General features: G+C 36.8%; 1 protein-coding gene and 3 long non-coding RNA genes across 6 annotated transcripts; 3 read left to right on the forward strand and 1 right to left on the reverse strand.

Moving 5' to 3' along the window:
* Positions 1-35,272: 35,272 nt before the first annotated feature.
* On the reverse strand, positions 35,273-152,155 carry LOC144356772 (growth hormone secretagogue receptor type 1-like). Of its 3 annotated transcripts, XM_085494613.1 has the most exons (6): positions 151,909-152,155; positions 140,026-140,099; positions 104,679-104,779; positions 68,892-69,016; positions 41,805-42,897; positions 35,273-38,855 (listed from the first exon to the last, which is right to left on the reverse strand). In XM_085494613.1, exons 5-6 carry the CDS (start codon positions 42,883-42,885, stop codon positions 38,740-38,742), a joined length of 1,197 nt encoding a protein of 398 aa, XP_085350739.1. In that variant the 5' UTR covers positions 42,886-42,897; positions 68,892-69,016; positions 104,679-104,779; positions 140,026-140,099; positions 151,909-152,155; the 3' UTR covers positions 35,273-38,739. The 3 variants fall into 3 exon arrangements, with proteins under 3 accessions (XP_085350739.1, XP_085350738.1, XP_085350740.1); XM_085494612.1 differs by lacking the exons at positions 140,026-140,099; positions 151,909-152,155 and adding an exon at positions 105,010-105,095; XM_085494614.1 differs by lacking the exons at positions 68,892-69,016; positions 104,679-104,779; positions 140,026-140,099; positions 151,909-152,155 and adding an exon at positions 48,603-48,882.
* LOC146729952 (uncharacterized) lies at positions 45,484-46,486 on the forward strand. The gene is made up of 2 exons (XR_014927790.1): positions 45,484-45,816; positions 46,313-46,486. It is a non-coding gene; the product is annotated as an uncharacterized LOC146729952 (long non-coding RNA).
* Positions 88,408-89,247, forward strand: LOC144356771 (uncharacterized). The gene is made up of 2 exons (XR_013421519.2): positions 88,408-88,448; positions 88,797-89,247. It is a non-coding gene; the product is annotated as an uncharacterized LOC144356771 (long non-coding RNA).
* Positions 107,587-149,697, forward strand: LOC144356773 (uncharacterized). Its single transcript, XR_013421521.1, has 3 exons — positions 107,587-107,663; positions 148,352-148,515; positions 149,207-149,697. It is a non-coding gene; the product is annotated as an uncharacterized LOC144356773 (long non-coding RNA).
* Positions 152,156-288,358: the final 136,203 nt, after the last annotated feature.

The raw sequence follows: 288,358 nt of genomic DNA on the forward strand, positions 1-288,358 counted from the left end.
ATCTCCGCCAACATTTCCTTCGTTTTTTCCAACTTTGCATACGGTTTTCTAACATTTCACAGTCAGCTCATGTGAACATCTATAGGCTGCTTTCAACTGGCTTTTATTAAATTTGTCGACTTTACAACGGCGCATTTCTATATGCAAATAACTTAGCTCATACATACAAATACATCTACCAACTTTGCAATAACTTTGCACAACTTTGCAATCTCTTTGAACAACTTTGCACGATGCGTTAACAACTTATATACAATTACGTGCCGACAGAATCAACAATATGTTATTGAAAATTAGAAGGGATTGGAAAACTTGCCTTTGATTAAAAAAGTTACTAAAATTCAACGATTGTTCACTATAAATGATAAACATCACAGTGAGAAATAATGCAGTAACGTTGCCATATATCTTTTCCATGTGCGTGATGAAACAAAATAAATAAATCTAACAGCTCGTTTACACAGGGAGTCTCCCATGCAAATACTAACCACGCCTGATTGCGCATTACTTTAAATATTTGTCGATCATCTAACCACACAGCTGCCTGGATTAATTGAAAATTAAGCCGAATTGGTGGCTATTTCATGTTTTTGGTTGTTTTAAAATAGCTTGCTCAAGTACCTTCTATAATTGACCTATGACCTCTACATACTTGGAGTAACACTATGGTAATTTAACACCACTTAACGAGATATTTATTCACAATGCCGAACTTTTAACTATAGGACTTGTTAATATGATATCACAGGTAACAATCCCGAATGAAACTACCAACTTTGCAATAGCTTTACACAACTTTGTAAGCAGTTTGTTGTCGATTTTTCGGTTAACTATTGTGACAATCTGCTTATATATGAGGCATTTTCGGAAAATGTACTTAATGTTTTGGAAATTTAACTGCGGGGTTGTCATTATAATGACATAGGTTAAACATACAAGCAACTCCGCCAACATTTCCTTAGTTTTTTTCCAACTATGCATACTGTTTTTTAACATTGCCCAGTCAGCTCATCTGAACATCTATAGACTGCTTTCAACTGGCTTTTATTAAATTTGTCGACTTTACAACGGCGCCTTTCTGTATGCAAACAACTTAAGTCATATATACAAATACATCTACCAACTTTGCAATAACTTTGAACAACTTTGCAATCACTTTGAACAACTTTGCACGGTGCGTTAACAGCTTAAATTCCACAACCTGCCGACAGAATCAACAACTTGTTATTGAAAATTTGAATGGATTTAAAAAATTGCCGTTGATTAAAAAACTTACTAAAATTCAACGATTGTTTACTATAAATGATAGACATCACAGTGAGACATAATGCAGAAACGTTGCCATATATCTTTTCCATGTGCGTGATGAAACAAAAAAAATAAATCTAACAGCTTGTTTACACAGTGAGTCTCCCATGCAAGTACTAACCACGCCCGATTGCGCTTTACTTCAAATAATTGTCGTTCATCTAACCACACAGCTGCATGCATTATTTGAAATTAAGCAGAATTGGTTGCAATTTCATGTTTTTGGTTGTTTTAAAATAGCTTGCTCAAGTACCTTCTAGAATTAACCTATGACCTCTACATACTTGGAGTAACACTACGGTAATTTAACAGCACTTTACGAGATATTTGTTCACATTTCCAACTTTTAACTATAGGACTTGTTAATATTATATCACAGGTAACAATCCCGAATTAAACTACAAACTTTGCAATCGCTTTACACAACTTTATAAGCAGTTTGTTGTCGATTTTTCAGTTAACTGTTGTGATAATCTGCTTATATATAAGGCATTTTCGGAAAATTTACTTTTAGTTTTCGAAATTTAACTGCGGGGTTGTCATTATAATGACATAGTTTAAACAAACAAGCAACTCCGCCAACATTTCCTTCGTTTTTTCCAACTTTGCATACGGTTTTCTAACATTTCACAGTCAGCTCATGTGAACATCTATAGGCTGCTTTCAACTGGCTTTTATTAAATTTGTCGACTTTACAACGGCGAATTTCTATATGCAAATAACTTAGCTTATACATACAAATACATCTACCAACTTTGCAATAACTTTGCACAACTTTGCAATCTCTTTGAACAACTTTGCACGATGCGTTAACAACTTATATACAATTACGTGCCGACAGAATCAACAATATGTTATTGAAAATTAGAAGGGATTGGAAAACTTGCCTTTGATTAAAAAAGTTACTAAAATTCAACGATTGTTTACTATAAATGATAAACATCACAGTGAGAAATAATGCAGTAACGTTGCCATATATCTTTTCCATGTGCGTGATGAAACAAAATAAATAAATCTAACAGCTCGTTTACACAGGGAGTCTCCCATGCAAATACTAACCACGCCTGATTGCGCTTTACTTTAAATATTTGTCGATCATCTAACCACACAGCTGCCTGGATTAATTGAAAATTAAGCCGAATTGGTGGCTATTTCATGTTTTTGGTTGTTTTAAAATAGCTTGCTCAAGTACCTTCTATAATTGACCTATGACCTCTACATACTTGGAGTAACACTATGGTAATTTAACACCACTTAACGAGATATTTATTCACAATGTCGAACTTTTAACTATAGGACTTGTTAATATGATATCACAGGTAACAATCCCGAATGAAACTACCAACTTTGCAATAGCTTTACACAACTTTGTAAGCAGTTTGTTGTCGATTTTTCGGTTAACTATTGTGACAATCTGCTTATATATGAGGCATTTTCGGAACATTTACTTAATGTTTTCGAAATTTAACTGCGGGGTTGTCATTATAATGACATAGGTTAAACATACAAGCAACTCCGCCAACATTTCCTTCGTTTTATCCAACTATGCATACTGTTTTTAACATTGCACAGTCAGCTCATGTGAACATCTATAGACTGCTTTCAACTGGCTTTTATTAAATTTGTCGACTTTACAACGGCGCCTTTCTGTATGCAAACAACTTAAGTCATATATACAAATACATCTACCAACTTTGCAATAACTTTGAACAACTTTGCAATCACTTTCAACAACTTTGCACGGTGCGTTAACAGCTTAAATTCCACAACCTGCCGACAGAATCAACAACTTGTTATTGAAAATTTGAATGGATTTAAAAAATTGCCGTTGATTAAAAAAGTTACTAAAGTTCAACGGTTGTTTACTTTGATTGATAGACAGAACAGTGGGAAATAATGCAGGAAGTTTGCCATATATCTTTTCCATGTTCTTGATGATAAAAAAAATCTAACAGCTCGTTTACTCAGGGAGTCTCCCATGCAAGTACTAACCACGCCCGATTGCGCTTTACTTTAAATATTTGTCGATCATCTATCCACACAGCTGCCTGGATTATTTGAAATTAAGCCGAATTGGTGGCTATTTCATGTTTTTGGTTGTTTTAAAATAGCTTGCTCAAGTACCTTCTATAATTGACCTATGACCTCTACATACTTGGAGTAACACTGTGGTAATTTAACACCACTTAACGAGATATTTATTCGCATTTTCGAACTTTTAACTATAGGACTTTTTAATATGATATCACAGGTAACTATCCCGAATGAAACTACCAACTTTGCAATCGCTTTACGCAACTTTGTAAGCAGTTTGTTGTCGATTTTTCGGTTACCTGTTGTGATAATCTGCTTATAAATGAGGCATTTTCGGAACATTTACTTAATGTTTTCGAAATTTAACTGCGGGGTTGTCATTATAATGACATAGGATAAACATACAAGCAATTCCGCCAACATTTCCTTCTTTTTTTTCCAACTTTTCATACTGTTTTCTAACATTTCACAGTCAGCTCATGTGAACATCTTTTGGCTGCTTTCACCTGGCTTTTAATAAATTTGTCGACTTTGCAACGGAGACTTTCTATATGCAAACAACTTAGGTCATATATACAAATACATCTACCAACTTTGCAATAACTTTGCACAACTTTGCAATCACTTTGAACAACTTTGAACGGTGCGTTAACAGCTTAAATTCCACAACCTGCCGACAGAATCAACAACTTGTTATTGAAAATTTGAATGGATTTAAAAAATTGCCGTTGATTAAAAAAGTTACTAAAATTCAACGATTGTTTACTATAAATGATAGACATCACAGTGAGAAATAATGCAGAAACGTTGCCATATATCTTTTCCATGTGCGTGATGAAACAAAAAAAAATCTAACAGCTCGTTTACATAGGGAGTCTCCCATGCAAGTACTAAACACGCCCGATTGCGCTTTACTTCAAATATTTGTCGTTCATCTAACCACACAGCTGCCTGGATTATTTGAAATTAAGCAGAATTGGTTGCTATTTCATGTTTTTGGTTGTTTTAAAATAGCTTGCTCAAGTACCTTCTAGAATTAACCTATGACCTCTACATACTTGGAGTAACACTACGGTAATTTAACAGCACTTTACGAGATATTTGTTCACATTTCCAACTTTTAACTATAGGACTTGTTAATAATATATCACAGGTAACAATCCCGAATTAAACTACAAACTTTGCAATCGCTTTACACAACTTTATAAGCAGTTTGTTGTCGATTTTTCAGTTAACTGTTGTGATAATCTGCTTATAAATAAGGCATTTTCGGAACATTTACTTATAGTTTTCGAAATTTAACTGCGGGGTTGTCATTATAATGACACAGTTTAAACAAACAAGCAACTCCGCCAACATTTCCTTCGTTTTTTTCAACTTTGCATACTGTTTTCTAACATTTCACAGTCAGCTCATGTGAACATCTATAGGCTGCTTTCAACTGGCTTTTATTAAATTTGTCGACTTTACAACGGCGCATTTCTATATGCAAATAACTTAGGTCATATATACAAATACATCTACTAACTTTACAATAACTTTGCACAACTTTGCAATCTCTTTGAACAACTTTGCACGATGCGTTAACAACTTATATACCATTACGTGCCGACAAAATCAACAACATGTTATTGAAAAATAGAAGGGATTGGAAAACTTGCCTTTGACTTAAAAAGTTACTAAAATTCAACGAATGTTTACTATAAATGATAGACATCACAGTGAGAAATAATGCAGTAACGTTGCCATATATCTTTTTCATGTGCGTGATGAAACAAAAAAAATAAATCTAACAGCTCGTTTAAACAGAGAGTCTTCCATGCAAGTACTAACCACGCCCGATTGCGCTTTACTTTAAATATTTGTCGACCATCTAACCACACAGCTGCCTGGATTAATTGAAAAATAAGCCGAATTGGTGGCTATTTCATGTTTTTGGTAGTTTTAAAATAGCTTGCTCAAGTACCTTTTATAATTGACATATGACCTCTACATACTTGGAGTAACACTGTGGTAATTTAACACCACTTAACGAGATATTTATTCACATTTTCGAACTTTTAACTATAGGACTTGTTAATATGATATCACAGGTAACAATCCCGAATGAAACTACCAACTTTGCAATCGCTTTACACAACTTTGTAAGCAGTTTGTTGTCGATTTTTCGGTTACTTGTTGTGATAATCTGCTTATAAATGAGGCATTTTCGGAACATTTACTTAATGTTTTCGTAATTTAACTGCGGGGTTGTCATTATAATAACATAGGTTAAACAGACAAGCAACTCCGCCAACATTTCCTTTTTTTCCAACTTTGCAATAACTTTGCAATCACTTTGAACAACTTTGCACGGTGCGTTAACAGCTTAAATCCCACAACGTGCCGACAGAATCATCAACTTGTTATTGAAAATTAGAATGGATTTAAAAACTTTCCGTTCTTAAAAAAGTTACTAAAATTCTACGATTTTTTACTATAAATGATAGAAATCAGTGAGAAATGATGCAGGAATGTTGCCATATATCTTTTCCATGTGCCTGATGAAACAAAATAAATAAATCTAACAGCTCGTTTACACAGGGAGTCTCCCATGCAAGTACTAACCACGCCCGATTGCGCTTTACTTTAAATATTTGTCATTCATCTAACCACACAGCTTCCTGGATTATTTGAAATTAAGCAGAATTGGTTGCTATTTCATGTTTTTGGTTGTTTTAAAATAGCTTGCTCAAGTACCTTCTAGAATTAACCTATGACCTCTACATACTTGGAGAAACACTACGGTAATTTAACAGCACTTACGAGATATTTATTCACATTTTCGAACTTTTAACTATAGGACTTGTTAATATGATATCACAGGTAACAATCCCGAAAGAAACTACCAACTTTGCAAACGCTTTACACAACTTTGTAAGCAGTTTGTTGTCGATTTTTCGGTTATCTGTTGTGTTAATCTGCTTAAATATGAGGCATTTTCGGAACATTTACTTAATGTTTTCGAAATTTAACTGCGGGGTTGTCATTATAATGAATAGGTTAAACATACAGGAAACTCCGCCAACATATCCTTCGTTTTTTACCAACTTTGCATACTGTTTTCTAACATTTCACAGTCAGCTCATGTGAACATCCATAGGCGGCTTTCAACTGGCTTTCATTAAATTTGACGACATTACAACTGCGCGTTTCTGTATGCAAACAACTTAGGTCATATATACAAATACATCTACCAACTTTGCAATAACTTTGAACAACTTTGCAATCACTTTGAACAACTTTGCACCGTGCGTTAACAGTTAAATCACCACAACGTGCCGACAGAATCATCAACTTGTTATTGAAAATTAGAATGGATTTAAAAACTTTCCGTTCATTAAAAAAGTTACTAAAATTCTACGATTTGTTACTATAAATAATAGACATCACAGTGAGAAATGATGCAGGAACGTTGCTATATATCTTTTCCATGTTCGTGAAGAAACAACAAAAATCTAACAGCTCGTTTACATAGGGAGTCTCCCATGCAAGTACTAACCACGCCCGATTGCGCTTTACTTTAAATATTTGTCGTTCATCTAACCACACAGCTGCCTGGATTAATTGAAAATTAAGCCGAATTGGTGGCTATTTCATGTTTTTGGTTGTTTTAAAATAGCTTGCTCAAGTACTTTCTAGAATTGACCTATGACCTCTACGTACTTGGAGTTACACTACGGTAATTTAACAGCACTTTACGAGATATTTATTCACATTTTCGAACTTTTAATTATAGGACTTGTTAACATGATATCACAGGTAACAATCCCGAATGAAACTACCAACTTTCCAATCATCGCTTTACACAACTTTGTAAGCAGTTTCTTGTCGATTTTTTCGGTTAACTGTTGTGATATTCTGCTTATATATGAGGCATTTTCGGAATATTTACTTAATGTTTTCGAAATTTAACTGCGCGGTTGTCATTATAATGACATAGGTTAAACATACAAGTAACTCCGCCAACATTTCCTTGTTTTTTTCCAACTTTGCAATAACTTTGCAATCACTTTGAACAACTTTGCACGGTGCGTTAACAGCTTAAATCCCACAACGTGCCGACAGAATCATCAACTTGTTATTGAAAATTAGAATGGATTTAAAAACTTTCCGTTCATTAAAAAAGTTACTAAAATTCTACGATTTGTTACTATAAATGATAGACATCACAGTGAGAAATGATGCAGGAACGTTGCCATATATCTTTTCCATATGCGTGAAGAAACAACAAAAATCTAACAGCTCGTTTACACAGGGAGTCTCCCATGCAAGTACTACACACGCCCGATTGCGCTTTACTTTAAATGTTTGTCGTTCATCTAACCACACAGCTGCCTGGATTATTTGAAATTAAGCCGAATTGGTGGCTATTTCATGTTTTTGGTTGTTTTAAAATAGCTTGCTCAAGTACCTTCTAGAATTAACCTATGACCTCCACATACTTGGAGAAACACTACGGTAATTTAACAGCACTTACGAGATATTTATTCACATTTTCGAACTTTTAACTATAGGACTTGTTAATATGATATCACAGGTAACAATCCCGAATGAAACTACCAACTTTGCAAACGCTTTACACAACTTTGTAAGCAGTTTGTTGTCGATTTCTCGGTTAACTGTTGTGTTAATCTGCTTAAATATGAGGCATTTTCGGAGCATTTACTTAATGTTTTTGAAATTTAACTGCGGGGTTGTCATTATAATGACACAGGTTAAACAAACAGGCAACTCCGCCAACATATCCTTCGTTTTTTACCAACTTTGCATACTGTTTTCTAACATTTCACAGTCAGCTCATGTGAACATCTTTTGGCAGCTTTCACCTGGCTTTTAATAAATTTGTCGACTTTGCAACGGAGACTTTCTATATGCAAACAACTTATGTCATATATACAAATACATCTACCAACTTTGCAATAACTTTGCACAAATTTGCAATCACTTTGAACAACTTTGCACGGTGCGTTAACAGCTTAAATTCCACAACGTGCCGACAGAATCAACAACTTGTTATTGAAAATTTGAATGGATTTAAAAAATTGCCGTTGATTAAAAAAGTTACTAAAATTCAACGATTGTTTACTATAAATGATAGACATCACAGTGAGAAATAATGCAGAAACGTTGCCATATATCTTTTCCATGTGCGTGATGAAACAAAAAAAATAAATCTAACAGCTCGTTTACACAGAGAGTCTCCCATGCAAGTACTAACCACGCCCGATTGCGCTTTACTTCAAATATTAGTCGTTCATCTAACCACACAGCTGCCTGGATTATTTGAAATTAAGCAGAATTGGTTGCTATTTCATGTTTTTGGTTGTTTTAAAATAGCTTGCTCAAGTACCTTCTAGAATTAACCTATGACCTCTACAAACTTAGAGTAACACTACGGTAATTTAACAGCACTTTACGAGATATTTGTTCACATTTCCAACTTTTAACTATAGGACTTGTTAATATTATATCACAGGTAACAATCCCGAATGAAACTACCAACTTTGCAATCGCTTTACACAACTTTGTAAGCAGTTTGTTGTCGATTTTTCGGTTACTTGTTGTGATAATCTGCTTATAAATGAGGCATTTTCGGAACATTTACTTAATGTTTTCGAAATTTAACTGCGGGGTTGTCATTATAATGACATAGGATAAACATACAAGCAACTCCGCCATCATTTCCTTCGTTTTTTTTCAACTTTGCATACTGTTTTCTTACATTTCACAGTCAGCTCATGTGAACATCTTTTGGCAGCTTTCACCTGGCTTTTAATAAATTTGTCGACTTTGCAACGGAGACTTTCTATATGCAAACAACTTAGGTCATATATACAAATACATCTACCAACTTTGCAATAACTTTGCACAAATTTGCAATCACTTTGAACAACTTTGCACGGTGCGTTAACAGCTTAAATTCCACAACGTGCCGACAGAATCAACAACATGTTATTGAAAATTTGAATGGATTTAAAAAATTGCCGTTGATTAAAAAAGTTACTAAAATTCAACGATTGTTTACTATAAATGATAGACATCACAGTGAGAAATAATGCAGAAACGTTGCCATATATCTTTTCCATGTGCGTGATGAAACAAAAAAAAATAAATCTAACAGCTCGTTTACACAGAGAGTCTCCCATGCAAGTACTAACCACGCCCGATTGCGCTTTACTTCAAATATTAGTCGTTCATCTAACCACACAGCTGCCTGGATTATTTGAAATTAAGCAGAATTGGTTGCTATTTCATGTTTTTGGTTGTTTTAAAATAGCTTGCTCAAGTACCTTCTAGAATTAACCTATGACCTCTACATACTTGGAGTAACACTACGGTAATTTAACAGCACTTTACGAGATATTTGTTCACATTTCCAACTTTTAATTATAGGACTTGTTAATATTATATCACAGGTAACAATCCCGAATGAAACTACCAACTTTGCAATCGCTTTACACAACTTTGTAAGCAGTTTGTTGTCGATTTTTCGGTTACTTGTTGTGATAATCTGCTTATAAATGAGGCATTTTCGGAACAATTACTTAATGTTTTCGAAATTTAACTGCGGGGTTGTCATTATAATGACATAGGATAAACATACAAGCAACTCCGCCATCATTTCCTTCGTTTTTTTTCAACTTTGCATACTGTTTTCTAACATTTCACAGTCAGCTCATGTGAACATCTTTTGGCAGCTTTCACCTGGCTTTTAATAAATTTGTCGACTTTGCAACGGAGACTTTCTATATGCAAACAACTTAGGTCATATATACAAATACATCTACCAACTTTGCAATAACTTTGCACAAATTTGCAATCACTTTGAACAACTTTGCACGGTGCGTTAACAGCTTAAATTCCACAACGTGCCGACAGAATCAACAACTTGTTATTGAAAATTTGAATGGATTTAAAAAATTGCCGTTGATTAAAAAAGTTACTAAAATTCAACGATTGTTTACTATAAATGATAGACATCACAGTGAGAAATAATGCAGAAACGTTGCCATATATCTTTTCCATGTGCGTGATGAAACAAAAAAAATAAATCTAACAGCTCGTTTACACAGAGAGTCTCCCATGCAAGTACTAACCACGCCCGATTGCACTTTACTTCAAATATTTGTCGTTCATCTAACCACACAGCTGCCTGGATTATTTGAAATTAAGCAGAATTGGTTGCTATTTCATGTTTTTGGTTGTTTTAAAATAGCTTGCTCAAGTACCTTCTAGAATTAACCGATGACCTCTACATACTTGGAGTAACACTACGGTAATTTAACAGCACTTTACGAGATATTTGTTCACATTTCCAACTTTTAACTATAGGAATTGTTAATATTATATCACAGGTAACAATCCCGAATTAAACAACAAACTTTGCAATCGCTTTACACAACTTGATAAGCAGTTTGTTGTCGATTTTTCAGTTAACTGTTGTGATAATCTGCTTATAAATGAGGCATTTTCGGAACATTTACTTAATGTTTTCGAAATTTAACTGCGGGGTTGTCATTATAATGAATAGGTTAAACATACAAGCAACTCCGCCAACATTTCCTTCGTTTTTTTCCAACTATGCATACTGTTTTTAACATTGCACAGTCAGCTCATGTGAACATCTATAGACTGCTTTCACCTGGCTTTTAATAAATTTTTCGACTTTGCAACGGAGACTTTCTATATGCAAACAACTTAGGTCATATATACAAATACATATACCAACTTTGCAATAACTTTGCACAAATTTGCAATCACTTTGAACAACTTTGCACGGTGCGTTAACAGCTTAAATTCCACAACGTGCCGACAGAATCAACAACTTGTTGTTGAAAATTTGAATGGATTTAAAAAATTGACGTTGATTAAAAAAGTTACTAAAATTCAACGATTGTTTACTATAAATGATAGACATCACAGTGAGAAATAATGCAGAAACGTTGCCATATATCTTTTCCATGTGCGTGATGAAACAAAAAAAATAAATCTAACAGCTCGTTTAAACAGAGAGTCTCCCATGCAAGAACTAACCACGCCCGATTGCGCTTTACTTCAAATATTAGTCGTTCATCTAACCACACAGCTGCCTGGATTATTTGAAACTAAGCAGAATTGGTTGCTATTTCATGTTTTTGGTTGTTTTAAAATAGCTTGCTCAAGTACCTTCTAGAATTAACCTATGACCTCTACATACTTGGAGTAAGACTGCGGTAATTTAACAGCACTTTACGAGATATTTGTTCACATTTCCAACTTTTAACTATAGGACTTGTTAATATGATATGACAGGTAACAATCCCGAATTAAACTACAAACTTTGCAATCGCTTTACACAACTTTATAAGCAGTTTGTTGTCGATTTTTCAGTTAACTGTTGTGATAATCTGCTTATATATAAGGCATTTTCGGAACATTTACTTAATGTTTTCGAAATTTAACTGCGGGGTTGTCATTATAATGACATAGGTTAAACATACAAGCAACTCCGCCAACATTTCCGTCGTTTTTTTCCAACTATGCATACTGTTTTTTAACATTGCACAGTCAGCTCATGTGAACATCTATAGACTGCTTTCAACTGGCTTTTATTAAATTTGTCGACTTTACAACGGCGCCTTTCTGTATGCAAACAACTTAAGTCATATATACAAATACATCTACCAACTTTGCAATAACTTTGAACAACTTTGCAATCACTTTCAACAACTTTGCACGGTGCGTTAACAGCTTAAATTCCACAACCTGCCGACAGAATCAACAACCTGTTATTGAAAATTTGAATGGATTGGAAAACTTGCCTTTGATTAAAAAGTTACTAAAATTCAACGAATGTTTACTATAAATGATAGACATCACAGTGAGAAATAATGCAGTAACGTTGCCATATATCTTTTTCATGTGCGTGATGAAACAAAAATAAATAAATCTAACTGCTCGTTTACACAGGGAGTCTCCCATGCAAGTACTAACCACGCCCGATTGCGCTTTACTTTAAATATTTGTCGATCATCTAACCACACAGCTGCCTGGATTAACTGGAAATTAAGCCTAATTGGTGGCTATTTCATGTTTTTGGTTGTTTTAAAATAGCTTGCTAAAGTACCTTCTATAATTGACCTATGACCTCTACATACTTGGAGTAACGGAGTAACACAATGGTAATTTAACACCACTTAACGAGATATTTATTCACATTTTCGAACTTTTAACTATAAACATACAAGCAACTCCGCCAACATTTCCTTCGTTTTTTTTCAACTTTGCATACTGTTTTCTAACATTTCACAGTCAGCTCATGTGAACATCTTTTGGCAGCTTTCACCTGGCTTTTAATAAATTTGTCGACTTTGCAACGGAGACTTTCTATATGCAAACAACTTAGGTCATATATACAAATACATCTACCAACTTTGCAATAACTTTGCACAAATTTGCAATCACTTTGAACAACTTTGCACGGTGCGTTAACAGCTTAAATTCCACAACGTGCCGACAGAATCAACAACTTGTTATTGAAAATTTGAATGGATTTAAAAAATTGCCGTTGATTAAAAAAGTTACTATAATTCAACAATTGTTTACTATAAATGATAGACATCACAGTGAGAAATAATGCAGAAACGTTGCCATATATCTTTTCTATGTGCGTGATGAAACAAAAAAAATGAATCTAACAGCTCGTTTACACAGAGAGTCTCCCATGCAAGTACTAACCACGCCCGATTGCGCTTTACTTCAAATATTTGTCGTTCATCTAACCACACAGCTGCCTGGATTATTTGAAATTAAGCAGAATTGGTTGCTATTTCATGTTTTTGGTTGTTTTAAAATAGCTTGCTCAAGTACCTTCTAGAATTAACCTATGACCTCTACATACTTGGAGTAACACTACGGTAATTTAACAGCACTTTACGAGATATTTGTTCACATTTCCAACTTTTAACTATAGGACTTGTTAATATTATATCACAGGTAACAATCCCGAATGAAACTACCAACTTTGCAATCGCTTTACACAACTTTGTAAGCAGTTTGTTGTCGATTTTTCGGTTACTTGTTGTGATAATCTGCTTATAAATGAGGCATTTTCGGAACATTTACTTAATGTTTTCGAAATTTAACTGCGGGGTTGTCATTATAATGAATAGGTTAAACATACAAGCAACTCCGCCAATATTTCCTTCGTTTTTTTCCAACTATGCATACTGTTTTTAACATTGCACAGTCAGCTCATGTGAACATCTATAGACTGCTTTCACCTGGCTTTTAATAAATTTTTCGACTTTGCAACGAAGACTTTCTATATGCAAACAACTTAGGTCATATATACAAATACATCTACCAACTTTGCAATAACTTTGCACAAATTTGCAATCACTTTGAACAACTTTGCACGGTGCGTTAACAGCTTAAATTCCACAACGTGCCGACAGAATCAACAACTTGTTATTGAAAATTTGAATGGATTTAAAAAATTGCCGTTGATTAAAAAAGTTACTAAAATTCAACGATTGTTTACTATAAATGATAGACATCACAGTGAGAAATAATGCAGAAACGTTGCCATATATCTTTTCCATGTGCGTGATGAAACAACAAAAATAAATCTAACAGCTCGTTTACACAGAGAGTCTCCCATGCAAGTACTAACCACGCCCGATTGCGCTTTACTTCAAATATTAGTCGTTCATCTAACCACACAGCTGCCTGGATTATTTGAAATTAAGCAGAATTGGTTGCTATTTCATGTTTTTGGTTGTTTTAAAATAGCTTGCTCAAGTACCTTCTAGAATTAACCTATGACCTCTACATACTTGGAGTAACACTACGGTAATTTAACAGCACTTTACGAGATATTTGTTCACATTTCCAACTTTTAACTATAGGACTTGTTAATATTATATCACAGGTAACAATCCCGAATGAAACTACCAACTTTGCAATCGCTTTACACAACTTTGTAAGCAGTTTGTTGTCGATTTTTCGGTTACTTGTTGTGATAATCTGCTTATAAATGAGGCATTTTCGGAACATTTACTTAATGTTTTCGAAATTTAACTGCGGGGTTGTCATTATAATGACATAGGATAAACATACAAGCAACTCCGCCATCATTTCCTTCGTTTTTTTTCAACTTTGCATACTGTTTTCTAACATTTCACAGTCAGCTCATGTGAACATCTTTTGGCAGCTTTCACCTGGCTTTTAATAAATTTGTCGACTTTGCAACGGAGACTTTCTATATGCAAACAACTTAGGTCATATATACAAATACATCTACCAACTTTGCAATAACTTTGCACAAATTTGCAATCACTTTGAACAACTTTGCACGATGCGTTAACAACTTATATACCATTACGTGCCGACAGAATCAACAACATGTTATTGAAAATTAGAAGGGATTGGAAAACTTGCCTTTGATTAAAAAAGTTACTAAAATTCAACGAATGTTTACTATAAATGATAGACATCACAGTGAGAAATAATGCAGTAACGTTGCCATATATCTTTTTCATGTGCGTGATGAAACAAAAATAAATAAATCTAACAGCTCGTTTAAACAGAGAGTCTCCCATGCAAGTACTAACCACGCCCGATTGCGCTTTACTTTAAATATTTGTCATTCATCTAACCACACAGCTGCCTGGATTATTTGAAATTAAGCAGAATTGGTTGCTATTTCATGTTTTTGTTTGTATGAAAATAGCTTGCTCAAGTACCTTCTAGAATTAACCTATGACCTCTACATACTTGGAGTAACACTACGGTAATTTAACAGCACTTTACGAGATATTTGTTCACATTTCCAACTTTTAACTATAGGACTTGTTAATATTATATCACAGGTAACAATCCCGAATGAAACTACCAACTTTGCAATCGCTTTACACAACTTTATAAGCAGTTTGTTGTCGATTTTTCAGTTAACTGTTGTGATAATCTGCTTATAAATGAGGCATTTTCGGAACATTTACTTAATGTTTTTGAAATTTAACTGCGGGGTTGTCATTATAATGAATAGGTTAAACATACAAGCAACTCCGCCAACATTTCCTTCGTTTTTTTCCAACTATGCATACTGTTTTTAACATTGCACAGTCAGCTCATGTGAACATCTATAGACTGCTTTCACCTGGCTTTTAATAAATTTTTCGACTTTGCAACGGAGACTTTCTATATGCAAACAACTTAGGTCATATATACAAATACATCTACCAACTTTGCAATAACTTTGCACAAATTTGCAATCACTTTGAACAACTTTGCACGGTCCGTTAACAGCTTAAATTCCACAACGTGCCGACAGAATCAACAACTTGTTGTTGAAAATTTGAATGAATTTAAAAAATTGACGTTGATTAAAAAAGTTACTAAAATTCAACGATTGTTTACTATAAATGATAGACATCACAGTGAGAAATAATGCAGAAACGTTGCCATATATCTTTTCCATGTGCGTGATGAAACAAAAAAAATAAATCTAACAGCTCGTTTACACAGAGAGTCTCCCATGCAAGAACTAACCACGCCCGATTGCGCTTTACTTCAAATATTTGTCGTTCATCTAACCACACAGCTGCCTGGATTATTTGAAACTAAGCAGAATTGGTTGCTATTTCATGTTTTTGGTTGTTTTAAAATAGTTAGCTCAAGTACCTTCTAGAATTAACCTATGACCTCTACATACTTGGAGTAAGACTGCGGTAATTTAACAGCACTTTACGAGATATTTGTTCACATTTCAAACTTTTAACTATAGGACTTGTTAATATGATATGACAGGTAACAATCCCGAATTAAACTACAAACTTTGCAATCGCTTTACACAACTTTATAAGCAGTTTGTTGTCGATTTTTCAGTTAACTGTTGTGATAATCTGCTTATATATAAGGCATTTTCGGAACATTTACTTAATGTTTTCGAAATTTAACTGCGGGGTTGTCATTATAATGACATAGTTTAAACAAACAAGCAACTCCGCCAACATTTCCTTCGTTTTTTCCAACTTTGCATACGGTTTTCTAACATTTCACAGTCAGCTCATGTGAACATCTGTAGGCTGCTTTCAACTGGCTTTTATTAAATTTGTCGACTTTACAACGGCGCATTTCTATATGCAAATAACTTAGGTCATATATACAAATACATCCACCAACTTTGCAATAACTTTGCACAACTTTGCAATCTCTTTGAACAACTTTGCACGATGCGTTAACAACTTATATACCATTACGTGCCGACAGAATCAACAACATGTTATTGAAAATTAGAAGGGATTGGAAAACTTGCGTTTGATTAAAAAAGTTACTAAAATTCAACGAATGTTTACTATAAATGATAGACATCACAGTGAGAAATAATGCAGTAACGTTGCCATATATCTTTTTCATGTGCGTGATGAAACAAAAATAAATAAATCTAACAGCTCGTTTAAACAGAGAGTCTCCCATGCAAGTACTAACCACGCCCGATTGCGCTTTACTTTAAATATTTGTCATTCATCTAACCACACAGCTGCCTGGATTATTTGAAATTAAGCAGAATTGGTTGCTATTTCATGTTTTTGTTTGTTTTAAAATAGCTTGCTCAAGTACCTTCTAGAATTAACCTATGACCTCTACATACTTGGAGTAACACTACGGTAATTTAACAGCACTTACGAGGTATTTATTCACATTTTCGAACTTTTAACTATAGGACTTGTTAATATGATATCACAGGTAACAATCCCGAATGAAACTACCAACTTTGCAATCGCTTTACACAACTTTGTAAGCAGTTTGTTGTCGATTTTTCGGTTAACTGTTGTGATAATCTGCTTATATATGAGGCATTTTCGGAAAATGTACTTAATGTTTTTGAAATTTAACTGCGGGGTTGTCATTATAATGACATAGGTTAAACATACAAGCAACTCCGCCAACATTTCCGTCGTTTTTTTCCAACTATGCATACTGTTTTTAACATTGCACAGTCAGCTCATGTGAACATCTATAGACTGCCTTCAACTGGCTTTTATTAAATTTGTCGACTTTACAACGGCGCCTTTCTGTATGCAAACAACTCAAGTCATATATACAAATACATCTACCAACTTTGCAATAACTTTGAACAACTTTGCAATCACTTTCAACAACTTTGCACGGTGCGTTAACAGCTTAAATTCCACAACCTGCCGACAGAATCAACAACTTGTTATTGAAAATTTGAATGGATTTAAAAAATTGCCGTTGATTAAAAAAGTTACTAAAATTCAACGATTGTTTACTATAAATGATAGACATCACAGTGAGAAATAATGCAGAAACGTTGCCATATATCTTTTCCATGTGCGTGATGAAACAAAAAAAATAAATCTAACAGCTCGTTTACACAGAGAGTCTCCCATGCAAGTACTAACCACGCCCGATTGCGCTTTACTTCAAATATTTGTCGATCATCTAACCACACAGCTGCCTGGATTATTTGAAAATTAAGCCGAATTGGTGGCTATTTCATGTTTTTGTTTGTTTTAAAATAGCTTGCTCAAGTACCTTCTATAATTGACCTATGACCTCTACATACTTTGAGTAACACTGTGGTAATTTAACACCACTTAACGAGATATTTATTCACATTTTCAAACTTTTAACTATAGGACTTGTTAATATGATATCACAGGTAACAATCCCGAATGAAACTACCAACTTTGCAATCGCTTTACACAACTTTGTAAGCAGTTTGTTGTCGATTTTTCGGTTAACTGTTGTGATAATCTGCTTATATATGAGGCATTTTCGGAAAATGTACTTAATGTTTTGGAAATTTAACTGCGGGGTTGTCATTATAATGACATAGGTTAAACATACAAGCAACTCCGCCAACATTTCCGTCGTTTTTTTCCAACTATGCATACTGTTTATTAACATTGCACAGTCAGCTCATGTGAACATCTATAGACTGCCTTCAACTGGCTTTTATTAAATTTGTCGACTTTACAACGGCGCCTTTCTGTATGCAAACAACTTAAGTCATATATACAAATACATCTACCAACTTTGCAATAACTTTGAACAACTTTGCAATCACTTTCAACAACTTTGCACGGTGCGTTAACAGCTTGAATTCCACAACCTGCCGACAGAATCAACAACTTGTTATTGAAAATTTGAATGGATTTAAAAAATTGCCGTTGATTAAAAAAGTTACTAAAATTCAACGATTGTTTACTATAAATGATAGACATCACAGTGAGAAATAATGCAGAAACGTTGCCATATATCTTTTCCATGTGCGTGATGAAACAAAAAAAATAAATCTAACAGCTCGTTTACACAGAGAGTCTCCCATGCAAGTACTAACCACGCCCGATTGCGCTTTACTTCAAATATTTGTCGATCATCTAACCACACAGCTGCCTGGATTATTTGAAAATTAAGCCGAATTGGTGGCTATTTCATGTTTTTGTTTGTTTTAAAATAGCTTGCTCAAGTACCTTCTATAATTGACCTATGACCTCTACATACTTTGAGTAACACTGTGGTAATTTAACACCACTTAACGAGATATTTATTCACATTTTCGAACTTTTAACTATAGGACTTGTTAATATGATATCACAGGTAACAATCCCGAATGAAACTACCAATTTTGCAATCGCTTTACACAACTTTGTAAGCAGTTTGTTGTCGATTTTTCGGTTACTTGTTGTGATAATCTGCTTATAAATGAGGCATTTTCGGAACATTTACTTAAGGTTTTCGAAATTTAACTGCGGGGTTGTCATTATAATGAATAGGTTAAACATTCAAGCAACTCCGCCAACATTTCCTTCGTTTTTTTCCAACTTTGCATACTGTTTTCTAACATTTCACAGTCAGCTCATGTGAACATCTTTTGGCTGCTTTCACCTGGCTTTTAATAAATTTGTCGACTTTGCAACGGAGACTTTCTATATGCAAACAACTTAGGTCATATATACAAATACATCTACCAACTTTGCAATAACTTTGCACAACTTTGCAATCACTTTGAACAACTTTGCACGGTGCGTTAACAGCTTAAATTCCACAACGTGCCGACAGAATCAACAACTTGTTATTGAAAATTTGAATGGATTTAAAAAATTGCCGTTGATTAAAAAAGTTACTAAAATTCAACGATTGTTTACTATAAATGATAGACATCACAGTGAGAAATAATGCAGAAACGTTGCCATATATCTTTTCCATGTGCGTGATGAAACCAAAAAAAAAATCTAACAGCTCGTTTACACAGAGAGTCTCCCATGCAAGTACTAACCACGCCCGATTGCGCTTTACTTCAAATATTTGTCGATCATCTAACCACACAGCTGCCTGGATTATTTGAAAATTAAGCCGAATTGGTGGCTATTTCATGTTTTTGTTTGTTTTAAAATAGCTTGCTCAAGTACCTTCTATAATTGACCTATGACCTCTACATACTTTGAGTAACACTGTGGTAATTTAACACCACTTAACGAGATAATTATTCACATTTTCGAACTTTTAACTATAGGACTTGTTAATATGATATCACAGGTAACAATCCCGAATGAAACTACCAATTTTGCAATCGCTTTACACATCTTTGTAAGCAGTTTGTTGTCGATTTTTCGGTTACTTGTTGTGATAATCTGCTTATAAATGAGGCATTTTCGGAACATTTACTTAAGGTTTTCGAAATTTAACTGCGGGGTTGTCATTATAATGAATAGGTTAAACATTCAAGCAACTCCGCCAACATTTCCTTCGTTTTTTCCAACTTTGCATACGGTTTTCTAACATTTCACAGTCAGCTCATGTGAACATCTATAGGCTGCTTTCAACTGGCTTTTATTAAATTTGTCGACTTTACAACGGCGCATTTCTATATGCAAATAACTTAGGTCATATATACAAATACATCTACTAACTTTGCAATAACTTTGCACAACTTTGCAATCTCTTTGAACAACTTTGCACGATGCGTTAACAACTTATATACCATTACGTGCCGACAGAATCAACAACATGTTATTGAAAATTAGAAGGGATTGGAAAACTTGCCTTTGATTAAAAAAGTTACTAAAATTCAACGAATGTTTACTATAAATGATAGACATCACAGTGAGAAATAATGCAGTAACGTTGCCATATATCTTTTTCATGTGCGTGATGAAACAAAAATAAATAAATCTAACAGCTCGTTTAAACAGAGAGTCTCCCATGCAAGTACTAACCACGCCCGATTGCGCTTTACTTTAAATATTTGTCATTCATCTAACCACACAGCTGCCTGGATTATTTGAAATTAAGCAGAATTGGTTGCTATTTCATGTTTTTGGTTGTTTTAAAATAGCTTGCTCAAGTACCTTCTAGAATTAACCTATGACCTCTACATACTTGGAGTAACACTACGGTAATTTAACAGCACTTACGAGATATTTATTCACATTTTCGAACTTTTAACTATAGGACTTGTTAATATGATATCACAGGTAACAATTCCGAATGAAACTACCAACTTTGCAATCGCTTTACATAACTTTGTAAGCAGTTTGTTGTCGATTTTTCGGTTAACTGTTGTGATAATCTGCTTATATATGAGGCATTTTCGGAAAATGTACTTAATGTTTTGGAAATTTAACTGCGGGGTTGTCATTATAATGACATAGGTTAAACATACAAGCAACTCCGCCAACATTTCCTTCGTTTTTTCCAACTATGCATACTGTTTTTAACATTGCACAGTCAGCTCATGTGAACATCTATAGACTGCTTTCAACTGGCTTTTATTAAATTTGTCGACTTTACAACGGCGCCTTTCTGTATGCAAACAACTTAAGTCATATACACAAATACATCTACCAACTTTGCAATAACTTTGAACAACTTTGCAATCACTTTCAACAACTTTGCACGGTGCGTTAACAGCTTAAATTCCACAACCTGCCGACAGAATCAACAACTTGTTATTGAAAATTTGAATGGATTTAAAAAATTGCCGTTGATTAAAAAAGTTACTAAAATTCAACGATTGTTTACTATAAATGATAGACATCACAGTGAGAAATAATGCAGAAACGTTGCCATATATCTTTTCCATGTGCGTGATGAAACCAAAAAAAAATCTAACAGCTCGTTTACACAGAGAGTCTCCCATGCAAGTACTAACCACGCCCGATTGCGCTATACTTTATATATTTGTCGATCATCTAACCACACAGCTGCCTGGATTATTTGAAAATTAAGCCGAATTGGTGGCTATTTCATGTTTTTGGTTGTTTTAAAATAGCTTGCTCAAGTACCTTCTATAATTGACCTATGACCTCTACATACTTAGAGTAACACTGTGGTAATTTAACACCACTTAACGAGATATTTATTCACATTTTCGAACTTTTAACTATAGGACTTGTTAATATGATATCACAGGTAACAATCCCGAATGAAACTACCAATTTTGCAATCGCTTTACACAACTTTGTAAGCAGTTTGTTGTCGATTTTTCGGTTACTTTTTGTGATAATCTGCTTATAAATGAGGCATTTTCGGAACATTTACTTAAGGTTTTCGAAATTTAACTGCGGGGTTGTCATTATAATGAATAGGTTAAACATTCAAGCAACTCCGCCAACATTTCCTTCGTTTTTTTTTCAACTTTGCATACTGTTTTCTAACATTTCACAGTCAGCTCATGTGAACATCTTTTGGCTGCTTTCACCTGGCTTTTAATAAATTTGTCGACTTTGCAACGGAGACTTTCTATATGCAAACAACTTAGGTCATATATACAAATACATCTACCAACTTTGCAATAACTTTGCACAACTTTGCAATCACTTTGAACAACTTTGCACGGTGCGTTAACAGCTTAAATTCCACAACGTGCCGACAGAATCAACAACTTGTTATTGAAAATTTGAATGGATTTAAAAAATTGCCGTTGATTAAAAAAGTTACTAAAATTCAACGATTGTTTACTATAAATGATAGACATCACAGTGAGAAATAATGCAGAATCGTTGCCATATATCTTTTCCATGTGCGTGATGAAACCAAACAAAAAAATCTAACAGCTCGTTTACACAGAGAGTCTCCCATGCAAGTACTAACCACGCCCGATTGCGCTTTACTTTATATATTTGTCGATCATCTAACCACACAGCTGCCTGGATTATTTGAAAATTAAGCCGAATTGGTGGCTATTTCATGTTTTTGGTTGTTTTAAAATAGCTTGCTCAAGTACCTTCTATAATTGACCTATGACCTCTACATACTTAAAGTAACACTGTGGTAATTTAACACCACTTAACGAGATATTTATTCACATTTTCGAACTTTTAACTATAGGACTTGTTAATATGATATCACAGGTAACAATCCCGAATGAAACTACCAATTTTGCAATCGCTTTACACAACTTTGTAAGCAGTTTGTTGTCGATTTTTCGGTTACTTGTTGTGATAATCTGCTTATAAATGAGGCATTTTCGGAACATTTACTTAAGGTTTTCGAAATTTAACTGCGGGGTTGTCATTATAATGAATAGGTTAGACATTCAAGCAACTCCGCCAACATTTCCTTCGTTTTTTTCCAACTTTGCATACTGTTTTCTAACATTTCACAGTCAGCTCATGTGAACATCTTTTGGCTGCTTTCACCTGGCTTTTAATAAATTTGTCGACTTTGCAACGGAGACTTTCTATATGCAAACAACTTAGGTCATATATACAAATACATCTACCAACTTTGCAATAACTTTGCACAACTTTGCAATCACTTTGAACAACTTTGCACGGTGCATTAACAGCTTAAATTCCACAACGTGCCGACAGAATCAACAACTTGTTATTGAAAATTTGAATGGATTTAAAAAATTGCCGTTGATTAAAAAAGTTACTAAAATTCAACGATTGTTTACTATAAATGATAGACATCACAGTGAGAAATAATGCAGAAACGTTGCCATATATCTTTTCCATGTGCGTGATGAAACCAAAAAAATAAATCTAACAGCTCGTTTACACAGAGAGTCTCCCATGCAAGTACTAACCACGCCCGATTGCGCTTTACTTCAAATATTTGTCGTTCATCTAACCACACAGCTGCCTGGATTATTTGAAATTAAGCAGAATTGGTTGCTATTTCATGTTTTTGGTTGTTTTAAAATAGCTTGCTCAAGTACCTTCTAGAATTAACCTATGACCTCTACATACTTGGAGTAACACTACGGTAATTTAACAGCACTTTACGAGATATTTGTTCACATTTCCAACTTTTAACTATAGGACTTGTTAATATTATATCACAGGTAACAATTCCGAATTAAACTACAAACTTTGCAATCGCTTTACACAACTTTATAAGTAGTTTGTTGTCGATTTTTCAGTTAACTGTTGTGATAATCTGCTTATATATAAGGCATTTTCGGAACATTTACTTATAGTTTTCGAAATTTAACTGCGGGGTTGTCATTATAATGACATAGTTTAAACAAACAAGCAACTCCGCCAACATTTCCTTCGTTTTTTCCAACTTTGCATACGGTTTTCTAACATTTCACAGTCAGCTCATGTGAACATCTATAGGCTGCTTTCAACTGGCTTTTATTAAATTTGTCGACTTTACAACGGCGCATTTCTATATGCAAATAACTTAGGTCATATATACAAATACATCTACTAACTTTGCAATAACTTTGCACAACTTTGCAATCTCTTTGAACAACTTTGCACGATGCGTTAACAACTTATATACCATTACGTGCCGACAGAATCAACAACATGTTATTGAAAATTAGAAGGGATTGGAAAACTTGCCTTTGATTAAAAAAGTTACTAAAATTCAACGAATGTTTACTATAAATGATAGACATCACAGTGAGAAATAATGCAGTAACGTTGCCATATATCTTTTTCATGTGCGTGATGAAACAAAAAAAATAAATCTAACAGCTCGTTTACACAGAGAGTCTCCCATGCAAGTACTAACCACGCCCGTTTGCGCTTTACTTCAAATATTTGTCATTCATCTAACCACACAGCTGCCTGGATTATTTGAAATTAAGCAGAATTGGTTGCTATTTCATGTTTTTGGTTGTTTTAAAATAGCTTGCTCAAGTACCTTCCAGAATTAACCTATGACCTCTACATACTTGGAGTAACACTACGGTAATTTAACAGCACTTACGAGATATTTATTCACATTTTCGAACTTTTAACTATAGGACTTGTTAATATGATATCACAGGTAACAATCCCGAATGAAACTACCAACTTTGCAAACGCTTTACACAACTTTGTAAGCAGTTTGTTGTCGATTTTCCGGTTAACTGTTGTGATAATCTGCTTAAATATGAGGCATTTTCGGAAAATGTCCTTAATGTTTTGGAAATTTAACTGCGGGGTTGTCATTATAATGACATAGGTTAAACATACAAGCAACTCCGCCAACATTTCCTTCGTTTTTTTCCAACTATGCATACTGTTTTTTAACATTGCACATTCAGCTCATGTGAACATCTATAGACTGCTTTCAACTGGCTTTTATTAAATTTGTCGACTTTACAACGGCGCCTTTCTGTATGCAAACAACTTAAGTCATATATACAAATACATCTACCAACTTTGCAATAACTTTGAACAACTTTGCAATCACTTTCAACAACTTTGCACCGTGCGTTAACAGCTTAAATCCCACTACGTGCCGACAGAATCAACAACTTGTTATTGAAAATTATAATGGATTTAAAAACTTGCCGTTGAATAAAAAAGTTACTAAAATTCTACGATTTGTTACTATAAATGATAGACATCACAGTGAGAAATAATGCAGTAACGTTGCCATATATCTTTTCCATGTGCGTGATGAAACAAACAAAATAAATCTAACAGCTCGTTTACACAGAGAGTCTCCCATGCAAGTACTAACCACGCCCGATTGCGCTTTACTTTAAATATTTGTCGTTCATCTAACCACACATCTGCCTGGATTATTTGAAATTAAGCCGAATTGGTGGCTATTTCATGTTTTTGGTTGTATTAAAATAGCTTGCTCAAGTACCTTTTAGAATTGACCTATGACCTCTACATACTTGGAGTAACACTACGGTAATTTAACAGCACTTTACGAGATATTTATTCACATTTTCGAACTTTTAATTATAGGACTTGTTAATAGGATATCACAGGTAACAATCCCGAATGAAACTACAAACTTTGCATTCGCTTTTCACAACTTTGTAAGCAGTTTGTTGTCGATTTGTTGGTTCACTGTTGTGATAATGTGCTTATATATGAAGCATTCTCGGAACACTGAGTTGGAAATTTTCCCTTTTGCTTCATCACACACATAGCAAAGATAAGAGGCAACGTTCCTGTGTTCGTTTTTACTGTGATGTCAATCATTTATCATAGAGAATTGTAGAATTTTTGTAATTTTTTAAAATAATGGAAAGTTTTCAAATTCCTAATAGTTATCAAGAACAAATTGTTGATGCCGTCGGCACGTACTGAGATTTAAACAATTAATACACCGTGCAAAGTTGTGCAAATGGAATGCAAAATTGTGCAAAGTGATTGCAAGGTTGGAAGATGTATTTTTTTTTTATATATGACCTAAGTTGCTGCCATATAGAACCACGCAGTTTAAAGGTCGATAAATTAAATAAATGTCATTTGAAAGCAGCCTATATTAGCAGATGTTCACATGAGCTGTCCGTAAAATGTTAGAAAGCAGCGTGCAAAGTTGGGAAAAGCTATTGAAATGTTGGCGGAGTTGCCAATAACCGCCAATTATATTCAAATTAGAATCAAATTTAATTAAGTTGTCAAATTCCCAACAATTATCAAGAACAAATTGTTGATGCCGTCGGCACGTACTGACATTTAAACAATTAATACACCGTGCACATTTTTGCAAAATTAGCAGATGTTCACATGAGCTGACCGAAAAATGTTTGAAAACAGAGTGCAAAGTTGGAAAAAGTGATTGAAATCTTGGTACAGTTGCTTGTATACTTAATCTACGTAATTGTCATGACAACCCCGCAGTTAAATGTCGAAAACATTAAGTAAATGTCTCGAGAATGCCTCAAATATAAGCAAATTATCACAACAGCAAACCAAAAAAATCGACGACAAACTGCTTACAAAGTTGTGAAAAGCGATTGCAAAGTTGGTAGTTTCTTTTATGATTGTTACCTGTGATATTATATTAACATGTCCTGTAGTTAAAAGTTCGAAAATGTGAATAAATATTTCGTAAATTGGCGTTTAATTAGCGTAGTGTTACTCGTAGCATATAAAGGTCGTAGGTCAATTCTAGAAGGTACTTGTGCAAGCAATAAAAATGTTAAACTATTCCAAAACAAGAAATAGCTTCCAGTTAGACCCAAATGCATGTAACTCATACAGCTGTGTGGTTAGGTGATCGATCAATGTCTAAAGTAAAGCACAATCTAGCGTGGTTAGTACTTGCATAGGAGACACTCTGAGTAAACAAGGTGTTGTAATTTTTTTTTCATTGTGCTTCATCACACATTTCTGTACTGCCACACCCGCTCCCGGCATTTTTACGGTGCACACCATCACTCCCAATCACCCTGTTCCGGTATTTGCTATAGTTTATCCCTACAGCCGACGTTACCCAGTCACCAACACCTTCTCCCGGCATCTCTGTAATGCACACCGCCTCTCCCGACATTTCTGTACTTCCACACTGGCTGCCGACATTTCCACTAAGCACAACGCCTCTCACGACATTCCTGGACAGCCTCTCCCGCTCCCAGCATTTCCACGGTTCACACCGTATTTTTAATGACCCTTATACCGCCTATTATAACATCCCCGGCATTTGCGATCGTTGGTAGCCTACACCTGACGTTACTCTGTCACCCAGTTACTCTACACCGCCACTCCCGACAATCATGTACCGCCACAGCCGCGCCCTCCATTTCCACGGTGCACACCACCTCTACCAACCACCCTATACCGCGTATTACATAATCCCCGGCATTTGCGATAGTTTGTCGCCTACACCCGACATTACCCTCTCATCGACACCCGCTCCCGTCATCTCTTTGGTGTACATTGCCTCTCCCAACATTGCTGTACCGCCACACTCGCTGCCGGCTTTTCCACGGAGCACAACGCCTCTCTCACTCACCCAGTACTGCCTATTACAAAGCCCCCGAATTTCCGATCATTTGTCACCTACACCCGACGTTACCATGTCACCTACACGCACCGGCATATCGGTGGTGCACACCGCCACACCCGTCAATCTTGTACCGCCATAGCCGCGCACAGCATTTCCTCACTGCACACCGCCTCTACCAACCTACCAGTGCCGCCTATTACAAAATCCCCTGCATTTGCAATCGTTTGCCGCCGGAATTTGCGATCGTTTGTCACCTACACCCTGCGTTACCCTGTCACCCACAGCCACTTCCGGTATCTCTGTGGTGCACATCACCTCATCTGAAATCCCTGTACGGCCACACCCGCTCCCGGCATTTCCACGGTGCACACCGTCACTCCCAACCACCCTGTACCGCATATTGCAAAATCTCCGGCATTTGCGATAGTTTGTCGCGTACACCCGACGTTACCCTCTCACCTACACACGCTCCCGGCATCTCTGTGGTCAACATCGCCTCTCCCAACATTCCTATACCGCCACACCCGCATTTCCACGGAGCACATCGCCTCTCCCAACCACCCAGTACCGCCTATTACATAATCACCGGTATTTGCGATATTTTGTCGCCTAAACCTGATGTTACCCTGTCACCTACATCCGCTAACGGCATCTCTGTGGTGCACACCGCCTCTCCCGACATTCATGTATGCCACACACGCTCCCGACATTTTTTTAAAATATACTCGTATTTTCAATGAACAAACAGTTTGTGTAGTCTGTGCCTAATTTCTCTAAGTTGTTAAAACAGCGTGCGTAGTTGTGCAAAGCGATTGTAAAGTTGGTAGATTTGAGTGTTTATTTGACATAAGTTGTTATAATTCCAAACATTAAATGCTCGTCAATTTGAATAAATTTCTGCGCCATCTGGTGATGGTCATATCACAACAGTAAAGATCAATCGGTCGTGGTTAATATAACAAGACAGGTCACATTACCATCTAAATTTGTCAACTTTGCAATAACTTTTTAAAACTTTGTAAGCAGATTTTTTATCATTTTACGCGTTAATAATGATATAATCGGCTAATATAAAGCTCATTTCTTTCTAACACTTTTACTTTTTTATTTTTTTTTCTAAATATAACCACAGGGTCCATATAACAATGAATTAATGAATTCAAATAAATGGGCAAACCCACCTACTTTACAATAGCAGTTCATTACTATTTAGGCTTCTTTTGACCATGCTTCATAGATTGTTCTGCTTTATAACTTCACGATTCAATATGTCAACAACTTAGCTCAAATATACAGGCAAATTTGGCAACTTGGAATCGATTTGCATAACTTTGCACGCTGTTTTAACGGCTTAGAGCCATCACAAGTCTGACATAATGAGCTTCATAATGTTTTATAGTTTGCACTGTCTTTCGTGTGTTGACCACTGACCTCGACATGCTTCAAAACACAGTGCAATAAAACAACGGCCATTTATGACATAGTTATTCACTTTTTTCGCAATCGCTTTTCACAATTTAGTTACCAGTTTGTATATTATTAGGTATTATTTTTTTAGTAAACGTTCAGAACGCAATTATTGAACAATTTCTGCAAATATTACAAAATAGATTTTCCACGGATTTGCAAAGCAACTCTGAATACTTTCAAAAAAAGTCAACTTTGCACGCCTCTTCGCAGAGTTGCAATGTTACCAGAGATGGAGGCTTACTACATTACAAGTCAGTCCATCGGGATACATTTTGCGCTATTGTATCACGTTCCAATTTATCATTGTACACAAATTTAGAAACTTTAGAAATCCATTTTCGATTACATTTAAAATATGTAGGTGTTATATTGCTATTGTGCCAGCGTTTTTAAATTGGCGTTTCTGTAAAGACAGAATGTTTTGCCAACAAATTGTCCATGGTAAATTACAAGATTTGAGTATTAGAATTTCCTTTGAAGTGATGTGTTATTCTGCAGACTTCCCACGTGGTGCTTTGAAACCAAATTTGCACGTAACTTAAACAACTTTTGCGTTTTACATATATTACATACCAACAGTAAGCACAACCATGTAGGATTCTCATATAACCAGATTTGAATCCACAATTGCGGACATTCCGTTTAATTTTTGGTAACCGTACATTCAACTTTTCAGAATTGGTACGTAATCAATGTGTACGTTACTTTATAGACTTTCAACATAATTGTCGGCGTTAAATATTATATGCTATTATATGCTTTCTGTTAATGATAAATTATTAGCATATTGTGTACGCAGTGCACATGCTTAGGGCCCTTTTGTCATGAATTTGTTTTTGCGTATCTGTTAATGGACTTAATTGGCTGATTATTAGTGAATTGCTGTGTTATGTCTGTCATCGTTTAGGCCTATTTGAAGTTTTGGACGGAACTTGGCTCAGTGATTTGGAACTAATTACCAGATAACCGTCGCGATTCTGACAGTTGGTATTCATAGTTATTAATGTAGTGAACGATTAATCAAAAGATATGACGTATTCAGTACTTAGTGTGATTGGCTTTATGATTGAAGGTTACGCCCTAGAGTCTTTTTACTGCATTGTAATTGGTTAGAGTTTTGAAAATGAATAAAGAGAGTTTTGAGTTGGTCTTGGGGAGCGCAGCACGATAGACGCAGTAGAGAGAGTGCAGTCCTGGAGAGTCTAGAAGAAGTCCTGGAGAGACTTGGGGCGAGTGTTGACGCAGTCTAAGAGAGTCTTGGGGATTTTTTCCCCAGGGCGCTGTGTCTTATAGAGTGCTCGCTTGACCGACTAAGACGAGAGCTGAAACGTACTTCGTTGTGTGTGTCTTATTTGACTGTAAAGTATAAGTGACTTTCCCGATCCCGTACCTCAAGGGGACGAGATATAGAGACGAGACGAGATTCCCCCTTGACAAGTGTGGAAAACCCCGAAGAGAAGATTTTACCCCTGATACTTTTACCGTATTCACCACACTGTGAGGGCACGTGCAGTTTACGTTTTATGCGAGACGTTACCATATATGTACACAAGCAAGCCACACCAGGCCAGCGACTGATCAGACTAAGATGGATTTGTACACACTCCCACAATTTCATACGCGGCAATATTCAATTATAATTTTAGTTCCTCCATAACTATGAATCAGTGAAGTAGTAGGGTGGGATAAAGTGATGAGTAACATGTTATAAATATAATTCTGATTTACACTCCTCTCGAAGTGAGGATCTGTTGTTGATTTCGATACAGAATGTAAAATCATTGAATATTTCAGTTATTAGTATTTCAGCAAAATTAAATTTATTGTCCACAATTAGTTTTCAATAACACACACACACAATTCACTTCAGAGTGCCAAATCATAAAACAATATTGTGTATCAAAGCATTAGCGATTCACTCGCAATTACAACATTGATTTGTGTTCACATCATATCCGGATAGGGAAAACGTTGCACCGTGCAGATATCTCCAATAACGTGCAACTTGCTCGTTATTGGAGATATCTGTTTATGAAAATCTGTTCAATTACATCAAGCGAAATTAATGCAGTAATATAGAAAACATCCTGGCATTTTAGAAAATTACGGAATTTGTTAAAGCAAAGCAAATTTAAACTGTCTTTTCTCTCAATATTTGTTTTATTAAATTAAATCGATTAGTAATATGGACATATCATTGGAGATATAAAACAACATACATTGAGCGACCTCAAACCAGCTACTCTCGGGGGTGGACATCCGGTACTTTCACTGCCTGGCAACCATCACAGTGAAAACTAAGGCCGAAAACTCTCAGAAAACCGTACCTTGGGATGGTTGTTGAGACTCCACAGAACAGTGTAACAAGATTACCTCTACGTGTGTAACGCCTATAGATTTGATTGTTCAGGATTACTTCTAAGTTGAGTTCCTGTTGTTTTGTTCCGCGTTTTGTTCCTCAGCAGCGCGCGCAGAGCCCATAGAAACACGTGGAAGGTCTTGTGACGTAGCTCCGCCCCGAGGATTGATTCGCGAGTTCATTTGATTACAGGAAACACGTATTTCTCTATTTATACGGGACAGCTACGTGGTTATCGACATGGTGTAAATTTCCATTAGATCATTCGAAAATAAGTTTGCGATAATATCATTTTGTATGTGTTCATTTTCTTTTGTGCATGGCAACTCCGATTTTCGAACTTCTTGCTATACAAAAATATTGCCTTTACTATTTCTGGCATGTAGTATTCCAGTAATACGCATGCGCATTAATAGCATTCACTGTCCGATTAATATCGTGTCGTGTGATGAAATTTAATAATAAGGATAATGAATCAAGCAAATATTTAATAAATTCTGAACTTTTTGAAATGCTTTATTTTTTACTAGATGTTGGTGAACCATTTTGAACATTTTTATTTATTCTTCCTTTATTCTTGCTACTACACACTTAGATACATAGAATATAAATTATCATTGGCTACAGGCTTTAATAAACTTTTTTTAAGAAAAAAATGGAAAAAATCTGCAAATTTTATTTGAGAAAGGTGATAGGAATTGACTGACGTCAACTGACTTACTACAATTCATTTGAAAGCAGTTATTTGGCATATTGTTGTGGACATAGTGAGTATTTCTACATGTCGTAATATGAGAGTGGGTATTTGCTACATGACGTAATATGAGTGTGGGTATTTGATACATGACGTAATATGAGAGTTGTTTTTTGCTACATTACGTAATATGAGAGTTGGTATTTGCTACATGACGTAATATGAAAGTGGGTATTGCTACAAGACGTAATGTGAGAGTGGGTATTTTTCTACATGACGTAATATAAGAGTGGGTATTTGCTACATGACGTAATATGAGAGTTGGCATTTGCTACATGACGTAATATGAGAGTGGGTATTTCCTACATGACGTAATATGAAAGTGGGTATTGCTACAAGACGTAAAATGAGAGTGGGTATTTGCTACATGACGTAATACGAAAATGGGTATTTGCTACATGACGTAATATGAAAATGGGTATTTGCTACATGACGTAATATCAGAGTGGGTATTTGCTGCATGACGTAATATGAAAATGGGTATTTGCTACATGACGTAATATCAGAGTGGGTATTTGCTACATGATGTAATATCAGAGTGGGTATTTGCTACATGACCAAATATAAGAATGGGTATTTGCTACATGACGTAATTTGAATGTGGGTGTCTGCTACCTGACGTAATATGATAGTGGTTATTTGCCACATGACGTAATATGAGAGTGGGTATTTGCTAAATGACCTAATATGAGAGTTGGTATTTGCTACATGACGTAATATGAGAGTTGATATTTGCTACAAGACGTAATATGAAAGTGGGTATTGCTACAAGACGTAATGTGAGAGTGGGTATTTGCTACATGTCGTAATATGAGAGTGGGTATTTGCTACATGACGTAATATGTGTGGGTATTTGCTACATGATGTAATGTGAAAGTGGGTATTGCTACAAGACGTAAAATGAGAGTGGGTATTTGCTACATGACGTAATACGAAAATGTCTATTTGCTACATGACGTAATATGAAAATGGGTATTTGCTACATGACGTAATATGAGAGTGGGTATTTGCTACATGACGTAATATGAGAGTGGGTATTTGCTAAATGACCTAATATGAGAGTTGGTATTTGCTACATGACGTAATATGAGAGTTGATATTTGCTACAAGACGTAATATGAAAGTGGGTATTGCTACAAGACGTAATGTGAGAGTGGGTATTTGCTACATGTCGTAATATGAGAGTGGGTATTTGCTACATGATGTAATATGAGTGGGTATTTGCTACATGACGTAATGTGAGAGTGGGTATTGCTACATGACGTAATATGAGAGTGGGTATTTACTACATGACGTAATATGACAGTTGATATTTGCTACAAGACGTAATATGAAAGTGGGTATTGCTACAAGACGTAATGTGAGAGTGGGTATTTGCTACATGTCGTAATATGAGAGTTGGTTTCTGCTACATGACGTAATATGAGAGTTGGTATTTGCTACATGACGTAATATGAAAGTGGGTATTGCTACAAGACGTAATGTGAGAGTGGGTATTTGCTACATGATATAAGAGTGGGTATTTGCTACATGACGTAATAAGAGTGGGTATTTGCTACATGACGTAATATGAGAGTTGGCATTTGCTACATGACGTAATATGAGAGTGGGTATTTCCTACATGACGTAATATGAAAGTGGGTATTGTTACAAGACGTAAAATGAGAGTGGGTATTTGCTGCATGACGTAATATGAGAGTTGGCATTTGCTACATGACGTAATATGAGAGTGGGTATTTCCTACATGACGTAATATGAAAGTGGGTATTGCTACAAGACGTAAAATGAGAGTGGGTATTTGCTACATGACGTAATATGAAAATGGGTATTTGCTACATGACGTAATATTAGAGTGGGTATTTGCTACATGACGTAATATGAGAGTGGGTATTTGCTACATGACCAAATTTAAGAGTGGGTATTTGCTACATGACGTAATTTGAGTGTGGGTGTCTGCTACCTGACGTAATATGATAGTGGTTATTTGCTACATGACGTAATATGAGGGTGTAATTACAATGTTACTTACTTAATTTTTCATCTTTAAAAACAGCAATCTGTAAACATGGACGTTTGCCGGATATTGTATCGCGTTATGAATTTCACCTCATGGCAATATAATTAGTCCCGCTTTATGATTGATACATATCTTACGCCATCTAGTGGTGATCGCAGTCATAGCGTGATGTGATGGCAAAGATGGGTGATAGTTCATTTTCTAAAATTGGTAAATTAAAGAAATATGCAGCATATGACCATTACAAGTTATCATGGATATGATATCAGGTAACGCAAATAAAACCAGACATGCCTAAACGGAAGTTATTATGAGCATTATGCCTGGAAATAATATATTTGTCTCCACATTCACAAATACAGACGTTCATGGTGATACAATGAGACATATGAGACGAGTGTATGAATTATTAAGAGTGTAGACAAAATCTATATACTGAGAGTTTGAAAACAATGCACTTCCGGTCAATAGGCGGTGCTATTTTGTGTGTTTGTTTCACAAACTATGCAAATTGAGACAGCTCATTCATGATCAAGCATCTTCAGAATGTTGTTCAATGATAAGGCATCGTTTTTTGTTTGCTTTTTTGGCAACAGACTGAAAAAAGTTCAAATTTGAATAGTCTTTAAAGTCATTTTGACACAGATCGTGCGTGGCGCCATCTTGAATCCCGCTCAGCTCGCGTGAATTGATAACTCGACTTCCCAGCTCTCGCGCTTCGACGTTCTACGGTTACGCCGGTTCTACTTTTAGTAAATCAAAATACACCTCGGCTGTGCTCGCTCATCGGGCATTGCCTGCTATATATTATTTTCTTAGACTATACACTCAACCTCAAGTAAATTGGATGCTTGTTTACTACTTTAACTAACAATGACGGGGTGTCTCAAAGCGTCAACTCTCTTTTCAATGTGTTTTCTCATTGTATTATAAAATAAGACAACGGTGACTACGTCAACGACTTGTTAGGTGACAAAAGTTTCCGCACTAGAAAACGTGAATTTCAGAATAGTTTGAGGTTGTCGTAAATAATATAACGACGCATACACGTCATCATGGCAATCTATATGAGTTAGATATACTACATCTTCCACATCAATATAAACTATTAATGAAGAACAGAAAATCAAGAATAGACTTCTTGTAAACAGAAGATATTTTTATTACCGTAACAATCAAGTCATTACATTGGATTCCAGAGAGAAGTATGCTGATGTCACAGCAGCTTGTCCATTTCATAGCAAAGTAAGAACGCTATTGTTGGAGCTATTTACAACTTACTTAGCGGTCAAAGGTCGATTTCAATCAAAAATAGTGAAAATGATTGAACATACTCCTATGATAAATATGCGTTCACACTCCAGAAATTACCCGGAACACTTTATTTTTTCGATAGTTTCAATCGACCGACAATTTCCAATAATATATTGAGCGTATTGTCGGGCATAAATTAGTATGTGGCTCTCGAACACTCAACGAGATCTCGTTGGCCATTTGAGTCAAAAGTGTATTACCTAAGCCAGGCGGTCATGTGACATAATTCAATATCAGTTATGTAAATATCGCACGTGTTATAATGACCTTTTTCAAATTGACAAAACGTCGCGTTAACATCAATATTCTGAGCGGAATACATTTTAAATTTGTATTAGAATGAGTTTAGGACTATGTTCAGAAGAACGCATACGAGGCATAGTCCGGGTTACTTTGAGAGTGTGAACAAGCCGTTGACGGGCATTTAAGGTAAAGCGACTATACGATTCAAGATTAAATGTATAACTTTACGTGACATCAAGTTTGTGATCACATGTACCATATCGGGGCATGACGTCACACGGTATCCATTGTTCGTGAAAACATTACATAGCAGTACTGATTTAGTATTTAGTAAATGAAAAAAGCGTTGTTGCATCTCAGCGAATGTCACAAGAGTCTGATGTATATTGTTTTTCTCTCTGATTTGCTAACATAAAACACAGAACGTGCTGGTCATAGTGTATATCAATGACTCGCATGTCAATAGCAAAGAAAACAAAAACTCTAAAGTTGTTCAATATATAAAACAGCATTTGCATAAATTTGCATCGACCCACTCATACGATGTAGGTTCCAGTGTCACGTGATATTTGTAGCTTACGTCATCAAGTGTCATTGTTTTGTTTTGTTTTATTCCTTGCTCACAGCGAAACAGGATATCAAAGGAAATTTCAAGTTGGAAAAGATAAGTTGTTCACAAGCCAAGTGCGTGTCAAAGAGCAAATGCAAATGAGCCTAAAAGTTGCTGACGTCTTATGACATGCATCAGAAAGACGCGATTCGTGAAACGCACCAACGGTGATAATTAACGTCAAGGCAGCGAGGCAATATTTTTGATGCTTATTATTCTAGAAGCAATTGCAGAAATACATCGCTATTTTGATATTAAATACAAAATAATATTGTGTTTCTAGGAATTTAACATAAAAGGTATATAGGTATGTGACATAGTTTACGTACACGTTTTGATTCGTAATATATTTTTCTAATTAATTAATTAATTGTTGTCTGGAATGCTGATCCGTCATACTGTTTATATAGAAACATTTCACACTTGTATTTAAATACACGTCGATGCACATGTGTAAGCCACGTTTCATGTGAAGAAATATCCGAGATAAACCGAGAACGCCCTCAAGTGGCCATTCTCTAATTTATTTTTCAACAGATACAGAGTCGGAATGCAAAACCATGACAGGATCGGAATACCGGAAATACACTATTTGCTTATGTGACCAAACATAAAAAGGAGTCGAAAAAAGTTAAAATTAAGTTGACTAATTTAATTTAAATGGTTTCAATTGTAAGTTGTTGCATACACCGATAAACAGATTCACAGTACAATAAATATACAAATGAAAAAGTAGCAAAATGTACAGGAATTCAGTTGTACCTTAAAATCAATGACAAAAAATATAATAAAGCAACTCATTTCGTTCAATTCGGTATAAGACCCTCGAACAATGACACACCACACAAACCCCTTTTTTAAAAGAATAATGAAAACTGTCTCGTGTGACGTCATATTTGTTCATCTATTCAAAGTAGAATGGTCGTCAGCTGCGCAAATGCGAGTCCCAAGCGACGATAACAACGCATGCTAAAAAAGCAAAGACTCATGGGTAGACGCTTGTTTGTAAACAACGACACGCTATGGCCGTGTGCCGCATGCGCAGATGACGACTGTCCCGCTTTAAGCAACTTTGTTTTCTGTAATTTATTCCTATTTTTAGTTAAATCGGGAACCGCAAGTTGAGACTGGCCTGATTGCAATGCTCTATGAATGATCATGAAATAGACGAGTCTGAGACAAATTCTTTGAAGTTTATAAAGTTTTGAGAAAAACAAATATATTGAAACAATGAAAATAATAGTATAATGAAACACCCCAAGCTATAGAAGACAAAACTATTCACTGTAATACTAAATAACACTGTACAATCTTGGTCCCTTCTTTATTTGCATTCAAGTACTGTAGTAGGTGTGAATTTCTCCAGTTAATAAAAAGTTATATGCATGCAAATGGCAGATGAGATCTCGTTGAGGCCGAGACTCGTTTGCACTTCCTCATACAGAATCCCATTATCTGACGTCATTGTTCAACTACGGTATTCAGTGAGTTCGATAAAGGAAGAAAATGGAACTCTGAATGAAAATGAAATCTCGTGATTCTTTCCTTTTCAACGAGATCTTAGCGGCCATTATTCTTATGTTGTATAAATTAACCAAACTCATTTCTACTATGCTTGTTGTTAACTCATTCCACTACGGTAACATACAGTGATACCCCCCCCCCCCTACATCCAACTGTCTAACTAAAACATAATTATGACAAGTATATACTAGGAAGTTATACCACAATCCCGTGGTCTTTTACGTATATAGTATATTGTAAATGGTAAGCCTGGAAAAGGTCATAGCAAGTCAAGGTAATCCATTAATCCAATTCTCTAACGTGTATTGCTTAAATTATACGAAGAGACATGGAACTTACATTGGAGGGAAGAGGTTACGAACAACAAATGGTTAGAAGCTGGGACAGGCTGAGCGGCAACGCCGATACTTCGTTAAAAATTGATTTTTTTTTGCGAGGGCATATATATATTCTTTTTTAATTTTTGTCTATGATCTACCTCTATGTTTTGATATTAATTACACAAATGCCGTACATTTTGGGATACAAAAAAAAAAACAAGATTACAATTTTGATTAGTGGAAATATTAATACGCCACAGACGTATTGGAAACGCGTTGTGTGTTGGCGAATAGAACACACATTCAACACCATGTGTCGCGACAACTTCGGCTCTTAAAACATTGTCGGTGAATGTTGAAATTACTGCGAATAACGCAGGGTATGTTTACACAAATGCATCATCATGGAATGCACGTGCCAATATTCCAGAGTGTCAACACACATATCATGTCATTTGGAAAGAGTACAGTACGGGTATTACAAGAGTTTCCGTGCGCAGAATCCAAGATGGTAGTCGTGCGTCAGCGTGGTCTGTCCTTCTGATGCGTAGGCCCTGAAACCCGACATTGTAAGTATATCGCTGAGAAGAAAAGCTACATAGACGTCGAGGTTTTCGTGGTCTTAGACTGAAGTGGCTTCAGTTCTCCGTCTTGGTTATGGTTGTGATGCGCCGCTTTGCGCTTCTTCTCGATTAACGACGGACATATGCCTTGGGAGGAAGCAAAAAGAAGATATAGAGAGGTCGTGTGAATTTCAAAATGTCGGTTGTCATGGTAACGTCTGTCTATTTGTGTGGCGTTAGCAGTAGATTGAGAGATTAAAAGAGACAGCGAGAGTAGGAAAGATAAAGTTGTTTGATGTGTGTCTTGATCCCATAGAAATTAGCACAGCATTGAGTGTATCGTTTATAAAACAGAGATCCCATAGATGTTATCACAACATTAAGTGTTCGTGAATAAAACAGGAACCTCATAGTAGAATGTATCACAAAGTAAACTATGGCCGAAATGAGACATATATTATTTACAATTTAACTCAAAATAAGTGTAATAGAATAATAGAGCATAAACAGTAATAGATTTACACAAATTCATTAAAACTATGCTAACATAATAGTATACTAGTATTATATAATTATCCTTCGAATTTGCCAATTATAATGTAACACTATTTTTCGGGTGTGAAGTAGTGGGGATAAATTTCGATCCGCAAAAGTACAATTACAATGCCAATTGCCATTAATTGTGACGTAATTTTCTAAAATGATATTCGATACAGAACTTAATTTAATTGAATGACTTTAAAGACTTCCGTCGCTATTATTCATATGTAAACCAAAGCAAGACGACGCAAAACAAGTTTCCAGTCGCGCGCCGCCGCCACGTTGTAAGAAATTAAACAATACGTGGTTATTTAGGAGACGATACAAGATATTTATTACGCGGCGTTTCCTGCAACACAATTTCCTAGTTATATTTCTATTATGTAATAAAATTAGAAAAATTGCAATTTTAAATTAATAAAAGGAGTGCGTTCAACGCTTCATTCGTCACGACATTTAATCGAAGTCCATTAATACACACATATATACCGTGAAACGAGCGTGATAATGCTTTCAAAAGGGATATAAAGACATCTTAATAGCTAGGATATTAATTGTACTGCGATAACACATTGGTGGATTTACACTTCGCATTTTATTGCTTTTTTATCTGTCTAATTATACATAAATATCACGGTTTATATGGAAATTTATATATACGCACATTAAGTGGTCAGCGAAAAATCACTTGGGTTTATAGGAATGATCTGCATGGTTAGATCAGTTCTTCGAAAGTGGTTTGGGAATAATTGTCATGGTATCATTAGTTGGGTTGTTCGGAGGACGGGATTTGTTTTATGAATCATGCCACTAAAGCAAGATGGTCATTTTGTACTACTGTTTGACGATGTCACCAACTTAGACTCGTTCAGGGGGGTGGCGAGGCGCTGGATAAAACTGTTTAGGATTTCACAATAATTCGAAGTGACGGGCCTAATTTTCTTCCGCGTCCACCATGCATATCTCTGAACAAAATCGCATGATTCCTTTAAAATATGTATTCAAATATTAATTCCTACAAAATGAAAAAAGGGTTCAAACGTGACGTAATATCTGTGTTTTGAGAGATAAAACTAAACGCTAAATTTAAACAAATTACTCGAAACTTTCTTTCGATGAACACGTGTACGCATATTTCACCACATTCTACTATATCGGAGGGACGCCCCATCCACCGACGTGACAAACATAATATAGACTGCTCTGTCACAAATTTATCATACGAATACTAAGTACAAATACCTCACAATTTGTTACAATGTTACTATCATTCCTAACACTGTTGTGCGATAGAATGGTTCGCCGGTGGCGTAAGTGAGCGAGTGTTTAATGACACAATAATGCAAAACAGACACGTCACGTGACCGAAGACAAGCGACAAAGGACAGACAATGCAATACCTTGGAATCGTTCAAATACAAAAAATAGTCTGCGTAGATTAATTTAATGCTTGGGGTGCCTTGTTTTTTGCGCGTCATCATTGAATGAGATTCGTGAAAGTCAATTAAAAAAAATATGTTTTCTTAAAAATCTGTTGGTTTTGAATTATTTTGAACAGCTCAGTGGTTCACAATCCAGCGCACTAAATTAACGTCATATGTGCGCATGCGCGTTCCGGCGCGCGAAATGTCATAAGCCACGCGGAAAACAAGACGCGCCGACCAAGCATTAAACGTCGCGTGTAGAAATGTTTAAGTCAATTAAAAACTGACAGTATGTAGTGAATAAAAAACAATATTGAATTGAACAATGAAATGTATAATAATATTACACTTACTGAGCAGAAGTGCAGATATAATTGAGAGGTCGGGGTTACAAATAAACGTTTTACACAATTTACATGTAAATTAGGACAAGTGTGACGTCATTAAAACATCATACCTAACCTAACATTATTTTCTAGTTTATGTTACATCACAAAAAGGAGCACATCAATTTATAAGGGGCACATTAATAATAAGGAGGGCTCTATTCTATAATTGATATACACATCCTCCACATACGTATAACCCCCCCCCCCACAATTTGGGTAAATAATATATGTCCTTCCCACCCCACTACTCCCTGTAAAACTCGTCAAGTCTCCCCAACTGCTCGAACGGGTAATCTTTACTGATGTGACCTTCGTTATTTCTTATGTTTATATTCAAATTACGGGGAAGTAACCGCTCGTGTAATTCCAAGTGAATGGTCATTTGTATTTTGTATAATTAATAGGCACACAAACAACCCATGACAGTGGATATAAAAAAATAGATTACCCTGGGTTATTTTGACTTGCAGTATGAAAAATAGATCGCGTCATTATATTTTGATATTTTCAGCAGAAATTTTATTCCAGAATTTAAACCAAATTTATTGTAATCAAGTACGAGACATTGAACTCATTCATTTTGTAAGCCAGTTATATCCGGAGGTATTATTCAGATTATTAAACATCCGGATATAAACCTATATCATTTTTTACAATCCACATTACATCCGGGTATTTTACATGACGTAATTATATCCGGGTGTTTTGCGTTTCAGGAGGAGAGTCTTTAGGCTGAGACTCACAGATAAATCCAAACGCCTCCTTAAAGGACTGTCTGTATTTGTCGGACATGATGTTGTATATAATGGGGTTCACAGCCGAATTGGTGTACTGCATGATTCGAGCCATATTCACAAGTCCCCATACGAGATTCTCCGGTATTCGATAATCCCAAATCGATAACAGGTTCAGAACTCGTAGTGGTGTGATGCATATAATAAACACGGCAATCGTCACCATTAACATCCGCACAACCTGTTGCTTCATTCTAGTTGAGCTAGCAGCGGAACCAGTCGCTGCCGTTCTCGAGAGCCGCCGCAATTGGAGGACGATCAGCGAATAGAGGGTGGTGATTAACGGGATGACGAGAAGAATTAACAAACTATCAACTGTCAGCAAACGCTTCCAAATAAGGCAAGTGTAATCCCCATGTTTTGCTATGCTACAGAAATCGCATTTAACAATGTCAGTTGGAAATTCTTCGGTGTTATTGGTATAAGAGGACCAGTCCAGGCATTGGTACACAATATCCGCGAAGTAAATCTGCGGTGATTTCAACATTGCTGCTAGAAGCCACGTGAGAACGATTGTAGTTACAGCTCGGGGTCTTGTGCTCATCGTTTTGAATTTCATCGGCCAGCAGATTGCAACATATCTCTCGACTGTAAGGACGACCACAGTCATGGTGGATACGATGAAGCACATATCCGGCGAGAAGATGACGACAACCTTGCAGATGCCGACCCCGACAGCGGAATAGTCAATCTGTACATCGGAGCTTGCATGTTGCACCCAAAACACGGGAACAGCCGAGCACAAGAAACACAGATCCGCCATTGCTAAACTCACGAGGTAGTAATTGGTCACAGTGCGCATGTGTGCCACGCGAAAAAACACGTAAACAACCGAGCTATTACCGATAACGCCGACGACAAATACGATTGGCATGAATACGGTCACTAAGGCAATGTCTATTGCCGAATAAACGAAATATTCCGCGTTGCCAGGGTGAACCGACACGCACCCCTGTCCCGCCACGGCATTGCTGTCGCCAGTTTCATTGTACCACGTGGCGTTGCTGCTGGTATTTCCCCAATATTCCATGATTGCTCAGTCCTGAAAAATACAAAAAGTATAATACATAGATTAATATATGGAGAATGAAGTACATATATGCTATATAAAAATATCATTTACAATAATGTACGCGTCAAGTCATCTGTATAAACGATTTAAGAACACGTGATCATACGGAATTTACGTGTGCGTACAGGTGAACCAAGGTTAGTTTATTCGCACATCGACTCACCACTATACATTCACAGATTAATCTATTCAGATTTATCTATTCAGCTCCAATGTATGTAAGTGCGCCCTCTTTGGCAATACTAAGAAATATTCCATGCATTAACCAATCAAATTGTTATAGTACAGATAAATGCGATTACATCAGTTTTTCTTTCCAGTAAAAACTTCAGCTGGCATTTTACAATCCAAATGAATGTAAACTGTTATGGTCACAGATTTTCAATCTTTACACGTTAAAAAAAAAGTGTGACTGTATTTAAATCGCTATAGTCGTCACACCGCGCCATGTTCGCTATGGGACCAATGGGAATGTATACGGAGCGTGTCAATTAGAACGCGCGCTGCGCCACGACCATAGCAGGCCGTTAGAATCAAAACTGTGAACAGACAAAATGTGTCAAAACAACGGTTTCAATATTTTGCACTGGACGATCCATGGTTGGGAAAAGGGCACATCTAAAGAGATGCCTCCGATCATATGCTGACAATTTACCGTGGTAAAATACGCGAATTCTAGTTACGATCACCCACGGGTTTGTTCGCAAAGAAAAAAACGTGCGGTTCAGAAGACGGGATGGTGCGTGCTGAAATAAAAACGGTTCGCATTTGCAACTCGATTAGTTTATTCCCAACTCGAATTAATCGACGTTATTAATATTGTTTTATTATCAGCGGAAACACAAAAATCCATATATGTTTGATTTGTTGGTCTATTTAATGATGACAAGCACATAATTTTGTAAATAGAATAGACATCGATGATTCAATGCACTTATCTCATCTTTAATGTCGGTTGCGGACATTCACCGATCAATATTACAGAAAAACATTTTGGTCATGACATTTTGCACCGATTTTTTTTAAGCCGAACCTACTTTTATTTAGAGAGTCTTCATGAAAAGCGTTACATTTGTTTTATTAAGTAACCATCTTATAATATATTTTAATAATATCAAACCATCTTTCTGTATAATCCAACGGTAAATTGTTTAAAATCATAATTTTCATTAAAATTTGACCGGTTCGGTCAGTTTGTCGACATTTGTTTTTCTTTATCTGGGTTATCTGAGAAACAACATACAATAAAACCCATGCGCTTGAAGGAAACATGATAATGTGTTTTAATGGTTGTCAAATGTGCGGTCACAGCATGGCCCCACGTGCAATAGTTGACGCAGTCACGTTCTAGCCAGTTTGTTATGCAATACTTCGAGTTAGATAACACGCGGCGATAGAAGGTCATCGAATAACACAACTGGAGTGCAGCGCCCCACAGATCAGATGAGTGGTAACCGTGATAAGGCGCTGATGATACGATATATAAACAACATCATTAGACTATGCCATGAAATTGATTGAAATACCTAAGCTAACACACGTTGGCACTGGCCACTTCAAGTTTGTAGGCTGCCGGTGTTGCTAACGGTACCATCGATGATGAAGATGTACCATTATTTTATCCGGGGTGGCAAGGTTATAATTTTCGGAGTGGGGGATAATTTGTTTCGTTATGTCTGACTCTATAAGAAACATGTGTAATTACAGATAACTAAGTCTTAATTCTCTGTTTCATTCTGAAAAATATTTTGACCTCCCCTTAAGGAATGAAGCCCCTCAATAAACGAATGGTGTGTCACGTGCCGCTCATACTAAGTTGTATAACGTATCCCTACATGCCCCGCCGTACTCTTAACATTCAAAGACTGACACGTTAACATAATTGGCATAGACTGTCAGTGCTCTCTACTGGGAGAGCGTATCATCTGACAGAAAACGGAGTTGAATTTCCTAACGATTAAACAATATGAGAGTGCCGCGAAATGGAATCGAAGTTTACGTGCTTGTCTGCATTGCTTGTCTTGTTTTGTTGTTTATTCCTCTGGCATTAAAAGTCAAAAGCCTCGGCGAGATCACTCATACAGATGACGTCACACTTCCTGCATGTACGCGTTCCACCTTGATGTCATGGGCGAAATGAGATTCTCACGTCTGTGACGGAAGTTGTACGAAATGTATATATGAACATACATTCCCACTTTCTAGTATTTAAAAAAATGCGTTCATTATGACAGATTGAAAAAATCAGTTGCCGCAGCCACAAATCCTGGAATGTTAGAACATTTAAACTAGACAGTACTTAAAGCGCGGTGGTCGTCGCGCAGCACGTGTTCGAATTGCATGTAAACAAACAATGTATTTCACACGCGTTGTATACGTCGCTATGAGTCCCATATCGAACAGGACGCGGCGCGACGACCACCGCCCTTTAAAGTCGTGGTTTCATTGTTGTAATTGCACATTACATTTTTGATAACTTTGATTTTAGCATTTTGCTAGTTAAGGTTTAGTATGAACTATTAACAATCTAAAGAACATATGGTAGCAATCTGATTAAAATCTGATGTAGTGTACGGGCTTTAATTATTTTGGCTATAAACTTATTTTAATTTTATTTTTTATTACTTTTGTTATTAATGCCCTTTTATTTTATTTTATTTTATTTTATTATTTTACTTTGATTTTGTGATTTTTTTAATTCCGCCCTACCTACATCTGAGCCGATGCCTATGTAACGAGATTTCAACGAGACCCACTATCGACGATTTTAGTCAACGAATCACAGACCTCCTTCTATAGCGCACATGATGACGTCACCGGGCGGAGTCGGGTGGCAAACACTCAAATAAAATGGCGGATTATACCGACCGAGAATAACACGGCTTTACGGTAAGTTTATCATTGTCAAATGCAACGAAAGTCATTTTTATGTTAATATTGTGGCTCGAATGGTTCGACTTTAGATCGTTATTTTGCATAGTTATTCTGGGAGTGACGATTTTGTTTCCACCGTTTCGACCGAACACCAGTGTCTTTTTCCAGTCGCCTGCCCTGGAGACGGGTGATGTTTTGTTGAAGATCGGGCCAACATCGTCTACGGTATTGAAGCCGTAGCTGTAAATATTCATCAAATTGTATCAACATTTTGTACATTATACAATAACTCTTTATTAAAGTAATTGAGCTGATTTGGACTGGAATAAAATATTTTTTTATTTGGAACACATCGCAATTGATCAGGAAATATTTGTTTGCTCCAATTTTCTGCTTCGATGCCGTGGGCCGGTGACTGTTATACAATTTAAAATCAGTTTGCATTGTTTACTATAGCTGTTTACAGTGTTCTAATCATTACGATTTACTTATTTTTTTGCTTCCATTCTAGATAATTATGCTCAGTGGTGTAAAATTGAAGCGATGACTGAATGAACGAACCTTCGCTGGCGAAGATGTATCTGGAAGTGTACACATTTGTTGGAAGTGAAAAAAATGTTCAATGTAATGACAAAAATTGTAAAATGCTGAGGAATTTCTTTTGCAAATAAAAATATACTAGCAATTTTCTATTAATGGTTTATTCAAGTGGGCAAAATATAATGTACAGAAAGATTGCCCGTAGAGTATCGCTACACTGAAAAGTAAGCAACCGACAGCCTGTATAAAAGGGGGGCTGTGATTGGCTGTTACTTACGCGAGATTTGAACGGGACTTACATAGGCGTCGGATCAGATGTAGGTAGGGCAGAATTAAAAAAAAATCACAAAATCAAAATCAAAGTAAAATAATAAAATAAAAGGGCATTAATAACAAAAGTAATAAAAAATAAAATTAAAATAAGTTTATAGCCAAAATAATTAAAGCCCGTACACTACATCAGATTTTAATCAGATTGATATGGTAGATACAGGGGTCAGTGAGAGGTATTTCACGGGCCATACAAAGTGGGAATTTAAGTTTAAGCTGAAGAAACACAATATAATTTGAAGATTCAACCAGATAAAAAAAATCCGTACTTTAGATATATCAAGAATAAGTCATGCGAACATCTTCTTTGCGGGGTCTCAACAATCGACCTGAATGAAATTAAACGTATTTCAAACACAGCACCTAGTCGGATCACTAAAACCAGAATGTACGCTCACATCGCTGATATCTAATCTCATGCTTTCATCGCTTGATTGGGGTAAAGATGCTGATAGCAAGCTTTCCACATTTCTGTCATCTTTAAATATAAATATTTAAATGATTCAATGGTTCATAGAATACAATTTTTTTTTTGCAATATATTGGTAGTCGAAGACTTTGCCACGGTGTACCGATTATATTCAATATCAACTTAACTCTTAATTTGAAAACACGTTTTTTACCACTGACGTCACATGTTTTAATCGTGTCAAACGCCGTTGAGATTCTTCGAATGAACTTTATTGTAGTTCAAGGTCTGTGGCCCAAAGTCACTCAATGTTTTTTGTAAATTTCATATCTTAGTTTTAAAGAATGATACAAATAAGCTGCCATGGATTGTAGTATGTTGCTATCAAACATCTTCATCAATTCCACAAACCTAATATATGAAGGCAATGTAAAATAGTATCCTGGGAGCGCATTTTTCCCTAATAACCTCCAATTAATAGTAAACGTTATTCGTCTTCAATTTCAGAATAATTGCATAAAGGACAGAATCGGTCACTTCTTTCAAAACCATTTTAGTTTTGGGCTTCCATCCTGCGACAATGAGCAGCAACTAAAACGCGATAACGCAATTAATCGCGTCAGACGCCGTTGAGATTTACTAATGGATAAATCGTTTGATATATTGTTTTTTTTTTCCTTATCATCATTATTATATTATCCGACTACTTATATAAATGCCGATATTCTTAGGTGAGACCAGAATCCAAAAATACAATTCAACAGTGCCATCTCTTTTTTAAATTCATTTTGAAAATACAGATTGTGTAATAATCTATAGCGGTTTGCAGTGTGTTCACGTGGTTATGTAAATACGTTAAGATGTGACGAAATAGTCAAGTTTTCTTCGTATGGGCTAACGATTCTGACCTCTTAGCCCGGGACAGAGATCAGTACGCAACTAGTGCTAACAAAAGCAAAAAATGCAACTAGACTTATATAAACGAACAAAGCACGCAATAAAAACACGTTTCTGTCAACGTTTTTATATTGACTAAGACTATAACCATAGACTTGTTTTCTCAGGCTAAGGTCTATGCTATAACATAAATGCATCCATACTTCTATGTTTTCTTCAAAAGAATCAACATTTTTTTCACTACAGTAAAGCACATCCATCAATCCGAGTTTTGATTCACGGACAACACTACACTGCCAGCGCATAATATATTAAACTTTCAGGCTAAGAGTCACTGACGAAATATGTTAACCGGTCACAGCGGTCGCGGAGTTCTTTGCACAGATTTCCACATCAAATGGAAAAATAACGAGTTAGATTAATTTACACAAGAGCAGTGGAAGGATATCCAAAAATAAAAAAAATAGCATAATCATGTCTAAAATTAACAGACATTATAACAAAATATTAATAACACTGATTTGAAGATTAGAATCATCAAACAACAGAAATCGGGCATCATTTGAAATCAACCACCGTATGATGTGAGGAGTTAAGACTAAGTTAAGACAGTAATCTGTTTTACCTCACGTTATCGCATCTGTCAATAGTACGTAGTTTCAAACGTGTTCTCAGGGTGTCGGTTGACACGGACACAGCTACAGAGTCTAAGGAAGCGTACTTAAAACACAGCTATGGCGATGGCACTCGTTCCCTTAATAAGCGACCGCAACGTGCTTGGCCGTCACTCGTTTGTGGGCTGCTACTCGCAGTGATCGTCACATTAAGCGATCTAAGTGATGCTCAAGTGATAACGCCTAAAAAAAAATTGTCAGCAACTAACACCAACAGACAACGTATGCAGCAGCCATAGTCCTTACTCGTTCACGGTCTCAAAGTCAATGAAGACAAGTAGTGAGTTTACGCATACTGGCGCATGCGCTTGGCGGTCTGTTCCAAAACTATCATTACGAAATTGATCAACACACATTCTTTGTACAGGGTGCACTTCGACAGATGCTGTGTCAGGGATGGAGGCCAGTAACCGATTCTTTATAATCACGTGACAAAGCGATACAATAAAACACATATACCGCTCAAATATACAACATCGTTAAGCTAAATTTTAAAATTGCAAATTTGTTTTATTGAACTACACTGTATGAGGAAATAATGAATTTAGGCAATTAATTTTAGAGTTTTTATGTTATAGCTTTCACGTAACATAAATCATATTTCAAACGAAGTAACTACTACCGGAAAAGCCGAAGGGTATGTAGCTTGTATGGACCCCCCAAAGAAACCAGTTTCAATCAAATATTGTTTGAAATTTTATTGTTGAAATGCGTTAAGTTAGATTATTTTGCACCGTAGCATTTTTCTCCTTTGCTGGATAATTGTGTTTGGGCAAACGTTTGCTTCGCATTTACTCAGTCATCGTGCACAGTATTATTACAGTATTGCGGTCGTCACGCCGCGTCCTGTTCCACGTGGACTCATAGCGACGTACTAGTACACAACACGTGTAAAATACGTTGTTTGTTGAAATTGAAATTCGAACACGCGTTCAAGTTGCTCGACGAACACCGCCTTTTAACTGTATAACCGATGTTCTCTTCGCAGAATATACTCAACACCACCCCCACATCGGACGATGATTGGCTTGTGAGAATCTCAGAAGGGAAGCTAGGAATCCTGGGATTGTTCATTTAATTACGCAAATGACATAATGCTCGAATACGACATATATCGAATGAATGCGTTTCTTGTTGTTAGGTTACCATACGGCCGGCTGCTTCGACCTTGTAATCACACATGGGGTCATGTATAGCAAGTCGTCGTGAATGTCCAGTTGTACGTGTTAGATATTACATACGCGTTTTAGTACACATATTTTAGTGCTCGTTGCGTGTGAATTATTTGCGATGATTAATCCACATTGCGAACATTCCCGTTTTTTTTAGTTCCGTCATCGATGTATTTTTGTCACGCTGCTTTTAGTTTCAGATTCAGTGACACGTTCAAGTTCAAGTTCCTTGATGATTTTAAGACGTGTTTTAAACTCTAACTCAAACGAATGACGTTTACCCAAGTTCGACGCAATGGCCATCTTAGGGTCGTTCTACACACGGGAACTGATTCTTTAATGGCATGTTTTTATGTACTGCAAGGTTTTACGATGACGAACAATCATCTTTTTAGCTGAAACGATAACCAACTTCATGTTCATTTTGTCAACAATAAAAAAACTGTTTTCGTCTTACATTATTCGAGCTCTTTTAAAGACCAAGTCTGTTGCGGTTTGCGGCATAATAGAATGCTGTCGCCGCTATTTTGACTTACTATGTTGGAGGTAATGATTATGCAAAACTGCCAATTTAAGTATTTACCTCAGTTCCCTCCGATAATGGTCGGCAAAAGTAACGATGATTTGGAGTTCAGTTTTTTGTCAGCTCTATGAACAGAAACTGTACTCAGCGACAAATTTGACCGTTTATCCTAAATCCAAGGCGTCTGGGCCGCCTGTCGCTCGAAAGTTCGACTCATAGCTGACCCCGAGTGCACACTTTGTATCACGGAGTCAAAATGCATATCATCCATGACAATAAAATTGTTTTATCTTTATAGAAGTTTACGCAAACGATAACAGCGGACATAATTGTTAAACGCACCGCTTATCACTATGTTCTTAAGTAAACGCCTCACCGTGATACCTCCCCTTGAGATGCCTACTTAACTTTATGTTGTATATATATAATTTAACAGTCTTGGTTTCTTTCACACTTGTACGTATTAAAGCGTGCCTACTTACACGACGTGGTGATTTCACATTAAACAACACTCATTGCAATCAAACGCTTCAGTAAACACATGCCGTTTTATTTTTTATTTCCACTGTTATTCCTAGAGACGCGTTAAAGTTGAATTACGGAAAATTGAGACTTGTTTATATTAAATACGTTCACTTTGAAAGTAAACCAAATCGATGGCCACTCACGTCAATTGGTAGGCGGAGTGTGGAAAAAAAATATCGATTGGCAAACGTGAGAAATAAAACTGGATATTGTTCAATACCACATTCACAGTGCAAATGTGTTCAGAGAGTGGGGTGCACTTCATTGCAGGTAACTTAATACGTGTCCGCGGCTGTTGAATCCCTGCAGCTTGCGGGAGATTCTTTCTCTGATTACATGTATATGTCGAACACATGCGAACACTCCAAAAAATGTACTACAAGAAACATTGCTTGTTATGGCGCTCACGATTTCCCGTATTTGTGAAAAAGAACAAGGGTGGTACGCTACGATGTGGAGTTTTTGCACGCCCAGTGAGCGTGAGCTATGCAAATATCTGCACATATTCTCGAGGTGGAGCTTCGTCACAGAGTGCTCTACGTTGCTAAGACGTGCACCACTGTGTAATGCATTTCCATGGCCTATGTACGAGCTGGTGGAACGCCGGTCGCTAAAAGTCGAGGTAACACAAACTCATCTTTGAGCCAATCCTGAACAATCATAATCATAATATATGTCGCACATGTAATGGTAGGCTTGTTTCAAAAACAAGCCTAAAGTACAGTTTTCACCGGTGATGGTTTTCAGGCGGTGAAGTTGCTCGCTATCAACGTCCAGGTTCGTTCAATGAGAGTTTGTCGAGTGCGTAGGCAAATTTACACCAAGGTACTGCGCATTGTCAAACATAGTGACAGGTTATGTTGATTGATAATAATGTGATTGACATTTCAATAAATACGATACGGCCACAAACCATAGTGAGCAAAATGGTGATTTTGATGACGTACCCAGACCCAATAACGTTAAACCAATGATGTTCGCGTAGCTCAAATTTAAATTCCCTAACAACCAGTTTCAAACGCTGTACTGAAAATAAAACACAGAGGCAGAGAGGCTCGCAAAACAATAATGCGACTACTTTTTGACATTACTTAGTATATTGTTCCTTGCCTCTGCATGGTATTCGATGTGGGCATGCGTAAAGTACCTGTCTTTAGATATGGACCTTCCCCAGTTACCTTGATCGCGCCGGGGATCGGGCAGTTATTCCCCGGCACAGTGCCTGGTCTCTCGCCATGTTGGATTCATCCATATCTTACCGAGCGTGTTCTTTGTCACTCGATATGAGGGAACATGGTGTAAAGAATGTATCGCTAATCCAAATAATTTCACTTCTCATATATCACTATGGCATATGAAACGATGATTTGACTACTTTAGGCAGAGTACTTGTCAGCGTTTGATTGGCAGCAATCTCAATTGTTAAGAAGACAATCATTCGACGAGAAAACGTGTCTTCGTTTTCAGACCAACTCAGGCGCTCTAGGGTGAATTTCTTTTAATGATTAAGAAAACTTCAGGAGATTGTATTTTAGGCGAGAACTAAAAAGACGTGATTTACGCTTCGGATTTTTAGTACCAATTCAACGCATGAAAAACAAATTTTAATATATATATCTATATTGAATTCCCACGTGTGTGCCTACGGGCGTAGCGTTAACTGTAACTTTGTGGTACGCAGATACAGCGTCAAAAAGGATTAAAGTAACAGTCGCGTAATTTACAGTTTTATAAAATTTACAAAAAGTGTGTATTCAAATTTCTAAGCACATACGCTGGTGAATAAGAGGCAAGGCGAGAAGTACAGGGCTAATGATAAGAGAAATGAACAGCTACATGAATTTGCGCCTATGTCTGCGCATGTCAACTTTATACTATCGTACACTTCAATGCCACGTGGTGTTCAGATATCAGACGATTAAAGAGTTCGTTACAAAGTTTATTGTAGAAGAGCGCGTATTGTCTGCTCGTGCTTGCGACGCATAATCGCACTTTCAGGTCATTTGTATTCTTTTGTTGATCGTCAGTGAAGCACACCGACGCGGAAACGATCATTTAGCGGTTGAGGTTCGAGTACGCTGATTGCAGCCTGAGCATTCGTGAAAAGTCGAAGACCAACAATGGCACGCATTTGCCTCAGTATTTTCATGATTTACCACAGCTGCCTGCCACAAAGCGACCACGAATGTTGACGATGGAAACAACAACAACGATTGGTCGTTTAGGTCGATGGTGCACTACAGTTGCCGCAAAGTGGCCATGCATTACGACGATGTAATCACCAGGTGCCGCAAACAAATCGTTATGACAACATTAACCACTGGATGTCGCAAACAGGTTATGCATTACGACGAGGTAATCACCAGGTGCCGCAAACAGATCGTTATGACAACGGTAACCACTTTATGTCGCAAAGAGGCTATGCACTACGACGATGTAATCACCAGGTACCGTAAACAGACCGTGGTTAAGACAACGGTAACAACTGGGTGTCGCAAAGAGGCCAGGCATAACGACGAGCATTCTCATTAAGTCACCATTATACAGCTCGTTTGCATTCAGTGAACACAAAGTATTTGACAATTTAATTATGCACTGGTTAGCATTGATAAATCTTCTAGTTGTTGTGCAAATACAAATAACAACATATTTATTCGGATTATACTCACAATACTTAATATACATCAATTAAACTTTGCATGATGTGGTGTATAAGAATTACGTGTCACACTCAGGCACGCCTCACCCCACAACTCATGGTTTTGCCGGCATCAGTGAAAAGAAAAGATAAACTAAAACTGACATTTTTGACCCCGGGCACGTGACCTCATCTGCTTAGGTATGTTGCGTACTGTGACATCTTAATACATCAAAATAAACACGACACGAATGGAAGATATACAGGTCTTAAGGCCGTGTTTACTACTCGATATCAACTTCATTCAAGTCGGTCAAATGTTTATTTTAGGTCACGTGGTTCACGATAATTAACATACGCTACATGTGTTATGTGCACAATCACACAGTATACATGACGACTCGGAAATGATATTCTCAAAGATCTACACATTTTCAACATATTTGAAATTACAAATGAATTTTATATCACGTCGTTGTTAACGAAGTATTCAAGAGTTATTGGCGGAGTTATCGAGTCACATTATATATATATGCGACGCCCTCTAGTGACGAAAAGTTCTATGACGTAAATTGGATCATGGGGGTATAAACATATATACACCTGTCGATTGGAACGAAAGTGTTCTTCTATATATGTCATGTATGAATGCATGTCACAGTACATGGTATCCCATACTGCATTGCGGATATTCCGAGGTCATTCCCATGACGGCACATTTCAGCGAGTGAGATTTTTTTTTTTTTTGAAAAAAGAAACACAAAAAATATTACAAAGTGAACGCAACTTTAATGACACTATTTACCGTGAAATAATAAAAATAAACATTTTTTTTTTCAATCGTCAATTTGCACTAATAACCATGTTGATATTCCATATATTTAGGCGAGCATACATGAAGGTCGTTGACCGGATTGATACATGTTATTCAAGTTGTAATGAAATCCAAGAAACGGAAATTGTGTGCGAGTGGACAAAATATAATTAGACAGAGAGAAGAAATGCAACATCCTCATTCTGTATCGAGCTCTGCACTAGTACAGCTCTGACATAGAATGCCGTTGCACAATCACATGGATTATCACAAATTTCTACAAAAAGCATGCCAAGCAATGGAACACGGTGGTTTATAAACACCCCGGACACTGCCAGGCGCCATTTTGCGTGACGTGTACGCTGTCGCGCAATTCTACGTTACTTTCCTAACGCCGCGATCTAAAACTGGTTTTAAGTTACGGCGGTTTTGAGACTCTTTCCTCCCGGTGAGGCAGCCAGACTAGTAGTACATACGTTAAATGTTAATCATTGCCTTGATGCTGACGTATAAAAATACGTGCGGTTACAAGCATGCGGCAGCTATTAAGCTGGGTGGCTAAGTATCAAGCATAAGTCTGTTGAACTTGACCCCGTAATTGCTCAGGCTACTTAGCCGAGGAGCCTTGAATTTTTGTTCTCCAACCACAGAGGAAGTATGGTATATCCTGTCTTTTATTAAGAAGGGGGGGGGGGGGTAAGAAGCCGGGAAACAGTCGAGCTATTACGATAGCTATAGCTATAATACGAGCTTTTATGAAACGAATATCATCAAGGCGTTTTGGCAGCTTCAAGCGGGAGAGCCGTCACCTGCGCATGCGTCAGTTGGCCATAGGGTGTCATTGTTTACAAACAAGCGTCTACCAATGAACCTTTGCGTTTTAGAGTGTGTTGTTATCGTCGCTTGCGACTCAATCCCCGCCCGTGCGCAGGTGACGACCCTCCCGCTTTAAATCGCCACGGTTGTCCCGGCCACCGCGTCGTGTTAGATATGTGTTTTGTACCACGCTTGTACGCTCGTTAAATGCATTGTTTGTTTGTTTGTTTTTTTTCCAAAAAATGCGAACGCGCGCTGCCCGCCCGGCGACTGAGTTTTTTTAATCGGGAATTAACTCGAACAACGGCACGTTCTACTTGAAACGCCCACCTGAAAAGGATGGAGTCGCTCGATCACTTTGGATCTGAAGTGCATCGCAATATTCTGATTCCTTAACGACCCTGCCAAGCTAAACTTTAATTGGAATACGGCCTCATTGAAATAACACCGGAAATTAATATATCCTTTGAATCACGATCGTGGTCACGATAACCAGTCGTTTCGTTCTTATTGGTGAGGTTCGAAGTTGAGAACCCACAGGCAGTGATGTCATAGTAACATGTAAACTACGTATGCATACAATGCGTAATTATTTTCATTGCTTCCCACAAAAAGGAATCTAGCATAGCAAAAACAATAATTCGGAGATTTTCGGAGCAAATCAACACAAGAAAGCTCGAACTCTCTGAGCACATCTTATTGGACATTGTATATACCCATAACGGAAATAAACCTGATTCCTTGCAATACAAACTACCTATAGTCAAGCAAGACATTTTCCAACGAGTATGTCAAGCAGAAATCTCGAGTTGGGACTAACAAGGTGGCAATAATAATTCGCCCAATGTACATGCATATATCACGTGATTGCACATCATTGTATGTGTGTGTATAAAATTGACAGGAAAGTATGCTGTATTTTAATAAAAACTCCCCTCTTTAGCAAGTTATGAAAGTACGCACGAATCAATGGAGAGAAAAGGCAATAACAGTGGAGTGGTATTTGAATAGGGCGTAATCATCTTTTGAATACCACGCTGGAATAAATAAAACGTATTCGTAAAGAACCTTTAGGTATATCGGATGTATTGAGCGCAGTGAGTAAGCCCCCTCTCCCATAACTCTGATCCAACCCCTGGCTGCCAGCCCCTTTCCTCATTTTAATTGTATATACCCCTCTTCGAGACACGCATAGTTATTTAGAGTGACACAGTGAATTACATTAGGGGCTATAGAGTTATAGTTACGGTACGATTGGGGTTGGGGCCTTAAGAAACTCTTCCCGCGTAGTGTAGTGCAGCGTGATATGGTCTGAGGAGTTGCGTGATGTACCGAAGTGAGTGGCGTGATGTAGCGTAAGTAGTTGCGTGATGTAGCGAAAAGAGTTACGCTGTGTGACGTAGCGTGGGGAGTTGCGTGACATAACTTAAGGAATCGGGCGACGGGGCGTAAGGAGTTGCGTGACGTAGGGTAAGAAGTTGAGGGATGTAGAGTAGGGAGTTGCGTGACGGAGCGTAAGGTGTGCGCGCGTTCTGTACATTCCCGACGAATAATAATTGTGCATTATGAGATGCTCGCGTGTATAATTTCACTATCGTCAGACGTCACGTCACAAATGTCAAAGGTGAAATATCGTTCTCTACTTATTTATATAAAGATCGTGGTCTCGCTTAGGTTTATGGTCGCATTTGTAGTGAGAAGCATATATATTCCAATCAATCAGAGATTCTACACGAAGCATAGTTCAATTGTTAAAGTGAGCACTTGTTAAGCAGTTTTCTTATTCTTTTAGTCTAATTTGTTTTCCGATCTTCCAATTCGAATACCATGTTTTCCCCGCCAAATGTTGTTGCAACATTTTACACATCTATTTCTAAGTATTATTTATATACCAAATTGGCATAATGTTTTCAAATACGAGAAATATAAACAGGTTTCATATTTTGACTTCAATGGGTTCAAAATGAAACGAAACAAAGAAACAGTATATATTAAAGCGGGGGGTCGTCACCTGCGCACGCGCGGGAATTGAGTCCCAAGCGATGATAGCAACACACGCTAAAGACGCAAAGGCTCATGGATAGACGCTTGTTTGTAAACAATGACACTCTATGGCCATCTGACGCATGGGCAGGTGACGACTCCCCCGCTTTAAAACACTGAAAAGTCTGTAGGGCAAACACACGAATTTCATTTCCCTATCTATTCCGCACTCAGAGGGAGTAAACAGAGAAAATATATCAGCGATAAACTATAACAACAATCAGCGTCACACTCATTCGTCTCTCAAAACGATACAATGCACACCACTCTATTACAGCGGTGATACAACGCACCGCTCTGTCAATCGGTTGCGCGTAATATAAATGGAAATATGATTGCAGTGGTCAAATTATCCTGACAGCCGACATATTCCTAGAATTAATTCAACATCACGGTTCACTGCGTACGTGAAAGAAATAGACAATGGCGGCATGCTCGCGCCATAAACGATCTAATACGGCATATGCAAATTAGGCTGACAGACAACGAGATAATTTTCTTCTCACAAAATTGGTGCTCAAAAGGTAATATTTTATGTTATGAGGAGAAATTTTCTTAACATAGGTCAATTTATCTAAAATTGCAGCATTCTCGGCGTTTATTAAGTAAGCTCGCTCTCGATACATTTACAATTTTGCGAGGTGCGCAGGATGGGATCGCAGTGTTCGATAGTTCATATATTCTCGAGCGCGAGATATCCGGGTTTCGTACAACGAATAAATAAACAATGGATGTTAGTCACAATATTCTCAGTGGAATCGTGTCAGACCACAAAATTTTAAAAAAAGACTGTGAACAAGTCATTAGTAATGACATAGTCCCCGATGGAATTAGGATATATGTTATTTATGCCAAAAATGAAGTAATATGCACCAAAAGCATGGTTAATAATTTAGAGTGATTAATTTGCTTGGTTAGATGAAATTAGATATATTAAATGACTCTTGCAAAATCGTAATATGTGGCCAGAAATTAAACAGGATATGCTATTCATGTATTATTTGTATCCAAACTGAATTTCATTTGTCCAGGCTCGTGTACAGAGATACGAAACACGAAACAGATCATCATGGAGTTGTATCTCAAAATGTATATTGTTTGTATCAAATTTGAAAAGTGACAAATCCTGTCCAAGATACCACATTTAAAAAAAAAAACTAGATGGATGCCAGTCGGTCATCTTTAATCGGATTATGGATCAAACTGACGTGATAAACATGTGAACTATATGTATGATGTATATGCCAAACATACGGGAGATTTAGCGTGAAACACTGTTGATTGGAGTAAGTATTCATGTTTCGCTTTCACGTTTCACCGCGCTTTGTAACGCGTGATCCTTAGTCCATGGCCGAGAATAAGGCTTAAACGATTTTTATCTCAGAAGAGCATTAATTTTAGAGATTTATCAGAGTTTTAAGTTTATATATGTTATGTTATGCCTTGAGTAACCCTGTAATAGGGGATTTTCCCGTGCACCTCGAGATCTCGCATATTCTGCAAAAGACTCTGTCCGTACGTCTGTCACAAAGATCGAAGGATTTGATTTTGAATTTATGTTTTTTTATAGCTCAATCTCTCCTTGAGAGACGAATATTGCATTGAAAAACCCTTACTGCCAGACAATTTGGTTGAAATCGGATCGATTTTCAGACATTTTCAGGTATGTAGTATAAGACAGATGACGCTATGTTTAAAACATATCGTCTGGTGAACTTACGACTCTAAACGAGGAGCACTGTCTGTTGATGACAGAAAACTGCCTTCCATATGTCACACGTGGTGAATGTACACTGGTTCAAAGAACTCTATTAACATATAACAGTGTATATACATGCTATACGAACTGACTGCCGAGATTTATCACTGATCACTTATCTGTACTTGTTTGTAGACGCAATTAGACAGAACTTGCTCATTGATTGGTAGACGTGATGGTTACAGGTTAGCGATGCCTGCAATGTGTACAGTACCACAATAGCAACGATTGCGGAGAGTGAGACATTGTATCACGTGCCTCAACATCGTCATCATAGCAATACGAAACGGGCGATTCACCTCGTCTGACCAGAGCATAACTTTCACAACTGTGAGACGAAACATGCGTTGTCACCCAGACATTGCAGGTCTATTGGTCTGGATGTATATCTGTAAAGCTCGTGAAACAGTCACACAATGTGAATGACACACATAACACCATGTTTCACATTTCTATACCGTGTACAAAACATGCATAAACTATGACCTGATATATGGTGCATAGGTATCACACTACTGAAATATAAAAGGGTGTGACCATTAAAAACTCGAATGATGACAGAATTAAAAACAAATTTCAGAAAAAATCCTGCGTGGATCAATAACAGAAAAAAATCCTGCACGCCTGGATTTTGGGAACACATTGTTTCACAACTTTGGGAACAAAATTACAGAAATGTATCGTGTATTTAACAGTTGCACAAATCTAAGTAAATGAAAATATTTTACAAAATTATTCTGCCACCCTTCCCCAGTGTTTCTAATGGGCCACTTCTAGCAAGACGGGGATAATTTAAAGCGGGGGAATCGTCACGTTCGCATGCGTCAGGTGGCCATAGCGTGTCATTGTTTACAAACAAGCGTCTACGCATGAGCCTCTGCGTTTTTAGCATGTGTTGTTATCGTCGCTTGGGACTCAATTCCCGCGCGTGCGCAGGTGACGACCGTCCCGCTTTAAATGTTGACTTTTATTCTTACAATGTATTCTTACAAAAATATTTCCACGGCAAGCTAGGCAGTACCCATATTTAAAATCTTTTTCCTTGTAAAACCCAATCATACTTAATATATTGTCTGCAACACCCAGATTATCACGTGATACCACGTGACATATGTCGTCAACCATTAGCCTCGTTCTCAATACCGCTCAATATGGCTGAACAAAAGGGAATGAACACAGTACAGTTTAATATTAAGATTAAATTGTGCATGCTCCCGTTTCGATTACAGGACTTATTTGTAGTGGTATTTTAATTTTGCATAATTTATTGACAATATATTGAATATTTATTTGATTTGCTTAGAGTCACCTGCGCATGCACGGGAATTGAGTCCCAAGCGACGATAACAACACACACTAAAAACACAAAAGCTCATAGGCAGACGCTTGTTTGGAAAAAAATGACACGCTGTGGCCGCTGGCATCTGACGCATGCGCAGGTGACGCCTCCCTTGACGTGGGACCCAGGCTATCACCGTCCTTTTAAATTGCTTGAATTGTGCCAACCTCGTATTTCAATCCTTCAAACTGTCTGCAAAATATGACTAGACAATAAATAACAAACCTAGTAAAGATTACTTCGTGCTTTGGTTGTACCATTGTATCACACACTGCATAACAATGTTGTCAATATATAATTGAATATCGCGTGATCATATGCAAAGAATTGCTGTCGAGTCACGTAAGGTCACGTCGGGGTCATCGCGCAAATTATTAACCGTGTCGATTTCAATATTGTAATTGAAATTGTTGGATACGACTGTCTCGATGAATCGCATACATGAATAATTTACTGTTGTATAATTTCATGAAGTAATCTATATTTAATATGATGAAGATGGATGTATAAAGCAATTACAAGGAGATAAAAGGATGCAATGCAATGACATCTTAGATGTGTGTCATTGACTCCATGGAGGGTGGCGTGGTTCAACTAACGCACGTGAATCAGAACAGTAGTTAAGGTGGGGGTGACATACAAATACAACAGCCGAATAAAAGAAAACCAGCTCCATAAATAATGACTTGACATTATACGTTTGTTATTTTTTTAAATTTAGGCAAATTATATTTAGATGGTCAAAGGTAACTGATGTTGGCGAAAATAAATATGATCAATCAGTTGGCTCAACAAAAACACTCCAACATTTATTCCGCTTGATGCAACTATCCATTAAATGCATAACTGTGATCAAAATTATAATCATATGACCGTCTGCCCGACAATTTTAATAAATTTTGAGGGCGTGCATCACCTGGGTCAAAGGTGAGACTAACATGTGGTCTTTTGGTTACTACTTAGCGACTGTGTACCTGCGGTTTATTCTGTGTGTATTTGGATGTTTTAATCTTTGTGTCTTTCCAGTGATTTCTCTAGTTGCAATTCAAATACAGTAGGTATGTCTTGTTTACCTGAGATTTGCAAGAGTTAAGTTGAGCTGGCCAACATGTGATTTTTTTTTCATGTGGTTGATTACTGCCATGTTGATTTCACATTTTTGAGCCATGTTGTCAACTTTGTTTATCATTTTCATATAGGAATTTGTCCATATGTTAACATTGTCGTCTATGGAAATTCAATTAGTGGTTTGAGCCCTATATTCGAAATTTCCCGGCATGACGTGGGCAGTAAGATTATGTCCAATTTCTCGTTGAGTCTTCTACTGATGCTAGGTCGATCGTTGTCCAAAGAATACAACGCAGTTACTGTACTTACGCAAATACATTGTTTACACGGAATTTGAACATGTGTCGTTTGAAATGGAAAAAAAATGACGTCATTACCAAAGCTCTTCTGAGATATCATAAGATCCCATACAATTTAATTTATTTATTTTGTAATTTCTTGATTTGAATCTTGTTTTGTATTATTTAAGCTGATAAATGAAAACAAAATAAGATAAAATATAAAAGTGAATAACGTATAACATACATGCACAGACAAACCATTGAACACTGAAACCGTATTTTAAATTTATATAACCGAGGATATTTTTACAATATTTGCAATATTTGATCTCCAGTCAACCGTAAAATACAATAACATCTACATATCCATACATTTTGTCAATAACATTAGCTCTAGCAATATACCCACAACATTCATTTTACATTCAATAAATAAAATACCAGCATTTTATAAAATTAATAGTGTGTTTTGTGTGTCAATCACAAATTTGTGGAATCTTTCCAATTGTTACTGCATAGGTAATTTTGTTTTGAATTTATAGCAGTGACGTTTGTTTTCTCGTATCATTTATCGATGATCGTCATCGCAGTTGCACAACCCATTATACTATTATGTAATTTACAAAATGTTTATACAAATATAAAACTCAGTCTACCATAAAACTATAATGCAACGTGCCAGGGCAAAAGATTGAAACAAAAATAACAAATTAAAATTTAAGAGTGCATATCTGTTTCAAAAATGCGGTACGGTTGTTACTGATTTCAAAAGAAATGCGTTCCATTTATGGCATGATATTTTGTGCGTCACGCACAGGGACTGGTTATACATGCGATATTTCAAGTGAATTAAACGGGCGTTATTATATCTTGGGCACGCGGTGGCCACATGATAGGCATGTGAAAATGTGAGCTGGAACTGAACGCACGAATGAGCACAGATGGCGACCGCGGGAAGGAGGGGGGGGCTATGAATTCTACAACATAGCAGCTGTACACATGCATTGCTGCTTATCTGAGAACAGTCTTGGGATTGGAGACGCAATTAAGAAAATTACCTTCGCAATACTCGGTTTAACGTTCGTCGTAACCCTAGGTTGTAACCTCATGCTTTGTAACTATAACGTTCTGTAACGCAAATATTTTTTTTTTCTAATTACAGATATGTCGTGTTTATTTGATTATCCACTTATGATAGCAGCCGTAGAGGTTCGTGTACCGTATGCTATTGTTATTAATTCGATTAGTTAGTTGGCACAGCCGCCTCGCGTATGACCTGACCTGAATCGCCGTATATATGACATATGTACGGGGATAGGGGAAGCTAAGCTAAGGTTAGCTAAATTTTGGATTCCTTGTCATGAATTGTGACCAAACTTTCCTCCAGACTTGTAACTAAAGACAAATATTGTAAATCAAAGTCCTGTTTATTATTATTTGAACATCGAATTACTATTAAGGCGTGGTTTCTCAAAAGTGGGTGTGGTTACTAAAATATGGGCGTTGTAATTTCGTAACGCGATGTTCGTAACTCAATGTCCGTAAGTCTCAATTCAGTCTTGCTCAGTGGCGGATCTAGGGGGGTTCTTGGGATCCGGAACCTCCCCGGTTGAAAATTTATTCAATTTGTTTTTGTATAATATAAAAAAAATGATTAACTTAGTCTAGCGATTTTAAAGTTTGGACCCCCCCCCCCATATCAAATCCTGTATCCGCCCTGTCTCTATCTGACATGCATAGCTACATAGATAAAAATAAAGCGTAAAGACAATGTTCTGGATACATAAGTACATTCCCGGATGTTAACATCCGGGTATTTTCACTGCCTGGCAACCATAACCGGTGAAAACAACGGTTGAACAATTTAAAAAAACTATGCTCTCTTGAACATTGGCAAAGGTTTATCCCTGCACATGCAACATATATTAATTTGGTTTGGTCGGGATTGTCTCAAAGTTGTGTTTGTGCTGTTTTATCAACGTTAGCTTCGCCGACTTTTCGACCGGCTTCCACAGCAGCTCATAGAAATGCATGGTACAGTGGTGCGCGTCTTAGCAACATAGAGCGTTCTGTGACGTAGTACCCACTGTGTTGTTATATTCACTTTAAATCCAGAATCATTAGGTGATTTATTATTTTTTTTTAAGAAGTGAAGAGTGTCCCGGGGCTTTGCGATATCAGAAGGAAAGAGTTGCAATCTATGAAAGACGCAGGACACCATGTTAATCTCTTTGATGAAAATGATCATATCATTGTATCTTTTCGAAAGAAGAGCTGTACAAATCTACACCGTGCTAAAGCGATGATTGGAACTTGCCGGTGGCGTAGTGTGGCAACTTCATTATCATTGACATCGTTGTATATTAAGTTCCCAATTCCTGCTAGAATTTGAACTTATGAACTAAAGCCTATGGCGTATTTGCTCGGTGAGAATATATATAAATATATATATATATATCTAAGAGGTAAGACGTCCGACGGTTGGATGGATAAGAAGACGTACGCACACCGCCGAGTAGTTTTATCTCAGTCGTTGTTTGACGTCTGTAACAATCTTTACTAAGTATATTGTAATACCCATGGATTTAATTCCATTGCCATGCCTGGCTACACCTCGTTTATGCTCTGTTGCTATCTCGTAGAGTTCAATCATTCCTGTCATGCTGGGGAAAAAAACAAGGCACAAATTATTCAGTCACGACGTCTTCAGCATGGGAAAGTTAGGAACAGTGGAATTACTGAACGCTACCACACTTATATGCGTCCCTTTTCTGACGGCACTCATCTCAGTCCAAGACATGTCTGGCTATTTTTGACTGCTACAGGGCGATTGACTGTTATGCGTACATGTATTGTCGATTTCAAAGGTACCAGCTCAGGGCAGTGTTAGTGTGCGATTTTGAATGTAAGACTTAGTTTTGTTCTGCCATGTGAATTCTTGTAATGCTAGGTATTGTTCATTTTTTTTATAAACCAAATATTTTGGAAATTTGGCTCAACTTCCTGTTGGTTAACCGGCAACTGAAAACACAGGAAGTAACTGTCTGTACATTAGTAATATGTATGATGCTGTCAACTCAGTCTGTTGTGAACGATACATTGATATGAATTGATTGAAACAGAAGTTTCAACCACAAACAAGTCTGCGGACGGTTAATGACGACAACGACACGGAAGGCGACGGAAATAAAGTCGATACACGTTTATTTACATTGCTATGTGTTACAATCACACAAATAGCGAAGACAACACATGACAATCCGAGTAACTTGCAAACCATAGTGCCGTGGATTTGGCGAGACGGAAATACCCAGCACCGCAGTGAAATGATCAGTCCATTAGCAGACTGAATAATCGAATTACATCATTCCGCATAGCAGTATCTGCAAGGACTATTTCCACTACCTAGAGTAAATAATTGATGTCCGAGGAAAGAACTCCTCCGCATGCCAACAGATTGAATTTGGATTTATTCCCCGCATGCTACAGGGTTTGTAATCGCCGTGATATTGAATACCGATATACCGCGTATTGTGGGGCATTGAGGTCCCAGGGTACTGTCTCTACGTCTCGAGGTCCCGGGGTAATGTTTGAATGTCTTTTACAATTATACAGGGCGGACAGATTTGCAATCTGCTTCATCTCATTGAACGCAATACATATTTTTTTTTTTTGAATATACAAAATATTAGTATGTATGTATTTACGGTTTTGTTATAATTATCTATATGTAGCTTTTACCCCCTTATTATTCAAGATGGCGTTTTGGCATGAATAGAAAAAGGGATATTGGTTTCAATATTTTGTCAAACTGCGCATGTCAAACTGTATGAATTGACGTATCTACATATATATTACAGAGATGGCATACTAAGCTATGTGCTAAAAATAGACCAATAATATATTGTAATAATTTTATTATAGAAGACAGAACGTATCTATGCAACCAAACACCGCCATGTTTTATTCTTAGCATGTTTTTCGTTATTAAAAGGCTCTAGTGTTGATATTTTTTCCAATTTTAAAATATGTTGTCGAAAGATGAAAATGAGTTTTTGTTTTTTTTTTGTAAACGCAAATAACTTCATCGCGGAATAATGGTTACTGAGGTGTTACTCGGTTCTTCAATCTGACTTTCCTGATGACTGTTATTTATACATGCGAAAGCACGTCGTAGTGTTGATGACAAAATCGTCTACATTTACTACCACTCACCACAGTCTCCATAGGGACTGTGCACTCATTCTGTGTGTGCTACAGAAAGTGACAAATAACCTACTCTCCATAAATGTCGCGTACTCATACAGCGCACGGCAATGTTTTGCTGGATTCTTTGAAAGTAGTACCTCTGTGACGCATCGGCCAATCAACGACAAGCATACGATCTCGTGGTGGCAAGATAAATTCGTAAAAATTGAACTATGCGGGAGGGGGGATTGAGCGACACTGTAACGTATTCGAAATTCGTAGGCGAAAAAGTTGACCTTATCTCACCGGTGGGCGATTTTCACCCGTTGAGCGTGACGTCAACTGTTTTCACGATTCACAACAAAAGAATACAGTGTATATTTTTTCACATGTTTCAACATTTTTGATCAAAAGCTGAACTCTGAAATTTAGAAAATTGGCAAAATACATAAAACGTGCAAAGGACATTGTTGTCAGTGAATTGTTAATATTGTCATCATGTTTCAGGTGAGCTCCAACATAAGTTTAACATGAGGAAGACTCAAAAGTCGGCGTTATAATGACGTATACAATACATATAAAATACACGTAATTCGAACACGCGCTGCGCAATGACCAAAATAACAAATGTCTGAAGTAACAAATGACGGCCACATTTGAAATCGAGGCAAGTTGTATCGTAATAGGGCGTCACAATAACCATGTTGAAATATTCTCACGTAATCGCGGAAAAAAAACATCAGTTGGAGTACTATGAGTTACAATACTGCAAGTGACGCTACGTCCGATGTCGATTTCAAGAAGAAAATACAAGGAACGTACAGGGGCTCGTAGACATATAAGATCAGTGAAGTGATATCCAGTATTGGGATACTCCCTCCTGAGTAGATAGCGTGTTTTCCAGCCGTTATCGTTTTTTAACGACGGGAGGGGAGATATTGTAATGTATATTAGTTATTATTTGTCAGAATTGTAACTGCTATCATATATGTGACCGTTAGAAACCATTCTCCATTGTAAATCTAGGAACATACTATTATTACTCCGGGGTGGCACGTTAGTTTGTTGTACTCAGATTGTTTTTGCTTATTAACACTTATGCTATGTACATTTACATTGACTTAACAATGTCAAAGCAATATTATTAGTACTTTGTACTCGCCTTTTTTGTTTTGTTTTTTTATTTATTTACCCTGTAGGACTAAATAAAATTTCCCTTAGACATATTTTAATATCTAATTATTGCTTCATCTTGCTGCTTTAAAGTGCCATATTAAGAACCTAAAATTGTGACGTGGTAAACTTGAACTCAACTCCTATCAATAATACATTTACCAGGGGATTTAAATTTACGAATTGTTTTCTTAGTTATTTCTGTATTAAATGCTTACCATGATTTCGCCTGGACTAAAATACAATTGCGGCTGTAGACCAAAACCAAAGGAATCACGCGTTATTTATCCCACATTGAACTTTTTATTAGTTATCATCAAGGTCTTTCAAAATTAGCCTGGCCACCGCATCAACAATATTGGAACGGCCCTAGGGACACACTCACAGCCATTTTCTTCTTGCGTAAACTACGTTGCATGATACAGAAAAGCAAGTACCCCAAGGAGATGTATGATTGGTTATCCTGATTTAACAGACTCCCAGCTGAGAAAATGAATATTTTATTTCGGTTAACATCGGAAAATGATCCCTCTGACTGCAAAGTGGTAAATTAAAATGAAAATAGTTTATACTTTAATAATACTACCGCCACTCTTCTGATGAAATCAATAAATCATACGGTAAAATGGAGACTGTTAGGATTTATTCGCGCCTGCGTGTTTAAAAATCACAGTTGTGGTGACCCTTCGTGGTCGATATAAGGGTCCCATGAGTAATTTAAATTTACATTAAAAAATGCAATATGGACGAGAGCATTTATTTTAGTGTTGTTTGATATTGTATGATGTAGAATACATTGCACTATTATTTATCATGAAAACGCTGTTCATGTAGCACACATCTGAGTATTGGTTCAAAGATACACGGAAAAAATTCTAATACGCATGTGCACTGATTGTTTTGGTAATAATAATCACTGCACATGCGTATTAGTAGTTTTGATTTTTCATCTAATGAATGAATACTGTCATAATCCTGCTACCTAATATATATATATATGTGTTTGATAAAACGTATACTATGTGTCTAGATTTGGGGCGTTGTATCAATGGTTCACTAAAACAGGGTATCATTATCCATAAACTCTTCAAATTAGTTGTACGTACAAGTAACTCAAAGAGCATGCGCGTGTTCGTTATTTCATCAAGCCCGTTTTGTACAGTATAGTTACAGTCACAATGAATATCAATAGCAACTGTTGTACAAGGATGCTTAATCTTAACCATGTATTATACAAAACACAACCACAACATATGTTAGCGTAATATGAATTTCCTAAACTTATTACCATATGTAGGTCACACAGTTAAGTATAGTAAAACGGGTTACTTAAAAGAAGTTATCATGTATTCGATCTTCCGATTTTTTGTTGAAATTATGTAACATATTTCCATTGTAGACTGTCCCAGAAATTACCCAACCCAAAGACTTATGAAGAAACACTTTTTCGCTAGCTTGTTTTGTTGTTAATATCATTGTACTGTGAAACCAATAAGTAGTTGTTGAGCCAATCTTTATTTTGTCGATTTACATGGACGAAAATACCAACAAATAAATTATATTGTATATAACTAATAAAAACCGCTAATATGGTTATAAATACTGTTCGTGGTTTTAAAATTTTATCTGCCGCGAAGCTCTTTTGTGACGTATGAGGGTGACGATACAGCTGATCATCGAGACAGTTTTTTTAGATATTTTTCCCGATATACTAAATCACGAACAACTACATGCCCAAATCAAGATGTCTTTTGAAATTCTTTTACTCGTTTACGTCATTTTGACGTCACGTAATTGATTTGCCGCTGGAGGGCGCGAACCTATATATATTATAAATGTGGAAGAATAATTTGGCGGTTAGATGTGTTGATAAGACGATGAAAGATGACGTGCGTACATACCTGCAATGCCGTCGGTGTTCAACAGGTCTGAATTTCAATGGTTGCGTTGCCAACAGCAGAATTCCTCCCGGATTTGCTCCTTTGAATATATTTACTAGAACGTCCGCACCATTTCCGATGTTAACCTGCATGTACGAGAAAAACATTCGATAAGTCCTTGAACAATGAGGAAATGAATCAATAAGTACGTAGACAGTGTTGACACTAGATCGAAATTTGCCGGATGGGAATGGACATAGCACCCGGAGACTATCACGAACATGTAAGTTGTTATTTGTATTTAAATTGTACTTGAATTTTGTAAGTAGATCATGTTATTAAGTATATTCTTTATGTAGCCACAGAAAAAGCTACCGAAAACATAAAATTAATAAAATATTAGATTGTAAGGCCGACAAAAAAAAAACATAGTTTTGGTCAGATCGCACAGCAGTTCAATGAAAAATATAAAGAGATCCAAAATACTGTGAAAATAAAAGAAAAAAAAAAGATAAAAAGACGCTTAATTGTTTATAATGTTGCAGGACCACAAACAGTTTCAATATGTTGTTCAGTATTTCATTGGTATTTTTTTGATGTGTTCAGAACGCATCGGACTCAGAAGTTCGACACAATTAATGCGTAATTAGAGAGAGAGACCTAGCTCGAGCCATTCCATTAGAGCGCGTCCGTTCCATTACAGAGCGTTCCATTAGAGAGCGGTCACGTGACGTGTGATCACCTGATAAGTGGTGGATACACGCTCTAACGGAAAATACCGTTAGGTTTAGCGAATTTACGAACCGTTACGAAAGAGTTTGCTCGTTCGAAGACCGTTTTTGTAAAAGCGACAGCCTTGGTCGATACACTGTTCATTTACACAATCTTTCCAGGCACCATACGCACTCACACTGTTAGCGGCGGAGTGAAACGCGCCCATGTCATGCCATTAACCGATTACTGACGTCTATGTATTTCATGTCTTTTGCATGAAAGCTATAAAATATATAAAATACAATGCCTTGCTATCGTTTGAACATTTCAAATATTTAATTAAACTAGCGTTTTTTTTGTTCATTCCATTGGAGACGAGTCGCTCTTCATTTCATTACAGGACGGTATGACCCAAACCACTTTCTAACGTCGCACTATTTACTTGAATTGATATGGGAGCCATTAAATATATTTAATACAATATATTCAAACAGGTTTGAACATTTCAGTTATTTAATTGGCCAAGCGATCGCGTCATTCCATTACGAACGAGTCGCTCTTCATTCCATTACAGGACGGTATGACCCAAACCACCCTCTAACGTCGCTCTATTTACTTGAATTGATATGGGAGCCATTAAATATATTTAATACAATATATTCAAACAGTTTTGAACATTTCAGTTATTTAATTGGCCAAGCGATCGTGTCATTCCATTACAGACGAGTCGCTCTTCATTCCATTACAGGACGGTATGACCCAAACCACCCTCTAACGTCGCTCTATTTACATGAATTGATATGGGAGCCATTAAATATATTTAATACAATATATTCAAACAGTTTTGAACATTTCAATTATTTAATTGGCCAAGCGATATTGTCATTCCATTACAGACGAGTCGCTCTTCATTCCATTACAGGACGGTTTGACCCAAACCACCCTTTAACCTCGCTCTGCTAACTCGATTTGATATGGGAGCAATTAAATATACTTAATACAATATATTCAAACAGTTTTGAACATTTCAATTATTTAATTTGCCAAGCGATCGTGTCATTCCATTACAGACGAGTCGCTCTTCATTCCATTACAGGACGGTATGACCAAAACCACCCTCTAACGTCGCTTTATTTACTTGAATTGGCATGGGAGCTATTAAATATAATTATTAAAATATATTCAAACAGTTTTGAACATTTCAATTATTTAATTTGCCAAGCGATCGTTTCATTCCATTACAGACGAGTCGCTCTTCATTCCATTACAGGACGGTATGACCCAAACCACCCTCAAACGTCGCTCTATTTACTTGAATTGATATGGGAGCTATTAAATATAATTATTAAAATATATTCAAACAGTTTTGAACATTTCAATTATTTAATTGGCCAAGCGATCGTGTCATTCCATTAGAGACAAGTCGCTCTTCATTCCATTACAGAGCGGTATAACCCAAACCACTCTCTATCGTCGCTCTATTTACTTGAATTGATATGGGAGCCATTAAATATATTTAATACAATATATTCAAACAGTTTTGAACATTTCAATTATTTAATTGGCCAAGCGATATTGTCATTCCATTACAGACGAGTCGCTCTTCATTCCACTACAGGACGGTTTGACCCAAACCACCCTTTAACCTCGCTCTGCTAACTCGATTTGATATGGGAGCAATTAAATATACTTAATACAATATATTCAAACAGTTTTGAACATTTCAATTATTTAATTTGCCAAGCGATCGTGTCATTCCATTACAGACGAGTCGCTCTTCATTCCATTACAGGACGGTATGACCAAAACCACCCTCTAACGTCGCTTTATTTACTTGAATTGGCATGGGAGCTATTAAATATAATTATTAAAATATATTCAAACAGTTTTGAACATTTCAATTATTTAATTTGCCAAGCGATCGTTTCATTCCATTACAGACGAGTCGCTCTTCATTCCATTACAGGACGGTATGACCCAAACCACCCTCAAACGTCGCTCTATTTACTTGAATTGATATGGGAGCTATTAAATATAATTATTAAAATATATTCAAACAGTTTTGAACATTTCAATTATTTAATTGGCCAAGCGATCGTGTCATTCCATTAGAGACAAGTTGCTCTTCATTCCATTACAGAGCGGTATAACCCAAACCACTCTCTATCGTCGCTCTATTTACTTGAATTGATATGGGAGCTATTAAATATATTTAATACAATATATTCAAACAGTTTTGAACATTTCAGTTATTTAATTGGCCAAGCGATCGTGTCATTCCATTACAGACGAGTCGCTCTTCATTCCATTACAGGACGGTATGACCCAAACCACCCTCTAACGTCGCTCTATTTACTTGAATTGATATGGGAGCCATTAAATATATTTAATACAATATATTCAAACAGTTTTGAACATTTCAATTATTTAATTGGCCAAGCGATATTGTCATTCCATTACAGACGAGTCGCTCTTCATTCCATTACAGGACGGTTTGACCCAAACCACCCTTTAACCTCGCTCTGCTAACTCGATTTGATATGGGAGCAATTAAATATACTTAATACAATATATTCAAACAGTTTTGAACATTTCAATTATTTAATTTGCCAAGCGATCGTGTCATTCCATTACAGACGAGTCGCTCTTCATTCCATTACAGGACGGTATGACCAAAACCACCCTCTAACGTCGCTTTATTTACTTGAATTGGCATGGGAGCTATTAAATATAATTATTAAAATATATTCAAACAGTTTTGAACATTTCAATTATTTAATTTGCCAAGCGATTGTTTCATTCCATTACAGACGAGTCGCTCTTCATTCCATTACAGGACGGTATGACCCAAACCACCCTCTAACGTCGCTCTATTTACTTGAATTGATATGGGAGCCATTAAATATATTTAATACAATATATTCAAACAGTTTTGAACATTTCAATTATTTAATTGGCCAAGCGATATTGTCATTCCATTACAGACGAGTCGCTCTTCGTTCCATTACAGGACGGTATGAACCAAACCACCCTTTAACCTCGCTCTATTTACTTGAATTGACATGGGAGCTATTAAATATAATTATTAAAATATATTCAAACAGTTTTGAACATTTCAATTATTTAATTTGCCGAGCGATCGTGTCATTCCATTACAGACGAGTCGCTCTTCATTCCTTTACAGGACGGTATGACCCAAACCACCCTCAAACGTCGCTCTATTTACTTGAATTGATATGGGAGCTATTAAATATAATTATTAAAATATATTCAAACAGTTTTGAACATTTTAATTATTTAATTTGCCAAGCGATCGTGTCATTCCATTACAGACGAGTCGCTCTTCATTCCATTACAGGACGGTGTGACCCAAACCACCCTCTAACATCGCTCTATTTACTTGAATTGACATGGGAGCTATTAAATATAATTAATACAATTTATTCAAACAGTTTTGAATGTTTCAATTATTTAATTGGCCAAGTGATCTTCTCATTCCATTATAGACAAGTCTCTCCTCATTATTTAGAGCCCACTATGGCAGAAACCACTCTCTACGTCACTGTATTTATTTTATTTTACATAGGAGATGAAGAATATATGTAGTAAATTTCAATTATTTATTCGCCAAACGATTTTCATTGTTTGAAGTACGCACAAAGGCTATTGCTGATTCAGTTGCTATTCAGTTGCTAACTGAATGAATGATGTCTAAACATCATATACATAAAACTATTTCCTGATTATAGCGACGTTAAATCCATCTCATTAGGCGTTGAATTACGTCATCTTCGGTGGTCGTCTAATTTATTCAATGACATATATCGCCCGGCAGGCAAATGGTTTTTTGAGCTGGACCTGTATTTGGAGTCAATACAAAATATTTTGATGCATTTTGTTTCCCGGGACGATAGACGTGATGAATCGGTATGGTGGCATGACATCATCCTTGGGTATTTTTTTCTTATTTTTCATAAATCCGAAATGGTCATCACGATACCATAACACGGCTTATCAACACCTCCAATTAATATTTGTTCGTGATTTAAAAAGCGACATTCTTGTTAAAAGGTACTAGAATGTCTCTTGAGCGAATCATGTGATCATTTTAACATTCCTTATTTGCATAACTCCAAGATAACCGCCTTAGTATTATACTATTAATTTCTCCATTAGAATTGTGTTTAGTTCAAAAATTAGTCTAGTATTTGTCAGATAAGAGAAGAATCTGTATCATTGGTATGTTTAATTCCTGCGTGATTTTTATAATTTGAATGGCTATAATATACGCATATAATAACATTAAAGTGCTTGTGAAATGCCTGCTATTTTTTGGCCAAAATCATTTATTGGTGCATCAATATCAGTATTTTTTACGTTATTAAGTATAATATAAATTTCAAAGTGAAAAAATGGGTTTCAAATGTAGGTTTAAAATGTTATTTTAATGTATTTTAAAACGAGGCTCTTCATTAACTCCTCATTTGCATACTAGTACTCAAATATCCTTTTTGACATATGAATGATAACTTGCTGGTCAGCGTACATTGCCGTTAATCTATGTAAGACGCATTTCTTATTCAATTTTCTTGTCTTTGACTGAATTGCTACTCAGGTATTTGTTTCGCGAGGATGAGTGGACCATATAGACCACATATTATCGTTATAAGTTTATCGTACAGGGTTGAGTTAGATACAAAATATATCCTTTCTGACGCGTCTGGTCGCCGCGATCAGCCGTGTACTGTACAATCACAGTCAATTGCATTGTGGTCGATGAAGTCGATTGAAGTGCCGACTACTATTGCCGTACAACTCTCAACGGTCGCCATGTCTATGTCGACTTGAGTTATCGCGATTGTCATAATTACGACATCACATTAAAGAATATGTGGACGCAAAATATTGACAGTCCACTTATTACGCAGATCAAATTGCAAGAAAAGATAACAGAAGTGTGAAATCAACACCAATCACAAAACAATTCAGAAAATTTTAGACAGCATAATTAAAAACAATTGCGTGTGAATTCTGCGTGATTTACTGTTGACGCACCGGTTTTCGCGTCACGTCATTGCTACCTCTTACATAACACGAACTATATTAGTCTGGAAGCTACTTCTCAAAAGCCTTCTAAAAACGGTTTTAACTGTACCCCACGTCAAACATTGTGGAAACAGACTTTTCTTACGCAAAATGATCTGACATTTTCAAAAATGCCTGTTTCCAGGGCGGAAAATGCCCTAAAAGTGGTGAAAATTGACATGTTGTTATGGCAACCTGAAAATATTATGAAATCCTTAAAAGATCTATATTTTCAATACATATGAAGATATAGAAGTAAAGTTGGTACCAAAATGTAGATCGTGGATTGGCCCAATTATTTATGACATCATATATGCTAATTAGCTCATTTGCAACAACACTGTCTTTTTAAAGAAAATTATATATATTGCGTGATTGGTTTTTCAGGAAGATACAGTCTTCACAACACTATTTGCCCAATTATTTATGACATCATATAAGCTAATTTGCATATTAGCTAATTTGCATATTACTTAAATAGCATTGCAATTAAGTTAACCATGTACAAGCATTTATCTTATCGGAAATAGTTAACTAGGGGTTATCGAAATCCATAGGATTGTGTGTAGTCATGAAGCTAAGATCCCACGGAAATCTCGTCTTGTACACTGCGATATTTGGAACGTATTTCAATGAGCATGCGAAAGAACCCAGGACGCTTTAACAACAATGCGATTGATACAATTTCCGCTTTGGGAGAAGTTGTTTCTTTAACCAAACAAGGTATATATTTCAGTGAAATATTCAAACCATAGATTTTGATATTTAATGTCCAACAGGGTTGATAATCGCCAAATCATTCAGTTCTTTTACATGTCAAAATACGAGACAATGTTTTCATGGGATCTTGTTTTCATGACTTACAACTTACTAACACTTAATTATGTACCCTTGTCTCATTGATACTAAACATTTCATAAACAGTTGTTCCTTACGCAAAATGGTTCAGAAACATTCTATTGTCACTTTCAGCTTAGAGTGTGATCACGATTATGACAGTTGCATCCCTGGTAAATAATAAAATCAAATCATGTTTGTTACCAGGGATCCAAATGCCATTCATATGATTACAGTCTAAGCTGAAAGTGATTGTAGACCATTATGCGAGGTGTGGGGAATACTAACTAAATGGTCAGTTTGGTTTTCAACTATCAAAGTAAAATCCATTTGCGAAGATTCCAGAGGATCTATTGAGAAAACAATAAACAAGAGGAGCAAAATACCAGGAGGAATTCTTGGAAAAAGCGGAAATCAAGATGCAGTTGGGAGATGGATTGAAATAACAGATGACCGCTCATAGATAACTGAAAACATCAGAAGATATGCTGGTATGTCAGATGAATGCAAGTGGCTCTACAAAGAGGCAGGACCCTCCCGGATAAAAAAAAAGATGAGAAAGATGTGAGACGTGTAGTCAAGGTCCTTGCCAGCATGTTGAATCCATTTTCTAAATCAAAGAAGTTAACTTCAATTTCAACAGGGGTAGCAGCAGAAGATAAAACAGAGAAGTTTCTACTACTCAACAGAATGGTGATCAACTTTGTAAAGAGTTTGTGAAATGTCGACTGATCAAAGCTGAATCATCAGAGTCTGCTGAAGCATACATTTTTGAAACGCTATCGAAACAGAAGCTTTAAACGTAAACTTAAAGTTACGGGGCGAAATTTAATCATCAAGGCAGAACATTAATTTTTCTGCAAATTGGTGTTTTTTGCAAGGTCACGAGAGCTTCACCTATTTCAGGGCAGATGCAGACAGTGATTATGACTAATGATGATTTAAAACACCTTGAAAACATTGGACATGTATTAATTTTAGAAGGTTTTGTATGATTTCCCAAAACTAGTTTTGTAAAGTAACAGAACATAAATTTGAAGTATTTGCACAATTTGCTGCAGTGCAGATGCACACTTTCTTCAGAGTTATCATTACTGTTTTCATGTAAAACCAAGACACATGATATGGTGAATAGTTTGCTATAAAGCTTGTTCATTTCGCATAATTGTGCTTAGTTCTGTATGCAAATAATTTGTATAAATAAATTATTTTTTTCAAATCTTATTACCATGTTCATAGTTGTATTGTCTTATTTATAACATGTTATAATTATAGAAAATAAAATGATAACCTTCAGAATAATATTGAGCAAAAATAGTGTTGTGAAGACTATATGTTCCTGAAAAAACAAAACACGCAATATATACAATTTTCGTTGAAAAAACAGGTTTGTTGGTAATTTCTGAATATGCAAATTACCTAATTAGCATATATGATGTCTTAATAAATGATTGGGCCAATCCACTATCAACATTTTGGTACCAACCTTACTTCCGTATTTTCATATGTATTGAAAATATAGATCTTTTAACGATTTCATGATATTTTCATGTAGCCATAGCTACACAGCTTTTCAGGACATTTCTGTTCTGGAAACAAACATTTTTGAAAAAGTCAGAACATCTTGCATAAGAAAAGTCTGTTTCCACAATGTTTGACGTGGGGTGCAGTTAAACTCCAAATTCTTGGCCTTAGCTTCCAGACTATATGGTCTCTTCAAAAAATCCCAAAACATTTGTCCAAGTTGTTCTTTTATAAATGGGGGCAATTGTTTCGCGTGGGGGTTTATGGTATGACGGTATAAAGAGAATGTCCATCCCAACTTTTTCTCATTGATTTTAAGGTTTTCGTATACTGATGTTACAACTTTGGATCGTTTGAAAACGCGTAAATTCGCACACCATTACGCCAAAAATATAACGTTTTAAAAAACGCTGACCGAAAAATATATATCGTTAATATTATTGTTAAATGACGCAGTATTATAAAATTATAGTACAAGAGCATGGCTTCCTCTCATATTTTGGCGTTTGATGGAGCACCTTTAATTCGGCTAGAGTCGGAACGCCGAAAACAGTCGACTGTTTCAGGATCGGTGGGCATGGCTACAACAAGAGAAATATCTCAAATTTACTCAGATACGAATAATCATTTTCAACCAAAAAAATCAATAATTGTCTATTTCAGTGGAACACAAACACAAAACGGTAAATGTGTGGTTTGGCATTTCACAGTCACAGGCATGTTCTTTGTAGAAATCATGACTATTAGCATAAATATATAATAAGCAATCAATAACATATTATAAAAACAAAATATACTGGTTCAAACAATAAAAACTAAATACATGCTAGTGCACAGCTAGCTGATCTTGCTGTAACAATCTTCTATGTGACATTCACATATAATACATGGTAGTCATTTTACTTTATACAGTCATGCATTTTTGGTACAGGATACTCTCACATGAATAGCTATATGAAATGAAATACTATATTGGAACACGCACCGCTCATCAAGTATTAGTCAGACTTAGTAATTTCATCACACATTCAACAGTGAAGTATAATATCTAGTGCCGGTGTACCATACTTAAATACATGTTTCATCACATTCATTCAGTTGTGGTGGTAGTAGCGTTTTGTGTTGACATGCTATGTTTGCGAACTTTAACTTAACCTAACCTAAAGGACCATATATGGGCATCAGTTTTTGTGAATTAAAGATAGGTAATTTATACATATTCCGCAGTAGATTCATCGAAAATTCTTCCAATATTATACACATAGCCACAACATTTTTATTATTGGATGTAGGTACACCCATGAAGAGATAAGTCATGAAGGAGATGTGATCCAGCATCAGCATATCTCAACTTCTCATGTAAAGAAATATTAAATCATTACGCTACAAGCAGTGATAAATGTAAAGCTAAATAGATGTACATGTATAATGTATCGGCAGTTGATACTTATCATCTGTACTATGTATATATCCATCTCATACTTCACTATTGAGAGCCACATCTTAATGTATAAACTGTAATTAACACCGGAAATACACAACATAGCACAATACCTAAGTGTTGTCCATGTATGCTCTTTGACATATTTGGCTGTTATTTTATAATTAAAGAAAGTTCGTCATAAAACACATTTAAGAATGCTATTTAATGTCATAACATAGCAATGTTCATGTGCTCGAACCTATCATAGCAACACACTAGGCTACACAAGCTTATAAACAGAAATATTACCTGCAACAGAATTGCAAGATCGTGTATGGGAACATGAAACACCAACACTAGATTATGCAATGCAATAGCTATTTCTTTGTTGCAAATACTATACTCGATAGTGTTACCCTTTCTCGAAGTATTCAATGCGATCCTGTATGAACGAGTCATGAAAATACAAAACTACCATGTGTTATTATTTGGATGTCACACAAGTCGCCTGTAAAAATGAGATGACAGCAATATGAGATATATGATGCAGAGAACTATACTTGATATGTAAATTACAGTGCATGTATCTTCTGATTATTAGAGATGTATCAGTAACATGAACATGTACAGGTATGATAGTAAAACAATATATAGGTTTCATCAATGTATTTGTATTACATGCATTATTAAGGAAGAGTATTCAATTTAATTATATAATGCTGACCATTATTATAATTTAGTAACTACTGGTGCCACACAGGCATTGTAACTTCGAGTTACGGGTGACATAGATTTTTTATTTTGTTTAATGTGTTATGTTTTCCGTAACTGGAAGTTCTGTTAACAGTTAATTCGAAATATATTAGGTGGTTGTCAAAGAAATTTTGGTCAATAAATGCCATGTGGAACTAATTAATTATTAATGTAAGTCAGTAATTTAATTACGTATATTAATAAGCAATTAGTAGTTGCTCCATATGTATCTCAAGAACCACTTAACAAGCATGAGTAAAAGTTGAAACTCTGGAACTATATATGTATGGTACAACAATTTTCCTTACTCTGTTGTATCGTATCTTTGGTAGAATTACTAACTTCATTACTGTTGATCACTTTTCGAATTGTGCATCTCTGACAGTTTAGAACGGTTTAACACAAGATTGAACACGCATGGGTTTTGGGACTCATAGTTACGCGTATTGAAAAGATGAACGTGTAATTATATTTTATTCAGAATATCTGGGAGTTATACACATAGTGGTTTTCGTTTATGACAGTTGAAGTTGCTGTCATGATTTATATTTACATGTGTTTAGTGTATATGAGTATATAGCTTTATTACCATCAACTTTTAATAATTTAGGAAACAACGATATATAATTCATTCCACCACATCAACACCGATGTATGCGGTCAAACATGGGGAAATATATTTTGCTTGAATAAGTTCCTGTAGGAAGATGTAGTTAAAGATGCATTCACACATCAAATCCAATAGCAAGCTAAATACACAAATAATGTGAATGTTATATATTAAAAGAAAAGTCTGACAACATAAGAACATACAATTTACAGTTTTTTCAAATCACTGTTCATTCTCTAGATATTTAACTTTTTAATAATTTATGTAGTACACCATCTTGATTCTTCAGCAAAGTATTATGGGTAAAGTATGACATCATATTCTCTGTTGTCAGAAATTGACAAATGATTTCATCTATAACTTCGAACTTCAAATTGGCTGAAAGTGTAGAACGTGGTAGAATGCATGTACCGGCGCCAAACAAGCATATAAAAAAGTTGTCAGGACGGAAATGTAAATACCAGTATTCATTTGTGTGTTTTTCTACCAAATGCTCAAATGTCCTTATATTGTATACAATTTATCAATGTGAATAGATTATACTGGTGATATATAACCTGTTGGCAACAAAAAGGAACAAAACAATGTCATTCTACTTTTAATGATTAAAATAATGATTGTTATTGTTTTCACGTTTTTGGCAATATCTTCACTTTATGTTTATTTGTAACATTCTAATTTCCATTACTACAATTATACACGTGAGTAATATGCACACTGACAATTTGAACAAATTCGCTTCAGTATTTTTCACGTTATAAATTAATACATTTTCTCAATTTTTTAAAACAGTGGATATGATGTCACACTTTACCCACAGTTTTTTGCTGGAGAATCAATATGACGGACTACATAATAGTGATGAAAAGTTGAATATATAGAAGAATGAAAAGTGATATAAAAAACTGTAACTTGCTTGCTACAGTTGAAGAGGTCTTTCTTTAGGGAGCATTATATTGTTTGGCTTGACTTCAAAGTACATATCATGCACAAATCATATCTACTATATAACTGGCCCTCGAAGTAAATAAAGCCAACTAAGAGTAATTTAAGAGTGCTGCGTTAAGTCACATTTGAAGTAAATTTCTCGCTACCTAACCACTATATAATAACATGCTATATAGTTATCTACTAAATGTGTCTAAAGAGCCGCCATCTTATAACATTCCAACATTGTAAACTATTCTAACAAAAAAAACAAAAAAAAATATTCTAACATGCATTTTTCATCAATATTTGATGCCCTTTCTTAGAAAAGTTCGGTGACCCTATATTTTTATTTCAGAATCTTTACCATTACAGTAACCCAATCCCTCTAGCTGGATTTCTGAGTATTTTTAGTGGTAGCAAACTACCCTAAGTAGGCATTAACTTTTTACACCCTCCGGAAATCAGTTATCTAGCGTGTTTAGAGTGTGTTATGATCCTCGCTTTGGACTCAATTCCGGCGTGCGCAGGTGACGACCCCCGCTTTAACTAACTTTGACTTAAAGGAAATATTACTATGACGTTGTGTGTTTCATGACTTCATTAAATAACATGTTTTTTATCTGATAAATGGGCATGTTTACTTCAAGCATTAACAATGTGTTTACCATATTCTGTTTATACTTATCAATTTAAATCGATGGTTTGTGGAATAACTATAGGTAACGGGATGAGCACATAATACGTGAATATGGCTAATCAAATTATTGAAATGTTGGAAACTGTTTGAATACATTATATTAAATATATATTATAGCTCACATTTCAAATCAATAGGATGACGTTATGGGTGGTTTTGGTCATACCGTCCTGTAATGGAATGAAGAGCGACTCGTCTGTAATGGAATGACAATTTTGCTTGGCCAATTAAATAATTGAAATGTTCAAAACTGTTTGAATATATTGTATTAAATATATTTAATGGCTCCCATATCAATTCAAGTAAATAGAGCGACGTTAGAGGGTGGTTTTGGTCATACCGTCCTGTAATGGAATGAGGAGCGACTCGTCTGTAATGGAATGACACGATCGCTTGGGCAATTAAATAACTGAAATGTTGAAAACTGTTAGAATGTATTGTATTAAATATATTTAATAGCTCCCATATCAATTCAAGTAAATAGAGCGACGTTAGAGGGTGGTTTGGGTCATACCGTCCTGTAATGGAACGAAGAGCGACTCGTCTGTAATGGAATGACACGATCGATTGGCCAATTAAATATTGAAATGTTCAAAACTGTTTGAATATATTTTAATAATTATATTTAATAGCTCCCATGTCAATTCAAGTAAATAGAGCGACGTTAGAGGGTGGTTTTGGTCATACCGTCCTGTAATGGAATGAAGAGCGACTCGTCTGTAATGGAATGACACGATCGCTTGGCCAATTAAATAATTGAAATGTTCAAAACTGTTTGAATATATTGTATTAAATATATTTAATGGCTCCCATATCAATTCAAGTAAATAGAGCGACGTTAGAGGGTGGTTTTGGTCATACCGTCCTGTAATGGAATGAGGAGCGACTCGTCTGTAATGGAATGACACGATCGCTTGGGCAATTAAATAACTGAAATGTTGAAAACTGTTAGAATGTATTGTATTAAATATATTTAATAGCTCCCATATCAATTCAAGTAAATAGAGCGACGTTAGAGGGTGGTTTGGGTCATACCGTCCTGTAATGGAACGAAGAGCGACTCGTCTGTAATGGAATGACACGATCGATTGGCCAATTAAATATTGAAATGTTCAAAACTGTTTGAATATATTTTAATAATTATATTTAATAGCTCCCATGTCAATTCAAGTAAATAGAGCGACGTTAGAGGGTGGTTTTGGTCATACCGTCCTGTAATGGAATGAAGAGCGACTCGTCTGTAATGGAATGACACGATCGCTTGGCCACTTAAATAATTGAAATGTTCAAAACTGTTTGAATATATTGTATTAAATATATTTAATAGCTCCCATATCAATTCAAGTAAATAGAGCGACGTTAGAGGGTGGTGTTGGTCATACCGTCCTGTAATGGAATGAGGAGCGACTCGTCTGTAATGGAATGACACGATCGCTTGGGCAATTAAATAACTGAAATGTTGAAAACTGTTTGAATATATTGTATTAAATATATTTAATTGCTCCCATATCAAATCGAGTAAATAGAGCGAGGTTAAAGGGTGGTTTGGGTCAAACCGTCCTGTAATGGAATGAAGAGCGACTCGTCTGTAATGGAATGACAATATCGCTTGGCCAATTAAATAATTGAAACATTCAAAACTGTTAGAATATATTGTATTAAATATATTTAATAGCTCCCATATAAATTCAAGTAAATAGAGCGACGTTAGAGGGTGGTTTGGGTCATACCGTCCTGTAATGGAACGAAGAGCGACTCGTCTGTAATGGAATGACACGATCGCTTGGCCAATTAAATAATTAAAATGTTCAAAACTGTTTGAATATATTGTATTAAATATATTTAATAGCTCCCATGTCAATTCAAGTAAATAGAGCGACGTTAGAGGGTGGTTTGGGTCATACCGTCCTGTAATGGAATGAAGAGCGACTCGTCTGTAATGGAATGACACGATCGCTTGGCCACTTAAATAATTGAAATGTTCAAAACTGTTTGAATATATTGTATTAAATATATTTAATAGCTCCCATATCAATTCAAGTAAATAGAGCGACGTTAGAGGGTGGTTTTGGTCATACCGTCCTGTAATGGAATGAGGAGCGACTCGTCTGTAATGGAATGACACGATCGCTTGGGCAATTAAATAACTGAAATGTTGAAAACTGTTTGAATATATTGTATTAAATATATTTAATAGCTCCCATATCAATTCAAGTAAATACAGCTACGTTAGAGGGTGGTTTTGGTCATTCCGTCCTGTAATGGAATGAAGAGCGACTCGTCTGTAATGGAATGACACGATCGCTTGGCCAATTAAATAATTAAAATGTTCAAAACTGTTAGAATATATTGTATTAAATATATTTAATAGCTCCCATATAAATTCAAGTAAATAGAGCGACGTTAGAGGGTGGTTTGGGTCATACCGTCCTGTAATGGAACGAAGAGCGACTCGTCTGTAATGGAATGACACGATCGCTTGGCCAATTAAATAATTAAAATGTTCAAAACTGTTTGAATATATTGTATTAAATATATTTAATAGCTCCCATGTCAATTCAAGTAAATAGAGCGACGTTAGAGGGTGGTTTGGGTCATACCGTCCTGTAATGGAATGAAGAGCGACTCGTCTGTAATGGAATGACACGATCGCTTGGCCACTTAAATAATTGAAATGTTCAAAACTGTTTGAATATATTGTATTAAATATATTTAATAGCTCCCATATCAATTCAAGTAAATAGAGCGACGTTAGAGGGTGGTTTTGGTCATACCGTCCTGTAATGGAATGAGGAGCGACTCGTCTGTAATGGAATGACACGATCGCTTGGGCAATTAAATAACTGAAATGTTGAAAACTGTTTGAATATATTGTATTAAATATATTTAATAGCTCCCATATCAATTCAAGTAAATACAGCTACGTTAGAGGGTGGTTTTGGTCATACCGTCCTGTAATGGAATGAAGAGCGACTCGTCTGTAATGGAATGACACGATCGCTTGGCCAATTAAATAATTAAAATGTTCAAAACTGTTTGAATATATTGTATTAAATATATTTAATAGCTCCCATGTCAATTCAAGTAAATAGAGCGACGTTAGAGGGTGGTTTGGGTCATACCGTCCTGTAATGGAATGAAGAGCGACTCGTCTGTAATGGAATGACACGATCGCTTGGCCACTTAAATAATTGAAATGTTCAAAACTGTTTGAATATATTGTATTAAATATATTTAATAGCTCCCATATCAATTCAAGTAAATAGAGCGACGTTAGAGGGTGGTTTTGGTCATACCGTCCTGTAATGGAATGAGGAGCGACTCGTCTGTAATGGAATGACACGATCGCTTGGGCAATTAAATAACTGAAATGTTGAAAACTGTTTGAATATATTGTATTAAATATATTTAATAGCTCCCATATCAATTCAAGTAAATACAGCTACGTTAGAGGGTGGTTTTGGTCATACCGTCCTGTAATGGAATGAAGAGCGACTCGTCTGTAATGGAATGACACGATCGCTTGGCCAATTAAATAACTGAAATGTTGAAAACTGTTTGAATATATTGTATTAAATATATTTAATAGTTCCCATATCAATTCAAGTAAATACAGCTACGTTAGAGGGTGGTTTTGGTCATACCATCCTGTAATGGAATGAAGAGCGACTCGTCTGTAATGGAATGACACGATCGCTTGGCCAATTAAATAACTGAAATGTTCAAAACTGTTTGAATATATTGTATTAAATACATTTAATAGTTCCCATGTCAATTCAAGTAAATAAAGCTACGTTAGAGGGTGGTTTTGGTCATACCGTCCTGTAATGGAATGAAGAGCGACTCGTCTGTAATGGAATGACACGATCGCTTGGCCAATTAAATAACTGAAATGTTCAAAACTGTTTGAATATATTGTATTAAATATATTTAATAGCTCCCATATCAATTCAAGTAAATAGAGCGACGTTAGAGGGTGGTTTGGGTCATACCGTCCTGTAATGAAATGAAGAGCGACTCGTCTCCAATGGAATGGAAAAAAAAACGCTAGACTAATTAAATATTTGAATTGTTCAAACGATAGCAAGGCATTGTATTTTATATATTTTATAGCTTTCATGCCAAAGACATGAAATACATAGACGTCAGTAATCGGTTAATGGCATGACATGGGCGCGTTTCACTCCGCCGCTAACAGTGTGAGTGCGTATGGTGCCAGGAAAGATTGTGTAAATGAACAGTGTATCGACCAAGGCTGTCGCTTTTACAAAAACGGTCTTCGAACGAGCAAACTCTTTCGTAACGGTTCGTAAATTCTCTAAACATAACGGTATTTTTCGTTAGAGCGTGTATCCAGCACTTGTCAGGTGATCACACGTCACGTGACCGCTCTCTAATGGAATGCTCTCTAATGGAACGGACGCGCTCTAATGGAATGGCTCGAGCTAGGTCTATTCGTAATTAGAGCGGCACTACTGATACTATATGCACCCTATCTGTGAGTCCCACCAAACGAACTGAGCACAGTGTATGCAGTCGTAGATAACAGCTTGTACACAAACTTATAATATGTGGAAACCAATTTTAGGTAACCACAAACGCGAGCCACACATTTGAGATAACAACACACGCTAAAAACGCAAAGGCTCATGGGTAGACGCTTGTTTGTAAACATTGGCACGCTATGGCCGTCTGACGCACGTGTAGTGTACATGGTGTAGGAAACAGACATCTGGCGTACACGTGAAAATAAAATAAAAGCGATCATTTTAATGATATTTACTTCGCAGCTTACTTCAATACGGCTTGAAACTATAGAAAGGCTTTATTTTCAGATCGTATTCAAGATGGTGGCCACCATTCAGTTAATATCGGTAAATTAATCGCATTTATTTGATTATCACGTGTAGGAAACACTCTGATTGGCTACAAGAACTATGGTCCCAATAGTACTTATGACGTAATTTCTCGTTCTCGCGAGGCAGTGCGGATAAATGTAATGTACATCAATGTAATACACACTGCCAACGAACCATGCAAAGTATGGACTTTTACGCACGTAGAACACATGACCAATTACCTACAAATTGTATTTATCGTGAAATGACTGAGCTCATCCCACAATCTGGGAGATCACGATCTCCATGATCCGAACAATTGAAGCAATGACTTTGTTGACCTTTTTACAATGAATGATAACCCGTCAACATTTTACGTAATTATGTTATCCAATCTGGAAGGAAAGGCTTATCGCTGTATGTAGAAGTGAAGATTATGACGGGTCAAGCCGAGGTCGTAGATCTTGATCATTTTGTTATAGCTGATAAATAAATGTTGGCTTATAATCTGCTACAAATTTGGCACGTGATTTCTGCGTGCTTTGTTTGAGTGTACATTTCTCACGGAAGTACGTACTTTTTTTCAGAGTAAATAACTTCTACATTGTAGGCTGAGTATCACGTATACAGGTCAAAATATACTGAAACGGTCAACAAATCTCGCACATGTTCATTAAGTTTTCGTTTCACCGTTTATTTTTTTTAAATCTTTACATTTGGCTTCGCGCGTTTGAAATATCGTACGCGTAATATCTCATCTCGCTACGTTGATAAATATTTAAAGCGGTAGGGTCGTCACCTGCGCACGGCGATCACAACACACGCAAAAACGGTCGGTGTGGGACTCGGTGTAAAAGTTACGGACACCGTATATAAACAGCGACAATAACGACTAAAGCAGTGAACAAAGAACCTGATGAATGGTACACTCGATGACTAATTAACAATATCCGATTTATGGCTGGAAAAATTGCAAACACTATCGATATTTGAATAAAACGTCGGTTAATGCGCCCAGTGGGTATGTATTGTATTGCACGCGTGGAAATACTCAATAGAAACGAGGGAGTAACACACGCCAATCTAAACAACAATGCTATATCTTCATGGATTAGGACATTTCCCAGATATGTAATCCTCTCAGGTAAAACATAAATCCTTAATAACATCATCCTATATTGAGAATTAAATTAAAATCAAATGGAAAATGACGTCACCTTGAATAGTTATAATTCCTACCTACTTCCCCGTTACCCATGACAACCCATTAAATATTGTGCTATACAGACTGTTGTTAATTCGGGAAATGCCAAGGAAAGGTCAATTCGATGAACCGATATGAACTCCTATTCTGTTCCAAATGGTTGTTTACCTTGTTTTACAGAAACCAGAAAAGAAGATATTTAATGCAGTACAACTGTTATATACCGGGGGTATTCGCCTGTCAACGACGAAAAGCCTTCGTGTTGTAAAATGCATACTTGTTTGATGTGTTCGTCATTAGACGGATGATGTTACAGATAATAAAAATAGAGTCGACTCTGAGCATGGCGCCGCTTACATCAATTCACGTCACTGAAAAGAACTTATAAAAACACACTTTCACGATTGTTATATTCCAAACGACTCATTGAACAGTGAAGTTATATTCAACAATTTAATAATAAACTGCGGGGCATGTAACTTGATTTAACGAATGAGACGGTACATCGTCCCGTGGCAAAAATTATCAACACAAATTATAGTACCAAACTACACTCCGGCAATTCAAGTGATGCCACGAACACCAAACTTCGATGGAACCATTTTGAGATATTTTACAATTAACTTTGATATGATATAGCAAGCTTGAAACACCGAATACTGCTGTAAACAAGTAAATATGATTATTACTTTTATTTTATATATCTGATCTTGTATTATTAATGTTCGTGACGTGCGTTGATACCTACACCAGAACCGGAAATATCATTATAATGAAGTGCACGTCATTAGGAATTATTAGTACGTACTAACTGTTTTATACCCATGCCGTCAAACAAACACTAAACGTTCCGACGCTATTTTTCAGTCCGTTGCAATCATCTCCGTGACGTCATTGTACTTCTTAAATAGAGCTGAGCAAGGCGAGACCAATGATTGGAGGATACACGTAACTCAGCAATAGGTGATTTTCCGTTCAACTGCAAGATCTCGCAATTTGCATGAAAGACGCGCGCCGAACGCCACTACGACGCTATGACTTTGTATGTCCTGTTTTTACGTTCGATTTCACGCCTAACGCGTTATTCTCGGAGTGAACGGAAAATGGTTAATTCAGTGTGTGACGCATCATAAACAGAAACTTGTACGTGTGCAATTCTCGGGTATTGTTGCTTATTCTGAATTTATACAACTTTATCTATGATCAGCATTCCACTGCATTGCATACTAGTACACCTATCCTTTATCCGAACGATCGAAATTTACAATATTTCAGCACGGCTAACCAGACATTTTTTTTTTCATTTTCTAGATAAACACCCAACGTCACGACCACTGATACGAACAGGGATAACGTGTGATCGTTCAGTATTGTAAGCCATGTGCTGACAGCCATGTGACACTGCAACAAAAGCTCAGTTCGAGGGTAACTCGAGATTATTGTAATTCAATTTCAATTCAAAACCTAACCCGATCTTTCTAAGCAGGGACAGCAGGAGCGGATTAAACCACGTATAGAGGTTACATACAAATATATTCCTTTTATGTCCACTGCACAATTGGGTGGAATCGATTCGTGTTAGGAGTTTTAACAATACTTTGACTGACATTATCGACTATATCTGTAACAGTAATTTGATTTGTAATGTTGAATTCGATCTTTGAATGAGCGCCTTTTTAAATGTCAGTTAGGTGTGAAAAAACATTTGTTTGTATGTCTGTTTGTCAAGTCTGAATAACATAATTAAATATATAAAAACAAATCCCCCATTCTAATGCATTTGTATCTTACGTTCAAGCTTTGACAACTCCCCACTACGCGGAGTCCCGTCATTTTGATTCGCATTTATGAACCGCAAATTGCAACACCAGTGGGGGTAAGTATTTGTGGAAGTTCCGAGCCACGAGACCCTGTGAAATCACAGTGACGCATCTATAAATGTCACGCTCACGCCGGGCAAAGAATGGTACTGCTATTAAAATGCTACCCATTACAGTCATTGTCGATCAAGAAACAACATCCAGAGGTCAAACGTCAACATTTTAACTATTTCGCGCAACTTGACAGTTTTTTTTGTGTGTTAAGGCCTACAAGGCAAACGTTAATTCAGTAAATGGCTGTGACATCGCTGGTGTCTGATCCAACGAACGGTGACACAGTTAAAAGTGATTGATATGTAAATAGGTCTTACTGTATCTGATCAGTCGTCTGAATGTAAGAAAAGAGGTACGTGATCTACACCAAACATATAGTCCGTATTTGGCAATTGTGTGTCGTCACTATCACGCGACAAAATAGTGCCATATCACTATTCACTGCAAATAAGAATTTCTCAATGATTTTCATTCTAAAATGAAGGCAATTGTCAGAAAGTATCTTTGACTTTTGTGGTGGTCATACATAAGGTCAGTGTATCCTGTAGAAACCAACATATTCAGTTGTCAAATGTTCAGTGCCAATTACAATATGACGAGCTACTAAACGACACATCTGCAATAATTTGGAATTCAAACCGGACGTGCACTCTCAAATGAATTTGCGACGTATAATGTGGTAATCGAGAAATAGACGATATGAAAACTGAAACTTTTACTGAATGAACTGACTTAATGGCTTGGTAGATTAGAAAGCATCATATGTCTTATCTCAATGACAGATATTACTGTAATACTCCTTATCACAATACGAAGTTTACTGGTATGCTGATAAAATATTACAGTATAGAATATTACTGTTATGCTCCTTATCTCAATAAATAAGAATACTGGCATACTCCTTAACTCAATGTATAAGAATACTGACAGGCTCCTTGTCTCAGTTTAGAATAATGCTTTGATCTATAGATTGGTAATTATTGAGGAGAGGGTACTTATTCACCAATAAAGTAACCATCAGTTGCCATACTATTAGTCGTAAAAAGGGGTTTTGTAAATGTGTTTCGCATTGGCCAGAGGTTCCAGTTTAAGACAAGATGTTTCTCCGACGCCAAACCAAATGAGTCTCAGCTGTAATAGATCGCTGGGAATCAATTTTCAGATTGTAGATATTAAATTAATTCATAACAACAGTGTTTTTTAAAAAGATCACCACGACGCCACAACAGATGAATACTGGCGCCAAAATTATCAATATTCGAACTATCATTGTATCAACTTACTCTTAATGGCAACAAATAAGATAAAACAGTAAAATATAACATCGCTCATCAGCATCTTCACTGTCCTCACAGATTGTCTAGCAACGACGGCTAAAAATAAATCGTTGCTCTTAATGGGATGGAATTGAAAACAAAGTTGGTTTTTCAGAAGATGAAAACTTTCCAACTGGTAATGAATTGTATTTCAACGTTTCAACTTAGTGTGTGCTGGTTGTGTATTGTATATCAGTTGTCCAGCATAGTGTATACTGGGTAAAGAAGGTATATCGACTGTCAAACATAGTGTATACTGGGTATGTGGTATATCAAACAGCCTTTGTTGCAACTTGGTTCCGATGTCGTCAATGATACGTATAAGTGACTTTTGACTGGTAAGACAAATGTGACCTTCTGGCGTCCACACTGTTGTCGGCTGAAATGCTAATACAGCGTGTAATCGACACGCTTTACTATTACTTTACCAGTTCGTTTCAGTTCCCGGGAGACGGAACAATATGGCTTGCGAAAATCACGCCATACATCTGTCACGTTCGTGAGACTAGGCGACTGAGTTTTTTTTCTCATGTAGTACCACCAGTTGCGACAACGTCGATTTCAAATTCTTCCTCGGTCAGGCACTTATAGTGTTGACGCCACTTGATAACCTCGTCGAAGAGGTCAATACCATAATAGTACCATCTTTCAGAGGTCACTATCATAGTAACACCATCTCAGAGGTTGCGATAATGTTCGCGTTAAAAATACTAGCATATCCCAACAGTTGAAGCGTGCTTATATACGTACAACGTAAATAGCCACCAAGATCTCGTTGGGAACAACACAGTCACGAGACTTGAATTTGCTGCAGAGGAACAATGGACGCGATTGCCTTTTGGTTTTCTCTCACAACGAGATATTGGCGGCCATTTGTTTCTAAGGTATATTAATTTCTAATAGACATGAAATTATATTCTCATTATACTCGTTATATTATTAATTTAATATTCATGAATAAATAACATAGGACACTGTTTCCTGGGATTACCTATACCAGGCATGCCGCGTGACTGTAAAGCCGTAAAGGGTGAAGAGCAAGTTTACTGTGACGAGATTAAACATTTAATCCGTGAATAGTTTTGTATGGGATTTTTATACGATGGTGTGAAAGAAGATTACAGAGGGGAATTCCGCAGCACATGGCCTGAGCTTTGATTCTTCTGAACCTAGATTAGCCTCTAATTCAACTGTGTATATGTTGAGAGTAGCACAGTTATATACTGGGAATGTTAGACAGTGTGTTCCGGTCAATTTTATAAACTGAAGTGTATTGTGTCTGTAATTTCGTTATTTATATAATGCGTTATCGTTACCTTCATTAGCCAAATATAGCACAACAAGACATATAAGGCGTTGTTGTCAATGTATTAGCATTGATTGAAATGCAAAATCACACCCAGGATGATCATTGGCTGTCAAGACTAACAAAAATTGAAAAGGAATACATTATTAACCAAGATGTCACAACGCTGAACTTTCAAAAAATCTCTGCAAGTCACTGTCTTGATATCTGGAAAAAGGACATGCAAAGGGCTGATTCAAAACTCAGAACATATCAGCTTTTTCAAAAATGATATAAAACAAGAAGTCTACATAGATCAGCTTAATGATAGACAGGCAATCAGAATTCTAAGCAAATTCAGACTGAGCAGCCCCAAATTACATATAGAAACAGGTAGACATACACGACCAAAAACAAATATTGAGGACAGAAAATGCATAAAGTGCCAAGTCATAGAGGATGAAGTGCACTTTATCACAGAATGTGTACTTTATGAATCTGAAAGACGGGAATTATATTACTTGTTTGATAACATCAATGGTATCAAAAACAAGGAACAATTTATATATATTATGAATGCCCATACTAGACAACAATTACTGGGGTTAATTAAATATATCAAAACAGCGTATACAATAAGAGAGCAAATAATATTAACACAGTAGTTTACTTTTTCTTGTTTGTTTGTAACACTTTTTGTTTTGTTTTTAGTTTTATTACATTCTACATGTGTAGAAACCAAAAAAAGAATTGTCAAATGTTCTTTAACGTTGTAATAAAGCAATAATCTATTCTATTCTATTCTATTCTATTCTATTCTATTCTATTCTATTCTATTCTATTCTATTCTATTCTATTCTATTCTATTCTATTTAGACGATATGCAGCGATTGTATGGCGTTCGTACATGCATCCAAATTAGGTGAATCTTTCTCTCTGTGAGTACATTGTTACAATAGGAATACATTTTTTTTAAAACAATACGATAATTGATGGTGCTTCAGTGGACTCAACCAACAATGGCTTTCCGTGCTGTCGTGCGCGTTACACATTTACATTAAACAATTCAGTCAACTGGACTCAGTGAATTGTAACAAATTAGCTATTTTGAGGGCTTTAATGTCAGTATACAGACTCCTGTATGAAGTGAAAGGTTAACCACGCCGAGCTGTGAATCATTCATATACGTCTTCCCACGGAAACCAGGAGAAAATACCCGTTATTTCGTCTCCTTAACGTCATGTACGTAGTCTAGATTGATGAAAAGTATCATTAACGCCAACGCTTGTCACTACGAATGGGGGTTAAACCAAGTCCACCACGCTCATTTAACGCGTAAATAGATACACATGGCTTTCTGACTATCAATATGTCCTGCACCTGTCCTGTATGTGGTTATTAATTTAACAATTAGGCTATGTGGACGTCACGAAAAAGGGATTAGTTATTTCCTTAAAACACGTTCTAATTGGAAAGTGGTAGCAATAACACATCAGTACTAAGCCAGTCAATGTAGTCATTTGTGCCCTGTAGAGGATCGAGCTGACCAATTCTTCATGTACATGATACGATTAGAAAGTTTGTTTTTTACCCATGTTTACTGATGTATTATTGATATCTTCAAGTCAGCAATTAGAGGACCGGCAAGGGGTATTTTCCTAAACTGTAATTAGTTGTTTTTATTTTCGTAATAATGTAATTTAAATAAAAAAAAACAAAAACGTAAATTCGTAGACATAGTTGTTTTTATTTTCGTAATAATGTAATTTAAATAAAAAAAACAAAAACGTAAATTCGTAGACATAGGCAAGGTGTAAAATGTAATCAGCTATTTTATTCGTTCGTAATTTGTACAAAGATCTTATTTTTTGTAAGTTATTTAAATGTTGTAATCCGTACGTGATTTCTAATTTCATTTCTTAAACAAAAAATATCAAATATATTATGAAAATGTATAATGTAACCAGCAACTTCCTTTATCTATAAAGTTTAAAACCCTATTTTTTACTGTAAATAGAACTTACCAGAGCTACCAAAAAATAAATAAAATATGCCTACAGTAAAATGACATCTTCATTGTTCTTGAAATATGTGATTTTAAATAAAAAAAAAATACTTTAAACCTGAGTCTCCGTGTAATGGCGTCGCGAATATTTTTTCATCACTAACATTAGAAATGAACATAATTACTGTAGTTATTCGACAATATTCTAGCACACTGGATCACAATCGATTGATTGGTCAAAAAAGGGTTGGTACCCTCTCATATTTCATAAGTGTTTATAACTTCTAAGCAATATCAATGCATAATAAACTATGCACACAAGTAAGGATATCCCATGGTGCATTTCAGTTCATTCCACTTAATTAACTAGCTGATAATGTCATGGTAAAGAACATGTAATGACTTAGTATGCGATTTGTAAATATGATTACATGTTACGCCCACTCCCCACTAGGTTGCTTTTTTAAAATTGTCGTCGCCAAAAATCTCAAGATCTAGCGACAATTCCATATTTGCAGTCATCTAAGTGGCAGCATTATAAATGACCGGTCATTTCAAAATGAGTTTATTGTTAGTTCGGCCAAATACAAGACATGCAGAAATGAGACAATCTGCTCACGAAAGTCTGAACGAGAGGAGTACAGTGCATATAATCTTGGATTAGACGCATGGTTGTTAAGATAACATAGTATGTTAGTTTAGCAGAGATTCTGTCATCAATAATACGTCAATCTTCGTCACGTAAGCGATTTGTTTCAATGGTATGTTGTTACCCGTGGCAACGTAACATATATGCTTCAATGGAAACACTGTGCTATCATACTCAACAAACATCTTAGTCATCATCTCATCTCAACAGTTCAATTCAACAATAATACACGAACGAAAGGGACCGCCAAGATCTCGTTAGTAACGCGAGAGAGCGACGTGAGCTGTTTTTGCCACTAAATGATACTCCATCCTCTTCTGTCATCGTGTCCATCACTATGGCGACATAGATCCGGGGAACAGTAGACGCCATGACGGAAGAGAATGGAGACAAAACATCTCATTTTAAACAAATCTCGCAAGATTTTGGATTTTAACAAAATAACACACTGTATTTTGTGATAAGATAAGAAACCTATTCTCCACAACAAATATGCAACAACATACACACTACATTCACTTGATCTTTGAATTATTGGTACGTACAATCAATATAACGCTTGTGCATGTGATAAATCATGTACTATGGAACACAGTAAGGAAACATTCAAAGTTTGCTACTTTTTCTCTGACATTTTTTGTACATGCATTGAACAAATTTCGATCTCGATTTTTTTTTCAAACTAACCTATTGTTGCACAAAGTGCCATGCGCAAAAAGCATATACAGCAATTGCAGTGATATTTTTCGAGGGCAGTGATCACAGTCGTTATCGAGTGCAGTAAAACACATTTTTTTGCGATAATCCAATCTCAGCAGACGTCGTACTGTGTCGTATCATGCAGACATGGATTCTGTCAAATTACTTTAATGCATTAATGCATGCAATAGAAGTATACACGTGAAACACGTCAACATGAAACCCATACTACGACCCAACACGCAATCAGATTAAACCTTGTCAAATTATTGTCCCACATAATATGCGCCAAGGGCAGCGATGAAAGGACAAACACAGATCAAGTGCGTTTACCGCGAGTTTCCTCAGCGATGCAGTCCGGGAAATAACTAAAATGTTCGATCATTGCTCGCGAGTTCACGAAGGTTTAACAAAACCGATACGACCCGGAAAACGTTAAAGCGCGATGGCCGTCGCACCGCTCATGTGTGACATTTGTGTTGATAAACATTGATTTTCCCAAAATCCAATGCATTCTTCTAATGCGTTTTGACCTGGGCGCGTCTGGTACTAATTACAAATGACTCCTTCATACATTCCAACCACCACCATATGAGCTTGGTAACGTCTAGATGCGTACTTGCTCGTCTGCGCAATAGTCAATTATCCCGCGCATGCGTGGAGCGATGACCACCGCCCTTAATTGTCACTTCGACATTAGAAATTTCATGAGAGACAGAATTTGTATATTTCAAATCCATTTCAGTCCGATTTCCATTTGACTAGTTGAATATTCGCAGATGTCAAATCTAGTAAAAAAGATAGTAACTAGATAGTTCAGCGATAACGACTGCGCAGATGTGAGAAGGGTGTACATAACTGAACTCATGAACGTTTCCAACATTTAATAGAATTGGTGCATGAGCTATTTGGTTTGACAACGTAATTGGCGTGTATGATCGCTCTTGTATTGTATCGCGATGTCGCGCTCGTCCACTATCTTGTGTACGTGCCAAGCTGCTGCGGCTTTACACGATGTCGCACTGAATGGCGTGAATCACGGTTACAAGAAAAAACGGTTAGGAAACTGTCTCGGTTCTTTTGCTAGGATGCGTTTCTCGATAAACATTTCTTCTAGTAACCGTGTGTAAATGTACATTACGAATAATAGTTATTTCAGTGAAAATCTGCGAGTGACGGCTTGTATTTTTTTAATTAAATGAGCCTAAATAAAGCAGTGTCTAGACATAACACACACTGTCAGAGACAATGTAGTAGCAAGTGATTGCTATCAATATGGATGACATTGATTTCTTTGAAATGGAAAACAAATCGTACTGATTGTCGCCCGATGTTGATAAAACGCGCCACCCATTTGACGACAGATCCTTATTGGTTCGGCATTATACCAGTTGCCCCTCTGATAAGCTATATCACTAAACAAAACAAAACGATTCACACTGGTCTTGTTGAACTGACGAGCTTCAATCAATTTCCTCTGTACGAACAAGGCAACGTGTAAGGAGTACTTGGACACAAATACCAAATAACACTGAAACCGGGGAAGTAGACTATTGGAATACTGGTATTAAATACACGTTAGCATATATAGCAAGAATAGACGTGATTTCTCCTTACTTCAAACAATAGCCATGTATCACATCGTATTTGTCGTCGTAGGAAGCGTGTGGGTCACAATATGGTTACATCGCGCGTAAGCACGTACAAACTGACTGCGCTATTGTCGGTCTTGTCGTGTCTATTTATTATATATTGTGTGTTATATTGAAAATGTTGTTCGCACTACGTGCGACAAAGACGGCAATTGTAGTTGAGAATTCGTTGAAAACGTTTCTGAGTAAGACTGATCACACGCCGCGATCACACGTCGTGATTCCTCCACTAGATAGTATCATATAAACAGGACTAACCGGCGTACGTGCAAATTATATATATTTAGATCGTATTTCCTGTGCGCCTTCAGTTGCTTCAGGGCGTACGGGTGAAGAATGGACGTATTGTATTGTTGATTCGAATGATTGCTGGTAATAAATGCACTCTATATTTTAGTTAAAGTCACGCACACGTGACATAATATATTGGCTAACGCGAGAATGAAGACAGAGATTTGTTTGTGTAAGCACAGAATATGATGTCTTGAAAATTGCTATGTCTAAGTATATCATAACTTCTCAATGTTATTTCCACTAATATGAACAGTACGTTGTTTAAAAATGAAAGAACAATGTTTAAATGGCACAGTCGACGTGCCGCGCCCGCGTTAACAGGTATTGTTTACGTCACGTCATACCCACATCAAATACGACACCTTGCGCTGTGAGATATCGTCATATATCGTAACATATCGTGGGACATTGTGTTAAATCGTGATGAATCGAGATGAATCGTGGTGGTACGTCGCGAAACATCGCGTTACGTCGTTGTGTATTGCCATATATATAATATATCGCGCAACAACGTGATGTAACGTGGTACATCGTGATGCGTTATGATGCACCGTAGTTCATCGTCATACACCGTGATAAATCGCGGTACATCGCAATACATGGCTACAAGTATTGCGCCGTGTCATGTTTGATAGTGCTCCCATGGCGACGTACACGGCATGTTTTCACGAGATTTAAACACGCGCTGTTCAACAAACACCGCCATTTAACAACATGGATATGTACGTAGTCATAGAAATGACCATGATTCCGTAACATGACCATGTTTTCTAAGATATATTTACAATATTGGAATACAAGTTCTAGTTGGCTTCCTTCCATTTGACACAATTTTGACGTTTCTGTATCACTCGCCCAGTGAGAAATAAAACCTTCATGAACATTCTGTGGATTGGTCAGCAATAAATTTTGACTAGTTTGGGTACCCGGTATTTGGTCGGAATGTGATTCATGACATCATCAATAGCATGAATATTCACATGTAGATTGAAGAGTTTGTTGCGAAAACAAGGTTGTTTATTTCTGTGAGCAAATTGCATAGTAATCCTGGGTAATTATTTGGGAATTCCCAGTATTTTGTTTTGGAAACTGGAATAACATCTTGTATGTCATAGCATATAATCGGGAGCATACATATTGCTGATGTACACCGTATGCGATATATGTTCAATCCTTGAATGTGAAAACGCAACATATTGTAAATTGTTAGCATACTGTAAAACAATATATTTTCAGTTGTATTTAATTTCACTACTTTTATGCTTTGAAAAATCTCACTAAGTTTTATGTTCTAGGACATTACAATTAAATCAATAAGTGTTATTGTTATTTTACGTGTTCATGTAGATTCAATTTACCGAATTTTTACAGCGTAATTAAAAATCGGCGAATAATGAATGCTTTTCCAGTATGCGTGTTATATGTAGTCTATACCAGCACGTACGTGCAGAAGTCGATTGAAGATCTCCTACACGTTTTCTCAAGAGGCGCGTGCTTATAACATGTCAAATACTTCGTCTTTTGGGGGTAGTACATTTAGTATTGTCGTGCTATGGTAATTGTGACGTCATGGTGTAGTGACGTCGAGATACGATTTGCGAAGGTACATCTAGTACATCTGAGCCTGTGAGTATATAACGCGTGTATCCTGGGGTTGGAGCTACGTCACAAGACGTTCTACTGTACCACGTATTTCTACGGGTTCTGAGCGCGCTGCTGAGAAACGCGGAACGCCGAGCGAAGAGCCGCTGAAAATTCGAGAAAACATCATGAACTCAACTTTGAAGTAATCCTGAACAATCAAATTAATATGCGTGATACACGCAGGGGTAATCTTGTTAAACTGTTCAGGGGAGTCTCAACAACCATCCCAAAGTACCATTTTCTGAGAGTTTTCGGTCTTTGTTTTCACAGTGATGGTTGCCATGCGGTGAAAATGCCCGGATGTCCGCCCCCGATAATAAAATACGTCATTCTATTGTGGCACTCTAACACGATTTGTAACCAACTTGAATAACATGTTTGAAAGTAGAATGACCAAACTATAACAACAATATAATAGTATTTCAACAACCGAACGCTCGTGTGAAGGTACCACGTGAAGTTCACCCAATTGCACTTCTCGAGGCAAAGACAGAGTGTGGACAAATAATCACAGAACGTGTGCATTTCCTTTTGAGAATTGAATCAATTTCATCTGAGATTACAGTTACTGGTAACAGCACGGTACAGTTTGCTGAGAATACAACATTAACATTCCTTCCACGTTATGATATTGCAACAACGCCATAGCGAGGTAAACCATGTCCCCATTGGTGTTATTTAATACACGTTGTACTGACTAACATTACGGCTCATAATATCAGTATCGCTCAGTATCCCCATAGGTCGAGGCAATCAAGACAGTCCAGCATTCGTACATGTATCCGCAGTTAGAATCACGTCCCACTTTAACCCCATTAACGTGAGATCTCTCTTCGTCAAAAAGGCATTATACATTTGGTTTTCATATTCGAATATTTCTATCTGTTATATTAGGCGTACTACGCAATACTTTAAGTATTATTTTATAGACTTCGAACACAAGATGGATTAACATTAAGATGCATGATTTGAGGATTATCAAATGGCGGTGACAGTGTCCAGTCACGCTCGATCGTTATAGTCTTTGTCCGTCTTCACGGCTTATGTTGTTAAGTTTCTGTCTGTTTATCTTTCTTCATTCATTTTTCAAATGTTTTAGCCTGCTTATGTGTTATCTTCCCAGCATGCTTTGTTTTAAATATTTATTTTCGTATTGTCACTATCTCCGTACAGTGTCCAATATTGTAACCGTGTGTGGTGTAACTCGACGCGACACCATGCAACACTGTTCATGAGGATGCCGGTGGTAAGTAGAGTCGGACACCAAAAACACAGAATTCGGGGGGAGAAGGCGATACTTGAGATTTGATATTACACGTCATGGCCGTTATTTCCACTATAATCCCCTCGACGAGCACTCACTAATACACGGATAACATATTGTGTTTTGCGAGAAAATTGATATTTGCGTATCGTATTTACACCAGATTCATTTTACTAATATATTCCCAATATCCGCCATTCCGAGTAAAGCAGTAAAAATCAAAAGAAACTTGACATATCATTTTACGGATGTGACTACGATCACTGGCAAAATCCACATCTTACAGGCAAACTAGGTCGCGATTTTTTTCTGACCTCAATAAGAAGTAAAAAAGTCGACGAAAATAGACACACCAAAATAGAACACGTCCCCCCAACACCAATGACCAGTTGGAGACATATTGTAGATATGTGAGCTATGTATTAATCGATATTAAAAACAACGCTTTTTACAAGTACACGTTGCATGACCCAGAAGAAACACTATGCGTCGCGATGATTAATTTCTTGAAAGATTTTTTTTGATCAGATTGAAGATCATAATAACATATTGTTTAGTGCTTAGTAGCATACCCGTATGTTCATTTCATTTGGCTACTGGCAACATAAAAATGCTGAACAATGCCGGAAAAAACAAAAATATCACCATGGCAAAATGTTCCAGTGTGTATTTCACATTATATTCAATAAAACGTTCTATAATTCGAACTGCATTAAATCAACCAGAGTGCGAAGGGCAGAATTAATATACTGCTGGAAATCATCATCATCTATTACTATCGACCGAGCTGTGAACAATCAGGATATTTCAGCATGTGTATCTAATGTTTCTCTGCATTTTGATCTTGAACTTGTGAATTCCCTTTGCAAATATGTATTATGCGTGACCCCAAAGGTCATATAACAGCAATAACAGTATACAATGTTAACTACTTTTGAATTTCAATGACAATTGAACGGAGTATATAAGAAACTCACATTGATGGCGTATCTAAGTGCGCCCTAAGAAAGTACTGTGTGAACTTTAGGTGACTTATTTGCATAATGTTCATTATGCATTCGGATATCAAATAATTATCACGTGTTTGTTACGTTACACGTTATAGACGCGATCGATCAATGAGAATGGAACAGTAGACACTTGATTATATCAGTCTCACTGAGATATCTCGGCGACCAGGTATGTTTGCGTAGTTTGGTCGCGCAGAAAAAGTATTCATCGTAAGTGTAACAGTAAAAATCTATAAGATCAACATTTACATAAATTACATGACTAAATTGTACAAATATTCTCACGTGACGTAATTAATTCGTACATGTATTGCCCAGTGCAAACTCGGGCAATTGGCTGAACATATCGTATTATTATAGCCATACGGGTGTCGTATCGAAAAGAATAATTAGTCGTTTTTTTAAGTTATGCGTTACTTTTATATCAAAGCAAGGCTACATGAATCTAACGTTATTTCTTGGAGCCCTCGATAATAATATATGCGTAGTCTAAGTCCACTGAATCCACATACTAATAAGTTCATATCATCCCACGCGTAAATAAGTACATGATTTAGGAATGTCGCAAAGACTGTTGAATCATTCAGCCATTTTATGTATTTTATATGAGCGTGTAACGGGTTATTGCAATCGGACCATCGCCTTATATAGTAAAATAAGCGAATATTACAGATTGACAAGTGTGTGGTTAGTTTTAACTATAGGGACTGTTATCCCCTGTAGGCGCTTGTACGACAAACGTTTATTTGCTAAGAATATTCGTGACGTTTTAGTAACCGTTAGTTCCGATCGCGCCTGCCCGGGCTAATTTGACGCTGCACGCATGTGTGGTTGATTACGTCAGCTATGTGTAGGCTCGTTCGCGACTACTAATTAGTACTAACACGCTATACATTGGCAGGATATTGTCACACTTCAAATGCACCATTATACAGTAGTAAACAGGTTAATGGAGTAGACATGACTATGTGATCATCGATGTGCCTAGCTACGAATATCGCGGGCGTTTCAATGATTTGAAGGCATATTGGATTGTTAAACATTTGTTTAATTTCCAAGTCTTATGTAAACCTACTTTTCTATTATATTAGAAACTATTTTCTAATGAATCATTTATGAATGACGTTTGAATGGACTTAAATGTAATTACAGTGATAATTTTTAATATATTTATGTGAGATTTCTATGATGTATGTGACATGCTATAAAAAGGGATTTGCTAACCGATGGGGCGATTAGTCAGCGACGTTGAAGGCATACTAATGGAACAACTAATGGGTCGACACTTTATAAATGACAGCAATGTTTTTACGTAACATAAGTCACCTTCGACGAATTGTTTCCTTGATTAATCATGATCATTGCTCACACGCTTCAAATATTCAAAAAATTCATATTTTTCTTAGGAAACAGAATTATGAAATTGAAAGTGGCAGGTGTGAAAATGCAAAATAACAAAAGTCACATGAGTATTGGGGAACGTGCGATGTTGCACCAGGGACACGTGAACAACAGAAGTGTATATTGGTTGCACGGATGGATGGGTTTTAACAGTGGGCATATGTGATTTATTTACTTTCGAGAGGAACTGTGGTCGGATACGGAATAGGTGGGTGCCGGTACGACATTTCTTTCCCTAGATAATAAGCATGTCGTGGAATTGAATTGAGTATTAGGTGCCGCGTTTTTACTTAAGCACTCTGTGCTTTCAATAAAATCGATGGGACACTGTGACAGTGGGAAGGTATTTTAAAAATCAACTGACAATCAATTGACAATCAGTTGGGTTAAGTTATAACAAGTTTGTCACGAAATGGTTATATAAGAGGAAACACAGTAATGTGGTATGTAGTTTCCGATAGCATGCTGTATAATGATCAAACGCCACTCCTCCAAAAAGGTATAATCAGTTGATGGCATACACAGCCAGACAAATATTATAAAAAAGAAATAATGAATATATAAAGAATCGTGTCGCAGTCATGGCAACAATATATTACGATTAGTACGACGTAGTATTGACGATTATGCAAATAATGTGCTGGATTATGAAGGACCGCGGCAACCATGTAACAGTCGTAATTCCAACAATGCTACTTTTACAACATGTGTATTGCGGGTTAAACAAACAGCACTATGACTAGATGGTATGGGGAAGGGGGGGTCTTTATAAAATGAAATGCTATGATTTACGCCAAGTTTGGTGTTAGTGGGTGGAAAATTCGGTGAACACAAACGCGTGTTCATTTCATCTATTTTAAAACATGCTCTAATTCTGAAAAATGGCGGAATGCCCTTGTGATTGTTTGAAACTAATTTACCGTGGTCACCTGTCAATCATTAGTCAAGCTGAAAAGGACTAGTCACAGATGGGACAGAATTATTGGCGGTTGATTTCAATTCAATCTTGTTATTTAGTTCATTCATCTAACGCGGGCGATGTTTTCACTGTTATCGAACCCACCCTAAACGATCCACTCTTTGTTGGTCGATAAAGTCATTCACAATGTAATATCAATTCTATATCCTAACAATTTTGGGGTTGGATATTATATGTCGTGATCATTATTTTTGCTTACCCACAATGCATCGCGAAATTGAATATTTCCGTTTTTTTTAAAAGTATTTTTTGAAAAAATGCAGTGAAAATATTGCCAATATGTATACAACGTTTCTTCCCCACGAATACGATATGATACCTAGAAGTCACATCCTGTGGTGACCGGAATGGACAGAATAAATGTTTTCCTTGGCAAACCGGTTACCGTATCATACGTCACTTAACAAACACGATATGTGAACAAAGAGAAATTAATTATTTTTGTTTTCATTCCCGTGTTGACCGGGAATATAATGTCTTGTTTTCGTAAGCTAGTACATGTTTTATAGATCATGTGAACGGCAACATTGTAGTAGAGCTTTAATACATTCTCGTGGAAATGCTCTGATTTAGTGAAAGAAGAAAAACAATATGTGTCTTACTGGACTCGATATTCCTTAAACACAGTGACTATTTTTGAAATCACTATATGTTTCCATTACAGTGGCGACTAGGACTAAACAACTATACGCGACAAAACACCACCATATTAGAACAAGGCTTACGATTGAAGTATAAATAGATATGGCATCGGAGTACGTGTAACTTTTATTCGCTGCATACTGTCTACCATACTGTAAATAACACTGTCTATATATGGCGAGCGTTGTCAGCTCAAATCGACTGACGATAAATCAAGTTGAATTTGATAACCGCCACGTATTTATTGGCGAATAATGTTGTTTTATCATTCGATCGTTACGGCCGACCACATGAACAATATGGTCAGCATTAAAAGGGTCACTGGAAATATGAGAGATGGGGGTTAATGTTTGCTGTTACATCGAGGCGTGGATGGCGGGGATTAAACGGGACATGTGGCATACAAAAACAATCCTTCTTTTTCAGTTCAATCCATGAACGTCAAACTGATAACACATACACAAATAAAAACTACTGACCTGTTTAATATTACTAGTTTATATATCGGTCCGAGGACAAATAGAGTTGTTTCTCAGTCTCCTGTCACCAAATACCGATCGTTGTCTATAGCGACGTACGACTGCAACAGAAAGAATGGTTGTTTTAGACAAGAGTTTGCACCAACGCGGTACTCATCGGGGTCGTCGAGAACTAAATCTGTTTACGTGTTTCATCGAATACAAACATCGAGTCGTCATCTGGGTTTAGAGAGGGTGTCTGACTGAATAGGCACCAAATACTTATTGATTTTAAAATTACATCTATCAATACCAAGTGAGTATTTCAGATTATATCAGGTAATGGACATACATCCGGTATGCAACGCACGAGAGCCCGACCTGTCGTCTGCTTGGTGCCGACGCCAACTGTTTCGAGTTGTCAGTGGACAAGTGATATGACATATATAATTTGCATGATATTGGTTAAACACATTTGCGTGCCGATAAAGCCCGCCATCTATCAGCAAGCCACTGACTACACACAATGTTGGAGTGATGTAATGTAATAAGCGCAGCGATGGTTCGACCGAAGAGAAGCAACGGAAGTTGTTTATTGTGTGGCTGGTATAGATGAGCTTCTGACTTCATTTAAAGTGGCAGAGTTGTCGTGCTGCGTCGTCTTCGATAAAGGTCTCGCGCGGCTAATACAATGTTCAACTGTATACAATGTATACAATGTGTTTACTCTGCATTCGAACGTGCACTAAACGTCGACTGTGACGCGGAGCAACATTGTATGAAATTGCGCTTTGACCGATTAAGATATAGTTGTACGACTACAACTTTTGCATTTATTTCATTCACGCGTTGTCGAAATATTGATATTAGGTGAACTATATAGTGAAAATCACACAAATAGCTGCGAAAAAAACAGAGAACCTGGTGGATTAAATGACGTTTTAGTCTTAGCGAGAACTTGAATACCACAAGCCACAGTGATTGAAACCCACAAATAGCACATTATATATTCATAAAGGCAGCCATATTGTCAATACTATAAACATATTTGATGTTCAGTCACGTATTCTGAGCACACATGCACAATAAAATCACAAACATAAAAGCAGGTGAAAACAACTGGAGCATACATATTGCATTTCCTGGTTTCCATTTACCAGTTGCACGGTCAGCGAGCGAATGAAATTGCCGCCATATCTCGCAAGCCTTGGGCTAAATAACGAGAGTTTGATTACAATATTTATTATTCATCTTGGTAATATAAAATACTCAAATGGCAATCAAGAAATGATAAACAGAAAGTTTCAAGCTGTTGGGAAAATGTGATTATGAGATAATCGACGGAACGTTGGTGTCAAAGTTGACGAAAAACGGCCCGGGGATGCGCACGGCAGAATACTAAATGCCATAATTCCCCCGGTATGTCTTTTTCTGTATTTTTTTTCGATATTTTTACATAACGATTATCATTTCCTATTGACTGTAGGTCTTATGCACGTTTATTTCGAGTAATAATTATTGATATTAGAGGTCAAAGATTAAAGACAACAAGATTAGAGAGGACATTGTATTCCTGCTCATTCTCACAAGCTGAGTTGCGTTTTTGACTCTGTCATTTTTGGGAATTTATATTGACGTGAAAAATAAATTGAAGTGATATAAATAAACGCCAATTCACGGATTGACCTATGACCCCCAACTCTCTTATTTCTCGTGATTAGGTTCTATACATTACACATATCTTATTATCATATAAACTGAATCTCTGAGAGGTTAAAGGTTATGCAAATTAAGTCAGTTGTCCTTGCCACAATATATATGATATGCATATATATACATATATATATCCCGACTCGTATCGTATTCTTTTTAAATTGTCACAGTCATCACAAGAATTCATGTTTGAACGCATTTACATTTCTTCAGAGCTCGATTTATGTTCATGATAGGGAGCGGCTACTCAATATGGTAACATCATGTTATTTTTGCTATAAACGAACATTTCTTAATTACGTTTTCATCAAAATCGCATGTAATCTAATGCACGCATTCAAGAACCCAAAGAGTTACATTCTTGTGCGTGGGTGATACCCTGCCCTTCAGCTTGCGCGGGGATACCATTCTCTATATGGAACTATTGCCCTCTGCGTACCTCTGTTTGGGGAAAATGGCCCTATATTTGTCGTTACTTTCCTCTGCGCGGCAATACTGCCCTTTGTGTGGAGATACTGCCCTCGTGTGGAGGAGACTAGAGTTAACCGCGGTGCAGCCGTAGTAACATTCACCACAGAATAGGTTCAATACAAAATTGTGTTAACACAATTGAGAGAGTATACAATCATGGTGAATATTCAAATATATGTAAATGAGGACATCCATTTAAAAGTGGGTATTATTATTTGTCGTTATTCTGTCATACATCATAAATATATTACAAAGATAAATTCGATTTTGCTCAGCGTATTAAAATAAACCTTGTAATCTTTAGCAACGACGTTCAAATGCTCATTAATATTAATAGAAAGGAACCCTTACAAGGGTCACAATTCGTTGTTTTTAATTTCGCTGCAACCCAGCTTTCGCCATTTATACACTTCCATAGTATTTAATTTAATTTTAAATTAATAAAAACACAACAAATAAATAAGAGACTATATGCTAGGCTATGTTAATCTAAGTCGACGTCTTACTGCTTCCGATGTTGATGGCTGCTTTAGTAGTATATGTGATCCGATATTCCATATTCGCCAGATTGATTAGAATGAACATTGAGTGGTTACATAACAGTAACATAGCAAAGAGGACTCCTGCAATGACTTTTGTACAGACATATTTACGAACTATATCTCATCTTGAACCAAATAAGCATTATGTTACTTTACATTCTTACGTATGTTGTGTAACACGTGGCATGCAGACAAGGCGTCAGACGGGACTTGTTTGCGGATGGCGACAGATGCTACTGGTTATAAACAAGACGTACGTGACCATATTATAGTTTTGTTGGTATGTAAATTATAGTGTAACCTTTTCACCTTACTACGCAGAATAATCATAATCTGTTTATATTATTTCCAAAATTCAAACAATTTTATCACGATAAATATAGTATTTTGTGTTCTAAACAATTAGTACCAATATTTTTTGACAGAAAAACAATCTACCTGCGCACTGAAGTTTGAAGACGCTACATCGTGTTTCACGCGATGAGCCTGGATGCAAGGATGATCTAGGCGTAGCAGGTGATTGAACCGATGTGGAACGATGATGAATGTGCCCAACTTTAGTTCAATCGCGACAATTGCCCATTTCGACTTAAATAAAAGAATCCCAACAATAGACAGTAAAGAAATCCTATTATATAAAACCTAAATGACGTGCATTTGATCAGTTAAGTTGATAAAAATATGAACTGCGACAGACCTCCAGTGATTTGTGCTTGCGATTAAAGGATTGCATGTCTAGACATATTAGTCAGATTTGAATTACTAAAATACTGTCATCACGTCGGCAATAAACAATCCGTGGTTTCTGTCACGCTGGTGCACGGTGTTTTGTCCGATATAGTGCCGGAGTAGGTCCCTGTTCCGAAGGGTAGTGACAATGGTTGCGCAACTGGCTGCGAACGAGACATCATAATGCATATCGTAATCAGACAAAATGCTACTTGATGCTGAAGCATGCACATCGACTATTGATAATACCATTTACCGAACATTACGTGTAAAAAAAACGATGACGTCATAACCTGCATTCTTTTATACAAAATGGGTATGATGCCATCGTTTGTGACATCGAAAACCCGCTGGACATGTGTCAGTCTTCTGCCAGGCCGGTCGTTGTTAACCACGTAACACACGTCGGACGTCCACTTTACGTCATTATACTTTAGCTAGATCGTATTCAACGACCGTTTTGTTTCGTTTTGCATGTATCGCATATTGTTTGTTCGTATTAACTCTGAATTGGCATGATTGATCCCGTTCTCGCATACCTGGCGGAGCCAATTTTTCAGCATGGATTCTCTAATTTACATTGCGTCGTCTTCTGAAAAAGACAGAATGCTCTCTCTGCCTGGAAATCACAAATATTTAGCCAAATCAGTCAAATAATGGTCGCTCCTAAGCCAAAACTAACGCTGCCGAGATATAACATACACAGGCATTTTATAATATTCTCACAGAAGCACTGCTGTCAAGACCCAGTCAACATCTCACTGGCACTCGACGACATGCACAAACACAGTTAATTGCAAAAACGAGCACAAATGCGCAATTTTCATTTCCACGTTTTACTATGGCAACCGTATTTTCAGACAGCTGCTCGGCTGTGAAAACGCGTGAAGTAGCGTGGATAGGAAATTAGTCGGTGGGAGAACAATCCGCTGGAACGGGCACGTAATTAGTTAACCTCATAGAGTACTTTCGAATCAGCTTTTTCTAACCGGTTAAACAAGGGTCGCCTTTATCAGTTTTCAACAAAATGTGTCTGATATAAACCACTTTATTATATCAGTAGCGCAAGCGATGAGTCTGATATTAAAACGTACCGGCTGTGTTGATAGTCTACATTTGCAAACTCGGTTATCAGGCTGTGAAGTCTCGAATAATTCAGATACAGTTATAGGCATCAGGCCACTATTACTTTACGAAGATTACATTCGAGCTGCTCCCTCTGAGCAAGTAGCCATAAAACAGGCACTTGAATTGGCGCCTGCCATTCTGGTGAAACAATTGGCGTGGTCAATTGCTGTCCTAAATTACCGGGACAGTGCCGGATTATCAGAGTAGGCACGTTCTAGCGATTATAAAATTGTTAATACGGTCACTTATTCGCCTTGCCTAGTGCTCTCCGTAACAATGTTACAAGTTTCGTCCGGAGCGTTCATCAAGTTATTTTAGAACATAGCATGACGTCATCGTTGACGTGTTACGTACATTTAACTAAATTAAATTCTTAGCTGAAATGATCGTTTACTTTGAAGTAAGTTGTTGACTACTACATAGACCACGGCAAGATTACAATGCAATTACGTCATTTTTGAACATTCCAATAAAGCAAAGAGATGAAACTCCTTATGGCAATAATGATTGTCAGTTTGACTGCCATATTTCACTAAATAGTCTAGCCGGTATTATACGGTACTGCCCGGTACTGTTGGATACTGACCGGTAGGCTGACAAACTTCTCTGGAAGGAGAAATACAGCCCGATATGCAGATATATTGCCCGGTCAGTAAACGTAATGCCGGATAAGTAGACATATTTCCCGGCAAAGAGACATACTACCCGATAAATAATCAGATTTTCATATAGACATAATCATATAGACATGCTTCCCTGTAATTTGGTGTCCACTTACCAACCGGTAGCTACTGTCCGGTATATAGTTCTACGTTCTATTGTCCGATAAGTAGACTTTTTGACTGTGAACATACAACCAGGCAAGGAGACGGACATAATATATAACAAGGTTGTAAATTATTACACTGTGGTTGTGAATGGAATGTTGACACATGATTTGTGAGACAATGCAAACATTCGAAAGTGCAAGCGATTTTTTGTTATATTTTTAGCAAGCGCCCCATAGCTTAAATGGTCGTCTGCCACGTCCACACTTTTGATATACAGTAGATGAAAGATATATTTTCTACCTGAGGTGAATGGCCATAGTAATGTTATCAACATTTCGCATTATTCAACATATCGGCATCGCTTCTATGGTTTTTTTTCATCAGGTCTCTTTGAGCAGAATTATTTTTTGAACCGATTTTCACGTAAAGCGAATGTTGTGCTATGAATCACTTCATTACGTAGCTGATTTGATTAGAGGGTCATTCTCACACATTTTAATATGACAGGTCATGGAATGATTTTTTTTAACGAAATATATCAAAAAACGGAAGTTTCTAATTTCGTGTGCTCGAAATGACTACGTCAGAGAGAGGACGACACGCTGATAAGCTAGGTCAATAACATTGTTTGCAAATAGAGCAAAAGAATCCCGCCTTGCGCCGTTGGACGTATCTATTAGTTCACAGTGGACGTGTGTGCTCTTACAAAAATAGCTGTTGCCAGCACAATATGACACTGGACTACATTCTATAGGAAGTATGTCTAGGTCGCGATTCTGTTTGGTACACCGCTGTGGTCAAACGCCAAATATGCGCGTAATTATTGGCCACTGTTTCGCAACTACATGTAGTAGTGAAAGGCCGGAAACCGATTTACAATCCATCTATGTAATGTATGTACTCGCAATTTGCACATCAGATTAGACCTTTCTAAGGTCTGTGGTTAGACAAGGCAATGTCGTCAACTGTAGCTTGACACAACGGTCAATATATAATATACATGGTATATTATATTAGTATGTTTTCAGCAATTTGGGCACCAATTTTAATACCATCATGTGAATTATTTCTGTAATCAATTTCTCATATCCGTATTGCCCTGTTGTGCTTAAGTTGATGGCTGTGTCCGAAATTTATTATAAACATGTCAGATTCAAGAGCAGTAGATTAAATTTTACAGTTCTCTGTGTGGGGCCTCTTAAACATTTATAATGTTGTGGGGTGACGCCTAGCATAAAACCGGTTGAACTTTAAAGTGAGCATTGAACGAGGTAATTGTAGAATGTACGGACCTCTTCAAAAAGTAACTACGAGAAAGACTGGACAGATCATGATGATTTTAGAATGCCTGGTTCTTTTTTGAAGGGGCTGTGACGGGAGTGGTCAAATCAGAAGAGAGAGGAGGGAACGCTGGGCGAACCTATACATAACATAGCATAGCTAAATTTAAACAGTCGCAGTCACCAGAGTCTCCGCTGTCAAAAGTATGAGTGTAACATATGTGAAATCATACAAGCAGGATATTTAAATATGTTTATATTGGTCTATCATGGCGCATTTTTTCGGCAACAATAACATTGTTGCAACCCCACGAACTCGCCCGTCGACTGAGGGCAAAGATAAAACACACAAGCCTGCGGCATGATTAAAAAGAATAATTACGGCACATGAACGTAAGTGTTAAAAGTTTGAGTTACTGACTGTGGGTGTCAAAGCGCAGTGGTGGTCGCGCAGCGCGTGTTCGAATTCCATGTAAATAAACAATGTATTTTACACGCGTTGTATACGTCGCTAGGAGTCCCATATCGCACAGGACGCGACACTACGACTGCCACCATTTAAGCAACAATATATTTTGTGCGTTAATTTAACTGTTGATAACATTTCGAGTTAATAACATCGACTTATGATTTTAACGTGGTTTTAGAAAACTAGGCGTGGTGTTTAAAATATGGGCGTCTTCGGTTTGTAACTCTATGTATGGTCGAACAGTTCAGCGTCTGATTTTCTGATGGTATAGGTATCGCGCTAAAAATATAGATAAACGATCCTTTTTATGAAATTACATCACAGTCATGAACTGCCATGCACAACTCAGCACAGATATTTCATTTATAATTTATTCTGAGCACAGGGCGTTGGTTAATGCACATGACCCCGGTATGTGGGGTAGATTCTTTTCTTGAAATAAAAATGAATATCAGGTTGCTCGCTCGCAGTGAAGAAGATGGGTTATTTGCAATAACCTCGTGCTGGTATGTCGGTATCAACGTACTATTCCGAACATAGCACTACGGCGGTGCAAGTACGTTCCGTGGTGATTCTGGTATTCCGTCAGCTGAAATAAATAGCGTAGATAAACAGAGACATCTCAGAAAAGAGTATCCACTGTGAGCTCATCAAGTGAAATATAAAACTCACAAGCTTTGTACTAAATTGTTCCAGACGTTTATCTATCAAAACAATGTTAATCACATACGCCATAGTGCATAGAGTATTGTGTTTATTGTGTAAATATGGGAAAAGTGAGGTTGTACCGACGTGCAATTAAACATCCGTAGTAGTATATTTACGGGAGGCTGTGGTTGACAATTGAAAAAAAATGTGTTCATGGTTAAGTCGGGAGGTATTTGCTGTCACATCAGGGACGAAATGAGACGAGGGGCACATTCTTGTCATTCCTCTTTCTCGCATCAGGTGAATTATAGACATGATAATTAGAAACTTGATTTGTCAAATCGCGTCTTTTCGACTGCCATTGCTGAAAACAACTTTTTTTCAGGCAAATAAGTGTTTTAGAATTGATAGTAAGCGAATGCTCCTTCCAGGGTGCAAAACGTATGGAGCAGGCAATCCTCGTCAGTCATGAAGTTTTCCCCCGTTTTTTATTCACAGTGGCATACTGTAAACGTTCTTGGCTGAATTATTCTTCTCTCGTCATATCCGTTTTGAGATACAAGCTTAGAAAAAAGTAGTGCGTGATAAAACTACACTCTCGCCTGATTCCTGTACATTGGTACATACATGTACGAAATTGTAGCACACTTAACAATGTCTACAGACATTGTAACTTTGGGAGACGCAGTCCATCGTTTAGAAAGTCTTGAGTTTGAGTTTTCGCAAAATGTTTAATTTTTTTTTGGCGTGGCATATTGTCTCTGAGTGGGCAATTACCCAAAACGTGCATCAATTTTCGGTAGATTGAACTTCCACGTATAAGTGCTTTTAACTTTGATCTAAGGTTTACAGCATCTCAGTTTTGTGGAATATGTATCAGTATTGACAGACGTCTGTCATTACGACGTCACTCCACATATAATCATGCACGGACGAATACACAATGCAAAACATTAACGTATCGATTTTCCGCCATAAACTGCAGATCACACTCGCTCGAGCACACAATAGCGAATAATAGAACGAAACAGCTTGAGGTCGAAAAGTGGTAAACTACAAAGATTTTGCGAACTTAATCTGCTCGTTCAGACTGGCAATAACTCAGACAGGTCATTACCACCGTGGAATGTCAACATCATGTAAATCACACACAACACTGTCAAGCATCCTATATCAACGGGAAATTATGTTCCGTGGCACATTCGTCCAGGGAGCGAAAATATGTTCTCACACGGCTAGTTATTTCACGAATTCCTGACTGGTTAGACTTTTTATTCAAAAAACTCATGGACGGGGTAATTGTTTCAATCATATCGGTGATAAGCTGTAATTTACACCGTCTTGGGGTGCTCTTGAGACCCGGTACACGATGTGCGTCTGTTTTATATTTCCAGCATTCTCCGTTTAACGACTAAGTTAACTTTGTCTTGTATTTTTTCAATCTAGAGTTACGCCACAAGTGCCCTTTCCACATAATTCAAATGTGATCAGTTAATCAACCCTGTTGCTCCAAATACCGCCCCCAGAAGGAAGTGGCATAACAATCATTTGGTTGGTTTAGTGGTGAAGACGTCTGCTGGTCCAGAGGAAAACTGGCTCTGTCGTGGCATGGAATCGGTCATACGCCTTGTTCAGTGTATTTTATTTGTTTATTCTCACGTGAACTCAATCAAAATGTAACACGTAGGCTAATGCACGCATCTACCGATGCACGTTCGCAACTATCAATGTCTAGACATCCCACGGCAACAATGATGCTGCGTTTTTTTACTTGAACCTGGGGGACACATGTCCCTCAGTTTGACAACGACTGGATGCCATATTGCCATCACTGAATACCTGCTGCTGATTGTTTCGCCGACCAAGGGATTAAAATCTGTAATCACCCTGATGAGTGGGCAGACACGGCAGCCATTAAAGCGGACGGGTCGTCACATGCGCACGCGCGGCAATTGAGTCCCAAGCGATGATAACAACACACGCTAAGAGCAAAGGCTCATGGGTAGACGCTTGTAAACAATGACGCGCTATGGCAATCTGACGCATGCGTAGGTGACGACTCCCTCGCTGTAAGCCACACATGGGGTGTCTTCACGTATCCCATATACTAATCACTCATACTGGTTAACGACATTACTCACTGGATTAAAATTGAGGACAAAACAAATCAGGAAGTCAGAAAGGAGGTTTTATGTCCATACACCTGTCGCGCGATTAAATTGCTTCCAAAGGAACGTAGTGTATGGGGACATCTCGCAGTTGAAAGTACTGACAGCTCCCTGGATCGATACCACGGCAAATTTGGCTCAAAACTTAAGAGCATTTGAAGAATACATCTTGTAACGTACTATTTTTCTGTGCGGATTAATTTAAGCGACACATTGTGACAACAGAAACTCGTATCAAGGCGCTAGATTGCGTGAACGCCAAAGAATGATATCTCCTATATATTATGTCAACAGTTCATTGACAAGCATAAGCAAGTATGTAAACGATTTGGTAAAACATGGAGGTAAACGACAGTTACCTCCATGGTAAAAACTAATCGTTTTTCTACAAGCATGTCGGACTAGTAACACATACGCATTGATGCAGACTAAAAACTGTGATATTATCAATTTTACGAACATTTTTTTTTTGTAATTTTGTACATGGGCTTTCACGGAGAGATTTAATATTTGTAATATAATATATAATGTATTTTTTTATTAGTTGGCAGTATAAGAATGTTGTAAATAAACTCACTAACTGAACGAACTTAAGGGAGTACACATCAAATTATGTTCAAATAAATGTCACGGGTATACGAGCAGTTACTAGTCGTATTCATTCTACATCATATACAGGAGTAAGATTTAAGTAATCGCTTATGTTTGTATATCGGTAAAATCCAATTGCGTTCGCGCAAGGGAGGAAACAACATCTATCATGGGCAAAGAACACCGAAACATGTTCAAGAATATACTAGTTTTACTGTGCATTCCTTTTAACCATGTTTACCCAGTACATTAACCAGGAAGGTATTAACTGTTGGATTTATGGTTAAACAAAACAATGACAAAACAAATTCAGAAAGTTCAGAGTAAACTGTCTCATCGTCAGCGCATTTTTTTCGAGAATAATGTGCACGCGTTGATTGTCAGGTTCGTAATTGCATACCGAAACTGACTTTTAGCTATGAATATGATAGTACATCTTCCAAGTAGACATTGAATACAACGCAGTTGTGGGCGCCTAACCTGGGCTAAGCGTTCGTGCACACTTCGTTAGCCCGTGCTAAGGGTTTAGCGGATAGTAAAAACAGGCCATATTTAGCTCATGCTTACCGTTTCTTAGCACGGCACGGGCTTACATTTTAGTCCGTGTTAAGTAGCTGTACGCGAACGCAACTATTTTCCTGTGATGAAACCGTTAAAGTGTTAAAACATTATGCGAGTAAATGCCATAAAGATTATACAGTTAGTGACTAGGTTTTACGAGCAATGATCTAAATAACAGCGATTACGAGTGTGTGCTGCGAAAACAGGTTTTGAGACAGCTGTTCCGCGTGCAGCCATCTCATAAACAAAAGGAGAGAAAAAGAGACTTGTTCAATTATTTTCGAAGAGCTAAACTCTCAAGTGTAAGAATAACGATGCTATCAAACAGGATGCCTGTTGGTGTCTGGGTATTGTACTTTTAACAGTGGCATATTGGCGGGGAAGTTGGTTTTATGTTGATATTATGTTTTGAATTCGGTATTCCCGCTTTATATTATGTTTGCAATCCGAATGGCAGACGTCTTCGAGCGCCTGGCAGTAAGCGCGTATCATTGAGACACACAGATGACTCACTGTGTCATCGTTATGCAATAGAATGTAAAGTTAATACTTGTTGATAGAAAGTGTATTTTCTTAGTTTATTTTTATTGTACAACCTCTGACCAATTTACAACAAATTTAAATTATTGAAGTCGTAACATGAATATTATGCATGTTTAGGTCCAAGAAAATTCAGTTGTATAGCGCTGTAACTTAATGACGTAATGTATCGAAAAATGACAACCATTGTCACTACCACAAAATTTAACCATATACTGTAAGATACTTTATTTTAGCTGGAATTAATTTTCGCTGAATAATAAACTTATTGGGTGTTTTGTATGGAATTTATTTTCACTGATTTTTGACAAGTTGAATGTAAAATATAGGAACAACGGCATATTCGCTGAATTTTATTTTCACTGAATTATTCCTTCAGCGGAAATAGCGAACAATATTTCTATGTGAAAAAAAGTATTACACAGTATGTTTGTTCATATTTGTTTTCAACAATTATGACGCTAAAAAAGTTTAAGTAAATAATAAACAAGAAAAATGTGTGTACACTGAATTGGATCACCATAACTGTCTAGCAATCCATAGGTACATGTTTATTGTTGCACTTTACATTTATGTTTAATTTGTTAAGAAATATGCGTAATATAACTTTATTAACACGTTGCAAACATGAGAGTATTTACTGTATATGGCGCATTGAAAACATAATGGAACATGATAAAACAGAATAGTGAAAACAAAACTGAACGGTAACCCACATAAACAAATTATTCTTTAAATATTTTTTTTTCTGTCAATGAAAATGCATAGTTCAAGCATGTGTTAGATAAATAGATAGCACTTATTGAATAGTGTGTTTCTTTCTGCTTCGAAACATTTAAAAATGAAATTCAATCCATCTTCATCTGTCTTCCAAGTTAATTATAAGTTCATGATGTCGACTCTAAATGGCGTCTACTTAGTCTCAACTAATTAAGCTTTTTACGAGATTTAAAATTCAAATGATATTTGAGTAATTAAAAACAACATCTTCTTTAAATAATCGATAAGTCCTAAATGTATTTCCTTCACCAATATACCATTGGTTTTCTTAATTTGTGCTTTCCAGGTGGATGAATGACCATTCATCATATTATATGTAACTAAATTAGTCAATGAAACTAGGTTTTCCATGTTGTGATGTATTTGTTCACTTAGTGGGAATTGCTCTAAAATTTAAATTGCGACAGTTGCGGTGTTCGCGCGAAAAAAAGTTTCTTGACAATCATCGACTGAAAAATACCACGTATTTCCATACAATCGCCTATGATTGTTTTTTTTAGCATGCTAGGGTGGCATCAAGTCACTGAATCGTACACTTGTTTTCTGATAAACGATCGAAGATGGGCCATATCGCAAAATCAATATTTGATGAAAAGAATTTGCCATTACGATTAGTCTGAGGTGCGCTCTAGACGCTTGAGTTATTTCCTGTATAGCCATTAGGTCCATTCCATTTGATTTGTAGAACGACTATTTCAATTATGTTACCACTACGTCCGAGCGAACATCGCGTATTATGTACTCCCTAGTTACGCTAAGTTTAGCGCGCACCGTAGCAATTTGCGAACAGGGGTGTATTGCAGTAAAAAGTCTAAACTGTGATCAGTACAACGCACGCACGTCTGAACTTCAGATTTGATTATTCAGATTCATATGTTATTACACAACACGTTACGAGTTTGCATGTTTTTTTTTTTATTTCCTTAGAATTTGAGAGGGAGAATGTAACCGCTTGCAATGAGAACCAGTGTGACTGGCCTGCCGACGGGGTTCCAAGGGTGGTTTTTCAATGTTTAATAAACGATAGAGTTTTTGTTTTATTTTACCCGTGAATCAACAATCACTTACGATTAAAACAATTTAATAGAGACTACTTTAAATGAAAATGGAATGTATTTATTTGGGTAGTTATTCTTGTTCAAATCTAACAATCAGTTACTTGGTTAAAAATTGATTTTGTAACATTTCTTAACCAACCTCTGTTTAATATATTGAATGTACATTGTGATCCTAATAGTAATGACATGATGATGTAGATCGCAAAGCGAAATGCATTGTGGTAGCCATCACTGTCACACGAGAGGATCGGCCCACGAAGGGTCGCCGAACATGATTGCGTGTACACTGACGTCCGCCCGCTAATACAGATATCTGATACACCCTAGTGTGATCATCAATGTACGGCACGTCTGGAAAGTGTGCGATTGACACAATGGTACGACGACGTGTCGAATCGAAACGTCAGATAACTAATAGACACATCAATTAATTTGATTAAATGTTAATTGAAATTAAATTGTGTAATAATTTATTTTCTATATGTTTGCGTGCTCGCTCTTTTCCCGCACGTATTGTGTCACCAGTTGGCAATTTGAGTCGGAAGAATATGCCGATCTCCCCGATGGGTAAACTGTCCGTATTAGTTAATGGATTGACTGAGACGACAAGAAGCGTTAAGGGACAAGGACACTATTAATGTTTGCCAAGAACACGGCCATGCCCACCTGGTGTGTACTTTGATCTCAGAGGTTTGGTGGAATAAAATGCTAGGGTTTGTTTATTGTTGAAGTTTTTAGGTTCAGTGTAACTCGTGAAGATCACGAAATGAACACATCTGAGAGAGGTGTACCTATATGTAGTATGGCGGATATGTGTTTGATACTTCAATGTAACGAAGGCGTCCTCTATCATTGATTCGGAGAAATGTTTACGATTGAAAGTTCCAGAGATCAGCCGGGGAGAAGTAAATATGCCTCTATGATGTGTCATTGATTACTGATCTGAAAACTACTATGTATTTAAATTTGCTAACCTACTTTTTATTACGTGCACAGTACCTTCTAGTGATTATTGTGATCACCGTGAAAAAAAACAAGATTAGTTGAGATATTGGATATCGGAAGTACTTGAGCTATCATGTGCTGAAGATCGCAGTGTTTAATCACTAAATCAAACATACTTTTCATTGTTTGTAATCACTCAAGATCACTTTAATCCATTTTGAGAGCAACTTCAAAATTAAATTTTTCAATTTCCTCATGAACTGTGCAAAATCCAAAGCCCTTATGGGTGCTTAGAGGGGTCCATGAGAGGTTTCTCTACAGATCTGAAAAGTGAGAATGCATCAATAATATACGCGCCAATTGTCGGATGCAATGTAGTCGTTCTACACAACGCATGATTCGGGGTTCTGAAAGTAAACATACTAACGTTGATAGTGTCCCAGATTAATATTTCACATCAATAAAACAATACAAATTCAGCTACACTGAAATTTGCCAGTGGAAAACATCTCATTAAACAGAACTAGTGACAGAAATTTCCCAACAGTGATTGGTGCTATATTATTATATTTTGGTTTTCAAACAACAACTTGAATGAACTCTCGCAAATATTCGACTACGCCCGATTCTATACTATTTTTCCTTATAAAATATACTAAAATGGCGATGTAGAGAATGCGTATTCGGCCGTCTACTGTTGTGATATTCATTACTACTATAGAAATGCTATGTAATGTACTAATGACCAGTTAGCTAGGTAGGCAAACCTAGGTAATAATGTCCAGTTAGCTAGGTAGGCTAACCATAATGGAGGTTACCTCCATGGGCTAACCTAGGTGATAATGTCCAGTTAGCTAGGTAGGCAAACCTAGGTAATAATGTCCAGTTAGCTAGGTAGGCTAACCATAATGGGGGTTACCTCCATGGGCTAACCTAGGTGATAATGTCCAGTTAGCTAGGTAGGCAAACCTAGGTAATAATGTCCAGTTAGCTAGGTAGGTTAACCCAGGTAATGATGTCCAGTTAGCTAGGCAGGCTAACCCAGGTGATAATGCCCTGTTACGTAGGTAGGCTGACTCGGCTACGAAATGAAATTTGATAGCATGTATATGATTACTGCTAATTAATATTAATTTGTTCTTGCTTGACCACAGTAAAAATGAGCTTGATATTTGTCATCTATCCCCAGTAATAGCCCAGTGTCACGCGTCACAGTCAAACTCCCGTACTGTCAAGTGCTCTGGTTCCACGGCGTAAGGTTGCCAGCATTTGGAACCTGTGTTTTGCAAGAAGGGGGGGGGGGGTCAGCTAATATTGGTATCTTCTCTACACGGACTTTGTTCAAGTAGCGTGACGTTGCGACTACTTTATTATACTACTTATGCAATCATTGAGACACCGTCGTTTGAAAACTATCAGACAGACTTCGTCGCTAGTGTTGCCGTGTAATACTAAAACACTATTGGGAATGACTACACTGTGCAAACTGTTGGTCTAGCTCAGCTGGGTTATTGATCAATATTGATATTGTTCGTCAAGTATGTAAAATCTATATGATTGATTAATGTTACAGACCTGTTACATAATATAATGTTAATTATCAATCTCACATTATATGATCGTGTGCTTTTGTTTGACCAATGATGTGATATTCTGGTGTGTGAGATATTGGCGGTCAGGTTCAATGGGAGATCTCGTATTCCCTTTTGTAACTATAAGCGTATATTCCCCAAAACGGATCGGAACAGGAAGTCAGTAGAAGACACCGGATTTTGTTTTTCGTTAGCATGGGGGAAATTGGTTGGCGTGAGAGAAACAGGTGTTTTTCCAAGAATCCATTCGTCTATTCTTGTTAGTGATTAGTCACGATAACGTTGGGGGGGGGGTCGTGACGTAGGAATCAATATATTACAGTTTAGAGAAGGATAGATTATTCGATTTGATATAACGGATGTAATCGATAGCTGAACGATCAATCAGTACTAACGAGGTGGTTTGTGGGAAGATAATCGGATCAGGGTATAGGAACCTCTTCCATAAAGATTACAGATTACGGTACTCGTGGGAGCAAAGGGTCTCGCGAGAATTTGCCGTCATAATCGAGGTCGAACGGAACCGTCTTTGACAGCAAACTTGCACGAAAACTCTAAGATGACAGTACCACAAAGGACACTGTTCCGGGGGTGGTATCTATGGAAACCACAACTTACGCGTACGTGCCTTCAACTGTGCAACATCTCGGTTCGTGCCCAAAAGTGATTCCACGTTCGTATATATGGCGGTCTCCTTGCTTTTTGATGAGCTGCTTTTCTATTCAGGAACTGTGCTTATCGGAGGATAAAATAAAGTTGAACATGCACATCAAATGTTATCAGAACCGTAAACATCGTGTTAAACGTGACGGGAATCACTCAAACGTGAATCTCGCGTGACTGGTCACGTGACGTGGAATGCTAGTAAGACGGAACAATTTTGATAGTGTTTTGACCTTGTGAAAAAAGATAATGTACAGTCATCAATTTGCGTTAACGTTTTCTGAAAGTTTGAACTCACTAAGCTGTAGAACGGGTTATCATTTGCGAAATCATAAGATCAATTTTGTGTACTATTCGCATGATGGAAACCAGATGATGGAATGGATGAATTAATAGATGGAAACCAGCATAGTCGAGTTGTTGCCACTCGCAAACGTCATAATCACGCGAGAGCTCGTTCATCAATATCGCAAAGGATTTCAATGATATAAAGCGGTGGAATCGTCACCTGCGCGTGCGTCAGATGGCCATAGCGTGTCATTGTTTACAAACAAGCGTCTACCTATGAGCCTTTGCGTTCATCGTGTGTTGTTATCGTCGCTTGGGACCCAATTCCCGCGCGTGCGCAGGTGACGACCCTCCCGCTTTAATAAATGAACAGTTTTCACTACTGATAAAGCAAATAACAGAGACGACATATCATCATATCAACAGCGAACCTAAGGCGTAAGCTGCTCCATCTATTAAGGTGCACAAAATATATAAAAAATGTCGTTATTTTTTTTGAATAGTACTGTTTGCAAGTTGTTGAGATTTACATCGATTAATTACAATATAGAAAAGATATTTCCGGATTATGCACGACTTGACACAAATTCAAAAGTGGCGCCATCGTGGGATTTTGAGAACAAAAGAGTTGTACTAAGGGGCCGTATGTTACTTCCATTCAGGTATAATAAAGATGACTGTGCTAATTATAGTAACTATGACGTCACAACCTGTACTTGTTAAAAAAAAAACAAAGAATGGAGAAAAACTTGTTTCGCGGTGGTTTAGACCTAGATCGTGATATCTGAATTTTGCTGCAGTAAGATGTAGGGCGTGATTGTATTGGCAATCACGGGGCAATCTGTTTGTGAAACAATATGTAAATAACATTGCACTGAGTTTTCACATCGCTTATTAATTGTGAATGTCATGTGACCTATCCCTAAGTCGTCTTGCCGACAAATATTGCGCTCTATAGTCTGCACTAGTAGTTTACTGGTGGCTAGGGTAAATTTAATACGTTCACATATTTGCATAATTGCTTCTACGTGCTAATGTTACGCACACATGATTCGCGCAGACGCGCAGGTTTAGTGAACGCGTAGCTACGGAGACGTACACGCGCCAGCCGAATCTCTGACGCGTCAGAAACAACCACATACAGTAGAAAAGAGTAACAAAAAACCTGCTCCCAATATACTAGGGCCATAGGGTCTCTGGGGAATGCCGCCATGCCCGCGGAGCTTCAGGAAATTACGTTTGAATTCTGGATAGTACTCCTGTAACACCGAAGGACATAGCATACATATCGCGAGAGTGCACGTTTAATGCCCAATGGACCATTGATGTTTGTGTTTTGTTATTTACTGCCATTACTTATTATATTTAGTTAGCAGCATCCTTGTAAATTTTACGCGCTTCATATGAATTTTTGTTTGTGTGTGGCATGCGCGTCATGTTTTCGCGCGTTCGGCACATGGGCAACCCTTTGACGCGTGTGCATGGAAAGCAAACGATCCGCGCCTACAAAAGCGTCCTCGCCATTTTGATCTCAGTTGTGAAAGTATTTGCAGAGGCATTCCAAAACAAGTGTTAATCACTTAACGCACAGCTGTAGATAACGCAACGTCGAAAATGAGCGCAATATCTTTGATTTAAAAATCTATCATCCGGGAAAATAATAGAGCATCGCGAACTCTACATCTCCGTTCATGCAGCAGTGTCTTACGATTTCTATAAATATAGAACGAGGTTTGTGATATTTATGGGAGCATTACCCGTGAGACATCGGCAGATTTACGCTGAGTGATCATACGAGAAACCATTATGCTAATGTGATATATTTATATGCTGTTTTATTGTACTACATGTACGTCTACATATTTTAGCATTCCTATTAAAAATGGAAAAGTAGTTATCTTAAAATGGGAAAGTAGTTTTTTTTTTTTTTCAATTGAAAAAAATGGAAAGGTAGTTTTCCTAAACATTCTATGTACTCTGTAAATATTGTTACATTTGCAAAGCTATAATCGCAGTACAGTGACAACGCCCACTAATTCAGCCAACCAATGAGACTACGTGTCTTATCAGTGGTTCTTGACGATATTTGCATATCAATGCAATATATGATCGTAGATGCGGTTTGAAAATCTATAAATGGACTGGGACATTAAAGTTAGTTGAGTAATAAAGACGTGTCAGTTATTTCATGGTTAAACTGTTTAAAACTGCCGAAAATCAGGGAAATTGCTAGTTGTGACGTTACCCTGGACCGAGGAGAGACCTTCCCTTTCGCAAGTTGTGCTTCGTCCTCCTGTCGGAGTTTCGCCGTGAGTTGACAAGGCCCTTTGAATTCTGGACGACTAGCCAACTTACTCACATCAGTCAATATTTCATCGTTGTCAAGAGATGTATCGCTAACATGGACATAAATACAGTGTTTACCTTTAAGTTACGTATTTACATAACCATGGCTTATATGCCCCTGGATGGTTCGAAACTAAGCGATATGCAAATGACCCGTCTGTGCGGCATTATTTGCTGACACAGTAACGGCGAAGGTTTGCTTGTCGGCCGATGACTCGCCTTTCAAGAGTACAAACAATGAACTAAGAAAACATAAAATCGTCTGTCACGTGATTCAAAGTGCCAGCCAATACATCATCTAAGTCACGCCCTCTAGCGACTGAGGCCCTTCTGTGACGTCATGGGTTTAAGAAATGACATTCACTACGTTGATAATATTTTTGATTGGCGGGTATCCGGAAACAGCATAATATTTTTTTTTAAGATTTAGTTTGCTTTTAAATGACGAACTACTACATAGTAAATCAAATTTGCGGCTTCATGTACACATTACGTCATTGTGACGTCAACGAAGGTTATTGACAGATACTAAAGGTACCAACCACCGTATATATACGTCAGTTCACATAGTTTCATTTCACCAACGAAATATATTGATATAGATTTTAGGCCTGTTGGTTTTCTATTACACCTTGCAATTCTATTGAGTGATTATGCTTTCGAATTTATATAGTGTTACTTCTAAGTGAACGAAACGAGTCGAGTATTGTGCGTGTTTTCCATGTGAACCAAATTGCTGGTTCCAGGTACCTAGATATAATACCATGTACATTGTGGTTTTACTTTATACTGTTGTCCGCGAAGCCCAGAGCAACATACCACTATAATCGAACGAAATTCCATTGTTTGTGTTCTTTTCTCCCGGCAAATATTTCCCTCTCGGTCATAAATACGAGAATTGATGACTTGCGTCGAATTAATAATAGTAAGAGACAAACTGTCCACTTTATTTAATAAACTGACCCCCAACCACGAATCAAATAAACACAGTATTAAACCTCGCAATAAAGTACTGTAAGATTATTTATTTTCACTGACACTTAATTTCACTACTTTTGATGCTTCGAGCAAAACACTGAGGTTTTATTTCACGAATTTGTTAGGGAACAATGAGTTCTATTGTTTTTTACATGTTCACATAGATTTAATTTTGCTCAGCGAAGTTAAAACCCAGTGAGTAACGAATGCATTCACAGTAGGACGATGCGAGCCATACATGTTGCGTTATTTCCGAGTTTTGAAATTGAAACCACGTCTTCACCGAACGTTATCAAGATACGATCGGATGTAGATAACTTGTGACCACGAAGACGATAAACACGTTATTGCGGTTTTTAGGTGACTAGCGTGAATTTCAATTACAACGACGTCACAACCGTTATCAATATTTCTTATTTTCGCGTTTTGGCAGAATTAAACAAACTTATGAATACTCATGAGATAATAGTGACGTAATTTCACATTACCCAATCGTATGACGCGTTCGCTAAACTGTAGTTATCGGTACCGTTATATATCCGGGATATCGTTAAACAATCACGTAACTACATAACCTTTCTGCACAGTGACGCAATGTAATACTGTCCACTGTCTTTAAACATAAACAAACTAAAAACTAAAACAACTTTTCATCATATAACAAATCAAAATGTATGTCGATTCCATTATAATTTAACACAATTTTAGAAAATTTGCTCAAGTAATTTATCGGAAAAAAACTGATCAACCATTGCTTCACGAAAGATATATATTTACTTGTATTTCCGTTTCGTACATCTGTTTTGTGAAAACTATTGATGTATTGTCTGTAGTCGTGTCTACTGTGACTATGACACTGTGCAATTTTCCATCGATAAAGAGACTTTAATTTCCTATCGACCGTAAACTAAACATCCCGATGATAATAATAGAGTAGTTCGTGTTTTGCCGGCGGGGCAAGCTACGCTATCCTCAACTCAACCATTACTAAGCCGCTCGTCGAATCCCATGCGATCAGTGGATATCTGCCAGAATGCACAGCCGTATTTTTTTTTAATTTCATGGGTTTGTTCGCCGTGCAAGTCATCGCCAAGGGGTAGTGAAATATGGAATATACATTTGCAGATTTGATTCGGAGATTATTGATTTATTTAAGTTGCACGTTTCGAGCCGAAATCTGATTGATAAGACATCCATATTGTATGAACAATGTCTTGGGAAACAGCGGGAAGCCTGAGTAAACGGTAACATAAATGGTATGCTCAGTGTACTCACTGTAGCGTGACCCAAATTAGCATAAAAGACGACGAATCGCCAAGCACACAGCGCGGTATACTCTCAATTTAACCAGGGCATATCGCAAAAAGCACTGAGTTTCCTAGCGGCGTAGAAAAGTGTAACTTTTCGCCATCACGAAATAAATAGGTTCATTATGGAACGCTGTTAATAATCAAACCACTTAATTTTGTAATTCGCTGTCACAATCCTAGCATGCGGTCACAGCCACGTAGTGATCGGGAAATGGATTTATATATTTGAAATCAGACTATACAGTGTAGATTTCACAGTGGAATAATCAAAAGGTCAATATTTAACGATGACACAATTGACAGTGACATTGCCCCCACCTTGAATTTCTCGCTACGATGCCCATTCCGTTAACGCATCACGGGAAGCGCAAACACGGTTAATGAAGCGAAGTGCCGACCAAGAAGCAAAACGTTGTTGCCTCGGTGACAATGACTTTGCTAATAGATGTAATTTTTTATACGTATGAAAAGAGGTTAGTTTATATTTTGTATGACGTCTAATTGGCGTTGACAGATTTCCATTACTGAGCGAATTTAACTCCGTATTTAGGAATACGAGAGCGAGAATTGCAAACACAAGTCGTGAAAACAATTCGCGATTTAGGAGATACGAAGCTACAATGTGACGGACAAACAGTGATGTTGGTCGACGTTAACGACGTAGGCCGATGAACAGCGATTAGAGCCGATGGAAAACGAAAGAAAGAAAAGAAAACGGCCGAGGAAGACCTGTAATATTTGTACTGCCTTACGTGCTTGCGAGAGCTATTGTTTGCAAGGCTGTCAAATGTTTTTAACATACACGTACAAGGTATGGGTCATGTTCCAAAGGGTGGTAGTCGTCGCGCCACGCATGCGCGAGATATATGGGTCTCATATAAACAAAGATGGCGACTTTGACTGTTAGGCAGATCAACGAGTACGAACTGAGACGTAACCAGGCTTTAATTTGGTATTTTCAGGTGATTAGAAGGTTTCCAAGGAGTCACCGGCGGTAATTAGTGCAATTATTAATGCAATTCATCACTTTAACACAAATGTCGCACATGCGCATCGCAGCGACGACCGCCATTTAACCAAAGTATTATAAGCAGTACTAGTGATGGACAATAAAAAAAGTCCCGCAGCTCTCTCGCTCTTAACGAGATCTTGGCGGACACATGCGACGCGCTCGCTGAACGACGATTTTAACGATTTGAGAAGAATATTTTACTTTCTATATTTCTACATTAATTTGAGATTCAATTGATAAAGTTAATTTCCATCATTATTCTGGTGGCTAACTTGGTAGATTTTGCAATTATATATTTTTTTGTATTTATTTTTTTGATGTCAAAGGGTTACAATCTATTCTTATCGCAAATAAATCGACGTCAAATCGTACTGAGGTCGTGCACTATTATTCTACATGACTAAACTTGAAACGGTTCAAGGAAGTTTGCGATTCATAGCCGCGGGTCAACTGTTTTCAAACTGATATAATTGGCCAATTTTACGAGTTTTACTCAATTTGAGGTTTTTTAAAAGCAATACAGCTGTGTAAAATTGCCGCAATTTGTTGCCGGCCAGCTTGAATCTGAAATGACGGTGTTCGTCCATTAGCGGAATACGTCTCGTAAAATAAAAAGAAATGTTAACACGTGACCTATTAATGGAATGTTTAACTTTATCACACGTACAGCTTGTTCTATATCACCGCTTGTGAGATATTTAACAAAAATAATCTTTCTATATTCCTTCAAAAATGTGAAGACGTCTTGATGTGAAGTTTATGACGACGTAGCGCGTGATCTTGGATACCAAATAACGATCATGATCTTATTTTAAAATTAAAATTAAATCACGTGCACTTTGAAAGCGGGGGAGTCGTCACTTGATGGCCGTAGCATGTCCTTGTTTACAAGCAAGCGTCTACCAATGAGCCTTTGCGTTTTTAGCGTGTGTTGTTATCGTTGCTTGGAACTCAATTCCCGCGCGTGCGCGTTAACCCATGCAGTATACGTATTTTTTTTTTTTTTATTTAACACCGCGGTGCAGCGAGTTCGTCGGCACTGACATTCCTGGAAGAGAAAAGCGTATCAATTAACGCAACGTTATCGGTTTGACACCATATTTTTTTTTTCAAATATGCTTCAGACAAACAAGATGAAATTAAATCAAATGAAATTATTTCCGCGAGTGTAACGAAGAAGGAATTGAGATGTTCGTTTCTCTATTTGCTTATTGGAGCGTTAATTCGTGCATTTGCTTGGTTGCTTAACAACATTTATGTCTTTACGTAGTCATTCATCCGTTAGGTTTAATCATATATTATTTGCATAATCCGAAACAACTCCCAGGGGATCCACGTCCAGGAGCTGTCAGATCCCAAGACAATTCCCTCAATATCGGACGGAGTACCTTTTATCGGCCAGTGACACGATGTTTACGAGTAATTACCACGTGTCCTTGGTGAACACTGAAGATGCATATTTCTCATAGCGCCTTCAATTATGACACATCCGAGTCAATACTGGGGTGATACGGCGATATTAGCGTTCAACCTCACTACGTCAGACGCGTTCTAACAAAAAAATACCGCTACGATATTCTCGAGAGCGGAGGCACGTCACAGAACGTTCACAGGGGTGGATACAGGAATTTTTTATGGGGCGGGGGTCCAAACTTTAAAATCGCCAGACTAAGTTAATGATTTTTTTATATTATACAAAAACAAATTGAATACATTATTCAACGGGGGACCCCCCCACCCCAGATCCGCCACTGGTTCATTATTGTTTGGACGCGCACCCATGTACAATGTATTTCTATAGTCTAGAAAGGAAAGAAAAACGGCTAAAGTCGAGAAAACAGCACAAATTCAACTTTGAATTAATTCTGAGCAACCAAATTTATATATATTGTACACATAGGGGCACTCTTGCTTAACTGTTCAATAGTCTTAACAACTATCCCAAAATACACTTTTCTGAGAGTTTTCGGTATTGAAAATGACCGGGACGTCCGCTTCGAGGATAACATCACTATGTCATACACGTTCAAACAGTACGCGTTATAATCTTCGCTAGCCCAGTTTTATTTATTCGGATGTCGCCTTACCATTGTATCTTGGCAGAATTCCCACCATAAAACTGTCAATGAAATCAACTACAGTGGCCCGTACTCTAGTGCGTTTCCATGGTAAATGGATCACGACGGAAGTCAAGTGTTGTGACGTGTTCCCATGAGAAATAGAACGCCAAGTCGCGTGTTTTTGACGTGACATGAGACGGCAAAGAATGTTAGTTCAAATTTGAAATTGATTCCTATTTTTATTTTTTGGGCGGTGAGTTGTCTCTGCTGCCTTCATACCGCGTCGTATTCGATATGATCCCATTCCACGTGTACAACGCGCGTTTCTTTACAGTCAATGTTTTTTTTACAGGATACGCTGAATTGTTCGAGTTATGCAAATCGAGGTACGAAAAAATCGAGTTACCAAAATGACCATGGCCACTTTTGTGAAACCACGTTAAAATTGTAACAAGACATTCAATTAACAGTTAATCGAGTTTCGAGTTACGAGCAACTTCAATTTGTTTTTTGTCTAACGTTGTATATTTCCCTGATATTTCCAGTAAATCTAAGTTCGGTTAACTGTTAATTTCGAGATACTAAATTTGAACGTTAAGCAAAACAACAAAAATCTAAGTTGCCCGTAACTCGAAGTTTTTTTTTAGGATTGCCACACATGCAGTGGTGCGCGTCCCAACAAAACAGAACGTTCCGTGGCGTAAGCTGATTGGCAACATAATTTCAACACCTAATAGTGAGACCAATCAGAAAGCATCTTATTTGTTGGCAGATTTATTAGACGAAACAAATACTGCGTTGTATACTACTAGTATGTTTCGACTCAACCGCCAATCACGGGCCCGATCCGACGCAACACGCTACAACATAGGTTGCCCGCTGAAGGTCGTATGCAATGGCACGTTTGTTCTGGATCTAGGCGATCACCGCCCACTCCCATATAGACTCCGTTTGCTCCCATTAAACACCGTCTGTCACGCGAAACATCTTATTTATTACCATGAAATGAAACTGTCCATCGATAATTGGTGTTTTGTTGCTAATTTCACGATAACAAATTTCCAATACCCCAACCATGTAATGATGCTATGACTTATTTGAAAAAAATATCACAAGTATACTCCTCTAATTACGGCGTATCATCAATTGAAACGATCGATTCATACAAATATATTTTATTGAACAAGGCATTTGTAAATTGGTATGATTACTATTCTAAACACGCAAGGTTGATGCACGACAAAGGCGATATTCATTGTAGTTTTTGTTTCCATGGCGATAGAAGGCGATAACTCTGAAATTAGCACAATGACCTAGTTTATATACAAATTTATTCTGAACTTTAAAGCGGGAGGGTCGTCACCTGCGCACGCGCGAGAATTGAATCCCAAGCGACGATAACAGCACACACTGAAAACGCAAAGGCTCGTGGGTACAGGCTTGTTTGTAAACAATGACACGTTATGGCCATCTGACGCATGCGCAGGTAACGACTCCCCCGCTTTAAGTTAAAGTGCCTGTGAAATGGCTGCTATTTTCACGCCTAAAATTATCCATTGATACATAAATATTATTAATTTTTATGTTTCTAAACATAAATAATTTTTTGTAAGTGAAAAAATGTGTTTTAAACTCAGTCTACGGATTTTTTTTTTTGTATTTTAAAACGAGGCTCCTTGTGACGTCAGAAGTGGAAGTCGCTGGGCAGCTTGCATTGCCGATACGTGTAAATAAGACAAATTTCTTGTGCTGTTTTCTCGTCTTTGACTAAATTGCCACTTATGTATTTGTTCGTCGAGAAAGAGTGGACCATAATGAACACATAGTATCAAGTTTGTTGCTTGGGGTTGAATCAGATGCGAAATATGTCCGGTCTGGTGTAGCTAGTCACCGTGGTCGTCACCGTCACCGGAGCACGTTTGTACACTGTCGCTGGACTCCGGCATTGGACAAAATCAAATTTGACGGCTGAATGGTCTTGTTATTTAGCAGGTTACTAGACACTATTGATTTATAAAATAGAGAAATAATTTTAAAAAAACGACAAAACACAGTTGTAATGGTTGAACGCGTCGGGTCATGAGGGGGACAAGTGCGTGAATGGCGGCGTTTAATTGGATAACAAAAATAATTGAGAGCGACTCACATACAGACAAATTCAGAGTGGATTTAGCGTGATTTTCATGATTATGGCATCATATTAAAGAAATACATTGACAGCTCAAGCCCGGATTCTTATTCCGTAAATTATTACGCCAATCAAGCTGCAAGTAAAGGCAACAAAGGTGTGAATTCGACATTCAACACCAATAACCGAACAATTCAGACACTTTTAGCCTGCGAAAATGAAAACATCCGGAGGGCTGCGTAATTTCCTGTTTGTCCGACGCTTCGTTTTCGCGTCATTATCAAAATTACTGCTACCTTTTACATAACACGGATGGTCTCTATAAAGTGATAATCAGGGTCGCAAAAAAAATCAAATCATTTGAAACACATACTCGACGTCTCTCTCCCTTCTGAAAAACGTTTTGTATTTTCGGCGTTTCTCGTTAAAACCTAGTTGTTTTGTCATGGACAAGGACAGTTTTTCAACAACAAAAAAATAATCTGAGGAGAAGTGGACACTGCATATGACGCTGTTAGGAGGAAGTCCACCCCAACCTTTTCTTGTTATTTTCACGGCTTTCGTCCACCGATTTCGCACCTTCGGATCGATTCGAAACGTGTAAATACTTACACTATAACTATACGCATTACTGCAACCGCCCACAATACAACGTTTAATCATCATAAAAGTTTGTTGTGAAAACAACTTCTTAAAATTTGCTCTCTCAAAAATAAAATAAAATAGACAAAAGAAATGCTGATTAAAAAATGTATATCGTTTAAAATTACAGTTGTACGTTGAATGACACAGTGACATAAAAGTACGGCCCAGGGGTATGGCTTCCTCTCATATTTTTGCATTTGGTGGCGCACTTTTGGCGAGAGTTGGAAATCCGGAAACAGTCGACCGTTTCAGGATAGGTGGGCGTGGCTACAACACGGGAAATATCTCAAATTTACTTGGATACGAGTAATGATTTTCAGCAAAAAAATCAATAATTGCCCATTTCAGTGGGGCACAGATCTAAAATGGGAAGTGTGTGGGTGGGCATTGCACAGGCACTTTAAGATATAAAAGTAAGCATACTGTGATGACGTTAGTTAGAGGCACACCGCGCATAGGGTGATGGGTAATTATCGCTAAGTAGTGGAATTGTTACAGTCACCGAGTTAGTATTATTTCTACATTAAAATAATATATTCATAACTCAATCTTTTCAACGTACACTCACTTCCGTACTAATGGATGTACCACGTAGCGGCGTTAAGTACAATCACTTAATTTAAAACCCATGTTTATAAGATACTAAGACGGTAACCGCTCAGTGCCGCTAATATAATCTCAACAAATGACTATACAAACGTTTTGTTATAATTAATTAAACCTTCGTCAAACCAGATTAATATCGTTAACTATCACTCAGTTGTTCATAATAAACCATAACTATATCGTAACGTCATTAGCAGTGGGACCCCCCCCCCCCATCAGGTTATCACCATAGTATTGAATTGTGCAAATTCATTCTAATCATCTCATGACAAAAAATTCTAGGGGGGGGGGGGGGCAAGAGGAAGCCATAAAATAATACCTTGTCAAATTTACTAACACTGGTTTTAAAAAACACAGAAACTGATAGAAGGACTGTGTTCGCTTCCAGGACGTGTATACAAGAATAATAATGACTGTGCCCTCTCGCCACCCGACAACCAAGTTTGAATAATATGTGTACATTGTCATAATGACATGCATAGTTACTGACAGAGAGTGGCAATTATTCATTGAAATTCTTTTTCCTTGAATGCCACCTTAATTGATTGCGTAAGCACTTTCACTGTCCTTAATTATGATTTGTTGGCGCAGTTCAACCACGCCTGGGATAGGTGGCACTTCCCTAGGTAAATATAACAATTATGGCACCTGTTCTTTGTTTTCGGTCGGTTTAACAATAGTCACACAGGAAAGGGTGACCAGGGCAAATGTAACTTTATAATATATAGCTATACATTCACATGGCCACTTTGCTGTGACTGTGTACTACAGTAAGTATCGCGAGTGACGTCATTATAGTGGCGACTACCACACATGGACCGTCTCGATTCATTCAACCATAATTCCAATGAGTCTATGGTTCAATGGAACGCTGTAATTTATGTCATGAAAACGAGAAAACATTATTGTTAATTACTCTATTATAGCTCGAGACATTAGGATAATGACGATCAAGTCTCATTTTAATAGAATAATTGGCAATATCCGCGACGTTTTAAATAGTTAGACAATTAGCTGTTGCAGCCCGCCATTTTGTTTGCGGGGATCTCAGTTTGGTTACGTTATAAATGCCACTATAAATGGACACAACTACTCATTCTTCATCTTCATTCATGTGATATGCTGTCAAAAGAGTGCACTGTTACCGGATAGCAATTTAGAATAATCATAAAAAATAATCAATTTAATTTACTGCATGCAGTTATCCGTTACCATAATGCATCATCACGAGCGCGTGCGCGATTTGACTGAATAAAAATGACGTCCGTTTGCACGTGTCAATTTATTATTTATCAGTATTGAAATAAATTTGATGCATTCTGTGGGAATTATAACGACGTTACGATAATAGAACTCACTAATCGAATTACTCGTACATAGTGGGACATTGCTTAGCTATACTGCATTGCATAGATCAGGGCAACATTCGACACAATTCTCCGAGACCATTTGCGTCACAGACTTCTTGAGAAGCCATAGACAAATTGTTACCGTTTTTTCAGAATTATTGTCAATTGGATTTTTGAATCTCACAATGGCGAAAAATATTTGATCAAAGATTTCCAGCGCGTCCGAATGTTGGTTTTGATATCCTAACGCTAACGTCAGTGAGTAGTTTTTTTTGAATAAGCAATTATGAAGCACCGATGCCTCTATCCACGTTACGCGGCAATTCGGGAAAAGGTGAATATCAAACATGCCATATATTGGTCCCCAAAGTCAAATAATGGTGTTGGAATGATATCAGTATGCGAAGTATAATTTATAGTGTGAGAATACTTAGCTTCAATGAGGTATAGGTGGGGTAGGGGGTAATAAACAAGTTGACCTCATTATACGCTACGAGGAGAAGCTAGCAGTCCCTCCAGTCGGGCAATATGTCGCCAAGGCATCACACAACTATGGGGGGGGGGTGTAAGGTAATAAGCATGTTGGACCAATAGTGTTGTCGATATTAATTCCGACTCATGTCATATGTCATTATATTCCACAATCAACAATACAACAATATATATATATATATATATATATGACGTCCATTTGCATAGCTGATGGTAGCAAATTGAATCACCTTTAAATTTGAATTTCGAAAATCGCAAAAGCAACAATATTTTCAGGAAATGGAAATAGAATAAACAATGGTGAACAATTAATTAACACCTCTGCGTTATTCGTAACCACGGTGACTGAATCATTTGATTTCAAGTTTGTAATAACATTGTCCCGCGATAGCCAATCTAAGCGCGTCACATAAACACATTGCGTTATTGCATTCGAGAGAAATTGAGCAACACGGGCCTTAAGCTTGACCCCCGAAAGGATACACATCCGGGCACATTCAGTAATAATCTCTATTACCATGTATGGCATATTCGTAATCGAACTCTCGTAGCGTTCTGCAGCAAATGTCCGATCTGCTAATCGCCGACTCGTTAAATACGGGAAATCTTTTTTTAATATGTAGCCTGAACTACTTTTTATCATTGCGCAAGGTGAAAACTCGATTACAATTTGTTTTATTCATGTGTAGTACGGTCGACTGAGAATAAGTAATCAATCAGAAAACACGACAGTTCGCGGATGGAGAAAATTGAAAAGCGCAAATTCTATTTGGAACGGTAATCTATAACCCTATGTCCATATCCATAGAGAGATTCCGTTCGCTCGTACAGGTGTTCCAACAAGCCGAATAACGTCCTGACATGGTCATTTCATTTGAGATACTTAATTATCAAGACAAAAAAAAAATTTCATTTCAGTTTCTTTTCAAATATTTATAAATTTCATAATATTATTTAAACTAGGGGGAATTGAATAGAATTGAGACATTGTATAATGACGTCATTGCACACTTCAACTCATTGGTTGAATTTGCTGGTTGAATTCAACGTTTTAATGAATTATGAGCAACACTATGTTTTAAAATTGAGTATATCCATTATCAAAACGATGTGCGCCCACGCAATTCCGACTAAAAAACGCTGTGTCTGTGTAGTCAATGTATGTGCCCGTTTTCCTCCGTGTCCTTGTTCTATGCCATGGCACTCGCCAAAATAACCAACTCACTCCTGAATATCGCTACAATATCACGGAAATATTTGTTCAAAAACCTATCCTATTATATTGTAATTTTTTGTCATATTTACCATGGTTTTGAATTGTTTTTGTATTTTTGAGAAAAAAATTAAGTAGGTCACAGGACGTTTAGTGAAATAAGCCCGGAGAATCTCATCAATACATTGTGTGATTGTCTGTGTAAAAAAACAAGGCTTGGTACATTGGTTAGCTTGCAAGCCTCGCAATCGGGTGGTCCCGGTCAACTGTGGACACAGAACATTCTATTTAAACCACACAACTCGCCGTATTACGTTTGGAAGTCTGGCCTTCTGTCAGATGGATACAACTCGCGAACTAGTTCTGTCCCAGTCCTCAACACACGTTAAATGTACCTTGTTCTCTTATCACACAGATTAGCGCATTTTCTGCAGGATAATGACTTCATATTTTTCACGTCAAACCCTAGTAAGGGCTGGGACATCCACACATGTAATCGGCCTTTCTATCTGTTGAAGTGACCTATAAATAACAATCCCCGCGGGCCGATAAACACCAATAGTTTTACGCTTCAAATATAACTTGTATCAGGAACCCATTTATTTTCAGAACAACCACGTTATAAAAAGATGACAAGCGTGTACATCAATGTAATAGCATAATATCTAAGCCATATATTTACTCGTAGAAAGGTCGGACAAATACACTTACTGTCACCTGGGTCAGATCGTCCAAATTTACCAGTAACAATATGGTTCAGCTTTATTTACACGCCAAGCGTAGTGATACTATTTGGTTTCAAACGTGAGACAAATTTCTAATATTTGGGGTATCTGGGGTGTGAGACACTGTCAACTGTTTGGTACAACAATAGTATTTGTTTACGTCGCGTCAATGAATAGTTGGGTAATACTTGTAAAACTGTTGCTGCGCATGCGCCTATATTGTGTACGGTATAAAATAGAATATATTTTCTCAATATCGCTATAGTTAATAATAACCAAATGCGATTAGTGACATTACATAATCCATTTTCAATTTGTATGTTCCTTTATCACATTTCAATTTAAAATATGTAACCGAGGAATGCATCGATTGCAATTTTGAAAGACTGAAGTACGCAACACATAATTTGAGAAATTTAGTAAAAATATAACGTGTATCCAATGATGACGTCATGGGTGTATGTCGTGTAGAACGTGACTGACGCCATCTTGTTTTTCTCTGTCCGACCGAATTATTGAAACGCAGTATGATTTGCGCAAGCTTCTCATTTGCAGTCTTGTGCGCTATCTTATTTATGTGGTTATATATTGCCACAATTATATTAACAATATATAGATAGTTCACAGGGTCAACCAATATGTCATTTGAACTTTGTACTTTGAGAAACGCGGGTAGACTGAAAAAGAAATCATCCAAATCAGTGAGGCCAAACACGTATTTATTTCAGTTCAACTCGCTCATCAGTTTAAATCAATTGGGCCGCTCAGGACACTTTTTCAGATATCTGTCAGATTACATGCTGAAAATTAAAAGAAACGTGACGGACTGAAAACGGCGCTCACCACAGAATTTCTTTAACATATCAAGACCCCCCCCAAATGACTACTATGCACAGTATGTGTATATAAGTCAGTAATTATATAAATTAAGAGCCTGTTGTCTGAAAGCAGTCATTGCTCATATTACGTCATGCATAATAATCATATATTACGTCATACATATTACATCATATATTACGTCATACGTATTACATCATATATTACACCATACATATTACATCATATATTACACCACACGTATTACATCATATATTACGTCATACATATTCACCGTATATTACGTCATACATATTACATCATATATTACGCCATACGTATTACATCATATATTACACCATACGTATTACATCATATTTTACGTCATGCATATTCATAATATATTACGTCATGCGTATTGCATCGTATATTACGTCATACATACTCATAGAATACACTATACATAATCATCACACATTACGTCATACATGTTCACATATATTACGTAATACATATTACATCATATATCACTTCATACATATTACATCATATATAACGTCATACATATTACATTATATATTACATCACACACATAGTACATCATATATAACGCCTTACGTATTACAACATGTATTACGTCATACATGTTCACATATATTACGTAATACATATTACATCATATATCACTTCATACATATTACATCATATATAACGCCTTACGTATTACAATATGTATTACGTCATACATATTCATCATATATTAAGTCGCGCTCTGTCAATCAATGTGAGTAAGTCGACAGTTTTAGTAAACCTACAATTAAATTCCATTGGGACCGTAATGTTTACGGATGATGTATAACTCAAAAGGTGGAAAACTCCACCCTCACTTTTATGCGTGCAGTTAATCTTACCGACAATTTCTGAGTGTTCGGTATCGCTTCAGCGCCTCGTCGATCAACAGCGGGGAACGCAAAGTGGCATAAAGTAGGAGTTAATAGGGAATAAAAACTGAGATTATTGGGATGTGTCGCGTGTTAGTAGAGACGAAATCACCATTTATGATTTGCACCCACAATCTGTCATCTGCGCCAGCACGCCGAGACACTGTCCATTGCACAGACCGGTCACGCAGACAGAAGTTAATTGTTGATTTCATAACTCCATGACGCATCATCCATCACAGACGAGTAGGCACACTGGCACGCATTTCCGCCTACGTAGAATTTGATATATTAATAACAATGTTTCTATTAATTTTTAGCAAAGTAGACGTGTACATAGCTGCTTGAAACACTATTTTTTCTCTTGACGAGGAAAGGTTCGAGAACACGTGATCACTTGTATGCGTTTTTGTTAATTCACTTCATTTATGCAATAGTATAAGGAGAAAGACTGTTGTTACGCAATGTTTATAAATAGTTATACCACAGAAAAACAAAAACAAAAAGAAAACACGTGGTTTGTGATCGCAATTATTATTATAGTATATGTTCGATCGCTCAGCCCGAGACACGACACGCACGGCCACCGGCTCGCGACTACCACTTTCCCATGTTGCAATGCGGTATTGCGACATTTTCCGGTCAAATCATAGTGAAATAAATGGGTTGATCTTATACGACTAACTATCACCGATGAACAAAATGGCGGGTTGTGACGACAGCACGCTTAATTACTTTCCATGGTAGACAGTGTGTAAATATATTTAACTAGTATTTTCACAGCTTCATGCATTATTGGCTCTAGTAAATAATGGCTAGCAGGTGGCCTCACTTGTGCTGATAAATAGTCTCTAACGGCTTGTATCATGCATCGTACTACAGTGAGTACACGACAGATGAAATACCCATATATTCTGCCTATGGTCTTGATTTAGAAAAACAGGCAAGTAAACCGGTCCGAATTATTGTGAGAGAAGGATGCATATAGTCAGTGTGCGCATGCGTATGGCAACGCGTTGGAGACGTGAACACGAGAGTAACAACCAGAGTAGTCGATATGACGTCACGCCTGACCCGTAGTTTACATAACCCGGCAGCTAATAGAATGGATGGCTGGATTCCAGGCTACAGCTGTCGTACTACGCCATTGAATAATCTTTAAAACAAACATAGGACCAATATCATCGCCAAGTGACAAAACGACACACATATAGTCAGCCGGTACTCCGAAGGAGTGTGACAAATTCGCGGACGAGTGATCCTTGCACAGTGGACGTAGGCGGGGAGGGGTACAACAATACAGGGAGTCGCGAGCAGGGAATAACAACCTTATTTTACCCAGGACATGAGCGCCTGGTGCTAGTCAACCCGTCACTGCGCTTGCACACGAGCACAAATAAGCGCCGACTAGAATCAGGATGACATGCACTATTTTGCTGGAAGCGTGAAAATCAAGTTCAGGGGAAAAAGTAACTGTGGAACAACGTGCCAGCTTACTGCGTCTCTGAGTTTGCGAAACCCCAAAATGTTTAGAAATTCGAAATAGCATCGTCTGAAAAAAACACCATTACAGAGTATTCTAAAAACAAAATATAGCGTATATGCGTACACAAGTAGAGGTTTAAGGGATGGACCATGTGAAATGACTGTCGCATACGACTTATTTACCATTTCCGTGTCACTGAGAATGTTCTAGAACCGTACTGTGTCTGGATGGAATATTCTATATTTTTTAGAAAATGGTTGAATAGGTAATGGAACACTGTAGGAGGCAATAGAAGGTAATGGAACATTCTAGAAATTCTACTTACCGTATATGATTCGTCTCTCTGTCCCACACCGGTCAGGTTTGTTGAGTTGATTATGGAGGAGAGCCAACGAGAATCTGTGATGAACAGAAACACACAGTCGGTTAAACGTGTGGGACTCACTTAGGAATGCGAGGTGGTACCCCCAGTGCTCGGTGGTTCCTGTAGCTCGTGGTAGTTATCTTATTGATGGATGGTAATGAATGAATGAATGAATGAATGAATGAATGAATGAATGAATGAATTAATGAATGAATGAATGAATGAATGAATGAATGAATGCACGAGGTTTGAGCGAATGTTAAAAACCAATAAACCTGTCAACGCATCAAACAAGTTATTGCATGAATGAGTAAATTTCTGTCATCCGTGAAAAATGCTAATTGAATGACGGAAATGAAAATTTTCGCAGAACTTTTTTTCTTTCAATTTGTACATGCAAATTAATATTTGCTTACTATATTTGTACGATATAACACACCGCAATGAAACCCATTGCAAGCAATGAAATGTAATTACACACAGCGGTACAATGCAATACAATACATTACGATTCGATACGGTATGATTCAATACCATACAACGGACACAACACAGTAAATGGTAATAGAAACATACAATCAAATGCAACACGATTTCATCTGATCGGATACAACGAGACGCGCTACAATGCCATTACGAAAAAACATCTCAATGGAAGGTCTATCCTCGGGCGGACATCCGGGCATTTTCACCGCCTGGCAACCCGCGGCGGTGAGAACAAAAGCCCAAAACTCGCAGAAAACGGTACTTTGGAATGATTGTTGAGACTCCTCTGAACAGTGTAACAAGATTAGCCCTACGTGTGTAACATATATCATTTTGGTTGTTCAGGATTACTTCAAAGTTGAGTTTGTGTTGTTTTCTCGAATGTTCACCGGCTCGACCGGCGTTCCACAGCAGCGCACACAGAGCCTATAGAAATTCATGTACAGTGGTGCGCGTCGTAGCAACGTGGAACGCCTTGTGACGTAGCACCGCCCCCGAGGATTGAGCAAATGTCACTCAAACTATAAAACTGACACACTATAGATATGTAGTACGTTTTAGACTGTATTGTTTGTTATAAGTACGCAAACTGGCGCTATCTGTTATGAATTTGTCACTGAATTTATCATATCGTTATTTTTACGGTATTGTAATTTATTGCTCTCTTTCTCTGTATGAATAAAAAGATACTCTAGCGATGATAAACTGGTTTGCTCTTATAAACGTTAACGTTGTCGCGCATTGCATGTTGGGTACGCGACGATAGTGGCGATGATTGGCTGTTGTATTGAGTATCAGTCCGCGCGCTGTATGAGATATTGTGCTGAGAAGCTGTACGTTGTACCGGAAGCCATGCATTACAGAAATAAAACAAAACATAAGATTTGTTAATTCGTTTGTGAAGCCTATTTCAGCGAGTTCACGTCCAATCCCATGACATTATTGTGCCACCGTCTGATGTACACGGTTACCTTCTTGAAAAATCAAGTAGAACCCACATTCAGAGTAAACGCTCGCAGTAATCCTAGTCGCACTTATGACATTGAGCGTGTACTAGCTCTGACAGTATTTATAGAACAAATATGCACCACGTGTTCTACGTACCCTTTTACTTGGCGCCCTATCGGTTCTTAAATGTCTTTATATTATTGAGTTGAAATATATCACACGATCCACGTAAAATTCATGCGCCGTCAGCATCACAGAATACATTACAGTACTACACGTAACGTAACGCTACACGCAATACAGTTCTACACGCAACGTTCCACGCGACGCAACACTACACGCGGTGCAGTGATACACATAACGTTACACGCGACGCAACGCTATGCGCAAAGAAGTGAAACAAGCAGTGCAACGCTACACGCAACGCAACGCGACGCTACGAGCAATGCAGCGCAACGTACTGCTACACGCAACGCAACGCGACGCTACGAGCAATACAACGCAACGTACTGCTACACGCAACGCCATTGAAGCGCAAGACAAATTTTAATGTAATGTAATAATATATCAAGAGTCTCATCGCTTCAGGTTATTTTAATGGAAACAGAGGGCACTCATAGTACATTATTTGGCAAACAGTAATGTATACACTTGAGTAGACGTATCAGGTATTATGAGTAAATTGTATATGACGTATATTGTTGGACGGAACCGTTCAGAAGTAAGCTTTGTATCTAATATACATGGTCAATGAAAAGCACGAACAAATTCAAATGTCACGTGTTTTGTTTAAAAACATATGGTACAATGTGTATTCAAGTCTAAGTAAATATGTATATTATTCCACGCCGACAACCTCACAATATATCGCACAGTATAAAGCGTCGAGTAGTCACTGTGTTATTTTCCACACCCGTGCAGTTTCTTGTATGTCTCATTTCATAATGTGTTCTTACACGTGGCAAGACCATTATTTATCGCCCATGTTTATTCAGCTTTCTAAGTGCGCGCCTTTCAAATGACCTGACCTTGTTTTTATACAGGACTGATCTCTGAATTTACAGGGCCGGCTTTTACCAGTCAGGTCTAGCATCTACGATACGGGGGATGGCCTTTACTATGCATGGTGACCTCTATTATACAGGGGTGACTTTACGGTTCTTGCTTATTCAGGCATATTGGCGTAATATTCTGAGTGTTCGGGGCAGTTGACAGAACGATTTACGTGCGGTACGTCGAGTGGCGTTTTTGACGGTACGTGATACTGACATGAACGGTAAACGAGGCAATTACCTCCAGCTCAATCAGTTCCGGTAAAGCCTTTGCAGTTGCCGATTCTATTGTTTGATATTTCGACGATTTGATAAGTTGTTGATGGAATAAAACATCGGGTTGTTTGACAAAAACTGTCGGAGAAATTTGTTTCGACTAATTACCGTTAAATTATGAGTACCGCTGTCAATTGGGACACAATGGGAGCTATAGGGGTCGCACGTGTCAGAACCTGTCGTAATGGAATACCACTTATTATCGGTACTCCCACTGGAAAGATTAGTACTTTTAATATTATAATTATCGCGGAATGAACCGCACCATTCGAATATTTTTCGAAATTGAGGAAACAATCATATGATTTTCTTTTTTTTCTCTCATTTTTGTAATAATGGTAAAAAATATAATTATGCAGGAACATAAAAACAAACTTCACTTAGATGAATCTGAATATAGAATTTTATCCTGTCGTTCTGAAGTTTATTTCCAGTTATTTGCATACAACTTAATATATGCCATAATACACATTTGATGTCACCACAAATGTAATCTTTGCCAGTACTAAATCGATTTTAAAAAAATATCAATAGAAACTAAAGCTAAATTTCCTTCAGCAGGTATCCGGGCAGCCTGTATGACGTAATGTTAAAAAATTGTAGAACTGATAATGCGATCGATTACGTCATGTCCTGTAAGTACAGACAATTTCTACTATTGCAAGGAATGGCGAAAGCCGTGTTACCGTGGTAACACGGATTTCGCCATTTATATACTCCCATATTTTATTTTATTAAAAAAACATCAACAAAATAAACAAGAGACTGTATGCAAGTTTAATATACATGTAGTATTACCATGGAACTACAAACCCCGGGGTTTCCTTACATTCGGGCATTTCGACGATGTCAAATTCCTATGAAACCAAACCAAACAAATGTATCTAAACATGATCGTCCCGGTTGCCATAACAACGCTTTCAGTGACCTAAATTACAAGAATACCCAGTAGGTACAAATGTATATTTATCTTGTTGCGTACTGGACACCAAGGATAGTTCATCATAGAATATTTACGGGACCACTAAGCGCTCGTAAAATACACACCGACGTCGTCTGCACGAATTCAGAAACGTGTGTACTTAAAAGTATTTAGTCGGTATTGTTAGCTAAATTGATGGGCATTGGTGGTGCGAGAGTATTGCGAGGCGGAGCCGAGCCGAAATCGGGCTGTTGAATGATACACCATTCACGCAATGACATGTGTGTTTCAGTAGAAATTGTATCAATTTGTTTCAATAGGTGAACACTTCTGACCCACACTTCGTTGGCGCAGGGTGTGGGGATTCCGTCCTGATTTCAACCATTGCGAGGAAGCAGCGAAGTCAATACAAAGTCGTCGATTATCAGGAATTCAAAGATCGCGCTAATTTACAAACTGATGTGAACAAGATTGTCAATATGTTTGGACGATGTCACTATAACTATTGATTGCCGTAATTAAATCTAGTTGTGAAATTAAACAGCGTACTATCTGGCATTTTATTATGTGCTACGTGTACATCCCGTGGCCGCCACGTGACCTCTAAAAACCTCACGATAAATCTAGACTGAGGCTAATGTGTTACAGTGGATCATGGAAGGTAAAAGGTTCTACTACCTTCAATGAGTGGACGTAGGAGGATATGTGACGTCACAAAAATATGTCGCCCTCTTGACTCCTACACGTCACACATCCGGGCACATGTTAAAGTGTTTATGAACTCCAAAGTCGGGTACTTGTATTTAACTGGCGAACCTGCCCTCCGAAAATACCCCGGATGTTTGACACAAGCATTATACGCATTCAGTTATTTTCATAATCCGCGGGGGCGAACATCCGGGCATTTTCACCGCCTGGCAACCGGAGGCTGTGAAAACAAAGGCCCAAAACTCGCAGAAATCGGTATTTTGGGATGATTGTTGAGACTCACTCCTCTGAACAGCCTGAGTGTAACAAGATTAGCCTTACGTGTGTAACATATATAAATTTGGTTGCTCTGGATTACTTCAAAGTTGAGTTTGTGTTGTTTTCTCGAATTTTCACCGACTCGACCGGCGTTCCACAGCAGCGCGCACAGAGCCCATAGAAATGCATGTATAGTGGTGCGCGTCGTAGCAACGTGGAACGTCTTGTGACGTAGCTCCGCCCCCGAGGATTCCGTTTTAAAGGGTTCGTTCCATGTGCAGCTCGAGTTCGAATTTTGTGTAAATAAACAAGGTATTTTATAAGTTGTATGGGACCCATATCAAAGGCGGCACGGCGTGACAACCATCGTACTCATAGCAATACAAGATGTGATGGAGTCTATGGCACTTAGGTGATTGTCAATGTCATCGGCAATGTAGTTATTATAATCAATTTCAGTAATACTAAAAAAATAGCGTTTGGAAACCTTAATCAAGGTTGTAATTGCCTGGTGTACGCTTTAACTTTTGAACGCATTTTGCGGCATCTAAAAAGCGCAGGTTCAGCATTTTAATTGTTTGCCAATTCCTAGAATGTCATTTTTTTAACTTTGAACCCCCATAGGCACATTTTTCAATTACATATAAGTCTTGATTACCAATGCGGACAAAATATATAAAGACAAATCCACTGTTTATGTAAAAACAAAAGACAAAAAGGGGTCATAAAAAAGACTTTCTGGAGACTAGTGTGATCTATGCGACGTGAGAGCGTCACAAATCGTAATAGGTGAAATGATTTTCTAAATTGCATTTTTTTTACATAGATGGGAAGTTACCAAAACCGTTGATGATTAAGATTTGATATTCAGTATACTGAATTATAGAAATACAAGACGTGGTGTGAATTACAATCTCGCGAGATGTTTTCATATATCAGCGGGAATACAAAAAGCAAAATGAAAGGACTAAAATTCCGAAAAAAACTTTATCACAACAATATACACAGATACGTGTATACGTTTGCCAAACGGAGTATCACTAAAATATATAATGCGTACATTGCGTAGCGTCTATGGACGGATATCGATTTCTCTGAACACGAGATGTAATGATTGATAAAATGAGATGATCGTTATTGTGAACAGCATGATCGATAGCATACACATTTCATGATTAGATCCGGATGTCACGTGTTTGACACAATTGAAATGAAATCTCATTACGTTTCAAGCATTACCACAGTGATTACCGTCCAGCTACGCACGCTACACCGAGACACTGCACGGAGCATTTATATACGGTATATCAATAGTCTCTCGTCTAATTCGACATCACGTGATATCTAAGACAGCCAACTTGCACGTGACGTTTAAGTCTCTGTCGACGCACAACTACTAAAGTTGAATGATCGATGCGTGTAATTTGATCATTTGTTCAAATATTTTATTGCAGACATTTGTAACACCTAATATGCATGATGAATAGCTGAATGATTAGGGTGACTGTAATCGTTGATTTCTAGGCTATATTTATATGAGAGAGTGCAGATCAGATTCTTTCCCGACCGGAACAGAATATCACGAACGAGCACACACACAGCCTGGCACAACAAATATGTGTAAAATAAATAAATAAATAAATAAATAAATAAATAAATAAATAAATAAATAAATAAATAAATAAATAAATAAATAAATAAATAAATAAATAAATAAATAAATAAATAAATAAATAAATAAATAAATAAATAAATAAATAAATAAATAAATAAATAAATAAATAAATAAATAAATAGGGAATAGTTGAATACATGTTTCAATAATTGAACGAACTATTAGATCAGACATACCGATGATAAATTCAGTGAAATTAGTTCTGACGGCAGCCGCATATCTACGTGTGTCCGTATCCCGAGGGCGAGTGAACCCAAACACACCGACACAGCTAATGGATTGACATCTACGTGACGGTGGTAGGCGGCGAAGACGAGTCAACCACGCCACCACTAATGCAAACCTTTCACACTGGAAGTTTTACATTCCAAACATATACTTTAATGTTTCGGAGCAAATTGGCTCCGCAAGCAATAGAACTTAAAACGCAGAGATGAAAGAAAACGAAGAATTCCCTAAACTCGATGGAGGATACGCGATGATGATGAAATTCCCGGCAGTGAGGATCTCAGGGAGTGTCATCGCAAACACGCGTGATTGTATGCATTATTCACGCTGTAGCAACATGTACGGGAAACATAGGAAACCTTCACGTAACTGCCACAGGTACAAAACGTATATAGATTAAATCAATGCTTCGGTCCCGATGATAAGAATTACATCGAATTTGTTCTGTTGTGGACAATGTTTGTACAGTAGGCATGTCTGTGACAACAAACTTTCGTTATCTGTCAGTAAAAATCTCGTTCTACTTTGCAATAAATTAAATATGAGTATATGTGTCACGTACTATGCGTGTCCGAGTAAGTTATCGATTCCGCCATTGTTTTTATCCAATGGAATCGATGTTATAATCACGCCACGCACTGCACTAAGTGTTACTAAAAAAACAATTACAAATGCGTATGAACGTTTTTCATTAATCATATATCGAATACTGTATATTATCATACGTGGTGCGCGCAGTGATTATTACACGGTTAAAAGGCGGTGGTCGTCGCGCCGCGTCCCGTTTGATAATGGACTCATAACGACGTATAAAAAGCGTGTAATATACATTGTTTATATACACGAAATTGCGCGACGACCACTGTCCTTTGAGGTATGTTGATTATATTGTTATCCATTCACCGCACAATACTTGCTGGTAAAATGATCGTGTTATAAGTTGTAGTGGCGGAAATTGTAGTAACCGCATTTTACGTTATCACATTTAGGCCGCTTCGAATCAGAATCGGAGTCAAGTCATAATCCCGAAGAAATGGGCTAATTTGGGTAAATCGTGTAACTATTTCTTAACAATGGTCAAAGAAGATACATTCTCAGGGTAGGGATTGGCGGTTAGGGATATTGCATTCAGTTGTTTTGTTTCTTCGGCGGCAAATGATTTTTTTTTATTTATATATTTGTTTCAATTAATAATCTTTTCAAACACTAACACAGTGTTCGTATCTCCGGGCGGCAGTAATGATTCTTTCCCCATTGGAAAATCGCATCTTACGTAATTGAACATCGTCGTCGCCACGGTAACATTCATGGACGTAAGAGCGCGTCGTATTTGACTGCGAGTGTACGTAGACTCACCCACGGGTGCATGTCCTAACACACTTCGTGACATGCGCGACAAGAGAAACAATTTGCATTTACAACTGTATCACAGTTAAACGGAATGCGATATGATACTTACAATAACGAACGAATGCCTCCTAAAGGTGCCTTCACATATACATATCGCCCACGAATGTTGGCTACATCAGGCAATATTTGTGTAACACTTTTCACCATTTTAAAACGAAGATATTTAATTCATCACGTCAGCGACGAACCACTTACGAGCAACGCACCGACTGAGTTTATCAACGCAACTCATGCGCGTTGAGCAGAGATAACGGGCCGCTGGCTATTCATGCACTATTCAATTGTGTCACCACAAAATCTAAATATTTGATGTTTTTCTTTCAGTCTTAGTGCATAGGATAGGACTTAGTGAGCCGTGGCGCTGCAGGGCGGATTGATGACAGCTAACGATTATAAGCATTTAGAATATGGTTGTATTCGATTATGATGGGCTGAGTAGTGCATACGTTTTGCAGGCAGTGCTTGTCGGATATCCACAATGCAATCTGGTAAGACGAACTATGTTCTACAACAAGGCAGTGCTTTTCGGGTACCCACAATGCAATCTGGTAAGACGAACTATGTTCTACAACAAGGCAGTGCTTGTCGGGTACCCACAATGCCATCTGGTAAGACACACCATGTTTATCAGCAAGGCAGTGCTTGTCGGGTACCCACAATGCAATCTGGTGAGACACACTATGTTCTCCAGCAAGGCAGTGCTTGTCGGGTACCCACAATGCAATCTGGTAAGACATCCTACGTTTTCCAGTATAGCAGTGTTTGTTGGGTACCCACAATGCAATCTGGTAAGATATACTATGTTTTTTCAGCAAGGCAGTGCTTGTCGGGTACCCACAATGCCATCTGGTGAGACATCCTACGTTTTCAAGTAAGGCACTGCTTGCCGGATACCCACAATGCAATCTGGTAAGATATACTATGTTTTTTCAGCAAGGCAGTGCTTGGCCGGTACCCACAATGCAATCTCGTAAGATACACTATGTTTTTTCAGCAAGGCAGTGCTTGTCGGGTATCCACAATGCAATCTGGTAAGACACACTGTGTTTTTTCAGCAAGGCAGTGCTTGTCCGGTACCCACAATGCAATCTCGTAAGATACACTATGTTTTTTCAGTAAGGCAGTGCTTGTCGGGTACCCACAATGCAATCTGGTAAGACACACTATGTTTTTTTTCAGCAAGGCAGTGCTTGTCAGGAACCCACAATGCAATCCGGGAGACACACTACGTTCCCCGGAATAGAAATGCTTGTTACTTTGCTGGACATACAGAGCATAGACGGCAATGCGAGTCATTGCGACATCAAGAAATATTAGGTGGATATCAAAATCGAAAATATGATTGATGATAATGCGTAATCGATCGATAACTGAGTAGTATATGAAGTATCATCGGTTAATCTTTAGCCTATGACGTCATAGGGATCTTCCATGCAGGACCTGTCTACATATCTGATTTGCTACTCCCGCCAATTCACGAAAGCATTTGACAACTGACGACAATTGTTGATTTGCGGGGATTAAAAAAAACAGCGGGTATGCGACAATTGGCATATGAGTAGCGATATCACCATGGATACGAGCATTGCTGCATCTTCGTCGCCATTCAAAAGAATAATAAACTAATGTGTTTAATGAAGATATTTAAATAAATGCATTTTGACAAATGTCGTGTTGGGGTATTATTAGATGATTTCTGCATGCTGACAAAGTGAATCATTTATTCGACTCAATTGTGACGTCAGCGGTTAGTTTCATTCTCAGGCAATTGGTAAGTTGTTGTATGTGCTATAATAGAGGGTGTCAAGTCACTTTATTTATTTATTTATTTATTTATTTATTTATTTATTTATTTATTTATTTATTTATTTATTTATTTATTTATTTATTTATTTATTTATTTATTTATTTATTTATTTATTTATTTATTATTTATTTATTTATTTATTTATTTATTTATTTATTTATTTATTTATTTATTTATTTATTATTTATTTATTTATTTATTTATTTATTTATTTATTTATTTATTTATTTATTTATTTATTTATTTATTTATTTATTTATTTATTTATTTATTTATTTATTTATTTATTTATTATTTATTTGTTGATTGATTGATTGATTGAATGATTTGTTTATTTATATTCCTATCAATTACATTATTTGCTTGTTTGTTTGTTTATTTATTAGTCTATTTATTTATTTATTTGTTCGTTTGTTTGTGTATTTATTTATTTATTGTTTTAGTGTTTCAATAATTCGGGCATATTTCTATATAGAATCTTAGTGATTAAAACCTTCCCAATTGTACATTATGTAAGACATATCGATCCAATCCAGTGCCCTTCAAGTTCAAGATCAGTTGAACAATTAATTAAAGTGGGTTGGTAAGAAAACTTTTGTCTACAGTCGGATAAAACATTCAAACATCCAAGTTAAAAACGCGGACAGCTCATCGTGAACCGAGTCAGAGAAGAGTCCGTCTGTGCAAAATAGAATAGCCATTCATTCTAGCATATGACATAGCGTTAATGTCGTAGCCGAGTCTAGTCACAGTTACCGAGGTGTCACTTTTTGCGCGAAATCAAATGTAGGCGTACATACAATATATGTTTTTATTTCTTCAACACATCCGTCATTTCGCTAAAACCAAATAGTTTAATGACTGAAACATTCGGGCGTATGGTTTCCATGGAAACACACATTAAGGTAAATAAAACAGGGTTGTTATTTGTTTTATTCTTCGTCGTGTGCATATATATCCTAGCCATACGTTGTGTGTGGCGAACCAAAGCCGTCACACGGCCGGTATGTTTGCGTACTGGATATCGCGTGACTTCAGTTGCACTATCAGCCGCCTCGTTGGTTTTTATGCGTTTGATCTGTCTCATTAGTGCAATTCAGCACCGTGTTTAACATTATATCACACTGATGATATCGAGTTACGGTTGTCCTTCTATTCTCTGATCTGCGCTACTATAGATTGGAACACACAAGTGTATGTTAAACATGCAGATGTCAGACACAGAAATAAACAAAAAAAATCACGTTTAATGTGACTTCTAACCGACTAGATCGTTTATCGTAGTATATCGATTTCATTTTCCTGGTTTAATAGAATCACCTCACGATGAGAACACACTTTAGTTTGAATTTGTCGTTATGTGCTTCCATCCAAGGCTGCAACTTGTATGAGTCGGGAAGAGGTGACAGCGCGTTTTTGAGTCGATTTCTACGATAAAGGCAAAGCTCTCACTCCCTGGGAATGCAGTGATGAATCTTGTTGACAAACGCTAAATATTTTACAAAGTATTCGATTAAATAATTTCGCCGCTGAATTGGATTTGGATGATCGCTGCTTGTGCACGGTATAAGTCAAGAGAAGCGACAATGACGCCGTGATTAAGCACAACCAGGCGGTACACAACCCGTTAGATTCAACGATACTACCCACTAACTGCAAGTAACTCCTGACTTCATGGCGGTATAGGAGCGAGCGAAGCCTTGTACAATACTTGTGTGAGATATTTTTAAATAGCGGCGAATCTGAATTAATAACTCAAATAAATATACTTCAATTAAGCAAAAATTGCAACAATGTCATTAAAAGTGATGTTTAGTGATAATTAGCTAAATGTCGTATTAGCGACAACACAGTTTAGCTAGAAATTAGCAAAAATAACATAGGTTACTCTTACGCGAATTGAGAAGTGTGGTCAATAACTAAAAAACATCAACACAACAAACAAAAAACAAAAACACGCGCTTGCTATACGTAACAATTCGAAGGGAACATTCGATACGTAGTCAGTGGTGCCGTACGTCGTGTCCAGTTTGGCGTGAACGCAACGGCTAAGACAATAGGGTTTATCACTTACCAGGTTCGCTAAACGAATGAATAAATCGGTCAGTGACAACTAGTAGAGCTTTATCAAACTCCACTCCACGTAGTGCACCGCTAGGCTGGAATAATCCGACACTCGCCGCGTTATCTCGCAGGACGCGTTAACTTTCCAATGAGTGCTATATCCCGCTATTCCAAGTGAGCGCCGTAAGTTGGTATGAATGATGAAACAGTGGTTTCGCTGTGAAAGCAACTCAATTCCACGCCACAGTGTGCGTACATGCATCTGTATCACTTCAAAGCAAGATATACTCGTAACTGTGCGTTATAAACGGGAATGTTGGCACACACCATCAAATTATGGGGAATGCGGCCTGATTTGCGAGGGGCAGGTTTTTAAATCGGTTGAGGGCGCTTTAGTTTGTCTCCTAATTTGCGCTCGTATGGAACGAGAACTGGCAAGAGCCGGCGCAAAAGCAAATGATACGCCGAATGTCTAAGTGAAAAGTAATTTTAGAACAAAGTAGCTGAAAAAATGTTAAGTATTGGCAGTTTACAAGCTGTGATGTTGAGTTGAAGCACGTACTCATCTATGATATGTTTATGGTTCCCCGTTGCGTCCGATCATGGTGGCAGTCATCTCATAACGTTCTCACAGCTAAACATACCAGTGTAAATACGTAATGCTACATACGGATAATTCTATCAACGTATTGAATCCGGTGCAAGTCAATGCGTTAACAGTTTGGAGCGTGACGTCCAAACATTGCCAAACCCAGAGCCCATTTCGGACTCGGAACATTTCCAATTTATTTATTATACCTTTCATGGAGAATAATTTAAAATATTTCTAAGCGTCGATAATACTTTGCAATTCTCGTAACAATCTGACCCAATTATAATTCAACGTACATATGAGGCCGTTTAATTATTTTGAGCCAATATTGTAATCGTAGTACCCACTGTTCACGGGATTTTCTAGTACTCGGAATTAAACCAGCGAGTTGTATTGTTTTTAATTGCATATACATTCATAATAGGTAAACGGTAAATCTGTAATAATATTTTGCTAGTATGTTACTTGATTATCGGGAAGGAAATCGACATGTAACATGATATGTACGAAATTCACTGAATCGGTAATTGTAGGTTATACTAGTAGTCTCCGGCTCGTGCGCCATGCGTTTACATAAGCGATAGATAGATATAAACTTGTTTTTTTTTTCCCTTTGAAGAGTGTTTCATTCTCGGTTGTGAACGAGATGACGGGAAAGCATGGGAAACTGTTTAGGGGCTCAGTAAACCCAAGTCTCCCGGCTTTCTCGTTCTCAACGAGACTTCGACGGTCATTCGAATATGAGGTTTATTTTCTTATATATGTTTTGTATACAGTTATTTCATGAAGCTACTGTAGCAGGTCCAGTATAAGATCGACTTAGCACTACATGACATCATTACATTACTTGCTGTGAACGAGGACGATTACATACGGCAGATTTGGTGACGTAGACCAAATTTTCACGTGAACACCGAAACCCGCCCATACTTCATTGAGTCATCGGCGCGTTACGGTATTCTCAGTGAACGCGTATCGCGACGTTGCCAAGTGACGCGTGTTCGGCGTCCGCACAAATCCATGTTATCACGTAGTTTTGTATTCATTGCGTTGCCAACTCACAATTACTAACGCCGAATGAAGTTTATGTATTAAAACGCTATATGAACACAAGGTTCGATGGGGTTTATGTATTAAAACGGGATATGAACACAGGGTTGGACGGGGTTTATGTATTAAAACGGAATATGGACACATGGTTGGATTGGGTTTATGTATAATAACGGGATATGAACACAGGGTTGGATTGGGTCTATGTATTATAACGGGATATGAACACAGGGTTGGATGGGGTTTATGTATTATAACGGGATATGAACACAGGGTTGGATAGGAGCATCAATAGCGGCATGGAAAATGGGAAAGCCACTGAATGTACATCAATGTGGTCTGCGTGGCTGCTTCATCCTACTAGCAAGTTGTCGATAATTTAAATTAAAGTTATATTGTGAAATTGCTGATCCAGGCACTTGTTAATGAGGAATTTTATGTTCTAATTTCACATTTCCAAAAAATAATTGAATTTTTTCCTATTAAATTGAAATGTTCGTACGATTTTTGTTTATGTTTTCAAGCGTGTACAAGTTCAATATACAAATAGTGATAAACCCCATAATTTAACTCCTGACAGCAAACAGACTAAAACGAACGTGACAAGCAGTCGAACGGGACAATGTTTAAATTCAAATACAATCTAAACTAACTCGATTTGTTCTTTAAAACATATATTTGTACCACCAATTGATTGGCGATACGTTCATAACATTGTTGTCTCTGCTAACATGTTTTACATTTAGCCGTATTCCATGTTTGCGACGATATAACCACCTTCCTCTCCTAATTGCATTATCTCGATTGGCGAATTTCCGTTCACTATGAGATCTCGTGCGCTGTGTGAAAGGCGGGAGATCGAACGTCTGCCGCAAAAACGCGAATGCCTTGAATTTAAATTTCATTTTCATTTCGAAGCTCAGTTTCTAACTTCCCATCTTTCTGAAGGAGCATGGCGTTCGAGTTGAGATACCCTTACTTGAAAAAAAAAATCAATTATCGTCAAATGTGTATAGCTTGTTATTAAAGCGGGAAGTCGACACCTGCACATGCGTCAGATGTCCATAACGTGTCATTGTTTACAAACAAGCGTCTACCCATGAGCCTTTGCGTTTTTAGCGTGGGTTGATATCGTCGTTTGGGACTCAATTCCCGCGCGTGCGCAGGTGACGACCCTCCCGCTTTAAGCGCGTGAATGCTTTCGCGTTTGTCGAATCTCACGCGATGTTGTGACGCCACTACGACGCTAAGACCTATGTTTATCATGTCGTTCAATTTCACGCATAACGCGGCGGGATCTCGTTGTGCACGGAAACAGGTTTAATTTTAATTAAATAAATTTAGTTCGCTATTCCGGCGCCATCCAGGACCGATAGAACAAAAACAACTGCTGACCTTATCTATGTAGCCCATATATCCACTTTCTTTGTTAAATGCAATTCAGTGACTTCAGCTTCCTTTGTCGCACGCTCACTTGTTGTCTATTTTAGCGTCGAACAACACGGAGAATTTAAACTCGCCGGGTCGATCGCGAGTCCGGTGCAAAAACCGGTGGTTTACGAGTTCTACGTTGCCATGGTGAATCGGTATGCGCACCGACCCCGTAAAACATTACAACACTCACCACATGTGCGAAGTGGATTATAATTATGAATTTAATTTCAAATTGGAGCTGACGCTATCAACCGTGTAACTAACTACTAATTCATCCGCGCATGCTCAAACTTGGTGATTTTAACTGCTTATAAAAAAAAAAAAAAACTCCCCGTTTTTACGATGGAGTAGTAAGAATTACTGCTATTAAATAATTGACTCATACCAATAACCCAGTTTTCTATGGAGATAATCAAGCATAAAGTGAACGGCCTATAGTTGACCTGTTAATTATCTCATTGACGACGTATGACCAGAATCAGAAATCGCTAATTATGTTCAACCTGTGGGATCTCTCCCAGTAAACAAAATATGATTGTGATCAATCATAGATATTTTACGTCAACATACGTGATTGAGGGAGGCAGAAATGATATGTTATAGGTATGAGGTCTGTGTTGCTTTCGTCGTCTTTCGATGTGAATTGCACGTCGCGTTGCAGCGAGTGGCAATACACTGGTAATTAACTCCTACATTTGTCTATCGGTGCACGGAGGTGGTTGGCATTTTTTTAAATACTAATTTAGAGTTCTTTCTCGGATACAAACAAGATAACATTTTTTGTTAATGGGACACCTAAACAGAATTCTTCCATCAACTCAAATTCATCGTATTGCGTACTGTCTCGCTTCCTGAAACCTTATTAATAGTAGTTTACGATATAATTTCTAGACACTTTGCGTAAATGAAAAAGTAGTAAATATATATTAAACCAATCATGCTTATGTTCAAGTTTGCCAGTGGACAACCAAGTTTAGCGGAGTGGATTCCTGGTGTTACCGTGAAATGTGGCCAATATAAGTCGAGTATATTAGCCATACGGCGTTATACCAATACCGATCGTTCACGTGTTATTAAAACGAGTTGTACATTACACTGTAATGCCAATGTGCTGCCATTATAAAAACGTCGCCTTCTCATTGGTCGAGCAGTAGCACGTGTAGCAACCAGCCAATAACTAGACCGTTATCGGGGTCAATGCACGAACAGGCGAACAGCAATATCCAATGTGTTATCTACTTCCTATATATATATATATATATATATATATATATATATATATATATATATATATATATATATATATATATATATATATATATATATATATATATATATATATATATATATATATATATATATATATATATATATATAACACACCATTAACCCTTTACGATAACAAATCATGGCAATTTTCATTTGAAAAAAAAAATCGCTGTGCGTGTTTTTGCATGTCGTTTTTTTGGTGAACGTTCTACGCGTAACTGAAATACGAACGTCTACCGTGACGACGCGCTGGCCACACCGTCGTTTTCTCTCTACCAAAACTACGTCTGCACATTCATATACTCAATATTTCCGCATATTTCGGTATTGTGATTAAAATAAAGAACTCCGCATTGCATATTAGTGTGTAATAACATGGCTCAAACGAGAATGTTCACTTAAATAATGAGCTCGACTGTTTTTTTTCCCATTACTGCGCACACCCCCACCCCTTGCCCCGTTAGAACGCAGTAATGGACAATACGTCGAACCATATTCCCTAAATACACTTAATAGAAACACCGCTGATCACGATTGATTGACTGTGCAAGCCGTTACATCAATACCCATATATCAAATATGGGCTAAGCGCCGTGTTACAAACTACAACCGCTAACATTCGACTGGCTACCTGCTATTTCGTCTAAAAGCGCATTTGCGGCATATGCGCAGCAACAAAGTAACTGATCAATGGCCAATCTCTTCAATTTGTCGAATTAAGTACATTTAACGTTACATTCAACCTACACCAAAAACAGAATACGAAGCACAAAACATTGGGGGGGGGGACTTACCGGGAAATGCGTTGGTTACCACCACCGTGTTAGCCGAGAGTGCGGTCACTCGGATCGGTGCGTCTCTCTCACTACTTATTTTTCTAATAAGCTTTGTAGTTGATATTCATAAATAAAAGAACGGCTTACAATGAGCGCATTGAATAGGAAGCCCCGTATGAATTACACAAGCCGTCCTTGGTATGTACAGCCATGGTATACAGATCTGACACATAGATAAACACACACTGACAGACAAACTGAAAACAAACCTGTCATTAAGCAGGAAAGTGATTGACGTAACGCTACGACTTACATGCACGGGGAATTTGGAGATTTTAAAAATATGCCACTCAGTGAAATACTCTAAACAATTTAAATTGAATTCTGGTGTATTTATATTAAAATCAAAATATTGTGTGAAAGGCTAGTTGTCATGGTTACGGGTTAAGTGTGTTTATTAATTCAAGGCTCTGTGCTGAAATAACAAGGCTTCCATACAATATCTTGGTTTATCGCTGAGTTTTAGTCTTTTTCAGTAATCCGAAAAACTGAGAAAAAATATTACAAGCATTGGAAAATATAACAAATCTGACAAGTTTTGTTCCATTTGCAACGATAATGAATAAACGATTTCCCATCTAATTGAGATTGTGTGTCACGTGATATAAGCGAGGATCACTCAGTTACGTAATTCCGGAAGCAATGATTTAAGAACACACTCTTGATTAATCACCTAAGTGCTACAAAATGTATGAATATTGAGGTCATGTGATTTTTAATAGGAAAATATTATATAATCAATTGAGGAATGATTAAATCATGGTCGGTTCTCATCACTCGTCAGTTTAACCCGTTATTAGTTTGTTCTACTATTTTGGTATAACAACGTATGATGACACGAGATACAGGAACCAAAACTGTTGCTAGGGGGTAATTTTATTACACGGAAAATGCAGATACTACAGTGCGTGTTGAAAAGTAGATTCTCGGTCACGCGCATTTGGTAATTTGCTGTCTCGGGGATCACAGTGTAACTGATCAATCGTATTATAATGCTTGTATGTAGGTCTGGTTCAAATCCCACCTGGGGCTGAACACTGCGAGTGACCAAAAATAGGCCGGGTCTACCCATAACTGTAGCGACTGTGAAACATGCTCATGTTACTTTGCTCGAGGATCGCGCTTTGGGTTACCTTGCAATTGGTTACTGTCAGTACCTAGCTGACAGCAGGGACAGCGTTACATTGCCATCATACCAATATGAACTTGAAGTTAGTCTGACCGTCACACAACCCAGCAGCGCTGGCCCACATAGATTTCAATTGTGCATATCAACCGAGTCACCGCGAGTCCGATTTCATTGCACGCTATTTGGAACCTTTCTTGACGTAGAGGTTACGTGAAAACGCGAGGTGCGCGTCAGGCTTTTGGGTGGGAGTTGTCGTTCCTTTTGCCGTGAGTTTGGCACCTGGTTTTTATGTAATGTGCTTGTAAGTTATTTTGCAATTTGAATATGAACAAATATCCGGAGAGACAAAATTCATTCGTCAACTGTGAACACAAAAAATATATCATGTAGTCTCATGTACAGTAGGCTGTTGTGACACGCAAGGTCGAATAATACACTCAATGACACTGGATTTGAAGACCCTTTATTTACATATCATGTTTGGAATTTTAGAAAGCACAAAACGATTTCTGATAAACAGAGTGAGTACCATTGGTAATAGGTGATTTTCCGAACAATTGCGAGATCTCGCGAGATGCATGAAAGACGCGCGTCGAACGTCTGCTGCAAAAATCGAACGATTTGATTTTGAACTAGAATTTCTTTATTTCGTAGCTTACATTGACCGGCCGATCTTCGACAGAGGAATATTGCTTCCGAATACCCTTACTTAATCGAAATTGCCTATCATCAAATGTGAACAGCACATTATTAAGCATGGAAATGTCCCCGCAATACTTTCGCGTTTGTCGAATCCCACGCGATGTTTGACGCGACTACGACGCTATGACCTTTGTTTGTCCTGTTTTTACGTTCGATTTCACACATAACGCGTGATTCTCGCAGTGTACGGAAAATGGTCTATTACACAACGCGTATTACATTAAATTGTCAGTGTACGCTACAACACCACGGGCGTTCTGCCGACCATTGGAAACTGTGTTAATGTGCGGCGTACTCGATTATTACGAGACTCGCAGTTTGACATTTGCATCACAAATAACAATGTCAAGGCAACATCTGTCAGTGTGTTGTGGACCTATATCAATCAAATCCTTAATGTGTAAGCTACTTCAAGTTATTCAGACATTAAAACGTAACTTGTGAGACACTAAATATTTTTTTTTCAATATATGTATCACCGAACGGGATGTACTTGCAACTGTAACATGTCATTGTTCATGGTTGTACATTGCTTTACGTCACTGTTCTACGTTCTGTGGTCTCCGAAACTGCGTGACAAATTGACGTTAAATTCGGTATCAAAAGGTATGATTGTGGCAATAGAAATAAACGTAATAAGCATCACATAAAATATACACCAAGTTCAAGATACTTTGATGCGCATCGAATTACAATTGATTGCAACAAATAGCATTATTCTGGTCCATAACTTACTAACGCGTTGATATAGTACAGTAATGCACTAATCAGACAATTTTATATTTTTAAATACTTATTCAAAAATGTGTTGCAACCAATTTGATTACTAGAACAATGAATATTTTTTTCTTTTTTTAAAATCATAAATTGGTATTTGTATCTCAAATAATATAACCACTTGGCTTCGCCTCGGCACTGGCATTATTTGGTTCGAAGTCTGAAAAGATACACACCAAATACACAACACTTAAAATCGCTGGTAAAAGACTAGTTAGATATCAGTAGATAGATGGAGTAGATATAAAACAAAAACAATTTAATTTTCTTTTGATACATGTCTGTACATGCCATGGTTATAGAGTCACGTGATTACTCAATTAATCGTTCGACCTCCTGTCTCGGAGACTCCAGGCACATTATTATACGGTACTAAATACATTTGAACGAGTATTCAAATGTATTCATGCATTCTACTGGGTCGCTACTGGAATACAGACACCTCAGTGCAGCTAAAGAAGCCACAATGTTAACACGTGACTTTCTCAACAATTTAGGCTTTGGATTCAGCTGTTTTGTCACGTGACGTGATTCGATTCCGCTACTTCATTTTCACCAGATCAGAACACATGAGCTGTATATTTCCCAGGACAAATCAGTCACGTGTTCATTTCTATAAGTGAATACAAGTACAACTCTCTGAAGATCACAATTCTCTGATATTATTAATTGAAGTGTTTTTTTTTTGTATTCATAACTCGTCTATCTTTACCGATAGATATTCTAATCAGAGGAAACAAAAGCTTTTGAAGCGCAAATGCATCACCATGCCAACGGTATATCACTAAGCTATGACACCGCGTGCATTCATAACACATGTCATTGATCGTAATTAAATTTGACTCAAAATTTTGCTTTATGGATTTACGTGTGATATACAATAAATCCTCTTACTAGACACAAATACGCACACTTGAACGGGGAAAGCAGTTGACAGAGGCTAAGGCGAATACAATAGAAAATATATAAATTTCTGCGAGAGAAAGTTTATTATTAATTTTAATCCTATAAAAGTGTTTAAACATGTGGTCGCCTACGTTACAGGGATTGCGGGAATAAAATACCGACTACGCGTTATAATTCTTAATTTAATATCCCCAGATTTGCGAGAGTGGCACATATTGTTGGGTAGCATATGAGCAGATACAATAGCTTTACCTTTTTAGACCGCGTACTCTATACCCTTGTATTATAAGTGCTCGCTTGTATTTGGTATTATCACCGTTTTACTGCATTGTGGCGCGTGTAACAACATTTTATTTGGAATACCTCTCCCACACCACGCCGAGGACATCGCGCTAATACACACTTACACTCGTTGGCGGGAGAAGTGTAGATTTGAATAGATTATATAGGTTTTGTTTATTTTATTTGAATTCTCCACACTGTGTAGGGGTGTATTTTCCAATACAACACGAACAGGTCTTTATTTATTCATTTTTTTTTCAGAAAACAGATACCAAAATATTTTTGTTATTTTGTGTCTAACACGCTGTTCTACACATTGTTATCAAAACATAACAGTTTGTCCAAGTTCATTTCTAGATAAACAATACACCCATATAATGTGAACGTTTCACTAAAATAGAAATGAAAGCATTAAGTTTGGACAAATAATGGCGAACATGAAAACCAAAGGCAAAGGTCTTTACACAAACTGATTACTGTTTTGTAAAATCGCCTTTCTAATTAAATATGTATATTCAAGTATCGTCTTTTAAACCAAATTGTAATATTTCACGGGTAAACCAAACTGGGTAGGTCTTCCTTGTCATGATGTACTTGACTTTAAATATATTGAGCATGTAGTTTGTGATTGTGGACTCACGCATGTCGCACTCGGTACTGCAAGTCCGCGTACATCATTGCACGCTATTCTGTCGGACGGTTTCCGTGTTTTATTGAAATGCACCATGATGTAGCATGGTACGTTGAGTTCAAATAATTTGCCACGTGTGTATGATGTTCATTTTTCGTAATTTGAGTGTAATTTTCAGCAAGTTGCCATTGTGGTCGAGCTTCGAAACATTTACAGCGTTTAAATGTAAAACAAATGTAAAAATATATGTTATGGCTGTGATTGCCAAGAAAACTGCATGCACACCTAAAAAGGAATTTATTATGTCCGATATAGTTGTGGTAACTAAAATCGTTATTTGAAATGATGAACTACGCATGCCGGATTAATTTTGGATTAATAGTACGTACCAGTTACTCTCAGCGCATGTACATATATACATTTGCATGTTATGATAAAATTAATTTTGTTATATCTACGACTAAAGAGATTATCCATAATTTCTAAATAACTATCAAGATGGCGATGCTCCCAAAGAACATGGTAAAACATTTCCTCCCCTGTATCGATTTGTGTCGATTTTAGGGAAAACATCTTGTTTGACACATGTATATGAAATATGTTGCGATCAGTTTTATTCTGTGTATTTTTTATGATCTGAAGAACAGCAATGCAGCAAGTGAATTGTCGCGTAAAACATACTGCGCAGCCCGTAGCTACAAAAAACAATTACTCCAACATGCAAGTACGTAGCAGAGAGCCTAGAATATAAGGCACATAAACCGGATATGTTGAAGTATTTCTCATTTTCTGTAATGATTTTATGATTTAAATTACGACTGACGTCATATCCTTCTACAAAATTAATCTCGAAGAACTTGATAAAATTATTCCCGGACGAGGACGCTAATATGCATGTTTGTTCGATTCATCAATTCACCGCCGATAAGGAAGATGAAACACGACACCGCTCGTGACTAACGAACAAAGCGACCGATTAATCACGTGGTCTATTCAACGACAAGAACATCTAAATAGTCCCTAGGTATACATTACTTTGGTTTTGTTTTCTTTTTTCGTTGGAGACAGAATGAAATGGACTCATCAATCAGAGAAACCACTTTCCTGTGTTGATTACTGTACAATCTGGGTTACTATCCCCTAGCGATGGACTTGGTAGCCTTGACACTTGACACGTACAACCTTGTGGTGATGACGTGAATAACAACTTGTCTTTAATGCACTTAAACAACTGTGTATTGTCTGTTACACGTATGACGTGTGTTTAGCAGTGATATACGGCCATGTGCTTCCATAAACAAAATATCAGTATGCACTTGCTAGAAACGCAATCATCAAATAAACGTGATAGAAATATAATATTTACGAATTTGATAGATTTTTGTAGATTTCATGAAAGAAGAACGCGACGCGCCGTGTTTGATGCGGGTCGCATGCGACGTTTGCAACGTGTGCATATTATTAATTACACGAAATTCAACACTCGCTGAACGACGGCAACCATCTTTCCCCACTCTTCATATGGTGCTAAATCACCCTCTTCACGCGAACTGAAAATTACACGGAGACATTCCCTTTATATAACCCTGGAATGCAGACTGGAGTTTTAGAGCAAAGTATTATGATTACATATTCATCAATTGCAATAAGTGCATCTAATTTAGGAAATTCAGTGCGGTGAAATTAATTGTATATTTGCCTCCAGCTTCATCTCCGCAGGATATTTGTATTCTTGCAATAATCGCTTAATAAGATATTATTTATACATTTAAGTTATATGACGCATTTGCATCTAATAATACTTTTACAACATTCTTACGCTTCCGGGGAAACTACTTGTTTATATTCTAGATTGGGATTTTAAACATTTTAATAGACAGTAGATAATATTATAACTGCGCTCTCCCAGAAATGCGACCGGAACCGGACGTACAATTTAAATCTCGCGTGGTCCAGGTGAATTGTGGATGACCGCGTATTTCACACCGAAACCGTCACGACCTTGATCTTTTTTTTTTAAATTGTAAATCTATGCTTTAAATTCTCAGTGTTATCATCCTAACGGATGTTAACTTTGACAATTTAAACATAGATTTACAATTTGAAAAAAAAAAAATCAAGGTCGTGACGGTTTCGCATTATCATTTCTGTCTGATGTATGATGGGATATCAGCGTGATATCGTTCTTGATGAGAGTTTATACTTAACCAATTAACGCAGTCGTATCACAGCGTAAAAACTGAATTACTTTAAATTACTTTAAGAGTTGTGGCGCATCACGTATTCATATAAACGCTTGTGGTTCATTTCATTGCCGCGCAATGTGACGCCATTCTGTCCGTTTCTTTACATGTTGTTATTCATTCGCGCATCGGAGGTCGATGCCCGGCGTACTGTCTGAGTGCATACTTTAGGGTATTCTCTTAATAACCTTATTATTAAACATCTTTTCCATCCAAGGATACACCATGGGAATGCCGAAATCAAAAATGTTTAGAACAGAATTTGCGAACTTCTTTGTGTGGAGTTTGGTCAAACCCTGGTGGCACCCATGTTTGTTTTTATTATTAGAAGACGCTTATGTGCGTAATCAGTCCCTATTTGGAATTCGCATTTCCTTATATGGTAGGATTAAAATACCACATATCATACCACAAAATTACCACACGCTGTAACTTATGGAATTACGGTGTCAGACGTATAATAATAATAATTATTGCAAACTAGGAAGCAAATCTCTGTTTAACAGATGTCGCTCACTGGACAGTTGCGATCTGCTGTGACAACTTTATATCAACGGGGACGCATGCTCGTATATGCAATAAAAAAAATAGCGATCCCAACTAACGCTGCAATTACATTAGTCGTTTCAGGATTTGTATTATGAGATATTTGTGTTCGTGTTTTGTGTTTCTTATTGTTATAACTACAAATAATTCTTTAATGTATATTTAGTCTGCGCCAATTTTTTTCGATGGTTAACTTTTGAATGAGTAATACTAGTATATGCGACGCGAACAAACTTCAACCGAGCTTCCGATAAAGTGACGTAATCGAAAAACATATCACGCCCGCATGGCATCTGAAGTCGTACATTTCTAAATATGCCCAACCATTTCAAGCACGCTAAAATACACTGTAATTTCTTAGTTGGTATATGCATAATCACTTAGTGCAAGAAATATTAATATGCAACACATGAGCTTGGATGAATCTCTTTCGGGAAGTAGTGTCGAATTGCGGTGTAATATTTCCAGTTTAGAGATGCGTTTGATTTAAATTGTCTGTAACGTGACACGTTGATGGACGGATGGCGACGATGCACACAAACACAACATTAGAAGAACGAGACGGTTCTATTTGAACAATATTGAGATTAATTATGTGTTGGCTCAACATTGTGGTAATCAACTCGGCTGACATGCAATCAGCGTAATACATGGTGTAGTGTAGTCAAAATAACAGTATGCGTAGTATCATGACGCACTAAAATATTTGACTCGATTCATATATACAGTACAAGACAGAATTTGTATACGTCAAAAAAAATGCAAAGAATCAGTTCTCTGATTGGTCTGCCTGTTATGTGTTAGTGCTCGGTGCCCAATCATGCACAATCTTGTAAGTAGCTATGCGCATTGAACCCACTCAACTACTGTTTCCAATGCCGAGTGTATGACATCATTAATAGGTCGTAGCATACATACATACATACTGGTTTGTTGCTACTAATGCATGACTGTCATTGCCAATATAAAGATAAAGATCACTACGATCACTATGCACAAATAAGCTGTTTAAATTCAGACAGGCTCAAGTTGATAACAACACATAATACGAAAAACATAGCTACGCGCCATTTTAGCGTGTTTTGCCCAATGCGTGAATCAACCGAGTCTCAATAATTTATCCAATTTGTCAACAATCTCTTTGTGTGAATATACTTTCGTTTAAATTATACAAATCATAAATCAGCGAAACTACTGATAAGTTTAATAAGCTGAAACAACTTTCCAGCTAAATTGAAACACACTGCATAGCATAGCATTGTTATGTGGTACAACCAATGTAGGTACTAATTGCGAAAGGTCATTGACCGTATCGTCTGTTGATTTTGAATATCGCATGAATATCATTATCAACAACCACTTTCTGTATATAGAAGCGTATTAGTAATAATAGATTTAATTATTTTATTTGTCATTTCGCGAACACTAATCCGAGGCCATGGTGTAAATAGCGAGAAATAGACATACAACACAAACACAGACTTGTCGGAGTAACGTACACAGTACGCTGGTAATATGCTAACGCAATCCGTAATAGGCATGTCAGTGTGTGCGCGCTCTTTTCACGCCTGTCAAATCACAGGAAGTTCAACTGGTTGTTGGGTTACATCAACTTGAATATCAGTTCAAATTTGGCTAAAGCAAAATTAAAATCACGATGATAACTCATTAACCTCACATTTTTTTTAAATATATGTTTTCACAAAATTCTATTCTATGTACTATGAAATGCTTTATTTTAACTAGAATTAATTTTCGCTGAAAAGACTTTTCGGGTGTTTTGTATGTATTTTCACTGATTTTTGAATGTAAAATATAGGAAAAAGGAATATCCACTGGATTTCATTTTCACTGAATCATTCCTTCAGCGGAAATAGCGAAACTTAATTCCAAGCAAAAATAAGTATTTTACAGTGACGGTCTTGAACTCGCGTGAATCCAGTGAAATTGTCTAGAGAAACCATCGCAGGTCTAGTGATCACAATGTTTTCACCATATCTAAAATATTCATCTGTTTTTGAAATGTCATAATTCAAACAGAAATGCGGAAAAGGGGCATATTTCCCGTCAAATGTTGTTAGTGTTATGTTGCGTTATATTGAATTCTGCAAAGATGGCATAGCAAGGCCGAACAAAACATCAAGCGGGTTGGGATATACAAAGAATAACCGTATGCTAATTGTTATTTTTGAGCGGATTAATCCTCTCGATAATAACATTTGCCTTAGCATACTGTGTGTGTATTCCCAGATATGCTACATGTACGTTATTGCATTAACATATCGTGTCCTGGGAGTACGCTGCAGCCCTTTTAATGTATATCCGGCCAGGGAGATATCGCGAAAAAAAATTCTATCTCTGGTTAATGAAATGTAATCGAGAATGATCGGTGGAAATGAATAAACATGGTCGACGAAATTCCACCGAGAACAAACGGGAAATTGGTTGAATGTTTCTGGCAGAGTGGTAGGTGATTGGGTCAAGGAGCCCAACCTCGTACGTCTGCGTCTGCGTGTGTCTATTTCACTACAACGGTTGTTGCGCACATAGTGTATATTACGAAACAGTTCATTTCGGGCGCGTTGCGTTGGTGTATTGGGAAATGATTCGGATATCGATCTGTGATAGACGTATTTGGTGCGTTTATGCAGCGGATGATGTCACTGAACAACTGTTGCACAATCTTATTTGTATTTTGTCAAGAAATGTTCCTATTTGTTCGTGTGTGAAATATGTCCTCCATATGGCTTGGTTTTTGAAAGTGTTTTCGACGATCGTTGACACTGAATCCATTGCTATGATTACTATGCTTATCTGGGGAGAGAATGCATCACTATGTCAGGGCCGGCGGCAAATTTTGCTGACATACAACGGTTTCAGCTTCATTTGTTTGCTGGGGGGGAACGCCGCCCTCTCCAGTATTTGTTGCCCCTCCTGCTCCCCATTTGCCGCCGCCACTGCAATATTCGAAGGGGAAAAACAATTCAGGTAGCTAACTTTCCCCCTCAAAGAGATCTTGTCGTACCTGCGCTTTCCAAGGAAAGTTCAGCATGAGACATGCGTGAATGCAATTGATATTGCAATTTCATCAACAAATAAAAAAAAACACAAAAACAAATTAAAGTTGTACTAAGGCGTCACAATAACCTTACTTCTGATTTTGGGCTATAAATAACGTCATTATACGCGCGCGTTACGAACGCAAGAGCATTCATATTCACCTGTAACAGAAACTGATTCGACGCGGTCAGTAGATGCTAAGAATATGTTCGCAAACAGACATGCACGTTCGTGTTTGAAATTTGTGGAACATTTCATAGTTGTTTGGGACGTGATATTGCATACACTCGCTTTGCAATTTCGTTGACGAATTTGGAAGGAGTAAGATGTGTTCTTTGTATATATCTATACGATTAGTGGGATGTATGTGTGAAAGTGATTACAATGTTATAACACAACGTTTTATGCAGTAATTTGCGTAGTTTAATTGTCAAATTCTGCATATCTCGTTGATTATCTGTTTAATTCACTCCTTCTAAAACGACCGTGGATCGCTAGCTATAACATGCCAAGAACACACAAAATGCAGCGGCAATAATCAGCTTTAAGACAACGCTGAAATAATCGTGGTCGAGTTTTTAACGTGCGTACATTCAGTACAAATATTTTGCGTATTTGACTAATCGTCGAATAAGGGATCAATAATACTGTAAAATCAATGTAATAGTAGTTGTTTTGTTATATTTTATGTGCAAATTAGTTAAAACATACTAGTGTAAAGAAATGTGTTACTATGGAAATAACAAGAAATATAACGTTGTTAACAAAACAAAATGGTCGGCGACACTTAATAATCAATTTCTCAATAATTATTATGAGTCACCGGGATTATAAAGGGATGCTGAATCAATTTTCAGTCGAATTCAAAAATTGGTAAATGGGCGTCATAACGGCGAAGATTACTGTAGTGTTGTGATACGTTGAACGGCAATGCACTTACTGGCGAGTCCTTGATAAAGGTTTCATTGGCGCCTGACAGGTGACAATCAAATGCCAAAACATGAACAGTACGTGGTAATCACTCTTGCGCAGATTCAGAGGACGATCAACAGTCGTTATCGTGAATTAGGTCACAGGCAAGGGGTGATTATAATCGACACAAATTGGGCATTCCGTATCCATCAGGACCGAAAGTGGGTTTAAGTGCCGATATCTTTGAGACAAATTACGCATAATTTGACAGATGGCTTAACATATAATGGAGGTTTTAATCTCGGTCACCGTGACACTATTTACATCCACTATATTAATCACATGGCTTCACAGGAATCTGTGTGGTGGCATTAATAACCATCTGTGTGTAATCCCTTAATATAACAGTGGAGACCAGCGAGACATTAATGTCGCTGGACGCACGACACTTCTTTCGTAGTCCGGTTACTGTAAACTCAAGTGTCACCGAGTCTCTTTATATATTACTTTGCCGGAAATTCAACAATTGTAATATTATGGCGTTTAATTAAAATATTGTAGAATACGATATGGCAATCAACATTTCCAGAACATCAAATACGACTAGAATATGACCTTTGAACACTACTATTTTTGTCGAAATATTTTGTGAATTTTCTTGATTTTCTATATATATTGGGACCGGATAATTACCCACTTACAATTGGGTTTGACTTTTTAAATTGACAGTCTATGCGGGGCTTAGCTTATGAAACGTGCACTGGATGATTTAACAAATATTATTTGAAATCCAAGGTTATATTTCCCTATCATGACGTGGTTCACATGTAAAGTAACCGAGTTGTAAAAAATATAGTGAGACCTCAGAAATTTTTATACACATAATTACTGTTGATATATAGCCTACTAAACCAACCACTACATCTAGGCTAATCTGTGTAAATCCGTACATGTGTTATCATGCTGTATTCAATGATGCGGTTGAACAGTTTATGGTTGTGAAAAAAACACACTGTAGAGCGTATGGCGATAACACACGTTGACAGTGGTTACTAATTCAATGTGTCGATTCAGAGAACGTCTCTGATGACAAAATTAGAACCGAGATGTTTACGAAATAAACTTCAGATACAAATGCATGCCGAGATCTCGCTGGGAGACATGAGAGCACCGACAATTGTTTTTGCACATCAATTAGTGTCACGTTATCTCCCGTCATCCTGTCCATTGTTTCAATTGTCATGGTAACGCAGAGATCAGGGGAACATTGGGCGGGAGAACATGAAACACTACATGAAGGGAAAAAAACAAGTTTCGGTCTCCACGGGATCTCTGTGACCGATTGCGTCTGTATTTGCCAATCAGTGATCAAATAACATATTTATAGAAAAAGAATTCAAAGGGCAATGGAATCAGTAATTGTTGACAATTGGTGTTCACTATATTGAAGTAGATACATTTAAAAATGTTTTGTTTGTCTTAATTGTTAATTATTTAACGTACGTAGAATATTACAGTGCAATGATGACATCCGTAATTATTAAGCACCGGTTCCAAGTGTGTCCACTCACATCAGATCTTTGAAAGTGTCACGAAATTCTCGTCCAATTCTGACAACCAGATGACGAGTTTGGATGCGAGTTGGACACATACATTGATGAATTACATACAACTGTATTAAATGACGAAGAGCCTGGTGTTTGGTGATTTGACACGTGTTGTGCTGGTTGTGCAGGGCTATTACTGTAATTTGGACAATACGTCTTTTGTACACCAGTGCATATGTTATAAGATGTTTTCACCCAAGAGCAACGTGCTGCTAAAAACGTATACGTATATAGTACATTACATCATACGTACGTACATCCCCAGGAGAATACGCTGTATCACTCTGTAGAAACATGTTCGCCCAGTCTAGAGTATACGTTATACAATAACTCGATATGTTCTCATTTACGTATGATGACACCGTTTGGTGCAGTCGAACACCTGAACACCTGCCATATTTGTTCATGCTTGTAAGAAACCACTTGTGGGCACAGCCGCTATATTGTTCATACTATTACGTCGTGGATTTTGGGTACATTCGCCACAGTGTTCATATAAATTACTTTATAACGCCATGTACTTCAAAATTCGTTGATTTGATTCCGACAAATGGGCAATCGCTCCGTTTAAATTTAGATAGATTTTCCTGGGTGAACTGAAATAATTGTGAATGTCATATTGTAGGCATTATTGCTTGAACAGGATCACTGCAGCGAAGTGTACTGTGACACAATCCAACATTATGTTTTTAATAACATTCCACTCATATGTCGATCAAAACTAATTTGATTTCATAACAACCTATTATTATACAATCATCGCGTTCCATATACCGTTATAATCGATCACCATCGCTTTGTTTGAACGTCATCTTTTTATCACCTAGGATACACAGTGACGCGATGCCGGCTGGCGGATTATTCCCCAATAGACAATTCCAGAATACCAACATCGTATCAACAATGTTGTGATTATATAAAAAAAGATCGCGATATATAGCTATACCATACGTTATTTGACAAGGTTGAATAACTAAGAAGATAAACCGTTTACAAATCCACGAAGACAATAATCTCACCAGACTAAATTTAAATAACGCAGTTTATCAACACGGGGTACGGCGCGTGCTTACTAGAAGCGGCGACACAACATTTTGCATGGGGGGCGAGATCTGGGAAAACAATTGAAATCTCGACCCTCTGAAACGCTATTTCCTGCATTTTGAGGGGCAAATTTTCCTGACATACATAGCTGTGGATTTAAGCGAAAATACCCAAAGGGTTTTCAGCTTGATTTGGGAGGGGGGCGCCCCAACATGTTCGGGGACCACCTCCCCTTCCCGTGCCGCTGCTACTGTTTACAGTGTATATGTTTCAGAGTGTTACCACAGTGATACCATGTAAACGCATTTGGTTCCACGTACACGCGTTTGACGTCTGGTACCAACTGTCTTTCGCAGTGGCGAACCCGCAATGCTGATAATCACGTGACTGTGCCAAAGGAGCCAATCAATAACCTACTCGGCCACGCCGTAGAGTTTTATTGAGAGTAAGTAAGATTTTGTAATAGAAGTAAAAATTCGGACACCATCGTCGATGACTGATTGTTGGAAAAAAAGTTATCCGTAATAAGCTAATATGTATTCCTCTGGGTCCAACCTATTATCTCCCCAGGGTTGGATACATCTGCCAAATGAGTCTAAGTCCTTACATTCTACGTTCTTTTCACATCACATGCTGGGGAATACGGGACATCGATTCCGATATCTGCTCCATAGATATGAGTACTAATTAGAAAGTGTTCTTTACTGGGAATTGACACTCCTCGTCAAATACGTGACGAATTTACCATGTAAGACCATCATTAGTTTATGACAGATTGAATAAAAGACTGTCGACATGAAATACCCATATTCTGTCGTCATTAAAACAAGTATATATAGTTCTCATTCATTTCAAAATGTAAAAGTGTGTTATAATAATAGAAACTATTTCAGCTAGAGTAGAACGATGCCCCCTGTCAGTATTGCAACCACGTGACTGGTGCATAAATTATGATAATTAGGTCAAGGGTCCAGGAGTGCTTTGTCTCTGACATCATGTTTTATTCTACACCATTCTTGGGTGAGATAAATACAGAAAGTAATAGTTTCAAATCATTTGAAAGTCTTACGTAAACCAGGCCATTATAATATATTCATATTCTGAGTCGATGTTATTTATTTAACACGAAGATTGCTGATTGGCATCCATTTACAGATTCATCACCACAGAAGTACATTAGTCAGATTACAGTTATAGAAACAAAAATTGCACGTTTCTTCAGTTGTTTTTATTAAGTGTGACCCATATTTCGATCTACTTTTCCTTTGGCTCCATGAAAATATATGAAAACAATTGATTGACAACTGATTGTTGTCGCCCAAATAATAAGTGACGTCCATACTGTTCGGAACATCTGCAATGATGAACCCCGTGCGGTTATTCAATATCCAAGTTGGCGCTCGGGTGAGTACAGACGAATTGCCATTCCGATCACACATACGTTTGAAGTGTATTCAATCAAAACTACCGTATGTACGGAAGACAATGTATGTGTTATATCGCATGGTTACGGGTTTTATCACACATGCTATTTCAATTAAAAAAAATAGATGACACTTATACACCAATGCTACATATTTTGAACATGGTTAAATAAAAAGTTATGAATTATGTTGTAAATATATCTGCTGTACATATGTATTTTTCACTCTCATTCTACTTCCAGGTCGATCCCTTGATCTACTTACTAATCAGTTATTTTCCTAGGCTGATTTTTTAAGTATATGTGGCGGGTTGTGTGCGTACGTATTTCAGCGTCTTGCATGCGTAAACTCTACGCAATTTTTGCGTACTTGACGCGATGTCCGCGTAATTATCTAGGAGCACCGCACGCGTTTTTGTCTCAATGCGTTGTCGGAGTTCTTATATCCACGTATTCTGATTTTTCGACCACTCAACAACAATATGACTAATAATATGCCGTACATAGAGTCGTTATTGATCAGAGACGGCGATGTAAGTATGTTGATGAATACAAACTACTAGAGGCCGTATTTGTTACACAGGCAGTTCGTAGTAAATCGTGAATCGTGAATGGCCTTCTGCACAGTGTGGTACATCCCCAAACTCGGCGAACGTTGGCGTTTTCAGGTCACGCGTTGATTTCGACATTCTATACAAAAAGACAAGGTTTGAAACAAGCAAGGGCTTGTCAACTGACGGCGAACATGAAGGGCGAGACACTCCTCAGCCATGTTGACGCAGAGGCGGTGGCACGAAATTCTGCGTGGGGGGGGGGGGGTCTACTAACCATCCCTTGCGCCACTTAGGCGCAATGGGACGCGCGAATTATTCGCGATCGCCGCCTACCGCAACTGTGAAGTCAACTGTGAAATTTAGGCAGTGATAGGCAGTTCAATTCGAAACTGAATAAGTGTTATTGTTGTTCAGTATGAAGCACGGGCTAGTAAAGTTCAAGCATTCAAACGTTTTCAAAAAGCGCACGGCCGATCATAGATAGAGGTACTCTAAAGTTTGAATCAAGATGTCACCATGATATGCCTGTAGCACTACAGTTTCATTTCTGCATGTAATCGTATTATTAACTTATTTTTGCCATGAAGGCAATATACACGTTTCACTTATGTTCTCGTCTAGTATTTCACTGTTTGCCTACCACGCTTTGTCTTCGAACTTATTTTCACATTTTGCGAACTTATCACAGCGCGTTGTCTGGGTACATATTTCAACCCAGCGTCCGCGTGCCGAACGCGTTGTTCGCGTTGCCCGCGTCTCAGCGCAGTCTCTGTATACATTGTCTCAACGCCGTGCTTATTGCAGAATAATTTGCTTAATCGAAAACAACCTCATTGCTAACACAGTACTAATTAAAAAAATATAGCCTAAAAGTAGACACCCTTGTTTCAATTGATACAAATACGTTACGCCCACAATCAGCGACCATTTTGAGTGGGAGACAATTTGAAATACATTTCCTACAAACGAAAGTCTGGATTAAAAAAAAGGCAATCGATGCGTTTGTTTTGGAATAAACCAGTAGAGCTAATTTGTCAAGCGCGTAATTGTCTTGTTTCACTCACGCTATTGCCCCGGGAGATAGTGTTATTTACACACCTAATTGCACTATCTCGACTAGCTATCTACACTTGCAAAGACGTGAATAGAAAGTCTATTTACACTAAACGTAGGAATTCCGCTAATCAGCGTTGTTTCCAACATCATTTACTGAACGAGACGCAATTTATTTATAAATAACCACTGCAACATACACCGCCATCGCCAACTTTGACCCCTACTCTTAATTAGATATGCATAAATCGATGTGAATTACTGTCTATATGCGTAGACAGATGACGGATTGAACACAACCAATTGACACTGTGTATTAACATCGGCGGAAAAAAACGCAAAGGTCATAGCGCTGGAAGGCTAGAAAGCGTAGCTGTTGCGGACATTCCAAGATGGTTGGTATTAACGAATGAACTGTCAAGCAAGGTGAATTGACATATTGTCAACTTTTGTACATATCCTACCTGGCAGTAACGAAACGTCATGATTAACAAATGGGGTAGTCGGAGGGTAATGATTTGAAATATAGTGGGTGAATAAGATTGCGATGTCATTAAATACAACCCATGCATCTGACTGTTACAACAAGTTTGATGTGGTAAAGTTATGCTTTCTTTGTTCAGTCCGTGTTTCAGGTACTTACGAATTTAACAATCATTGCGGGTTTCTCAAGTATGAGGAATCCAACCAAACGGCTTATTTTTAAGTGATTTTATACTGCGGGTGAAAACGCGGATATAGAACTTTAAACTTAATGTGAAAGTTGCCGGAGTGGGCTTTATGGACATCAAACAGTGAATTACTAGTCACACATTTCAGAGGAACAGGTAGAAAAAAACGTGGCCTCGATTGATTGTATTTTGTATGATACTGTACTCAAAAATAAATTTTCAAATCATAGCTTCCCAATGCAGGCCAAGCAGTATATACTACATTTGTGCGTAGCGGTGGATTACTACGGTGTTATTACGGTGGGCGGGAATTACTGTGGTGGAGCGGGATACTACGTATGACGGACTGGGTAGTGGGCGAGGGTTTATCTGACGGACTGGGTAGTGGGTGATGATAACTATGATGGACTGGCTAGTGGGTGGGGGTTTCTTTGACGGACTGGGCAGTGGGTTGGGATTACTATGATGGACCGGGTAGTGGGCGAGGATTGCTAAGATGGACTGGGTAGTGGGTGATTATTGCTAAGATGAACTGGGTAGTGGGTGAGGATAACTATGATGGACTGGCTTTCTCTGACGAACTTGGTAATGAGTTGGGATTACTATGATGGACTGGGTAGTGGGTGAAGATAACTATGGTGGACTGGGTAGTGGGTGAAGGTAACTATGGTAGACTGGGTAGTGGGTGGGGATTACCATGACGGGCGGAGATAAACATAAATAAACAATATTAAAGTTTTTATGAATATCGTCAAACTAAGATTGTTTAATATATACACTGTTTTTAATTTTTCAAATAACGAGTGTATTTTGCTCGTATTTGTCTTGCTATATTACGATTGTGCCTAAACGGCAACTAAATTTTGCTATTTTTGTTTAGTTATATTTGTTACTAAAGTTAGGTACGCGTCTATATTTGTGTATGCTGTGATGAAAAACAAGGCAATTTTGCGTGTGATCCCAAAGTATTTTGTTGTGTGATCACAAATAAAGATTTGAATTACTCTATGATAAAAAAATTCTTGATTGATTCAAATTTTGATTTAATCAAATTTGCAACTGAAAACACCATAATTTGGTGGGTTCCGGAGTAGCGGAAATGTATTTTTTGTGATCAAAACCAAATATTGCCAGGCTTTAATTGCATTTAATTTAAAGTGTTTTTTTCAAGTTTGAAAAATGTATTTTCTAATCACGAATACTAATAAAAACACAGCAAAGTTCATATTATCATATTTGAAAAAGCAATCACGTTTGTACAATATACAGTGAAAGAATTTATGATACGTCAAAGTGTTATTGTTTCAATCAGGTAATTACAGTAGCTCTCAGTAATGCTTTCATGTTAAAGTGACTAATACACTGAGTACTATGATGTAATAAATAACTGACTTGTACAATTGACAGATACATTTTTTATGAAAATAGTCTCCCCGTTCCCTTTATCCTTTTTTATTTACTGGGATATACAAAAAATCAGTGAAAACCAATTGAACATTAAAACAATAATTTGTAGTAAATAGAACAAAGGCTTTCTCTATGGAATACAGAGAAATGTTGGGGTTGAGTTTTACATAGTAATCAGTTTCACTCGCCGATACGTACATGCAATGTTCACCAATGAGTAGTTTATGGAACATCGTTCACGTGCGATTTAATCAAGTGGAATGTTATCAATGGCATCACGTACGCATAATTAGTTCACACGAGGTTACAGTATTGTTTAAGAACAACATATCTTGAATGTTTATAGTAGATATTATAAACATATATTACAGGAATTTTATAAATAGATTGTTTACTAATTGTATTTAGTAGTGAAAACTTCGCAATGCTTTAACCGCATCCCTGGTAATCACGTGATCGTGCCAACGACTGCAGCGATTGGCTGATCGCGTTTTTACTCTGCCACGCCTTGGAGTTTTATGATAAAGATTGTAAGATTCTGTAATGAACGAAGGGGCGGGGGAGAAAGCAGCGAGGCGTGACCTCAGCTGACAGTTTGGGTGAATAAAGCTGGACTATATGTAACAGACTAGTGTGTATTATTTTATGGCACGGTACTGGTGCCTCCACGTGTAAGAGCCATTCACGCGCTCGCCTGAGTTCCCGCACCTCGATGTTGTTTTCGCAACACGAAAAACAATTTCTTTGGAGCATTCTACACCAGAAAACGTGGTATTTATATTCCATATTTTGATTCGCCTTGAAGCTATAGGTTTATATACACTTTTTCAATGTAAATTACACTATGTCGATAAATCCACTTTTTATGATCACACGTTTTAATATTAAAATGAATTCTAAATATTGGACAACATTAAAACAAAACAAATGTGTTATGGCGTTACGGGAAAAATTGTTATAACAAGATTTATATTTGTATTATGTTATTTAAATAATACGTTGACGTTGACTATGCTGCTCAGAAAAGAACATCGCACCATTTCCCTGAATATCGCAAAACCAGGGATGTATACACGCAGTGGAAATCAAGCAGAGGCGAGGTCTTCCATGTTGTTGCAGCAGCATTCATCAGATGTGGTCGCGGCAATAGATAACGAGGAATTCGTAAATCAAAGTTGTAAAAAATCTGAGGTTGAAACTCTAATATTGCTCCTCGGCTACGTGCCAACTCCGCGATCACCCGGCATGCAGTGCGCAAGTACACAAATTAATGATCACTTGCTGGTGCATATACAGCAATAATACTGCAAGGAATAGATTGAAACTAGTTGAGGGTAAGTTCTCTACTGTGGCTCTACACAATAAAAAGCGGGTAGCAAGATCGTAACAATAATACGTTCCTCTTGTCAACACCCACGTGATCTGGTCATGTGCATAATACAATCTTCCAATCAATCGAAAAAAAAGCTTCTTTCTAAAACCACCTCACATTTTTACCTCGATATATGACGGCAAATCGATTATTGGCGACGAGTGGAGCAAATTGAAGTCGTTGACAGAAAGAAAATTGATTGATGCTCTCTTTACACGAGGTACAGTTGACGTACAACACGTCATTTCGGGGTTATGAGTGGATAAGGAGATTTATAGATTTGTGTTCTCGTTGGCGAACTTGAATTATAGGAACTACTTAATACACGGACGGATTGACAATGAACCTGACACTGAATAATCGCTGTGCAATCAAACCGTTACTGTAAAGGAGCAATCAGTCGGGTTTTTAAGTAGGTTCATCGAACACTGACGATTTTGAACTATTCTGCCCTGATAAATTACCGGGATTTTCGACTCGGAATTTGTTATGTGATGTGACGACATGATTCTTATCTCAATATCTAGGTGAAATAGAAGTCATTGCCGTGAGCAATTCTTTTTTTGTTTGCACAGAGCTAACATGGCTTGTAGATATTTGAACTGGGGAGTAGAATATTGTATCTAAACCCTGCTAATAACGCTAGCTGTGTTGTTTTCTATAAGTAAGCAGCGTAATATTTATTTTTCACAGCGCACATTTATAAAATTCAAATCATGAAATAAGCGAGGTTTATACTTGTTTAATATTCATATACAAAACAGAAACAAATATCATGACATATAGTGTTCACAACCACCGTGCAGGACGATTACTTTCGAGTATTGTTTTAGAGAAATGCCGGTAAATAAATAACTAAATACTAAAAACGTACAGATGCCTAAGACATTTAAGTGAGAATATAATAAAAACAGCTCATATAGAGCTAACGTGCAATTGTAAGGGAATATGTTCAAAACATACATTTTGTTGTTTCCTACTGCGAAAGCAACATCGAACTCGGGCGAGCGCGTGGGTGACTTTTACACGTGGAGGTGCTAGTGCCGTACCCCAAAGAATACACACTTGTGAAACACAATGTAATAAAATGATATTGACTTCGAATTTCGCTATACAATAGGTAAACTAGACAATATTAAATTTAACTTCGATAGATTCTGTAATTCAGATATTTATCTATCCGTTTTTTTCTTATTTTTTTTTTAAATTACAAAATTTACATAAATATGCTCCCATGAAGACATCACCTAGTACTTCTTATGTGAAATGGCGATTTGAATTTACTGTATGCTGTATTTATTTATTTACACATTCGATAATTGGAACTTTTTAACAAAGCTGTGTGCCAACCTGCCTGTCATCGTAATAAGAGTGTGGCCATTCATTGCACTATCCTGGTGACAGCCAAGCCTTGATAAGCACCCGTACATGTACATATAGGGGTCACCTTTTTTGGTGTTCAATCTCATGTAGTATGTGAACCATGAACATTTAAAGAGACATAGGTAGTATTTAAAAATACTGATGAAGTAAATTTTTTATAGTGAATTTACATCTTTTGCATCGTGTATCTTTTTTACAATGCCGCATTTAAAATATTATTTTTCCATATAGAAAAACATCTTAACACTTTTCGCTAATCATTGTGATCCATTGATTGGCCGCCAACAAATCACGTGTTGCGAACTGTACCTACCCGTCATGCAATGTATTCTTTATAGACATACGCTTATAACCTCACTTAGCGTAATTTTCCTACATTTCTATTCAAACTACGATTCAAACATTTTCAAAGGCATTGAGCAATTATAAGGATTGCCGAGAAACTATGCCTTAATCGCTTAGTAAATGGTTGAGACGGAGTCAGATTAGTTGAAATAAACGACTGCAGCAACACATTAATAAGCCTGTGAATATATTACTGTCCAGGACCGTTTTTGATTGACGTAAACAACGGTAAGATAACGTTAAACTGCACTAACCGTCGCCTTAAGGAAAACACAGAATGGTTTCCGATACACGTCATTGACAACGTACTGCTGTTATTCGTGTAGATTTCTTCACGTGTGACGTGCATTCTGTGGCGAATTAAATGACGGTGGTCGTCCCACCACGCATGGGTGAGATATGGGACAAACAACGAATACAAGCAAGACACGCGGATTGCGGGAAAATCAATGATTATTAACGCAAATCTCGCACATACGTTGTTGCATGTGCATTGCTGACAATGCACTCACAGGCAATACGATACGATTTTTTATATGTTTGATAAGTTATGCCAATATTCATATTTATCGAAGCATAATTAGTATAACTAGATTGTACCTGTGTCGTAAAATGACGAACAATTTTCTCATTAAAATGGTACTATTTTTTTGCTTTTGGGTAGTTTTGTTTTCTTTTAGAGAAAACTGTCCCTTTTTTGTCTCCCTTTCCAGTTTTTTCAGTGAAATAAAATCTTACCAAGCTATATAAGATTGAAGTTGATCATGTGATTGACAGTGTTCACATACATGGTTCAAATATCATTCAAATGGAACCGACTCCCCATTTATTAGTACGTACCATCAATTCAACGTATGTAATTCAGCCGTGATAACTATTTTGAAAACTGCATAAAAAATTCTTTGCCAATATAAGACAAATCACAATACCGATCAACCATGCTCAAAATAAAATATCAAATTTATGCATTAATTCAATCTGATTTCGCTGATTTCGCAAGTTCAGTGAAAATTGAGAAATTATGTTGCAGTTGAACTTCTGACCAACAACAATGGTGGAGACTCCCGCGAAATTCTGTCTTCGCCATTATAAATCCTGAACATTTCTAGCAGCAAATATAAACAGTACAGTATTTTGTTTTTCGTGTCCGAAATGTCCGAAAACACCATATCTCATAAAGCCTATGAAGCATGTAATTAGTTTCAGTCGAAGAAAATACTTAAACCATCAGTGAGACGCTCTTCTATTGTACCACCACAAACATAGACTAAGAATATAATATTTAAAATAGATGTTGTTTTTGCCGACAAATATATGATATACACAATTTTACACATTTTATTTTGCGTGTGCTGGGGATTCTTGTGACTTAGACAGACATTCCTACAACGTAACTGATAAACAAAATCTCCACAATTAAGGACTGTCAAATGTTTACAAGTCTTACTTAAAGCGCCTTGGTCGTCGCGCAGCGCGTGTTCGAATTTCATGTAAATAAACAATGTATGTTATACTCGTTGTATACGTCGCCATGAGTCCCATATCGAACGACTGCCGCCCTTTAAATTAAGACGATAATTTAAAATAATATTCTGCAATTGATTTCTCATTACTAATCCACAATTTTAACGTTCGATGGCGTACACAATGCTCATGGATTGGCAGCTCATGTATTTACAAATAAGAAACGCAATTTTAACATCACAAGCGATGTATCGCAATGCATTGTCGGTAAACTATGTAATCTGAGAAAGCGCATTACTTAAGTTAATATCAAGGAGGATTGGACGCTGTAAAGTGAAACATAAAATAATTTATTTTAAGAGACACTGTATTCTCATCTCTTTGAGGGTGCTGTACAACATACGTATGCCCGAACAATATCCATCCAGTATACACGCTGCTTAATAAAACAAACCTGTATGTCTTATCCCCACTTCATCGTTCCTATGACAACATAATTAACCCGTAAAAACATTATTAACCTGAACAATATACAATAATATATTCAAAGTAGAATTAAAATATCAATATCGTTCTTTCAAAATCACAAATAAGAAAAAGGTGTTTGGAGCGTGTATCGCAGGTAATTGTAGGATTCCTCATCGACGGGCAATTAGTGGGAGACCCAAACATCAAAGATAACCGTTAAATGAAATTGATATTATCCAAGAAATGGCGTATTGTGCCTATACTAGCCACTCATTTTAATTTGAAAGCGGCGTATTCTATTACAGATACCATACTTAATATAGAGGGATTAGACGTGGGCGATTTCGATTTGATTTAAAGACAATTAATACGTCATTCTGCAGGTGATCGCTAACTTGATTTCAATTGGTAGACAAATTTAGTCACTGGGTAGGTACGGGGTCAGTGTACCCAGCCCTACCATGGGTCAATATTGCCCCTACCCGTGGATTGAGAGAAGCAGAACCAGGAAATAAACGATTGAACTACAACTGTTCGGTAAATACACTGTATCAACAGAAAATATGACATTGTATACAAAGCAAACAGTCAATTAGAGCACATTGTGTCTATGTTGTATGTTAAAATAACATCGTTGATACAAACACGTGTGTATCTTTTCAGTTACCAAGCTATGGCACGTAATTCTTGTGTGCGGAAAACAAGAATTACTGCGCACACACACCAACGATTTCTACGTCACGTTCAACATCGTTCTCCATGGGTAGCAGTAATCGATCATTCGAGGTGATGGGCACGTTCACGTTGTCGGCTGTAGTTCTATGATTATAACGCTGAACGTTATATCCACGTGCGCGAACGGACAATTTTAACTAACTCTACGCGTTGTTGACCGAGTCTGGCAAGAGAACTCGTGAAATTAAACTTTTGTTAACGGATATGTTGTAATGTAAAGGAAATTGACATCAGACATGAAACACGAAGCTTCATTTATTTTTCAACTTGTATTTTTAAAATGATTGTACTTTGGGTCGAATTCGTGTTTATTTTTCAAATCAGCCACTTAATTCTTTTGCACAGAAAATAATAAAATAATTCGACTTTGTAGCAGCGCTTCAAATAGTGAGTCGCATCGATCCACGGTTCATCAACGAAACAGCGCAAGCTTATCACTTCCTACTTCAAATAATACAGCGCATTTATCTACGCGGCTTTGGCAATTACAGTTCAATTATGCAGCCCACTAAAAATAACTGGGCTAAAAAAATAAATAAATATACGGCGGCTGACATTCTCAAAGTGAAACTACGTTACCTGTAGATGAGAGTACGTCACGTACTACGAGTGAGATTGTCGTACTGATTAGATACAGAATTCCGAGTGCAAACGGTTGGCAGCACACACACCACTGTCACTTAACATTCGAGTTTGTACATGGAGCCATCGGTTTTTAATGGATAAGCCTGGCATATATCCCATCACGCCTTGCGGCTTGCGATTGTAACAAACACGAGCATCAGCCGTGTCGATTTGTCGTTGTGTTAAACGTCGCTGTTTGTGCCCAATATCATTTCACCCCCTATGACGCTGGTGTCATGCTGCGTACATAGACTGATGCTATGTAAGGCGCTCAATCATTTCGTTAAAACCTGAAGAGTGATTTGATGTTTTCTCAGTACGGCGTACAATCGACATGATTATTTAGTTTAGCGTGGTCAATGATCTCATATAGGTAATCAGTATGTAGAGAAACGCGCTGCAGCTCTGTCATATTTCTAATTACCATAAATCATTATTTTAACTTTGTTTTGGATCGATTATCCCAACAGTTTTTATCATACTATAGAGTTTTGAACACAATATCAAATCGTGATTTCGAGCAAAGCACCGGCAAATAAACTGCGTACATGCACGAATTCTGCACAACAAATGATACCGGCTTTTATCACATCGCTATACTACACTACAGATCATGGCCTGGGCGTACATTTACAATAATTTACTGTAGATATCCTGCAACCAAAATTCTGATACGAGACCTGTCAACACGCGCGCATTATATACGTCACGCATGAGACGTAGCAGTGCGCGTGCGTTATATACGCCACGCATGAGACATATCAGTGCGTGTGCGTTATAAACGCCACGCATGCGCCATTTACTAGTGTTATCGAACTTTATTGCATAAAGATTCAACGTATCGTGTCAACCTGTTTGTAGTTACATACTCCCATTTGTAGACTAAAATTTACTGAAGTATCAATTTACCGAAGAACAAACAATTGCGTGCGAATGTGTTTTTGTAATAAATGTAGCCATCCCCTCGCCGACGGTAATAAAACGTGAACCTCGTATTATCTATAAGAATACATGTGTTTTTACAATCGAAATACTATTTCGTGTAAACACGATTAATATTAATATAGATAAATAGTGATAATAAATACATATGATATGCGTGGGGGGGGGGGTACACAGCAGCATTCCGAGACTTTAACGCTGCCACGAAAACCAGCGGAGAAATGAGCGTGTGTAATCAGTTCGCGCGATGCAGTGATGTGTGAACGAGTCGCGTGATATATACACATCGTATCACTAACAATCAAAACCTTAGAAAGAGCACATCTTTTGTACTGTATGGTTTTGTTGATGACACCCTGTGGCCAAAGCAACGTGGTTTGATTCTGTAATGTCGAGTTCCCGACATTGAGGCGACTTCCGGTACATAAAAGGCTATTTAAGTTTTCTGTCCCTCCCACCATTGAAATTGTTGAACATGATTAATGTTTTTTTTTTTAATTAATAATTTCATGTCGGTTGTTGCGGGCGTTGAATTATCGAAAATAGGTCTTTCATCGACGGAAGTCATCACGTGGTTAGTTCCCTATAACATTTTCCCCAGAAGTGTCCCTATAAATATGCTTTTAAAACTATCATCAATTATTACATTATTCCACTACGTGAGACGTTATACTAGTAAATAATCTGGCATCGCTTAAGAGAAAGAAAACTGTTGCCGCGAGACAGCCGTTATAGATAGCAAAACGCTAACATAGCAACAATAACTATAGCAACCGCTGATCCAAATAATATGCACATTAAATAAATCACCCTACAGCTACAAAGAGTGCAAAAAGATGGAAAGAAAAAGGTTCTCTAACAGGGAGGCAAAATTGTTTTAATCAGAATTTTTTTTTACCAATTGGCGATCAGCCTGCGGCGTGTTGAAAACCATATATTGGGCGACCTCATATGAGAGGGCACGTCATATTAGACATCCCAGCTGTAAATCTCGCGTTGTTTATCCGTTTATCGCGAGGTTTTCATCGACATTTTTAATTTAGACTGCAGTAAAATATGTGTTGTAATGTTATTTGTTTCTGACTGTCCCCGTGCCTGGAGTTCTGTATCGGGACGTTGATGTGGTATGCGTGCGTCGATATATTAACGATTTTGACCACTGTTGTTATTTTTATAATTACTTGGCATATATTATTGATAACATATAGTCTGGAACCCTAGTATTATATCGATTAAGTCTTGAAGGAATGTTCCTCATTTAAATTGAATTTAAAACCGCTTGTACGTATTTACGCTGCTCCTTGTTTCAAACAAAGTTTTGTTCGGATCCGAAAATCGTTTGTAGTTAACGAGAATTTCACTAAATAAACGTGCTTTATCGATCGACGGCACTGAATATTTGTAGAAGCAGCTTCATTATCGTCTACATTCGCCTTTCTATATTTTGCTGGGGCTCCGAAAAAATAACAACAGCTATTAGAATACAGTAATTATTTAATGTAATTGGTCAACTTGTACCAGGTAATTAACATATCCTTTGACTTAATTTGCCGAATAACACTTCGTTTGCATAAAATGACAAAACAATTGCATACGAAAACCATCGGTTTTATAGTGCATGGACAATAATATAACTCCTCAGTAACAAACCAACTCGTATAAAAAGCTAGTTCCAGCCAAGATATAAATAAGCAGCGTATAGAACCAATTATGAATGTCGGACGCTGTTCTCAGACACAGATGGCCTCTAGGTCTCGTTGAGCGCGAGACTCGTTTTCGTCCCCAAATAGTGTTCTATTCTCCTCGTCATCGCGTCCGCTGCAGAAGAGAGAGCACAGTGACGAAAGAGATTGCAACCCTATTTGGAGTGGGACAAGTATCGCGATTCTCGCGCGCTCAACGGGATCTCGGCGGACATTTACACCCATTACCTCCGCCGTCGACGCTTGACGTTCATAATCTAACTTCCCTGTATCGTTTATCCCTCTTTTTCACAAATGTCACCCTTATAAAGTATCCCAATATTTTATATTCGGGTTGCCATTGGTTTATGAGACAAAGAAGTGCATCGGTGATTGTGGCGAGCTTTATTTTTTCCACGCCATGGGACACAATGTTTACCTTTCGCAAAGAGAACAAGTCTGGCAATTTCAAATTCTGCTTGTATTTCGCGCCTGGTGCGCTGGAATCAAAGGCAATCCCGATGTGAAGAAAACCTAAATTCAATACTAGAATTTTCCGCCTGATTTTGTACATCGATTTGCCCTTTTCTAATTACGTGTGACTGTCAGGTGCATATTTCTCGTGTGTTACGAACAAAACTTCTTATTATAACATTCCCGCCATAAAGATGTGAATCTTAGAGTCTTAATAGAATCAGCTATAAGGCGAACTCTCCATTTGTAAAAAAAAAAAAGTACTATAACTACAGGTGGAGATTACGAGACTGTCACGTGACCTCCAAATTGAAAAACATTTGCAGGTGTTACGAGATGTGAGATGACATTTGAGATAAAGTATTTTGTTGAATCGAGAGCAGAACATGTTTTTATTAGTCAGGTATCGAGAGCCAATTTAGTTTCATTGTAACTTTAGAAGCTGGATTAATAGTCTGATGTTTTTAATTTGACGAAGCTACGTGACACTGGGCCGACGCGTGCATGTAACATTCATCCAATATTCAGGAACCGATCTTTAGCAGAATCTTTGAAAAAGCGAGTTTAATTCCCGTTTGTTTGTTGGCGGAATTTATGGTATTTGCAGACGATGGAACGCAGAGTATGGCCGCCAAGAGCCGATTATGACCGACAAGCGCCGTATATGGCCGATTAATAAAGAATGTGGCCGAAAAGTGTGACAAGTAATTTATTGTTATGCTCAATCAACCGAATGAAAGAAGCAGAAATTTACACGAAATCAAAAGTTATTTTATTATTTACAGTGCTTTCAGAAAAGCCGTCTACGTAATTTTATAACTATTTATAACATATTTACCGAAAGTTTCATTCAAATCCAATTGCGACAACTGGATTGGCTATCATAATTCGCGTGCTGTTCCACGATGTGCCACAGAGCCAATCAGCTGATCGATACGCCAACGCACATGCGCATACTGCGTCGTCCCTTTTTGTAGCGTGTATTCCTCCGCGGTAACTTCTCTGCGATCGTTGTAATAAGTAAACGGCAGTTTTCAAATTTATAAATTTTTATAAATTCGAAATTTGTGAAACGGCTTTTGTGAAAGCATGGTATAACCCACAGGCAGCCGGCATCGGTGTCGCTGGGTGTATATGATAGAGGGAAGTTGTGCAACCAAATTTGCCGAGTTTGCAGTTTTTCGCCGATAAAAAAAATAACTAAGGCAAAAACTCACGGTTTTTCATCATTTTTGTAATAAAGACATTATTCTCTATCAATAATCCGGAAGAGCATCGCCAGGTGATGGACGCGGGGCTCTTTGGCAACGACCACAAACGTATCTAGTTCAGCCATTGGTTGGCCACATAGAGGTCAAAATACGCGTTCTATTTTTACGCGTTAAATTTGGCTCTTCCGTTTCAACCCCTCCGGAATGTTCTACTTTTGCAGCCCAATCGCAGGTTTTTCGAAAAACGTCGAAAAAATACAAGAATTAGTAGAAATGTTCCTATTTTGGGCAGATTATTGATAGAGAATAATGTCTTTATTACAAAAATGCTGTGAGTTTTTGCCTTAGTTATTTTTTTATTGGCGATAAACTGCGAACTCGGCAAATTTTGTTGCACAACTTCCCTTTTTCATATACACCCAGCGACACCGATGTTAGCTGACTGTGGTATAACCTTTCAGGCATGTGTATATGTTACCATAACAACAATCCGAAAACTTATAGATATTTGCATCTCTTGCCGCCATATTGAAATTCGTACATCGTTCACACCTAAGCGTGCACGTGATTGGGACCATGAATGAGGATAGAGTGAACACACACACATGTACGAATATAGGTCACGTGATTGGGATGAGTTGGAAAACAACCGCCATACTGTCAGACGCTCATTCAGTTAGCGGATACGTGATATAGCGATCAATTGTGATGTCTGGGACACACCAGTGCCAAGCCAATCAAATTCAGTATCCGATTCCATTACGAATATGCCTAAATAAATTGATATCAAATAGGAATTAATGCCAGAATAGACATACGCGGTCTCCCGGGAACAGTAGCGATATCATAAGAGTAAAACATAAAAGGTAGAGGAAATCACAGTGGACTAAGTTCGACGCCTCACAATCTCCAATGATCCATCGCCGCGTGCTATGAAGTGTACCATGCTAATTACCACAGGCCTGGATGAGAAGTACATGCAATATTACTTCTAAGTTAACGGATATTGCTTTTGATTATAGGAAAGAATCGTCGCTGTTCTAGCAGGTGACGCCATATGGTAACCGGACCACGTGGATGAAAAGCGCTGATATTGAGTCTTGCTATTCAATTGTGTTTCTGAGATGTACACCGACCCAATTAATCAATTTGAATGAATACAAGTTATGGATATTGTTTACATATTATGGAATATTGATTTTTTTTTGTTCATCCTAGTCCTGGGGTGGACGATGTTTTGAATTAATCGACAAAGAGTCGATAACGGAGGAAAATCCATGGTGCCGATTGTATAACAGACAGTCAATACAATTATTGTACAAATATTGTTGATAGTTTTTTTTAAAGACATCCGTTCACCTATTTGTAAAATAGGGCTGTGCCTATTTGTAAGATAGGAGTTTACGCTGGAGTTGTTTTTCTGCAGCTTTCCGGACGCTGTTTGCACAGTTTTGGTTCTTTAAAATGACACAGACAACGGCCACGTGATTGATTTGCGCAATTATCAGTCTATGTATCACCTCTGCGCGTGAACTCTAGCCCTGTCCATTTTTGAAATGGAAAAACACTTACTCTTAGTTTGAACTCACTGTTCTTTCGCACGTTATGAATCGCAGTACGTTGAAAACAATGAACACTGTCACGTGTTGCATATTGCGTCACTGAAACTACTGCGCATGGTTACTGCGCATAACAAATTACTTTTCTATCATGTTATCAAAAAAAAAAAATGTCCGCAGGCATTTTGTTCAATTGCTTTCCGTTCGTTGATTATCAGTTTTTTTCCATTGTTGTGATTAAACATCATGTCAAATTCAATGAAATGTATTCAGAAATATTAAAGTTATATAACAAATTTACAAACGATAAACATAATCATTTTCAAACATTTATTTGATTATCATTCCAGTGAATCTTTTTTTTAATTAGCTGCACTGATTCGTTAGGATTTCCTGAATTAAAAAAAAAACAAGAAACAATTATGTTTCTAATTTTTGCTATCGTGAAACATTTAGAGAATGTAGAACATGACGATATAGGCAGTGGATTACATAAGTGAACATTATCACCGGTTTCGCATTCCATCTATTATAAGCTACTTAGTCTTTAATTACCACGTCTTTTTGAAATAAATTTTTATAAACTTGCTGAGTTAGTCACTAGTTGAAAATGCATTCAATACTTTAAACATGATTGGATCTATTTTTTTCGTTAATCTGCTCTTTACAACATTGTTCGGTTGGTTTCAATCGTAATAAATTTAGCTCCGATTGAAAGACGACGGATTGTATCTTTATTTGATTGTACGTTGAATTATATTGTCAAGACTCCTCAGCAAACATACTACACAGATTGCCAACTAGATTCAGTTTCACCTAAACCTTATTGCTGTGTTCATTTCACAGCACGTTTCAGTTTAAATTTTCGAATCTGTGCATCGATTCGAAAACAGGCACTGAAACCGAACAGCTATCGTACACATAATGCCAGGCATGATTTCACTTGTATTATGAATGATTATTATTTGTTTTTTTCTGTTTTTCAGTTAAGTAATTTCCAGAAAAACGAGGAGAAGTTGGTTTTTGGTTGAATTCGACATATTAGCTGGACGCGCTATTTCCGAAAATGCGAACTGCCAATACGAAGGGATATGCAGAGCTTATATTTCACTCGAGAATACGTATGGTGTATTCTTTTAAATAAATAACATACATATACCATCAGATAATATCTTTTCCAAATCAGCAGCTAATTTTAAAACCAGGATTGATAGTAACTATGTGTGTTCCGTTTTGGATCTTTCGTATATTCGTTATAATTCAATAAATAAATAAAGAAAATACTTTGCAATGCATGCTTTAATTTGTTATTCATTGCAGCATACAGCATGACAAAACATACTATAAATCTTTAGTTTCCACGATAACGAGCTGGCTGGCATTGGGATACACGGCATTGTTGCTGTATTGAATTGTGAATAGCGATTCTTGAAGAGAAATAGAAAATTGAGCGCGAGTCTGACTATATGTAAGATGCTTGAGAGAAATTGCATCTTTCAAAGACGACTGAAGCACGTTGGTTTCAGTCTGCATCGACCACTCCCCACAATAGCCTGAAGAATTCGTGTTTTGTTGCAATACATCGAGATTTCCAATTGGAGTAATGTGAAAAAACTTATACAATCTGTAAATCCGGTTTTTCCAATTGTAGTCAATCAATAGCCCTCTCTATCTTTCTAAATTTCCAATCACACTGTCTGCCTTACGTTAGGGCTAAGAAACATGAGTACCTGGGTTCAATGTGGGGCAATATTGTGCGATTGACAGCTTTGGCATTTAAGAAACGTGTCTGAATATCTGATTTAATATTCCACCGACACTATTTCAAGCGATACGATTGTACCAACATCGTATGGACTTATAACAGAATCCTCAAATGAGCTGCGCATGCTCTGCTGAATTTCATTTGAAAAATGAATGCGAAAATGGTCTGGACAGGTACGTTGTATATTCCAGGCCAATATTCATTATTTTTCATCAGGGGGCTTATTGTATCTTCACGACTGATTTGACAAATTGAATTTGATAAATTGAAAGACACACAGAGCCCTTAGTAACCGGCATATTTACACACCTGTGTATTCTGGGATACAAATTGCACACGTATATGCGCATGCGCATGCGTGGTCATGTACAAGTAATCAATATTCATATATATTAGTTTAACCTTCACTCTTGATGAAATGGTGAACTATGCGAATGCGCATGCGCTTTAAAAAATAGTACGTAATATAAATTGAAAGCACATTTGCTTGTATTTCAATAGATCACTATCGAACTAAACATATTGGATGGTTTTCGAAACAAAATATTAAATCATGATGACTTTAGTTTTAAGAGCTCGTGGCAAATTTATAATATGAGAATATGGGTAATTTGCATAATTACTGCTAATACGCTGTTATCGCTCTGCCGCCATTGCTGCTAATTTAAATTTTATACTACAAGCCTCGTTTTCGTATTGGTGGAACGACAGAAGGCAGAATTTGATTCGCCGATACAACTTATCAATAAACAAGCTGCTTTCTGATTGGTCTGACTGTTATGTGAAAGGGTTGGACAGTCAATCAGGTACAATCTTGTAAGGAGCTTGGTATAGAGCCGTATCGGCGGCAAATCCTACCGTTCCAGCAAGCAAAATGGACAACAATGGCTGTGGCATGATAAAACCGAAGTGTACATGCTAGATATGACACACAATAGACCATTTTCCTTACACTGCGAGAATCACGCGTTATGCATGAAATCGAACGTAAAAACAGGACAAACAAAGGTCATAGCGTCGTAGTCGCGTCAAACATCGCGTGGGATTCGACAAACGCGAAAGTATTTTGGGGACATTTCCATGCTTAATAATGTGCTGTCCACATTTGATGATAGGCAATTTCGATTAAGTAAGGGTATTCGGAAGCAATATTCCTCTGTCGAAGATCGGCCGGTCGGTGTGAGCTACGAAATAAGGAAATTCGAGTTCAAAATCAAATCGTTCGATTTTTGCGGCAGACGTTCGAAGCGCGTCTTTCATGCATCTCGCGAGATCTCGCAATTGTACGGAAAATCACCTATTAAACAATGGAAAATGTTATGAAGTTCCTTCCTCAGTGTGTCATCACATGATGTTAACAGAGAAAGCATTTGGACATGCAATACCCGGATGCACGAGTCCGACACAAAGTGACAGATAGGAAACAGACTCGCGATTTAACAACTATCATCACAATAATAGCGTCATATAAAGTGAATAGGTAATATCGTTTGTTTCAAAATGATGCCATTCAGCATTACGTCATGTGATGAATTATTCATAAAAACGGTCGATTCAGACAAAAAAAAACGAGTAAACAAAAATAACAAAAAAAAAACAGACAAAATAATTTTATAATTAATCACCGGCAATCATGTCACTGTTGAGGTTGGACACGACTAACATCTACACACGTTGTTCTCATTTCACATTATTACACGTTCTATTATTACGTCACAAAGGAAGGACACCATGTAAAAAACTATTCGTAAATAGCAATAGATGACTGCATATGTACACACTAGTACTCATAGTACATCCGGGATTTCTGCATGTTGTGAAAAACAACAGCATATATACTTAGCAGTTTAATTTCTGTTTGTTTTCAAATAAAGTTGCGACTTATAAAACAAGTGTAATGAATCAAGAACCTACCGCCATGTCAAATTTAAAGGGCGGTAGTCGCTGCGTCACGCATGAGCGAGATATATGGGTTTCATATAAACAAAGATGGCGACTTTGACTGTTGCAGATCAACGAGTAAAAACAGAGACGTTACCAAGCTTTAATGGGGTATTTTAGGTGATTGAAAGGCATTGAAAGAGACACAAGCAGTAAATAATGCAAGTCGTGCCCAGGTCAAACCTCATACTTGAGATTCCATTAGAAGAGCGCATTGGATTGTGGGAAAATCGATGTTTATTAGCACATGCGCAGCGCGACTACCATCGCCCTTTAATTATCACAGAGCGTTTGAATTGTTTTTGATAACCATAGCTGTAATTAACACACGTTAACGTCGCGTGGGTCACATATCAATTACAACGCGACGTGAAATCCATTACACCCGGGACCTGGGCCTACATTTTCAATATTTCATTTAATGTAATATTAGTAATCTCTCCTTTGCCGCTGTTCGATTATTCATGTGTCATATCTCTTTACGACCACCGAGATACCACACTAAATGAAAAATATAAAAAAATAAGAATAAATAAAATGTAGAAATTGAAAAAAAAAACACTTGAATACATTATATCACGTGACTTAATTACGTGAAGCATTGAACGCTGACGTTTATTCATTTTTTGACTTCGAAATAAAACAACAATTTCGCGACATATTTTGTCAGCACGACTACATTACCTGGAAACAAATCATAACCACGTGACCACTTAGACGGTGTGTTCTCCAACAGGTGTTTACAACGGGCAGTTGTAGCATGAATATGATAGTAGGAAATATTGATTGAAATTTTACACTTCCGTTGCCAAATAAGTGAAGTATTATGTCTGCTCAAGAAGTAATCATGACACCACTGCGAAGTAATAAGCATTGTAGGACTGGAGAATTTTACTCAGAAACACATGCTCGAAAAGAAACAGTTTCGATTCGCGTGTCGGATGTGTGTTTTTTAAAGATTGCTTTTGTGTATTTATATTATTTTTTATTATATCTAATGATATTTAAAGTGTCATATGGCTGAAGGTGGCACGTGATTGAAATGTGACACTGGTAATATACGAGATGGAACATTGCTGGAAGATTAAAGATAATGAGCAAATTGCGTGGAATATAAGCGGGGGAACGAGTAATTGAGTAATTTACTAAACGGATACGTCTGAGTTATAACACGGCGTGTTGCGATGGCCAAATCGGAGATCATAGTCATGCATCGGACATACCATTTGATCTAGTATCGTCTCATTTTAATTAAATTCAATGAAATACAAGTGGAAAACGTTTGCTCTCTTTTCAACGAAAATACAGTATTCGTTTATCGACGCCAATGCCCAGTGCGACAGTCGTGCTCGAAAGTGTCCATCGAGATGCGCAAAACAATACATTTCGATATGATTTTGAAGCCGAGACATTCTCAAACATACCGGTAATGTTACTTGATGTACGCAGCTTTTTAAGAATGGTTTTGATGATCAGACGATAACTACGAGATTTGGTGGACACGGTAATGATGACCGACACAAATACCATGTCAATGCTTTGATATTGTTTGGTTTTGTCAACCAGATGTCCAACAAATTTAAGAATACCTGGAGTATTGCATATAACTATCATCCGAAGCCAACTCTAGTATATTTGCCAAGTGTCCTAGCCAACAGTACCCCATTAGTATAAATGAGCAAGTTCAATGTGATGTTTTAAAATAGTTGTGTTTAAACGGGAAATCTACTCCACCACAAAGTGTACTGACCTTTGCATCTTACTTCAACTCATCTTGCTTCTAAGCGGGGGCATTTTTAGAAGCAACGTTCTTCTTTAAATTCATATTTTTGCGTCATGTCCGGTCGTTTTAAATGCTATGTGTTTCTATTCCCCGTCGTTCTCTACACTCTAGACGTCTTTCCAGCCTTGTCGCTCGGATAATAAGGTTTATCTCTTGTTTATATTTTTTACAAAGAACAATGACATTTTAAAATAACATTTTAGTCAACCAGTCTTTTGATATTTTTTAATAGTAATCGTACTCGCTTCAGTAGCTTTCTAAGTGACAATAAATTATATGCATTATACATGTATACAATATTTGTTCGTTAAATTGTTAAGTTCATTTTAGCTTTTTTATGTTTTTAACGGGGACAGTAATATCAATTTGGCGAAAGCTTGTTGTTTCTATGCGAAATAAAATAAATACAAAAGATGCTAAAAGTCAAGTTCTCTAAGGAGAAAAAAAAGTAAAGAAAGCCGATGTCATTTTTTGCATGTTGCAATTTTACATAAAGATTGGGACAGTGTGATTCAAAGTAACCGAGGCCAGGAAACATCACCCAACGTGTCTCTCGGTGGAAATAAACTATATTGAAAAACAGTTGTTGTATTCTAATTGTGGGATTCTTTTGTCTATCAATAAGTTAATTACTGTTTGTAATCAACATAAAATCCTGGATTCTGATTGGTCAACAAGGTTAGGCATGAACTAAATATCAATAGCAACATTGTTTCATCTATCAGATAAATAAATTACATTAACTAAAAACGGCATTTTCCCACTTTTATAATCTATCGCACAAAGTGACGCCTTCAAAACTACGAGGAATGCGGTAAAAGTATTTATAATCCATTTTACAATCGTGTCTAACATATTGATTTGTTGCAGCCATGCAAACACAATATCGCGAGGGAGTATTGAACAATCACTGTTCGAAAATAGTATTTGAATGTCTGGCTTTCATCGGAAACCAAGTTATTCATACGAAAATGTATTCACTTGTCACGTGCAAATGCCGAGGGATTGTATCATTTCACGCCCTTTAGGTTTAATCGATGACTCGAGAAAAGTATGGAGTCTAAACGTTTGTTCAATTAATGAAATGTACACCGTTATAGCAATTATGCACAGCAGACAAACACGCTCGTGTATATGAATTCATTTCCAGCTTTATTCATCTTGCCTGCTGTATTTGATCTGAGATGATGGCGATCTGCGTTGCAATGACACGTGTACACGGTGTAATTTCACTTTAATTACCGGCAGAGGATTCGATGATATCTTATAATTGCCCATTTATCGGTAAAACACATTGCAATCGAGGTTGCATAACGACAAATTTCCAGATGTATAGGAAATGGAAAATGGCGTTGGGACAGATATGTGGTTATTGAAAGCCGTTAATACGCAATTAAAACACAGATATAGAGTCTAGTCACCTCCTTCTCGACAATTAAGCCTATATATCATTGTATATGTTATATCGCTTTTTTGGATTGATCTTTTGAAAACGATGATTTCTGTTTTGTCCCTAGTCACACGGTTGAGGAGAAAAGAAACAAAGAAACCCACATAATACGACAGACTCTCCATTCAAATGCATCCATTTCATTTCCATTTGCTCAATGATTGCAAAATGTTCTATTCTATCGGAATATTCGTTCACACAAACTGTCACGTGACCAGGACTTGAATCGGAAATAACATAATTGATCTAGGTGTCACCATTATATACGTAACTTGTTATTTAACACAAAATATATTTCTAATTATTTGACTGACTGACGTTATGTAAGTTTGTTTCCGAATCTAGTTATGCATAACAAAGCAAAGTAGTAATAATAAAAGACAATATTATACATCTATCACTGTAACTCCCTAAGTTACAGCGTGCCGTAATTTTGCGGTATTTTACGGGGTATTTTCATCCTACCATATAAGGAAATGTGAATTTCAAATATAGAACGATTACGCGCGTAAGCGTTCTCTAGTAATAAAAACAAACATGGCTGCAATCGGAGTTTGACCGGACTCCATACAAAAACCTCAAAATATACACTCAAACAGTAGGCTGCGCGTCAATCAACACTTTCGCTGTGCCTTCGTGCGTACTTTGAGGTATCCTCGTAATAACCTCATATTACTTAACATTATTTTGAGAAGCTTCGATGTCTGTTCTTTTTAATTGAGATTTGAACTATATTAATATCAACTTTACCGCCTGGTTTATTTAGATAAATGTACATCGATATCTGTGCAAGTTATTATAATAGGTCATTGACCTCAAATTTGTTGAACATATGGTAGAAAAGTATAGTTGTTGAACCCGCACGGCAAGTATCGCACCAGTGTGATCAATCATCTTTTTTTTCTTGATCTCAGCGGAAACTCGGTAATTGACATAGTGGACATAGGCCAGGCCAATGTGTTAATTGTTCCCAGCATTCCGCGGCGATTCAGCTAAAGAATTTAAAGGCAATACTCAACTCTGCTAACAAAAATAATGTTTAAAATCAGAATGTTTAAAAAAAACAGAACAACGACAAGACAATATATGATTTTTTAGCCAATCTACATTTTGACATATACTATCTCTTCCATGGGAATACATGGTAAAAACGATGAAATACTGGCAAAATTGCTACAATCCACCAAAATACAACCATTATTTTATCGAAAATTAAGATAGAGGTCTTCAGATTTGTAATATCCTAATATTGCCTTGCAGTGCACGCTCTTGTACTGATGTGCATTTATGAGTAAGCTTTTTGACTTAACCTTCACAATATAGAATTCATCCAGAGAAACTTGCAAAAGATGAAATGAATCATGAGTATTATTCAGTTAATTGATCATAAACTAAGTACAAAAATGATGAGTGGCGTAGAGATTTCATAATCGTCTTATGTCGACTCTTTAACATAAACTTTTAATATTTTTCAAAAATTGCATATCTTGATTCACAATTCTGATTGTTATGTCAGTTAATGTGGTTGCTATGGGAACAACGCTTACACATTCAAAGAGTTATGCTTGTTTTCGAGATACTTAATGATAAAATTCCAGTTCATCTTTGAAAAGAAACATTGTTAATTTAACGTTTTTCCATACTGGGCGCGCATTCCAATGTTAACGTTAAATAAATGAAAGGCAGTGAATTGGCAATGTGCCAAGTAGTGGAATGTTCCACATTATTATTGAATTTGAAGATCATATTATCAAAATTTTCGGGAATGTAATGTATTTTATATGTAACATATTTATAGGGCGGTAGTCGTCGCGCCACACATGCGCGAGATATATGGGATAAACAAAGACGGCGACTTTGACTGTTGCGCAAATCAACGAGTACCAACCGAGCTTTAATTAGGTATTGTTTAGGTGATTGGAAGGTATCGAAGGAATCACCGGCGATAATCAGTGCAAGTCGCGCCCAGGTCAAACCTAATACTTGTGATTCAATTAGAAGAGCGCATTGGACTGTGGGGAAATAATTGTTTATCAACGCGAATGTCGCACATGCGCAGCGCGGCGGCTAGAGTCCTTTAACTTGTCGGGACATTCGTACTTTTTAATATGTTCGCGATCTGCTCAACTTTTTCAATTCAGCATAACCACATGGTGCGTAAGACAACTGAGGCGACTTCCACAAAGCAATTTATGTGACATTTCTACAGTTACACGTGTACATGAGCATATCTTCTTGTCCGTGTATTTTGTGTTAATGTAATATAATATATAAGCATATGGCTGATGAATGGGGTGAACTATTTGATGATCCGGTAGCGAAAGACTTGTTTGTTCATGTTATTAAGTCTAGATAGATATTACCATAAAGTTTTTTTTCTGTTATTTACTGATTGATTTTATGAACTACCTTTATTTGATCTGCGTCTGAAATATTCATGATTTTGGCATTAAAGTCTATGGTGATGGAATGTTGTTGTTGTGACTTAGTTGGCTATCTGCGCTTGATAGGTAGAACAAAATTAATTGACAACCTGTTTTCACGTCCCTGAATTCGCAGGTTATTGATACGTGTTCGCAGAAAATTACAATTCGTCAAAGTCGCAATCAGACTGCTGCGTACATATTAGGAATTAATCTCACCAAAGAAAAAAAAACTGTTTCCGCCAGATTAGCACTGAAGCTAGTATATTGAAAATATGTCACTGGAAATAAAGTAATGTATCAACATTTAATAACCCAATGTTCGCTTGGTGTCAAGTTACCATGGCACCATTCTTGACATTGACAGGTTTGATAAATGAGAAACACTTGGATTTCCGATTTGAACTCCCAGAACGAGGTTAAAATATAATTTATGTATAACAAAGTATGCGGGTTTGGCTACAAAAGAACAAACAAAGGCCCCCTAACTTAGTTAACGGGTGTATAATGTACAGAAAACTAAATACACCCAAACTATACCTATTTTTCATCAGAATTGTGAATACAAATATGCGCTTCAGATTATGTGTGTATAAATTGTAGAAGTTTATGTTGAATGGTCGATGGAAGACGATTTTAAAGTGAATTATCTACTCGTAATTTTAAAGTTTGTGCGCGGTTAACTTATGATTATACCCATGATGCTCTGCTTCAGTTTACGTGTTTGCAATTTTTCTTATTATGAACGTTATTATGCGAATATTTTTTAATGTAGAATGATTGTGTGTAGCATAGATCTCTATGTGTGTAGCTCACTGACCTGGCAGTGAATGACATGTTTTTTGTTTTTTTTCACGGTATTATTATGCTCGGTATTGTTTTTAAGTTAATTTGTCATTACTTATTAGCAATCTCAACAATTCATGGTCTGTTTTCGGGGTGGAGCTACGTAGCAGAACGTTCCACGTTGCTAAGACGCGCACCACTGTACCATGCATTTCTATGGGCTCTGCGTTGGCTGATGTGGAACGCTGGTCGAAAAGCCAGTGAAAACAGCGAAAGTCGAGAAAATAACACAAACTCAACTATGAGACATATAGAGGTTAATCTTGTTACAATGTATAGAAAAGTCTCAACAACTATCCCAAAGTACAGTTTTTTTTAGGGATTACGACCGTTGTTTTCGCCGGTTGTGTTTGCCAGGCGGTGAAATTGTACGAATGTTCGATTTGAGAATATATTGGCCGAGCGATGTCACCACACAGATTTGTGTTTGGAATACAACCTTAAAGGGATTTAGAAGATTATGTTTGCAGAGTGTTTCCCATGAAGAAAGATTAAACAGATAAAAAAACACATTTTCCAAAAAAAAAATCAATAAAACTACTCAAACGTGGAACGGGTTACGGTTGCCGGTGTTTACATTGCATTGAATTCACAAACGTTGATGAGATGGGGAAAAGCGTGCATTGAATCTACATTGCAGTTGAAATTATGACGCCTGTTTGTAACGCACCGGGTATAATGGCAAACCCACCGGGAATACTTCATTCCTGGGCACGCAGAATAGACGCAGTGGACGTGGCAATGCATCAGTGATAACCACTCACACGATCACGCGAGGGGATTATTAACAAGTGGACATTGAGATAAGAATATTAATTGAAACTTGAGTCTTGGCAAAGGCGACATATCATTAAAGTAACTGTGACTTCTACAATCCTTTACCGAGGAAATCATCCATAGTATGTGACTTGATTTATTAAGTAAGATTGCCCTTCTGTCTCAAGATCTTCATTCAGCACCACTCCCTCCATATACATTGTTACTTACAGAGTTAACGTGGGTGAATTAACTTTCAGAATTGTGGTTAATAATGATATATATATATATATATATATCTAGATTCTCATTCGTCGGATAGTGAAACAGTATTTATTGTATCACAGAAAATAGTATTAGTAATAAGAAGCAACCAATATACACTTTCTTACATACCTAGCAATAACCTAAAGCGGGAGGGTCGTCACCTGCGCATGCGCGGGAATCGAGTTCCAAACGACGATAACAACACATGCTAAAAACGCAAAGGCTCCAGGGTAGACGCTTGTTTGTAAACATCGACACGCGATGGCTATCTGACGCATGCGCACGTGACGACTCCCCCCCGCTTTAAATCGCAGGTATTACTCAACATGCACATGAGCGCGCTTCTCGTGGAATACCCGCATCTACTGAGACACAACTCATACACACATATCACAGTGTTGGCGCATGCGTATTCATTGAAAACATCAGACACACTGGACGAACAGAAGATTCTCGATACCCAAATTGTTGAACCTTATTTACATTGAACTGAAGCAATGCATCAAGAACGGTTCAGACTGTGAAAAGTATGGACTGACCTTTGAACCTGTATCGATGCGCGGATTCACGTATGAAGTGCGTATGCACAATTGCATGACCATTTTACAGGCTCGTTCCAGGCTGGTATAATTGCATTACCAATTTACAGGCTCGTTCCACGCAGGTATATGGGCGCCGGCTCGTAATAATTTGTAGCGTGGGAATTATATTATTTCACAACTGTGTAGTTTTTAAAAATATTTACGGACTATTTGCATGATTAGGTTTGAAACATATTAGCTCCAAACAAGGATGAACAGAGTGGTGGATTTCATTCCGTACTGGTACTGAAATTCTACGTGAGACTTTGTGGCGCAATTTACTCATCAGTCAGCGGGCGTCCCGATGTGGCTGCTTTCGTTTATGGATAACAGACACTGGGGCCTGGGTGGTCTATTACATGACTTAGACCACCAGATTAGTAAATCTCGGCGCTTCATATGCACTAATTGATAAATGAACGGTATTTTTGTACAGATACTATTAAACCAAGAAGCGATTAGAAATGTTCACGATCTATCGCCTGGGGCAACGATTTACAGTCAAACTGTATAAGAAGGTCTCGGCCAGGACAGACATCTCCTATCGCATGTCGTGACTTGTAGGCTCGTCAACTATCAAGTTCAACGATTTATTGTCTTCTTACCATCATGTATGAATTTGACGCTACATTGGTGGTCTCGTATCTCGTAGTTAGTGAGATATATTTAAGAAAGACTCCTCATATCTTGTCGAAAACGCAGCGTGGCGAATACAGAACTCACCGACAGGCATTTGATCTAATTAACGTTACTCAGAGTGTCAGCTGCTTACTGTTAGATATATAGATACCACGCCGAAGGGCGCTTCACGTTAATAACTTGTATCAGTGTGCTACGCGAAGTCGACCCGAACTCCCTGGGTACGGCAGAAACAGAGCTGCTAAAAACCGCGATGGGGCAAAATAGATTTAATGACCATTACGACAGTATCCGGTGTTAATAATGGCATGGCATTTAGGGATTGGATTAATGATGTGTCATAATGATGTGCTCACTAAAGTTCTAGAATCATATATCTACCGTGAACATTTTATTAAACCTGCCACCTGCATGTATGGATTCTCCTTTCAGAGCAGTTTTCATCAACTTTCCTTTGCCAGTCCCACTGGTGTCCAGTTTAGGCGGATTTAAGGTAGAAGTCTAATCATAATTGTTGAGAAAGTTGGTCGTAAATCGCACGAAAATGCTCATTAGTTTATTATGCAAAACCATGAAGCTATTGTCTCATAAAATAGCATTTTTTTGTGTGTTACAGTGACGTATTTTGAAAAAAATGTCCTAATATTTGTCAAAAATTGTGAAAATAATTTCATGGAAAAAAAAAACTTTTTAAAGCCCAAAAAGTATCCCATCAGTCACAATATTTATATGTATTTTTTTATTTTTCAGCATCAAATGTCACCAGCCTACAATTTGAACATTGTATAATATTTCTGCTATAGAAAAGTATGGTAAAAACACTGTACTACTGACAAAGTGACCAGTATCCACTAAAATACAACCATGCGAAAATAAGGCTGGCGATCCCCACTTTTTAAAGTCCATATTCTCATATTGCCCTGAGTACAATTTATTTCAAAATAAATAAATTCTGTGTATTATGAGTAGATTTCTAATTGTAAATTTATGCATGGTGAATTCCCGTCATTGAGCACATACATTGACTATTGAACAGACTTTTGATATGAAATGACCGCATGAACCTTGTTGGGAGCCACAAAACTTACTTCTGCCATCACACCCGCCCTCGAGTAATATTTTGCGCTCTTCCGTCCACTATTTGTTTGATCACGGCCGTCTCACTACAAATGTGATTTCCGTCGGGTCATTTGCGTCGCGATTACGGTAAATTGTTGTATTCATTAATTTGCTCGCAGAGTGATTGCTACTATCAGCAACTTTCACATATACACACTACCGACAATCCTACCAATCAACTTTTCGATATGACATTCACATGAAAAGCGCTCTACAAACAATGTACTGTTGACGCGCTGTACGCGCCGCGTGCCGCGCTGAAGCCCGTCTCGGCGCGACACGACGCGTCGCCAGGAACATGACGCTCTAACAAAACCGTCTACCGCGTTTATAGCTAATTATGGCGTATACAATATTGATGTTTATTTATACATGTTACCGGGCGAATCATTCGGAAATGTTGAAAGCAATGGTACTACGACATTCAACCAAACACATAATGTGCAGACATACTGGTTATTTTTCTCATGCCATGTTATGTCACACAGCCTCGTAATTATCTACATTATTGAGTAGCGCATGACGCCAACACTTATATTACAATTTATACAATTATTGTACCCGTGGGCCATTAGCCTTGAATATAAACAGCAGACTATAGTTAATTTCTAAGACACACATATAAATTAGCATTGAGTGATATGATGACATCATATAAAACAGGAAAACAATTTTGAAATATAGGTTGACGTCCTAAAATTATCACCACTTTGGTGGTTTGATTTGTTTACAGAATACGCATGCGCTGTTTGTGGTACAGAGTGCATATTACGTATTTTGATCAGGTACTGTGTGAAGTGGGAAGTAATATATTTAAAAAAAGTGAATTACAGAGGCTATTATATTCTGTGGATCACACCCCGCGATGCGTGAAATACTCTTTAAATATATCACACATGTATCAACTTTTCAAGGAACAGGAATTAATGCTAATCACAAATGCGTCGCTCATTTTTAAACTAGACGTTGAAAATTTTATGAAATAAATTTAGACGAGAAAATCTTTCAAACTTATGTGTTTCGAGCAATCAACTAGATCTGTGGTCTGAAACATTTGATGCGACTGTGTGTACACATTATTATTAGCAGGGTTGATTTTTTTCAAAATAATGTTTCCAGTAACCCAGTACCTGTACGTGAGCTCCCCTTGGCAAATAACTTGTTTGACAATAAGCCCCTAAAATCGACGGGAGAATGACGTCATCGGGCACGGGACGCGTTGGCAGGTATTCATGGCACGTGAATCGCTATCCATAGTAATAAATACTACGCACGCGTTTTATGGGTACACATTCACAAATGCTGTCCAACAAAAAAAGATTTATTCTTGATACGCAGAAATCGTTTCTCTTTGGTCGCATTCAATTTCCAAAATGTGATATCTCTTGAGAACATCACGTATCGCCGTCTACGTGTTTTATTCACTGTATTTAGATACGTCTTTGTTAAGTAGAGTCGTCCCCACTCGACTTGGCATGAACTACCTGCTTTCAATAATTAACTGTGTTAACAAGCTTCAAGCAGTTTCCGTTGATAACACATCTCATGCTCTCCCGACAGGCGTTATCAATAGAACACAACTCATTCAGTGTCCTGTCGAGTTGTGAAGCGCAATATGAGTTGAAGTCTGATGAGAACGCGCCACTCCAGTCCGTCTTTTAGTTTAGCCAGCAGCTAACATAAAAATGTAACCAGATTGTCGATAACATGGCATACATTGCACATCGAAATAAATTGCAATATTAATTCATGTATGTGGAAAAAATAAGTGAGTTGTGGAATGTATGAGTGCATTAGTTGATTGATTATTTGGTTGGCTAACCGACTGGCTGGCTGATTGATTAATTGATTGATTTGTAGGCTGATCGACGGACCGGTTGATTGATTATTGATTGATTTGCTGATGGAGCGATTGATTGATTCACGATTGACTAATCCCTAATTTTCTCGATTTAAACAGAAAGCAATCCGTTCATGTGACTTTATTCGGGAATGTGTTTTTTTTAATACTCGCTGTGCCATCTGTGTAGTAAATTAACACAGGAATACGTGTTGCTTTGCTACACACGGTTTGAACAAAAGTGTAATATAATAATGCACAAATTCCTCGTATATCGCTAAGACATTGACCATGTCAAGATTGGGTTGTCACAGTTGCATTTAACGAACGATAGTTTTAACGGATTCTTATCACACTAATATATACGGCAGAATTTCGATAAAATGACCAGCTCACAAGTTACATACACCTGTGCAGCACTGAGAGACAATGCCGCATCACAAGTTCCCACAATACATCACATGCTTCCACCATGCACCTAGCGTATCATTGACAGCTACGACGTACCCACGGACTACAACGCGCCATTTAATTAAGAGTTCGTTTCCATTTACATTTAAAGAGTCACTCACATTACACAGGGATATCAAACTAACGAATGAGCGATGTGTACTATCAGTACATGGAATTGCACTTTCTAAATTGAACAGAAATATTAGGAGTGAAAACAATGACATTGAATTTCGAAAGTTATCTACTGGTATGAAAAATAAATATGATCAAGAACATAATACCACCAAGCGGCGACTAGCAGCAATCAGAGGTAACCAGCGGCGACTAGTGGGTAACCAACAGCGACTAACGCCGACTGGGTAAATGATAGCAGTTGGTTTTACCCCACTAATATTATGATACGAAAATAATATTTTTTTTTTAAAAAAAAGAGCATGAAATTATGAATGCATGCTTACAATACGTTGTAATGTAACTGTTTTTTGCAAACAACTATATTGTGCTACATTGCACGTATGTTTTTATATTGGGTACGAGCAAAGTTCTCAAATTACCCATCTGTGTACTCTTACTCGTTTGACCTTGGTAACGCTCTGAAGCGATCGACATCCATGGAAAGAATAGTTTAAATTACATTGTTATTATTTGTTTTATTTTTATTAATAACATTTTTTCAATGGCCTGCAAAAATGATATGATAATGATTATATTCCGTGTGTTTTCAATCTACTGGAATGTATGTACAGTGCATTTCAACCAATCATACAACAGTATCACCACGTCAGGTTTTACCAGTTCATGTCACCGAATAAATGCTTCACAGATATAAACGAATTAAACCAAACAGAATAATACAATACTTCGAAATGTAATGCTCTCATTTCGTTATATTGCCTGTTATCCCCACAAATTAGATTGTATTATTAAAAAACATGAGGAAAATTGAATCGATGAAAATTCGACGCGAAACGCCATAGGTAGCATAAATATTGTACTATACTGACAATAAACTCTTCAATTTTGTCATTACAGTATATCAAATCTCATATTTTTATTGATAACCACATTAACGTGGGCAAAACTTAAATATATTATCGGTTTTTAAAAACTGACCAAGATGAGCGGAGCATTGTGACCAAGTCACGGCATATGTTTGATATATCTAACCTCGGACAAATATTCCTCGTTAATGAAGTCCATACGTACACGTGTGGATTGTTCACAGGCAAACAATGGATTCATATAACGACTTACGTACGGGATTTTATAAATGAAAATGTGTTATTATAACGTGTAATAGGCATTTGAGTTGAAATCAAAACAGTGTACATGACATTCTTCCGAAATTGTTTGTGAATTATTGGCAATAAAAATACAGGTGAAAACGTTCCAATTGTTTTTAATTTTTTTTTTTAATTTTAGCGACAGCTGACCACAACTCATGTTTGACCACGGCACGATTTAGTTTATTTCGAAGAGTACCTTTCCCACATCAATACATTTGTACATCGGGCAGCAGGTATTATTGGTCTACTGGAAAATCTCGTTACAACATTTAGGTTAAGGTAGTCAATCAAGCCAGTAGATGTGAGGTCATTACTGAGGTCAATTGCATGCCCGCATACAGTGCAAACCGAAGATTGGATCCCTGCCAGCAATACCACTGAATTGCTATTGAATACAGAGAGTGCTCGTGATACGCCTTTCTATTTCTCTCCTCTTTTCGTTCGGAATTTGTTTACACGCCACGGAATATACAATCATTGTTTAATTGATGGAATTAAGTGTATGGGCGATTTATATTTCGGCCACAATGACTAAGACAAGCAGAAGGGGACATTTTTCGTGCTTGTTCTCTGATTCTGTTTATTCATTTACGACTCTGTGACACATACTCAAAGAAAGTGTTTCAATTGGCTCACAAACTAGTGATCTTATGAATAATTCATGTCATCACATGACGCCAGCATCTGCGTCAATTGATATATTTGTGTACACGAGCTATCGATAAACGTGGAGTTTATTTTAGATAGTGTAAATACGTTTTCTATAATCGTCGTGCAATGAACAACGGTCCCTGACTGTGTAATTGACACGTTTATTATTTGCTGTCACTGATGTACATTTCAAGAACGGATTATATTATCGGATTTTTCTGTCACATTGCATTTTAGACACAGCGACCCGTCTTTATTCATACTCACACGGATTAACCCAATTGACGCAATATGTCACCGAAAAACGATTCTTGTTTATTTCAGACGTGACAATTGAATTCTGGAAAATGCAAATAAATGCAAAATTTTGAAGTTAGCTATTATTTACACAACTCGCATCAGATCACAATATATCACAATATCCTATCGGATAAGTATCGCGATACACCACAATATATCACAATATCATATGGGATTACTATCGCGATACACCACAATATCATATGGGATTACTGATGGGATATACCACAATATATCACAATATCCTATGGGATTACTGATGGGATATACCACAATATATCACAATATTCTATTGGATTACTATCGCGATACACTACAATATATCACAATATCCTATGAGATTACTATCTCGATACACCACAATATATCACAATATCATATAGGATTACTATCGCGATACACCACAATATATCACAATATCCTATGGGATTACTATTGCGATATACCACAATATATCACAATATCATATGGGATTACTATCTCGATACACTACAATATATCACAATATCCAATCGAATTAGTATCGCGATACACCACAATATATGACAATCGCTGAACGTGTGTTGTCACTGCACACGTGTAAAATCGCTCCAGATTCATGTCCATATCAAATAAATAAAATGTTGATTTCAACCACAAATTGCCTACATAGCTCATTCAGTATAGTGACCATGGCATCACCCAGTTCGACGATCTGAAAATTGTTGATTCAAATCCTGGATGTTGCTGTCCATTAGTGGCCCAATATTAATAGCGAGAGTGAACATTACTTCCCTGGTAAGCGGGTATTACTAAGAACAACAAAATTAGATAGTTCCAAGTTAGTTCCAAACAGATACAGGTACTACTGGGAAAGATAACTTTATAGTATAGAAAGTAAACTGTCTGCTATCGAAGGTTAGCAGACTGTTAGAATAATAAAGACTAGCCCAAAATAGTATTACTAAATACCAATTTATGAATAAATCTGTACCGCGAGCAAGAATCACAAAGTGCCTTAAATTCGAACCGAAATATCTCTGTCCTTCAATAGTGTAAACAAATCCTTCATCCGATTTTGAAATTTAACTGTCTCCGTCATTGGAGCACGAATAATCGCCTAATACACAACGATAAGAGGTTTACGTCGTTCGTACTTTTAATAGACACGAATGGCAGACGAGATCTCGTTCTGAACGAAAATGCTACGAGGTTGTTTTTTGCGCCTCAAGTTGTGTTCTATTTTATCCCGTCATCGGTTTCGCTATCCAATGATTTTTAAAACAGAGAACGCTATTTGAATGGCAAAAATAAGTCTCATGACTCCCACACCCAACGATATTTCGACAGGCATTTAAGTCTAATGTCTGTTCGTCGCTACTCAAGTGATATAGAAGATCATTCAAGGGTTTCGATATAAATGCTAAATTTATTTACTCAACCAGCAATTTGTCCTCAGATAAAATATCAGTGAGTTGTCGGAAATGGTGCCATCTACTTGGTGCTTTCATTGCTATGCGTCATTTGCGTTGATAAATATTGATCTTCCCATAATCCATTGCGCTTTTGTGATGAACTCACGAATACGAGTTTTGCCCTTGACGCCACTTGCACTATTACCGCCGGCAACTTCTTCGATACCTTCCAAACACACAAAAAAAAAACTAATTAAAGCTTGGTAACCTTTCAGTTTTTACTAGTTGGTGTGCGCAACAGTCGAAATCGCCATCTTTGTTCATATGAAACCCATTTCTCGCGCATGCGCGGCGCGAAAACTATCGCCCTTTAATGCTATTTGTACCCTGAATGAAAACAATGAACAACGGTCAATTACTTAGTCGAAAAACGGGCGTCCGAAATGTTATTGGAAAAAGCGCAAAGTTTGCATTTTGCAAGACTCTTGCAATAGTTTCGAAGTTGAAAATTTATTTTTAGCCTTTCATATATACGCAGTTATGTCAATTTGCTTACAGCGGACACAAACAAGAATGCAACTTTGGAAAGTCCTGATCAACGTCCTGTTACAAAACCCTATAAACTTTCTCAAGGCTGTTGCGACCACAAAATAAGATTCCTATAGATAATATACAACTTCCTTTGTATCGTCACAATAATGTTATAATATGAAAACAGACAACAACTTAACGATAGTATGTACCTAGACAATGTTAACTTATCCAAAATCAAGTGGCGCCATCGAAAGTGAGATTGTCGTAAAATATAACAAATTGTTTTCATTACATTCGATCGTTTGATGGCGCCAATGAGAAAGTCCCTTGCTATATCGCAATATTTTTATGAACTTTCCGGAGGTTTTCTAACTCTCCGTACGAACCTCGTTTGGACCCGCTGTAAATGGTAGGGCGTTACGGACGTTTATTGGCGTGTTCGTGACTTTGTAATATGTGATTTAACGAAACAATTGCTGTTAGTACGTGTACATTTGTGGTTTCCCCGTCTGCGTTATTATCATCGGTAAATGCATCTATGATGTAATTCCACAAACAAGAGAAAAAATAACAACTACCAAAACTGAGATTACATACACAAGCGCGCGTTTGAAAAGCGCGCAAACAAACCTTGTATATTACACGCGTGTTATTCGTCGCGATTGAACAAAACACGACTCCGCGCAACCACCACGGTGTCCAACAGTATACGAAGCAAGGTTAATATATTGTGTGGGTTGGAAAGACCCAATAAAATAATATATATAGTTACAAATGTCGACATATTGGTTTTTTATACGCAAGGTAATTGGAATACTAATGGAGACATATCTCACTGCGAGGTAATTATTGGAATAGGCCATATTGATTGAGTACATATTTGGGTCAATTAATGTTGGTTTTTCAATTAATACACATTCTTCCGTATGTTAATAATACACACTCTATATTAGTATATATATATATCGTGTGTCGATAAACAAGTTCTCTTCAACGCATATGTATTGTCCTGCTGTTCAATGTGTTCGTCACTGAACGTTCTACTTTGCTTGAACCGTGACGCGCACCACTGTACAATGTATTTCTATGGGCTATATAAGCAGGATGCTATGGAATGCCGGAAATGCTTGCCTACAATAATTTTACTAGCTTGCTTTAAAGAGAGCTCAGAGGCAAATGGCCGCCGAGATCTCGTTGTAAGCGAGATATCCACGAGAATTGCCCCTGGCATATATAACCATGACAGAGACCGCAAAGTCGCGGAAGAATAAAACAACATTTTGGAGGCAAAAAACAAGTTCGCTATCGCACTGTCAACGAGATCTCTGGAATCATTAGACCATTTTCCGTTCACTGCGAGATCCCGCGTTAAACGTGAAATCATACAAAATAGGACAAACAAAAGATTCGACAAACGCTAACGTTTTTTGGAGAATATTTACACGATTCATAGTATGCTGTACATTGATGGTGCTCAATTTCGAAGAGATAAGGGTATTCAAACGCAATATTCCGCTGTCAAAGATCCGCCTTTCGAATTTGAGCTCTGGCAAAAAGAAATTCGAGTTCAAAATCAAATCGTTCGCTTTTCCCGGCACACGTTCGATCCGCGTCTTCACGCAACAGGCGAGATCTCGCAGTTGAACGGAAAATTACTTATTCCGGTGTATTTAATTCTAAGTAAATTATTAACTCTCAAAACGGGGATATTTCGGTGGTTCAAAGGAAAGTTACACTACTGTACTTTCAATTATTATTAAGTATCAATACAATAAGCACTTGCATTCGAGTAATTCATCGCATCTATGTATTGTTACTGCCTTGACCCATATCCGTATGCAAATGAATGTACTCGTTCATACAAATCCGAATCCATGTTTGAAGATTTTATAATGTTTCAACTATTACACTGTGCACTGCAGAGTTATCTTTGCCAGTAAATAAGAATAATATCGCGGCCGCGTACATGATTTTTTTTTTCAATTTATTAATACTTTGGAAAATAGGTCACATTATTCGCCGAAAGTATAGATTGTTTGCTTCGTAAAAGCGTTGAATCGCGATAGGTTAGATGAATAAAATGATTGTTATCGTTGCAATTTGTTTCATCATTTCCGTTTTTATCAAAATAATATTGATAGATGTAAAATTGTTCAAACTGTCAATATCTCATCACACGCTATGACGGGTTGGAATGGCACACAATAAAAGAGACAAAAACAATTTCGTGGTTGTCTCGCTCTTAGCATGCTTATGAAATTATACGTGGCGAATATTTTGGCGTCAAGTAAAATGTAGATAATTAAAAAGCATCTAAATATGTTGGATTTATTAATTATTTAAAATAGATGCAAATTTAGTCGCCATAACAATATGGGTTGTTATTTTTGTAGGAGAAGGAATGTGTTAACTGAATATGAATAGTTCCGAGATAAACCGAAAGTTACCTGGGAAGATTGAATTTTTCCTTATAACATTTAACGGGGCCGATGAATACCGAGTAGGTCCGAAGAACAGCGGTTGAGAAGAAAGAACACAGTTCCGTGAGGGGTGCCGAAAACGTAATATACGCATGTTAGAGTATAGTGTAATCTATTAAGTGCAAGAAACGTGCTGGGTCTCAAAGAAATACCGACGAATCCGTGAAAAAAATAATTAGTTGATCGATGCTTCCAATAAGGTGCGACGAACTTAGGTTGTAGCTAGCGGGCAAAGTACGTATTGTAATCTGCCAGCCGTACACTAATTAGCATAATAACAATATCCGGTACAGTGAAATTAGCAATTAAATGATTTGTGTTTGATTGACATCTTTTTGACTTGAAATGAATACAGCGGAATGTCTTGAAAAACAACACCGCCAAATGTAATGTTGATTTCAAAGGACGATATGAGTGCTTAAAATAGTCAGGACATTTTTAGATATCAACTATAATGGTATCAAGTAACGCACTAGTTGGCGTCGCTTAGTTATATGTTTAATTATAGCCCTCACATAAATCTCCGGTCTGATCAACGGTTGGAACCATTCTATATATGTACCTGTCAATGTAATGACATATACCAAATACAGGTCACTGGAAGCAAACAAATGGCATTTCACAGAACGACAAGAAATGAGTAATTAATTAGTCTGCAGTTGCAATTACGTGTTAATTACCGGGGTGTTCATTTCACGTGATTGACAGCAGTAACGAGTAACATAGAGTCGCATCAGTGACGATATTGCTTAAAAGAACTAAATAGCAGTGTTAATTTCAATTTAGAATAACCCGGATGTTAATTCGATTATTGAATAATGCATGTATATTTCCAAAAGTAAGTGTAACAACGGTAATTAATCAATTCGTGCATGGAAGAATCTATTGTCGTCTTCCCCTCGAGGGATTTGCTTTTGAAACAGGTGTGTTCAGTAGCTAGGATATGAATTGTCTCGGATATATAACGATATGAAATCGATCTGGCAAGTCGCGGAAAAGATAGATGTGTTCTTGACTAAGTATAGTAATATACAACGGATTCGGATATACAATTTGTCAAATTTAGTGACATAGTAAAAGAGACATATCACAAGACATTAAAACCTGCAATAACCGTCTCTCGAAATTAAATTGTTGTAGCTTTTGTTAGGAATACAGATGCAAAAAAAGAAAGAATAGTATTTGGTCCGAATTAGTTGTTGTCGACGCACACAAAACAAGTGTGAAGCGCCAAATTGCAGCTCGGTCAGACTCATACGTTTCATGTTGATACTTATGGGCAGTAAAACGTAAACAAAACTAAGTAGTCATTTTGTCTGCTTTGATGTTCTGTCTTACACACAACGAATAACAGTGCGTCCGTAACAGTGTTAATTCTGTTTAGTACTTTTTAGCATTGTGTCCTATAATATACAGCAACCCTGATATTTGTTTTTATTTTTTATCCATATTAGTTTGTTGTTGGATAAAAGAGTTTTGCATCTCCCTGAAACGTCATGAAATAAACCATTGTTTGAAGTCAGAGACGTTTTGAGCTTCGTGTGTTATATACAACTACTTTTATCTCCCATATTTGACGAGCTCTATAGTATTAGTGAGTTTCACGGATCCGTCAACCCGACTTTTGATGGCACAATTCGAAGAATACAACTATTTCATCGTTTTCACTTTATCCTTGTTAGTACCCGTGAGTCAGTTGTCATTACTTACTAAATCGACGAAAACATACAATAAAACAATAAAAATTACAGAATTATTTGGCACAAATTAAATTAACGAATTTGACATGTATATTGTTAGCCGTACAAAGTAAAAAAAAAATAATTTAAACGTGAATGAAGGCCCACAACATACAACCAACACTGCGATAAAGGCATTTCGTTTTCAACGTTGTGAAATTCATATTTATTAAAGTTATTGTTCATTCATTCAGAATCTTTCAGTCATAATTCAAGACAAATAAAAGGCAAAAAAAATACAGAGAATATAGCAAATTACCCCTTTTCTGTAATATTCTTGTGTGATCGGTAATTATGCAAATTATTTATGGGTACATAGGGAATTAGGAATTATTCTTAATATGAATTATCTTGTCAAATTCAGATTTTTTCAGAACGGAAGATTTTCACAACGTCGAAAACGGAAAGTCCTTATCGTAGTGTTGATCACGTACGTACGTACGATTAGTCTGGTAATCTTACTATCACGAGCTCCACTATTTCGGACGAATACTAGAATTACCATTACCATTTCATCGTTTAATCACATAAACAGCTTCGGCAGCAACTTTTAATTACTCGGGGGTCAAAGGTTAATATTGCCATAGAGGCAAATAAAATAAAGTGTCACTTCTGGATAAAGAAACATTCCCGGTAGTGAAATCAATTACCATGATGGAGTTTTAAAAATTGATGCCACTAGCAGTAAGATCCCAAAGATCGGAGATCATGCTAGTTCAAGTTTAAAACGCGAAGTTTGACCTCTGCTGAAATTGTATTCGTCATTGCAGTTGAAACTCTAGATTTGTTTAAAATTGCATGCAGGGATAATTTCATTAAATAGAAGAGCTGTGAAGACTGCAATAGGGTTGACAGTTGAGTGGAAGAGCTGTGAAAACTGTGATGGGGTTGACCGTTGAGTGGAAAAGCTGTGAAGACTGCAATAGGGTTGACAGTTGAGTGGAAGAGCTGTGAAAATTGCGACGGGGTTGACCGTTGAGTGGAAAAGCTGTGAAAACTGCGACGGGGTTGACCGTTGAGTGGAAAAGCTGTGACAACTGTGATGGGGTTGACCGTTGAGTGGAAGAGCTGTGAATGTTGAAGTGGGGTTGACAGTTGAATGGAAGAGGCGGCAACACGTTAGTGTGATTGACCACTGAATGGAAACTGGGCAGAAAGAACATTCCGTATCACGTGTTAATGTTACATTTCAACTTTTTACTATACCTTGCCAAACTGATTACTGGTTATTGTGTTCTTACATCCCTTGCCTCCCGAAGTGTGACAATAATTCTAGAACAAATGGATCCCAAACCCATGCGATTACATAACACGATTTTATGAAACATTGCCCGATTTGATAATATTTATTGGATCGGCAAAATGCCACAAAATACTGCTAATATTATCAAATCAGAGGGCGTTAGGGCGTTTTACCAAACAGTTTCATGAATGCGTACGAATACAGAGTGTGGGATCGATTTTGTTCCCAATCCCGGCTGCCAGAGATGTGAAAAATATTTCTCTCTACAAGTCGAGTATTTGAAAATATTGAAGTATCACGTGATAATGACGTGATTTGGCAGACTGCGACATCCACAAGAGTTACGAGTGATCATCGGAAACATTCAGTCTTTCAATTCTAATTTGTCAATAACAACATCTAACGTTATTAGAATACTTACAGTACGATAGGAGAAATCATTTATCGCGTTATATGCAATGCTGGTCCGAGTCAATTTATTCACGACTTTTCTGCTATTCGTATTGCAATCAAGACAATTATTTGTGCACATACGTAAAAACACATGTTTGTACTCTCATTCTCAACAAACTCACAGTGTGGACTCAGTTTAAATGTTGTTCGGTCATATAATATACGTAATTTATGTTCTACCCAGCGTTCTCTTGCCGAGAAACGGCAAGTAAATGAAGTAGAAACTGTTTGCACATTCCCTAGCCATTTCGTCAACCATAAAAGTATATCAGAACAGCGATGGTTGACATAATTTTATTTGAGATCAATTTCAACATTTTCCAATTAACTAAGAATTATTGGCAGTAGTAAACAATATAATTGCTTTCCTTGTTTAATAGAAATAGAAAGTGTGCGTTTATATCGCCCCCTCATCAACCATGAAGTGTTACACTTGCCTCGTTCACACAACGCTTTCAGTGCAGGTACGTAGCTCGCCAAAAAACTGCAATGGAAAAGTACTGATCATATCTACTCGTATTTTAATAAACTAATATCGACTCTATAATTTATTTTAAGATTACTCTTAAAATTATTATTTTTAAAATACTCGTATAATGGATACGATCAGCAATTTATCCTCGGGCGGACATCCGGGCTTTTTCACCGCCTGGCAACCCTCGCGGTGAAAACAAAGGCCAAAAACTCACAGAAAACGGCACTTTGGGATGGTTGTTGAGACTCCCCTGAACAGTTTAACAAGATTAGCCCTACGTGTGTAACATATATAAATTTGGTTGTTTAGGATTACTTCAAAGTTGAGTTTGCGTTTTCACCGGCTCGACCGGCGTTCCACAGCAGCGCGCAGAGCCCATAGAAATGCATGGTACAGTGGTGCGCGTCTTAGTAACGTGGAACGTCTTGTGACGTAGCTCCGCCTCCGAAGATACGCCATTTTTTATAGTCGCGCCATTTAGCAACAAAGCGTGTCTGTGACATAAAATTGGAATAAGGAATGGCGTTGACAGCATTCACGTTGTTTCGATGAGCGGGTGTGCGTCAATAACATATATTTTCTATATGAGAATTGTTATTTTAATAATGTTTTTTTTTTCGATAACGACATGTACCAATCTGCGTCATGATGACATCACAGTGTAGTGCAGGTCGATGCAATCACGTACTGTCTGGGTGAATATTGTGCGGTATTCTTGTGATAAGTCATTATGATACATCTTGCCTTGCTTGTCGTAAACATTCAGATACACGACTAAACATGACACCTATGCTTGCGTTTCCATTTGTTTGCGTCCAGTAGTGTGATTCCATTTCAGTCATGCGCTACTTGTTGCTACGTGACGTAAATGTGACGCACTTTTTCCTAATAAGGAAGACATTTGAATGCGTTTGTAACACTTCCAAACACGTCTGTAAGGCGCTTTACGGACGAGTGAAATTAATTGTTTCCGGTATCAGGTGTAGAGTGACGTATATTATTCCATGATATTGATGTGTGGTTTATAACAAAGGGATAAAAAGAACAAAGTTCGATAAAGTAAACAATTCTTGGCAGATTTTCAAAAATCTTGTAAAAAGTTTATTTTCAACAGCACAGTATTTTGTAAGAAAGAGTGCATCGTTAATTTAAGTGGTTCATATGAATTGTCATTCCCGGTGATATTATCAATACTATAGTTTATTCACATGCTATGGCCTCCACCATTACATTAATTATCGTAATACAAAATTAAAGTTCAAAGTGAAAGAAAGTTTGCACGAATGTTCAATGACTTGTGTACATACACTGATATTGTGTCTCTGGGTTTAGCGATTTTAATAGAGTTCATTGTTTGTTGGTTGGTTGATAGTATTAGCAATTGTATTATTAATACTAGTAATAATACTAAAGAGTCATGTGATTCTAGGAATGGTTGGCAGTAATACCGGAAAACCATATAACATTGTTTAATTTAATGTTATGTTTAATAACTATTAATAATTATTACAATATATGGAAATAATATATTATGCGATCGTATTTCAATTTATTATTAATGACTATTTACAGATGTTAAATCCGCTTGGGAATTTACAAATACGCTATTTTGCATAACTATTATACGGCTCCCATCCATCCATCCATCCATCAAACAAATTCAATCTCAGTTATGTTTGCCATTGCCGTAATTCATCATAGAGTTACGCTCGATCTTTGCGCTGACCTGTGCTGTTGTACGAATCAACCAGTCAGTTGGTCCGATGAGACTCCATATCCATTTACGACGGGTCAAAGGTCACTTAGTCGCACTGGATTGATTTACGCGTCTCTGTAATTAGCATCATATTCAACTTGTGGGAGTATTCCCTTAGTAATTGGAAAACAGATATTTCCCATTCCGAGTTGTCAGTACACTAAGTGATCACATTAACTGATAAGTAGACTTCGTTCATATTTTCAAATAATATCTTTTTTTTTCGACTTTTTTTGAAATGCTTCATTCTTCCTTCCTATGGTAGTAGATTATGTGGTAATCTCTGAAGTGATGTTGAGGGAGATAACACAAACGCGACCCACTACCTCAATACAGTCATAGTTTTCATAAAGGAATGTACATTTCATTTGAAGATATTACTGGAAGCTCTTTGTAGGCTTGTTCAAAGCGATTGCAAATATCGTAGCAAACAATTGTATACAATGGTTCAATATACGCTTATTGATTCCCAGTAAAAGTTGGTAATTTGGTACGAGGTAATAAACACAGCATAATTATTACATGATTTGACTACTGACAAATGCGCATGCGCTTTAAATTACTGGTACGTATTCCTAATTCAACTTCCATGTGTATGTATATATTTATAATGCAACACTGACACAACTTGTGTAGTAGTACACGCACTATTGTAGAAACATTTTACGCAATGTTTGATACATACATACGTATATGCATATTTGATATATTCGTATAATTTCTATAGGTGATTTTCCGTTCACATCGAGATCTCGCATATTGCGAGAAAGGTGCGGACTCGAAACATATGCCATAAAGATCGAATGATTTGATTTTGAATTTATGTTTCTTTTTTTATAGCTCAATGTCGTAATGGAGATACTTGAGAAGGGAATATTGCGTTGAGATATCCTTACTTTCATCGAAATTAATCATCGTCAAATTTAGTACATTGTTAAACGTGGAAATACCCAAAAATACTTTCGCGTTTGTCGAATAGCATGCAATGTTTGACACCACTACGACGCTGTGACATTTGTTCGTCCTGTTTCTCGTTCGATTTCACGCATAACGCGTGATCTCTCAGTCAACGGAAAATGGTCTGTTTATATGAGTTACTGTGTTCACACACACAAACCAGACAATCGGTGAGACTAAATGCTTCCTGGTTTAGTGTATAATTTGCAACAACTTACAATGCTTTTCGTTGTAATTTTTCTCATCTATTTTTTTGCATTCTGGGTGGTATTATTTTTTAAATGAAATTAAATTGTAGCACTCCCTGAGATTGCCGTAACGTTGTACAATTTTATACCAATATTCGAAGTAAGGTACTACTCAGTGACTCATCTCCATGACGATTGGGCAATGGCATAATTAGTTTAAAACAACCCATGCATAGTAGTATTGTTTACGACACTGTTACATACGGGTAATTATTTTTCATTTAGCCAGACAGGCAATTCTCGGTACTTGCTATACAATGCAAAAAAAAAAAAAAAAAAAGCGTAAACCAACACTTTACGAACATTATAACTACAATGTTAACAGAATGAATGACAATTGCTATTAGTGATTTTTATGTTTATTGAAAAAAAAAAAAAAAAACATTTTTCAATGACGAATACTACTGTGACTTTGTCCTATCCCACAGAGTTATACAACCTTCTTATTACAGAAAATCTTATTTTTTCAGACGTCTGGTGTGTACTGGTACCAAACATCTAAAAAATAAGAGAATTCAACACTATCTTCAATACTAGTTCAAACGACAATGCGCCTGAAGTTAAAACGTCTAATGAGACACCTGTGTCTTTTCGCAATCTGAAACTTAAAAAAACATCTATCAGTAGGACTGGGCATAAGCCTTGTGTTTTATAAGGCCTTGACAATTCATTCAATAAAGGTTATGTTGTAGTATTCGGGATCGCGTGACATCATCATTTTACAATGTCATGATAGTAGTCGTTCATGTTGCAGTCCCAAAAATGCGTAACATCTAATACTATGCTCAGCTACCAATTTGCGGAATACTAGCTTGTTTGCGCTATCATTCGAATATAAGGCGAATATGAATAATGAACGGTTAAAGGGCGGTGGTCGTCGCGCCGCTTCCTGTTAGATATGGGACTCATAGTGAAATTCGAACACGCGCTGGGCGACGACCACCACAATTTAATACAATGTTGATTCATGTATATTTAAACGACAGTAGACCTGTAAAATGTTAATAACAGGCGATGAATTTGTATATTTACGCATATCTCACTTTTACATAGTTTGAAACACGTAAATGCACGCGCACACATGACCCTGGGTAACTTGATGTGCTGTTACCTATATATGTAGCTTGTTTGACATGAAACTAATCTCAACTGGGTGTCACGATACTGAGTGAAATTCCGCATGTATTGATAGTGCATTATGGTAACAATAATGAATTCTCACGGTATCATATCGAGTTTTATATCGATGATACACTTCGTAGCCTTAAGAATATTTCGCATTGCATCGATCGCACCATAGCCCATGTTTGCCCGCAGTGCAATATAGACCTACTAGCTAAATAATCTGAAGATCAAAACAAGATAAATGTATGAACAATATTTAAGTTGCCATGGTGACGATAGGTGTCTTAAAAACGAAGCGGGGATCTAGTTAGTAAATAATGTCCGTCTCATTGTTGAGTTACATTTCGATAAGTAGTCCATTTCCCTTGTATCAAGTCTGAGCGTTATTGCAACATTATTTCCATATCAGTTTCTATTGTTGGCAGTTCATTTCAATGAATGTGACTAATTCACGAACAACTACAAAATTCACGTCGTGCGTTTATTCATTATTATTGAAAAACAGTTTGGAGACTCAACGATTTGCTTAGTTATAATAGTCTTGTTAACGGTACGTTGACCTTACTATACACTAATTACATAAGGGTTAGACTCGTACGCGCACGTGAGCGATAGTAGGCAATAACCCACGTCATCTGGTGATACCGCCAAAGCCGGACATTTAAAGAAAATTACGGAGAGTGGCGGTATGTATTTAATTCGGACTATTGCGTCACTCTAAGCAGCATTATTGCATACTCCATCGATAGAACTAAATAGGTTGCTTGTATATATAAGTAATATACACAAAATGTAGTTACGATGTTTTGTAAGACCTTTTGGATAGTAGCCTTTCGCAAGTAGTATCTAAGTACATAGTCAACATGTAATAGATATGTATATTTTTCCCAAATTTTGTTTACTGAACTCAATAGCAACAGTATAAAAATAGCTCTATAGTATGTTTTTGCCGTTTTACAACGGAACGGAATTGTAGGGATAATAAAACTGGCGTCAACAGACGATTATTTTCAGTGCGTGTAACTGATCAAGTATGAGCCGTCGCACTGCGGCATCAAATGTTTACATTTCTGTCAACCGGCAGAGTGTGTGATAAGAAATGTCGCACGGACTGGCGTTAACATTGCCCCATAAGCTGTTTTATTAACAGTAGCAGAAAACGCCGTTATTTTATCATTGGAAGTGAACGACCGATTTTCGCCAACCAGGCACTGCGTACGCACACGCGCGCGGAACGTAAAATAGGTGCGACGGGCCTATAAATATCAGGCGCATATGTTTTAGCAACTAGTGTTCTGTTTGTTTTTGTTTACTCGAATAATTAATAACAATGTGGCGTGATTTTTAAAGTAATTTGGATTGCCTTAAACGTCTGGTTTGTTTGAATGGTTTTTAAAACTAATATTTTCTATATATAACACAAATACAAGGATGTGGTTCTGAGACCAGGAAATATAAACAATTACAGTCTTATACACAGAACCATGTAACAACGCGTAATCAATCACGTGACATTACATGTGATTGTATTAATCACTAGAATGTAAATCACAGTCATCCGAAATGCCAAAGCTTACTGAAATCCGATTCCGTTTTATTTCAGCTCGAATGATAAGATTAATAGAATGAAATCAATCGAATATTTTTTATTACGGACGCTTGGTCTTATAAAAATCTCTGAAACATATATCGGTTTTATATTCCACAACCATTGTACTTATTGCTATGGGATAATGTGTATCACTGCCATTCAATGTATTTTGTAATTATTTCAATCGTGTTGCTACACCGTAGTATCACGTCATCCCATACCCATATATGGCTCATTCATTTCCTGCTTGCATTGTGAATTGGAATCTCACAATAACGTGGTTGATGAGATTGCGAAAAATAACTGAAAAGTGGATTTAGACACGGAAATGGTTCCTCCAACAGTCTTACGTGGAATAGATGTGGGAGAAAAAAACATACGCGGTTTTCGATTATAAAATTTGCGGATTTCGTTTTATATTACATCAGCATCATTAATTAATAATTGTATGACGTATTCGTCACGTGACTGTAAAATGTAAATTACATAGATGCACATCGGAAATACAAAACTTTTGTTGACTTCGTCATTCACGTACAATTTGAAGATTCTTTTGTGATCATGTTACATTATTGCATCACTGTTTACTAGTACATGTCGTAAAGCTTATAATATAAGATCAGTATATCCTTCAAAGCATCCACAAAAATCTACGATTCTTTCTCAAAATGAAGCAAAAAACAAAATTGTAGTTTCAAATATATTTGAAAACATTGCCATTATTGTCACGGTTATCTTACGAGCTGTTATTAATACGACAGCTAATAATAATAATTGTATAGCGATGGAAAGCAGTGAAATAATTGTTAGATACCCAGGCTGGAATATGTGCGACTTTATTTAGTAAACTACAATAGTGAACGCATTTGCACTGGCCAAAAAAATGTTAACAAATGTAATTCGTGTCACAAATAATCAATTAATAACCTGATTTGTGGTGTAATAGACATCGGGAGTAGATGGCCACTGATATCTCGCTGCGGGATTTGCTCTCTAATTGAGTACCTCTTTCTCCTTTCATCTCGACTACTGTTAAAAATTGTATAGGTCAGGAACACTATAAAAATAGTGCAACATTACACGCTATCTTGTGATGATTGAAAGGGCTGGAGGAGGTGCCTCTGGTCATGGGTGCACCAACGGCCTCCTGAAGCTATGGACTAAAGGTGTAGTGTATGTTTTGTGCGCTGCTAGGGGACATAAATCTACCATGATGCTGTGCGATACAGCGTCGCCATTTGTCTACGCTACAAACGTCATTTGTACGTTTCATGCGCCAACAATACGCACTCGACGCGCAACGGAAAAATAACCGCCATTTGCTTGGAGTTTTACTGGAAAACAAACGTACTCTGTTATTTATGAGTATAGACGTAGTCCCAATAAGTGTGTAAAAAATGAAGGAGACAGTGCTCAACAACAGGAAGACTTTACTTACTTGGAGAGTATCATTTCCTCCAACGACAATAAAGTTTTCAAAGCTAATAACTCAGTTGATGACCAAATCCAATTTACCGGAAACACCAATAAACAGCGGATTGCAATATACTTTTATTTCACAAGATACACGCTCAATAATTTATACGAAAAGTGCATTAGTTGTAAAGTGTACTATGACAGGGCATTTATTAAGATGTATCGTAAGGGGAGCCAGGTGCACATCTTTAATATCATAAGACGCGATACCAAAATTAGTTCTATTGCTTTATTCGTAATGCAAACATCTTTTCGCCGCACAATGTACACACAACCATTAGGTGATTTATTAGAAAAGTAGGTACTATGCCAATACTAATCAAGTCTTGAATTCAGCTATATTAATAAAAACACGCGTATACGTCATCAAGTCGTTATATGGGTTGTGTAGGGGGGCGGGGTGATGTGGTAGGTTTCGTTATTGCGGTGTATCTTGTAATTTCTTTAGAGGTTAAATTGAACTTGATATTTACATGACGTGTGTGATTCATGGACCTGGATGCATTGTAATTTGAGTTTAGGGATGTTGAATCTTGATGTTGGTGTGAATGAATCAATAATTCAGATCGATCGTAGCGCAACGGAGCAGCGTGTCCGTGAACGTGAATTTTAATTCTACAACGAAAATCCACCCGTATCCTATGTAACTCAATGTGAAGGTCACATGAACTGACGAGTGTTTGCATTCGATTACTTTTACTTGACACAAAGAATCATTATGCTGCTATATGATACAACGCTGGTTATACAGCTCTGTCACGTTTGTGGTATGTGGTTTCTGCAGCAATTTACGTTGCAAACGTAAGATAGGATCTAGTACGGCTTTAGTTGCATTTGAATTTTTTGAACAAAGCAGTCAAGAGGAATAACAGGGGCATACATGACAATATTACGTGCCACCTGCGCAGACTGAGATGCAATCATAATGAGTACACGAATGAGTATGAGATATCACAGATAATAATGCTGAACAGCCACTGTGCAGCACGCGTTATGTAAATAAATGTATTTTACACGCGCCATGAACGACATGACGCGTTATTCACGCCGCGATAAACGGCGCGTTACGTACGTCACAAACGGCGCGGCGCGTTACATACGTCATAGATGACATGGCACATTACATACGTCACAGACCACGCGACCAGTTACAAACATAGAAGACAATACGGCGCGTTATAACTGTGACACTGTGACAGTATATGTTTACATTTTACCAGCCAAAATGCGAATGTCTGATAAAAAATGACATGTATCGATCATCAATAGTTCGTGAACTGCTGTGACAAGGTCGTCCACAAGTTGTTTCATTAGCAAAGACACAATATTTAATATATATTAAGAACAACGAACAACGCCTTCATTTTATCTCTGGGTGCAAACGACCGATTCTTGTCTCTGCGCTCGCGCATGCACGCGGAACGTAAACAAGTGCGACGGCCTGTACACGTCAAGCCAATGCATTACATACGTCACATCCGACGTGGAATGCCGATTGGTCCCTGTAATCTAGAAGATGCATGGTGATTGGCCCTCTGTAATCTAAAAGACGCATGTTGATTGATTTCATTGTAATGAAATATATGCAAGATAATTGATGCATTTATTGACACGACAAGGTAAGCGGCTCCACGGCATGTTATGATAAACGCCATTTTACGATGGCCGATTCGCCATTGAAAGAGTAATGAGCATAGTCATTAAGCAACATCTCTCTCATGTGTAATTTTTAAATGTTTTTAAACAAGGCGACAGTTTTTTTATGTGCATTCTCGCCAGCGCTGACGGATAGTGTATTTTTTTCACATAGGCCATATTCATGTTTGTGACTACAAGGCATGCGCGAGATATAGCCAAATATGGCGACTTTGACTGTTGGCCAGATCAACGATAGATATTTTAGGTGGTTGAAGGTTTCAAAGGAATCGTAGGTAATTAGTGCAAGTCGTGGCCAGGTCAAACCTCATCATTGTAATTCCCATTAAAAGGGGCGCGTTGGATTGTGGGAAAATCAATGTTTATTAAAACAAATGTCGTACATGTGCAGCGCGACGACCACCGACCTTTAACCAAGTTCTCCAAAGTCTTATTCGTTAGTGAATGAATCTCGGCCAGTGGAATTGGGCTCTCATTCTGTCTGTGGCACACTCATCCAGGGTAGGGGTCAACCCGTTTTGGAGTTCTGCCTAATTTGTACTGTGTGTATTTGATTCTTTCCACAAACGAACTTGCACTGGTTTTCCAAAATTGCAAAATAAGTTATGTAAACATGGTGAAAACATATACAACACTTTTATTCTACTACCTTGTATTTTTTCACTGTCAATTTTTTTTCGCAGGAAACTAATTTACATGAAAGTGACTGCGATGTCTAATGACATCCAGTTAAGTGTCAATATCTGCGTACCCGGGGAACTATGGCGCCAACACGACAATTATTAGCAGTTTTCGCGTTTTAATTAACATTAAGAAATGGACATTTGCTCTTGTAAATTTCAGTTTGACATTAGTTTTTAGTAAATTCAATGGGAGGTTCTTTACTACAGGATGTTGTACTTATTTTCATTTTGCGTGCGTGTGCGTGTGCGTGCACTGCTTTGCAAGAACCTGATTAAAATCGGTTCACATTACTTTACTATTGTAGTATAATACTGCATGTGGGGAAACCAAAGTGCATTATCGAGAACTAATACGTTTTTTTATTATTTGCAGTACAAATTGTAATATTTGTTTGATAATAAAAATAAAAAGATTATTACGTCTGTGCAATGATTATTATTGTTCGCGGCCAAACAATTTGGCCATATTACCATTGTTTCATCTATTCATTTTGTGTCACCAGAAATACATATTTAGTTTATGCTGACCCATAATCCAGTGTAGTTATCAATTTATGCAATATCAAACTGAAACATTTAAAATTACATGTTCTCATTCATATTTTATCACGTTTCCTCTTATTGGGCGAATTGACGAGACAAAATATAATCGACATTCGTCAATACCGACAATCGGAAACACCGGCTTCCCGAAGTTTACCGAGCTACAAGTTTTACATTCACATTGTTAATGATAACATGGAAATGTACCTTTACATATACACCATGCCGTCGTATTTTGAACAGTTGTCAGGATTCTGTTGAAAAAAACAAACAGCAAAGCTTAGAATATGATGTAGCAGAATGACGAGATAATAAATCCTGCACGCAAATGGCTGCAGAGATCTCGTTGGGAGCGAGAGTCACGTGACTTGCTCTCGCCTTTCGAAAAATGTTTCTTTCTCTGACGTCCACTTTTCAAATGCCAAAGTTACATATATAACATAATTTTCGTCAAAGTTTGGCTTTAAAAAAAAGTAAAAAAAGCGAAACACAGTTCTAAATTATATAAAAAATCTGAATTAGAGGGCGCTACCACGAGGATTGTTATCGAACATAAGGGCATAGTAAAATTGTGATGTTAAAAGATAAACACGGGAAGCATTTGTAAAATGAGCTATTACAGATCGTTAACTAATTCCTTGAGGACGGCAAATGAGATAAAAAAAACAATGACAGAAACATTATCATAATATTTTATAACGTTAAAATGAAATATCAAATGATGTATATTAGATATTTACGCTTTCTTAAGCGACAGATAAATGACCACAATATCACTAACACGCGAATTAATTATGCCGTTTCGTACTCTGACACACTTCACCGATAGAGTAATTTGCATATTCACGGCAGACTACAGCAAGATACAGAGCGGGAAAAAATGATTACAAACTTACAAATGGAAGTTAAATTTTGCAAAGTAATAAATATCACACGCACCGTGAGTTGAAAAAAGGTAGTTACGAAAAAGTGCAGGATATCAATGACTGAGGGAATTAACTGGCTCACTTTGACGATTTGTATGGGTTTTCACAACGGGTGGTTTGTGTGATCGTGTTCTATTGTGTAATTTATGGGTTAAAGTGTTGACGCAGCAGGCGTGAATGTCGTCACACATACCGACATTACTGATACTATATAGGTATTTGAAACGACGGGGAATCTATTTCTAATGTCCGTTAAAAATAATGAGTTCAAAAGAACACGTCGTTAACAATAACCCAAACATAACCAAGTTAGTGAAAGCTACGTTGTTAATGTATTTTTTTTTCGCATTGCGGGAAATTCAGTTAGTAATATCAGATATGTGTTGCTGTTATCGGTTGCATGCCGACTCTAGAGTCACGTGACGCTGTGATTGAAACATTTAAAGGTTCACAAATACATTTGCATGTGACAAACTCTTTGGACGAAATAGCTCAATGTACATAAATAAAATTGTCTCAATAAAATATCCAATATGGACGACGTTTGAATTTAAAGATAAAAGCAATTATTCGATGACCTAAGCCAACAACAATGGTGGTCGTGAATATTGTAATAACCACCAGGATACTCATACCGTGTTCACACGTGTGCCACAGAGTCGTCTTGACTCACCAGTGTTATCGTTATCAGTGGTTTTAATTACTCCTATGTTCATATGTGTAAAAAGATTAAACTGAGCCTGTGTTGCTGTTGGCCGCCATGTTTCTTTAAAATAATTGCAATGAATGGAAATCCAGAGCGAAGCCGACATCGAGAACGATCCTTTAAGGCCAAAACTGTTTCTATAAGTACGGGATGTCGGGTGAGACATGGTATTTTAGCTCGGCTTAAACTAAATCGGCGTTCATACATATATCAACGCCGGTTTAACTATAAAGCAGGTCTTCGCTCCGGCTTTTTGACACACGTGTGGACACGATATATGGCTAAAGTATTCGCTGTAGAAGCAGGAAACACGTGATTTAGCTGAAGTGCAATAAACATAGACTGGCGCGAATTCGAATTTACCCCTTTTCGCCAAGAAGCACTTAAAGGGTGGTCATCGTGCCGGGTCCTGTTGGATATGGGACTCATAGCGACGTATACAACGCGTGTAACTGTGACTTTTTAGACAAAATGATACCTCTATACATTTCCGAGACATGATATCTTCAAATACCATGCAGGCAACAAATAATAAAAAAAAAACGTGACGTATTTAGCATTGATCAGATTACGTTGACTGATTTCATGTACAACTCGTCGTTCGTTGAAAAGTCTATGCGGCTATTGTAAGTACAGTGTCAATCACACTACATTGTTATAGCATTAGCGGACGTACAACGTGTACCAACATTTTTTAATCCGTCCTAGTTCGTTCGCATGCGTTTCTTGTCAGTTCCTTACGCGCCCCTACACCGCTTCTCTGGCAACGTTCATTCCATCTGGTAGAAGATTTCAAAATTCGTCCGTTAGATGTATGGAAGCAATACGTTGGTATGCGATTTGTTCGTTACTCGTGCGTTCTTTATAGAGAAGAAACTCCATATTGAATTTTGCAAAGAACTGTGGGATAGTAAATTGAACTGTAGAGGGCGTTTTTTTCCATAGAGCCATACGTTAAAATAAGCTTTTAACCACCCTGTTTGAATGCAACGTGTCATTTTTTTTAAATTTAGGGTTATATTGTTGGACTTTCCATTGATTTTACTGGGAAGATTGTTTTGAATTTTTTTAGATTGTTTCACTGTATTTGGTTGCAAGGGGCCTAGTTATAGGAATCGTAGAGGTAGGTAAGTGTATTTGATTTCTATTCTTTCGTTCATTCTTATTTATGTTAAAAAATGAGCGTATCACATTAAAAAAACATGCATCTTTCTTGTCTACTTAAAGTTTTGATTAAATTTCTAATTTTTTCAAGCTTCCATTTCCGCTAAACGTCATAGTGTTACCCTACATAAGAAATGGTTCAAAAGGGGACATACGAAGTTCAAAATCGTAAATTACAGTCTATGCCGTTAAAACAAACATTTTCATCGTGAGAAACCGCATGATCGAACTAATTGCGTATAGTGAGCGAAGAGAGCAGGCACAGTTTGGTGCCATGTTAGCTAAATTATTGCTGGGAAATTAGAATAATGTGTTTAAAGTGTACTGAACTCTAAGGCGTAAATGAATTGCCGAGCCATGCACTGCAAGAGTGTTGTGCATTTCCTTTAAATACACTGGATTCATGAACACTTGTCAAACTAATTTAATCGTTCGTTGACTTTGTTTGTCAGTAGGAGCCAAGGTACGCGCGACAAAATCTATTAGTGTAGGGCTTGTAGCGTACTTAATCATTCACGTCGGATCTTACCACGTAACTTTGTATGAAGCCTTATCGGCAATGGTAGTGCGGTTCTAAGAGCATCTTCACAGCGCGAAACTTACAAGGACGCTTGTATGCGTGTTGTTTGTCATGTCTCTTCACGTTTGATTACTAATTGGTTTATAATCTGCGTTGCGTTCATTTACTCCTCAAATGTTCACATGCGCAGTTGCGTGGAAGCAAGAACGTCCTTTGATACTCTTCGATACGTTTGAGGCATCCGCCATACAATGTTACGAACATGGAATCCACCTTCATCATGTCACGTTTGTTTTATGTCTGCCTATTTTTATGTTTGGTCCTCTTGCGCACTATGACGTTAACAGATTTGTTTCATATGTTGTCCATCATTCTCATTTCTTTTCTTTATCTTATATCGCTGTTGATATCAAAATTAACGCTTTTCATTGTTAACATTGGACACGGAGGCGCTATAGCGCGCGACGGAACGCGAACGCACGCTCAACGCGTCGATCGATACAATCGCCGTAATACTTTCCTGTATACCAGGCGTTATTATCGTGATAACCCCATAGAATTGTGTGAGGTTATTCGACTGGTAAAAGTAATACTAGAAATAGTTTTATATAATTGTATGTATGTCATATAAACGAAACATGACAGATAAATTAGAAAGACCAAAATTCAGTACACGTGGGTACCGAGCATATTCTTTTTTAACTTCCTGTAATCAAATGTTCTTTATTGACGCATGTGTACTTTGTGATTCCAACTAAACATCACGTGGCGAGCAAACTCGTGACAGCAGGAAGTTTAATTACACGAGGGCTGTCATGAAATGCTACGAGAGATTAATATTTTAATGTGAATCGGATCATGTGGCAGTTTGTGAGAGGTCCTCAGCGCTGCGGTGCTCAACAATGCGTAAAAACGAATGTAGCTGACATACATGCGTTTATTATATTAATTACGGGCATGGAATACAAATCACTAGGCGTACAACGACTTTGGCAAACGAGAAATCGGTCAATTTAATAAAATTGGGCGAGTTGCAGAACAACCTGCGCGTAGTAAAATAGTTAAAAGTTTAAATCTGTGGTAAATAGCTCACAACGCATGCGTATATTTGTACCAACAACGGAAAGCTGGTGCTATGTGTTACAAAAACGACGTTACATATGTTAAACTTTGAATTGAGCACTACAAATTGCATACTCATTATTACCCACAATTCCACGATGATAATGGCTATAAATGGAAACATTGAATGGAACTCGGAAATATTATACATATGCAAAATAAATTTGCTGCTACAAGTGGCATATTGATGTAAATTCGCCACCTGGATGGCCCTCGTATATAGAGCTTTCTTGATACAATGGCCTGAATTATACGAATAGACATTGACGTAAATGATCGTCGATATCTCGTTTACGTCGAGACCAACGAGACTTGTTTTCCCCCTCAAAAGATGTTTCATTCTCTCTGATTATGGCGTCCACTGTTTCAATTGCCATTGTTATTAAGATCAGAAGAGCAGTGAACGCTCTGACGGGATTGAATGATATCCCGTTTGAGGGGAAAAACAAGTTTCGTGGCAGTCTCGCTCTCAACGTGATCTCGGCGGCCATTTGTAATCTCAAGTAATCTCGATCAGCTTCTATAACAAAAAGTTTTTTTTGCCTTAAAAATATAAAATGTCCATTCTCGATATTGAAACTCATAACACATACAAGTTGTTTTTTGTTTCAATTTATCCATAAAAACACAGAACAATATATTGGCGGCCAATCACTTGAAACACAAATTCACTGCGCATTGAGCTTGCAAAAATCACGTATGTAACATAACATCATATTTAAATCAGTACATTGAGACAACTTGAGCACGTGAAAAACTAGGTTGTTTTTTTGCAATCATACATCGTCATTGCAAGATGATGTATGGCAAAAACATATCCTGTTTATTTTTATTAAACCATTACCATTTTTTTAAAATTTAAAACGTCATTACATCCATGATTGGTATTTTTACGGCGTAGTAAAACCAATGTTATAGTAGTGCGCATGTGATTGCGATATGAAAGTGCCTGGGAATATAATTATAGATTACAAATGGAAAAAATATTTTAACTACTAACGGGAGAATTATTTTTATTAACATTACAATAAAATTCCATATTTATTAGAAATGGATTTGAATAAGTAATTATATCTGTGATTGCTGCGTATCATGATTTATGTTAAAGAGATGATATTAATAATTATTTTGACTCGATATTTTATGTGATATAGGTACTTTATTATTGTGAACTCACATGTTACTAACTCGGGTACGTAATACAAATACACATACACTTTAAAGGTCGCATTCCCACTTTGCCAATATGTGAAATGTTACTTCCAGGAGATAGAAAACATAAAACGTGATAAAATTATAGCGAAAAAAAGAGGTGATATAACAAACGTAAATATTCTGCACTTTGCCACTCATTTAATTTTTTGTGTGTACTAGGGGTCTTATCCCTCATACAAAGATACTTACAATGTATCTGACATTCCAAAATAAAATCTGCTAAATCGGTTAGGGTTTATTGTATACAAATTTAGCTCAATTTAGAAGGTTTCTCTGAATTCAAATTCTGCAAACATTAAACACATAAAAGTGTTAAATAATATAACTAATAAGAGTTAAGGTTAAAGTTATATGATTTGTATTTTTATCGGGTTTTGCCTTTCACTGCGAAATATAGTTTGAAATTTCAAATATAATTGGATGGACACCAATTTTCACTATTGATATTTCCCGTTTTAGAAACCGGCATTTTGGGATGAGAACAAGAAGGCATAGAACTGAAGAAAACGGTAGTTGCACGAGGGGACACTGAATATTCAACGATCAAAAGTTGTAGTTCTCTGAAAACTATATCAAATGAAATATTGTCTCAACTGTCTTCTACTGCTAGAAGTTCAACAAGGAAGTTGGACTCTAGGGATAACATAAAAAACTATTAGTATGTGGAAGAGTTCGATTGAATCTTCTTAATTACTTCGTTAATGTTCAATTATTCAAAAAATAAAAGACTGAAATATCTATAATTATTATTAATGTGTCTTGTTATTCACGAAATAATAATAATAATAATAATAATAATAATAATAATAATAATAATAATAATAATAATAATAATAATAATAATAATAATAATAATAATATAGTCAGGATTGCAGAAAATCTGACTCGAATCTTTCTAAACCATGTATGCCTTAACAAATTAAATCCAAGTTACTTCGTAATTTGGTATAACTCAAGGCTTAGGTTTATCGGCTGATTTGTCGTCTTTGATTTTTATTGGGTCGGCTTAAGACCAAATGTTAAATGGCAATGCCAAAAAAAAACTATGCGACATTTCATAACCACAAGTAAAATAGACTTTGAAACATTTTAATTAGAGGATTTAAATGATCGCTCAGAGCTGCGTAAAAATGTCGTTCCAGCTAGAATTGATCTAACCATGGAGCTATTTTCCATGGTCTAACTCAGCGGGATGCATAGTCATTATTAGGAGATTATCGGGAATTTACTTCAAACAAGGTTCTGCTATGTAAACTTTATGTGAGACTAAGCATTGTAACCACCTGCGTCTTGACGTACCATTCGTATACCATTTAGCGAAGAGAAAATGGCCGCTGAGTACTCGTTGAAAGCGAAATAGCAACGGAACATGTTTTGCCCCAACCCAGATATTGTTTCGTTATCCACCACAATCGAATGCACGTTTTCGCTGACCTATTTATTTAACCGTAGTATTTGCAACAGTCTTCGGAAGGAAAAACATGTATCACGACTCCCACGCTCTCAACGGTATCTCGGCGACTATTTCGGTAATAGTCTGCTAGGGAGATGATACATACCGATATATACCTCGACGGCAGCAATATGGCACATGCAACTGAAATTGGTCACTGTGGTAATAAACCGTTACACATTGGCAGTGCGTGATTCAGCGTGGGGGAGTTCCGTCTGGATTACTGAATGCATCAGAGAATTAAAAAGAAATCGAGTTTGCCTTGAATATTAAGCACAACCTCACAAACTTGAATTAGGCCGGCTTTAGTTCAAAATAACCGTGTTTTTTTTCGAGTAATCTCTAATGATCAGTCCTTAATAATCTAGACATAGTTTGCGACGAGAATGCAAATGAGTTGTGAGATTACTTATATATGGCGTGAAATGGACGCATGCACGCCGCCTGGAAGCAATATTGCTATTCGCTTTGATCTGCGCATATGCCGTAAATTACATTTGCCGGTCGTGACGATGTATAACAATATTCGACTCGTAAATGCCAAGCACGTGGTCATCTCTTATCGCTCTAGTTTGAAATACCGCTTGGTTTTGTTGTTCCAAAGTAAATATATGTTTTTAATCAGATATTATTATTCAACAAACTCGTTAAAATGAACGATTTAAATATTTAAGGGTAAAAGTATAAAAATATTTTTTTAATAATTCACTAAAGCCACTGACTTATTTTACATGCAGAAATATTTCAAGAACTACGAAATTATATTCTTTGGGTTGAAAGGTCTCAATTTTTTTTAGCAAAAAATCTGTGTTCAGGTATTCGAAGAGTATAAGCAAGTGAAAAAAAACACAAAAAACTCTTCGTCTATTTCTAAGGAATAAGTTTAAAATTTAAATAACTTCAACCGCCAACTAATTTTATATCCAGTGTTTTAGTCATGTTGACAGAACAGCACCCCGGGCAAAGCAGAAAATTTGTACTCGTTTTAATAAACAATTATTTAAGTAATAAACACAGAAGTTGAAGCTGGCTATCATGCTTATTCGAAGCGGGAGGGTCGTCACCTGTGCACGCACGCGGAAATTGAGTCCCACGCGACGATAACAACACACCCTAAAAAGCAAAGGATCATGGGTAGACGCTTGTTTGTAAACAATGACACGCTATGATTATCTGACGCTTGCGCAGGTGATGTCTCCTCCGCTTTAATCAGTGTTTAATGCATTTCATAGGTGTACACTTTAACCTCAATATAATGAACACCGTTATAATGAATTTTCTGATATAATGAACACATAGCGTGTCTCCCGCTTACAACAAACCCAATGTATTATGTGCTTCGTTATAGTGAACATTTCGCTATAACAAACTAATTGTATGTCTCCCAAAGAGTTCGTTATAACGAGGCTACAGTATATAGAAACAGAGGTAATCTAGCACAGTCCTCGAATCCTGCTACACCAGGAGTGGATGATTTCACAACCAAACGCCTTACAATGTTTCAACTGAACGCTTACTATATTCTACTATATTCCAATAATATTTGATCTAAAAAAGGGGCTAACTTTTTGCAAAAAAATGATTTTCTGGGATTGCTTACACTTTACAAACAATATTTTATCCTTTATGTTCTAACCTACCGAAAACATTGATTTTGTCTTTTATACATATTATGAGGCATTTTCAAGTTGAGCAAAAAATACCCAACAGAAGTGTTAATTAATATTGTCACATTACTTGCATATGATAGTAGGAATGGCTTTAACAACGTCATTTGTATATCCCGGTTATATGCGTTTTCAAACATATTGTTTTTTGTTTATTCTTAACAAGTGACATCAAAGAATGAAACATCATTGAGTCTTTTCTCGGCCCAGATTTATATAAAAACTAATTCGCTATACCCTGTAGTTTGTTAACACATGACTTGTCATCATTGTGCATGAATCTTAAGATGACCAGAATACTATCATTAATACCTTCTAAAGATAGTGTATAGGGGTATAATATTAATATGTTATAATCTGCTCAATCAAATACCTGACTAAATCCACACAATATAGCCTCGCCTGTGATTTACTAATATACTTCGTTGCCATAATATAGAATACAACATTTTTTAGCAATGGGGTAACAGTACAACCACCTCCACACATTTTACTAATCTATTATTTATTTGTAAAAAAAAAAAAATAATAATTTTGAGGTGATTGATAATTTAATTGAAATACCAAACTTTCATGGCCAATCAATCCGTTTCGACAAAATATTACATTAATCGCTGTTAATCGCTTAATGTTGCTCCAACGGATCGGTATACCCTGTCTGATTTATAGGAAACTGAAAGATCCGTTGTTCAACTTGTCTCGTTATTTAGTTTCAAAACATATTTAAGATGTCGTTCCCCATATAATTAATATCGATAGCGAGGGTACGAATTGCACCAAAATTTATGATCGTTTCGAAACAGTATTCATACTGAGTAGGTGCATGGATTAATTATGTTGATATCGAGTTTAACAACTATAGTATATGTTTTTCATACCTTTTGGATATTCACATTGTTTTTTCAGGTGAGCCATATTTTACCATAATTTACGAGTCGTGTTTTTAATGTAAAGCCCATGCGCCGTGGACAATACTGCGCGTTGGAAAACGTTACATGACGCTGTATGACGTTTCACGACGCCGAACAACACTGCATGACGTTTCATGATGCCGAACAACACTGCATGACGTTTCACGACGCCGAACAACGCTGTATGACGTTTCATGACGCCGAACAACGCTGTATGACGTTTCACGACGCCGAAAAAAGCTGTATGACGTTTCACGACGCTGAACAACGTTGCATGACGTTTAACGGCGCTGGACAACGCTGTATGACGTTTCACGACGCCGAACAAAGCTGTATGACGTTTCACGACGCTGCGTGACGGTGGGTGACGTTATGTAATGTTGCATAACACTGCCCGATAATATGGACGACACTGAACAATGTCGCGCGTTGGACAACGTTACATGACGCGGTATGACGTTCCACGACGCTGAAGTGTGGAGCATATAATTCATTTCCATCTTATGTTTTGTCTTGAAAACAATTTTCAATGAATACAAAAGAACATTATTTTGAATATGACCAACAATAATTTTCAACCATTTAGTAATTTTGAATTCATGCCCACGTGGTAAATATACGCAAAAATGACGTAACACAAATCAATCTATTCGAATGTATTGCGTAGTCATACCGCCTTTATATAGTACGTGTAGTTTTACACAGTATATTGTACAGAACATAAGTATCCTCTTTCATAAGAAAAAACAAGATTGACACAAAACGCATCCAAGGATTGTTCTGGTTACTCAGCAACGCTTACAGGCTCACTCATGCAGATAACGCGTGAGATAACCTTTCACGTGACCGATTGCGTCAATACCGCTGTGAAAGCTTCTTCTTATGATCGATACTGCGCTGGGGCATAATGCGAAGTGTCAACTCGATTTCATGCTTGCAAAATACTGCACACGCTTTGTTTCTTTACCAGTGGACTGTTGCTGACAATCATGTCTCTCCTTCACTATACACACTGTCATTTATTGGAGGAATGTGTATTTTGTTTCAATTTTATTGCTACTGTAAACGTGTCCATTATACTATTGACCCCAATAAACCTTGGCTCTATTTTAAATTTGTTATTGAAAAATATTACAAATGCCAAGTTTTATAGTTTTGATTCGCAATTACATGATAATTTAACACAAAATTGGCAGGCTACGAGAGCACAAATGTCCTTTTTTTATTTTTTATTGAAATTTATAAAACATTTACCCTTGAAGACATATCGCTTTATTTGTAACCAAAGATTATGCTTTCATTGCCAATGGCAGCAATTTGGTAATATGATCACCCATGAGCCTTTGCGGGTTTTATTCATTCATTTGCCGATTTACAAGCATCACCTGGTAACGCTTTGTAATTGGTCATTAATTAAGATTAATAAGTATTACTTTTTAACAATCAATTAAAAATTATGAAAACTTGTTTATAAATAAAAGTTATGAATATGTTAGATAAAAATATTCTTGTTTTACGCTATATATACAATGGGAACCATAACGAACACGCGCGGCACCACGCAACGCGGCGAGCATGCGCAGCACGATGATAGCGACGATTTACACATAGTTTTAATCGTGAAAGGCATCGACAGCCGCAGTATTTCCAGTCCAGAGTTAGTTGAGTATCACGTGGTATTTCCTAGAATGTAAATAATGACGGAATCATGTAGCTTCCTACTCCAGGCTGACCCCAAGTCTCTTCGGACATACTGTCATACTTACGAAGGCAATATACCCTGTGGTCATTACGGCATTGTATAGTTCTCTGGGTGGGTTGGTAATTGGCATACCAAAGGCGATTATCGATCGCGTGGCTGCACAGGGAGAACAGTCAGTCTCCACGGGTATGGTATTCTGTGATTTGAATAAACGTTGATAGTATCCGTAATGACGAATCATTATAGTATTCATCCATTAAATATACAGTGGATCTGCCAGAGTGATTGAGTAATGCAACCATATTCAAGATGGCTGGCCACGATTAATATAGCCATATTCAAGATGGCCGGTAGTCACGTGATTCATTCATTCAACTTCCAGATTTGGCAATTGCCGCTTGTTCCAGTGTAGATGTAAAATTCTTCAATATACATGTTACGCATTGTAACAATGTCTTTTTTCCACGGCTTGTGCTTTGAAATTTGTGGACATTAAGTCAGAAAGATTAATGCATTTTAAAACAATTAAAGTCAGTCATATTACAACGAAACAGGGATATTGTTATTCGTCTTCTTTTCTTAAGCGGATGAAAGAATGAGATATTAGATTTGTCATGATTACACCACGCACGAAATCCTCCATTGTTAAGCTTATTAGCATTCCCTCGTATATTAAAACTATCGGATGGTCATAACTTAGTTGGTTAGAGCTCGATGCTTTCCGTGCCGTGTTGTGTTCGATGTGGAGGTCCCTTGCGAAAAATACGCTGCTTGGCAAACATGATGATCTAACGTTTCGTAAGAACCAACAGAAAAAAGTTGTAATCGAACAGTGTAATCATGTTGGCGCATTCAAGCGCAACAGAAAGCTACAAAAGCCGCGTTTGCATTTCGCGAAGTAATTTACATGTGTTGTATTATCGATCACGACGCAGTGCGACGAAGTTGTTTTACTAATTACACCATTGCCGCTTTGGTGTACCACTATGAGTGTCTGTATGCACTTGGTTTCACAGACACAATATCCATACATTCACATATGTCAGTGAACTTTTGCTCATACTGTGGACATTTTTATGGTCCGATAAAGCGAAATATTCGTTTTATAGCAATTCAATTTTATACTTGGATAATCCCGGTAATTATTCAGTCGTACACTCGCTATAATCGCTTCCACAACGCATGACAATCAATCCGTAGCCATGGTGATTTTCTAAGAGAGTAATTGTAATTTATTTATTCTCAAATATACATTTATGGCTGTCAATGTAATTGAAGGGCCACTAGATTTCACAATAACTACAAAACACGATTGTATTATGTACCGATCGCGTTTGGTAACAAGATGTCTGACGCTGAAGATCATTGTCACTTTGTTTACGAACATATACGTTCCTATGGTTATAATGTATGATGCATATTATGATGTTTCATAAACCTTACGTCCAGTAACTCTGGGTAAAATTAAAGTTCATTTATCTGTATATTACGTCCAGTAACCCTGGGTAATATTACACTTCATCTATCTGTATATGAGGTTCTAAAATCACAATTCTAATATGTTTAAAATGTTGGAATGCAAGAATAGAAAACAAAATGCCTACTGCAAAAAGACTGAAGAAAATTTTATTTTAAAGTTTCGACCAATTTTATAACATGTTAAAAGACTTCAATGGGTAAAGCAATTTATAAAGCAAAACATACAAATTACGAAATACTTTCCGTAGGAATTATCAATGCCAGCGAAACGTGATGTGTCAATATCGACTCTGCAAGACGCACACATGCTGCGTACACCATTGAGAATTAACAATATGTGTGACCACTTTATAACATACACTATAAACTCTTTGATACAATCACCAATATGTTTGATAAATAAGGCCAACAAAAATTGTTTTGTTGCCCTCAGCGACCGACCGAAAAATATGAAATATTAGGTCGCGGATCCTGGACCGTTGTTTTATCCCTGGGGTCCCGGGGAATAAGTGGCGACTTTCAACCTCAGGTTGATCTGTATTTAAATACAAAAGACTGAAAAAACACTTTGATTTCTGTGTTTAATATCTAGCATGCGTTTGATTGATTCCCATAAACCTCAGCTATTTACGATACCCTTAGTTTTCAAAAGATAAACAAAATCTGACCGACCGACCGACCCAATTTTCCGACTTGAGGGCAACATAAGTTTTTTTTTTTTTTTTTTGGCTTCAATTTCATACAAGCGAAAAAATAAAATAAAATCCCCAGCGCATTGAACCACGTCATGTCATGATTATTATACCGATATATAATAAATATAATTGCTGGGAGATATCGACATCATAATAAAGGCACATCACTAGAAATGTATTCTTAGTCTATATAGTCATACGGTGTGAGGCGCCGTAAATGTGGTAAGCTCATTGACCAGATTTTACATGGAGCTCCATTGACGCGGAATAAGATAGTTGTAGCTGGTGTACGTGAAGTGAGATTATGACAGCTAATTTACCTTCAAATGAAACCAAGCGAGAAATATTTCTTGACTAATACGGCGTGGCGGAATTGGGCCACGGTAAGTCTTTGTAGTTCAAAATAACAAATTTGCGATACATACGTTCAGTTATTGTAATTAAAAGTAGAAATACACCGCGTGTGAGAATTGATTTGAAACAGTGGGCACTGAACAGTGTCACTTTGAGAGAGTAATATTTCTATGTCAGGCATGGTAGTGTAGTAAGTATTATTAGTAACGTTGGAAACACAAACAACTGAGAAGCATACCACACCGAACAAACACCGTGTAAGACATATGTATAGTAATAACGATACTATCGTCATACCAACACGTTTAGTTATAATTAAAAAATGTCCACGTTGGCGTGGTTCGTGATACATGTCTTACAACACGTGGTGTAATTAACATGTCAATGTGGTGACTTTTGCTGACATTGCGATATATAATACGTGGCTCGGCAAACCTCCAGCGATCAGTTTGGAATGCTGGGGTAAAACGCGATCAGGATGGCATACAGCTGTTGGTGTTCAGTTGACATTTAATGGAAACACCCAACAGAAAAAAAAACTTAAAGAAATGCAGTGTCCGTATTATTGCAGAAGTGTATATAGCACATTGGTACAGTGCCGATTATGTCTAATTAATCGACTTGGTCGCAGTGATTAGTTTTCTAACGACAACTATTAACTTCTTACTTTATATTGTGCTTAATGTCCAATCTTTATAATGTTTTGATGAACAGTAATATTTGATCTTGTATACTTCACACTGTGGCGACCAATACCAGTGGGGTTGTAGGTCACATTATTTTAGGAAGATGTTAATAAAAGTAGAAATTTATTCGAAATACTCAGATTTTTACAACTTACAGCTTGTTGAAGTTGCAGTTCATTTGAGTCGTTTTGTCCGTGGTTTGGAACCGTACGTTGTGATGCAATTCAAAGACGGACTGCTAGTTCATTCAAAGTGTGACAGATTTGGACCTAGCGTAGTGCTAGTGTCTCGTCCATCCAAGTAAACTAGTAAACTGGTGATTATATATAGTTTATCATGTTTTTATTATCACTAACCGCCATTTTTAATGTCACAGTTTATTAACTTTTTTTTCACTGTCGTCTGCTTCACGCTATCGTCTGTTTCACACTGTCAACTACTGCTTAACAATGTCTTCTGCTTCATACTGTCGTTTGTTTGATACTGTCGTCTGTTTTACACGGTCGTCTGCTTTACACCAATGCCTGTTTTACACTGTCATATGCTCTGCACTGCTGTCTGTTTTATTGATTAGCGCCGTGGTTTGCTTTACGCCGACATCTGCTTGTCTGTTTAATTCATAATTAATGATGAAATAAACAGAAACCTCACCATGTCATTTGTTGTACGTCAAATGCAATACGTTTTCATTAGCCAATACCTGATAATAATTTTATAAAATATGTACTAAATGATTTCTCAAAATTAGGTTTACTGATCACGTGAATGAATTACAGCGCATTGAAAGAAATAGTATTTGTACTGCTGCTGACCCCTGACCTCAAGAATAAATATTGATTATTTTCAACTACATGAATAGCAACACTATAAAATAATACTTCAAATCAGTGACTTGATAAGTGTTCACACTTCCACCATAAATACTTCATTACTTTCCATATGTTGAGAATTCAGAACCGATTACATCGACGATAGTTAGAATTCACAAAAAATGTGCCCAAACCTTTAATAACTCTCACGAGAGCTCTGACGAAACAGTCATTCTCCCAGTGGTGGTCTCGGGCATGTGCATACTTAAGCGCACGCGGTATTCAAATTCGCCACGTGGTAGTCAGCTGCTTTCTGATTGGTCTGGAGTGTTAGGGCTGCGTAGCCAATCAGGCACAATTTTGAAGTAGCTTTAAATTGACTCAGTAATTCAGCCTCTCTTGGTTATCAGTGTACGAAATTGTATCAGCCAGTATTCGCCAAGTGTAGCGGGAACTCTAAATTAAATGGCGGTAATGTTGTTACCTCAAGACTTCGAACAAATTAGACTGTCCGTTATATGTATCGTCTGATACTGCACGTGACTGCTTTGGACAAGTCCGACTGCCCGGTATATGTATCGTCTAATACTGTACGTTACTGTTGAGAACACCGTGACGTTGGCTTTACTTGGAAGAACTACGGGAAGGTTTTCGACATTTAAACGTCATTGTGAATTGTGAATTTCACAGCTTTCACTAATAAAAACAACAAATGACTTGCTTCTTGGTAAAAAATATATAAATTTGTGGTTATTATATTATTATCGAGTAGAATGGCATAAAGGTAGGTACCCTGCTGTCACTATACGGTAAGTTCCGGTCTAACAGCAGCAAGTTCCAGTCATACGCGGTAAGTTCCGTCTATCCATGGTAAGTTCCTGTCTGTCCGCGGCAAGTTCCGGTTTATCTGCAGCAAGTGCCCGGTATATCCGCGGTGCGTTGCTTCTCTTTGCGCAAATGACACTGTGACTTTGTAAGTGCATTGAAAACTATGACAGTACAAGTGACCAACATCTTCCTATCCCCTACAATCGGTGGTCATACTCCAAACTATGAAAGTGAGTCTGGAGATTGGCAAGTGATCAGCTTATATGTTGTACTTTGTAATCGCATAGCGGACACGCAAGGCAATATAAAAAAAAATTCAAACGAAAAAATAAAATAAAAAGCAGCTTCATATTGTGTCTAAGAATGTTCATAGAATGTAGAAATAACAATAGTTTCTCTCTGCAGTATTTGGCGGGTCAATGTTCAGCTGCTTTAAAAATTCAAGAAACCGATTAAAAATGGCGGCATCTATTTATCCGGTAACTCGCCTGAGGCATGGCGTGAACGATGGTTTCAGCTTCACTTCAAATATCGCTTATATCCTCTAATACACCAAAGATTTTCCTCTTATATCATAGATTACACAGCGAAAACAGCAACCCTCAAATATTAAAAGGTTCCAAATACAGCTGTTTTTGTGATAAAAAACGATGAAAGATAGTTCGAGCACATTAAATCTTTACTCACGTACATTGAAATATAATTGACTGAAAGCTGTCTTCCGAAAGGTTATACGACAGATGGTCTTGCGTTGTATTGATCTGATCTACAAATTATACAAATACAAAACGCCAACATGGAAGGTTATCGGCTACCAGCTGATGTCAACATACTATCCAAACCTCTCGGTCACGTGGTTAAATAGTACTTCAACCCCGTCGCCAGATATTGTCAAAACGACATACAACCATGTAATCTCTACTTCGCAGACTTCGCAAGACATGTTCAACCTCTGCGTATTTATTGTGATTGCAATAACATAGTGCTATTCAAAAAGTAGAAAACCGAATCAATTTTCTATCTGTACCTTGACGGCAATACGTCGGCACAGAAACGATGAAAGTAAAATAAAAACATGTCTGTGAACATCGATTTACAATAGTGTTGTTTTTATAAAAAAAAAACATATCAACAGCGAATAACTGAACAATACAGAAGTAATCATTCATAAAACAAATTTTGATAAATGTATTGTCTTTTACAAGTTGTAAAATATACACACATACTCAGATATGATGAGTGGTACATTGGGCAGCCAAACAGAATTACGGAAACATGCAAGTAGGCCACATGTGAGGTATGTAATTCTATGTGCCTTTGATTCCACGTCTCTTTGTAATAACAATTAACCTTAAATGCAAATGGGCGCTGAGATCTCGCTGAGAGCGAGATAGCCACGTGACTTCGTACTGCCTCCAAATAGTGTTCCATTCTCCCGCGTCATCGCGCTAACTTTTTTCGAATACCATGTTTGCATATGTCAAGAGAACAGTGAACGCGATTAAGAACAGTGAACGCGACTACTCAGAGAATGGTATATAGAAGATAATATTTGGTAATCGTAGTCCTATTTATAAACTCAGAGAATGGAACATTTTGAGGGGGCAAGTATCGGTGCTTTCTCGCTTTCAATGAGATCTCGGCGGCCATTTTCCTCGAATATCAATAAGAAACCAAAGAAAGAAGAACGCCGGCATGTGGCCGTTCTGGCGCATACATTATGATACATGGATGATTGTCATTGTCACGTACAACTGTTTTTGTGTGATAAACATAACAAAAATAATCGTGTTGTGTCCTGTAATACAGATTTTTAGACGAATACCAATTGAGACAATTATATATTTGCTTTCAATTCCTTTGACATTATATACGCAGCTAGGGATGACAGAACAACTTTCCTGAAATATTGACAGATATCATACTTTGGAGAAAACGGTCCAACATCACGTGGAGGTTTGGCTTGACACACTCTAGACTTCGCGCATGCGTATTTTCTAAATCATGCATCAATTAACGGATTCGCTTAGATTAGCAAATGTAAAGGTCGATTGTGTTCATTTTAAACTAGTTGTTCGTAAAGTTGAAACAGCTGTGTGACGTGAAATTAGTTTTGACTATCGCGGCTAAAAACGTGATGTTTACAGCATAAAGTGGCTGTAAGCGACATACACAGCACGACACGCGCGAACGAAAGCATAGCAGGTGAACATATGATACTCAGAGAACTGCGCATACGGCAGTTGTGAGCGATGGAAACTGAAAGACGGGTCGTGGAGAAGGAGGTCTTTTCAAACACTTGCACGAAGACGGGCAAGTGGCTCAGAAACATACTCCAGGCACAAGTACAAGGCATTTGCAACTCCATTAGGAATAAGATCGGGAACACTTCAAAAACGATGTTGTAACTTTCTTAGCTCACGCCTATCCAGCCAACAACACAATATCTAATGGGATAAATATGTTCAAATTTATTGTCATATTCCCGTCTGACGTTGCCTCGAAGCAGTGTACGTCCTACAACTTGAGGTTGAGACGAGGCGGCTTAATGAAAGTGCAAATCGCAGTAACATTCTCTCCCATCAGTATGTTTGACTCGCCTCCGTCTCAGTAAATTAATCCATTGCTGTTTAATCGACATAAATAAATATACAATTTGTCTGATTAGTATGACGTCACACAAGGTCAAATACGGTATTTGTGGGACACTTTAAAGTTTAGACTACCGCAACATTGCTGCTTGACGGGAAAGTTGAAATCAGAAAACACTACACGTTGCAGACAACAAACATGAAGCTGTACGCATCATATGTACACGAGACATTCTCGTGAGTACAGTAGGCACATGAATAATCCTAGCCCACTCAATTTTCTACTACGCTCCACCCCTATTCACAGAGTAGTCAGGTCCACGTCACGTGGCAATGACCCACTATCTCCACGACATGCCCGACTTTTCCCGCTGCCGATGCAGACGGCAATCGGTACAATTATTCCGTTAGGGGGCGTATGCCTAGTCCTCCATGTGATTGATGTATTCCCATGATCAGTACGAGCAGCTGTCACAACTTCTCTCTTGACAATTTCACGAGAAATAAACAACTTTTGTATGTAGTTTGATTAAGATATTGAACACTAGGTGGCGCACTTGTGGTGTTATTTTTTCCCACCACCTCTGTACCGTGTGTTACATATCGCACACAAAGTGCCACCACAGCAAATGAAAATTTTAACTTACTCACACAAACAAAACACCAACAACTAACTTAGACTAGTCTAAACAGTCAGTGACAGCTGTGCATATATACACGCGTTTTGCATTGCCCGTACGTACTTTCGATTTAAAGCGCATGCGCAGCTTGATTATTTCATCTTTTCATCGGGTTAGCACTGTTGAATAATCAACACACACCTTCATAGCGATAACTAACTGTGATTGAACCAAAAACCATTTCTATATTCCAATTCCCATTGTGTGTGTGTTTAATAAGTAATTCAACTAAGAGATTCTTATCAGACGGCGGGTAGTAATGATAATAAACCATATTTTCTTTTTTTATGCACCAAACATTCACACAACGCATCGTGGTTGTGGTCGATGTTCTATGTGTTTGCAGGATGCAACAGTTGTCATAGCACTTCAACAACAAATACAACTATAAAACAATAAAAGGCAACTGGTCGAGTGGTGTGGAACCTGGACGTAAATCAAAATACAGTTCATCAATACGACTAAAATTTCTCTCAGATAAAACAAAAATCTTTTAAAATCAGTAATACGGAACTACGTTCGACACATGGCTAAACTAGACTCATTTACGGGGTATGAAATGAACAAAATATTAACGCTCCAGGACGGTGAAATCACAATGCACAAAATGGTGGATGTGATGGCGTACTCTTAAACATAAATATCGTTTAGTTCTCTGAAGTCAACCAGACTCTTATTATAGAAATCCGTATAGTATAGGCTCAATTTTTAATTATTTAAAAACAGCAATGTCGTCAGTGATGCGATAGTTTCGAATACGATTACATCTGCCAAGGGCCAGGAAAACGTAACGTGAGTAGAATTACTGAAATACAAACGAGCAGGTGTTTTTAACTACGTCATCATTAACGTGTTCCCATGAGCAGAATATATGACACTGATATTCTGTCATCAGTGAATTAAGGGATAGACCAACAAGCAAATTGGGGTACATATGTTAGACGGCCCAGAGAATCGTGCATACTCGGGCACAATTTAGTGGGCTAAAATAAACACGTGTGCCTGCATTGTATCTTCTTGCATCTTTTTCCATGATTGTTTGTTTTCTTCTTATATCCCATGCATCTGTCAGAATTGTTGGTTCGTTCGTAACTATGGTGACATGGTTGTTCGTTACAGTGGCAGGAAATTAGATTGTCGTTATACCTGTATCGGGTTTTGACGTATGTCGATTTCAGTTTCCGCGTCGAATCAGATGCAATCATGCATTAGTAGGTTTGAGTAAAAAAAAACGCAAAAATATAAAAACGCAGAATTTATGGCTTGCATACCCGATAAGATACAGTGGAGGTAGATCCATGGGCGACTGTCATGGCGTGAGCGTTATTCCAGTGTATCTCAATGACGGTATAGATTTATGCTACGTTTTATTATTCATTTGTAAAACCATGTTTTGACGCATTTTAAGGTAATCCAACACACATACATCACGTGCAACTATCGTCTAATGAGTATGCATTGATTGGTGTGTCTTCATTAAAATTATTATAATGAGCGCGCTCAACATTTAACAATTATATTTATGTTTTTGTTTTTTTCGACGATTTGCATGAGATGTTCAACCTCAGCCCCTCACTGGTAACATCTGTTTCAATACAACCATGGGAATGCGAGGCACAACGAAGGCAGCTGCACTGATTGGGTAGAGCGCCGAACTCATTTGCATATACAACGCAGAATGGAAAAATGCGCACATGCCAGTGTTTGTCTATTGATTGTAAGTTACTGTCTCTGTTTCTTTTGATTCCTTGTTGCCAAGCCCCTACTTTTTAACACATATAACGATTATGACGATAAATGTGTGATAAACTGTAATTACTAAAGTCTCTGGTGACAGCGCCATTGAGATTTATTGATTCCAATCCCCCCATTAGGTTGTATTTACGGGAAAAATATGTTTGAATCTTTTGACATGTGTGTACTGAAATAAACGCAACATCTGACGATATCCGCCTTACTGATAGTCGAACATCGCCGAGCAGTTTTGTTTTCGGTGTACGTAATTTTTAGTTGAGTTGTGTTTAGCGAGAACCCGGAACAGACTTCGAACAGTGATGCATGACGGGATATGTTGAAGTGAAAACAAATTTAGTCGATAAACGACGTAGCGCGTCAGGATTCCATCAGTATAACTCGCGAACGCCGTAACGTTCAGATTTTGATTTGATATATACTTAAGTTACTCAAAATTGAAAGTACACTTAAAGGACGGTGGTCGTCGCGCCACGCATGTGCGACATTTGTGTTGATACACATTTATTTTCACACAACCCATTTGCTCTTCAAATTACTGCTGGTGACTCTTCGATTCTTTCCAACCACCAAAAACAATTACCTTGATAAATATTGCTAACGTTTTAGTTTGTACTTCTTTTTTTGCGCAACAATCAATATCGACATTTTTGTTATTGTCATATGAGACCCGTATTTCGCGCATGCGTGATGCAACGACCACCGCCCTTTAACTAAGTTAACAACTTCAACAATTGGACTTGCTGTTACTTTAAATATTACATTAAGTACTCGCTGTTATGAAATATTATTATTGTACCTATCAATTTTTTCAGTGTTTTCAGTTCGGGCTACCGGTTGCATAGAGGGCGATTTCACAGAGAGTTTTTTAAGAATTTTAGAATACTGTAATATTACTTGGGATTACGCATAAAATAATCTTAAAATAAAACGTGTTTTTGTTATGAATTTAAAGTACTCGTTCATTAAATTAGATAACTATATCCACGTGCATTCTATGATAGATTTAAAACGCTTTCGCATTTTCGATAAAAAACGAAAAAAATATACTATCAATATGCAATAATGAGCACAAGTGGGGATTTAATATGTCGAAATGCAACCCGACTAGATCAGTCGCTGCCCACGTTGTACGCCTCGTCCATTTATGCAAATAGGTCGACATGTGCTTATCCTCGTCACAGAGTAGCAGATATACAGTGAAACTTTACGAAAATCAGTCAAGTATGAATAGAATCATACTGATCAAATATGATCAAAATCAAGTCTCGTTGCTCTCTCTCGCTCTCAACGAGATCTCGGCGACCATTTGCCTATAAATGTTATCATGTCGGATTGGACTATACTTATACGTTATATGTATTTATATTAAAGTCGCCAAATTGCAGATATGTTCAAGCTTACTAGCTAGTGTAAGTCCTAAATCTAATAGAACCAAGCAAAGGAAAGGTATTATAAAATACATTCAGGATTAAATGATTAGAACATGTGAACAGTTACGAAGTTAAGGATTAATAGAAATATTTATGTTATCATCAGAAGAGCGATTCTGTGACGATTAGAGATTAAAACCATAGTATCACTTGGAACGTTTTTTGTGTCGCTCATTCACGTCATTAGAATATTTCTATAGATGACATAGAATTAGGAGTGTGTTTTGGACGAATAGAATTTTATCGTTAACTAATATTTGAAACTTTAAGAGTACATTTTTCTAATGTATTAAGCTAATATAACGGAAAGGACAAAAACTCTCATATTGATTAAACTAGTACCCAGTTATTATACACGGAGAATAAGAATATGAGCGACTCTATATTACCAGATTTATTTAATGAGCCTTTGGCAAAAAAAAAAAAAAAAAACACATTTAAAAAATACTACACAAGTTTAATATATTAGATTACGTAGGTTGAAAATGTTGATATTCTTTTAATACCGTATACCACGTAAATCCATTCCGCAGCTTCTAATGTGATCGTTGTTGAACATCGATTATCGATAATTTAAACTACTGCGATTAAAAAATATAATTGAACACATCACTATATGCACGGATTTGGAATATATTGGTGACATTATTTCTAGTTTTGAAGAAAATCCATTATTCAGCCTTTTTACAATTCGTGAAAAAATGCCACTAGACACGAGTGAGACACATTTATGACAATTTTAATAAGCTACAGCGAATTGGCCAATGAGCGTTCGAGAATGTTTGTACGCACTAGCATGGTTAAGGCATTAGAGTACCGACAATAAGCGACAAATTGACTAGAAATAACGTACGCGTATCCTCATATGAATGGCCGAAACTAGAAACAAATGTGGTACAAACTAGTTCTAATATGATCACGTGAACATGGCAGTGGAAAGCAAAGTAACCACCACATGATATTGTAATAGACTAGGACACGGCCAGCATAATCCTGAAACTTTAGACAAACTTGTCAAACTTCGAACTTGCTGATTTTTACGTGTCTATGTGATTGTCACAGTGGTGATGTAGTCCCCGTATTAGCATACAAACAGTTGTAAAATCCGACGACGCTCGTAAAAGGTGAAAACAAATGATCCAATTAGACGTTATAGTCAAAAGAATCAGTAGAGGGATTTGCCGTGAAGATGAATAATGGATACGGTACGATGATATCTGCACACGATGAAATAGAGGTCATTGTGGGATATGTCATGCACCATTGGTAGGAAATACGGTGTACTGTAGAGGATTACTGGTGTTTTTCCAAGTACGAAGCCTTCAGTGATCACGAGGAGTCATCCATTTCCTGTCTTGATAGAGACGGGATGTTTTTTTACTGACAACGATTCATATATTGTTATTTGTCTTTGAGTTCTCACTATGGTTTAGCATAGACACTTCTTAGTACATGCATAGATAACCCTGGTAGTTTCAGAACGTTTCAGTCTACATTGCACACTATCGTGTAATTTTTCCAGATTTACGTTTATCACTGCTTGTTCCTCAGTGGGAATCCAGAGGCACGCACGACGATTCATATTATCTGGATTACGCATAGCTTCTCTGCGATTTACGCTCCGTATATTTTAAGCGAAGCTTGGACCCCCAATACATTTTGCTGGATTCGCCAGTGTTGATTCTTCTTGAATTTTCGACAAATAAAAGATATGTTGATAAAATTTTAACTCATATTTACCGCCAATCATTTTTAATATGTGTTTGTTTGTTATTCAGGAATATATTCACATTTACAATATATGAATTTATTTATTTGCATTGCCATGGTGTTTGTAACATTAATTAAACTTGGTTGTGTGAATGTTACAAAGTGAAAGGAAACTTGATGGGCCGCATAGCATTAACATTTCATAGGGAATTATCTAACGTCTTGGTGCCACGGTTTGAAGTTCGAATCAAACGTGTGGGACTTTCTTATATGTAGCATTACATTTGTCGTGTGAGTCATTCCCCCATGGAACTTCATTGTATCCGTGTCGAGAAAACGATACTTGACACAGGTAACGCCACTGGTATGTAGCGTTTCTAGGGGATAATCTCTTTGTCGATTTCTACATGGCCTTTAATCGTCTAATCATAACGGACGTATCGGTGTGCACTGCGAGAAATGACATACATGAAACGCATTGCACTCTGGGGTATTATGCAAATCACATACATTGCCGTGTGCTTCGAGAATACTCGTTAAATAGCACATATGTCGCAATGCACTGTGGTCATATTATGCAAATGACGTACACTGTCGTATACCTCAGGAAACCTCGGCAAATTCCATGTAATTCGGGGAATTAAAACATGTCCGTGTGTTTTATCGACAAACTCATAGCGATTCACGGCATATGCCTACGCATGCGCAAAACATGTTTCAGGGAATAGATGACATATATTTCGTTGTAATACTTTTAACTGTAATTTTGATGAAGAACAGCAAAATCCAGCCTAGATTATTCTACCGAATTATTACTTCCGTTCCTAGATAATTCTTTTGTAACATCTGTGTTCAAGAATTTTATCTTCAGCAGTACAGTAAACATATCTGACATCCAGGTCAATCCCAGTCACCGGTCAGTGACATTTTTGTTCATTTATTTTTCGAGCCAAAATATTTATTATAAAGTAAATTTATAAGACAACTATCTGCCAAATACAACATCAAATGGAACATGTATGGGAAATATCCAGTCGGAAAAATATCATGACATCAACAACGTAAAACATCGAAACAAAGCTATAAAAAACTGAACGGAAATCATGAGTGCAACCGAGGTCATCGAAACCTCTAGCACGTGCGAGTTTTTAAATTCGTGAGATTCACGGCTCTGTCGATAAAAAACAGACTTAGTTCCCAAACAGACAGGTGTTGGTTTTTACCCAACTGTCATCTCACAGAAATCCCGCTTAATAATATAATGCTTTGTAATTCGTTAATGATCCAAAACTCCACAAACTTTATCAGAAATAAGGAAATCAATATTCGTGTATTGAAAATCGACAGTCTCATACGAGTCGCACATGGTTTTCAGAGAATATACCGGATTTTGAACAAAAACATGGCAGTAACTGGTTCGATTGTATACAGTGTTGATTCGTGCCTCGTACAAAAAATAAAGTATTATGACTTTCACTATTGGCGATTCGCTTCACAACGCAATTTTGACAAAACAGTGCTTCGAGAACGTGGAACTGGCTTTTTTTTTCTTATATTGCGCATGCGTAGTTGTTGATAAGTGCATGTGTTTTCGAATAGGTTTATTACAAATTATAAAATGCAGTACCTAATACATAGCGAGAATGATGGTAATTAAGAACCTTATTGTGAGTACACTGCGTCTCAGAACTAACTACTCATTTTGCTTGCGCCACTCTAGTAACTGTATATTGCCAAAACAAGACAGACGTATTCGACGTGGGAAAATGTCATTGAAATTGCTGTTTACCAACACTGAAATTAACGTTGTCTTCTTTCACCAGGAGCCGTGTGCAAACTTTTTTTTCCATATAAAGGTATATTGTATTTGCATATAACCACGTGGTTTGTTTTTCTCTGAATTCTAAACAGCCTCAAGCACATGACGTGCAAGACACGCAAATTTAACCCCTGCGTGATAAATATGCCCATTGGGGGGCGAAAACATGTCACTGTCATCATCACATGGCGCGAACGTAATCCAGAACGTAATCCCGAGCGTAATCCCGAGCGTAATCCCCGCATCACGGGCACAGCTTACTGGAAGGTCACAATCACAGATAAAAGACACGGTCGAAGGTTGTCGCTGATTCCACTGTTGTAGATGTTCAGGAAATATGTTATTATTGATTTTATGTTAACTACACACTAGTAAGAATCGGTGTGCGTGCACGAAATACGGAAGTATAAAATCAACATGCAAATATGAGAGTATGCTTCGGTCAAGTGATTCGTTGTGATTATGAGTAAAATAAGAGCATGTTTATATATTGTCAAGTTATTTTCAATAATAGTGAGAAAAGGAAGCGCGCTGTGCAATACATAGTGCACTGAATACGTTACATACGGGTAAATGTGAAATAAACGATGACAACAAATAACAAACAAAAATTTCCTTTGAGATTACTGGTGAATAATTGGAGAAATTCCCTGGAAATCGAGAAAGCCGATGGTTTATGTGAACCTCCCAGGGCACTGAGAAAATCGATCTGGTAATATTTTTCAATTTCCCTCAGATTTGACGGATCGAATCCTCTTTTAGTTTCACGCACATGGCTTGTAAGTCAATGAAACGAGGTCTCGAGTGTATGCTTTCTTAATAACCCTTGGTAGTATGACTACTTTATACCACACTTTTTTTCTGGACAAATAATAAACTGCAAAAGTAAATTGTCAATTTATAAAGCTTGTGTGCACTTAGCCGTGGTTTCAGGGTCATATTATGACGACCGGGACATTAGGTGGAGCCTTACACCGCATAACCAACTAGTCAAGGATTCTGCAGAGTGATTATTGGGAGGTTGTCTCCGATTTGAGTTACTTTTCTTCGGATAATTTTGATTGTCATGATCATTTTGTTTTTACGAACAAATATATCAGGCGGTTAGTTTGAACAATCATTCGTTGTACTATTGTGTGACACAGTTTGCTTCGCGCGTAAGGATTCACGTAATATCACAAATAGCAAAACATTGTTCTGTACCCGCGAAACAGTCTGGTGCGCAGGTAATTGCTCCAGCACCAACCCACGCAAATATCTATATAGAATAATTAATTCAATAGACTAACTATAGTGCAAACCACTCAGAAAGTGGTTGTCACGAATTAAGCATAGCTGCTTTCAGTATTTCGAGGTGTCATCAATAATATCGTGCGTAGATCTAATGGTGTATATTTTAGTAATATACTGAATATGAATCTAAATAGCAAATCTTCAAGTAAACTGCGATAAAGCATTGTCTTTTTCTCAGCGAATGGGTAGGTGGCATAACGAGCTTCTGTTTTTTTTAGACATTTATTGCTAAACGTCAAGGTGTGGGCGCCATTAATCATTTCATGCTTCGAACCACAAAAAAATACAAAATTGATTATTTAACAGTTTCTGTAATGAGTTTCAGTGTTTATAATTTATGTTGAACAACAGAGAACTGAGACGGGGTACATAAATGTGTCATACTGATAAAATAATGGATTAAGTGAAAAGAAAACATTTACGTGTGAGTGATTCCGGCTACATTCATTACTTCATTTCCGCCCTTGACGTTGAATGGCGAGCAAACTTAGACTACAATGGAAAACATGACGGCGCACTAAACGAGATGACAAAATAAGTTGTTCCCAATTAAGATAAAAAGTGTGAATGTTCTAGCATTGACGTCTGTCATTAGTGTCGGGAAGTGAAAGTGCAACCGAGGCGAGCGGTATGTAATTGAACTTCGCTGTTGACTGTTCTGTCACACACCGTTCCTCCCGAGTACCAGAATATATACAGAATATATTTGCCGGAATCATATAATAACCTGCTGCGAATGTAACCTCACCGTGCCGTGCAAAAAAAAAATCGCTGATGTCACATAATTTATCATCGACCGGCGCCAATCTATAAAAATATTAGCTAAATAAATAGAGCTAATAGAACAAAATAATCGGAAAATCGATTTCAATTTAATTGAACTAGTAATCTTATTATTTTATATCATCACTGAACTGAATCCAAATAATTATTATTCAAATACGCGCATGTAAAAAAAAACATTAATCAATATATACGTGGTAATGAAATGTACAAAGCATACCGGCGCTAATGTAAACCAAATTAATATTCTTATTGTGATATGGAATTTAACACAAGTGACATATGGCTGGTTCGATTCGATAACAGTTTGATAATACCGATTCTAGTAGTAAGCAACAACTCTGTTTTATTTCCGGAGAAGACGTATGTTTGTAGTAGAATTTCTCATGAACGCCCAGAGGTTTGTATATTTCAATATACGCTAATAGGAATAAAATTTTATTTGTATAATTATTTGCATTTACCTTATATGGTCACGATAATTTAACTATAGAAAAACATTTGACTAGCTCGCTGATTCTCCGCAATGCTTTGGCCATGTTTGACATTGTTTTGCTCATTTCCGTCCGCAGAGTCGTAGTTACTTTCATAATAGTTAATCGAAGTATTTCAGAGATTTATTAATAGAAATTAATAATCGGGTCCAATTTCACATTCTAACATCGGGAGTATCGATAACATCTCTGATGAGACAATGTCGTTATTTCGTCTCGTATTCCAAAGTGCATATTGATGTATGTTTGTATCGCGGTCAATAAGCATCAAAACGGAGAGCTTGCGACTGCCGCCAAATCATGTCATCGTTTATGTCTTGTGAGGGTGAACCCAGGGTGAGGTCAACCGTTTCATTTATTGGTCACATGATATCAAACCATATCATATAATTCCGTTTTTTATTTATGATTGATTTATTATATATCTTGGTTGATGAGTTAAGTAATTACATTCGTTAATAATCAGCCTAAATTAATTAAATGACGTAGTTACGTTTTCTGATGAACTTGATGATAGTATCATCACCATGGTGATAGTTTTCCGACCTTAAAACCATCTCACGTTGCAAAACGCAAAATATTACTTATTATTACACACGCATGTCGGGACGTTTTTGTTGTGCCGAATTGTTATCTGTTGAATTATTAAATACAAGAATATACCATTAGCAAATGTATTTGCCTTTGATTCCGTCAAATGGAAAGACAGTCGTACGCCGTCAAGTTATCGGTGCGTGCCGCGTTTGATGTTGCACACTTCAAAAAATGTCCAGTGCCACAGACCGTCATCGTCACGGGAGCGCCGTGCAGTCGTATCATAATTAAAAAAAAAACGTAATTCAATATCTATTTGTGTTTAATACGTTCTAAGTACCCGACACACACATTGGACAGCTTACGGTAAAAGTACGAGAAATATAAGATCTCGCGTGACATCGGTTGTGGCGAGAACCGCAGAATGACTGTACTGTACATTTTTACTAGTATTAATTTTTGTTTACGATAATCATTTAATTTTCAAATTATAAATTATATCACATTGAACCTCGGCGGTTAGGCCATCCACCAAATCGTGACAACGTTAAGAAAGACGTAACGTAAGAAATTACGTTAAAAGCGAGAAAATGGTAGTCACGCTAACTTGAAAAAATCAAGAACCCGTGAAATCGTGGCATGCCTTGCCAGCTCAACGAGCTGTGATTGACTACACTACACATTTTTTACTTTTAGACCAATTTCTGAGTTAATTCCCAACTTACTGAATTGCTTACAAGCAACATCAACATCGACGTATCCGACCGTGGCGATAACTGCTTAATTCGGGCTCATCGGAAATTTGGCGCGCTATAAGATCAGCAGACGACAGGTAATCATGCAAGCAGCTTTCAAATTATTCACGCTTTCCGTCGTCCTTTTTAACACGACAAAGCGTGAAATTGCGTGGCATAGCGGGCACGGTCAATTAAACCGACTATGAGGACACCTGGTTCGTAATTTGGTCTGATTTAAACTATATTCTGTGAGTTGACTGACGGTACAAGTAGTGTACCATTAGGCCTGTCTCAAAAGAACTCAGTGGACGGGAAGCAGACCACAATAAAGGCCAATTTGTGAAATAGCTTCAAAATCGGAATGACTCCACAAATGTAGAGGAAATTGTGTTCCTTTTATGAGGTAAAATACACAATTTTGCAATTTTCCGTCATTTGTGTCGGCGCTTTTATTTAAATTAGTTGCTTTCCCAAGAAAATTAGTGTCGTTTTGTGTTGTACTTTACAAAAACAAACAGGTTGCCTTGCTTACAAAGCGAATGTTCAAACTATCTTGACAAAAAAATATATTTAAAGTTTCAAATACCCGACGACCCACTTTTTTTACGTAATAGTCAATGAGAACGATTCTAGCAGCTGAAGTTTGTATTGATCTTGCGGGTCACTTTAGTACCATCTACGGTCAGTCCTGAACGAACAATGGTTCCAACAATATGACGTCACAAGGGGAAATGAACTACTCTGCAAATGTAGAGTGAACAAACAGTACAACACGATGAATCGCTTTGAACGAACACCGATACATACTATACGTTAGTAGGGAACATAAGACGGTTGAATGAGCTTACGTTCTGTAGATCACGGCAACCAATTTCCTGTATCTCGGGTTTAAGTGGCGTGAATCACCAAACTTCAGGTGTCGACACATTTTTTTTGGAAGGATGTATGAAAATCATTATATCGGAAATTACGTTTATATTTATATAAGTGACGTTGATATTCAATGTATGTGTCATCTCTGTGAGTCGAACCCATAATTCAATGCGATATACTGATTGAAATCGTACCATTATCACGCGGGCATAGGCTCAAAATGATATAAAATAAAAAACATTACAAATGACGACAAATCCTTTTCGCGATCTACCTAAATAATAAAAACAAGAATAACCGAATACTGAATACTTAATGAACACTAAACGAATATAAAATAAACACTAACTGAGTAATGAATACTAAACGAATACTTGATAAATACTAACCGAATACTGAATACTAAACAAATACTAACCAAATAAATAATACTAAATAAATACTAATTGATTACTAACCGAACAATGAATGCTGAATGAATACTAACTGAATACTGAATACTAAATGAATACTAACCGAATACTGAATACTAAATGAATGCTAACCAAATACTGAATACTAAATGAATACTAACCGAATACTAAACACTAAATGAATACTAACCGAATACTGAATACTAAATGAATGCTAACCAAATACTGAATACTAAATGAATACTAACCGAATACTGAATACTAAATGAACACTAACCGAACACGGAATACTGAATGAATACTAACTGAATACTGAATACTAAATGAATACTAACCGAATACTGAATACTAAATGAATGCTAACCAAATACTGAATACTAAATGAATACTAACCGAACACGGAATACTGAATGAATACTAACTGAATACTGAATACTAAATGAATACTAACCGAACACGGAATACTAAATAAATATATACTAATTGAATACAAACCAAACACGGAAAACTAAATGAATACTAACCAAATACATAATACTAAATAAATACTAATTGAATACTGACCGAATACTGAATACTAAATGAATATGAACCGAATACTGAATACTAAATGAACACTAACCACATACATAATACTAAATAAATACTAAATGAATACTAACCGAACACGGAATACTAAATGAATACTAACGGAATACTGAATACTAAATGAATACTAAATGAATACTAACCAAATACTGAATACTAAATAAATACTAACCGAATACTGAATACTGAATGAATACTAACTGAATACTGAATACTAACCGAACACGGAATACTAAATAAATATATACTAATTGAATACAAACCAAACACGGAATACTAAATGAACACTAACCACATACATAATATTAAATAAATACTAAATGAATACTAACCGAACACGGAATACTAAATGAATACTAACGGAATACTGAATACTAAATGAACACTAACCACATACATAATACTAAATAAATACTAAATGAATACTAACCGAACACGGAGTACTAAATGAATACTAACCGAATACTGAATACTAAATAAATACTAACCAAATACTGAATACTAAATGAATACTAACCAAATACTGAATACTAAATGAATACAAACCAAATACATAATACTAAATAAATACTAATTGAATACTGACCGAATACTGAATACTAAATGAATATGAACCGAATACTGAATACTAAATAAATACTAACCGAATACATAATACTAAATAAATATTAATTGAATACTAACCGAATACTGAATACTAAATGAATACTAACCGAATACTGAATAATAATTGAATACTAACCGAATACTGAATACTAAATAAATACTAACCGAATACATACTACTAAATAAATATAAATTGAATGCTAACCAAATACTGAATACTAAATGAATGCTAACCAAATACTGAATACTAAATGAATACTAACCGAATACTGAATACTAATTGAATACTAACCGAATACTGAATACTAATTGAATACTAACCGAATACTGAATACTAAATTAATACTAACCGAATATTGAATACTAAATGAATGCTAACCAAATACTGAATACTAAATGAATACTAACCGAACATGGAATACTGAATGAATACTAACTGAATACTAAATGAATACTAACCGAACACGGAATACTAAATAAATATATACTAATTGAATACAAACCAAACACGGAATACTAAATGAACACTAACCACATACATAATATTAAATAAATACTAAATGAATACTAACCGAACACGGAATACTAAATGAATACTAACGGAATACTGAATACTAAATGAACACTAACCACATACATAATACTAAATAAATACTAAATGAATACTAACCGAACACGGAGTACTAAATGAATACTAACCGAATACTGAATACTAAATAAATACTAACCAAATACTGAATACTAAATGAATACTAACCAAATACTGAATACTAAATGAATACAAACCAAATACATAATACTAAATAAATACTAATTGAATACTGACCGAATACTGAATACTAAATGAATATGAACCGAATACTGAATACTAAATAAATACTAACCGAATACATAATACTAAATAAATATTAATTGAATACTAACCGAATACTGAATACTAAATGAATACTAACCGAATACTGAATAATAATTGAATACTAACCGAATACTGAATACTAAATAAATACTAACCGAATACATACTACTAAATAAATATAAATTGAATGCTAACCAAATACTGAATACTAAATGAATGCTAACCAAATACTGAATACTAAATGAATACTAACCGAATACTGAATACTAATTGAATACTAACCGAATACTGAATACTAATTGAATACTAACCGAATACTGAATACTAAATTAATACTAACCGAATATTGAATACTAAATGAATGCTAACCAAATACTGAATACTAAATGAATACTAACCGAACATGGAATACTGAATGAATACTAACTGAATACTAAATGAATACTAACCGAACACGGAATACTAAATAAATATATACTAATTGAATACAAACCAAACACGGAATACTAAATGAATACTAAGCAAATACATAATACTAAATAAATACTAATTAAATACTGACCGAATACTGAATACTAAATGAATATGAACCGAATACTGAATACTAAATGAACACTAACCACATACATAATACTAAATAAATACTAAATGAATACTAACCGAACACGGAATACTAAATGAGTACTAACGGAATACTGAATACTAAATGAATACTAAATGAATACTAACCAAATACTGAATACTAAATGAATACTAACCGAATACTGAATATTAAATGAATACTAGCCGAATACTGAATACTAAATGAATACTAACCGAACACGGAATACTAAATGAACACTAGCTAAATACTGAATACTACATGAATACTAACCGAATACTGAATACTAAATGAATACTAACCGAATACTGAATACTAAATGAATGCTAACCAAATACTGAATACTAAATGAATACTAACCAAATACTGAATACTAATTGAACACTAACCGAATTCTGAATTCTGAATACTAAATGAATACTGAATACTAACCGAACACTAAATGAATACTAACCGAACATTGAATACTAAACGAATACTGAATACTAAATGAATACTGAATACTAACCGAACACTGAATGAATACTAACCGAACATTGAATACTAAACGAATACTGAATACTAAATGAATACTGAATACTAACCGAACACTGAATGAATACTAACCGAACAATGAATACTAAACGAATACTGAATACTAACCGAACATTGAATACTAAATGAATACTGAATACTAACCGAACACTGAATGAATACTAACCGAACATTGAATACTAAACGAATATTGAATACTAAACGAATACTGAATACTAACCAAACACTGAATAAATACTAACCGAACATTGAATACTAAACGAATACTGAATACTAACCGAACATTGAATACTAAATGAATACTGAATACTAACCGAACACTGAATGAATACTAACCGAACATTGAATACTAAATGAATATTGAATACTAAACGAATACTGAATACTAACCAAACATTAAATACTAAATAAATACTGAATACTAACCAAACACTGAATAAATACTAACCGAACATTGAATACTAAACGAATACTGAATACTAACCGAACATTGAATAGTAAATAAATACTGAATACTAACCGAATATTGAATACTATGTTAATTCTGAATGAATACTAACCGAATACTAAATGAATACTAACCGAACACGGAATACTAAATAAATATATACTAATTGAATACAAACCAAACACGGAATACTAAATGAATACTAAGCAAATACATAATACTAAATAAATACTAATTAAATACTGACCGAATACTGAATACTAAATGAATATGAACCGAATACTGAATACTAAATGAACACTAACCACATACATAATACTAAATAAATACTAAATGAATACTAACCGAACATGGAATACTGAATGAATACTAACTGAATACTAAATGAATACTAACCGAACACGGAATACTAAATAAATATATACTAATTGAATACAAACCAAACACGGAATACTAAATGAATACTAAGCAAATACATAATACTAAATAAATACTAATTAAATACTGACCGAATACTGAATACTAAATGAATATGAACCGAATACTGAATACTAAATGAACACTAACCACATACATAATACTAAATAAATACTAAATGAATACTAACCGAACACGGAATACTAAATGAGTACTAACGGAATACTGAATACTAAATGAATACTAAATGAATACTAACCAAATACTGAATACTAAATGAATACTAACCGAATACTGAATATTAAATGAATACTAGCCGAATACTGAATACTAAATGAATACTAACCGAACACGGAATACTAAATGAACACTAGCTAAATACTGAATACTACATGAATACTAACCGAATACTGAATACTAAATGAATACTAACCGAATACTGAATACTAAATGAATGCTAACCAAATACTGAATACTAAATGAATACTAACCAAATACTGAATACTAATTGAACACTAACCGAATTCTGAATTCTGAATACTAAATGAATACTGAATACTAACCGAACACTAAATGAATACTAACCGAACATTGAATACTAAACGAATACTGAATACTAAATGAATACTGAATACTAACCGAACACTGAATGAATACTAACCGAACATTGAATACTAAACGAATACTGAATACTAAATGAATACTGAATACTAACCGAACACTGAATGAATACTAACCGAACAATGAATACTAAACGAATACTGAATACTAACCGAACATTGAATACTAAATGAATACTGAATACTAACCGAACACTGAATGAATACTAACCGAACATTGAATACTAAACGAATATTGAATACTAAACGAATACTGAATACTAACCAAACACTGAATAAATACTAACCGAACATTGAATACTAAACGAATACTGAATACTAACCGAACATTGAATACTAAATGAATACTGAATACTAACCGAACACTGAATGAATACTAACCGAACATTGAATACTAAATGAATATTGAATACTAAACGAATACTGAATACTAACCAAACATTAAATACTAAATAAATACTGAATACTAACCAAACACTGAATAAATACTAACCGAACATTGAATACTAAACGAATACTGAATACTAACCGAACATTGAATAGTAAATAAATACTGAATACTAACCGAATATTGAATACTATGTTAATTCTGAATGAATACTAACCGAATACTGAATACTAAATTTATATTGATTGACAGCTCACAAATATTTTAAATTGAGAGCATATATTCAATTGACTATTTCAAATACATTTTTAGAACGTGTCACCTCTTTTAAGTATCTTAGCGTTAATATTGATATTTCTCGCATGGCAATTTTATAAATAATATTTGTCCAATAAAACAGTAGTTGATGTGTGTTGTTAAGACCTGTTCGTCGTTCTTTGACAACAGAAAACGCTGAGCCACTTTTTAGTGCAATAACCCAGCTACTTGTTAATTACTGTGACATTTACTTTCAAAACAGACACCGCTGCACCACACAACCGCACATCGCGTTATCTTATGTGCCAACACCTGAGAACAGTTATTCCGCAACAAAACAATAGTAAACAATGCATATACGTAACATTATATTAATGTGTATTAATGGCCAAGAGGTTTTCCCAATATGATTAGAATATCTGATAATTACCAAAAAAGCAAACGATTCACCTCCATTTTCAACAAGTCAGTACCAGCAAACCACTGAAAAGTTCCAGGCACTGACAGGGCAGCAAATCTGTTCGAGCTACCTTCGTTATTTTCACACTTACATACACTGAACATTTTGGGATAGACTTCTCAGTTGCGGTTAAATATTTAATTTTCTTTTGATGCGTAATTTATATGTTGCTATTATTTCTGGTATTCGTTATTTTAGATTTGTCTTGTCTTATTTCATGTCTGGTTTCTTCACAAAATTAGCTAAGACTGAAGGGGCTAACTAGGATAAATAAAATATTGTAATAATGATACACTTCGTACTTTATCACTTCTTTTATATTTTGTTGAGCTTTCATTATTGTGACATCATTTTTTGGAGTTTGTGTGATACAAATAACGAATGACGGAATACATAAGGTGAATATAAAGAACTGCTAATTTTTGCCGGTATTTCTTGTATTCATGACACACACACACATTGTGCAACATGTGCAATATATTTGAGTTTTCTGATTATTACAAATTTTAAATGGGTATTAATGTGATTTCCATCGCTATGTTTAGTCTAAATCTATTTTTAATAACGTCAGCATTATCGTACATAATTTTGTACTTTATAATTCAGTAAAATGTGAATCGCTATGTACAGTCTATATTTTCTTTAGGTGACGTCATGTCAGACACTTATGCTAAATAACTGTGTGATTTTCTTGTCGAAAATAACACACATATTGCTTCCTTTATTCTAAATTTACTTTGGATGACGTCATGGTTCTTAGTTATAGTATGTTTCATGTCGCCAGTAAAATACAGATTTGTCTGGGAGACTAAGAAATGATTTGAAAATAAGAAAATTAACATATATTCTCGATGTTCAAATATCAATTTTGAACAACGCACACTGTTTAAGCTTAAATTTGAATCTTATGATAGGTGCACACGGTGCAGTTATAAATCGAGTGGTGTTATTTGTATATGTATGTAAATCGTATTGAACTTGAATGGATAATTTGTATTCACGCCGTTTTTTTACAGCGAAAAATGTATAATATCTATGTCACAAAGTTATAAAACATTTCGTCGACTTGACTGCTTTTTTGTTTGAACTTTGTTATAGTTTCTGATTTACAGTGACTATTTAATTGCGCATGCGAATTAGAGAGATGACACATTTGCAATGGTAAATCTGAACATGTCGGGCACAAGTACAATTAAACTAATCCAAACTAATCAGGAATGTTGAAATCCTAGGTAAGCTCGTACACGTGTGCCTAAATCACGCATAGGCAATAAACTTGAACGAGCAACTCGTTGGCAAATAATGGAAGTATGCGACACAAGGGACAAATATATAGTTTAACGTGTTGCAATAAAAAGAATCTCCAGCAAACACTTCCGAGTTTTATTGCCGTATTTGGATCATGTACTTCAATCAATTCGTATAATATAACTAGTATAATGGGAATACCAACGGACTTCATAAACAAGATGGCGGATTGAAGACATACTCGGACCTGAATAACACGTGACACTACGCCTCACAACATAGTCTTTTTAAGGTAGTTATACTAGTATGAATCTAATCTTACAAAAAAACAAACTTTTAGCGATAAATAGTAAGTAAATACTAAATAAGGCGAGTAAAACTCGGACACAAATTAACAGGTTACACTGTCACGTGCGAGTTGCTCCATAAGACTGGTAAAGTACATATCATATAAACTTTCAAACTGTAATATTATGAATATTGATTTTAACTTCTTGTCTCTTTTACTCCAACTGACATTTTTTCTATTATCTATATATATATTTTACATTATCTTCTAGTCATTGCATGAATTTTAAGTAATTTTTTATTAGCTTTGTAATTCTGTGAAATGGAAATTTATCTAAATAATTGCGCAATAAAATACTCAATCATATCATATACCGTCTACGACATTTACCTGAAAAGTAATATACAAATCATTATGCATATATGTTAAATAGGTTGATACTTAAATATGCATGTCGTCATAAATTATGCATATTGATGCACGAACGCACCCAATGAGAAGGCGATCATAGTTTACTCTGACTGGCACCTGTTCAGTAACGTTTCACAGTATAGACATCCACGGCGGTGACAGTTTAATTCATTTGTCATAACCTGCTACATTCTTTTTTAAAAGTCAGAACAACCACTACAGTTTCAAGTGACGCCAAATAATACTTAGTGTCGACCCCAATCCCGCAATTGTTAACCATAAATCGATAAATGTCACTAAAGTCGAGACCGCGATCGATGACATGTTTATTTCACTGAATTTTTGCACTTAAATTGAATCTAACCTAAATTGCCTTAAAACCAAACGCGCCGACCATTAGAAATTACAAATTCTAAAAATATTTTTTTTCACGTATGTTTGCCTTCACGGGTGTTTAGAATAATAATATATATTGTAATTAGACAAAACAACACTTATAATTACGAAACAAGAAGAGAAACGACGGACAATTCACGTATATATTTTAACATTGCCCGGATGTCATGACGTCATCGTTCTGGGCGTGATATATATATATATTGTGATAATATTAGTAGGATGCGATTAAATCAGATTCTGGAGTTGAACATCACAAAGCGTGGACTTCCGTCTTGAGTGCAACCAATCATCAATCATCATCGTAAACTGTCTTTTGCCGTAGGAAATACAAGATTACGGTGCATGACGGGTAGGCGGTTCCCCGTTGTTAGGTATCGAAATACGCCCTCTAGAGATCAACATACGCAATTTTTTTGAGGCGGCCACAATTTTCTTCACGACAGTGGCGAGACGGTAATGAGAAATGACGTCATGAGAATCCACAGATACATCATGTGTCAACTTACAGGAAATAAAACACGACACAATTCCCCGAGGGGTAAGGAGATGAATTGTAACTTGTCTACAATTAAGATGCTTATCGTTTGTCGACATGAAGTTAACTCTAATGTCTTTAAGATGGAGATTACATTTTGTTAAGGTCGATGCATTTATGTATGTCGGTTATAAACAGTCTGTAAACAATAGTTCAAGGGACTTTTATTTCCTGTTTTATCAAATTGTCCATACAAGAACCTATTGTTGTAAGTCATGTTTCTCTAAAATTGTACAATTCTGAGCATGTTACTGCTCATGTGTGCAATGCATTATGGGGGATTTCTTCAAATTTTGCACTTCTGAGCATGTTACTGCTCCTATATGCAATGCATTATGGGAGATTTCAACAAATTTTCCACTACTGAGCATGTTACTGCTCATGTGTGCAATGCATTATGGGGGATTTCTTCAAATTTTCCACTTCTGAGCATGTTACTGCTCCTATATGCAATGCATTATGAGAGATTTCAACAAATTTTGCACTACTGAGCATGTTACTGCTCATATATGCAATGCATTATCGTTTTAGCATCAGTCAACAGTAAATGAACATTTTTTGATTCATGTCAATATTTTCTTTCAAAGAAAACTTCTTTGAATAATATGCACACAACTAATAGCGGTTTCATATAGACCACAATGATTTTATCCTTAAATCTCCAGTGTTACATTCAAGTTGTTAATACTTATAGAATTAAACAAGCATATTGTAATGTACTGCAACCTCGGCTTCGTCTCCGATCATCATATGAAACATATTTAGATAAATACTTGTCATATAAATAGGCAAATCGCTAATTTCGACAAAAAATGCTATATTTATTCTATTCAGTAACACCGTATTTGTATTTTGTTTTCCTCTTCCTCGACTAGAATATCATAAATGTGAAAATGAAGAAGAAAATAGAGTTTTTTGTTTAATATTTAGTAGCATTCAAATACACGCAATTTTAATGTCGGAACTCTCACAATTACAATTTCCGTTTTTACAATACGGTGTTGCTACACCACCAGGGTAGCGTGCCCGATATTCTATGCCGATGTGTTAACAATAACAACTCTGTAAATACAGTTATGCGCAATGTAATTAGTACCTAGTATTGTGTCTCGCTTTTTTTTTCTAATAATAGAAAATCAACGTGCTGTTAAATTGGATGTCGACCTAATTTCGTGTCGGTTACACGAAGATATTTATTCGCTCATCACTTCATTTTACCCTGCTAAAGCGCCACCACAGTCGTCCGGAGCTCAGTGTCCTCTATTCAATGTTAGTCATATGTGATGTTTACAAACAGTATGATATATATAATATGGAATAACTATTCAAAATACTGTAAAACATGTTGAAAAAGCGGCATGCAATTTTAGCAAATTGTGGTAAAATGACGTAATAGCGAAATGTTGATTTAGCGAATCTCTCTTGTCATTGTTGATATCTTTGTTTGGCGGCCATTTTGAATTGATAATAAAGTCATTAGGACATCTTGAAATAGCGAATCAGTGCTCTCTATAAATTCGCAAAAAAGACATGCTCGCGAAAAAGACATCTTTTACAGTAAGTAAACGTTTGGGGCGTTGACTATTATTCGGTAGTCTATAAACATGCAAGTTATAAGTAAAACTTAACTTCAAAAGAAACCACTAAAACACTTCAATATAGAACATGTATGCACGTACTCGATGCAATTAAATAAAATAAGTTTTAAACAGTTAATTCCCAGTGGTTTTATGGTCCCAAGGCGGGATATAGTTGTTTTCGTGATGCGCCTGAGTTGGTTCTTATTGCCACTGACAAAACCCACCCCACAGAATTACAATTAAAATACATAATATGTTTACATTACATATCACATGCACAGCACAGCGACACATGGATATTGACACGCTACAGCATTGTAATGTACAAGTACTTCACTCATCAGAAAGTTTGAATAGGTGATTTTCCGTACAATTGCGAGATCTCGCGAGATGCATGAAAGACGCGCGTCGAACGTCTGCCGCAAAAATCGAACGATTTGATTTTGAACTAGAATTTCTCTATTTCGTAGCTTACATTGACCGGCCGATCTTCGACAGAGGAATATTGCTTCCGAATACCCTTACTTAATCAAAATTGCCTATCATCAAATGTGGACAGCACATTATTAAGCATGGAAATGTCCCCGAAATACTTTCGCGTTTGTCGAATCCCACGCGATGTTTGACGCGACTACGACGCTATGACCTTTGTTTGTCCTGTTTTTACGTTCGATTTCTCGCATAACGCGTGATTCTCGCAGTGAACGGAAAATGGTCTATTGAATGGTTGCGAAAATAAGGATAACAACTGATAAATGTATCATTGACGCAAACGTCTAGTGTTGTTATTGTTAATGAAAGCTGTCATAAAAAAAAAAAAAACAGATCATGTAATGTCAACGTGAAATTGCTGCCGACTAGACTAGTCACTTGAGTATCAATCTGCGCAGTACATGTTTCCTTGTTTTAATTTCATATCGGAAAGTACGTGTTTAGAATAAGTAATATAACAAAGCTGATACATTGGTGATTCATTTTTCCTTCGAAGTGTAACTGACCATCTTTCTTATTCAACCAAATACGTCATTATAAACAGTTTTATATTATATATAATATAACTATATTTGATATCATAATAATCTTGTCGTATTTCATTACCAAAATTGATTAAGATCTGAGTCCGATTCATAATCTAAGATTTCCACCTAATTCAAAATTCATGACGGATTTGACGTACTACATGAAGTGAAAGCGATAATAGCTGCATATAGTGCATGGAAACTATATTACTACGAAATACAAGCTTAGAAGAATGGTGGTATTCTAACGTTAAACATACGGCGAGTAGTACTTGTCACGTGCGTACAGCCGATGTTCACGGCGGTGCTGTTTTGTTTTCACGCCACACGTGGTGGCGCTGTTTTGTTATATTTGGAGCACGTGGTGGCGATAGTCACACACTTGTAGCTTTCACAATAGAATTCTTTTTAAGCGTTTTTTTTAATGTACACAGTTATTAGATTTGAAATCAAGATTAACATATCATAAATTAATTTTGGCTCAATTGTAAATATCTTTGACTACATTTAAGGTATGGAATAGCCCAGCTTTATATATCATTCAAGTTATTGCCGCCCCCTATAACATCGACGATTTGTCATACATACCGATATATTTGGCAAATAATCTATGTTGTTTTATTTAAAACAGCAACGCTTTGCGGACAATTACAATTTGAACTAATATATTTTAAGGTAAATGAGAATATTACCGACGGAATTTGACCGGTCTATTCATGAAAATAAACCAGTCAACACTATAATACACCACAGTGTAGTACAAAGCATTGTCAATATAATGGTATACATTTGTACACAATAACAATACGATACATTTTGATTCTACCTTTGTTAGTAATGCACAGACGCATATCTATGATAATATAATAATTTCGTCTCGTTTATAACACTGCTTCTTTCAGCTTTGTCTCGGATGACACTATTTGTTTCGCCTCGCCTCAGTAAACAGCGCTCTCTTCGGCCGCGTACATGTCGATCTACAGTTTCTCTTTTAATACATCTCAGTCAGCAATATACTTTTCGGAATAGGGAACAGAACAATACCGTATAGAAACAGAGTTAGGGTTTGGCAATCCGTTGTTTGCCCACCTTCGTTAAAGTAATGGCAAAGACAGTGTGTGATGTCATTGTGTTCCCTTACTCATTTGAATTCGAAGCTTAGACCACTCCATTGGCATGAATGAGTGAGTATACTAGTAACTGATTATTACAAACCATTTCGGCGGGCTTGCATGTGAATATATTACGAAACATAATTTCTCAATTCACAATAAACGTAATTTCTCGCCTACCCTCGCCAAGCACCTGTACATCAGAAAATAAATGTATTAATATTAAACAAATATCGACATTGACCGACATTGAACATTGTCAACGGCCGAGAAGGTAATTCTTCGGGCGATGACCGAGGCTGAGCCGAAAACTGTATTGCCGACCGAGTTACAGTCAAAGAGAGGACTGTAGATCGAAATTTACGCGGCCGAAGAGAGCGCTATTTACTGGAGCGTGTGTGTAGTGCTATCCGAGACAAAGCTGAAAGGAGCAGTTTTAAAGGAGACGAAATTATTATTTTTGTAATTGTACATCCGTGTGTATGGCGCATTTCTAATGTTACTGATATATCTGTTTCCAGTTTTGTAAACAAAATAAAAACCTATTTCTGATTACGAACAAATATAATTTACCGAGTGCGGAAAAACAATATTTGCACGTCGAAATTATTTCGGAGGAGCAGTATTGACTGTAGGTAAACGCTGTAATATTATGCTGTTCGATTTCATTTTTCATTTCATTTGATCACCAATTTGAGGATCGCTCCGGCAATGTCAGTTTTGTAGTTAGATGCAGTGTCTCTTCCAGATTTGAAAATATATTTTCATGATTTTAAACAAATATGAGAAAATGTACTGCCTTTCATTTCATTTATAATTGGCATTTTCAATTTACGACTTTTTCATTCAATATGCCGTTAACAGTATATAATATAGTTTAGTTTTACAGTTGATGTTCATTGTGATCAAAAAGACGTTTTTGTTTAAAAAGGCGTACTGCAGTGTACAAAAGCACAAGTAATCATAATTATAATTATTATTTTACATCTGTTACCGTAACTCCATAAGTTGAAGCGTGTCGTAATTTTACGGTATTTTACAGTGTATTTTCATCCTACCATATTAGGAAACGCGAATCCCAAATTTGGAATGATTACGCGTGAAAGCGTTCTCTAATAAAAAACAAACAAACATGGCTGCCACCAGGGTTTAATCTGGACTCTGCACAAAAAAGTTCGCTAAATCTGTTCTAAACGTTTTAGATGTCGGCATTCCCATGATGTATTCCTAGGAAGAAAAGATGTATAATAATAAGGTTATGACGAAGATACTGCAAAGTATGCACTCAGACTGTACGCGGTCGCATCAACCTCCGCTGCGCGTTGGTCTATACTCCCGCTGTACTGTCTTCGTGCATACTTTGCAATATCCTCGTAATAACCTCATAGTGTACATACACATTCTGTTATTCAAGTGTTTTACAGATAACTTTTTCTCACAGACAAAGCAGGCCGTCTGAACACAGTGTGTATATGCAGAATTTAGTCACGTGATCCAAATATACTCAGGGAACCATGACCCGCAGTGACCTAGATATATACCAGTGTGGTAAAGCGATTATCAGGATTGCAAAGGAATTACCCAGGGGTGACTTGTGTGACCTTGCCTGACCTATCCGTTTAAGTTTAATCTCGATTTACTTCTATCCAATCTTTATACTGTTGATTGAGAATACGGCATAGAGTGGCGAGTCATTGTTATTCATAGACTCAAGTGTAATTTGTAGTCCTGAAATCCCCAAATGAAATTTAGTGTATGAAAACACAGCGGTCAACACAGAATTGAAGTGAAAGCATGCCGACCAGTCTGCATTGGGAATTGGTAATCAGTGTAACCCGCAGACACGTAGCGGTGTAATTACGGATGCCGTCCCACTGGGTGTCCTTCACTACACTGTTAAACTCACAGATGAAGTGGACGTTTTAGAGTATTGATGCGCCTCACTAAACACACTGCTCAGGGTGTAAATATTGATTATCGTGTCATTTGCCATATATGGGCATGTGACAAATCACCTATCACCATATATGGACACATGTATGTAGAAAATGACGCATGACCAAATATGGACAGCCGAATAAAGAGCCAATTAGGCGGTTCATATAGTGCGAACAACACCATAGAAGGTCCATCATTCGACAAAACGGCTTTTGCAATCAAGTGTAAACGGGTATTCCTTCTGGTGCTTAACTGACGCAACGCCCGTGTCAATGTTTGAAAACAGGACACGCTGACATTTTGATAATTCTTCTAGATTTGTTGAAATGATTACAATTTTTCGTTTTACTTTGTTATTTATTCAGAGAAGCAACATAACATAAATCAAAATGTATGTGAACTAAAACTTGATTGACATCTGCAAAGTTTACATACACATGTACCACCTGTAAATTTAAACTCATATACACTGGATGCGTTTATTTCCCTCGAAGTGATGTCATTATTTCAAACGGCGGCAACTCTATATTACATTGGATACACTTTATAGGTTTAGTGGTTCGAGTTTACAGCCAAGCCTAATGATTACATTTTAGGTAAATTTAGTGATTATTTAAACCTAACGCGACAACTTGAAGGTCACATGAAATTGTATTCGATTGCATATTCAATGTTGTCAAAATCGTTCGGATATAGTAATCGATAACTTAGGCGATACCGTGACGTCAGAGCAACACATGCACGGTTTTCAGATATATTGCCATTCCGCGTGGAGTGTAACTTGTGTCTTAGTTAAGTTTACCCAAGTGTTAGACTTTACGCTTGCAATGGATTTGTGATTGAAAACAATTCGGTAGGAGCTTAATCAAAACATAAAAAATACAGCTATTTTATCCACCGTGAGTACGTATTGACAATAATCTTTTCTTTTTAAAATCATTTTGGCTACATCGACATGTAGTTGGAATTTTTATTTATTTAATACAGCAGAGTGTGTTCTTTGAATAGGCTTGGATAGATTATTCATGATTTAGTAAAAGTGTAGATAAGTGTTGGTTTCTCGCTATTCTAAATAATTATATTTAATTTTATATGTGACCATGTAGTACTATAGAAACTGAAACATACTGTAAATATCAGTATTTCTTCAGTATTTTATTTTTAAATCACGTTTTATCGATCTTCAACAACGTTGCGTTTGAATCACACAACTTATAATCTTTATGAATAAATAAAATATAATAAAATAATAATAAATAATACCTGCCACAAAACCACTTATTAGAATTAAACGTTATTGCATTTTAAACATTAGGTATCTCGAAAGCCGTATTGGACATATATCATCGCATTGCATTCCTTCACGGCGAAAACAGGATTACAACGTCAACTTAAATTTGACAAATTACCATTCCGAGGGAAGTAAAATTGTGACTTAGCTAAGCTTATCCGGGCGTTTTTTGTATCTTCTATATTACATAAATGATGTGCCAAATAAAATAAATATTAATGTCGGTTGTGTTATTCACAAGAAATTGTGAAGCGTACTTGATACATGTTTGTAAATTCATTTAGTATTACGCCGCCACAACAAATACCTAAAAACCATACATAGCATATAAGTAAAGCACCTACGACATTAAATTATCTCTCAAATTCAGACATATCCTACCATATATCGTGTAAATTCGGACATCAATCTGTAAATTGACCTGTATATAAATGTATATACATATTCCAAACTAGTCAATTCAAAAGTTCGCTAGATTCTAGGTCAGACATTTTTCCACCAATTTATATATACCTATAGTGTATCTGAAAAGGATTTGATTATGACGTCAGTCAACAACTTCAGGCGACTGAATGCGGTTTTAAAATATTTTGAAACAAATACATGCAAACATATTCCATGTATATTTCAGAAATTCTTAAAAATAAAAGTAAGCCAAACATACCTTGCCCTGTCTTCATTAAGGCGAACGCGCGATTGTAGATTGTTCGTATTATATAAGACAAACGGTGTGCAAAGTTATTGTGCGCATGCGCACGCAAAATTGTAACAATGATTGTAACGATTGAATGAACAATATGGAGGGCGCTATACGAAGCCATAATTTTATTTATGCACAATGGTAAATGAGTTGTGTGAGTGTATGCCGCTGAAATCTCAGTGTCATGTTTACGAAAAATTCACATCCCCAAAAATTCCGTATTAACTAACGTTGTTTCCCTGAGAATCAATATTCCGGAAGCACTTTTCGATCATCTAACTGCTAGCCGGGGACACCATATGACGTCATATTTGACGCACAAGTCATTACGGATGTTATTTGTTTTATTGTTTCAGGTAGGTATTAAGAGATGTAGTTTTATGTAAGACTGTTCCCTTTTACTGTGATTGAACAAGTAATTATCGTAAGGCAACTGATCAGTAACCCCATGACAAGTTGGGATGATTGGAGTACGTGTGTTTCTTTTCTTGAAATGTTAAAGGTCAATGTGACCACGAATGTGCATTGCTGACGTTTACTGCTGACGGACAAGGTCATATAGAAATGAACATTTTTTTATTTGTTTACCAGCGGCGTCATGCTCAGTTTATGTCGATGGTCAATTGCAAGGTCGTGTCTTGTCGTGTCGTGTATCTTTTGCAAGATCTCTGCCATGTTCAAAAACTAGTAGTTCACATACGGCTGTACAGATATTTGAACGAATAACGACAACCTAAATAATCAAGGCAATGAATTAGGACCTAATTGATAGCGTTTAAATTAAAATAACGCTGTGTGCTGTTCAAATTATATATTAATACTTCAGGAAAAAAATATATAATTTTTGGTGTTGTGTGTCCACTTCATAAGGTACCCGGAGAACAAAGACGTGGTTACTATGGTAATCGCACGTGACTTCATTTCGTGGCTGTTACAAGGTCAGTTTTCTAATACAAACAAGTATATTTAGAAACTACCTGCATTACAATGAATATATGTACCACGTGATGTAGGTATCACGTGACGTGTACGTATTAGTTCGTATTCTTTCCGCCATGTTCGAATTCCTGGCAAAATTATGGAACTTGAAAAATTGTATTCGAAATTACTATGAGCCAAATATTATAAAACAAACATGACTCTGCCAGTCTGTCAGTGAGCAAGTAAATAAGAGCGAATAAATGGCAAAATAGAAAGTCAAGGTAAACATGTATTACATCCGTGACTCGAACCAACGCTCACACAAGGTACGAAATTACCTACCTACATGCTACGGAACGTTTGTCTCTCGGGCACGAACTTCTCCGGAAAAATGCTTCATAACCGAGCTTATTGCCTGAAGAGATCGTTAAAACTGTGCACTCTGTTGCACGTCATTTTGTGAGTAAAATCTTGTGAAAATAACGGTGAAACAATAATATCATTATATAATACAGATAATTAATTGTAAAATTATTGATGATATCAAAAGTGAAGTTAATGAAGTAAATAACAACAAAAACACGGCAGTGTAAATATTATGTTAATTACAAAATTCAACAAGCCCTGCGTGCGTGGCGATTAACTATACGTCACCGCGCGTCTCCTCCTCGAAACGATGTTGTGTTTCTTGATTCCAGTCAGATGAATGAATCTATACTATATATGTCCCGTGACATTAAAATATTACGGCATGTATTAAATCACATTCATGAGATTTCGTCGACTTCGCGCAATGTTACGTTCGCATTTGAGTAATGATTATTGTCTCTTCAATAAACACAGTTGCTCGCGGTAAATGTTTTTTCTAAATTGCTGTTATCGCGTATTAATGTTACGAAGAGCATAAATTGAAATTTACTACAACGTTAACGCGTAGGCAATTTGAAAATGGTGTCAGCCATCGGCGCCACGCTGGCTGGTTCTCGCCGGCAGATGACATTTCTCAATCGCGAAATTGACAAATAGTGGCAGTCAATTACATTAAGTATTGGCCATACACGTTTACAATTATGATTAGAATGTATAATCATTTGACAAATCAATGCTTTCAAGGAACAGACCGTGTCAAAGGTCAGCTGTTATATGAAATGTATTCTTCATCTGTCAGTCACACCAGTATTTATCAACTGGGCCACGTTTGTATCTGCCGAGTCTTGTATGACGTCATGTGACTAATTATTTGCGAAGACGTTCGAGGCGCATACAACATCAGTAAACAACAATTTTAATCGAACGAGCGTGTTTGTAACTGTTTTTGGTGTTTTAATAATTTCTTTACCACTTTGTTCAAATGATAAATTTATTTGGGATTCATAAAAAAATCACTAAAAATTTTTAACACCAAAGTTAGGGTATAACTATATTTACCATCTATAACATTGGCCTAATTTCAACCACGTCCTACGATTACATCAGTGTTATTTTTAGTAAGATCTCGTAATAGTTACATAAGTTATAGCACGCCCTCTGCGCGTGATATTGACTACACTCATGGCTACTTACGTTTATCAATCACTGCCGCAATCAGTCAATTGGAATACTCGTTGTGATCACTGTCATTTCCGGTCTCAGAGCATTGCCAGAATGGAATAAGCTTCTTAGAAAATTTAAAGGACGGTGGTCGTCGCGTATGTAATCAAACAATGTATTTTACACGCGTTGTATACGTCGCTATGAGTTCTATATCGAACAGGACGCGACGCAACGATCACGGCCCTTTAAATTGTAATAACTTTCTGCATCATCAGAGTTGTCGGTATTTTCGGATATAACTAGGTCACGGTATATAATACAGACAATCTAGAAATCCCATTAGCATTTTAAGATAAGCGCGGTACAATTCGGTGTATTTTTTATTATAACGTTGATTGAAAGCGTTAACGTCCGAAAATAATTATTGTGGTTGTAATAAACGTTTGCGGCTATAAAACATAAAAGTGATTGCTCTATAAATCTGAAAATGCCCGACATCGGAGATTAGCGAACAGTGTCAATAGCAAAGTGACTTTACCTCGCATTGCGTTGAGATTGAATCGATAATATGGATATCCGTTCGGTAAACACGCTTTGAAGATTTATGTAAATGTTTATGTTTGAATCAAGGTTGCATAGTTACGACATAAGTATTACGAACGATGGTTTACTAGGTTTTTTATTGATATTTAACTGTCTCTTTGGCTTTGACATTTTGCAATAAAACAGGTTTAAACTTCCAAACCGTTGTCGGTTTCCCCTATGATGATTTTCAAAGTACATTTCCGAAGTCCATGCGACGATGTTTAAACATTTTGTTGAGTGTACTTCGAGTAATGTCTCTTTCGGTATTCCTTTCATTATTTAGTGTTGGCGGATTTCTCTTTGATGATGTGTGACGTGCGTATTCATTATTATTTTGACTATGTTTGAACACCTATTGTAATAGAATGTTCACTAGAATAATGATTGCGTTGTCACATTGTAACAAACTGGATTGTGATATATTATAACCAAACTATATCGTTCTTTATTTTTTTTGGGGGGGGGGTGCTAAGAACACAAGAGATTCAAACACACGGACAAAGCGTATCCTTACAAATATAGTCAAAATCAAAATATTGGATATATCGAGTTTGGCGAATATGTGATGCCCATAAACCCGGAACTGAGTACATCAACGGACATTATACTAACCAAACAACGTATATATTTGCTACTGTGAATTTGTATAATTCAATAAACTTATTCTTCTTTTAGTTTTTTGATCATCATAGTTTTTTGGGGACATGGGATTAGCCGCATAATTCCCATAGAGTTGACCGGCAAATAAAATTACAGGGCATTTTAACACATGCATTGAACGACAGAATTGATTTACTTTTTCATTTATAAACAAATTCACCAGAAAAAAACCCATCAGCGCGTGAATTGTCCTAAATGATTACATATGACGCAACCATATCAATCTGTAATGTAATCGTTTGGGACGTATAATAAATTACACTGGAAATGTGTGATAGAATGGAGGCTAACATGGCGTGACACACGAACAATTTAACTCATCGGTTTCAACGCACCGTATCATACGGCTGCCTTATTGTCCATTGGGATGAGACCTCTTCCGGAAGAAGTAGATGAACTTCAATTTATTTCCATGGAATTTATAATTGGTTTCTATTTATATTTAGGTTATAATGCTTATTGTGCACTTTCTTTAACCGTATGTCAAAGCCTACTTGTGTAATTTATGCAGAATAAATCTGCATAATTGTGCAATTTATAAAACATCCAATAAGATAATATTCTTGTTGAAATGTTGGACACTTAATGCATTGCCGTAAAGACAATTCTTAGTCTGCCCCAATGAATGAATACATACATAAATATTTAGCATTGACACAATTGATGTGTTTTTTTTAGTTCACATAAATTTGTGTTATGTTGATGGTTATATGTTTGACGTACGCTTTATTTGAGATAAAGTATTATACGGTATGTGTGATTGGTTGATATTGCTGTTCCGGTGTATCGTTCTGAAATGAACAAGTATTTGACTAATGAATGCAGACTCTATCAATAGTGTCCATTAGAATAAATTGAAACAACGTAACTCGAATAAAACAACTCTCTAAAAAATGTTTGTTAACGCAGATTCGATAAAGAAATTCATCAAGGTGACAACTCCTAATTTATTGTGGCATATACATCATTAAGTATTACGTTATTCTCCCGTATGAAAGTATACATTGTATATACCAGCATCTTCAGCGCCTTCGTTTTAGAACGGTTATTTTGGGGGTATTTGATGTTTCTATTCTATTATTTCAGCTGTTGTTAAATGATAAAAAGTATTGTTAATTTGCAGCAACTACACTGTAGCCTCGTTATAACGAACTCTTTGGGGGACATACAATTAGTTTGTTATAGTGAAATGTTCACTATAATGAAGCACATAATATATTGGGTTTGTTGTAAGCGGTAGACATGCTATGTGTTCATTATATCAGGAAATTCATTATAAAGGTGTTTATTATATTGAAGTTACAGTGTATGTTGGAAATAAAGAGCTAATTATAACTAATTCTGACAAAGTACGCCTTTTTACATTTCTAGCTTAAAATTCAGCCCCTCCCTTACTTAGCGCGCACGCATATAAACGGTGCATCCATTAAAAGACACGGCAAGCATAAGACGCCGGTGCTGTTCATGGCATCTGGAGTTAAAACGGCATTTTGGAAAATGTGATAAATATTGAAAACGGTTGGATACTTCAGTCTCAGTTCAAGCCATTAATACACAATACTTGCGCTATGCGCATTCACACTTTCTTGTAACAGCTTCTATTAACGAGATAATGGAATATCACACTTACAAGACAGTGTGCCATTAGGTGAATCCATATTAGGAAATTGATTACGTCCTCCCTATTTTGTGAAAGTAATGTTAATCAGTAAACAATAAGGAACATATTAATATCCAGATATATGCAAATCGCGTATCATTGCATGATTCTGTAATAAGCTCGACATTCGAGATATGTGAATACATACCCGTTCTTTAATTTAGAGCTGATAGACGCGTTATTCATCTACAATACAATAGTCAAATTTGTCATGTTATCGAAACTATGTAAGACGCTTGTTGCCATACGAGAGAATTGTCACAGGAGGGTCATTATAATATTAGATGAGGGTCATTTTATATGAAACAAATATTGCATAAAAGACATAGAGATGTGCGACTTGACAATGAGAGTGCACGTTACACAATTTTTTGTGGAATAACAGATGTGTATTTTGTTAGCTTTTACTTTTGTGACACATTTCCACACCATGGTTTCTTTTGGTAACTGCATAATAGTTCTCCCCCCATAAAGTTCAGTTAAAGTTAAAGTTAAACCCATAACACATTAATTATTAATTATACTATTGTTTTTAGGAAGATTCACTTCCGGTCTTTGCTCTCTGGGAAATTTTAGAGGAAATACCACTAAATATATATTATGCACCCCGTTTATGATTTATACTGCTTAGCAAAACACATACTTTTATCGCACTATTCTAACATAACACTGTTTAACTAAACATTTTCACGCTCCTAAACAAGTAAATCCTAAACAAGTAAATCCTAAACAAGTAAATCCTAAACAAGTAAATCCTAAACAAGGTGAAGCAAACTTGGCAACCCGACACTAGCGGTCAACTAAAACTATATATTATATTATACATTCTGGATGTCACAAGACAAATAGTAATCATAGTACGTACCAATTATTCAAACTCATTGCATTGAACGAATACTCAAAATCATTGTTGCGTCCTCTCAGGCGTTAAAGTATTACTTTATGGAGCCCCATAGGTCGCATCCATTAGCTTTAAAATCTATAACGACAATATGCAGACATTATTTCGATATAGCGCCAACAGCGGTGTAATAATAAAAACATATATTAATATAAACGAACATCAACAAACAAGAATCGGCCAACATCAAATAATTGTTTACCATCGGAATGCAAATAAACAAATATTTTGTAAATCAAACAGGCAGAGCAGGTTTAAGTTGGGTTTTGTTTTGCGTAAAAGTATTTGCCAACAGTTGGTATTCATGGAACAGATATAGCTGCACAGTATCCTAGTCGTAAGTGAGTACGGTGATGGTACCATGTTTGTTAATAGGATACGAAGAAACCTATTCTCCCACATCAAGTAAAATGCGAGACAATTATGTGACAAATCTATGTTCACGTATATTTATGTTGTTTAAGGAAGAATAATACAAGTATGTGTTAACAAGCAAGACGTTTATAGATTCTACCAGCGTCTGCAAAGATGTACATCATGCAGATTCCTTTGTACAATGCCGTTGACGATCATGTTGACGATCGTTCAATAAGTAAATAAGTGACCAAAGGTTTATGAGTTCTATAACCGGGCGCCTATTTATGCAAGTTTAATACCCATGCGAGATGCTTGATATAAAACAGTGCCGTATCTGCAGATTACTTACACTGTTGAAGGACATACTTGAGAAACATCCCGTGCGTTCGTGTTTCTGTATTCATAGTCTTTGTCTCAGATAATGAAGGTTGTGTCTTCTAGACTATTACTGTCTCGTTAGTAATGATCAACAGCATGGACCAGACTATATTATGCCATTGTCAAAAACAGGCGGTATTAGTATCAAATTTTGGAAGTTGTCTCTCTTGTTTAATGCCAGCTCCGTAAAGAGTTACGACTTGTTGTCCCCTCTTCTCTAACTCTGACATCCTGGGTGATACCAATGGTTTCCCCCCATGTCCCGCGTAATGGTGGTATCCCGCTTTTCAAAGCACACACATATACATAATAATAAAAGAGATTGCACTCAACTTCGTTTTAGGAACTATAAGCAGTGATATTTTTAAGTCATTTTTTAAATAACAAAGATCTATGTTGTCCACTCAACTCATTCACATTTTATGTTAAAATGCTATGTCGCCTTAGGAAAGTTAGAAATCATAACACAAACCATTGGGTATTAATATTAATAAGGAAGCGGAGATACATACCCACACTCTTATGTTGTAAGTTACAAGCCATGATTTTTTGTCGGAATATGTTTTGTGTACAGCGAATAAAAACATCACGGTGAGCGTTATTGAACCTAACTAGTACCCTACATAGTCAATATCACAATCCAACAATTGATTATGAATCTACTTGTGTCTTTAACGCTGTAGATAAGACTTAACGATCTGTCAACAAAATATATATTACAAATCAAAAAAATTAAAGTTAACATAATAAAAGAGTTCCTCATTCATCTAAGAAACTTGCACGATGTGCTGTAAACATTCGATAGCTTATCAAAACGGGGGGGGGGAGGCGGGGGCATGGAACCAAATAAACAATTGCAGGAGCTAGAAATGAACCTCATCTCTATTCATGCACTGAAACTTACTGATAGTGCTATAACTCGAAACTTGTATATGACAGATGGCGGGAAACATGGCTGCTAAATAGTTAAAAACAGACTTGCTGCCCCAGACAATCGAGTTTTTAATTTATTCAAACAATCACACAATCGAGTTTTCAATTACAATTTCAAGATAACCTGTCAGTGACCTGCAACCATCGGCTACATGGTGCTTAGACGTCCCTGTAATTACATACTAAAACTCCAAATAACCGACAGTGAAGCGGCATACAGTGAAACTCTCTTGAAATAACAATATGTTACAGCCTCGTTCACGTTATCACTGTACATTATTGACTGGCGTTATCACTGTACATTATTGAGTGGCGTTTTCACTGTGCATTATTGACTGACGTTATCATTATTGACTGACGTTATCACTGTATATTATTGACGTGCGTTATCACTGTACATTATTGACTGACGTTATCACCGTAAATTATTGACGTGCGTTATAATCGTACATTATTGACTGGCATTATCACCGTATATTATTAACGTGCGTTAATACTGTACATTATTGACTGGTATTATCACCGTACATTATTGGCTGGCGTTATCACTGTACATTATTGACTGGCGTTATAACCGTACATTATTGACTGGCGTTATCACAGTACATTATTGACTGCGTTATCACAGTACATTATTGACTGGCGTTGTCACTGTACATTATTGACTGGCGGTATCACTGTACATTATTGACTGCGTTATCACTGTACATTATTAACTGGCGTTATCACTGTACATTATTGACTGGCGTTATCGCTGTACATTATTGACTGGCGTTGCCACTGTACATTATTGACTGGCGTTATTACTGTACATTATTGACTGGCGTTATCACTGTACATTATTGACTGGCGTTGTCACTGTACATTATTGACTGGCATTATCACCGTACATTATTGACTGGCGTTATCACCGTACATTATTGCCTGGCTATATCACCGTACATTATTGACTGACGTTATCACTGTACAATATTGACTGGCGTTATCACTGTATATTATTGACTGGCGTTATCACTGTATATTATTGACTGGCGTTATCACTGTACATTATTGACTGGCGTTATCACCGTAAATTATTGACTGACGTTATCACTGTACATTATTGACTGGCGTTATCAATGTATATTATTGACTGGCGTTATCACTGTAAATTATTGACTGTCGTTATCATCGTACATTATTGACTGGCGTTATCACTGTACACTATTGACTGGCGTTATCATCGTACATTATTGACTGGCGTTATCACTGTAAATTATTGACTGTCGTTATCATCGTACATTATTGACTGGCGTTATCACTGTACACTATTGACTGGCGTTATCACTGTACATTATTGACTGTCGTTATCATCGTACATTATTGACTGGCGTTATCACTGTACATTATTGACTGGCGTTATCACTGTATATTATTGACCGGCATTATCACCGTACATTATTGACGTGCGTTATAACTGTATATTAGTGACTGGCATTATCACCGTACATTATTGACTGGCGTTATCAACTGTACATTATTGACTGGCGTTATCAACTGTACATTATTGACTGGCGTTATCAACTGTACATTATTGACTGGCGTTATCACTGTATATTATTGACTAGTGTTATCATTGTACACTATTGACATGGTTATAACCGTTTATTTTTCAATGGGTGTTATCACCGCGCATTAATGACTGGCGTGACTGTGCATTATTGAGTGTTAATATTACGACGACTTGATTTAAAACTCATTGACGTCCTCGCATGAATGTTCTTGGTTGAGTGATATATATCATCTCTTTAAGATCCGATCGCTGACTCACAAGAAATCTATAGAACACACTGGTTTGTTCGTTGCTTACAACAGCGCATTGCGTTCTCTCGAACATGTGTTTACGATCGCGAGACATGTGAGCCGTGAGTCAGTCGCGATCAGTTCATTTAGTGTTTTAGGTGGCTTGTACATAGTATAAATCGTTCCATATCGATATAAGAAAAGAACGATCTCGCTGCTATGTACAATATACATTATCATTCTGCCATAGAAACAACTACGGGATGCAGCTAAACCTTTCCAAACATTTTAAAACAAATAAATTAAATTTTTATAATATTTTCGCAAAGAAGGCAATTTAGCTAAGGGTTTTACTACAAATGAAACTGGATGTTTCAATATGAGTAATTTTTGCAGCATCAATTTTAAATTAGTGCAATAGTAGCTAAGAGCGCTGTACATATATTTGAATATTTTAAAATAAAACCATAAATATGTTTTGCGTATATGAAAGAAAAGCTAGATTGATTTTTTAATTTTTTTCGTATACTTCATTTTAAATGAATGGAAATAACACAGCAACACTTGCAGCTGTTTAGCGACTGTCGGATTATCCTCTATCCTCGGGGCGGACATCCGGGCATTTTCACCGCTTGGCAACCCAGGCGGTGAAAACAAAGGCCAAAAACTCGCAGAAAACGATACTTTGGGATGGTGGTTGAGACTCCCCTGAACAGTATAACACGATTAGCCCTACGTGTGTAACATATCCAAATTTGATTGTTCAGGATTACTTCAAAGTTGAGTTTGTGTTGTTTTTTGTTGTTTTCGCCGGCTCGACCGGCGTTCCACAGCAGCGCGCACAGAGCCCATAGAAATGCATGTACAGTGGTGCGCGTCGTAGCAACGTGGAACGTCTGTGACGTAGCTCCGCCTCCGAGGATACGAATATTAAGTGATGTAATCGATGAAGGCATTAAAGATGGAATGTGCACAACGTGATGCTGTTATTTGCAATTAATTACATGTTAAACATTTGCCATGTCATTAGTGTGTCCCACATGTACAATATTAGTCTGTGTAACAATACGTGTATTTAGCACCCGTAGCGATTTTGAGATTGTGTCAGATTACCGTGTTTAAATAATATTAAATAACGTGCCCGAAGAAAGCAGAAAAAATAATATGTGCAAACAGGGACGATGTGGTTTGCAATCACAGATTACAAACCACTACTGTATTAGGTATGTCTTACGTGGACAATGTTTTTATTTCACAATTCATATATTTAATGATAACTCTCGCAGCAATTCTGGAACTGTCAGCTTATCGGATTTTAAGTGATGTAAGACGAGATTATATTTTTTCAAGATGAAATCGGTAAGATACGATGAGTGCTGCATTTGTAGCCAGAGATTACAAATCTTTAATCATTCCGTGTATGTCATGTGTGTAATGTTTTTTGTCACTATATACATGTATTCAATGATAACACTCGCAGCGATTCTAACTCCGCCAGCTTATCGAATCTTAAGTGCTGTTATCAGAGAACATATCAAAAGATAAAAGATCTTCAAAACATGAAGATGATGCCATGACATCAACGATCACAAATTATTTAGTCTGTATTCATGAGTGTCCTTATATTTCATTCATATAAAACCAACGAATCCAGCATTAAAGATTACATTTAATCTTATACAATTCACGAAAACCTGGTTACGTATTTATTTCTAAGTTTCCACAGATGTTATCGACATGCCCCGGGGTCACTTTAAACGACCAAGCTCCACGCGCTGATAATAACACACCGATATACAAGATACTGAAAAGCCGAAAGCCGTCGGTTTCCCGATGCATTTGTAATCACTTTAGCACAATGTTAATTATCGTGTCTGTGTATAGTTACCATGGGAACCGAGGTTGATTATTAGACAGGATAATGGTTGCAAGATAAATATGTATAGTGACCGTGACTTTCTTTTCATTACATGTCACACTCACCTGGCGGTTACACACTCATTAGATTAACCCGATGACTGAAAAAAAAACTGAGCGACGACTCAAGAAGGAAGGCATTCGACCTAGTTACATCTCACTACTTGTAGCTACTCTGATATCCGTGTTGTTAACTATTATTGCATTTTTAAAGTACCGAAGATATAGAGACGCTGTTGAGTAAACACGGATCTATGGTCTGAGAATAACCACATCTGGCGATTGACTGTTACAAAGGCATTCAAACATATAGAAAGTCACATTAATTTCAATAAAGTTGAAACTGATTTGGCAACTGATGAGATGTGACAATCGCTTCAAAGTGGATTTCAAGTCAATCAGTAACCGTTTAACAAATTACGATAGCACAAATTAGATAGTAGATTGTCGAGACAGAATAACAATTCATGAATATCAATACAACGTACATCAATATTTCTCGCAATGTCTTACCTTGTATGAATGTTGCCGCGCCACAGAGCAGCAGAAGCAGCGTGTCGACAGAAATTACCACAATTTTCTCAGAATCAGTTTTCTCTCGTAAATATATGCTACAGAAAAAAGTTGCCAAATGTCGGTTATAGGGTCACTACTTTCTGCACAACAAACACTCACAGTCCTGTGCTGTGCAGTAAAGTTTGTCGTACTGCCTTGTGCCTAGACTTGCAGACTCCACTTACACATGTTCACTTCGGAGTAGACAAGAAACTGACAGTCAGTCAGGATGTGATGCGATGTTATAGCAACGAAGTCAATTGCCCCGGAGAAGTGTAATGAAATAGTTGTTACAGCGTGTACGTGACAATCATTCTAATCACAATGACACAACGAAGGCGGCAATCCTAGTAGAAATGATCCTGCAAGTGTTTAAGAAACGTGGAACACTTAATGATGAACTGGCGTTATAAAATAAAGCACGTCGTCAGGGCACTCATCGCTTTAGCGTCGTGTTTGTTGCGTATTGTTGTTTGAGATATCCGAAGCTTGAAGTGAAATATTGACAGATTAGGGAAGGTTGGAAATGGGAATATTTATTGTGCCTATTCCATTGTGTGCGTCTATATGTATCAATTCAATGTCCAATTGAGGTGGATTGATGTGGGGGAATTGAAATATATAACTGTGATTAGAAATAACAGAATTGGAAATGAAATCAACAGAGCGCAAATATCCCACAATTCCCTTTTCTTGCTCTTTTCCGGTTACTCAATCAATGAAAAGACATGCAGATACAAAGATGTAACTGTTGTAACTGAATATATTTCGTTGCACCTGCCCCAGTCCCTGTATCTATGAATAAAATTATCTCCCTATATACGCAGAGTACAGTTTCTTCATTGTTTTTTTTAGTGTATATAATGCTACAAATACAAGACTATTATATATTTGGAAATCAATATTCATGTGAAGCATTTACACTGTTCTTATGAATCTGACAAAAAGCGATTAGTGTTAAAATAATAACTCAAATAACCAAGATTACCAGAATCTTTATCACACAATAACAATATATTTTTGATTGCCCTTAAAAGGATAGTGATTTTGACTATTTAGAGCAATCCACAGGGTGTCACCGTTATTAGCCACGAATAATCGCTTGTGCAACTACATTAATAAAATAACATAAGAGAAAACCCACGTGATAAGTGCCGAAATCGACAACACTGGCGAAGAGCACATTGTACGTGTCAAGAACAGGAAATCGTTACTGTTGTACAGTCGAACACAGGCAATTAAATATGCTGACTTACAGTCTTAAAATGAAGTTCAAACTAGCTAGTTAGAAAGTACAATACAGTAACTAAATATAACTAAATAACGGTTAGTTGATTATAATCTCAATATTGAATATTTCTTCTGGAATAAAATAAGTCTCCGAAGACAATCAGTAAACGTTATTTCACATTTCAAAGTTTCTACTGCAGTCATTTTATCTTTAGGTATCCACCTCAGAATCTAATATAATTGAACTCTCAGAGTGACATACATCAGTCATGCATTTGAGAGTCTGGTATCATGCATACACTATCGCCATGTGCACGTAAATGTGAAAACCATTTAATCCAAAATAGGGCAAATCATTCATTCGGACGTTTAATATGGTAAGTAAGAATTTCACACTTGCCCATAACACGTCACAATAGTCATAAACTATCAAAATCTGTCTGTAATACGCACAAAAACGTTGTGATTTTTATTATATGCGTAGACGACACTATTTGGTAAGCAAGAACAAGTCGCGAAACAAAATCCCAACGGTCTTTTGTAAATAATTTCAAAAACTCAAAGTAGATATAAATTCACAGTTTAGTAAAACTGAGATGCAAATAGTGAAATTACTGTGTACATGTGATATAAAAGCATACGTACATCATGAAACATCTGATGAAAATATTCTTTGGTAAGGCAAAAAATATCAATTATGTTGCATTTTTTAGATAAGAACATGTTAACGAGAAAAAGTGAATAATCTAGCACATTTCACGCATTACACTTCGATGTAGAATAATAAATACTTTCATGGTATCCTGCAGAATAACGACACTGTATTCCAAATATGTATGATCGTGGGCGGAAGATTATAGCAATACTAATCCGAAGATTAGACAACGTTCATGGATTATACTAAACGTCGTTTAGACATTTTCATTATTGCGTTACATGTATCAAACTTCTGAAAACAAACACCTATTTTTGAGTTTATGCTTCCTTGCGTGATTGACTACGATGTCAGAATGTGGGTTTCTCCCACCCTGTCCATCGTTCACGGCGCGCACCGCGGTTAGCCAACTTTATACATCAACGTTTATTCCATGCGACAACACATTGTCAGGTTTACTGTGGTGCCTGGCTGTGGTTTGATAAACATGTATGTATTGATCTAATGAGATGAGTAGTTATAACTGGACAAGCTACGAAAAGGAATCAATAAATAGCGTTGATGTGAATATTGATTATTATTATACATCTGTCACCGTAACGCCATAAGTTACAGCGTGCCGTAATTGTGTGGTCCAAATATGGAATGATTGCGCACGTAAGCGTCCTATAATAATAAAAACAAACATGGCTGTCATCGGAGTTTGACCGGACTCCACACAAAGAAGTACGCTTGTTCGGTTCTGAAAATTTGGGATTTCAGCATTCCCATGATGTATCTTTGGAAGGAAAATATGTATATTAAATAAGGCTATTACGAAGATACCTCAAAGTATGCACTCAGACAGTATACCGTCGCATCGACCTCCGCTCCCGCTATACTGTCTTCGTTCATACCTTGAGGTATCCTCATAATAACCGCATATTATTTTTCCTTTGAAGGCATATTTAGACATAATTTCCTTTTTGTTTGTCCTAATTACAAGTTTTCTCTCATTCTACGGAAATTAGCACTACTCTGGTATGTTGTTACATTGTATGTTTTCCTCACAATTTGTGATTCGTGTGGATCCTGTAATCCAAATGGTGTCAAATTACTAGTTTTTGACTGACTATCATCGAGAGATGTGTTAATATCATTCACATCCGTTCAAGTTATTTATTTTACTAAATTTACTCAGCACTATGTTCGAACAACAATTTGCAATTTATTTACATATTAAGACGACTGTGCAATGACTTACCATATTAGGAATCATGTATAGCCATGTTTTGTGTAACTTACAAGAAATTGTATAATAATAAATCGTTCAACCTGGTTGTACTTAGTTAAGTTTGTAAATAATCTAAATCTAAATAATATAATAACCTGAATGACTTAACATCTTAGAGATACAGGGCTGATCACGAAACATTACAAAATTGTGCTATTTATTTTGTCTAAAACTGTCTTTCAACCATGATTTAGATATTTATATTTAATATTTAGATATAATAATTAAGATATTTAATATTGGTTTATTCTAATATATGTGGAGCGGGATTCAATAGGGCAGGCCATTGTGGCACTTAAAGTCATGCATGGGGCAGCGTCACAACTATGGGGCACACCATCCCAGTGAACGCTATGAAACTTGGCCACATCGAATGCATTTGAACGGGATTCACGGGATATGTGTCTGGTGGATTACAACAGACTCACGAGAACGGGTTTTGTCGCTGTGCTCTTATGAAGATGAGGAACGGCGGGTGCATTCCGTATATTCCAGTGTTTTCATTGGTCCGTACAATTTATGCGAAATTGGGGTAACATTTCTGAACCAATTAAATCGACTGATTTCAACTGAACATATAATTTTAATAATTATATGCATGCTCTCGTTTGTTACAGTATATATATGCAATGG

The sequence above is a fragment of the Saccoglossus kowalevskii genome, chromosome 20 (assembly GCF_978046115.1).
Source record: "Saccoglossus kowalevskii chromosome 20, keSacKowa6.1, whole genome shotgun sequence".
NCBI classification, from domain to species: domain Eukaryota; kingdom Metazoa; phylum Hemichordata; class Enteropneusta; family Harrimaniidae; genus Saccoglossus; species Saccoglossus kowalevskii.

Excerpts from the sequence above, each read along its gene's own strand:
- LOC144356772 (XM_085494613.1), bottom strand. The coding sequence starts at position 42,885 with ATGGAATATTGGGGAAATACCAGCAGCAACGCCACGTGGTACAATGAA. Across the intron at positions 38,856-41,804 it reads GGAGGCGTTTGGATTTATCT|GCATATGTCCGTCGTTAATC; the intron begins GTGAGTCTCAGC and ends CTTCCTCCCAAG.